This window comes from Apteryx mantelli, chromosome 3 (genome assembly GCF_036417845.1).
Source record: "Apteryx mantelli isolate bAptMan1 chromosome 3, bAptMan1.hap1, whole genome shotgun sequence".
NCBI lineage: Eukaryota > Metazoa > Chordata > Aves > Apterygiformes > Apterygidae > Apteryx > Apteryx mantelli.
Genome location: NC_089980.1, coordinates 35,144,579 through 35,408,396, shown reverse-complemented (window position 1 = coordinate 35,408,396; position 263,818 = coordinate 35,144,579). Strand labels below are relative to the sequence as shown.

Here is a 263,818-nt window from a genome sequence, read left to right as displayed (position 1 = left end):
AGGAGTCTTGCCCAGTGTATCAAATTAATTCTTCTGCTGTGCTTTCCAAAGCCTGTGGGCATTCACTGCATGCCTATGGTTTAAAATGGATTGATTTATAACTTTTGTTTGATTTCCAAAGCATAAGTTCAAGTGAATCTACAGAATTAACTAGAAGAATTACCATAGCTTCTGAGATGTAAGGTAATTTCTATGCCATAGTGCAAGCAAGGAGCTGGGCTTTGAACAAGTTTTGATAGCAAATTTTGTAAATGGCTTGTTACAACGTTTTAAGAAAATTTCTAAGCAGTTGAATGTATTAGGGAATATTAACAAAACAGAAGATAGAGCAATGATCTTTTTTTACTATACAGCTGGTTTGCTGTCCTTTCCAGTAAACCACAAGGTTCATTACTGCTTGGTACTGTTTCATTTATGATAACTGTTTTTAATGTGATTTTCATGACAAAGTGTAATTAGTGAAAACTTTTATTCAATTTTTCCCTTTCTTTGCTTTTTTTAAGGAGAAATTTCTCCTTATATAGTATATATACTTTCTTACAGAGCTTTCTTACCTATTTTTATACAAGATGATTTAACAATGTAAAATTAAATGCTCTATGAGCAAAGCTATATCACTGTTAAACAATCTAAGTGCTAAAATAATGACTAAGGGCCTGAACCCTACTGCCTTTCACTCAGGTCCTGGTTTAACCACACTTCTTTCATGCTGTGTAGTACCTTTGCCCATAAGCAGTTCCATCTGTGTCTTTGAAATGACTCACAGAAAGGTACTATTAACATAAATAACAGTGGTAAAACTGAGCCTCTTCTCCATTCTTAGCGGGACATCTGTCATGAGTAAAGACTGCTGGCTCTGTCCCAAAATTATAGTTATAGATTATAGTTCCCTTGGTCTTCAGTAATTTTGAACTTGTTTTCTGGTGACTATAAGCTAATAACTGATATACAAATATTGAATTGTGCTGTTATCAGCAAGATTATTAAAATGTGTTTCACATTTTAATTCATTCTTTCATAGAGATATAAAAAATTGGATTTGTGAAGCATTATATTGCGTAGAGATAGCACACATTCACCGCATTTTTAATGAGTGTATTAAATATACGGTATGTAGCATTTTCTTGCATACTTTTATACAGTCTGTACACCACCGATGCACTCGGTGCCTTGTTTCTTTTTGTACAAAACTAATACTTAGAGAAACTGATGTTATCGTGTGTAAACAATGTCACTGAAATTCAAGAGATGTCTTAACCTGATTATTCCTCGTATGGGAGGTTTTAAATGGCGGTTCAGTTCAACATAATGCATTTCTTTGATTTTTAAGCAATCCCTTTTCCTTCCTCATCCCCCTTTCCAAGAAACCTCCTCATACAACTGTTTATTCTTAACTGATTCCTGTGTCTGATGTAAGTCACATGGTGTTAACCAAAGAACCAAGTCTGTTTCTAATTCTTTGGGCAAATAATGTTTGGACTTGCTGTTACTTCAGACAGAAATGATATAATGGATCTCTTTGAACAAATAATAAAATAGGCTTCTGTAAATGTGATTCACAGCTGAGAATTCAAGATACCTCTTTTCTTACTGGTTGTGCACTATTGTGTCAGTAGCAAAGTGTTTGATTTGTATTTCTTTGTGTGTTTTAATCAAACTCACAAAACAAATATAAATAAACAGTGCTGTCAAATTAGCCTGTTTTACCCATTTTATACATATGTCAGAAGTTTACAACTTTGAGAACACAGGTGGGTTCAAGCTTTTCTGTGTCTAAAGTCCTGATATTATATAATACTATCTAGTGTATACTGGTCTTACAGAAACAGACTCATGCTGCATTGTATGTACATTTCCTACTAGTATCCTCTTTATTGTATAATTTATGTAATATAACACTATTTTCAACTACTGTCTCAACTTGAAATTCCTTAAAATACAGTGCATGTATAGCCTTAAACATTCAAGACACCGAGAAGTTTTAAAGGGAATAGAACTTATTTGCAAGTCCTTTTTGGCACAGAAATCCGAAAATTATTTTTATATATCAGCCTGTTAAAAATTGCAGAAAAAATGAGTATATTGCAGTCATGGTACCAAACATGCTCAACTCCTAAATATATGCATTTGCAAAAAGCATTTCTACTGACTTCTTTGGAGGTGAAACATCAATGTTCATTTTATTTTCTTTCTTGAGTTTGCTTATTTTGTTTTTAGAGCCTCTTCAGCTTTATACTTTGATTTCTGTACTGAAACCTGGAGCCCCTAACTAATGTGTGTGACTGAATTTGCCGTTTTCAGAATTCCTTTTCTCCTTTGCTATATTTTAAGTAAATAAAATTCTCTGTAAATTGGTTTTACATTTTGACAGTAACAAAATTGGAGTGAATGATTTTTTTAAGCTGTTTACATGACTTATTAAGTTCTTAGGACTTTTTTTGAAACTGTCATTATAATCCAGATGAAGACATACTTTTCCTGGCATTTCAGTCCACTGTCGGTGAAAATGGAGTTCTGGCAATGAGTATGCAGATCTGGACATTGGGTGTCAAACTGTAAATCCCCGGAGGGTTTTATAATTCCGTGTCACATTGTATCTACAGTATCTCCAGTTGTGTATTGTCAGATACTTGTTGTTTTGTTTTCTTTATTATTAACTAGCAAAAAACTACTTTTAACATTTTATGCTCGTGTGTGTTGATCTTGAGGGTTTCCAGTGTGTAAAATTAGTTAATCTTGTCAGTTCTCTTTCTATAAAAAGCTGGTCTTTCAGCGTATGTATTTCATTACAATTCTGATTTTGGGGAGAGGCAAAATGCCACCAGCTATTTGTGGTTATATTTACCTATACAGCACAGGAAACTTTAATTCCATGTTAATTTGATGAAAACATGCTGTAGTATATTTTCAAACCTTGGATCTGTCACAACATTAAAATAGTCATTTTACGTACTTGAAGCTTGGCAACTGTGCATGTTTTGTTTGCTCTCTCTATTTGTGCTGATCCTTCTGTGAAAGATGTTTCTGTTAATTTCAGGATTGAATGGGTGGCTCTGGGTTAATTCAAAAGCTCTTTCCTATACATGGAATCTAGCTCTTTGCATTTGAACTTAATTGCTGGAAAGTATATGAAAAAAGGAAAAATCACTTTTTAAATGGGTGGTTGTTGCTTTCCTTTGGAATTCACTAGACGTTAATCAAATATAATAGATGTCACTGTTTAAAAGACGGTAATGCTTGATTTTGAACTGCAGTCTGTAGCTCAGAGTACATTACTCTGTAATGGGAAGAAAAAACTTTTTAGTTTTGAGAAGCCAATCCTGACCCTAACACACTTCCTTTTGCTCTAAGTTTCCTAAGTTTCCCTAATTCTTTTCTATTTCTTACAGTCTTTGCTGATGTCATGAATCTTCTATTTAGAAAATTTTAATTTAACCAGTATGATAACACTCTGACAAATATGATATGTATGCTGGCAAATAAAGACTCACTCAGGTGTTAATTCTGTTTGACTTTGGAAACTGTTTACAGTTTTTTCCTGGGTTCACATAGGATTCTCTGTGCTTCTTTCTTCAGCATGTATTTCTCAGAAGAGATCTCATCTGGCATTTTTATGCTTAGCTTTAACTTTCTAAGGAATAAGTAAGCTGAAATAATTGAAGTTTGATTTAAACATGAAAGAACACTTTCCATAAGTAACATAATTTTACGGTGACACAGCATAGATCTGTACTATCCTCTAATGATTTTTGTAGTACATTTTAGAAAAAAGCTTTCTGAACTTTCATTGCAGCTCTGCTTTAGGATGTGCCAGAGTATATATACATTTTAATACACATTAGCATACCTGAAAAAAACAATTATTACAACAATTAAAGCGGTATTTTTCTATCCTAAGGGTAGGAACACTTAGTAGAAAGAGCTGCTCTCGTTTCTTCCCATTTCTGCAGATGAAAGGAGCATAGCCCAGTGCCTTTCACCAGAGGAAAGCAAGGAGCGATGGGTGTGTTTGCTGTATCATCCTGCGAGCCTGGACCCGTCCTAGTCATTTCTGCAAAACCCAGGGCTTCCACAAACAAGCTAATGTGGTACTTGCTGGCATTTCGGCTGGAATTTGCAAAAGGCTATACACTTAAAAACACCTTGTCATTACACATGGAGACTGGCATATATTTGGCGATTAAGAAATTTCTAGAGGAGCATTTATGTTGTGTCCATATTCTTTAGAAAATGCCATAAGACGTTTGGTATCCTTGTCTTAAAACAAACAAACAAACAAAAACAAAAAAACTTTTATCCCCAGGTGATAAGAAATCTATTAACTATGAAACCTATTAAATCATATGAACTATCAGATATTTGTTAGCCAAGGTTGAAGGAAGTGAGGATTTACGAAGCTGTGGAAAGATGACAATTGAAGAGTCTTCATGACAGAATAAATCAAACAAACATTTTATATGGTATTAATTTTTCACAGAAGTTGTTTAAACAACTACAGCCATTTTGTATGCAAAGATCACAGGAAAAAGTGTTAATACACCCTGTGAGTTAAATTCAGCTTTCAGTTGCATATGTGGTACCTTTCTGCAACTTGTGGATGTTTCTCTGTTCACTCTGTTTCACGGAGGTAGCTGAGCAGAAGTACACGTAATGCTCATAGTTGTTAAATACATTGCTGTGCAACAGTCATTGCTCCAGACAGGTAGGGCCAAGTCAAGTCATTTGTATGCAGATACACCTTTACTTGGCAAAGGTTTTCTCCGAATAGTTGTGTTCATGTGGCAGATTCCACATTAGATAGTATATAAAATCTCTTTGAAGTAACTAGTTACTTGTTACCAGAAACTCCTGTGGGTAAGGGCTATTTAGCATTTTTTCCTGTTGAAATTTGTAACATGCTTTTTTTGCTCTCTAGTGTTTTGTTTTAACAGACCAGCAGCGCAGTTCTAATTTAGTGTTTGATTCATATTAGACATTTCATTTTACTTGTAAATTACCCCACTTTCCCAAAATTAACGAGAGCAATACTAAGGCTTTTTGTTACCTGCTAATCATTTTGATAACTACATTTCAACCCAGGGATTCTCAAAAAAAAAAAAAATTTTTTGCTTTACATCAGCATTAAGAATAGTAGGATAGAAAGAAGTAAATGAGCCTAAAAGAATGCACAAATGAAATAAATTCTCATCAGCTAAGATCATGCAACAAATCAGTTGGGCTTTAGATAAATGATTTATTATTAAATTTAAAACCTAATAGGTTTGTGTGTTCTGAGTGTAGTTTACAGTGGTTTGTTTTCCACTTAATTAGAAGCCTTACATTTCATCCTATTAATAATGAAAATCTGCTTGTCAGATTGTGTAAGATCATGTTGAACTAATATATATATTTTAGAGGCAGAATAAAATCTCCCCTCATAGCCTTCCATATTATCTCATTTCATTATGCAACAGCAACATTCCGCTTTTAGTTTTGCTGGTGTGAAATAAGAATAGTTCAAACTATCTTTCAGTTCCTGTTTGAGAAAGTCCTAGTTTCAAGAGCTGTGATGAAGATAGTTCAATCTCTGTTACCCACCCACTGTTTACGATTAAAGATTAACTGTAAATAGAAATACAGAATAACTTGCCCACTCAGCTCAACAAATGGATTGGGTAAGAGTATAAAAGACTACAATCCATCAGCAGGCAAAGCTTAAATTACTGTGTCCTGTCATAGCAGTTCTGTTGCAGTGCTGCAACAATTCAAAAAGGGAGCAGGCTCAAAGATGCCAAATTAGACAAAATTTGTACCTCATTTGTTAATTATAGTTGAGTAGACATTTTCCATGGTATTACATCATTCTCATCTGCCTGTGCTGAGACCTAAAGGATGAATACACTAAAATATCAGTCACACAAGCCTTTGCTAATTAATGCTTTTACTGGAAAACGTCAGGCATTCTTAGGAAATCAGGGAGATACAGAACACAGAGATCATTCATATTTATAAAAAGAAAGCATTTAATCAGCCATTTAATGAAGCTCCAAAGCAGTCAGCTAAGCTAAAGGTCATGCAAATATAGCTTAGGTCTGAGCCTGAGCAGCAAATCATCACACAAGTTTTTAACAACTTCCTGAGACAACATAAGGGACTCTTGAGAGCACACAAGCCAAGCCGATGGGCTAAGCAATAGCACTGACTGGTCCCTCGGCACCATCTGTTATACGTGCAGCCACGTGGACAGTTGGCATTAATCTTGGAAGTGGCTCTGTTTATTTATCTCCTTATTTTCAAGCACATGGGTTTTTGACTGGACTGCACGGAAGGCTTGCCAGCAAATACAAACTGTTGCCATCAACAGAGGTAGTATATATTGCAGTAAATATTGTAAGGTAGTGGCACGGATTGGGAAACAGCAATCAGGCTGCTTCAGAATCTTGCACAAACCTTGTAATAAAACCGCACGGGAGTGTGGCAGTACCTGTTTGTCCAAGCACGGGCCTGGGCATGGGAATACGCTTTGATTCCACACTGCGCTGGCTGGCTTTGTAGCCTTGGCTAATTTACCTGGCCTTTGTTCTCATTGCCAGAATTCCCATTTTCTTCAATGTCATTGATATATCTCAGCACTAAATGTCCTGTTCTAGTATAAAAATAATCTGTAAAACTGATAAACTTCTTCTGTTGGAAGATAGTATGAAATACTGTCTCTACAGAAATTGCTGCATGTGGTATTATATTCAGAAAGATGCTTACTTATTTATGCTTAAAGATGTTAAATAAGTTTGCTGAATACCTTAGTTATGCAGTCCTTCTGTGATTGTCATTATCGACAGGAGTCACTGAAGGATCAGGATAAAACCTAACCAGATTTAAAAAAAAAAAAGGTTTCAGTAGGGTCAGTTCCCCGGTGTGACTGAATTTAAGGCTAAACAAATGCTAGTACCAGCATAAGGAAGTGAGTGGGAATTACAGTTTGAGTGGGGCTACCTTTTCTGTGGCAATCCACACTTAGGTCAGCTAAATATTATCCTGAAGCCACAACCTGAAAAAGCTTTTATTAATACAGACGCATTTCACATTGATAACTATTGCCTATGAGGAATCTATCCAACCATTTCTCATCTTATTTTGAAAAAGTCTTGTAAAAATCAGGGGTGAAACCCATCGGAGCAGACAGGAATGAGTCTAAACATCTTTGAAACATCTGTATGTACAGGAAGATCAACATGCAAAAGATTTGCATTTGATGTTATGTTGGGGTTTCTCCTAAGCCTCCAACAACGCTCCCTCTTTTTTTCTTCCCCCAGAACACTTGTCCCACAGTGAGGCCCCCTGTGAGGACCTGGCTTGCCCGGAGGAGATACCTCACGCAGGAGTCACTGCAGGAGGAGTGCCTCAGGCGGTGCTGGGACCCGAGGGAGAGCCCTCCAAGAGGCAGGGTGGTGGTGTGGGAATGGTGTGGCAGCATCCACACTGCTAGGAAGCTAAAGGAGATAGTGACTGCTGCAGGTATTTGGAAAGCAGATGTTTCCAGGCAACCTGTTCAGATCCGAGGATGCTGGGACCCAAGCCACTGCACACCTCTCACACAGATCTGCTTCTCCACTTCTCAGCTTTTCTATAGAAAGGGGCGATCCACCTTTAGGCAAGCACTTCACTGCCAGAAATATTTTAAGGAATTGTTCTTCTCTTAGTGCTTATCCCACCCTGTCTAATTATGCATAATGTTTCACTGAAAGCTTTCTTGAAAGGTAGACATACTGCATAAGATTTATTACATCAAGAGCCTGAAGTACAGAATACACTTAAACTGTTCATTGTCATTCTGGGCAACCCAAATTAAACATCCCCAGTAAATGCTGCAATCAAAAGAACAAAAGCTGTAACATGATTCAATGAATTTACAGTCCATATAACCAGTAGATGACAAACATTTCTTGCTTGTATGAAAAGTAGAAATGTTGTGGTTTGTGTAGAGGGGTTTAAAAAAAAATGTTAAAATGTCATGAAGGTCTGTACTGAGATCTTCAGCCTTCACTTATAACCACTTACACTACTTGTCAGTGGATTTCTCAGCAAATTATGCAACATAATCTTACCTGGTTTCTTTTCTGGATACAATGTGTCCTACTATGAAATTATGCATCTCACGTCAATAATTCTTTTGTAAGTGGATATTGAAGCATTCTATAAATACTCATTGCAGCATATAATCCTACGTCAGTTAAGTGTATTGATATTCTTAACCTAGCCCTGAATGAGCGAATTCTAAGATAAAACCTAGGAAGTTCTTGGCTGTTCAGGCCACTGCTACACACCAGTTTAAGGGAGGAGATAGATCGATTCAATTTAATGAGAGAATTTTCAGGTAGACAGTAACTGAGTTGGAATTTGGCCAAAGCCTTGAAGTTAAAGAACCTACCTGTATAAAATGTATTATAGGATCTTTAATGAATACAAACAGTTGAGATCACAGTTTAACATCTTTTGCAATGGGCAGCAGAATGGTAATGCTCTTTTCCCTCTGGCAATACTGTGCTGCCTATAATATTGCTGGGGCATTGAAAAAGTTTTGCTACCTTCTGAAATACCAAGATTGCTTTCTGAATATCCAGAATAGCAGTAGGCTGACCTGTAGGAGGAGTAGCTGGCTCATGTATTTTAATAATAACCCGTATATCAATACTAGAGAACTAGAAATAGCCACTAAGCAACTCAAGAAAACGTTAACTAAATTAACATTGAATTTGTTTCCCTTTTTGTCTCAGAAACCCTGCTGATTTGCAGAATAATTTCAGACAAGTTTGCTGAGCTCCTCAGATAGACTAGACACATGGAAGGTATCTCTAGACTTGCTGCTTCCCATGGGTAGTTATTTCCATACCCATCAGTTCTTTTGGATTCTTTTTTATGTCTTTCTTTCCAAATATTGCTAATGGTCGGAAAAAAGTAGTATGAATGGAAAAGTTCTTCTCAGCATAAAAGTGAAAGACGGTTGATGTTACAATGTTAGTATTAGAATTGTACAGAGGGTGTTGCATTTTATTTTAAATCTCCTTTAGTGTGTGGTATTTTAGTCATTGAAATAGAAGTCGCCTTAAAAGCAACAGCCTCTAAGATGCGTGTTAACTTATTTGCTTCAGAGATTAAATAATAGTACTCATAAGTCCAACTTTGTATGAGTGCTTAAATCTTTCATGATGGAATTCGAAACACTGATGTGCTCATTATATGCTGCTTTGCACCAGGAAGGCCACAGAGCAGAAACCAGAGCTAACTGACTTCACTGCCTTCATTGGCTAAAACGAGTAAAGAGGAGAAAGCAAATCTCTTCCATTTAGATTTTGTAAAACTGTTAAAGCTTAATACTTGGTAAACCAGTGGGGATAAGGGGTTGTTTGGTTTGTCTTGTTTTTAACTACACATTTACTTTTATTTTTAACCTGGTAGTGGATGTGTAATTCCTAGCACGCAGACATAAAAAACCCAATGTAACAAGTGTCATAAGTACCTAGGAATTATAAAAAGCCTTAATGCTTACACCTATGTTAAGAACTGCTAAAGCACTATCAGGTAAATTAGACTTGTGCTAATCCATACTCTACTGTACAGTGGCTCTGAGAATGAATACCAATTCCCAAATCTGCATTCAAATTTATAAATTTAACTTTGGGCTTTTATTAAAGTAATTATTTTCATTGTACAAGTACACTTTGAAAATTAATATATGTTTCATGATACCAGGATCAGATTTGGGGAGTGAAAATCGACTGTATTTGAAAACATATACAGCACAGAGTGAATACGAAACTTCAGTTCAGTGCCCTGGCTTCCTGCATTCCCCTAATGCTTTCCTTTCTAGTCTGCGTACGTAGGAACAAATAGCAGAACCTGGGCAAGCAGTTAATTCCTTCAAGATGACATGAATTTGGGATCCAACTAAAAAATATTCTTGTTTTTATATTTGATTTTTGATTTGGATTATTAAGGGATATTTATCCTTCTCTCTTGGAATAATTTTGCTTTTGGAATAATTTCAGGCAACAAATGGAGTCTACAGCTTAACTTATTGTGACCCACTCTGGCTCCCAGATTAATTTCTCCTACTAATTTACTTCTCAATTGCTGGCTGTGCTCTACTGTTTTTAACTCCTTCTGTGCCCCTCAGATTAGAAATTGCTAGTTAGCTATTTTTCTTGAGGACCTTTTTATCTCTTATTTACTGTGCTTCTATAAGTAAAGAAATTGCTCTCTTATTGGTGTAGAGTTGTAAAAAGCTGCTAATGCTTTTTGAGAGCAGAACCACACACAAGAGGCTTATATAATTTACTTTGTAATTTAATGGTATAATTCACAGCATCCAGATTTTTAGCTGTTGGGATTTCTTTTTTAAGATGATATATCCTTTGGAGGTTGAGAAGTACTCATATTAAATACAACCGGGGTTTATTTCCCTAGCTCATAGTAATGAATTGCTTGAGCAGATTAGCTGTAGCAAATCACCCTTCCCGTTCCATGTAATCTTCCAGTAACCTTGCACAAACTTCTCCCAGGCCTGTAATAGAAACTTGGCACCCTCTTTTTGGCTGTGTTCGCGCTGGGCTGGCGCCCCGTGGAAGGGTGCATTTCTGTGAGTTTGTGGGAGCTGGCTGGCACCAGCTGGGGCTGGGAAGCGGGGAGAGGGAAGTATTTTCCTCCCTTTGTGAAAAGCAGAGAACATGTGTAACAGAGAGGAATGGACGGAGGACAGGAATGGGCTGAGCAGACATGGGAAGGAAATAAATCTTTAATTCATGATCATGGGACAGCAGGTAAGCTATGGCTAAAAACTGCACGTCAGAGATTTAACATGAAATCCAAACTTTAATATTTTAGAGTTCATACTGCAATTTCTTTGCAATGACAGAAATGAATCAATGGAACAATTGAATTGAAGCTGATCATTATTCAGTTTTTCTTGATGGTTTGATGGATGAACTGATAGTGAAGTTTAAAAATTCCTCCTTTTAGCAATAGAGTCACTCTTCAGCTTCAGAGTGGAAGCCTGAGGAGGACAAGATTTGCAGTGCCTTTTGGTATTGCTACTGGAGCTGGAGCTGGAGCTGGAGGTGGGTATGGGCACTGGAGTATCAATACTATTGTAGACAAAGTGAAGATGAAAAGAAATACATAAAGGCTTCCCCATATCTTTCTACTCCTCTTTTTTGAAATTCGGGGAATTGTGTACTCCATTGCAGTCATCAGCACCACTGCATAGTTTTGTTTAAACTAGGGTGCTGGCATGTCCCCAGCCGTTGCTCGTTCCAGGTAGAAAACTGCCACCCTGGGGTTTGTAGGACTTAGCTCGGGCGCCTCCTCAGTGCCAGGAGCTTAGATGTATTCTGAGACCTTGCGGATGGACGAAAGGGAGTTAGCACAGCTGTGTGGCGGCTGCACGGGTGCTTTGGGGCAGGCAGGCAGGCATTACCAGGTGGCTTCGGGAAGCAGCCACTGCACCAGAACCTGCACTTAAAATGCTGTCTCTCCCCCCACACCAGCGCGGCACGGAGCAGGCGGCTCCCTCTGCAGATGCTCAGCACGGCCCAGGTGTGCAACAGAGAGAAGTAAATCCTCTTCCTCGGTGCTGGGCCCGGCGTTTGGTTATCTGCTTGCTTTCTGCCTCAAGCTGCCTCTGTGCAGAGGCAGGGAAATTTCCTGCAGAGAGCTGGGCTGCTCTAGCTTGAACACACCTGTCAGCGACCCCCTCCTCCAGACCTCGATCTCCGTCCTTCTGTCAGCAGTGCGCACAGCAAACTGCCCCGGGGCTTGTGGTCCTTCTTGGTCCCCAGGACTGTTAGCTATGCTGGATTGCACTATTCTTACAAATAGTCCCTACTCACAGTAATGAAAGTAGTACTGAAAAATGAAGTACTAATAAAGACCAATTTTTAATTCCAGAGGAAGAACCACTTCTGTGGATCACAGCGCTATGAGTCCTAGTCCCAGTGAGGACATATGCCTCAGCAACTGTTCTCTAAATGAAAATTAATTCTCAGAATAACTTTAAGTTTTCACACTATTGTTCAAGTAAGAAGAAGAAGAAACGCTTTCTGTAACACCATCTAAATAATTGAGTGTAGATGTTAGCAGAATATTGTCAGTCCAAGGACAGTCAAAGTCAACTTCTCTGCTTTTGCAATGAAAAATTGTCCAGAGGAGTGCTTTTCTTATAAATGCATGTTTGTGATCTGCTTATTTTAACTCTCTCACTACCACAGCTGTTACTGATACTATCACCTCATTTTTGTCTCTTCAAGATTTTTTTCTCACTTTCCTTCATAGCGTAATTATTTTACACTGTATGAGTATTTTATTATTTCTCCCTGGTTCTAAGAGATGCCATTTTCCTTAACCTTTACATCAATATGTTGGAGTCACTGAACTTAGCATTTTATTTCTTAAGAACTTAGTTTTTTGGGCCTGCACTGTAAATTGCAAAAAAAATAAAATAAAATAAAGCCTTTTAAAATTTGATAAAATTGATCTGTTTTGTTTGTTTGCTTTTAGAGATTATAAAATGTCAAAGTCTGAAGACAGGGGCATGGACTAGGAGACTGGGAAATGAATGGACAAAGTCATGTTAGTAAGAGTCAATCTGAATGTTATAAGTCTCAGAAAAACAAGTTTATAGACCAAGTTCTGCATCACAATATGATGTTGCATATTAACACCGTAATTCATGATGCCACCCAAGAAAGCCTGTTGAGATGTTCCCAAGAGCACTAACTAGTCCATTCCTGCCAAAAATGTCTTTTACTAATTACAGGTATATTGTGCTGCCTGGTGGCGTCCTGGCCATTAAACTATGTAATGTGTAAAAAAAAAAAGGATGCTCAACAGCACTGTTACCATAATCTCTTCATTAGTTAGACATTTCTCTTTTTCTAATGTATTTTGTGTGCATCACAAATATTTATTAGCAAAGAAAACCTCTAAATATGTTTTAAAACCAAATTCGTGTATGCTATAGACTGGTGGACCCTCTCCTTTCCCTTCCCTTCCCTTCCCTTCCCTTCCCTTCCCTTCCCTTCCCTTCCCTTCCCTTCCCTTCCCTTCCCTTCCCTTCCCTTCCCTTCCCTTCCCTTCCCAGCTGCTCACAGCAGATGTGTCACCCTGATGCAGCTGGGAGCTCTGCACAGCCTTCATCCTGTAACTGAGCTTGTGGTTACCAATCTTTGCAGAATACATGAGGGGTGACAGTATCACTATTAGAAGGATGCTTCCTGCAAGCACCTCCACAGATGGTGGGTCATTCCCTTTGTGAAGTTTTTGCAGAACAGCAAGGTGGAGAAATCAGACTCCTAATGTAGGATCAGATCTTTGCTGATCTGGTACAACCCACATGCATGCAGCTTCTCTGGCAAGTTCTGGGTGGCTTCTAAAAGACAGAAAAAGACGAGCACCACAAGAGGCTGATAAACAGTGCAGACTAGTTGATTACAGTGATTTTGGAACTGTGGATCCCTAAACGTTTTCCATTATGTGCCTGCCTAATGAATTTACTCCTAACAATAGGTCATTTCTTCTTCTTGTTGAAGTCTCTGGATTGCAGGTTGAAAAAGTTGTTGAATAACAAGACTCGCCTTCCTTCTTTACACTCTTGTTTCTGTTTCTCTCCCACTTTGGCTTGGTGTTCCTTATGCATCTCCTTCCCTGCAGCAACTGCCAGTTCCCAGCCAATGCCTTGTTCTTGCCAATAAAATGACCAGTCATACAATCATTAATATTAAAATTCTTCCACTAACTCTGCCATGATGTGGGGTCCAAGGAGCTTTTGCCTCCCAGCTTGCTTTGCCAAGCTGCCAGCAGATTCAGGAAGACACCACCACACTTGTTTATCCTGGTTCTCTTCCCAGCCCTGGCAGTCAGCTATAACTGGTTGAGCGATGGCTGAAGTTCAGCACAATTCAGATGTCTCAGACAGTCTATATAAACATCATTCCTACTTAGTGGTTCTATTGGAAGAAGTGTCTGCTGGGCACTTAGTGAATTATAGGCTTTAAAAACTACCTGGCAGTACTGGAGACCTTGAATCAGGCACAAAACTCTCACTAATGCAGCCTTTAATGTCTTAAGTAGGTATTTGGCTGCCACTCGGTTTTAGGCATGCTGTAAAGGGACATTTAAAAAAAAGTCTGACTCTGGACCAGCGTCCCTGTTTGTTTCGTCTCGCTTTGGAGTGGTGAAATAGGAATTTGCAAAGGAAATGAACACGAGGACCAGTTTCTTTAATTTAAAATGCTTGTCTAAGTAGAACCGAGCTACAAAGGAACTCACTTCAGGGTTTGCAATTTCTGCTGTTCTTGTCTAAACAGATTTACGTTGTCAAAAACAAAACAAACAAACAAACCCCCCAAAACAACACGAGAGAGCACTAGCGCTTTAGAACGCGTGCATTACAGTGATACAGAAAATGCATTTATGAGTCAAAATTTTAAACAGCTGAGAAATAAATATGCAAAGTAGATTGCTCTGTTTGCAGATGGTAATCCTGCCATGCTGATTTTGCTCAGCTGCCTGACTTTTCAGTGCCTGCGTTGCTGGGGTTCCTGCTTAAGAAATGAAACAGGAGTCCCGGCGCACGGCTACCTGCCGCACCGCTGCAAGGGTAACTCGGCAAGCGGGAACCACCTGCTGGAGGCCGCTGCCGCCCGCTGAACCCAGCGCGATGTCAGGGGCCGGGAGAGAAGCGCTGCCCCACGCGCTGCTCCAGCTGCCGCCCGCCTCGGGCACCGCGGGTCTCGCTCGCGGCGAGCGGCGGCAGCGCTTGCGCGCACGCTCACACGCTCGCTCTCCGCGGCCCCCGGCAGAGCCCGGCGCGGCCCCCGTCCTCCCTCTCCCAAGGATGACTCAGGCGGTTATTAAAAATTTCCAACTTGCAGCTAAAAATGGCATCAGAAGCGGTGCCCCGAAGGGAAGAGGGGGAGACGTGAGAAACGGGTTCTGTTCCTGTCTCCGTTTCCTCACACACACACAGGGCTGATGTACAGCTCGTATGGGAAAAGTTTATTTTGCAATAAGAGGGGTTAGTATTCTGCTAAAGGCCTTTGCAAAGACTGGATCCAATTTTCGGAGCCTGTTGCCAATATTTGTGAGTCATTTCCTTGGAATCCTACCTTTGGTGTTTATTTCCCTTAGAAGGAAACTTGTAAAAGAATAATAATAGCTCTTATTCTTCATGGAAAGTAGCACACAGTAAAGCGGGAGACAACTTGCTCTTTGTTCCGCAACACGTTTTTGTTTGTTTTGTTTACTCTCTTCAGCGGACAAAAGTGAAGAAGGCAATATAATTAACCCCAGAAAGCATCTAATTTATGGTGCCGGTGACATGCATGCACTGCTGCACTGGAGCGAAAAGTTAACAGGGTAAGCAGTTTTAATTGGTGCCTCTTTTAAAGAATAAATGATGTGAACTGCCTGTGATTTTGGCACTCCCCTTATATAACAGAAGCACTTGGCTTTGCTGGCCCAGCCTGACTGGTGAGACCCTTTTCCTCTCTGATTTCAGTCATAATAATAACATCCAGCACCTATTCAGTGTCAAAACCCATTACATAGGTTAACTAATCAAAAATACTATCAGTTATAGTTTACGGTAATAGGAGCACCTTTTACCATCAGGATACCGAGGTTTTTGCAAACTAACCTCCCATTGAGCTAAGTGGAACCTGGATGGAGTTTTATATGTACAGCAGAACCGTTCAGCCACCAGTGGGGTGGAGGTAGAGAACATGAGACATTTTGGCTAAGAACACTGGAAAAAAACATGTATGCTTACCGAAATAAATATCATGGGGTTTTATTGTTCTCCTAGAGCAGGCAGGATAAGCACTCTTTGGGAGGTGGCTACAGTAAACTTGATGTTACCTTTTTTCGTATCTGCCAGAGCTCTGTAGCAAAAAGAGATTCATATGTTTGCATAAATTCTGGTGCAAACTATAGCCATTGTAACCATTGCCTAAGAGGTCATTGCATATAGGCTATCAAAAATGCTGATACCTCTAAAGGATCAAACAAAAAAGGAGACCTCTCTTCTGTCAATATTATTTTTTCCCTCATAGAAACAAGAAGCAGAAAAAGGAGCAACTGGTAGCATTAATTATTTCTCAATTAATTCCAAAATATCAAAAAGTAATAGAGTCAAAGCACATAATCCATTTCTGTTCTGACAGTCTAGAGAAGATGGTAATGAGACTTTAAAATTTTGTACTGGAAAGTTAAGAATTCACAAGTACATTTTCTTTTTTCCTTTTTCCCTGAAAAAAATGCTAGTTAAGAAAATCAGGGAACCCTAACTAACTGGAACTAAGTAACCCCCAACAATTTTCATGGGAAGACTTCAATTGAATGAAAAGAAGAAAAAATTAATATGTGGGAATTCAGAAAGTTAGAGAAATATCTGCTTAAAATTCTGTCTGGAGGCAGAGACACTGGATCATCTGTATTTGTATCATTTAAATTAGGAAAGAAGTTAAGAAAGTGAAGATACCATTGAAACACTCTTGTGGAAGGGCTCTTTCTTGACACACAAATCAATTTCCGATCTCAAGTGAATTCCCTTTCCACTGAACAGTGAGTCCAACTCTAGAAAAAAAAAACAACAGTGGCTAGCTTGAATTTCCCTGAAGTGAGGGCCAAGAAATACAGGGAAAAACACTAGACTTGGCAGGTCTGTAGTTTATCTACCTCAGAAGGATGAAGAGCTGAATTGACCCTGTTGGCACATAGACCTGTTGTTCTACCAGTCTAGGTATTTCAGCCAGTCTTAACCCTTTCACTTCACTCTTGAACCACGCTTATGTTAAATAGTATTATATACATTTCTGATACAATATGCATTTGAAAGAATGGAAAATCATCACTGCAGGGAGCCCACACTAGCTTGCTGCCACATGTCATCATTTTGCCTTTCCCCTCTGCATCCGCCCTGCGGTTGCTTGACACCTCCCTTCTTTGAGCCTTTGTACCAGGTACCTTCCAGCAGTGCCCTGCTCCTCTTCTTCTGCCCAGCACGTGGCTCCCTCCTGCAGACTGACTCCTCTTGTTGCTGTTGATCAAGAGTCCTCACTCCCTTTTTCACCTCAGCCTCTGGCTAATACCATGCCCTGGGCCTGCCTTCGTTTTCTGCTGTGGCGCTGAACTGGGAATTCGCTGCTCCAGAGGGAGCACTCCTTATCGGTGCTGGAAATACTGGAGCTCATCTCACCCATTTATATTATCGAGACACAGAGGAGATCTCTGTTTCTCCTCTGGCCTGTCTCTGTGTCTGCTCCCAAACCATGGCCTGTCTCTTGAAAGTCCAGCTTTCAGTCTGCGTTCAGTGTGGCCAATTCTAGATGTTTTCCACCTAACCAAATGCTCGCAACCTTGCTCTTCTCCTTCCACCAGAGCCTTGAATTCAAGGATCAGCTTGACTCTTCACATTCATTTACCGTGATTCAGCTGTCCCAGTTTTCCACTGCTTCATTCACAATGTTTCTGTAACTGCATCCTTATCTATCCAGACCATAAGCATTTGAATCAAGGCCCTCATTCCTCCCATCTCTGCTTGTAACTTCCTCACCCTTGAACTTCTGGCATGTCAGCCAGTTTGAGCTACTCAAAAAGAAAGCTCCTGCATCCCCTTCCATGCCCATTGCTGTGGCCAGAGTCAATCACCTCCTGCCTTTCCTCCTTATTTTCCTGCATCGTCAAGTCCTTTATTTTCACGTTTGTCACAGGTCTGCCTTGATTGTCACTGCTCCACCGCTGCCTCCACTGCGTGGCTCCTCTCTCCCTTCACCAGCAAGGCTGGCGTCCCTGCGCACTCGTCCGCTTGCCGCAGGAGAGCCTTTCGGCCCTTTCCCACGCTGCTCTTGCCTACACAGCCTCTGCCGGGTAAATTGGGGATACCCAACGCTCCTGCAGCAGCTGTGAAACTAGACAGTTACCAATGGGGCTTGCCTGGAATTGCTTATGTGTGATACTGTTGTTGTTGCTTTTTTAACATATATACACCACTCTGTGCAGCATCTTTCACCCTTCTTCTCTCTGGATGTCACTTGCTTTCTTTGGACTCTGGGTCTGCACGGCCTGTGTGCAGGGCTTGTACAGGGGGGTTTCTGCAGGGTGAATTTCAAATAACACCAGAAAGGGAACAGCCACCAAAATGATGGCAATTGTATTTCCTCGGCACTATGATCCACTGTGATATAGTACAGTTCAGAAACATTATTCTGCCCTTAAGTTATCTTGTTATGCCATGTAAATACCCCAGAACAGAGTATATGGTAAATGCTGAAACCTCAACAGTACTTAGGTACAAACCCAGGACTTAAGAAAGGAATAGCCCCTTTAAGGGTATTCTCTTGTCCTTATTGATCTTGGTGAGACCTGCAGCATTACTGTAGCAGGCATTTTATATTTAAGTTTGGGTTTTTAGAGGCATTCTGGAACTGTATAAAGAAAGAGCCCTTTTCACTGACATCGCATCAGGCTTGTTATAATGTGAATGGCATCATTACAGTTCTCTCATTAACATCATAATGGCTCTGGAGGAATAGTGAGTGAAAACCCGGCAAATGGAGTGGAGTAGCAATGTATAGTAGTCGTACTGTGCAAAACTCCATATGGAAGAAGTTTGACATTTTAACCTTCAGGCTGCTGTAGATGCCTCAGGGTGTCCTTGCACTGCTTGCATTTGGCTGACAAAGTGGAAAAACTGTGGTAGCCTAAGGACTGAGGGCTGGGTTCAATAAAAAATTGTGCCTGGCTTCCATGCCACTGAAGCCCACACAAGGCTCCCAAATGGATTTTTTAAAATTGAATCCAGCCCTAAGTGTCAACCTTTTGCTGTAATTTTGTATAGCAAATGTATTGTATGCTCAAATGTACATCTTTCATCTTTTACTTCCAGTGGTGTTAATGGAAATGTAACAATGCATGTGTTGTTCTGTAAAGTCTCATTGAAATGAATGGGGTTTTGGATGAAATCCCTACATTGCATACAATAATGTAAAATAAAGGGGTTGGGCTTATGGCTGGAGGATGAGGAGATCTGGGTTCTATTGCTAGTTCTGATGCTGATTTGCTGTGTGACTTTTGGCAAAATATTCAAGAGTAGATTTTGCCACCCTTAACAGGGAGAAACAGTATCTTAATTCTTTAGGAGTAATGCCAGCATTGTGGCAGTGCCAGAGTTAGGCACGGTACAGCTCTGTCCATAAGCACAACCTCTTACTCCAGCCTTGCAGTTGTGAGGTGTTGAGCTTTACATCGAAGGAGGCTGATGTTTCGGATGTGCCGAGTACTTGCAGCTCCCTTCCCACTCATTTGCAGCAGTTGGAAATCAGTGCTTCTGAAAATCAAACAAGAGCAAATAGCATGCCCAGAATTGGAAACCCTTTTCAAAGACTGGCTCTCAGCTTCTGTGCACTGAAGCAATTTCTTTGCTACAAAATAGGGCTTATTTTGTAGCTGAGTGACACCTATACAGCTCTGTAAAGCGTGCTGAGACCTACAAGTTTGAAGGGGGGGGTTGCCTCTTTTTTTTGTCCCCTAGGGAAGCTCTATTATTTATGTTTTATTTTTATTCTGTTTGAAAACATGGAGAATGTGCATGGACAGTAGCTGTTTATAGAAGTTAACTGGCCTGCCTCTATTAATTTTGTGTGTTGTAAATAGCAGAAGTGGTTCATTTACTTTACAGGCTGTCCACAGAACTCAGTTTTTCAAGACAAATCAGCATCGCTGTGCAGAAGGCATCCCAACACTTCCTTCCTTCCTGTGTGTTTCTGCTTAAGCATAGAAAGACCTATTTGTGATGAAATATGGTAGAAAAATACACAGTCAAAATCTCCTATTGCAATTCTGTTCTCATAAAAAATTTCCACAAAGAGATGCTGAATTCATTGCAAGCAAAGAAATACCGACTTTCCAAAAGCAGCAGTGAGTTTCTTCCAACCCTTATTCTCTAAGGACAAATGCTGAGTGTTGACATCATGCCAACATTAGGAGATTGATGTCTAACTGTGAGTGATTCCTCAGTGCGGATTAATGAGAAGAGTCCACAGGTGCTTTCTAACAACAGTGTAATCTGTTCACGCACAAAATCTATGACTTTTTAAGCTAGTTCTTAGGCGGTTTTTTGGGTCCTCCCCTTAGGTCAGCAGATGGACCCACTTGTGGTTTTGACCAGACTTTCCATGTGTCAGCACTCAGCTGGAGCACAAGGTGCAGGGAATAATCTGTGTCATGGCTAGTTTCTAATGGGCCAGTACTGGGGCTTAGGACTCCTTGCGTCAGTGTTTCTTTCCCCAGAAAAAGCGAGATGGCATTAATATGCCACTCAGAGAAAATGGACCTGGGGTCACATGTAATGTGCATTTCCTTGTCTGTAAGCCTGTTTCAAGCTACAAAAATAACTCGATTATGAGGAAGGGGTTTATGCATATCTTAGTGCACGTGCGGTGGGGTCTGGTGGCCTTTACTCAGGCCAAATGCTGAGGGATTTCAGCTGACTTCCCATTCACCTCCCGTTTTCTGCCTCAGCGAGGAGCATAGGGCGGACGCAGTGAGGCATGCATTTAAGGAACAGAAAGTTAGTGCGTGCTGGAAGGCCATTTCTTAATAAAGTAGCAGCCCTGTGCATTCTTCAAGGATTTAAGAGAGCAACCGGCAGATGTGAATGATTTATTTTTCTCCTTCTTCTGCTGCGGTTTCTTTCTTTTTTTTCCCTCCTCTCGCTAGACAGAGCCCAGCCGCAAACACAAACAACCGCGGGGCTCCCACCTGCCCACCTGCGCCGCGCTCCTCGCCGTGCGCTTGGACCCCTGCCTCCCCCCGGGAAGACCGCACGGGGAGGAAACTAAATCCCGCTTTCTTCGAGAGAGGAGGAGGAGGAGGAGGAGGAGGAGGAGGAGGAGGAGGAGGGGCGAGGCTGCGGCTCGGGGCATTGTTCCGCGCGCCGCTGCCGGGAGCCGCCGCCGCCGCCGCCGCCGCCGCTCAACTCGCCGCCGGCCCCTTGCGGAAAGTTTGCGGCGCGGCCCGGCGGCGGGAGGCGGCCCGCAGCGCGGCGGCCCCGCAGCCCCCGCGGCCCCCGCAGCCCCCGCGGCCCCCGCGGCCCCCGCTCCTGCTCGCTATTCCGCCTGCTCCGCCGGTGTTGTGCTTGGCTCCGGCGGGACTGCAACTCGCGGCTGGAAACCGGAGCCAATTTTCTGCCTGGAGTCTCGCCGTGTTTTGACTGGAGGCAGATCCAGTCCAGTGCGAGCGGGGCTAGTGGAAACAACTACCTAAGTCTCTTCTGTCCGCGTCGCTTGGGAGCGAAGAAAGAAGAAAGAAACGCGGTGCCGAGCGGCCGTGTGCGCACCCCGCGCGGGCTCGCACCGCCGCCGGCGCCCAGCGCGCTGCGCCAGCGCGGACGGCGGAGAATGGGAAGCGAGTGAGCGGATCAGAGCCGGTGCGTGAGCCGCGCCGGGCCGGGGGGCGGCGGGGTAACGCAAACTCCCTCTGCGGAGAGGGCTCGCTCGGGGCCGGGGTCTTTTTCTTGCGACAAAGAGGGGGAAAGAAAAGCATGTTTGCAATGTGTGCGTGCAGGCCGGCGTGCATGCAGCGGCTGCGCCGGCCGCGGGCCCGGCGGCGGCGGGGAGCCCGCGGAGGGCGGCCAGGTGGAGCGGGGGGCGGCGGGGCTCGGCGGGGCGCTGACGCCGCTGCTTCGCTTCCAGGTGCCGGGCGCCCGCGATGACCCTGGTGCTGCCCATGCACCGGCTGGGGCCCCCCATCGCCGCCGACGGAGCCGCCGAGCTCGCCGCCTGCCGCGCCCTCTGGGAGCCGCCCTGCTGCGGCCGCCCGGGCCCCGGCCCCGGCCCCGGTCCCGGCCCCGGCCCCGGCCCCGGCCCCGGCCCCGGCCCCGGCTCCGGTCCCGGCCCCGCCGCCGCCGCCGCCGCCGCCGCCGCAGGTAGGCACCGCCGCGCTGCGCCGCGCCGGGGCTGCGGGTCTGGGGCAGGTGCGGGGGAGCCGGTGCCCGCCGGGCCCCCTGAATGCGGCTGCTCGTCCGGCTGGCTGGAAACCCGCGCTGAAAGTTTCCCCGGCCCCGCAGAAAGCCTCGAGTGTGCCAGACCGCCAGTTTCCTGCGCTGCCCGCTGAAATAATCCCCCGCCGCCTGAGCCAGCGTGTCCTGTGAGCTGTGTGTGCCTTAGTCAGGTGAAGGTTTGCTTTCCATGACTGCAAATATATACGAGAATGTGTGGTGGAGTTCTCCTGTAGCCAGAAAGGGAAATGAAAAGTATTTTGTTTGGAGAACCTCCGGCAAACCGCATGTCATTTGTCATATCTGATTTATTGCCCACAGGATCACATTACAGGGGAATTTCAAATCCTGTAACAACATCCAAGATCACATACTTTAAAAGGAAATATGTGGAAGAAGAGGATTTTCATCCACCACTCAGCAGCTGTACACATAAAGTATGTTTTCTAATAGTCATTATTTTTACACCAAGTTTCAGATGCTTAGTAACACTTGATTGACCCATTTCCAGAAGGCTGAAATACTTCACTGAAACTAGGAGAATGATCCAGCTGTTTGCTTAGAAATGAATAGTTCTCACTCGTTCGCATTTATTGTTTTGTTGTCATCAAATGACTTAAGAAGCAAAGGCATTTCTTCAGTTATAACAACTGTAAATGTAAATGCTCAGAATAACTTTTGTGTTCTTAAGAACATAGTTTTGTTCTTAATTAGCTTAGATCATCTTTACAGAAATGGTTCTATAGATTTTAAACACCAGAAATGAGCAATGTAAATAAAAAGGATCCATGTTTCCCCATTCATTCAAAACTTTTTCCAGGGGAGAAAATAATACTGAGTTCCATATACCCCAAATGGGTATAGGGATCCTCTAGGGAAACAGAATGACTTGAAAAGGAAGTTCAAACTCCTTCAGTATTTAATCCTGTTTATTGAAAAGCTAATAACTCTAAAAGAACAGATTAGTAAATGAAAAAATATATTTTTTTAATTAAAGCTGCCAAGAGAGGGATTAGAGCAAACATTTCCCAGGCTGGTGAATACATAAATTGAAATCTAACTTTTTATGAGAGATTTTATGCCCTTGCCCAATCCTGTAAGGGACTGAACACCTGGACTGATGTGCTCAAGGAGAGCTTGCACCTTGAGACCTCATCCTCACCTTGAGGGATCTTACCTGGCCCATGGTACTCCTGTGCTATCCATTTACTCTTGGAGATAGAGATGACATCATATAATGTGATTAAAGTACTGCTCATGGAAGGCAGTAGTACCACGAGAGCCCCAGAGGCAGAAACTAAAACAAAGCAGGATGCAGAGCAAGTTTCCACGTTATCTTTGCTTGCATCGCAGTTCCCACCTGGAGAGGCAACCTCTGAGACGAGATGAGATTTCAGGCCTCTTTCATACCACGGGCACCTCGTGGGGAGGTCTGGCCGGTTGGATCCTATTTCTCCAGAGAGATTTTCACTTAGGAGAAGTGAGCGGTAATGACAAGCTCGCTCCCCGAGGACCTCGGGATAGCCAAAGGAATTTTCAGCTACAGATAGGATTGGTTGGAAGTGAAAAATTGACCGGAAGGGGAAAAACTGCCCTGTCATTAATTCCAGAAGGTGTTTGATCTGCTTTCAGAACAATGAATAAATGGCACAGAGAGTGTTGAAAAATGTGCTCTATTTTTATATGTATAGATAGATAGTATGTGTGTGTATACCTACATTTATGCACACATCATTCTCTAATTTCAGCCAGCTCTTTTCTTGAAGTGATTGTAGTATTTTTGTACCAGTGATTATTTGCCTCCTAAAAATGAATAGTTGCTTGTCCTTTCTAATAGCATGAGAAACCGTTGTAGAGGTATTGGTAAGACAGACCTGTCTCAGACACGGTTTTGTGCTGTTGTAGAGGTGCATCATGTCAGAAATCTCAAGTCACCGATTTGTGCTTTTCAGCACAAATACGTTTCCTCCTCCGCAGCACTGAGCTCTGGGGGAGGGAGGATTCCCACCAGATTTCTTTGAATTCCTTACACGTTTTTATACCTCCTCTGCCCAGGAAAGAGCAGGCTGCGTTCTCGGGTTACTTCTTCCCACAGAGGGTATGAAGGCAGGGCCGCGGAGCCCCTCGCCAGGACTGCTGGCAAAGCATTTGCAGCAGAAGGCCTTTGACAACTTGTTCTGACTGGTGGCTCTCCAGGACATGTCTTCAGGAGGATCCCAGTCCAAGGCTTACGGGTTTGCTCAAGCCTTTTATGGGTTCACTGACTATTACTGCAACTTAAAGGGCATAAATTAACCTATAAGCTTAATATAATTTAAAGTGAGTCATTTATTGTAGAAGATTACTCCCTCTAACACAGAGGAGTTTCAGCTGGGAACTCGCGTGAAAAACACGGCCAATTTTTGTTTTTACAAGGCAGAGTGCTACTTCTGAGCCCTGCAGACAGGACCAGGCTGTGGAAAGAGCCGGAGGGCTGAGGAGAGCCGAATGGATGTGAAAAGCAGCTGTGCTTTAAGCTCTTTCAGTCCTCATAGCTACGACTTCCACTCTGCAAAAATGCTGTAACCATGTGGGAAAGGGAAGAACGATCGAGCCGCAGATGGGGGGGATTTAGAGCAGCCTCTCTTTGTGCTGTGCTTCTCTCCTCCTACGCAAACTAAATTCTTGCTAAAAATGAAAATTAGTTAATACTGCTTACAGTAGCACGCTTTACCCCCTCTCTATTTTGATTCCCAGGGTAGCGATTACAGCGCCGAATCCAGGGCCTCCTGGGGGCAGTAACCTGTTCGTGCTGCCGGTGCCGGGAAAGGCAGCCCGGGAAGGACCGTGGAAGGGAGGACAAATCCGCGGGCTCAGAGCCAGGCTTTTCCCAAATCCCTACCCGCGCTGAGCTTCCTGATCCCGTCCCCGCCGGCCCGCGCTCCCACCGGGGCCCGCAGCGCGCAGGCCAACAGCTGCACGCCAGATGCAGCGGCGCGTTGAGACTGGTCCCCCCCGCCGCTGCCCTCCCCGTGTGATTTCGGCGCGCAGGAGCAGCCCAAGGGAGCGTGGCGAGTGGGGACCTCCTCGCCGGTGGGCCCGGGCCCCCGGCAGGGGATGGGACGCCGCAGCCGCTGGCTGGGACTGGCAAACCTTTGGCGGGGAGCTGTTGCCCGGGCTTGCAGCTTTGTCGAAGCCCCACGGGGGACAGAGTTGGGTCTATTTACGTCAAAAAGCCCCCAGGGATCGCCGGAGCGAAACTGCACGGCGGTTTTACGGTTTAGCCCAGAACACGAGCAAAGAGCCAGCTTTGCGCGTCCGGATTTTGCCCTCACGTCCTGGATTTGTGCCCTGTTATTAGCTCTCTGCAGGTAACGCCAGGCTACTTATCTCCTAAATCTGGGTAAATTTGGGGGCCAAGAAAAAGCAGGTCCCCATCTACATGGGTGTGCGACACAAAAAGCCAGTTGTAGGTGCCTCAGTGACAGAAGGAGAAAAGTAGTGGCCCGCAGTGCATAAATACCGTGCTTCGTTTGCTTTTTCCTCACCTGGAACAAAACCAGCTGATTTCAGCTGTGTCTCCTCTGTCTTTTGCATTCTCAGACCATCTCGGTATTCGAGGAGCGGGCCCATATCCTTTACATGTCTCTGGAAAAGCTGAAATTCATCGACGATCCCGAAGTCTACCTGCGGAGGTCCGTCCTCATAAACAATCTAATGAAGAGGATCCATGGAGAAATCATCATGCAGAACAACTGGTGCTTCTCCACTTGCTCTTTCAGCGGCGCCTCTCCGCAAGAGTGGTTCGTGCCTCAAGACTGTCCCTACAGAAAACGCCTTCGGATGGCCAAGGAGGAGTACGAAAAGTTTCACACCTGCTGCTTCTATCAAGAGTGCGGCAGCCACTACTTAAATCTACCCTATTCTGTTAATGCTAGCACAGAAAATACTTCTTCCTCTTCCTCCTCCTCCTCTTCCTCCTCTTCCTCCTCCTCCTCCTCCTCCTCCCCCATGTCTTTGCCAAGCTATTCCCAGCAGGTGGATTATGACATTGGCAGTGCCCCTCCATACAGGAGCGACGACCAGATATCTGCTAACGAAATATTCCTCACTAGTGCCAGGTCTCATGGTAATCAGGAAAAGGCAAAATTTAGTGATGAGAAAGGAGGTAATGAACCTGAACAAGACAGTGTCACCCTAAACTGCGAGCCTGTAAGAGGCACCCATGCCCTCGAATGTAAAGGCAAATTTTACGATTATTTTGAGACTGGGTGTAATGACAAGAGCAACATAAGTGAATCTTGGAAAAAATCCTTAAGGAAGAAGGAATCTTTACCAAGTAACAAAATGTGCTGCAGCAAAGGAAGTAAAATATGAGGCATCTTTCTTGCTCTGCTGAAGCATGCGCAGCATGTCCATTTATCTATCAAAATTTTATTTTGAATGGATTTTTTATAGTTTTCTACGAGTGATACAATCATGCCACAAACATTACATGTAGTTTTAAATGACTGAAGAGCAGATTGCATAAAGCGTCCCCATGATCTGCATCAGTGGGCTATTTATAAATGTGGAGACTTCATAAAGAACACAGTTGCATTACTGCTTAACACTGTAGTGCATCCAGCTATAGTGTAGCTTTTGTTACTGAAAATACCAGTCAACCAGATGGGGAAAACATATCGTTTTCTATATCCCTGCCCCCAAGAAGTCTGCCATTAATTAAGAAGAACCTCCATTACATTTACCAAGGAATTAGAAGTCTGGTGAACAAATTGATGCTACCAGCAAGGGTGATGTACTCCTCCTGACGCAGTGTTTGTTCTGGCAAAAGACTGGCTACACGGACTGGGAGTAAATCGTCCTTACATTTTGTACTGATGCTCTTCAGTTCCTGCATTCAGCGTCTTGTTCAACCGGCAAAATAGGACGTAGCATAAGGAGATACCTGTTTATGGGATATTAATCAGAAATGCAACATGCAGCTCAAGTACTTGCACGTTTTCACCTCAGCTGTAATAACTAATGAGGCTTGTTGTTATACAGGGCAGGTTTTTTTTGGTGCCTTACTTTTTGTCTTAATTTTTGCCAGCGTGAAAATTAAATATAAATCAGTGATACAGCAGGGATTTAACCTAAACAGAAAAAGAAAAAAGAAAAAAAAAGAAAAAAAACAGGGTGGATCAATATTATTAGAAACCTTTAACCTTTGAAGTACTGGGTTCAACTTCCTATTCAAACATCTCTGTTCTTCCTTTTTGATGCTCAATTGCTTTTTGATTTGCCATCCTTAGGAAGGGATTTAAGAAACAATAGAGAGATGTCTCTTGTAAACAAGCATTCGATGCTTGAGTGTTTCTATGGCAACTGTCTGTTGCCGGGGCTCTTTTTTTTCTTCTTCGTATAATGAAGTTCATGAACCAGTGGCATGTTTTATACTTTATTCTGTTTTGCATAATTTCTCTCTTTTAGATTGCAAAAGCATGCGGGAGTTTTATATGACTTTTGCTGTTGATTTAAAAAAAAAAAGAAAACAAAAAGCACAATGTTAATCAAGAATGTGGCGATAAACATGATTTTATCTGAATGAATGTAAGGGTTTTAATTTTAAAAAAACATTTTGGAGAAATGAGCTGAGATTTCAGTGGCTAAGGACAAAACGTAGTCGTCCCTAGGCAGACCGTTTGCAAGCGTCTGCTATCTGACACGTTAGTCAGGCCCGGGGTACCCCCCGTGGGGTAGTGCTGGCCTCCAAGCCACTGCTCTGGGCGCCGAAGCTCCCCAGCCAAAGTGAGCCCGAAGAGAGCATCTGGGACCCAAATCAGTGATAACCTTTATGTGGTCGGGTAAAGCTGGGCCTGACAGGTTTGTAAGGGTTATCACTGTGAAGAGTGACAGATAAAGAACATACAAATCCCACCTGATTTCTCCAAGACGAAGCTTTTTTATTAATAATAATAATAATATTAAATATAGATCTCATTCATACAGTGTATGAGTAGGATCATCATTTAGACATTTGTCCACAAGGACCAATTTTTTTAAAAAACTGATTTTTCTTGTGTTATACCCAGATAGTCTAGTCATGTCTGCTCTTTTCCAATATTTGATAAACACTTGATGTTTTAAGCTTAAATTTTAGATGCTTGTATACTAATGTGTTGTTGTAGTAAAGTGAGATTTCCTTGATATATATATTTATTAAAATGACCAAAATTCATTTTAATTTTACATCTCCAACGGTTACTGGATGCTTCTCCCCCACGTTCCCCTCCCTCACCCAAGCAAATACCATTTGATTGCACTGCTGCAGTGCTGAAGAGCTTACGCTGCGGCTGACCCCCAGGTTGGGTCCAGGAGAGCACGCTGCCTCGTGGGGTCTGCAGGAGCCTTTGGGACACGGCCTGAAGGCGCACGGAGAAGCCGCAGCCGTCGCTGCGGGCTGTCAGGAGCAGCCATGGAGGGTGTTAGGCCAAAGGTTGCCCAGGCCACAGATCAGTTTTGGGGGGCTGAAAGCTGTTTGGCTTTGAAGGGCTCCTTGATCTGCAAGCGTGAGCCTGCACGTACAAGCCGTTGCATGGTCTTCTGAGTTGAAATTTGGAGCAGCTGAAGTGACCCGTCATCCGAACTGTGTCTACTCTGGCCTCTGTAACAGCTCTTTAGTTCCAGGGTCACCCTTGGGCAGCCTTACTGGGTGTCATCAGTACCTGTACGGGAAGAAGTGTCATCTAATCTATGAAAGAGGGGCCTGAGGCTGAGCGGTCTTTTATGCCTTTCTCCAGACCCTGGAGATACTGAAAGTAGATGCGTCGGACTCAACAGTCCACTAAGTTACTCTCTTTGCTTCAGAAGAGACAGAGGCATTTAATGCTAAAAGGGGGAGCCGGAAACAACTGTGATCAATTGGCAAAAATACAGTAGATCTTGTTCGAAATTCTAACCTGGATTAGGCTTAATGGGTCTCACAGTTTAATTTTCTTTTGCCTTATGGCGTGCAGAGAGTATAAACCAGATAGGCCCTTTCCTCACCACGTGCTGCGGTATGTTATTGCTACTATCACAAATTTTCAAGAAGTGCTTCTTTTTCAGGATCATACGAATGTCTTTCATCCTGAAGTCCCGTGCATAACCATTAAATGAATGCTCCTGAACTTGATCCTGGTCTGTCTGCCTGCAAGAACTGGACAGAAGACCTTATCTCTGGAGGGACTGTTTTACTCTGCATCACAAGATACTTTGCTCATAGACTGCAACACTATAAAGCATTGTGCTAGCATCAGCTAGCTAATCTGGGCTTTTAATGGTTCCCCCACAATACATGGAAAACAGAAGCAGAAAAAGATGTTTTTATTGTCAGGTCTATTTTACTGTCGCTAAGAATAAAAGAGTTGTTTTATCTTCAGGATCACTTTCCACCAGATAATACATTTCCCATGGAAATGTATAGCTCATTTGAGTTGGAAAAAAAAATTTGCTTTTTTTTCAAAACACTCTGAGTAATATTATTGTGCTTCATTTATACTTAACACCCTTGCTACAATTTTGCTACTTTTACTCGACTAGCTAAACTGTTAAAGGGTTTAACATGCTTACTTAAGCGCCGGCAGCACTCAGATGGCCTCAGCCGGCGCCGCTTCGCGATGCCGGCAGAGCGCTGCTTGTAGTCCTGGAGGTGTTCCCCTCCAAAGCAAAGCCGTGGGACAGCGGTGGTGTTCACGCTTCGTCTCCCTGTGCCCCGCTCCGTCCTCCTCCTGCCTTTCTCATCTCCCCAGCTGTCCTTTCGCGGCGTGCTGTGGGATGCGCCTGGGGCTGGGTTACAGCCGGAGGCACAACAACATGCACTTGCTGCTTTCTGATGTTGTGAACTCTGATGGAAGAAGTTGCATAACTTTTATCCGAAAAGGAGCAAGTCAGGCACATTGGTGGCAGATTTACGTGGCAGCGTGGTAAAGGATTTCTTCTGGCATTTCGTCAGCGAGTGTGACTCCTGCGCAAGGGTGTCCCAGAGACACCCAACCTTCGCCCTTGCCTGCCCGTCGCGCTGCACTCTCCCAGGAGGGGGCTACCCTCCCTTGCTTCACGAGGGAACATTTTGGGATGCTCAGTGCGGATGCGAACGTTCCCGTGGCGGTGCAGAAGCCCCGGGAGGTGCTTGCGGGCGGCTGGCGAGGAGAGCGCAGCCGGTGGGAACGCCGCTGGGAGATGTGCCTCCTCCACACAGCCACCGCGGTAACAGCCAAGCCGCTCAGCCGCAGCCACTCGGGATACACAGCCGCTTCCTGTGTTTTCTCAATCTCACTTTAACTTCTCTGACAGATGGGGAAAGATGACTAAAGCGAGGGAGTTTACCAAAGTTCGTCTTGTGGTGTTTGCAAACTGTCTCTGTGAGGTCCGTTCTCTCTAATGTAAACACAGCCGCGGCACTGCCCGGGGCCTTTGCAGCAGCTAGTCCTGCTCAGCTTCAGGCTGAGCCTGCGAGGCACACGCTGACGGCTGCGCGTGGATGGCTGAACTGAACACAAATCAGCCTCGGAGCTGAGGGGTGTTGGGATGAGCCCTTCACTCCTCTTCTGGCTCTCCCCCGAAAGCGCGACACGAAGCAGCTGTGGCTGCAAGACCAGCCTGCTGTTCCCACGGGGGCCAGCGGCTTTCCCTATCAGAGAGCCTGAGGTCAGGTGTGCACCATCAGATTAAATGCCGGGGAGTAATCATGCAGAAACGGCTGCATTTGGGGCTGCCGTTGGCCTGGTGTTGCTTTCCCAAGTCTTTAAGAGGTAGGAAGGGGCAAAGGGAGCCCTGAGCAAGGTGGAGTTGCAGCTTCCCAGCTTTGCAGAAGCCATGCAGGCTGCAAGGCTCTCGCCAAATTCAGCTGAGAGGCCAGGTAGGGAAGCACATGGGTGTCTTTTAATATCTTTGCTCAAGTTCCCTTCAGAGGCATGCAGGGAGTCCAAGGAGAAGTCACACACGTGTGGTCTGTGCCCACTCAGAAGTGTGCACACTTAGCGAAAAAAAAACCCACAAAACAAAAAGCCCTAGCAGTGAGATCCTGAATTTGAAAAATACCTTCTCTTCCAAGGCTGGTAATTCCTCTCAATTAGTACAGCATCATTGTCCCATTTACCGCAGAGAGTATCTAATCTGTCATACCGTGACTGTGGAAACAAGATAAATGGCCTGTCTGCTCAAGGTCAGTTCACTTAATTCTACCTCTGACAGCAGCGCTCTCCCCCTGGAATAGCCCATCGGGCTCAGCTTTCCACGGCGCGGTCCAGCATCCTGCTGAAGCAATTAAAGGCTTTGGCAGCTTCGCAGGAAGGTGACAGGGTGCCAGTCGCAGCGCTCAATGGCCCTGCCTCCTTCGTGAGAAATTGGCCTGTGGCCATCACCGCTGTGCTGTGCCCGTAAGTGGGACAAGCACGGAAAGGCCTCCACTGCGATCGCCTCTTCCACGGGCCACTCACTTTGCCTGGAGTTACGGAAAGCCTCTGCTCCTGCAAATCAGGGGCGAGTAGCAAATTATTTTTGAAAGCAGTTTTATTCCCCAACGCCAAAATCGCATCTCTCTCTCAATATCTGTGTACAATCTGCGCCCTACTCTTTCATGAGCCCTAAAAATCCTTGTAAATTTTTTTGCATCCATCTATTACAGAAATCCATAGGGCAAATTCCTCTCTACTTATTTATGTGACTGGGCCCCACCTGCCAGCCATGTCCTCTTGGCTATACGGCTGCCATGGGGCTATTTCTTCCTGTGAATAAAGTAGTGTGGTTTTGGCTCAAAATGAAATTGCCCTTCATATCACAAATCATCAGACAGCGCACATGCAGTAAGTGCTGCTACCCTGTAAATGTAATGTTCTCTAAATATTATGTCTTCCCTGATTTTTCTTCAGTGAGCTTCAACAAGTGTGACTATCTACATTTTTTAATTTCTGTTATTATTATATTATTTTCCTGAAAATATAGTTTGAACAGCTCTTAATCTTGAACAACGAACATTTTACTTTTGGAGACTGAATACATATTGTTCCCTCTTCAATCCTTTCCTCTGCTGGACAGATATGATTCTGGTTTACCAGTGAACTAATTAGTGTAAGCGTGGCAAATTTCATTTTGTGTTTTCAGTGCAAAGTAAGATGTGTAGTGGTCATGCAATCAAGAAATATATCTGAAGTGTAGAACTGCTCCAATACTGGAACTTTAAAATAACCTGTACAGTCATCATAGTAATGATGAAAATCTTAAAATATGAATAGGGTATAAGCTACTATCAGATCATTTTCTTTATTCTACATACTATTTTAATCACATCCACCCATTTTTATCACATGCACCCATTTCATTGAGTGAAGTTTATCTACTCCTTGAAAGCACCTGTTGGTTAGCTCTGAGGCTGAAGGATGATGGTGTTATGTCAGCTTTGTAGGTATTTTGCCAGTGACCATTATAAATAAGACATTCGGCTAGGAGCTTGCCCCGCATTCCCAGTGGTCTTCAAAGCGTCTCAGCTGCCAGTAGTTCCCAGTCGTCCCTCTGCAGCTGCCAAAGCTCCTTTTTCCCTTTTCATGTTTTCATGCACTATCAATAAAATATCTTCATAGGCCCTCGAAACAGGGGCAGGATGAACTTTCTTTAACTGAATATCAACACAACCGATAGAGAGGCAACCAGACTGATAACTTTGTATATAGGAAACTTAATTTTAATTTGAATAATGCAACCACAGCGCTCCCAGGCTGTCGTGAAGATGACACCTGCACACTAAAACCCCTTCCTGATTGCATGGCACTACCGCGGTGGGTGCCAAAATAAGAACTTGGATCGCGTCCCTGAGGTTTGCCAGGGTGTTTTCCTGCACTGCCTTGTTCCCCCTTGCTCAGAGGCGCTACGAAGATGCCCGTGGAGGGGGAGGGGAACTCGGAGAAAATGTAAATTATGGCAGCCTCACTGTCAAGAAGGCATCACTTTTTAATTCCTAGTTCGCCGCTCCCTGCGGCAGCGGAGCTGCAATATTAAATTGTTTTGCTCTGGCTCTCTGCTTTGCTCGCAGGTGCCCGAAGAGCCTCGGCGCAGCCCTGCCGCGCGGAGGTGAGGCAGCTGGCGGCAGAGCGCTGCCGCCCGGCTCGGCTCTGCTCCGCTCCGCTCCGCTCCGCTCGCTGGGGCGGGCGGGCGCTCAGTGCAGCAGCAGCTGGGAAGCAGTAATTAGCATAACAAAGAGCTATCTTATGGCATTGTGCATTTTGAGTCTTCAGATACCTTGACACGTTCAGTTATGTGTTACGTAAATCTGAATTCCAGGTAGAACCAGACAAATGCAAATGCAAATGCAAAAAAAAAAAAAAAGCCTTTAAAGTGAAAACAATTTGAAGAATGCTTTAATTGCAAATATATAAAAAAACATCCTCAGTGTTTTGAATGTGACCATGCTGAAAGTACATCCAGGGGAGGTTCGCGAGGGCTGCCCGGGGTGTGTGGCGAAGCAGCGCGGGCCTCCCCAGGGCCGCTGCGCCAATGGGGCAGCTCCGACGATGATGATGAGCTCTCATCCCTGGCTCGTGGGGAACAACCTCCCTCGTGCCACTCGCCTGCTCTGCGTCCACCCGTGCTCCACTGCCCCCTTGCAGAAACATCCCTCCCCTCCCATCCCCCCCCCTTTTTTTTTACCCCCTTTTGTCAGGTTTTTGGAAAATTATGAGTTAGAAAAAAACGCAAGTAATGAAGTAAGAGGAGCAAAACTATCCTGGGGAAGGTTTTTCGAAGCTGGTCCCCCCCCCCCCGAGCCCAACGCCTGTCAGAGGCACTTGCAGCACACGGATGAATCGCGCTGTCAGAAAGGGGGATTTAAAACCCAGCCCTCGTGCGCAGCTCCTTCCCCCTTGCTCCGGGAGTCCCCGGCAGGGCAGGGGAGCAAATCCCGGCGACGGACCCTGTCATCGGCCGTGGTGTTTATCACTGCGAAACCCGCGTGCCCCTCGCTCGGCTGCTGCTTGCCAGCCGCGACGTGAGCGAGGAGCGCGGGCGATGCTGCAGCGCGGCCCCGCTGTGCACGGCATGGGCAGGCTGCTGCGCCTCTGCCACCCACAGCTGAAAAGGAAATAGAGCTGGCGGCAGGCTTTGAGGAAGGACAAAGCCAGGGCACTACGATAATAACAAGTTAGGGTCCTTAAATGGTTACGGCAGTTTTAAGAAGCCGCAGCTTTCAAACGGGTGCTAAAAGCACAGTGCTGTTTAGGCTTTATACCCCTGAGAGTTATAACAAAATTTATCAGACAAAAATATTTGTCAAAATTAAGGAGACTTTTTAAAATTTAAAATGCACCGACACTGTGTTATGCTTTCCTTTGCAAGTGCCGTCTAAAATAAGTGTTGTAGTTGAAAAGAGATGTGCGAGGAAAAAATTACACAGATCTATTCTTTTGTTTACTTTGTGCATTTGACAGCCCCTGAACACAGGCAGGTTCTCGGCTTTGCCTGTGCAGCCTGTCAGTCACTCTCCTGACATTTGTTTGAGCCTCTCACATAGCAGCAGAGAAGACAGAACCGGTTTTTTAGAAGGAAAATGTGACCATGAAAACACAAAGAGTGTCGATGGATTCGGCAGTAGGGAGTGTCACTGGGTGATATTTCACATTCATTTTGTTTAAAAAAAAAAATAAAAAAAAATCAAAAATGCTGTTTCTTTTCACAGCTGAGAATGTTTCCTTGCAGCTCAAGAGCATAAAACGCTGCACAAGAGCACTGATGAAATTTTAAAAAGCAAGAACTGAAAAGGCAAGGAGCTTGGGTAAGCTCCCTAAAGAGCGCAGGGTAGTGCAGTGAGCCGGCCCACGGCAGCTTCAATCCTGTCCCAGCAGTGAACAACCAGTGACCACGAGACAGTCCTTTCTGTCCATAGCAAGTACGATTTGCACCGTAGCTGGTCAATCTCTTTCCTAGGCTCTGTAGAAGAGCATATTCTGGGTCTGGTGGAGGCACCATCAGCTCTGATCTCTCGGAGCCTGTTTCCACCGTGGCTTCAGAAAACATGTTGTTCCTCTCTATTATTACCATTTAATGTTATCAACCATACCCATTGCCAGTATCTGTTTTCTACAAATCACCCTACTTACATGGACAAGGAGGCTCTAACTCTGCTACGTGTATTCTCCTAATTTCACTCTTTCATAAGAAGTATGGTCAGTTTAAGCAAAACCCACCAGATTTAGCTGAGGACAGGCACATACTCCATTCTGGTGCACCTCTGGTGAGGTTAGTGGCCTGGCAAGGGGCAGGCCCCTAGGGCACGGCTTGTGAGAGGATATCTGTTGGGCCCATCTTCCCTTTGCCGGGCACCCAGTTATTTATTATTTCCCTCTCCTCCCAGAGCTGGTGTGAAGAAATCAAGCAGGACTGAAAAGTTTCTGAGGTCTGCAAGAGTAGCTGGCTGGAGGGTCTTCAACCCTTGACACTGCCTGACCCCCTGTGTTTCCTTCAGGCCAGACGTATACCACAGGAGTCTGTTGGTCCTAAATCACCCCAGAGAAACAGGAAAAAGATTAGAGAGTTGTACACTCTGTGTGTGCACATCCTTACATATTTTTGGAGGTCAGCGAGGAACGGTGACTACATGGGAAGGTTTGGTCGGAGCAGCTCTGTGCAGCACCGAGGGTCTCTGTGCCTCTGGAGGTGCTGCCCTGCCAGTGGCTAAGCCAGCTTCTCCATTTGTCCAGCTGTCCTTGCGCTTGTCCTGGGTCCTGCCTTACCTCGGACGGGCAGGTTCTGCTCTAACCCTGGCATCTCTGATGCTTAATGGGGGCTTAATGGGAAGAAACAGTCGCTTTATGGCTCTCCTCCACAGAAGAGGTCCTGCCTGAAAGCCGTGTGAGCTTCCTCCTTCCCTGCTGCTTGCTGAGGCATAGCAGGAGGATGCATTGGTGTTCGCTGCATGAAACCCCCCTGGGTCAGCCCTTGCATCCCAGCTCTGCTGCTCCCAAACACTCCCAGGCACTCGGGGACCACCAGAGGGATATGTCCGCTCGGCTGCCTGCGCCTCCAATCTGGGAAATCGGTGGCGACTTGGTGGGGTCTGAGCTACAGCCTCAGCTCCTGTTTCTTTGCATCAATCCTGCTTTGACTTGCGTGTTTTGAGCACTACATCTTTGGATGAGAAAGGTTGCCAGATCCTATGCTTTGAAGCAGAGGAGAAACCTCCATGATGTCCCTAGCCAGTTCCAGAACATGGAGGAGTTTGCCATGGCGCATGCCCCTGGCCTGTGTCAGGGAATCACTTAGAGCTGCTCCTGCTTTGACAGACCTCATTTACCTCTCCCTAATCTCTTAAGACAGAAAATCAGGTTGTTAATATGAGTACCTTAATAAAGAATATCCATATGGATATTCTTATGCAAATGCTCAGTCTGAACCTTGATAAAACAAAGTATGTCTTGCTGGGATATATTTGTCTGCACACACAGTAATCTTTTTTTATCTGGTGTGCACCATAGCCTGCGCTACCTGTTCTGAGCTGCTTTCCGTAAGCTGGAAGTTGTGAGCATGAGTCTAATTTCACTCTTCAGTAAGCAAGGAATTCAGAAAATTTAGGAAGTGTTGGGATCGGCACTAAGCGCTCACATTTGTGAAAGCTCTCCAAGTTAAAATTGTGCGTTTAGCCGCTACACTGCCGCTTTTTTCTGAGCAGGAACCTGAAACCTCTCTGAGCGGGCTGCCTGAAGGTGGTAGTAGGCTCTCCTCAGCGTGACGGAGGGAGGCTGGAGGCAGCTTGTCGGTGGACACACACGTGTGCACACATTCGCTTTGCTGCTTCCCGGAGTCCGGGTCCTGTTCAGTCTTGTCTCTGGGCTCTTTACAGCAAGGGTCATTAGGGCTGCTCACTCTGGCATTTATTCATCCCACATCCTTCTTGGTATTAGACAATGTCTACCTTGCAGCGTCTGATCCTGATCCAGCATAAAATATTCCATTCGTGACTTGAAGAGAGGAACTTATTTTTCCCTGCCTCAGTCTGTGAAGTTGCTTAGAAAGTACCACTTTGTACAACACAACTGAACCAAACTTCCTTTCACCAGCACCAGTTGCAGCACTTTTCACCCCAAACCCATGATGCAGCACTGGTGAGAATAGAAGGCCAACATGGACCTTTGTCCACGTTGGAGCAGGAGCTGGACCTGATGCAGTCCAGGGGCCTTCAAGCTGAGTCTGTATCTATCAAAGTGTCAAAACCAATTATCTGAAGAAAGCTTTTCTCGTATCATTACATCTTATTAATTGGTGGGCCCTCATGTCTGTCACTCTGGCAACACCTGAAGAGTCAAAATCAGGAGCAGGAATGACATGGTGAGTCAGACTACAGAAATTCAATGTCATATGTCTGGAGAAAAAGGTTGGTTTAATGGAGATTGGAGCAGGTATAGTTTACATGGGAAGTATGCTATTCAGTCTCTGTTGACCTTGATCACAGGATATGACAGTGAACAGAGAAATGAGAATTTACAAGTGGCATAACAGCAGAAAACAGCAACATGGAGATGCCAGTAGGAAAAAGGTCTATTTAAGATGGCTCTTGGCTATAGAACAGAGCAAGGTGAAACTGAATATCAACCAAATATCAGCAAGATCTGCTAGAGTGTAGAACAGCCTCCAGAAAGAAACTGGGAGAGCCTTTGCTTGAGCCTTTTGAAACTAGCCCGAACACGATGCTGGGAGAGATACACTACAGAGAACAATCCTGCAACTGCCATAGGGCTACAATGATCTAATAGCTCTTTCCCACCTTTAATGTCTGTGATCCTGTAGTTAATCATCACATATTCATTGTGAAATCTCTGCTCAAACCATTTGTTAAGCCTCTATCTAACAAGTGAAATTATATATTCTCCAGAAAGGTACAAGCCTAGGAGTTTTGATCCAAAATTAAACCCCTGGTGGGCTTGGAGCCATGAGTTCACAGGCAAAAATTTGGGTCTGGGTCCAAACTCCATATCTCTACAACAGGCAGACCTGAAATGCAGCTGCTTTGTTCCTGCCTTGTGCTTCTGCAGAAGCTGCTGCCAAGAGATATGGATAGTGTATCAGACAGTGGGTTTTTTTTTTCCTTTTCTCAGAGCAGTGGCAGTGACTAGTAAATACAAATAGCATCGGCCCTCTTGAATGTTAGGGCGTGAACTGAACTTAGGTTGTTTTTCCCATGTCGTCTCCCCCTTTTTTCTTTATGAGCACAGAGGTTGGGACTATGCTGCTATAGAGAGAGTTGGCAGAAGAGAGCCCAGATCTTTTGCATGGCAAAGCCACCTTCCTGGAGCTGTAGGAAGTGCTTCCTCCAGTTTGTGAGCTGCAAAGTGTCTCACATCTAGGTGGCAGAGGCAGCCGTGATTCGGAAATTTGTTTTTGTCACTCTAAAAGATGATATGCATCTGTTAGCAACCCCCTGGCACCGTGTTCCTGTAGGCTTATACAGCAATTACTTCTGCAATTACTTTTGCACAACCCTGCTGGTTGTAAACTTTAAGAATATCGCTGAAATAGTGCTGAGTTTTGAGCTGACAGGTTCCCCAGCTACGAACCATCACCTGAGCTGTGGGCCTGTTGCACTCCCTCAGTTGTGGAGCAGGTGCAAAGTAAAGCAAATAGCTTTATGCTATAGCTCCCGCGGCTCATCACTGGATGCTGCTGTCTGTAAGGGACGTGGTGATGGCAGAGGGACCGCCCACAGCAGGATGCAAGGGCACAGAGACAGGGAAGAAGTGTGCTGTAACCACTTCACGGATTCAAACATTCCTCTGAAATTTGCTATCTCCCTCCTCTAGCTCCAGCCATGGCACAGATACTGGACCAGTAGCTTCTCATTAGAGTTTCTGTCTCCCTCCTTCATTTCACCCCCAGTTTCACATCACCCTGCTTTTGATTTTCCTTAAGCAGGTCTCCTCCCTGATGGAGCTTTTCCATACATATGAACCAGTCCTTATGCAGCCCCAGGGGCAGAGAGGCCTGTCCTGTTCTTACTTTAACCACAACTTTCTGAACATTTTCATTAATAATTCCTTTTTTCTTGATGCATTCCCAGAGGGTCCTGATAGACAAACTGGATAACTCCTTTTGACTTCCATTGCCTCCTTATTATTCTATACTCTCTCCATGGAGCACAAATAAAATAAATCAGATTTTTTGCATAAAAATTGATACCTTTTATCTGTGCTCCCCATGATGAATATGACAGGACATGGACTCAGGGATGCACTAAGGTTTTGATGTCTTTTCCATCCAGATTATGCACATTAGTAACATGAGCAGTTCCTGGGCATGAATACATAAGCTTCTTATGGGATTTTTGCTGTGTCAAGCATGGGAGGCAGGTGAAGCTGGAAGGAAGCAGTTTTGCCTACAAAGTCTGGCATTCTGAGTCTTGATTTTTTTTTTCTCTCCTGTATAGAAACTTCTTCATGATGTAAAGTTTGCAAGTGTGTTTTGTAAGTGAGTATCAGCGCTGCTTTTGGGGTGTGAAGAGGAGGCTTGGAGGAGGGGAGGCAGCTGGGCCTGGGGAGATAGAGCAATGCTGGGGGCCCCGAACTCCCCTTCCTGCCCCCAACTTGCTGCTTGTGACTGCAAAAGGAAGAAGGAGTAGTTGGTTATTCAGGGGCTGCTTCAGGAGACGACCTGCACATCTTTCTGCAGCTTCAGCAGATCAGCTGGCGAATGGCTAGAGAGAGGCTCTGAAAAAAATAAGAAATGAAGAGCTTTGCCTTTCCTAGCCTTAATGATGGCCCAGAACACTTACTGAAGCGGGGAGGAAGGGAAGTAAAAAAAAAAAAAAGCACACAATTCAGTTATGCCTGGGAATACAGTAAACTGAGATCAGCAATAAAGCAGCTTTTGTGCTAGCTGGGAGGATGCTGTAACATGCCAGCGTATTTTGCTAGTAGTGCTTTTCAGAGCTGTGTTACGGCAAGTTACATTTTGCCTGGGCTATGTCTAGAGATGATCGTCCTTTTGCGTTTCTTCTTTTTCCATTAATAAAATTTCTGCTGCATTCAGCCAGTGAGCAGGGCTGGTTTCTCTGCTTGCCTGGCATTTTTAAGCAGCATAGTGGGAAGAAAGGGTAAAGGAGCATAGTCCTAGGCAGAACAGGCAGAGGAGTGCATTAGCATCAGAGCACTGCATCTGCCAACAGATGATGCTGGTTAGCAGAGGTTATGACCCACCCAAGTACTTTGTACTAGCCTTCATAGCAACCCCAAAGAGGGCTGTGCACATCCTTCCCAGTTAAGCTGCTGTTGCCTGATCTGTGACTTTCCTGATCTCTTTCATGCAGGATCCTTCTCTTCCAGTTCACTTTTCCTGGTCTGCTTCAGGAAAAATACTAACCTATTTAATAACACCAACTCTGGGCTGGAGGCAGAGAGAGACTCTTCCTTGCAGACAGCTATGTTACAAACCCATGAATTCAACCTCATGATGAGCCGTTGTTGAAACAGGGCTCTTGGTCCAGGGCAGTCCTCAGATAGTGGCCCAATTCATCAGGAAGCATCATGAGCACCAGGTTCGGACTGTGGTGTCTGGGCAACTCTTTCTTTTCCTTGATCACCTTCTTTCTTCTTTATATGCTGTCATTGCTCTGATTCATGATTCTTCTTTACTGGAAGTGAAATCCGGTATCTCAGTCCACAGCTGCGATTCACGTGGCAACCTCGTCAGGCGGTTGCAGCTCCAGAAGAGAGTTTTTGTTCTAAAACCAGCATTACCAATATGTAAAAAAAAAAGAGTTATTTTGTAATCCCCGTGTTTGTAGGTGTCTGTGCATAGTATGAACAACACGTAAAAGTAGGCCAATGCAGAGCTGCTCCTTTTTTTAAAGGGGGTCCAGAAATATTTAACTTTTGCTGTCTCTGAACGTTTTTATTGTTGGTTGATAAATAATCATCAGGTTCCTGAGGGAAGTCTGCAGGACTGCGCGGGAAGTGCAGCAGGTGAGATGCAGGTGGAGGTGAGGAAGGGCCCCGGCGCAAGGCGGCACGAGGAGGGGACCCGGCCTCCCGCCTGGGCCCGCAGGGCTCCCCGTGCCGGCGGCCACGAGCAGGGCATCCAGCACCGCCGGCAGCCCCGGCTCTGCCCCCTCGCGAGGCCCGTCCCGCTGCTCGCGGCCCCCGCAGCTCTGCTGGCCCCCGTGGCGGGGCGGCCCCGGGGTCCTTCCCAGGGTGCTCACTTATGGGAGATACCCAGAGCTCTCGCTCTTCCTATTTCTCATCTAGATTCCCAACTGCAGTTAGGCATGATTTTAAGCAACGTGCTAATATGGGGCTCTGTTGAAGTTTCAGTTTTGCAGATGGTAGCAGATACCAGCGTGAAGAGAACTCCCAGATCCAAATACCTCCCAGCTTTTAGATCTGAACCCTGTATCTTCAGAACACTTCTGCTTAATCGTTAGTAAACTGGAATATTAAATGGCATCAAAGTGTGGCCATGAGCTAGAGATTTTGTCGGGGAGGTTTAACCTTTGCAGTTTTGGAGCCAAAGCTTTGCATAAAGGAGAAATTCTAGGGTAAGTGTAAATAACACACACACGTCTGCAGGATTAGCTGTCTCTTGTCCAGAAACGCCACACCTTGTAATTAAAGAAGAGGCTGTTAGTATGTGACACAGGAATGCGGAGGGTGTGGACCAGCTCAGATTTACAGGCTATCAAGTTTATGAAAGAGACTAAGCGCTGCTTAGTGTTACAAAGGTGGTAAGACCTTTGTTCAGCATTGCCCCCAAAATCTGGCAGCCCTCTGATGGGAAAACACTTTGCAAGTAAATTCTTGCTAGAAAAATAATATCTGTAAGAAAAAATCAGTAGGGAAACTCCAGCAGCTTCTGAAATGACTGCTTTTCTTCATGCAGTGCAACCGGATAATGGTGTATAGCCTGAACAAGAATGTGAGTGTGCAAGTCACCTACTGTGAACTGGAAACTTTGAGTCTTTTAATTCCGCTTTACAACTGTTAGTTAAAATGCAAGTGTATGAGTGAACTTCAGTGCCAAAATAAGTGCAACAAAAGCATTTCAGTACATGGAAAATAATATTTGTGGTGAAGATCTAAATCTAAGTACAGGGCTGAGGAAATCATTTTGGTTGTGTCCTTTCCAGTGAGCTCCTATACCTCAGGATATTTATAGCTTTGTAGAATAATGAATATTAACACTTGTCATCTCACATCCAAAGTGTCATGTTAAAAAAGGGATTTGAACTCTAGAGATTAACGCAGTGAAAATTATGACAACATTTGGCTCAGTGAAAGAAAAGCTCTGAGTTAACCATAAAAGGCTCAAAATCAGTCCAAACTCATAGAAAGTGGGTTTTTTTTCCTTTCCTTTCCTCTCCTTTTTTTTTTTTTTTTTTAAGGCAGGCCATGGTGACTCTATGCTCCAAGCTGTCCTGTCCACACCTCAGATCTGGATAAGGATCCACCTCCAGGACTCTTCTGCAGGTCAGTCTAATGACAGCCAGTAAGTCTAGTGGGTTTTGCAGTGACCTCAGTACTCGTGAATGAGCTGGAGAAGAGAACTGAATCAAGTGCACTAATAAGGTTCTTGAAAATAATCTGGGACCTACACTTGCAAAGCCACATACACTAGAAGTTTGCACCAGGTCCCCGCATAATGAATGCAAACTAAGGAGAATTTATTGCCTGACTCTGTTGCCTTGAGAACATGCTGTTGTCTTCATTCTCTTGCATAGGGAAAAGGTTCATTTTTCAGAAAGAATCATAGAAATCCTCTCCTCTCAAGGCAATCTGACTTTTAATGGGATAAAGACACATTAGCTACAGTGCCCTGCGTGAAGGGGGAAGCAGCTGATTCAGATATTTAAAGTCTGGGGGGCACCATTATAATTCAAAACTTGACCTCCGGTTGGATGGTGTTTCCCTTCCATGCTAGGACTGGATTTGGTTGTGTTGTTACAGACACACTATTGTGAGGCCAGATTGTGCCCAGATGCTACATGGGTACACAAGTTGCTGGGAAAGCTGCAGGGAGCCTCTTCGTTGTGTGTTCCTGGACAGTGGCCAACCTACTATCAAAGTTTGCCCATTCTGTGAAAATGCACAGAACTTGCTCCATCTCCCAGCAGTGCCACGACCAAAAGGTGCCCAAAGAGAGGTCGGAGAGGTGGGTCCACAGTTCCAGGTTGCAGGACAGAGTGCACAAGGTGGGAAAGAGAGGGAAATCTGCACAGACACAGAAGATACAACAAGCAGTGCCTGAATGGGAGGGTACTGGAAACCATCTCTCAGGGACAAGTTATGAGACATTATAGAGCTTTTAATGAGGGAGCTGTCATCTAATTTCTAGTAATCTTTAGCAGTGTGTTTCAGTACACCTCTAACTGATTTTTGCATGCATTTGGAAAAACTTCTGAAAATCATCTATGAGCTGGCCTGCCTCTGACCAGCACGAGTCTTTGTCTGTGTTAGTTTGCATCAAATACAGCCCAATTCTTATGTAAAAATTCCATGGGAAAATCCAGGAATGACTGCATAACTGATTTGGTATGGCACTGGGCTTTAATTGTTTTCAGATTTCAGTTTTCAAGGCCAAGAAACCAAAACCCTAAATACTGTTTCATTTCTATCCCTTAGCAAACGGAGTCTCTGTGGAATGCACAACTGTAGCGCTCACTGCTGTATATAGAAAAGCACTTTCAGTGTCCTGCAGATGTCTGCTCAGTAGCTTCCATATGGCAAATTACTTGTTATTGGCCCAGAATCCTGTCATGCTTGTGCAATGCAATTGCAGTTGGGAGGAGGTAAGGCAATCATGACTAAAATCTGGCCCGTTGTAAACTCTTGACACACTTGAGGAGGGGTTTCAAGCTGCATAATGTTGCTGGAACAATTTCCAGCCCTCGGTCACATTGGTGCAGCCCTGCTTTTCAGAGGATTTGAATGGCTTATGGGTTTGGTAATAGGTTAAAAGTGCTCTGCCCTGAGCGCTGCGCTCAGATGGAAAGTCATGGATATTGCTGGCACCTGAAGAGCCTTTATTGGCCCAGTGCAATAAACTGGTGGTCTTAGTGAGGCAAAGGACCAGATAATTATAGAAACTGAATCTTCCTCCAGAAATTGTTCTCCCTGTCAAGGCTGAAATACTTTGGCAGGGGCAGCTTCCTCAGTGTCTCTCAAGCTCTGTATTTTTTGTGGCTAACGAGAACACTACATTCTGTTGGAGTTATGACCCACCAAACTTTATTCTGTTTTCTATTTATAGTATTTTCCTTGTTATTTTTTTGTGAGACTTCTGTGTATATGTCTGAAACAAAAAAAGACCAGATTTTGAATTTAGACTCTGTAGTCCAGTCTTGTCAGTACTGGTGTCTACACAGCCTGGCTCAATGCCCGTTTGGTTTCATGCTGGTGGCCCTAAGATGTGAGCAGGATATATTTTGTGATGGTGTTGAGTAATGGCTGGAAATTGTTCCTCACATTTGAAACCAGATTTTGAGATGCTTCTGATGTAACTGTGCTGGGTTCAGGTGAGTGACACCTGCCTAGCTCTGCTCAGGTGAGGTCCAACCTGACACATGCAAGCTCCCGAGAGCTCACCTGAGGATTCCCTAAGCTTTAAAGACCCCTGTTCTTATTTAATTAAAATCTCTGAAGTGAATCAAAGTTTTGTCCAATTAAGCAGAATTTGACCCAAAGTCTTTTAGATGGGTACTTTAGTTAAAGAAGGGTTCAAGCAAGGTGTTAGGTGTTATGGTGTTAGGGAACTGGGTAGATATGGCAGAAATACAGTGATCCTCACTTTTCTGCTTTTGCAATACAGACAATTGGGGCACTTAAATAAGACGACACATTTTTTGGCTACCTTGTTTTAGTCTGCATTTTGCAAATCGTATTGGAAGATCAGCTAATATGGAAATGGCAGGAAACTCCATTCTAGTTACAGAGAGACACTCACCATCTGCAGTCTAGCAGCACTTGCCAACTATATGTTTGGGACACAGCAGTCTAGGCAAAAGTGGTATCATCTGACCCTAATATATCTATTTCTCAGTTTATGGTGTTGTAAGCATGTCAACAGAGCAGCTCTCAAACATGGCACATTTTGAAACAAGTAAATTATAGCGCTAATCTATGGTTGATTTTGTTTTTCTGACCTACTTAATTAAAAAAGTGTCCAAAAATGGAAATGCTGTTTAGCTTAACGCGAAGACAGAGCTGGCCTTTTTTCCCCCAACATCTGTGTCCAGAAAGGAAGAAAAATCCTGTTTTGACTGGCCTTCCTCCACCAGTCTTTTTTTTTTTTTTTATTTCTTGTCTAAAGCAAAGTAAGTTACATAAACATTCCACCTCTTTCCATAAATTGGCTGCAGTTTCCGAACAATAGCGTTACTGTGAGGAGAAGAAAACCACAGACACACCCCACAACTGCTGGTCACACAGCCAAGGAGAACTAAAGACGCATTCTTTGAAAGTACCAAAAAGGAAATCCATGGTCTTAAGGCAAGACCTTTTATGTTATGTTTGGAAATGTTTCTCATTTCTCTCGCTCTTCCCCCGCCCCCGCTTCTTCTTCAGCTTTCTTAGTTCAACATGTTTGCGAGAGCGAAATGGCTCTAGACAGAACTTTATTCGCTGCTGAGATGTGTTGATAGTATTTGTCAGTGCTCGCTAACCCAAGATGGGAGAGCGAAAGAAAATCAAAAAGCAGGATTTTAGAAAGAGGAAAGAAAACATGTTACTAATGATGCCTTTGAGGTTTCCTCTGTACGAAAAATATTTTGCTTGAAAGAAGAGGGAGGCTAAGACAGAAAGCTCTGTTTAAAACCCACAGTTCTGTGTTGTAAAAGTAATAATTCTCTTCAGAGAACAATAACTCTGTAGGAACAATTGTTCTCTTCTCCGAAGCATCTCAACACGCCTTGCAAGTGGGAATTCGCACCCGTCCGAGCCGGGGAGCAGGCGCACAGGGAGGTCAGGCGATGCTGTCGGTGTCACACTACAACAGTAAATACACCCTGAATTACACTGCTCTGCTCCATCCACAAGCCTGCACAGCCTCCCACACACAAAATACCAAGTGGTTTGGCACTGTCTGCCGCTATTCCCTCTTGGAGGCTCCAGGATTACAATCTCAATGAAGGCGAAGTTGCCACTGATCTCGCTGGGAGTCAAGCATGCGTAAAGTCAGCAAAATCAGGCACGAGGAGCGCATGAGAAAACGGCACCGATAAATCACCAAGTAGGTGCCTGCTGGCCCCCTCCATATTTGCATGCATATGAAACTGCAGCCTCGTGCACCGCTGCAAAGCAAAGCAGCTCGCGTGCTGGCGCGAGGGCAGGGCGCAGCTAGCCTGCTTGTCCTGGCGGCAGCACGTGCTCCAGTTACCCTCCTTTAGCGAGCCTGGCTCGGCTGGAGCTGCTCTGCCGTAGTGAACAAATGCTACACTGTGTAAGAAAAAAACCCAGTCAAAATAGCTGTGCTACTGCCAAGGGACTAGCAGAAAGCATGTTCATTTTCCTTCCAAAAAAAGAAACATTCAGAATAAACTTCAAATGCAAGAAAAAAAAAAACCTTGGGAAAACGAGGTTGAATTTTTAGAAACTCAGGTGATTCTCTGCAATTTTCTTCTGCAGCCATAGCTTGCAATTATTTGTGTCATGGCCCTGCTGAGACCGTTAGCTGGGATCGGGACCCTCTAAGACAAACAGTGCATACAAGCTGCTGCCAGGCCCCTGGCTTAAGGCAGAGCACAAACAAAAGAGGAGCAAAATGAAGTACTATAATCACTTAAATGCTGCTAAACCCCATGCTGTATGGAAGCTAATCTGGTTTTTAGACCCCACAGTAGGTGCCATAAGCAGCATGCGGAAGGAAAAAGGTTAAGTTTTTTCCTCTTGCCTGCCAAATCATTTCTCTACTCCACCCTTGGTGTCCAACTTTCCAATCCCTGAGTCAGTGTCTGAAGTCAAAACAACCAGCTGGGCCTCGCTGAACCTTTCACTGTGGGAAAGCGCCGCTCAAAATGTCTGCATTGTTTCTCTGTAATCTTATCCCGAGTGTTTAATATCCCCAGTAATTCACAGAATTTTCAGGACTTTGTTTTGGCCCTATGGCCTTGGGAAATGCTGACCTAAATGGTGTTAAGTTTTTGCTCTTACACTATAAAGGAAAATGTTATCAAGGAGTGAACTATCAATTTATTAACCAAGTTAATATATTTTACCTACCACTTTGAATAGAATGCTGCAGAGTTAAACTACATAGACTTTTTTTCAGATTTATTCCTTAAAACAGAATCCGATAACCTGCGAAATTGAAAGACAAGGCACTGGAAATGTAGTACCTGTCATAAAGAATGTGTCACAGTAACATCTACTAATAGAGAATAGTTTGTCCCAAGATTTTTGAGCTGCCTTACAAAACCACTCACGGGCAAAGCATGCAGTATCTATTAATGTCTAAAGATCCTTATATAGGCAATAAAAAAGAAAAAAGAAAAAAATGTGATTAAGAGTAGGATTACAGGGCATAGGAAGAATCTGAGGGCAAGAACACTCATATTAATTGGAGGGATGTTGTTGTGTTGCAGCAACACTTCCAAAATTCTTCATATCGAGGTATGGCAATCCAAAGGTGATGTTTGAAAAAGCCCTAGGATCTCCAAATGTAAAGAAACAGAAAATAAGGCGCTTCAGTATGAGCGGTGGTTTATATCTTGGGGGTTTGGGAGGAAGCTCTGGGAGAATTTGCTCTGCGGCAGCCAGTTAAGAGTGGCTCCTGCTGAAGAGCCGATTTCAGTGTTGCTAGCTAGGCTCGAGCGTGCCCTTGTTGGAGCGGGTGTCCAGGCAGGTCTGGCGGGCTGCCCGCAGCTTTGCAAGAAAATCTGAGGAGATTGCTGTTAGTACGGTCCTATTCTTGGCTATGAGCTGGGGGCCAGAAATCCTACCTTTTGTGCCAAGGTTTTAATATCAGAGCAACATTGCGGCCAAAGTCTTTGAAGTTAGTTGCTGGGTGAGGTCACTTTCATGTACCTGTTGTACAAATCGTTCAGGCGTACATGGGGTGGCAGCATTCGGGAAGGTTGGGAATCAAAATCGAGATGTTGCCCAGTCAGGATAAGGGGTTGGAGGGGGCGCAAAATCCCTAGGGTTTGGCTGATTAGAACAATCTTATTCCCTCATTACCAAGTAAATATAATGAAATGTCTGTGATGACCGGCTTCTGGTGATGTAGGAAAATCCCGTACCGGAGAAACTCTGAAAAGCTCTGGAGTGCCCATTTATTACAGGCAGGTAAGTACTGATGGCGAGTGAGTCTTACAGCTGACAGCTCCAGCCTGCTGCTATGGGATCTTGTGTCCCCAGTCTATGTGTATTTCTATCCCATTCCAAGCCTTTCTCCTATATGCGCCATTCTTTCAGTGGTAAACATCTTTTGTCTATGGGAGGTACACACATCTTTTAGTTAATCGTACACCTTTCCAGTCCAGTCTTGGGGATGAGAGCCAAGATCTTGAGATGTCTGATGACTGAGTATTGTTTTGTGTGCTGAGCTTGGAGAATTAGGCAATAAGCATCACGTATGCACAATGTATGTATTTGTGTATGTTAATTAGGTTCATGCTGTTAAACATATGACTATGGAATATCCTGTTTTCCCATTTAGTTTTTGTCTTCCTCAGGGAAAGGAATCCATTTTAAAAAACATGGATATCAGAGATACAGTTCATGTTTTCACTGTTGCTTAGACTGCGTGAAAAATCACCACTGACTCCTTCCTCTACAATTCATTTTTTTGCACTCTTCACTTCCCCGTAGCCTGTGAGTTCCCCCATCAGTCTGATCTTTCCCCCTCAGTCTGTAGTTCAGGAGATCAGTTGTGTTAACAGCTGCATTAAAAAAAAGAATGTCACAATTGTGGCCACAGCAAATCATAACAAGAGATCTGTTGCTGATCTATATTAAAAAAGTCAAAGCCCTTCCACAGCTGCCTGCTTTGGCATTGTACATGGCACTGTTCTTGGGCACTGCATGAGGAACATGCAGATGCCGTACAGGCAACGCTTGGGCTCTTGGGATTGTTAGGAGCACTCTGCCAGACAGGTCACAGGAATTGTGCAGCTGAGAATTCAAACTGATCAGACATATGTTTTTAAGGGAAATTGGAAATGAGAAGATCAGTGAAGACAGACACCACATTGTGTATAAAAATCTGCAGCTTGATTAAACTGAATTTCACAAGACAATAGGTCCTTATAGTGATCTTAATAGAGGAGAACTTTCTCTCCTATTAACTTTTCCTGCTTCTCCAGTTCTTTGTACTGCAATAGCCCCAAGCATTCTTGCTGTCAAAACCCAAGCAAGCCTCGTAACCAGGCCTCACAGGTCATAACAAGGCCTCATCAGCTAGCGTAACCCTTAAATCTAAATAGCCCACCATATAAAATCATAGCACCAGGGGACCTCTTGAGCTGGTCTGCTGGCAAAACTGTCCCAGGGTCAAGGACGCAAACATCCTTGGGGGTATGTGAGGTTACTGGGCATGCTGCAATCACTAGGAAGGGCATCGTCTGACAACCTCAGGGCCATCATGCTACTGAAAGACATACCTGGGGTCACACCTGAGATCGTTGCCTACAGTCAGAGCAGGCTGGCTTGTGTACTGCTCTACAGCTTCTCATTTCTAAAAATGCCTTTCCTATGGCAAAGCTGTAGCCTGACAGACACAGGTATTCACATAGTCAAAGGCAAATGTTCCTAGCTTTCAAAAATTGCTGTATGTGTGAAAGGCAGTGAGCCAGTCTTGTGTAGCTACCTGAAATCTTAATACCAAAGCTACCAGAGATATAATCCTGACAGAATCAGAGGCATTATTTTAGCTGTTAGGCACAAACATCCACACACAGTTCTTAATTCTATTAAATCTTTATTCCACTTCCTTGTCTATTGGACCAGGCATGTTTGTGATGCCCTCAGCTGTACTGTGGCCTGCTTGTATTCCTCACTGTGTTAATTATTCTCCTGAGTATGCTGTTTCCATTGGAGAGAGTTTATACTTTTGCTTGTTTAGCTTTAGCCAGAAACTTTGGCTCTTTCTGCTTGAAGTCCCCAGCCATGCACTTCTACTGTTTTTCTCCAGATCAAAACATAATCTTGTAAACCTTACTACTTTCTACAGCAACAAAAACATGTTGTATTTTTCCAGTAAAATGTTTCAGGTGCCAAGCACAACCCAACTGGCAGTCTGAAGAAACTGTCTCCCAAAAAGGTTGGTGAATATGTCCAAACATGAGCTGTTTTTCTAAAGGCACTTGCCAGAGCCCTTCTGACACATCAAGCTTAGAAAAATATTTGGCATCAGTCCCTTCTTCCAGAGTTTATCCATTTGTAGACAGTGGAAAATGGCCTCTTTTCATGTATTCAGATATTCTGGGTCAGTGCATAAGGAAAGCCCTATCTTTAGCTCAGCAATGGCCGGCAAATACACCCACTCTTTTAGGTCTTTTACTTATGATATAATTCTCAGTATAGTTGGTCGTCTAGGTCTCCTAGCTTCTCCTTTGAGATTAGAAAAGACTTGCTAGCGCATGAGCCATAGATCTTTCATTTTGTTTCTTAACCCTGTCGGGAGTGTGGTCCCTTGCACCTCCAATCTGTCAGTTCCCCTGCGACCAGGAACTTATGGCATTCCATAACACTTCACGATATATTACTGTTGATCATATACCTCTGCGTGAAAATGATGTGCCACATACCGTGAACAAATATGAACTCATGAGGGAGACAAATATGCAAATAGCGTAGGATATAAGCATAATTTTCCAGAGATTGTAATGAATAAGTTTATCATTGCAGGACTCATACCCTGACAGAATCTCTTAAACTTACAGTTCCCTCCAGCATGCATCTTGTGGTCATGACCCCTCCAGTGACAGAGAGGACCTGATTTAGCCCAGATATGTTTTTCTGATCTCTTTGAGAAAGAGTTCCAAGAGGTTTTTGATGTCCTGTGTAGTTCCTGTAACATGCTCCCCCTTAGGAATAGATCAGAAGTTATTTTGATGAAGGAACTGATACCAGGGAAGATAGTAATTGAGGGTGGAAGAGTGGAAAATGGGAAATGGAAATTGAAAAGGTTGCAGGTTTCATTTACATGTCACCCAGGTACTGAGGAGAATATTCACACTCAAATGCAGACCATCTACCAATAAGGTATCATGCGTACACACAGACACGCACACACGCACACACACACACTCTGCTGTAGCTAGCCATGTATCACATTTGTCACTACCGGGACTCATCTGTTGGCCTGGGTTTTTAGGGACAGCTCTGCCCCCTTCCCCCAGATTTGCAGAAAAAATGTGTGCCCAGAAGTAAATACGGGCTTGTCAAATTCATAGGGAAGGGTTCAAAGCCTGAGGATGAGGATTTCTCAAAGCCAAGCAGATGTGAAGACTCATGGAGATGAGGGACGAAATGAACTAAGGCTACTATTTTGTGTCACTAAGTTATTCCAGTAGCCTGGCTGTGTTCTTGGACGTCTCAGTTCCTTCCCATCTGGCTTGGGGTTCTTCCTGTGGACTTCCTGTTAAATTTCATCAATTCCCTATTATACACTATATCATGCTGAATGTGCTTTTGCTGTATTGCGAAGTGTAAATAAATTAAGCATAGTACAAATTCTGAAGCAGGTTATGGTATGTCCACAGCAAGCTAATAGGTCACTAGATCAACCCAGGTCCATCCGAAGCCTTTGCCACACATGCTTTTCAAGCATGCCTGCCACACAGTTCTGGGCTACAAGAGTTTCAGTTGTCTTGGTCTCTGTTAGAAGCCATGGGCGCTGCATGTGGACTCTCAGATTAGACTAAGACTAGGTGAAGCCCAAATATTTGTGACTTTTCGCTAGGTTTGTCTCTTGCTACTCACATTTAAGTTGTGACAAAAGTTATGATGAAAAACCCCTTTGGTTTGTTTTTGCTGCAACCAGGGTACAACATCAGTAATCTTCTATTCTAAAATCGTATTGCAAAGCAACACCTAACTAGCAGCTCATCACTTTTATTCTCATAATTTCTTTGTCTGGGCAGAACCAGATGACCAAGAAATTAAAAATAAATTTGATTTAGCCTAAATTCCAAAGAACAAGTCCTAAACAAGCCATTTATAACTCAGACTACTTTATGTTTGTTGTAAGTCATATATGGTCATACGCTGGGGACAATTTACTCCATTGCTTAAACATCAATTCATTTATATTTACAGCACTTGAATATTAACAACATTGGTAGGGTCAAGTGACCCTGCAAGTATTTCATCAAAATCCTTGATGTCAGAACAGTCCAGCTGCTATATAAATAGTCACACACCCCAAGGCTTTACTGCACCACTAATCAATCAACAAAACCAAGTGCCTTTTCCTATATGGAAGGTAAATCTTTGTACCTACCAGCTTGGTCTGTCACACTAACTAATAAAGCCCCTCTATCAAGTAGGTCTCTCAAGGATTCAGTTATCTTCTATTTCTATTGCTGTAATTGTCCAGAGCCCTCAAATGTTCAACTTCAGACTAGACGGAGGCCAGGTCTCCTAACATATGTTCTGTTCCTCCATTGGAGGGAGTTAGTATGCACACAGGCAGTTAGCAGCAGGCTGTAATGTAGGCAAACCCTGGATGTCAGCTTGTCCCATGAGCATCGTTTCTGGATGACAGCAGATATAATTACTCAGAGTTATTCCTATGTGCTCCGATTGATAATAAATGTATACAAGGTGTTTTTTTCTACCATCTGTGACTAGCAACGAAATGCAAAGTATCTTACTAAAGGGTCTTTTCATAGCTATGTAGGACCACAAGGGATGGCGAGATGTAGTCCTCCCCTCCTTCTGGTTTGCACCTGCCCATCATTCTTGGCAGCTGTTTGTGTAATTTGTTCCTAAAGATCTGCAAGGATGGGAATTGCGCAGACTCCTTTGGTAACCTGTGCCAGGGCTAAACTACCCCTTGAGAAACTGCCTGCTCTGAGACAGGTTTGGCTCTTTAATTTGTTCACTCTCCAGACATAGCAGGACTCCAGTGACACATCTTAAAGCATGCAGATAATACGTGCTTTAGAGGGAATAGCATTTTTGGATGAACAATCTGTAAAACTGATGTGTCTTCCTTTTTCAATTAAACCATTTGGCAAAAATAGATAATAATTTGCTTTCCTGTTCAAAAAACATTCAGGAGCTCTGTGGGAACCAGTCCCAGCCAGCCCCAGGAGACAGGCTGGTCATGAACGACTTGCAGGTCTCCGCAGGCCAATTTATTTTCTGTGGCACTGCGACTGTCCTCCCTTGTGCGTGGGCTCCCATGCACACACCGCAGCCGGGCTGCAGGCTTCGTCCCTCCCCGAGGGCTCCCTTGTGCTCGGCTGGCCCCAGGACCAGGCGCCCGCCAGCCGAATTTACCTGCTGCTCTGCCCAGCTTCCCTGGGCGGTGAGCAGACTAGGTAAGTACGGCCAGACAGTCCCCCGAGCAAAAGAATTGCTTGCATTTCATAAAAGGAAGATAAAACAGAGCGTAAGAGAAAAAGCAGCAAAAAGAAAAAAAAAAAGTTCTACATGCCTGCCATTTTGCGTAGTAACAAACAGCGCCGGGCTGTTTCACACAGCTCAGTTGGAGGCTGTGTTTCTCATCTGTTTCCCATAGTAGTTCCTGTCAACTACCAGATCCCTAAAAAGAAGGTCACTTTTGTCCCTTCGTTTCAATTTCAGGGGCCTTTGTTACATCCTGAGTGTGGAAATGTGGATTTTTGGCTTGTAACCGGAGACCCAAACCAAAAACTGTTTCCAGAAATTAAATCACCGCAACTAAAGGATGTCTGAAAAAATTTTTTATATGATTTTTATACATGGATGGTTATGGACTGTGTTTTAAAACGATTTTCTTAAGAGATTATTTCAGTAAACTTATTTTTTTAATAGAGACGAGAGATCCGAAACTCCCAGTGGGCTAAAATTCACTCAGATACTTTGTCACAACTGGCTAAAGAAAAAATTAAGTTTCTGCAAACTACTATTTTCCCTGGAGACTTCTGTCCGGTGGAGGCAGCTAAATAAGCAATAGGCCCCGGAGGTGCCAGCTTTGGGGTGAGACGTCCATCAGAGCAGCCGCAGGTCAGGGCAGTGCGGGGCGACGGGCAGCCGCACGTGCCAGGGATGGGACACTGCGGCTGGCGGCGTTCCCTGCGGCAGGCGGTGGTCACACCGTGTGCGGCCATGTGCTCGCAGGTGGTGGCGGCGGCAGCTCGCCATTTCGCCCGGGGCCCCCTGCGCCCCGGCAGGGAGGGTTGCTGGCAGCGGAGGGAGAAGGAGGGAACCTGGCATGGTTTTGGGCACTGTTTCGTCTTGCGCTGCCACCCGTGGCTATTGCACACACTAAACAGCGGGGCTGGAAGGGGGCAACCAGGTGCGGGGGCTGGTGGTCTCTTTTCTCTCTAGATCCCGAGCACCGAAGGGCCTTTTGTAAAGGAAGAGCCGTTTCCATTTTTCTGGAGACCAGGGGGCTTTGCAATATTTGCGGGGAGAGAGACCTCTAAGAACACATATGGTGGTGTTAGTTTGTTCATTTGTTTTTCCCAGAGTGGTTACAATTTCTGTTGTTACACGCTCCATTTAGGGTTTGATCTGTGGCATTTGTGCAGTTTCACTCCAGCCAAGTTTTTGTCAAATATCAGATGAGTGATGTTTTAACTTAATGGACATGTTTGAAATCCTAGAAGTAATTTTTCTCCCTGTATCTTGAATTGACATTGCCATGTACATGTGTATACTGCTTTTCCTATTTCTTCATGCATATCCCAATGATATGCTATGATAGCACATTCCGGTAAAAGACTGGAATAATAAAACCACCTTTTTTTTCCTTAGAAGGAGCCACAGTGCATTAGGAAAGAAGTCGAGAGCTTATTCTTTACTGCAGCTGGTCCTTTTAGGCATTTATCTAACAATATCATCAGTTCTTGGATTACCTTCCCTTCAGCTAAGCTACATGCTTGCCTTCCTAAATTTAAAGCTTGCTTGGTGAACACAGTCGCTGGTAAGATCTGTCAATCCGCAAGTTTGTTAAAGGTGCGATGTTATCGTCAGTTCAGTTTCGGGATCTTTCACCTGTTGCAGTACCGCACCAAAAAAAAAAAAAAAAAAAGGCAGAGCAGCAGGGGAAGGGCGGCTGTTACAGAGCATAACAACACCCAACAGCTTCCTGATTCTCAAACAAGTGGGAATTCCTTCTAATAACACAGTATTACAGTGGATTTGCAACCAGGACATTTGGTTTTGCTAAGCCGGTGTATCAAAGTTTTTTTTCCCCATTGTCTGGGGCTGAGGGAGGTTTGCCTGCTCCATTTCAGACAGAGGCTGGAAGTTGGTGCAGGATGTCATTGCCTGCCCAATCCTGTAAAGTGACGGCGACCCCCAGGCATGCGGCTGACTGAAGGGGCACCCATGCACGCTCTGGTGATCTTCACGTGGCAGGGAGCGGAGGGGGCTCTGCAAGGGCAGCAGGGCACGAGGTGCTGGGAGACACAGTGCGTGTGTGCAGGGGCTGCTCCGAGCGCCTGGCAGCACACACTGCGATGCTTGGGGATGCACCAAGACCTTGAGACCTAGAGTTGTGTGCAGACTGTACTTGTGTAGCACAGTGCCTCTGGGGTCCTGATCCACGATCATCCAGATGGGAGATGCGGCTACCGAGCACCAAATCTTCCACCTATGCACCTGGGATTTATGGTGAGGTCTTACACCACCACCTCTGTGCAAGAAGCTCTCTGTGCCCTTTTAATCCTCTGTTGTCCAGGTCAGAAGAGGCCTTTAAATCCTGTTGCTTAACTCTGCAAAGTTAAACAAAACTAAGGTAAAATACAACATGATGTTATCACTAAGCTGTGCCTTTAATTTCTGAGCTGCATGCTGCGGCAGGCTGTGGCTTCTCTTTTGTCTGAAGACTTAGGCTAAATAGTCAGTATGTGTCCAGGGGAGCAAGGACCTATAGGTCAGTGCCACTGAGTTTACATTCACTTGGTCTCTATACAGACGAGCAACTAAGCTTCACACAGGCAGAAAAGACTTGAAATGGTGAGTAAAAGGCAATTGAGCATTTGTAAAGCCCATTGCCTAAAAGACAGCCCATTTCTCTCCCGTTTGAGTGTAAGAACGGCTGTAGTGAGTCAGACCAGAGATCTGCTTGCTCCAGTGGGTTGTGCATGACATGGGCTAATAGCAGAGTCCTGTCCAAAATTCATAGGCAGCAGACAAGCATATAGTCTCGTTTCTCTCAGCATACCCTTCTAGCTTCTGGAAATCTGCAGCTAGCGGTCTTCTTGAGCCAGAGCTTGTACCCACATCTTCATGCTGAATAGCCTTTGATGGACTTTTGCAGGACTCAAGCCATATTCAAAGCCAGTTCATAGAGCTGTTTATGCTCCTGAGGCCAGGAGAAAAGGCTGTAGAAAGACAAATGACCAGTCCACCAAGAGCTGCTACTTAGCAACTCACTGTTGTGGAGATGAGTTTCACTTCTTTGGTGTTAATCTTGACTCCTAGAAACACTAGAGGAGAACTGGGCCTTTTTAGCATACTGTATATTTAATAGGCAATGCCTATGCACACAGCAAAAAATTCAGATTTAGCATATGCTCTTTCTTCATCAGAAGCTATTAGCCTCCACTTCTTAAACACATATTTGTTTTCAGAAACTAAATTAAACTCAAAAGCTCCTGAAGACTCCATAGGAAGACTGTAATAAATACGAAATAAGGATGAGGTGCACTTTTCACCGCTTCCTAAATGACAGCTTTCTAGTATTTCTCCCAGCAAAGAATTTAATGAAAGCAAAAATGTGCAAAGGAAACAACACTTTGCATGAGTTTCCAGGCTACTGGGAATGCACCTGCAAGAGTTCTTACTGGAAGCATATTTCCTTAGTGGATTTACCATTTCTAAAGGGAGGATCTCTAACCAATTTTGGTGGAATAGTCAAATAATTCTGTTAAGTGAAATACAAGAAGCAGCCACATTTTACATTCCTTAACGATGCAAACTTTCCTTTTGGCCCATGTTATACATAATTCTGCATGCACCCAGAAAAATAAAGCAAAACAGATAATCCTACATGCACCCCAAAGTTCTCCACACTCTGATAAGGATCTTTCCAGGCCATATACTCTTGCTTCAGGTTATTCTTAGGGCACTGCCTGTTCAAGGTTATTATCACAGTACAAGGGCTCACTGTACTTGTACCCTTGCCAAAGTCCCAGAGATCTCCTTTTAAATCAGATTGCATGATTGTGTTAAAGATCCTCAGATTATACATTAGCATAAGCATTGTTCAGATTTGAAATACAGTTTCATCCTTTATAGAAAGTCAGAAATTTCAGAAGAAATGTAATGCTATTCTAGTGATAAAGACTCACTATTTTTCTAAAACATCATAAAAAATTGGCAGTGTCCTCACTTTGGCAATCCTTTCTTGGAAAAGCTAAGCTTCTTAATAAATCTCAGTAGCAGTGGATGGAAAGCCACCAACTGCAACAGTGTTTATTGGCCTTTCCAAGGTGTTAGATTTAATTAGATTTTCATTAGTACAACTCTACATAAATTAGTCAAGTCACCTTTTTTCCATGTTTGCACTGATGAGGTTCTAAGCTTTTTTCAGCATTGGCCAGTTCTTCACTTTAAGGGATATGTTCGCACTTCAGGCCGCAGCATATTGTAGATGAGCCTGTGCTGGCTCAGATACTGGGATCAAGTTAATTGCAGTGGCCTGGAGATCAGCAGAGGGTAAGTTACCCCATGTCTTGGCAGGCTGATCTGCAGTGCGACTGTGGCCAGCATTTGAGCAAGCTCACCTAAAGCCACCTTAGCTATCTCTGCACTATGCTATAATTGTACTACAGAGACACGCATCAGAGGCTTAGTAATGCTCGATCCTTTGCTCAGATGCTCACTCCATAAGCCTATCGAGGGAGCATTTTGCACCAAAGAAAATATTAGTGGGATCTTCATTATACACTTCTCCCTTTTTTTCAAACTTCCATCAGCATCATACTAAAAGCAGCTGAAGTCAGGTTTATTGCCCAGGAGGTTGTCTGTTTTTTCCAGTTATATTATTAGAGCAAGGCAGCTAGAGGAATGCTATGACCACAACACTTAGGATATCTTTGTCCATCTGGTTTTAGTCATATGCACGTGTATCATTCAACAAAAGGAGGAGTATGGAGTGGGAATCAGAAAAATACCTGATGTTACAAGCTCATAGGTATGCAAACACTAAGTTGCATTTGTATGTTCATTATGAGCACCTATCTATTGAATTGCTTGTGGTGCCTTTTCAAAATACTTTTTTCCTGGGTAGTACTGTCCCAAATTGCAAGAATACTTTTCCATATTTAAAAATACTGGCTATAGCCATATGCCCATGTACTCAAATACATACAAATTTGTATTTCCACAATGGTTTATTTAATTCTATTCTAGTTATACAAACATACAGTGTAGTAAAAGCTACCTAAATTCCTAAAGTAATCAAAATAAAATGTTTTTGTTAAATTATTTCTACTGTTAACACAGAACTACGGTGCTTTGACATAAACTTTCATGCTACATAAAATTTTTATGTGTGCATGTTGGGGGGGTGCACATATCGGTAAAAAAATACTCATTAACATATATAGTGATCAAAATGGTTATGCAAAAGTCCATTTGACGTCTCTTTCCCCGGAAGACCACATTCTGAAAAGTGCTGAGATGCAAGTTTGAAAATCCTCAGAAATTTCTGGCACCACAAAGTGTCACAAGTCAACCATGTGAATGTGCACATACAGCATAGATCCCTGGGAGCAATTCAGCCTCCCTAGATGCTCTTCACACAGTATGAAACACTCATTTAGATTTTTGTAAATTTTTTCTTGCAGGCTTTCACTGGTGAAATAATTAAATCTGTTGATGTTTGGAACATTTTTTAGACAGGACGTCAGGAAAAACTTCCTCACCAGAAGGATATTGTATCTCTGGAACAGGTCATCCAGAGAGGTGGTGAAATCTGTATCCTTGAAAGTTTTCAAGACTTGGCTAGACAAAGTCATGGCTCTCCTGAAATAGGGCTTTGAGCAGGAGGCCAGACTGGCTGACCTCTAGACATCTCTTCCCACTCACATTTCTATGAATCTGTGATCCGAGTTAGCACCTAGTTGTGCCATTCACAAGTCAAATTGCAGGTTCAGACTTTCTGCAGTCATTTTCGCACTGAAATGGATTTTCATGCAGAGGTGGCAAATATTCTTCTCCTTAGTGCTTTGAAGATTTTTTGTAACAACTGGGACTTACTTTTTTCTTCTAAGCTGGTGCTAAGAATTGTTTTATCTGTCCAGTCCTGCAAGTTAATCCTTTTCCCCTTATCAGGACAGCACTCCATATGGGACACTTTGACTAAAACTTTAATATCAAGAGAGATAAAGCTTTTTCAACAATTGTCACCCAGCCTGGCCCCAGATACAAATATTTCTGTGTGCCATTTCTTGAAGAACGATGACTTCTTACAGGCACCCACCCATTTCCTTGTTGTGCTTTAATACTTCAGATTTTCTTCAATGCAAACAATCCCATTTTTTGTAAGACCACCTTAGAGCCTAGGAAAGCATAATGTTTCATTTCTGCTACCACTCTTCATTCTAGGATATAATCCCTTCCCTTCCACCTGGTATTTTGTATTGTCTTAAGCAACATACTTTGCTTTCATGTCAATGTTTATATACCATCATTTTTAGTATTTCATATATTTTAAGACCATGCCTCAGCAGTGTGATAAATTAGTGCGTTCTTCTGCATTACACAGAGCACACAACTTTACCCAGGATTTTCTGGTGAAATCCCTCTGACATGTAGTTGACTTACAGCGTATACTGTAAGGGAGCAATTCAGTCTTGCTTTAACTTCTTCAGGTGGTGGTGCATGTGCCAGTTGTTTGGAAGGCTGACCCAAGAGTTAACTGCCCTCACAACTGATAATTTGCAGCTCATTTCTTACCTGAGTTTTTTTAGTTTCAGCTTTCAGGCTTTGGATCATGCAATCGTCTCTCCAGTATCCGAAATAATCTTCCTGTGCAGGGTTTACAATCAATCAGAATCATGACACCATTTAGTAGATTTTACTTCCAGAATCTCTTATTGTAACAGTCTTCAGTTTTTCACCATATGACTTTAAAGTGAGCCTTTCCAAGGCTCTCATTTGTATTGATGCAGGTCTGCAGAAGAATAGTTAAATGACATTGTTTCTATCAACTGCTCTGCTGTGAAGCAGTAGAACAAAACTACTGGAAAAGAATATATATATTCTACACAGGGACTTCATCAGGGACTTTAGGGTACAGTCTTCAGAACAGACAATCAGCTTAGTTCATTCTCTACTACCCACATTAAGCAAGGTCAATTGTAGTCATTAGCTATTGACATTCCCTTTTAGACTGAAAACTCTTCACAGCAGTGAGTATGATTCTTTTTTATTTATGCAATCACTTGCTACACTTCCAGGTGCTACGAGATAAATAGTAACAAGTATGGTTTGCAGAGCAGGATTTTCAGAACAATTCAGAAAGCTATTATTGATTATTGTAAATTAGTAAAAGTATGCAATAATAGTAAGGGTAGAGAAAACACTTCAGATGGATAAACAGATTTTTCATTCTCCACTTGCTCAACCAGTTCAAAGGGGGGGATCTTTTGGGGGTAATATTTCTTAACGCCTGAACAAAAATGTATGCAAACATAATTTAAAAAATGCAAACATAATTCCTGATGTGATTTTGATGAGATTTCCAAATGTTACTAAGGTGAGGACTACCATGGGGTTGTCTAGCACATCTGAGAGCTTGTCAGCTGCACCGTAGATTCACCCCCAGATTTCTAATGCTAACCTTGGGTCTGCTGAGGGGGCTGCATACATTTATTTGCCTACCACCCGGGCCAAGGGGCAGGTCAAAATCGAGGCTACAGCACTGGAACCTTTAAGAGTCCCCAAGCCACAACTGTGGCTTAGGCTGTAAGGAATTGCCCATGCCGTGATAAATAATGTAATTCTGAGGGGGTAATGACAGATCCACACATGGAGGTGATACCTAGGAAGGAATTCATGTGTGTGTGGGGGGGGAGGATTTACGCACTAGTTTTCAGAAGGTCCCAGTATTGTATCCCTATACAGTGATGAAATAACGCAAGTTTGATGTAATGCTTCTGATTAGTTTTTTCATTGGTTAAGTGTGCTGTCATTTGATATCCCAACAGGGAGGTTTTTGGAGGGGAGGGGTTGAGCCCTGTGAAACCTCAAAGTACTTTCTTTCCATTGTGGGCAGCTCAGTTAAGCTCTTATTAAACTCAGCTTTTTCTAATTTTGTAATTCACCTCCAGACATTTGCTTTTGCTCCAAACACAATATTAGCTGTAGATGTTTGTCTGTGTTTGTGGTGTGGGTTGTTTCATTGCTTGCTGTTGTCTGAATTACCCTTTTCTGCTACCAGGTAGTAATTAAATATTTGATCCTTCTTTGGCTATAAAATACTTTGCTAATTATCAGACTAATGCTGTTGAATATAGGACTTCACTGAGGTTTACTCTACTGGTGTAAAAATATATGCATTTAGATACATTGGAAGCAGCAGATGTTCTTATTATAACTTCTGTTTACCTACAATGATACATAAGCTCTATAAATTTTCTGGTGTTAAAGAAAAACTTAATACTGAAGTGAATTTGCTACAAGTATTTCTCAGTCCACCAGAATGTGCTTCCCTTTTCTGGAAAAAAGCCTTTTTCAAGCCAGTTGCTCAAAATGCATCAAGTGATGAAATGCAGATAGCAAACTGAGCATTTGTTTGAGTTCATGCTTATTACAGCAGTGTTCTGGAAAGTGTTGTACTTAGGCCCTTAATAAACTCCCTCTAGAGATCAATTACCATGATTTGTCTAGTTACTATGGATAAGAGGTTTTGGGGGGTTGTTGTTGCTGGAACGTTTTGTTAAACTGAAAGAGGTTTGAACACTTCTATTCAGTCCGAATGAAAAGAGAACAGGAAGCAGAACACAGTATCTCTAAGGGAAAAATAATAATTGAAGCAGCCTAAGCACAAGGACTCTGCAGTATTACCAGGTCTTGTAGGACAGTGTTGTCTGTGTGTTTTAGGCTTGTTCACAGGTAGTGCAGAATGTAGGTCAGCAGGAGGAGACGTGTAGGAAGGAGGATAAGTACCGAAAAGTTAATACTCTTGACAAAGTTTTCTCACTATAAGGTTTCAGTATAATCAAAACCAGTCTAGCATTTGAGGAAAAGCACCATGAAATGGAGTAATGGAATTAGCTTTTATGTTTTTCCAGGAACCTAAACCACATTTCCTGTCACAACTGTATATTATTAACACAAGGCATCTGTTAAATCGGAGCTGCCCTAAAATGTGCACAAATATCATATGTCTGGTTTAAATCATTTATTTTTTGACATTTGCGGTGAAAAACTAAAGCAAGATGTTGCCTTATCCCATCAGAAAAAAAGAATATGATTTGGAATACAGCAAGTTTTCAACATGGTCTCTCAGACAGATAATATAATTCTACTAGTTTAGCAGCCAGGGGTGTTACTGCTGCATTTTTGTCTTGCTTCCCTTTCATTTTGTATTCTGTGGCTGCAACAATTAGTTTCCTGTCGCAATGGGAAATGAGCAGCTCTCTTGAAACTTGCTCCCTTTCCCAACTCTTCCCCTCAGAACTGTGAGTAGAAAGTTATTTTCTGGTTTGGGGGGTTTTCTTGAGACAAAAGTCATCTTCGCCCAGGTCATGACCAGCCCCTTTGGGCAAAAAATCCAAACAAATGGGATCATCTCAGAAAGACAGTGTCAGGAGAATAATTTCCATGAGGAATAATGCCCTACCCTTTTCACATTAATACCCAGTCTGAAAAAAAGCTACTATTGCGTTTCACTGTAGATTACTTTAACATATAACAAGGATGACAGAAGCTTCTTTGGGAGCCAGATAAGTCTGGCAGTCTGGCACTGATTCCAGGACTGTGAATCAGGAAAACGAAACTCAGAAATTCCTTTGTAGTTTCCCCAGTCTTTTCCCAAATGCCTGCGTGGAAGGGCTCTGGACAGTATAACAGGTATCTGTCTCTGTATCTGTAGGCTTGCTTTTGTCATGTTAGCCTCATCAATATGATGAACGGGGGGGGAGTGTGTCTGAAATTGTGCTTGATTACACTAGATGACTTACCAGAGGCCTCTAAGAGCAGCATAAACTCTTGCCAAATACAGTTCTGAGCTGAGATAACACGAGGACCCTAACACAGAGATTAGTTCCCTTGCATAGCCAGCCAGCTGGGTTTTTTCCAGCCCCTGAACAATTCCTTTTTATGCTGATACCGATACTGCCTTCTTTCTCTCAGGCCCGTTATGCCAGTTATGCTTGACCACTTTAATTAGCCGTGGTCCTTACTCCAGCTCTTTTCCCTAATGGTTCCACCCGTTTTCTCAGACTTCACCCTGAGAAAATCCCCTCAGCACTTTAAAGGATTTGCTCTTAATGAAAAACTAAAGACATACTGAAACTAACAGTATGAGCAACCTATCTTATGTTTTTTCATTAACATAACCATGTCTTTTCTCATCCTTAGCCTGTTGTGATCCCTTGGCTGTGTTATGTCTTAATTTAGCGATTCTGAGATTACAGGACAAAACTCCTAGCTAGTTCATGTCTTTAGTGCTATGCAGAATAAGTATATTGGCTGAAGATCTGAATTCATGTGTTCTAAAAACCCTTTCACAGACTACTCTTGACACTTCACATATGGAAAAGTAACCTGTCTCTCTAGCTATACAGCTGGCCTGTGCTCTGAATAGCATTGCTATAAAACAATGACGATATCCAGAACAGGTCTGCACAACTTAAAAGTGAAATGATGATTTTTTTCTAACCTGCTTCTTGGAAGCATATCTGGGGATCTGAAAGCCAAGCTGGATGTTTAAGGTTTGCACATCAACAAGTATAAAGATTTTGCAATTAGAATTCATTAATAATTTCCTTGGCTGGTGAACCAAAACCAAACCCTGTTCACCCAGTTTAGATTATGACAAGAGAAAATATTTTTTGGAGTTTACTCTCCAATGGGACTAATTATTCTTTATATTTCACCCATCACATTATAATCCTCTTCAGAGAAAGAAAGAATAAATGTTCTCATTAAATTCTGAAACATGCATTTTTTTCCTGACAAGTTGCTCTTCCTTTGAAAAAGCTAATATCTGATGATGGAAATTGTAAAGAATAAATAGAAAAGCTTTGTCAAGAAAGGCTTACTTAAAATGACATTGTCAAAGAGCTTTTCATAATAATTAAAAAAACTCCCAAAACTCAGTGTTTGTGATGAAAACACCATTGAAACTGCAATCTGCTTACTCACCTGGTGGTATTTTCATGTTCTCACTTAACAAAATGCAGAATGTATTCATTATTGTAAGGCTGCCTATGAGAGCTGGGCTGGTAGCGTTGACTCTTCAAAGGCAGAAGTCTCAGCCGAGCAAATCAGTCTTATTCAGCAAACCACTCAAGCATGCACTTCAGTTCCATTAATTTGAATGATCTATTTATTTATTTATGACCCGGAGCCTAAAGGGTCCCTAGTAGCTACACAAGGCTTTGCTCTGATTCTTTGCAGTGGGACCAGGTGTTTTGGGGACAGTTTGTGTATTGGGGCAAAACTGGTTGGGAATGTTCTGCTTGGTAGCTATGTGCACACAGTTCCCATTTCTGTCTGAGAGCAGTATGTGCTGATATCCACAAGAGAACTGCCTGCTTGGTGAACAGGAGTTACCTCTTAGACAGGTCACAGAGCAGTTTAACATCTTAAAAATTAAATTGTTCCAATATTACAACAGTTTGAAATGTGAACTCCTTTAACAAGGTAGACATGATCAAATGAGGCTTATGTGGACCATAATTACCCAGGACTTTTTCTCTCAAAGAAAAATTTGATCCTTCCTGGAAGCCCATCGCCTAAGTGTGCCTGATCAAAACACACCTCTTTGCTGTTCAGGTGAAGCATAGTTAAGGAATACCTGTCCAAATGAAGAAAAGAAGCTCCAGGCTTAGCAGATCTATTATATTATAAGAAAATGTATGATTTGCACCTGAATGATATTCCTACCTAGAAAAAATTTCTGTTAGGTGAGAAGTAATTCATCTGAAGTAGGGAATGGCTATGTACTTCTTCAGGCCTGCTTGGCTGCCAAAGTGTTACTAAAGGGCAAAAAATATGCCTGAGAATATCACATCCAACTTCAAGGGTACTTGTAGGCTTATAACAATTATGTTGGGACAGCTGTAAGACTAAATGGGCCTTGCATCCAGTTTGACTGAAGTCCCCTGTGCAACACGTCAATGGTTTAAACATGCTTCCTTGCTCGGCTATGACTGATTTCTGGTGCCCATTGAGCTGCAGTACATCTCAGTAGCATATTCTACCTCTGGACTCAGTCTGTCTCCACGGGTACCAGGCCTAGAGCCATGGACTATCTCTGTGTCTGTCTCTGCTTATAAGTTGATAGTACTATTTTGTTCATTAAAGCTGGAACCATTGCTTTTCCTCTTGATCCAAACTGTTTTTAAGGCTGATTTACATTCAATCTAATTTTCTAATCCAGCTACAATCTAGTGTAAGTAAAGTGTTGGAGACTATGCCACTTCAAGTCTCTCTGATTCAGACACTTGAATAGCTATGTGGCCAATACATGCTGCCAGCCAACTCCTAAAACAATGGAAAGAAAAGAACTGCATTGCCCTGGGAAAGTGGCATTATCCTGTCCTACTTTTTAAAACTACACTGCACCTATTCTGTGTGCTGTTAGCAAAAAACATGCTGCAGGCCATACTAATGAAATGTCTATTCCACAGCTAAGTCCACATGATTTTTTTTTTTTTAAACACACAAGTTCAGACATGGTTTTCAGGCATGATAAATAGAGAACAATGTCCTGTTTGTGTGGGTGTGTGTACTGTCGAGCAGGCAAGGTTTAAGTGACTGCAGATTTTTGAATGGGAATCAAAAAAGGTATTTGGAAATGCCCAACTTTTGCTCCTGCACAGTTTGTGACCAAACATCTGGGATTCACAGAGGACGCTAGAAAAAGGTGTTAGTAGTAAACAAGATTTTGTTAGTTTCTTCCACAGAAACAGCAATACCAAGAATAAAATTGGTAACAGAGCAGAAAATGATCAAGTTTTTTACTGTGTGCACTTAAGCTGCTTTTAACAATTATGCCTTTCTTTCATTTTTTTTCTTTTCACTCAGAGCTTCAAAAAATTGACTAGTCTTCTAATGAAAAAGAAAAGAAGCTGACGTTATAGTAGTGGAAAACAAACCAATTTTTTGAAAATTACTGTTGAAAAGTATTCTTCGCTAATAGGTCACATTTATTCTCTGAAACACTGTGCAAATTTTTAAATTCTTCTGAGGCTGTGGTGAATGTTTTTCATCTGTACAATAATGTTTTGAGGAATCACAGCTAGCAAGCATCTCACAAAGGGAACATAAGTACCCTCCCGAAGCAGTTTTTACCATAATATCATACTTCTCTACCTATTTTCTCTCCTTTTCAGAACATACCAAAAAAAATTACTTGCTTTCAAATTATAATGACTTACCAATTTCTTCATTTATGTCCTTCAAGAAGGTATATATCTAACTTTCAATTGTTTCATCTGCCTCTTTTCTGTTGATTCCCCTAGTTTTAGAAAATGGACATAAATGAGAATAGCTATTGACGTGAAGAATTCTGATGACTTATTTTAACATATTTATTCCCTGTAAACATTCATTAGTTAAAAAGGAACGCTTTTCTCAAAGCACTCCCCAGCACATTTTAGAAATCCAATTATTCAAATAGTCTGCTCCAAGAAGAGACATCGCCCAGCCATAATAATAACCCAGTAGCTGAAGGCTTGTTGGCTTTCTCACCAGAGCCATTCTCACAGCTTCTCTCAGTTCAGGAAAGCAAACATGCCTTGCAGCATGCCCTGAAGGATAAGGAAGTTGGATGATTATTGGCAATAGTTAGTATATAGATGGGAAGCATGAAGTATTTTTCTGAGCACAAGACAGAAAGTCTGAAACTCCCAGGCCGAGCTCTGACTATGATTCTCTCCAAGGCTTTGGGTAAATCACTTGATCTCTTCACCTCAGTTTCTCTATCTGTTAAGTGGTGATAACATTGCTTTGTTTTGCCAAGTAATTTGACAGGCTATTGTAAAATTAATGTTTGGAAAACACTTTGAAGATAAAAAAGTACATTTTAAGTGCAAGATCTAATACAAACAACTCTTAAGAACAGTGTTCTGCACTGTATTATAAAGTAATCAGGACAGATTAAATGCTGAAGTCATACCACAGGACCTACAACTGTGTTTTTAGAGCAATCCACAATAGCATTTCCTCAGAACAAGCTATAGAAAGTGCAAACCAAAAATGCTCCCCACTGTTTCCTTGTGGTAAGAATGTTGCAACATAAATGGTAAAGAGATATACTGCTAATAGTATTTTACTCAAAATGTCCACAGAGTGTTTCAACTGAAAACAAACTGATGACTCTATTGGATAGTAATACGGGGCACAAGCTGCCTTTGAGTGTAGCTCACTGGCAGTCCTGTAGCTCAAGTGTCCTTTTTTTTGTGTTGCAAAGTAGCCACAGATCAGGTAGCAGTAAGTCTGGAGCAGAACAAAGCGGGCTGTCTGAGCACCAGAAAGTAGCATTGGAAGGCAGCATTTTCTCAGAGACCAAACTTTAAAACAAAAAGTAATTCCAAACATAAGTGGAACAGTAGGGCTTTATTTTTTAGCCTTGGCGGTGTATGGGCTGCCACTTCTGAATCATGAGGGTAGTTGAGCTTGGGTCTGTTGTCTCATACTTCCACTAGAAACTACTTTCTGAAGAAAGGGTAACAGCTGTGAACAGCTTGGTGGATGATGGGCTACTTCCAAAGGAGGACTGGCATCTAAGACAGGATTTGGGTACACCACAGGTACCCAGTTGAACACTGCAACTTAAAACCACTCAATTCCAGCGACATTTCCCCAATTGACCCAAACTGTCTTTAGGTACCTGGATCTCTGCTTTAGCTCACGTGCAGACTTCCCACGCCATGGGGAGCACCATGAAGGCTTGCAGAGCATCTTGGAGCTCAGCAATGGTCCCTCTGCGCTCCCCAAGGGCTGCTTGGAGCACACCTACCGCAGCAGCAGGTCCCGTCCTCTCAGTCCCAAGGCAACTTTCTATTCAACATTTTCTGTTTAAAATGGTTACATCCCTCTGATAACATACTAGAGTTCAGAGCAAACCTCAGCAAGTGAGAGTGCCAGATCCTGAGTCTCTTCACCCTGAGAGTTTCCTTCAATGTCTCCATTGCAGCGGAGAACTCACAAAAGAAAATGTGGGGTGAAAAGAGAGCTTCCCACTTTCCCATGGGAGGGCTGTTGCTCATCAGAAAAAATGATCACAGGATACCTGGGCCAAAGACAAAGAAAAAAGTGCAAGTGTGATGCTGTACCTAGTGACTGGGACAGTCATGAAGAAAAGGACTTTCCTGGGTTTTGGTCTTTCATACAATTGCATCTGTATTTTGCATTAAGCCTCCACTGAAACAACTGTGTAACCAGCTGTCAGACCAGCAACAATGACCCTCAGTTGTCTCCTACCAGGCATGTTGATCCCCCTTCCAGGGCTTGCAGCATTTGATGGGCAGGTCCTTAATCAGCTCATTTTCCATGTCCAGGTGCTGTTTCAAAAGAGGCAAATCTCTTTCTTGTTTTCCAATAAAAAGCTATCAACTCAGACTAAATAAGGTAGGAAGATTACGGCAATTCATGGTAGATGTCAGGTTTGAAGCCTATTCCAAACCTACAGTATTCAATGAACACATTGTGCATTGAAAGCAGTATCTTGTCCTGAGGCAGCAATTCAATGTATTTGCAAATCATGTTGCAGTTATAAGCTACAGTTGGTAGTGACCCACTTTTTTATTGTACACAATGTTACTCAGTTGAGTTGTGCTAGTTGCAGAGCAAAATCCTAGCATTTCAAATAGCTGTAAATATTTATGAGTTCAATGCAATTTTTGCTAATATTTTAGCACTGTTACATGAAGAGATTATCCACAAAGGGTGAGATGTTGCTGGCATTTTGCACAGGCACCAAGAGAGCTTTTGAATTTTTTTTCTATTGAAAGAAATCATCTCAAGAACAATCTAAAAAAATGCTTCAAGTATGACAGAGCACTTCTCATCATTTATATACATTTATGCCTGTTATATAAACACAGCAGCAAAATAGAAGATGTCTATCTGCTTCCTGAAGTCATTTTTTTATGGCTTGGAGGCCCATTTCAGAGTATTATCCTCTCTCTGAGCAGAGGTAAAATATATAAATGGAGACAAATTAGGGGGAAGTTGATGCACAAAGCAGGAAAGCTGCTCAGATAAAACATACAAAAGTATTTGTTTTCCAAAATACGTTTAGAGCAAGGCTCCTTCTGGCTCATAATATGTTAGCTTATTTCTTAAGGTGTCACCCATGTGCTTAGTTAGGAAACCAACTTCAAGCTTTTTAGTTACAATACAGTGTGAAGGCAGATGCAGACTGAACTAGGCATATGTATGTAGGAAGGGAATGGGACCTTGCAGCCATCAGGCCACAAATGCATCTGGTAACTAAAAAGCATGCATGGCAGTGGCAAGTAATATGCTTACGTTAACTTTAGTGTTGAGTGACTTTAATATTTAATATTGTGGTAGAGCTTAGAAGGAATAACTGGTAATTAAGACTGGGCCTCACACGCTCACAGAATAAAAAGATAGGCCCTGAAGAAATGGCAGCCTGAAAAATAAGTTAAATATTGGCATTGCTCACAAAGCTAGGATGTAGTGAAATCTGTTCATAAAAGACATCAGAATGTATCCAAGCACTAAGCTGTCGTAATGCTGTAAAGACTATCTTCTGAATTAGAAATGTTTATAAGAAATAGTATTCCTACCAGGAAGTTGACAAAAAAAGACTGAGATCTATATTTTTGGCTGATTGCTATGAGGGAAAAGTTTCTGAGTCTTCTGCTGGTTTGTTCCTATAGCTGGCTACAAGACAGGGCTGTTAGCTCTGTTTGTGATGTTATGAACAGTCAGCTCCACTGACTCTTTTTAGCTTTGTAGACTTTAAAAAGACAAAAGAAAAATATTCTGTCAAATAAAAATAGTCATAACCAACCTGGAAAGATATTTATGCCCACATTTTTGCAAGGGTATGGTAAACAGTAGGAAGTAAGAAATAAATTATTAAAATACAGATGGCAGTGACAACTGAAATGATCCTTTACTGGCTGTTCATATAGGCAAGAGATGTCAAGAGATGGAGAGTTCAGAAAAAACGTTCAGCAGGCAGGGAGAGAGAGCTTTCTGTCTGAATATTTTTGGTCAATTATCATATAGTAATCTGAGATTTTTGCTACATTTATTCCATTTACTGAATTGATTAAAAAGGCAGTGTTTTCAGAAATATGGCTATGGATTAAATATAGATGTGCACAGATAGGAGTAATTTCTTATACCACTGAAAAAGATGTGTATAATGTGGTATAATAGAATCAGATTTGCATCTGATTTACAATCTCAGTATAACTAAATTTAAAACACCTTTTGGATCACTTACATTTTGTCAGTTACTTGCCCTGTCAGGTGGGAGTCTTGCAATGGTCTGTAATGATTTAAATGAAAATTGAGTAAACTGGCTATGATCTGGCCTTTTCTCCAAACTTTATTCTACTTTTATTTAAAATGATAAGAAAAGTAGTGTCTCAAGCAGGGATTTTCTGAAGAACCCCTTCTTCCACTTTTGGACTGGGCCATCTGTTCTGCCCAAGGCTGACTGAGATATTCAAATATCCAGATGTTTAAACACTTCAGTAATGGACTACCTACTCTCCCCTACCAGCAATCATGTAAGATTTCAATGTTATGGCCAAGACATGTAGGAGTTGATTCACCATTCCATTAAATCCCATAATGTGACACTTAAAACTAGACAACTTTTAAAGATCGTTGTGGTGAAAAGAAAAACCACATGGTTAATGGCCGACTATTCAGAAAGGGCGGCAAGCTGTGCAGGGATTGCTAATTAAGATTCAAACACGATCAGGGTAACATAGTTAAACCTCAGCTCATTTATGGTAACCGTACACGAGCGGAGCCCACCTCCACAGTGAAAGCAAGGTAATACGCCTTAGCTTACAGTGCTGCTTTCATTGGAGGGAAGAAATCCCTTAAAAGGCTCTGAGCAGGAGCTATGGTCTTCAGGGCTTTAGTTAAGCAAAGCATGTAGTGTATTTATGGGGAAGCCCCTGAGATTTTCAGCATGCATCCAATGGTGAGCTGCTTGGTTACAATATTGTATTAATTTACTGTATTTTTTTCCATAAGTAATTTTATGAATCCCCAGTCAGAAGCATAATGGAAATTTTCCAGCCTTAGAGCATGAAACATCTTCAGCTTCAGGTTCTCAAAAGATGCAAGAGATTCATTAAAATGAAGCCAGGGAAATGATTATATCTGCCTGCACAGAAATCCTGACTTTGTGATTGCTAGCATCTCTTTATAAACAAGGTCTACACGTATACAGCTAAATGTGATAGAAAAAAATGCTCTTAGCACTTCACAGAGAGCCAAGCTGGGGGCTCGGAGTCAGAGCAGAGATAAACCTGTAAAGATGTGACTGTCTCCAAAACTGACTTAGTGTAATATTTGCTACTCAATAAGCCAAGCAAAACAAGACAAAAAGGGCAAACTTTCATGTTTTCTCCCTGGAGCTCATAACTCCATGCTTGGGATCGCTGGAGGGAGTGTTCACATTAACCTCAATTGTGTCATATTTAACTTGGCTATTGGAAGACTTACTTGGCTCTTTTTGTAAATACCACACCTTTTATATTATTGACTTTCCTCATTTTTAATACTGCTGTTTTGCTACATGGAGTTTTCTTGTCATACTTTTTATTTCTTCTAAACATACATGGCTAATCCTGTATGCTGCTGAACTTCTAATAGGTAGACTTTCAGTGGATGCTGACTGTGTCCCATCATTAAGATGTTGCATGCATGGGGCATTATTTTATGATATGCAGAGGGTGAATGAATGAAAACAAGAAGCTCGGTCCAGTGCTGTGATATATAGACCTATAAGGGAAAGTTCTAGGGCACAGCTTTGTGGTTCTCCAGAGGGAATTTATATACTGCAAGTCCAGTGCTTTAGCCTGCATGAGGACTCTACAGTTGAATTCATAAATTTTCATTTTGACTTCTTAATTGTATTCTAAATTAATGATGAGTTGATAAAAAGGTTTTCTCAAAAACATAAACACAGTTTTATTTTTCCAAGTACAGAATGCCTCATTCACCCCCCTCACTGTCTTTCACTCCCCCACCCTGCCCTTTCACCGTGGCCATGAAGAAGCTCTAGAAATTAAGAGTTCTGTAATGTGCTCGCCTCTGAAGAACTTGCACAGAAAGTCAATAATAAGGTCCTTTTAAAGACTTTCTGCTTTCTCTGTCCTCTGTTCTTAATTCTGGAAGTTGTTTGCATAAGTCTCTGATGATACTATCTATAGCTTGGTCACATCAGAGAGGGAAGCTGTCTCTCAAACAGCATTTGAACTTTATATTTAGAAACCAACACTTCAAACTCCAGGTTTAAGTGAACTAGAAGTCATTGAGGTTCCCACATATCATGAAGCTTTCACTCAACTACACAGCTTAACAGCGAGCTATACATTATACAAACTGCATTTCCAAAGTGGACAACTGCACAGAAAGCCTTGGGAAGTAGTAATCTAATGTGGAAATGACATACGGATGAAAAACTTTGTGAGAGCTTACTCTGGAAGACTCTTCTTTTCAAGGGCAGAAGATAGAACTGTGCTCTGCTCCCCGGACCTCCGGGAGCATAATTCTTCTAACAGTGTCTCAGCTTTCAAAAAATCAAAATAAACAGTTTGGCTGTGACTAGGAATGCTACTGACATAATTTGTGCTGTCTTTGTTCAAATACTATTCCTAAAGTCTTGTCTCCTTGAGAAAGCTTTACCAATATATCAATCTTCCTACTATGCAGCTTATTAATTTAAGCCAATTATTCAAAACGAAAATAAGTATGCCAGCAGGAGCACTTCCTTTTCCCCAGTGTAATTTCATTTATGCTAGGGCTTTGACAGTCAGAAATTGTATACCTACGTGACACTGCTATACTCAGCAAAAAAATGAGTACAGATAAGGTTTAAATTGTTCATCAACCCAGGTTCAGCAAATTAAACTTCATCAGTATTAGACACTGAACAAATGCTATACCAACTTCAGAAGAGATGAAGGTAAAAAAAAGATGATTTGAACATCTGCTAAAGATGGACTTTCTTTTAAAGTGAGGCCCTAACTTATCTCCAAGAGGGTGGCACTATACCTTCCACTGTTCCTCGAGGCAGTGACAAGATTGTATGCCTTTCTGCTGGCTTTCAGTAGCTATGAGAGACATGAGTCTCTTCTGCAGGCTGTTGCCTCTCCACTTTGTTGCCATTCTCAAGACCAGTATGGATAGTGGCACCAAACTTCAGGCAGAAACGATGCTCTGCATTTGTCTTCCCCATGTCCCAGAAAAACACCTCCACCAACACAAATCATGGTTCTGTCCAAACTGGTTTGCTATATTTTGACTTCAGAGAAACCTGATGCAAGCGTACAAGCATCAAACAACGCTTTTCATAAAGTGCAGAGTGCCTTGAACAGGCTACCAGCCAGGCTTTCGCAGGTGCTGGGCCGTCAAGAAACGTTTTAAAAGCTCCTTGCATTCTTGTTGATCAAACTAGGAGTGGGGCTTTCTGCTACCATTTCTCTAGGGTTATTTCTTCCTAGTTCATCAGCTGCCTGTCATTCACCATAGCAATAGCAGGATTCTCTCTTTATCCATGCCATCTAAAGTTGCGAGGGCTGTGTAGATACCTAGCTCGTGCCAGCTATGTTCAACAGCTTCATCTACAGCTAGTCTTGTAAAGTCTTTCGTTGAGATTCTTGTCACATTTTACTATATAAAATCCATTGAATATGGGTGGAAAAAAAACCCTCATGTAATTTAGAAGCAAAATCTCCCAGATGGGACCATTGTCAGAGTTTGTCAGCGTTCTTGCTCAGTTAGCTTGTCAGTGAACTTTGTGAAAGAATAGCCACTTACATGGTCACAGAAATGCATGGACTCCTGCATGTCACCACATTACTAATTAAAAAGATGTCATTTTAGATGTAACCTGCTGTAAGTGATGTAGCTTGTTATGCCTCCTTCCATTTTAAATCTGCAATACCACTTTTGCACGCATACTGTTTGTATTATGCAGCCATCTAGAGGGCTTTCTGTCTGTATCTACTTCAGCCGTTGCACCGAAACCACAAAACTGTAGGAAAATGTAAGCGCTACTGACCCTTAGCGGCCATAACTTTCCTACAGTATTGTGGGAATGTTTGCTAAATTCAACAGTGTTGTCTGGTGCTGCCATGCAGGCACCATTACAATTTTTTAGGGAAGGTACTGATTAACCTGCTGATGGCAAACATTTCGGAAGTACTGTCAACAGAGAAGAGGATTAGGGCATCACAGAGGAAAGGGTACCTGACCTTAAGCTTTGCAGCAATTCAATAATGCAAATATAGTATTGTGTTTAGGGGCTGCTACAATTGACACTGTGAGCTGAAGGTGTGAGTCATCCATTGGAAAAGACAGATGGAAATAAAAATTGGAAGCATCAGTCAGAATGATTATAGACCACCATGTGGCTCTGACAAAGACAAATGCGATTCCTGGAGACACCAGGAGATATATTTCTGGTTCAGATAGGGAAAACTTAACACATTGTACAAAGCACTAGTGAGACCTCATCTGGAACATTAGAGGCACAAGGATCAGGAAAGATGAATTTGAATATGCAAAGAAATACTCTTAAGGTGATCAGGGGAACTGAAATCCTATTTTATAAGAGGAACTTGCGCAATATCTAGCAAGATGACATCTAAAAGAATATGAAACATTTCCCACTATACACACATCAAAGATGTCAACAACAAAGAGGGATAAAATTTAACATGGTGCAAGAATAGACAAATATGAATTGGCCAACACATTTTAGGCTGGAAAGTAAAAATGATTTTAACAATAAGAGCTGTGAGATTCATTAAATAAGTTTGAAGTACAAGGAGGAGGGCAATCCTTCACATTTTGAAAATGCAGGTTGAGATGGCTTCTATGATGTGATTGCCAGCATCTGCGCTTCCAGTCCCTTGTTCCTATTTGGCTTTTCGGGCTTGTTAATTTCTAAAGTTATCATACAATTACTGCAAAATCAGAAATCACTCATGTCACTGTGTTATGCTGCCTTTCACTCCACCTGAAAAAAAATGGAAATGGCTGTTGTGAATGTCTTATTGCAAAATGGTATGACTTTGTTTTTAATACAATCCTTCATTTTTACTTCATAGTTAAATTATGTGGCCTTTCCTGGAACAACTTTTCAGAGATATATGTATTGAAGAAGATTTCTCTGTTCTCAGTTTTCCTTACAGCACTTTACTGTTTTTCACCACTCTCTCTCTGGTTTATCTGGAAAGGTCCATCCAACTCATAAAAAATACCATAGTTAGCACCCTCTTCCTGTGACTCATTTAAACATGTAATGTTCTTCTATTGTCCTTCCATCAATGATCATCATTATGATGCCTACATCCCTAGTCACACATTACCCAGATGGCTTATACTTTAAATAAAGAGAAGTGACTGTGAACAAACATGGGCAGGAGAGTGCAAGAAAGCAATGGGACAACGCTCATCTGCATGATGGCAGTGATTTCAGTATACCATCAGTCTAGTAATTGTGAAGGTTTTTTGGTATCAGCAAGTATTTAAGGAAGGCTTTGGAGAACTGTGGCATGGCTCTGCATGTTTATGGAAATCTCTCCCAAGTGTGAGGAGAATGAAGGAGGAAGGATGAGGTGTTTGAAAGTGTAACAAGTGGGCACTGGAGACTGATTCCATTGGGATAGCTGACTTCCTGACACTGAATGAGAGATGACATATAGGACACAGGTACTTTTTGCCACTAAACACATGCTAGCTGGGAAAGGGAACAAAAGCAGGCAAAAGTCATGGGCCACAAAAATGGTATTTGCAGCAGTGAATCAGGCAATGTTCTCAATAGATTGAAGTGGAGCGATACTGCATTTTTCATACCCAAAGAAAACAAATTTTCATTAACTGAGTTATGAGATGACAAGTTGTTCAGCTTTATGAATGAACACAGAAGCAGAATCGAGCATTACATTCAAAGATGAATGGAAAAATTCAGATTTAACCCATGGACCCAGACACAGTTTTCAGTCTCTGTCTCAAGTCATAGATGATATCACAGGAAGGGTAACGGGACTGTCCATAGTGACTCAGAAAGAAGGAAACATGGAAGGCTCAATGGAATGGAGCTGAAGGGCCTAATTCAGCCACACTGGGCTTGTGCTATGTATCTGCAAGAAAGTGTTGGCCAGGTGAAAATTGCAGATCAAGCAGGAGACAAGAGTAGGACACACCTAAGCACCATCTCCATGAAGAAGTAGTTCAGTTTGTGTTGGCAGATGAGATTTTTTTAGCAAAAAGATATGAAAGTAGAAAAGAGGGTAACTTCCATTCAGTGTGAATAATACAGTCTCCTGGAGGACAAGTCATGGAAGTCAGATGAATAGAGGCTCTTTAGAAGAAAAGTACGTTTACTATCGAAAGTCAAAGGCTGAAGAGGAGGGAACACTGTTTATAAGCTCAGTCAGGAAGAGTTTGTTAAAGACTTTGGCAAGAGCGTATCACTTGACTACAGGGACAGAAGAGGTGATAGAGAGGTCTGTGACAAAGAGAACAGGAACATCAGTAAATACAAACATGTTCAATGAGCTTAGAAATAAAGAGAAACAGGGCAGTTATTGGAAAAGCAAGTGAGACCAAGGATCTTTTATTCAGTACGACTATTCCTTCTTTACCACAATAAATTCAGTTTACTTTGTCCTTATCATAAAAGGCCTGCAAACTTTTATGCAACATATCATGGATGTTTTCTCACTGTTAATCTGCTGCACATGACATCCTTTCAATATTGTCTGTCTTTCCCATAAACCGAGATGACTCCAAATATTTGAAATTTGGATTAAAAATAGAAAATCAGATTAAAAATTATACAACTTTAAAAAATGGCATTCTTTTTACTCCCTACCCCTATAATTCAGGGTACCCTTGGTATTTTGGCTTTTTCACATGACCGCCAGAGTCACAGAGCTTTGCTGTAAGGGAAGACCGGGACCCTTATACAATCACTGATTGATAAAACCGAGAGCGTGAGAACAACATGAGACACCATGGACCTTATCGCAGAGCCAAATTCCTCTCTCACAACCCCTGGTTTTCCACACCACGTTGTGTATTGACCGTTCCCGCGTAATCCATAGTTTGCCTCTCCTTCCTAACTCCCCTCTTCCCCCTTTAATCGGCTATCAGAACCCCTTCAACTCAGCCCCACGCAGTTACTGCCTAGGGAAGGCGACGAGGCCTCGCCAAACTCACAGTCCTCATGCACAGTACGTTTGAGGGCTCCCACACCCCGCCCCCGCGGGCGGGGAGGCGCCGGGCCCGGCCTCCGGCGGGGCGGGGCGGGGCGGGGCGGGGCGGGCGCCGCGGCGGCGGCGGCGGAAGCGCAGCGTCTGCTCCGCTCCTGCGGGAGCGCTGCGGCACCGCCCGGCGGCGCCTCGCCCCGCCCATCTCCCCGCCCCCTCTGCCCGCCCCGCCCCTTACCTCTCCCCCCTCTGCCCGCCCCTCCCCCACGCCGCCCGCGCGCCGCCGCTGTCCGGTAACGGCCCCGCGCCCCCAACCGATGTGGCGGCGCCGCCCCTCGCCCCGGGGGAGCCGCGGCGGCGGCGGGGAGCCCCTCACGAGGTAAGGGGGTGCGGGCGGCCGCCAGCCCGGCGCGGCCGGGCCCCGCCGAGCCGCGCCTTTGTCGGCAGCGGCAAACGCCGCGTGTTCGGCCGCGGGGGCAGCGGCAAACGCCGCGTGTCCGGCCGCGGGGGTAGCGGCTGCCCCGGGGCCCTCCTGCAAACCCGTGATTTTGGTGGGGCGTTGAGTCCCGCCTCCCTCTGGCGTTCTGCCTGCGAAGTGCTCCTGGCGCTCCAGCACGGCCGCGGCGCGGTCAGTGGCACGCACCCGGCGGGGCTGAGGTCCCGCGGGCGCCCCTAAACGCCCCGCAGCGCCGCGGAGGAGCCCCGCTGCCGCCGCTCGGTCCGCGTGGCCGGGACCCCCCCGCCCCCCGCGGCCGGGCGCCGCCTGGGCAGAGGCTCCGGGGCCGCGCCGCAGCGGTGCTCGCGCGGGGGTCCTGCGACCGGGAGGATGAGCACCTGGGGAGGGAGACAGCCGCCCGCCGCTCCTTTACCCTCTGCAAATTACACTGGAGGAGGAGGAGGGCGGGAATCCCATACGCGTCTTAGTAAGAGAAAACTTCCACTGAAACTGGTCTATTTTGTGTAAATGGTATTTTAATAACCTCCAGCGTGCTGTTTCTTTTCTGCGAAAGATTCTTTTGACAGGATTCAATTCAGCAGTTGATTATATTCAAAACCTGCGTTTACAACATAATAGACCTCTTCTAGTACCACGTATACATTAGCTATATACTGAACCGAAATGACTTTAATAATTATATGAATGAAATCTGACTGAGGTTTCCTTAAGGAGACAATATCACTGTTACACTGTGCAATAAATGGTGTCCTAAGCTTTAATTTTGTATGCAGATGTTTAGAAGTGCTCTTGCTGTGTATAATTTTTGCAGCTTCTTGCTAAAAATATTTAATTGTAAGCATGTATTTTCATATAATGGTAACTCTGTAATTTCATATGTGTGAGTGAAGCCCTAATGCCTTATGCTAATTAGGCATAACAGAATTGTAAAGGATTCTTATGAGTGTGTTTATGTGTGTAGGGGACTGTGTGTGTATATATATGACAGATACATATGATGGGTATCTGTGCAGACACATGGCATTTTTAGACTTCGTCATTATATGTGTTAGTTATAACTCAGATACGGTTTTCAAACTACCTGTCTTTTTGTAAATGGAGTGTATGCTGTATGCTTTTATTCCAAAAAACAGCTGGCATAATTCTTTTATAAATAAATGTGGCTAATGCAGATTCATTTAATAAAGAAACATATGCAGCACCATTTTGACATCAAACTTAGTTGATGCATTCTTTTTTATGAAGCTAAAATGCAAATGTTTATTTCTTATACATTGAGAGATGGTGTTAATTTCTGTGTATGTTAAAATCCTACAGGTGGGATTGTTTTGCAGTTTTTCAGTTATCCTCAAGAAAAGTGTTAAATACAAACAGTTAGACGTGTTATCGCTTTGTGATCAAAATATTAGAAAAATGTTTATAAATTTTAGCCACTTCCCAATAGTAGTTACTCTGAGAAAGTACTGACATTCATGATATGCAGTACACAAATGAAGACTACGTGATTGCAAAGTGATTTTTTTAAAAAAAATTATTGCATTATCAATCTTCCTGTAGCTTTGTTTATTGTTTTAAAGATGTTCAGATGCCAAACAACATTGTATCATGTTTCTTTGTTTTCCTTCCTTTTTAAAGGGATTAACTACAAAGCTGAATACAGTGTGATCAGCGGTGGAAAAGCTCTAAGACTAATGATGCTACCAGCATGGGAAGTGTATCTCTATGTGTTTATTACAGTTGGCTCTCACTTTTATTCTTTCTATGAAGTGTACAAAGTTTCTAGAAGTAAGTCTGTAAAGCATATGCATTCACTTTTTTAGTGCTTCTAGCTTGTATGGCTCATGAGATTGCTTAACTTTACTTATCTGTTAGTTTCTTCTGCAGTCAAGCTCCCAGAGGGTTCCCAAAAGAGACTTTTGAGCTGGAACATCTATTCTTTTTCTTGCTGTAAATTAGGAATATAAAAGTAAACATTAGCAAGGAACCAGCTATGAGGAGGTTTTATGATGAGGCTTATTAAGAGTTTGTGTTTAAAATCATAGGAAAGTCCCTTTAATGGTATCATGACATTCACCTGTCAGAATAAATGATGGAAACCTTTGAAGTCCAAATTATATTATGAAAAGGAACAAATGTATGCTTTTCTCTTAATTTTGTAGAACATGTTTTTTTTCAGGAACAGTAAGGCCTTGATGAGGCAAACTTGAACTCAACCGTGCGTATTAAAGACCATGAGCGGCCTTGTAAAATTCAGTAGTTTCTCTGTGTGCCAGAAGTGAATATGCGGAGGCGTTGTAAGAACAGAGCTTCCATTAGAAGCCAGTGGAGATGAATGGGCCAAGTACATGGCTAGAATCCAGGAATTTCTGGCTTCTGGTGCACATCTGACACTTTGCTCATGTGGCTTTGACATGCAGGCAGGCCATAGGCCTGCGAGTGCCACAGCACGGCCATAACTCTGTGCACATAAGGGCTAATTAAGTTCTTTGAAGTCAGTGGAAGCTCTTGGGTGAGTGAGTGCTCTCTAGTGACAGCTATTCAGTCTAGCTCAAAGGTGACAGAATAAGAGGTAGTGTGGGTTATGTTTTTTTTTTTATATATATACACTTGTAAGTTGTCTTGGTTTTAAGGTTGCTTTTCAGCTGAACATCATTCTTCTGCTGGTGTTATATATCTATTTGCATATTTATACAGTGTATACATATGCACTGGAGCAGCAGAATGTTCTGTATCTGGGAAGCACTGCCTGGCTGACAGCTAACACCATAAAGTTTTTCCACAGTTAAGCCAGGCAGGAGGAATTGCTGTAACCTGTCTATTCTAGTACAGTAGGACATCATAGTTTATTGCTGAACAAACATCACAAATCTCATTCTGTATAAACAGAAATCTTGAATTCACTGATTTAATGTAGTGATATCTAATGAATTTATAGTTAGATTACAAGTGAGATAAATTCCACAGCAACAGGGTTTTCTCCTTCTAAATATGCTAGAAAATAAGTAAAATACTAGAACAGGCTATCAGGAATATTTCTGTTTCTGCTTTGGTTGCCTTTCCCATCCGTAGGTCTTTACTAAGCATTAGCCAGAAATCCTGTGTGTTTGTTAGAAAGTAAATGCCAAGGTTTTTTTCACCTTCTCACTAGGAACATCTTTGTGCCAGGCTAAGAAACATGGAAATACATACTTTTTTGTGCATAAGAAGTCCTGTTGTGTATAAGAAGTCCCACTGAAGTGCAGAGGAACTACTTGTGGTGCATAGTGTTGACTGTGTTTTTTGTGTCTTTGCAGGTCCAGGGCCTTTTTTCTGTAATCTCTCTTTCATTCAGGACTGTACTTGTCAGTTCAACAATGTGTACTCCTTACTTTAAGCACAAGATTATTTAGCTACTGAAGTAAGGAAAATAGAAGAAAAAAACCCTCTGAATTTGGTATTTTCCATGTTAATCTTGAAGCCTATCACCTGCAGCATTTTTAAAATCAGCAGCTGAGAAAAAGATATGCTTCATGATATGCTGCATTTTAATTAGATCTTATGTTATTGATATTTTGCTGCAGATAAGAAGGATCTCTTAATAAATACTGTGTAGTAATTTAAAGAAAGGTTCTATGGCTATCCTTTTTAATTATAGAATAAAATTGTAAAAAAAATGAATTTCTCAGCAGATGCTTAAGAATTTGTTTTCTGGAATTGCGTGCACCTGTTCTCATTTATTTACTCAGAGCAGGCTTGCATAATCATGTTTTCTTTCATAAGAGGGTTTTACTGCACATGAGTTCTTTTCTGCCTGTGGTGGTTGCTTTATGTATAAAATTGAAAGGGGTAAGGCAGATATTTAAAGGACATAGTGGTCTTTAAGTCATGTTTACATGTGCAAGCAGCTCTGCTGCATTTCTGTGCTGATGTCAAAACATCTGCTCCCTTTAGTATCACTGTTAACTGAGCTGCTACAAAAATTTAATAAACTTTGTGGAAACACAGTTTCAATTAACATATTAAATATTCAGTTTCACCTCTCTTTGCTGTTGCCTTTTCCAGGTTTAATATTCACGAGTTTCTTACCTGATTTGCTGTACTCCTGTAGTAAAATCCTTTAGTAACTGTTTTAACCAAGTAATTGAACCTTCCCCCCCCCCCCCCCCCAAGTAGCCCAGAACTTACCCTATGAAGTGAAGGGTCTGTTGAGTAGCTGAGGCTTCTTCTTGAACTGTTGGAAGTTATTACAAGAGTTCACATTTAAAATTCAAAATGTTTAATTCATGGGCAGATTATTTTGCCTTGCCAGTGCTAGAGAAGGAAGGGAATCACTTGCTGACCTAATAATAAGCAACAGGCTTGCTTCTAGGGAAATCAGTTTTGAGAATTGATCTGTATATGAGCGTTGGAAGGATTTTAACGCGTTTTCTATTTTCCCCCAAAGTGAGGTACTTAGTCCCGTGCAGTCCAGATTTATCATAGTTGTGCTAAAAGGTCCTTAAGGCTTGGTTGTCTGGGCAAGGCAACAGGAAATGTGTTGTTAACATACAGTGGGCTCTGGAATTAATGTATTCTGTTAACTTTCAGTGAATGCTCATTCAGTGAATTCATTCAGTGAATGAAATTAAGGATAGGCACATGCTTCCACAGAAATTAGTGAAGTACTACATAAATAGGTACTGGGAGGTGCATGCAAGTTTGCAGAACTTAGTCAATTTAGAAGGTAGAATGCTTTGTAGAAAACTGACTCTAAAGGCCTTTTTCTCTGAAAGGCTTTACCATACTTACATTCAAGTCTCATGTCTTGCTTTTCCACTAGAGGGAGATATCAAACCATCTTAAAACATAGAAATAATGTTGATTATATGCTCTACATATTTAAACAACCCAGCTATGATTTCTATTGTGTCTATTCTACTTACTATTTTGGATTATAATTCTTAGCATCAAAATCTGTTTTATGAAAAAGGATGACAGCTGGTGAAGATATGATTGTTTTTTCCACCTGTATTGGAAATGTCCTGTGTAGATAGCTTATAGCAATTTGGAGGTTAAAACTGAGATACACTTTTCTCATTACTGAGAATACGGCAAGTTTTCCTTTGTGTACTTCTACAGTACTAATTATTTTTACACAGTGTAGCCTTTCCATTTAATTATAATTCTAAATTTAGTTTTGTTTTATGGTTATATTGAGATCCCAACGCAGGATCGATATGCCATTACAGAAAAAGTGAGAAGAGACTGTTCCTAAGCTAAAAACTCACTGTTCAAGGCCTGAGGCTGTTCAAATTGGGAGCGTGGTTGGAATAGGAGCCAGAGTGCTCCCACTGGGAGCCCTTTGCAGAACTGAGTCTAATTAAACACAAGTGCAAGAACAGGGCAGAATAAGCGAGAGAGATAAGACAGACAAGGAGACCAGTAACCCTGTAAAAATGATGCAGCTACTCATGCTGCTAATATGCTTGGCTACTGAGGACAGAGGGGAAGATGTATGTTTTGACTGTAACTGCAGTTCTATAAGGGGTGGATCTCTCCATGGTTTTTCGGAGAGATTTTATTGAGGTGGAATGGAAACGATTTGTATTGAAGTGCTCTGAGGATAAGAGAGCTCTCCCCGCAGCGTCATTCTCTTCAGCTAATTCCATTGATTTAACAAGTAGAAGTTGACAGGAGTGGATCAAATTCTAACCTGGGCTCTATCTCTGACTTACGTTCCATCTCCTCTCTGTGAATAAATAATGGCTCTGTAAATCCCACTTGTACAACAGGATACCTCACAGATTTTGAGAAGTGATTAAAAACTGCAGTACTTTGAGCATATAAAATTCTGTGTGAATACTAAACAGGACAAGTTTTTCTTTATTTCTGTGGAACAGCTTGTTTCCAGTGCCATCACCACAGAAGGTTGCTCCAGGTCAGCTAGGTGTCCTCAAAAACATCAACAGTTTTTATGTACTTGGTCACTGTGGATTGACAAGATTTTTAGAGACTGGTAGAACAAAGATGGGTATTTTCTTAGATAAGAGAAGGAGAGTGCCTTTCTACAGATTTATCTTCTGTATCACAGTAAGAGGCAAAAAAAAGTTTTTTTAAGAGATTAATTTTTTAGTTAGAAGTTGAAGGTTTGCAGAAAAACTGGACCATATTTCATGTAAATTTTTAATCTTCCTTTTTTTTCAGCTGAGCATGTTTAAGTGCTTAGAGACAGCCTCTTGCCATCATGTAACTGAAAGGAAATTTGAAGTTTCTTTGACTATCATAGGTTTTTGGGGAAGTGTCTAGCTGGTTTTGAAGCATATTTCATGGATTACTTGTTCCCATTGCAGTAAATATCTGCCCTTTGTTCCAGTGCGTTTCTAATGCTATTTAGAGACCAATGGTTGTGTATAAAATAATGAATGTTTTCGTTATACTTCAATGGTGCATGTACAGCCAAATGTGCTTTACATTTGCCCCTGGTTAAGAATGCTTCCCTAGTCAGATATTCCAACTTGGCTGATAAATGGCAACATGCTAAGCTGCAGTAACTTATTTGTGCATGCTGAAGTTCATTAGCCTATGTAGGTCAAAAAGGGTTGGAAAATTGTGTCCAGTGGTCCAGGGTATTACGCATTCATTTTCCAAAAATTCAGGGTGAGTAGATGTCAAAGCCCAGGAGCTGCAGGGGTTGGTTAGAGAAGGGCATCTTGTTTATGTCCACTGGGTAAGAGTAAACTTTGTTGCTTTGTTGGCTTCATGCTTCTAAAATTCCTTCCATGTAGAAATTGCCTCTTCCCTGGTTCTGAGTGTCCGTATTTGTGAAACAGACATGGAGAATTTGTTGCTGTTTAGAAACAGTGCAATGGCACTGACTCGTGCTTTGCTTAGTATTCTGTCATTAATAAAGATGTTTTATTCTTTGCAGAGTATGAAGAAGAAATTGACAGAAATTTTGGACTGGAACAGGGCATTCTGTTTCGGGGCCTTAAAAAGGTATGATTAATGCATGTGGCCAACATTTTTAGTTTGCAGATTTAGTGTAAATGTCTGTGCTTGGCGTTCGTTAAAGTCCTCTTTCAGTAATCAAGTATATTAAATGAAGTTCTGCTGGGAGGCAGAGTTCATAGAACAAATTATTACATTGTGTATTGGGCTCTTTTCCTTTTCTGAGATGACTCCTTATAAGGGAACTTTATTTCAAGGTGTTTTAATGTTTTTCAGATTTTGTTGACACAGTTAGATACTTCTCTCCATCTGTATAGCCAGACTCCTGTAGTCTCCTGAATCCAAAGCTCCATGAAGATCAAGAAAAAAGCCTCTAAGCATAGGTACTGCATAGGTACTGTTTTTTCTAAATGTGCCAATACATAGAGGAGTGCTTCTGTATTAGAGGGACTCTGGTACTTAACTTTTTTTAAACATGTTTCAATCTGTGTTGGAGCAGGCAGGCTTAGGAGGGGTTTTTTGGGGGGGTGGGAGGGGGAATGATTAGTTTCTTGCTGCCCATGCTTTTCCTTCTCTTTGCCCTAGTCTAACCCAAACTACCTTTTAATAGCATGAGAATAAAGCTAGCAAAACATCTCCAAAAATGATTTTTGCCTGCTCAAGATACTGATTTAGCCTCAGAAGTTTATAATAAGATGACAGGGTTTTATATTCATAGTTAAGTTTGTTTGTTTCTAATGAGGAAAAAGAGTTGCCTGGTGTATCCAGACCTAGGAATTCTAATGGCAGGTTTTTCTCGTGTTTGCTGGTCTGGAGTGTTTCTCAGTAGTAAAATCACCTAATAATCTTCAGTGCTGTTTTTTGGCCTTTCAAGCACCCTTTACACTCCCAGCAGTCTTCTTTTCCATTTTTCAAGTCGTTTGGTTGTTTGGATAATGCTTAATGTCAGCAAACAATGAGTTTCATTCTTGATTGGTCTGTGGTCCAGCATGCAAGAGAACAGACTTTGCAGTGCAAATGTATAAGGAACCTGGTTTATCTAAAAAATGTCGATTCCTTTTGAAAAATTTCAACATGTAAATGATATAGGAGATTATTTTTAGAAAAATTAAAAATGAGTACCTATAGAGTTATTTTGGTATTTAGGTCCCCCTCACCATCACTATGGGACCCTTCATGTGTGTTTTGCTATTTTAAAGAAAATAATAACAATTCTGAAAATTAGAAGCTTATGAAATGCTAAAATTAGGCCTAATAATGCAAACAGCTGCATGCATCTGCAAATCTTCTAGCTTTTAGTGCAGCTCTGTACAGGAAATGGGGCTACCAACATATCCCTTCTGTCTGATTTATAATGACATTTGCATTAAACAGGAATTTCAAACTGACCTGACTTCATCAGATCAAACCTGGTTTTATTGAAACAGTAAATGAAGCTTCTCTTCAAGCATTTTCATCCAAATTTTAACTTTTCCAAGCCAGTTTAGATTTGCTTTCCATTTTCCTCAAAAGAAGTCCAGATAAATGCATATTTTTATACTCAAAGTACTCCGTAAAGGCTTTTAAAAAATTCTGTGTATAATTCAGCTGAAAATATGATTGTGCAGTGTGAATTACCTTACAGTAGGATTTGGCATATTGTCCTTGCTTTCATAGCATAAAGCAAGCAAGCTGCCTTTTAGCAAGGAAGGTAAGTGCTGTATTTTGGCACGGCATCCAATGGAGACCATTCAAGCATTGGCAATTGTGGCATTGTTGTCTCTGAAGAGAACATGTTGCAGATGTCTTTATCAAGGAAGGGAAATCTGAGAAGTCAGGAGGACAGTTAAAGCCAAGCAGTGGAAATCAGTGTTTTGTTTCTGTCTTACCTTTTCTCACCTGAGACACGGTGTATTACTTTCCATTTCTTCTGCCTATAGAAATTGTGACTGCTACTCTGTATCCCTTCATGTTACCCAGGTTTGGCTGGTGAATCAGTACAATAACATATGATCCACCCATACTTACACTGGACAGGGTTTCCTTGGCACTCATGCTACTTTATTTTCACTGGGCAACTGTTGAACGCCTGTAGCTTTTCTCTGAAATCTTGCCAGAAGCCACCATGAGGAGTGCGTGGCTCATGACCTTGCCTCCTGCTCAGAGTATGTTTCAGTTTTATTGTTGTTTTTTAATAGATTTCAACAAAAGGCAAATACTGAAGGTGCCCAGCACTTAACTGCACTCATAGTAATGTTATGATGAGCATAAAACACTTTCTAGTAATAGATTAATTCATCCAGTGAACTAGATGCCTGTTCCATCAAAAGTGGAATATATAAAACCCTGTCAAAGGCTGGATAACAGCTTGTGTACTTTGGAATGGACTCAGGGTGTGAACCATCTGCAGTCTCTGTCTTAGTTGACAGTAGGAGCATTTTCATACTGCTCTGCAACTGTGTCCCTGGCAGGCTCCTGCTAGTGTTATCTCTATATACTGATGGAGCAGGTGTATGCTCTTTTTATTTGTTTAGCTCACTTTACTGTTTCTTGTACTCATGTTCTGCTCTCACAGTGTCCTATTGCTCTTCTGCCTATAGCACTGAAACCACTGGGTAGCCTGTTTTTTCAATTGGGTAGGAATTTATTATACAGTTGTGCTTCTGGGAACAGGAACAGGAGTGCTTTTTGGGAGCAACTCAGAAAAATGCATGAGTTTCTCAATGCAGCGATGCCACAGGACTTCTACGCTGTGACTGCAGCAGTTCCTAATGCTCTGTTCTCTTTTTTTGTGTGTAGCAAATAGTAGAGTTGCTTGAAAGAATAAGCTAACAGTGAGAAACAACTGCGATGACCAGTAAGATGCTGGATCTGCAGGCCTTGCTCCAGCCCTTAGTGAATGTGAGTCAGCACAGCTGAAGTCAGGGAAGAGAGATAAAGTGGCATGAGCTGGCCTCTGATGAGTGAGCCAGTAGCCAATAACTGTCCGAAGAGACTGAAAAGCAGATGTGATCAGTTTTAACTCCACAGTGTTCTGTGCCTGTAGTTGCATTATGGAGTGGAAGGACATGCTGCCTACAGAAGGGAGACAGTTCTCTGCTGGCGTATGGAAGGGGCAGTCATTTTGTGTAGCTTTTTCTATTGGCACATGACTTGAATTTAGTGTCTTGGAGTCCGAATGTTTGTGAATGTGATCTGGTAGGAATTCAGTATTCAAGATTTGGCTTCTATCACATATATCCAGGTAAGAAAAGGGGAGGGAGGGATTTATTTTTATTGTCCCTTTTATCAGTAGGTATTTTCCTTTTCCCTCTATATATCAGGGTTAATGTAGGTATTTGCAGTGTTTTGGGACAGTGCTCACTAAGAACACTACTATTTTTCCTGTATTTTCAGCTGTGAATAAGAGTTTATGTAAACTGTGTTAGGCTAAGACTTTATGACAGCTTGATCTCTCAATATACAGGTAAAGTAAGCTGTAAAGAAATCCTATTGTGTGTCCTTTTTCTGATATTTGTTGAAAATGTTGAAGAGGTAAATGCTTGATTCCTCTGACTTTAGAGAAAATACAGGAAAATAAATTCCAAATATCTGTGGTTAGTACCCAGAAACTCATAGGTTTAAAGCTAATAAGTCTGAGATATTCTTTTCTTCATGAGCTCTTGTACCTGATACCATGACTTTTTCTCCTTCTCCTGGTTGGGATTCCTTACCAGCTGTCATGTGTGGCTCAGTACAACAGAGGAAAGGCAATTCTGCCCATAGTTGCTGATTGATGATTGCCATTTTCACATGGCTGCATTCATAAATTGTGATGTATAAATTAATTTTTCTTATAAGCGCTGAGAAACAGAATAAGGCAGTTGATAACTCAATTTGAACTTAACAGTGCATGGAAATATATATTTTTTTTTCTTAAAAGGCTAAGAGAAATGGGAAAAAGAATAATTCCTGCTTAAATTATATCATGAATTAAGAATAATTCAAAAATATTTTTGTTTTTCAAGGGAAAAAAGCCTAGGATTAAAAGGAAAATATATTCTATAGGGATAAGATACAATGTCAGTGCAAACAGAGATATGAATCTGTTGAATTTGAATAGTCAGGGAAAAGTAAAATCAGACTAATTTGCTGTGGTGAGTGCCACTACCAGCTAAAGACAGGAGAGGGATCAGAAGGATTAATCATATTAAAACTGTGTTAGTCTGCAAAAATAGTTGTACACAAAAGGGAAATCTGACTGTGGAGCCAAGTTGACAGTGGTGTGATGCTCATATAGCTTTGCAGTCATAGTTTCCATTACCTTAAATTATTTTTCTGTCCTCAGTTTCATGTGGATGAAACTATCTAAACAACAGAAGAGACAATACCAGTTCTGTTTCCCCCTCGCAAAAACTTACCTGTGTGCTTAACTTTCTATTCTGTCAGTTCAGTGAAACTGTGAAGTAAACCACACACTTAAGTGTTTTTGACTTTTTTGCCTAAGCTGTGCGTGAATAGACATTCGTGGCTTCTTGCAGTTCCACTATACGGAGGAGAGCTCCCTGGAGGTGCTAATTTCACCTGAGTCGTGACTGGCTACAGTGAAAGGAAAACTTGTTCTGAGTGCCAGGGACAGGCACTAGCCAGTGAATTACATGGTTCTGATCCCAGTCAAACTGTGGGAAGTAGATTTTTACTTTTTCCCTTCATGTAGCTAGATCTCAGCCCAGCCCAGCATGGACTGTTCTATCAATATTCTAACAGTGATGTAAAAAGGTGATAATATTTTGACTGCTAAGGCAGTGAGAAAATTCAAACAAGTGGAAGGATTTCTGGTAAGGTTACCTTCTGCTGGAAAGAGTTGAACTGTTTAAAATGATTATTTCTCTGAAGAGGAGCTTGCTCTGGATGTTCACTGGAAGTAGAATGGACAGCTGGAGGTTGTCTTTCTGCTAAACAAGCTTGTTCTGAAATTTGAGGAGCTTGCAGGTGGTGTCTCAGAATGGCTGTAAGAGAGCCGGATGGACAGAGACACTGAAGTGCACTTTCTAGGCATTTGGGGTCAAATCTTCATTTCAGTCCTATGCTAATGTATCAGTGGTCTTAAAGAATGACAGCATTGTTGCAATTGTATTCCAATTGTATTTTTTTCCTTGTGTGTGTGTGTTTGTTTTTAATTGTGTTGTGTTTGAGTATTTTGATTCTGGAGGTAGCTAGGTATTTCTCCTGATATAATATGTGCTTTGTGACAATTTGCAGTGTCTGTGATAACATTTACTCTGATATGTTGCTGTCTTTCATATGATTGCTGTAGCAGTCTGTTGCCTAGTTTAACAGTTTGTTTTCAGAAAACCTTTTCTTCCTAATATGTGGAACAATTTGCGTGTAATTTCCTGGCCTGGGTAGAGAGGAATTTTCTTTTTTTCTTCTTTTCCTTCACATTATTCTTGAATGAACTTTTAAACATGTAGTTGTTACCCTGAGCAGATAGTAGAACACAGGTTTTGTAGAAAAGGCATGTTCCAAGTGCAAACTTTGTTTCTTTTTCAAAAACAAGTTATTTTGTTGTGGCCAATCTGAGACTTCAGGCTAGGAGCCAAGGTAATATACGTAGTTTTGGAAGTCTTCAGTAATGTATATAAATTTTCATTAGTCCATTTTTGTAAAGTTAAAAATTACATAACTGCTGAAAGAGTGCCAGGATAATTGACCTGAATTAAGGTAACACTGTTATGTGGATCTTGAAGTAACAGAGGTGTATAACTGGGTAATCCCAGGAGTAGTTCAGGTGCAGTTGCAATTCCTTCTGTTTCCCCTTTTCCTCGACGTGAAGCACTCCACCTGGAAACGGCTTTTTTCCTCCATCCAGCCCTGTTTGACTAGTGAGCTTGTCGAGGGTGAAACAAAGATTGAAGTGCATGTGCTTGCATAAAGGACTGTCCCTGTTTCAAACGCACTTTGTACGCTTCGTTCCCGTGCTGTTCAGCTGTTACAAACACGAATCCTAGTGAACATGATACAGAATACATACTGTTCCTAGAGGCCTCCTAAAGAAATGTTATGACTGAACAAAAACAAGTATATGTTTGATGAATGGGAAGCACTTAGAAGTGGGAATCTTATTCCATCTCTGTGTGTTCACTAGTTTGTTTCCCCCATTCTGGGTGAATGTGTGTGCGTGTGCGCGTGTGTCTACCTGTGTGCCTTATGGTTTGAAAATTCTTGCAATATTGATGGGAAAAATTAAAAGATTTCTGTCAAGTCATGTTTGGCTCCGGCTTTAGGTTTATGAAACATGACACCATCTAAAGATATTTCTATGAGTTTAAATAATTTGAAGTCAAAATGGAGTTCTCGAAGCTCATCACTGTGAATAATCAGACTTGACTGCTTAAGCAATAAATTCCTTACATATTGTGTTCTGTGGTATTGGATAAAGGATCTAGTATTTTATTAAGACATTTCATTGTCTTTTGAGAATATCTTTTTATGGTTAGACACTCATATTTACCAGTTCACTTGATGCCCTAGGATCCCCTGGATTTTGAGTGGAGTTACTGGATAGAATGGGGAAGGGAACATATACTGTGGCCTCTGGTTGGTCATCTACTGGTATCACAAATGTCCCGACTCTTTATGGAGAAGGTATGTATACATTTATTTTGCAGCAGTGAGTTTTCATTTGTTTTAATTAGCTGTGGGAATTGAAAACCAAGCATTTAGACTACAAACCGATGAAAATTGAGTTCTGTGGAATGCATTACTTAAATTGATTTGTAATGATGTACAAAGTGAGGAGATTGGTTGCATTAGGTTTACAGTTGGACGCTTTATACTTTAAAAATTATGTTTTGCTGTGAAATACTAAAAATATTTGACTCATATACATTAAAAGGATGTAGTTATTCTCTTTCAAGATTTTGAAATGATGATTATTCAGTTTTTGGTGTGATGATTATTTGAAATATAACATGATTATGCAGTTCATGACAAAGTAGTGTTTCTTTGCCTGGAAAACCTAAAGAACAGTTTCCTTTAAGTTGTGTAGCTTTTTCCTCTGTATGTACTATCAATACACAACGAGTAATGAAAGTAGTTTGGTTTTGCAGGCACTGGTTAAGTATAGAGAGACATGTACTATAATACTGGAATTTTCAAGCTAATGGAAGTGCCCTGTTTTTAACTAACTCTGCTGAGAGGACTTTTCATTTCCATTGACCTGTGGTATCTGAATACCTCACAAAAGTTTACCATTTTCACATATTTTGCAAGATATAGCTAGAAATTAGCATTATCCCAATTTCAAAGAGTTCAGTAAAATTAAGGTTCAAAATATCTGCTCATTTTAGATATCCGGATGCCTAAGGAGCAGTTTTTCAGATTTCTTTGACAGCGCTTAGCACCTTATCTGTCCAAATACAGCTCCCACTGTCTGACACTGGAAATGGGGTAGTCAACAATTCTGCAAATAAGTCTCAAGCCAGGCTCCCAGAAAGTGAGGAATATTCATTTAATGACCATCTGTGAAAAGTCTGATTTAAAAGACCAGCCCGCTGTTGGAGGGGAATTCTGTGGCTTGGGGAGGAAAAGAAATCATTTTCTGCAGGGCTGTATTTAACTGCATAAAAGTGAGATCAACCAATGAGTTCTGGCTTTGGTCACTGTGCAGCTTTGGCTATTGCAAGAAATGATGAATGAGCTTGTCAAAGGGCACCTTCTTTACCCTGCCACTGTGATTCTTCTACAGAACAGGGCCAGCTCATTGAACGGATAGGGTGGGGGTCCTGTGGAAGCACTGTATGTCATCGTGTAGTTAAAGGAGGTGAATAAACATTGCAGGTGTTGAAGGAGGTGAATAAACATGGCACATATTAAAATGCCTCAAATAAAGCTAACTTTTGAGACTTGAACCTTTACAGTGTTTATACTCTTGTATGTATAATGTCAAAAATATTTTAGCAAATGGCTAAAGACACGTTCCATCCTGTGGCATCATATTGGCATCCATGTGGGTTGATCATAGAGTTGGAACTGTTAGATTTGGTGCACAGATTTGTCACATAAGTAACAGTAGGTTTTCATCCTCTGGGTGGACTAGCAGTGAAAGTTGTGATACTCTGCAACTGAGATTCCCACGCATTTGCTGACAGCAAGGGAACAGCATGAGGCAGATGCTTTGGGTTATACTCCAGTTCTGGGAAGTTGTATTCTCTAGGCTACATAGACTCTTCTCATTTGTCTCAACTGTGGATACTACCACTCCTTTTTCTTCCTGCTGCCCTGCCTCCTTTCCAACTTTGCTTTTCATCCAATTTCTAGTCTCCATTACAGACTAGTTGGTCAGGGTTCTTACTGCAGCCTGTTTGTCCCAGAGCTCCCTACCTGCCACATCTGCTCACTTCAGCTCTGCACCCCTTCTTCGGCTCCTTGTCCCAGTCTATTTCCCTTACTCCCTCTTGGTTTCCCTTCTTCTCTTTGCATTTGAAGCGAGGACTGCATTTGAAGCCAGTTCTATGTTTTAAACCCACTCCTAAGTTTTTAGTGTGCTACCTTACTTAAAAGCATACTAAACACTTATTCTTTGGTGGGGGTGTAGGTGGTCTGATATCAGTTTCTATATTTTCAGTTGAGAATTTAATAAAAATACTGAAGTCCCTAAATAGACTGGCTCAGTTGAAATGGAGATGTGACTGCCAGGAGTTACGGTTCATAGGATGTATACTGGAAGTCCCTGAGGACATCTTTCCATAATAATATCCATAATATCATTATTATTATTATTATTATTACTATTGCTAGCTCGGTCTCAGAATTTAAATGATTTTTATGCATGGAGAACAGAATTAAAAGTACTGGTTCTTGTAGATAAAAAGAAGAAATGTCATCATAAATCAATGAGATCAGTTTTGAAAAGGACGGGTAAAATGCAAGGTATATAATAGTAATCATTATCAGGACAAAACAGGCCTGACAAGTTTTGTTGTGGCAGAATGGGCTATGGCTTGTCTCTGACACTGGACCATATAGCATATTTCAGAGGAGGTTGAAAAGTCTTCAACATATTTAGTTGCTAATAATGTTCCAGAACAAATATCCTCTTGTGTCTTGCTGGAAATCCATTTTGTCCAGAAGCATTTGAAATTATGGTCTTGGCAATTTTACTTTATGTAGTGCAATTGTATATAATCGTTTTTCTCATACACATAGCTTTCTGTAGAGCCTGTGTTGAGACTTTCTGTTGGCTCTTGGAAGTACCACCCAGAATTTAGGGCATACTTTATCTAGATCCCAAGAGTCCTGGGGCTGGAACAGTAGCTGTTCCTAACAAAGGGAATAATCACATAAGGCTGTGCAGCGTGTAGTGCTTTGTAGTTCTTTATGAGAAGATTATGTGCCAAATAAATCCCTGAGATTCTGTGACTGTAGCACGGAGGTGCTAGTGTTTGGCTCTTGGTAGCTCACAAGCAGTTTAGGGTAGTCTTTCAGGCCTCTTCTGATGGAGGGGCTGTTTAAGTGCAAGAGCTGCTTAGTTTAAGCATCCTCAATGCCTGGCTCTGTGTGAAAGTGAGACGGGGTGGGGGGTGATGTCTGTATCTTCAGACCCCAAGGCTGTGCTAGAATCCAGCTACATGCCCAACTCAGCCTTCCAGTAGAACGGGTCACTGGGGCACTGTTTTCATCTCCACCTATCAACCAGTCTTGAAATTCTGCTTCCTTTGGTTGCCTTAACTATTCAGCATGTTATTTGTGGCTGTCTCTCATGGGAGTATTGTGGTGTGTAGCTTGTAGAGTCAAGAGAGTTGTTTTAATAGTGCTATTTATACAGAATAGGAAAGAAGTCATACCTTGACTGCTATAAAGAATACTTTGATTAGTAATGCATAGATGCCTCCATACAACTTAATTTTAGATGTTGAACTTTAGCACCCCACTTGGATGCCCCCTAGGAGCACGCCTGCTAGTTACCTAGGATGTCTGAAACTTAGTAAGTTTTAGCTATATATTGTCAAGTGAGAGAGGCTTCTGCAATGAATTCTTCAGAACTACCTTTTGTAGAAAGCCTTGAAGAATTATAATTTAGGCACAAATGCTGCCTCAGAATCCCATTTTATCACTTTTAATTCTTAAGCCCGTGCTTAGCTATGAGTAATTCACTGGATTTCCGTAACGCATGTTTGCCTAGCTTTTACATCCTTACACAGAGAAGGAGACTAACATTCTTGAAATTCTCTGGAATAGAATGTGACAAAAATATGAAATCCTTGGGTTTCATTACAGTGATCAGAGTATTAATAAGCAGGATAATTGTATTTGGGTTTAATGTTCACAGAATAATCAATTTGGATGAATTATATGAGCATCAGTCTCACAAATTTTATGAATGGATCTCTGCTCTTACTGTACTGAAATGATTTTCAGTGTGATTCTCTGCTTTTGTCTTTTGAATATAGAATTATAGTGTGCAATGAGGTAAGTGTATGCACCTTGTCTGGTTATGACTTCAAGTAATCCTGAATTATGTAAAAAGCATAGTTGGAATTGCACAGTTGGAATTGCATTGGTTGTTTCTTCTTAGCATCATGTTGGATTTATTTTCAACGTTTCAAAAATAGGAGAGTGTGAGAGACATCCGCAATCAATGAGCTGTAGATAAATATAGAACACTGCAAGGATAATGCTCTTAGCCTGGATGTTTACTGTGTGTGCTTTTGTCCCTACCTTGGAGATCCTGGAATTCTTTTGGAGATCACAGGAAGCAAGTATAAATCCTGTGGCATGTTGTAAGATTTTAAAAATACATATATTTGTTTTATTTATGATCTATGAGACCTGTACAACACTTCTATCTGGCAACGGTAGTATTTTCATAGCTGTAATGGTTTAAGAACATGAATGAACTTAACAAGATCTGTGGTGAGAGTACCTGGCTGAATGATAATCAAGATGAAAGGCAGTTAATTCATTATATTCAAGACTGTCTGTCTTATTCTTTATTTGGCTTTGAAATTCCTTGTTTAGTATAGTATATTGTATAGTTTATCATGTCTGTTCCTTATTCCATGAGGTAACACAACGCTTTTGTTTGAAGGAGGGAGGGGGGAGACCAGATTTAATGAGAAAAGGGAAAGCTCCAAGCAATGCCTTTTCTTACTGGGTTTTATTGTATAGTAAGAAGGAAACATTGAAACTGCTGTTCTGGTGTTTGGTTTGATCCAAATTGGGTTTCAAGTTTTGTTGGACTAGTTTCTGTTAGAACGCCTCTCCCTTCAGTGCTGTCCTCTTGTTGATATGAAAAAAGCAGCCCTACTCTGGTCTTGAAGGAGCTGTCTTCCACTCTCTTCCTGCTAAGGCACATACTAATGCATAGGAAAGGCCATCAGGGTTGGATGTCGTGCCCTGCAAGAGAGAGAGAGAGGCAAATTGATCAGGAGTGCTGGAAAAGGCACCTTATTCAAGTTAAACAGTGCTTAACAACTGATAATATCTGAGCCAAACTGTGGTGTCTGCTGAAAGGCTATCTCAAAACTTTGCAAAAATAAACTTTCCTAGTTCAGAGAATGAAAGGAGGAATTGGAATCCTAACCCAAGAGCTTCAGGGAGTCTATATATTTCACACCTAATCCCTTCTGTTATCTCTTTATGGATAGAGTTATATTTCTTTGTGTAATTCCATAGCTGTTTTTAAACTTGTTAATTGTGGGTTTTTTATTCCTGTCAAGCATATGCAGAAGAGTCTGGATATTAAGTGTGTTTTTTAATGTTTGAAATAATTGAAGTAAAAGTTGATAATTCTTTCTTCTTTTATTGCAGTATAAACCTTGGTGTCTGATGGTATATGGAATGGTGGCCTGCTGGTTTTTGTTAGGAATCAAGGGCTTGGCAGTGATTTTGCTACATGCTATTACTTCGTTTGCTGTGGCTCAGTTTAAGATACCAATCCTGACATGGATGTGCTCTCTTATCCTGTTATCCACCTTACGCATACCAGCTATAGAAGAAGCAAAGGTAAGTTCAGTAGTCTGAATTAAGTGCAGAAGCACTTTTTTATGGCATTATTTGTCATTACCATAGCTATCTTTTTGCAAAATTACTATCGCTTCGATTAAGCAGAGGTTGGCTCAGAAAAACTTTGAAGGTTTAGCTGCAGTGAGCCTTGGTAGAGATTCTAAAATTAGAAATGTAGATATGTTAATAAGCTTGGTGAGCCCTCCCTCTAGTGGTCTCTGTCCTGTGGATTCAAATGTTTCTCAAGATGTTAAGACCTGAAAGATATCCTGCTAAAATGGTATGGCACCAGATTCGTAACAATTATTATTTCTCTGCAGAGGCACATGGTTGAGGTAACTGAGAAGACAGAGGACATCCTTTTTAGTTACTTTTGTAGTCTTTTAGTTAACAGATGACATGATTAAGTTGTATTAAATTTATAGTACATGCTAGCCTGCTGTGTCGTCTTCTCTTAAAGTCTTGACTACGTTTAATTAAAACTACTGTCTGTAGCTCTGCTTGCATTTGTTATTGCCTGTGTTCTCTTCCTTTTGCCTTGTTCTGTTTTGATACTGTTTATCCTGCAGGGTTCTAAGACAGTGAATGAGTTGATGAGTGAAACTGGCAATCTGTTGTCTGAGACACATCTACAGCGTTTTGGTGGGAGGGGGCAGTCACTTCTTCAGCATTAAAACCTGTGGGGGGGGTTTTGTCCCAGAAACTTAAGGGGAAGGTAGGGGAAAGCGGAGGTTGCAAGGAACTACTGTAGGGAAGATACAGCCTTGTAGAGTCATTTCTTGTCAGAAGGCTCTGTAACAGAACTCTTTTTCTGTACATAAGAAATGGCTGAATTCATATTCTTAATTACCTCCAATGAACAGAATGGTTCTCTGGAGGATAATGTAGTGGTCTTTCATTGTGTAAGAAACAGTTCAGTGGCAAAACTCAGCATGCTGGTGGATCTCCTGTTATCTGCTTTATCTCCTGTTCCTTTAATTGATCTCCATTCTGTCTACCATTTTTGAGTTCCTTTGCTGTTTTCCTTTGCCTCCCATTTTGTCCTACAGTGATATTTTTTTCTATAGCTTTTCTTCCCTCCATGCCACCCTTTTCCGCTGCTTCATTTTGTGTTTGTCCTGACTGTAGAGCCATGTACAGCGCCTCTTGGATGAGTGGGTATCTTCACATTGTCTTTAATGTGTGCAGGAAAAGATCCGCTGACTCTAATGTGAATTGTTCATTCTGCTGTTTACGTACCAGAATACCACTCGTCTGCTACTAATAGCTTCTTTTCCTTGTTCAGTGAAGGGAAGCTAAAATAGCTTTATTATGTGTATTCTGCTGTTTGGGAAGCACAGTAGAGGAACTGATATCTAACGGGAAGCAAACTGCAAATATAAAGCTAATAAACCACTGGAAGACTTAGGAAAACTGTAAAGCAACAAAATAGTATGTGATTTACAATATAAGTGCAAATCATTGGAGCTAAACCTCTGTCCTTGGTAGAAGTCTTCAGTAAAATTTCACTATAGTGCATAATGTGAAATTCACCTCAAGAGACTATCAGAGAGATCTGATACTACATTATAAGTGTCTAGTCACTGTGATAATGTAATGGTTATAATTTTCTTGATTTATGTTGTGCAAGTATGTGATTAGCCATAGAATTATAACCTGTGACATGAAAAAACAGTCTAAACTGTACAGGAATATAAACCTTGCACTATTTACTTGGATTAAGAGAAGTTCTCAAAAAAGTGAATAAAGATATTATAATGATGGTCCTGAATACAGTTTCAAAGCTCGAACATAAGTTAGCATGCTGCTGTGAGACTGGCAAAGGAAAACGAAAACAAAACTTGAGTCTTGCTCTCGTTCTCATAAGTCTGGTTTACTGAAAATGGGTGAATGTGTGAAATATCTGAACAGAATTTTTAGTTTTTCTAAAAATATTCTAAGATTTCTAAAAAAAATAGCTGTGGTGCCTTGATCTTCAGAAATGTCTGTTTTGGATCTAAATTCTTCAGTAGATCTTTGATTTCCAGGTGTTTGACATTTCTGTGGTGAGTATATGATGATATTGGTACAGGTCAAAAACCATTTCTGCTGTCCTGTCTTCCAAATGCTGATAGCTGTTACTGAAATTCTTCCAAATATTTACCAAGCATTTTCACCTGATTTTTGTTGTGGTTGCTCAGATCCATGCTCTTATCATAGAATATGAATTCTTGTTAGTGTTACTGTTGTCCAACTCCTTCTGTATGATGGAATTTGCTCCATTTTGATATTTAATTTTCTATTCTAGAGTTGCTATCTGAAGTCCCCCTAGAACTTCCTTTGTGTTCAAAATTTATTTAAATGTATTGGCTTTCTTTTGGCACTGAGGCACCCACGCCTGATCCTTTCTTCTGTTCTGCCCATTTAGAACAGGGCTGTAATATACCATCCACCTGGTTAATCATCTGAGAAACCCATAGATTTGTGATTTTTTTTTTTCTTCCCTTTGATCTGCCTATTATGTTTTGAATATGAAAACCCAGCTACCTCCCCCCCTTCTCTGTTTGGATTTGGCTTTTCAGATCAGTTTCTAATGCTTCTTGCAATGTGATTCAATCTCACGACATTTGATTGTAATTCATGAGGAGCAGTGGACATTACTCTCAATCATGCTGATCAGTGCGTTGAGATGAAATTGTGTGCCTGAGTGTCTAAGTATTATTCAATGGAGATAGGGTGTGATAAACAAACAGTTTACTAATGCTCTAGTAAATGTATTTCTACTTCATTAGAGGTGTAATCATACCAATTTAAAGTGCTCAATTTTTGGGTTTATATCCAGAAGTTGCTTAGTCAAGCCTGACAGTATCTTATTTGTGAGTGCAGGTTTCTGCATGGAAATGAAGACTGTTTCTCTAACATTTTGATTTATACCAAACAAGAGTTGCCTACTCAGAGCTGATTTGTGTAAACTCATTTTTGCTGTTCTTATTCTAATTCTCTTTTTGGGGCAATATAGATTTTGGAGAAAATATTACTCAGTTGTAAGGAAATATCTTTGTTGCATTTATTTGGACTAAGAAGAAATTGGGAATGTGCTATATGGCTTATATGGCTTGTCATCCTGTGTGTGGGTGGGGTTTTTTTTGTTTTTTTTTTTGTTTTTTTTTGGCAGGAGGAAGAGCTAGGGGGCCTTTTCATGTTGTATAGACAGGTTTCTGTCTTGCTGAGAAATGGAAAGGGCCTCTCAAGTCCACTGCAATACAAATTTAATCAGCCAAACTGAGTTTGCTGATATTTCCCCCCCCCCCTTTTTTTTTTCGGTGAGGATATGTTCTTGGTGAAAGCATGTGTGACAGAATATCACACACGGCAAACAATCAGTCAAATCTTTCCAACTTTGGGCTTTCTGACTAGTGGCCGATTCTTTTCAGATTTGAATTGGGTTTACTCCTGGTAGCTCCTTGGCTGTCATCAGCTCTGCCAGCCATTTTGGACATTGCATTACTGGACAAAAACTGAGGAAAATACTGGTATTGCTCCAAGCAGAGCTTTCCTGATATCATAGTCATTCTGGATACAACTGAAAATGTGTGGAAACAGGACGCATTTTTGAAATTATGTTGTTATTTTTTTATGCCTGTTACAGCAGTTCTGGAGGCCCTTTCTCTGTCAACAGCCAATGCTTATTCTGCATACATTAAATTATGATATTCGTTCAAGAGACATTCATTCATTCAAATCTTCTTTAGCATTAGTTGCCTTCTGCTGCTGCTGGTGACTGTTAAAGTTAGGATCTTGATTGATACCACAGTCTTACCATATTTAAAACGCAGCATTGCACATCATGATCTGTTTTTGTTTTGTCTTACAGAGAAAATGGTATGACACTGAAAATGAGTACTATCTGCTTCTGTTCACCATGTCTGTTCGTTGCCTCTTCTACACTAGTTTCAGCCTAGAATATTGTTGGCATGGATCTACCCAGAAATCATCCCATTCATTCCTGTGGATGCTGGCATATGTGTTTTATTACCCTATGTTCCACAACGGACCTCTTATGAACTTCGATGAGTTTAGTAAGCAGGTAATGGTATTTTTAAGATCATGAAGATACTTATTTTCAGTGCATCTGTGCTTGACTAAAATTTGACTAAGAACTGTTAGAGAAAACGGTGTTATCTTTTCAGCTGCCAAATCTATACATGGAACCTATAGTGCATTAGAAGTGAATCGAAGGATAGATTTTTCTTTTTTTAAACATAATTTGAGAAATCTTGACATTAATCAGAAGAAAATTTTAGATAGACAGGACAAAATTTTGTCATCTAGTTTTCCTTGTATATATTCATCTTCTCTTTCTTGGCACATCCTGAGTATGTTGCATGAAAAAGGGAAGGCTGTACTTGGAAGCCAGTTTTATGTATCCATGTTTATATATCAGCTGTAGAGTTATATTGAATTCATATAAGGCTGATAATTAACTTTGAGTATATATTTGGTTGATTAAAGAGAAATGTCAAAATAGGCCTTTATGTCTAGTGTTTGAGTGGAGAAGGGTTGATTAGACTCTAAGGTTAGAGAGAGAGAGAGTAAAAAGAGACAAAGTTACTGAAGGCTATCAGATTAACCTTTTCTATTAGACCCTAATTTCTATTACCTTCTGAAGTAAATATCTATTTTTCAGTCAACTAGGTACTCTGAAAAAACATAAAGAAAAGGAGTTTTCAGGCATTTGGTGACTTCAGTAGAAGTATCTATAACTGATTCTGTATAACTTTTCTTTTTTCCTAGTTATTTAGAGGTTTTCTATTTCTAGGTAGTCTCTAGAAAATAAGAATTTTTTTGGTTGCCTAAAACTGTATCTTCCACCTAATTTTGATAATATCAAATGATGTTATAGAAACATCAAGACAGGTTAGTTCTGAGCACATCAATGGTAATTTGACAATACTTCAAGACACCCCACATTAGAAACTAAAATTCTTCTACTTCTCAGTTTATTTTTATCTGACATAGATCCATCCATTCAACAAGGAGTCAATAAACCATGTCACTACATTCCTAGATTATTAAAAATTTTTGTATATAGCTACTGGACTAGATTTTTATTTTACTTTCCTCCATAAGGAGGTGAGGCTACCAGTATTTCAGGAGTGTTAATTAACTGAGCAGCAAATGAGTTTGCTGTTTGGACTCTGTTCAGACCTTCACACCAAAAAAAGGTGGGGAGAGCCAGCTAGAAAAATAAATGTGAATAAAGTACAGTCCCCTGTACAACAGTCCCCTGAAAATCTCTACTATTAATTCTGAAACAGATCACAGGAAGTCACAGAAAGTTCCTTTTAGTACTGGGAGCTCATGAAGGCCTTAGATTTGGAGACTGACATGGGGCCACAATTTCCATCATGTTGGTTTGAAAGCAGCTGATTAATTACTTGGGTCACTTCTTCAGACTTCTGAAAGCCGAGCAGCTCTTTAAATGTGAAAGGCCTGTCTCTCTTACTGAATGTTTTTTTCTCTTGCCTCACAGGCTCCTTTTTCATGTCTGGAAGACTGTGAAAAAAACATATATTTTCATGCTTTATTGCTTTCCTTATTTTTTTGTACAGTTTGGTAAGAAATGAAATAATTGTCAGTGAGGTTTATGGCTAACATCAGTGGGATAAAGGTTTATTCACATAAGTGGACAGTTCAAACCATGACATTGCTGTTTCTGTTTATATTTGGGTGTCTGTGAATTGCTTCTGTTTGTATTTGGAAGCTTTCTGTTGAAACCATAACAGATAGAGATTAGCTTTTATGAAGATAAAATGAAATGAAAACTGAGATTCTGGTTGAGACATGAGTGGCAAGGCTAAGAGTCATTTGTATTCAATGACTTTGGAAAACACAAGGTTGAATTTTTTTTATCCTGGACTGGATGTTGCAGGAATAAAAGACGACCACAGGATTTTTATCTCTAAACTGTGACTTCAGATAGGCTGATAGGAAGCCTAAATAAATAGTTGGTGTCATGGTTTTGTAACTGGTGGTTTCCTATCATCTATGTTGGTAATTTTGGTCAGATTCCTGACTTGATCAAAGAACTTATTCCACGGAATTCTTTCCCATAACTGACATAAGTTGGCATTCTTGCATTTTTGGTGTGTGTGTGTGTTGTGGAAACTCTTTTAGTCAGGGTCACCTTTTGCTTTCAGCTGCAGAGTTATCAGCTATGCTGACAGAGTCCAGAGCAATTCAGTCCTCTGATGGGCAGTGAGATCGGCTGCTATGGCTTGAGTTACCTGAGGAATGTCAGGAGCTTTCAGCAATGGGGCTGTGCTTTTGTGAGAGCTACTGAAATGGTGTCCTTGTAGCTAAGTCAGCCTGGAGGGATCAGCTCTGCTTCCCTTTTGCTGCAGTGGAGAACATCTGATTCATTTACTGAAAGAATGCAAGCTTTTGTGAATCCTACAATTGAAATAGGAGAGACAAGGTACGTCCGTAAATAGACACTAAAATTCTGAAGCTGACTAATGCATTTGCATGCTCATTTTCCATTAGATTTAATAGTAGGCAGGTGTCCAAATCCTCTGTGTAGCTTTGAATATCTCAGCATGAGTTCTTAAATGAGCCTGGAGACTGGAGGCTGTAGAATAGGAACCAGAGGTGCTGAGATGCTTATTGAGCTGTGACTGACAGAAGTGTTATGAATTAAAGGGGCAGAGTCAAGTGCTCTTTCATCACTTTGAAGAAAGTTGGTTTCTTAAAGTGCTTACTGCCAATGGGATGTCATTAAGGGATATGAGTCAAATAAGCAAAAGCATCTGGAAGACTGACAGAAACATGTAATAAGCAATCTTCCAGGCTTCACTGAGAACAAGCCAATCATCTGTGCATCTTTAAAGCCCTTTTCAAGAAAAGAACATAACTGGAGGAAATGGGGATAAAAAACTTAAAATGAATAAGATGATTCTTTTTTTAGATTGACTTGCATGGAAACTGAGGAAACTATTTATTACTATTTATTATTTTATAGCTTCTAAAATGTGCTAAATTCCACCTATATTCCTGTACTTCTCGTGGAGGAAGATGAGTTTCTCAAACAATGTTTCAGAAGACCTATGCAAGACCCAGAGTAGAGAGTGGACTAGAGATAGTTGGTAGGAAAAATTGTGCATAGGATCTTGAAATGAAACTTTGATTATCTGAATATGGCCCATCTCCCCATATAAAGACAGTCTGTATTCTTGGTGTGAGACAATGTGCGGAGAAGACAAACATAAAAAAGGATGGGATGCCTATATCTGTAATGTTCTCATTTAAATATGCATAGATCTGTTCAGTTAAAGTCATAAAGAAAATATATTGAATAATGCTATTGACTTGTTTCTTGGTGATGTTTGCTTGAAGTGCATTTTCAGAGTTATTACATAAGAAGAAGATACTACCTTGACAGCTGAGGTTAGAGATGGGTTTCTAAGTTAGCAGTTTTCAGCAGTATGCTCAAAGTGTACAATATGAAAAGTATATTTATTGCCCTTTGCACAAGTATATTTATTGCCCTTTGCACAAAAGGAGAATGAGAACTGCAGAACCACTTAATTGAAGCTGGGACTGAGAAGAGTGTTGCTTTTCAGCACACTGGAAAGCAGAGTTACTGAAAATAGAAACCAAAAAACTGTTGTATGAACCAAAGAGCTTAATAATAATACTAGTAGTATGCATTCTTTGCTATGCAAAAATGAGAAGCTGTGACATTTCATTAACAGCCTTTTAAAATTTCTGGGTAGAAGTGGTGCACAGAAGTTCTAGTCATAGTTTTGAAGCCCCATTGTGCAAGTACCTGCAATTAAACGGTAGTCTCCAAAATGTCCTCTAGTTAGGACAAATTTACCTACAGAGATTTCAAGTGAACAGTGCTAGTGAACAGTGCTAATGCCATTCTAGCTCTATGTTGTACTTGCAAGAATGACTTTTTGTCCATGCAGATGGGTGGAACTGCTAATTTTGTAAGTGTTTTTGGCCAATTGAAGACTTGCCTCTTCTGCACAGATTTTCATCTGCCTCTGGTTTTACATGTGAAATATTTATCTTCAGGACTGATTTGAGTGAGCAGAAGCATAATGACAAATGCAAGTAGGAATTTTGGCATGCCATAATAGATGTGCATAGAAATTACTAGACATTTAGGCAATCCTGTCTTTTCATTAAGTTATTTGATCATATTCTGTTATACTGCAGAAGGAAGGTAAAATAATAGTATATAAATTTGTTTACTGTAGTTAGTGGCCTAAGAATTTGGGGGGCATCTTGAGAAACTAGTCAACTGTAAACTTTCCTTTATCTGATCTTTCACTTGGATTTAAGTGGCATTTGCTCAACACATCACATAGGTTTCACTCACCTTGGCAAATCTGCAAGAGAAAAATGATGAACTGTTCTCAAGTAGTAATCCAGTGCAGCTGGTAGAAGTTTGAGATGTTTTAAGAGCAAGCAGGTTTTTTTTTTTTTTTTTTTTTTTTTTTTTCCCCCTGTGTGTTTGGTAGGGCTGCTGCTTGGAAAATCTTATTCTCCTTCACAGCTGTAGTTTCATTCAACTTTTTCATTATCTGTAGATGTTGATAAAGTACAGGAATTAAAGAAATGAATGTCTCATGTCTGGATTCTGTTAAGATTAATAGCACTTGCCCTTTTCTATACCAGATTGGTTCTGTAGGACTTGAGAATGATTAATGATCAGCCATAATGTGCCCTGGTCCTCTATCCTCAGGACTGAAATGTTAGTTTGGTGCATAGCTTGCCTTGCACTTTGGTGTTTAGTCATTGGGATTTTACCACTTTCTTCGGGGGAACTCAGTGGCCTGTTTTGAGGTTTCTGCCTGCTCTATAGGCTGCTTGGACAGTTTGAACAAGTAGTCCTTCTAGTATTCTGCAGCAGAATTTTGTTACTTCTCTTTGCTGAGGGCTCCCAAAGTGTATGCCTATCATGATGTTTGTGAGTGTCTGTGGAAGGAAGGACAGGGCTTTTTCTTGCAAGAGATGTTACTGATGATTGTGTACTTCTACAACTGGAAGAAATGGCTTCAGGTGCTTCAAAGTACTCACGTTTGAGAAGTGTACTATGAGTGTGTGAACGAGGGTACACATCAACCTGTATAAAACATTGCATGATGTCTATGATGTCAAACACAAGGCTTTTTGGAGTCCTCAATTACTGAAATACTCTGACTGTATTTTGTGCTCATGACACAGAATTAAGCTGCTCACTAAAGCATGTTCAGTCCTTTCCTTTTAAAACAAACAAACAAACAGAAAAGTGGCCATGTTTGTAAGACTTAGGATTTCTTATCTTTATTTCAGAGTTCATTGCAATCAGCTGAAATGCTCTTGTTGACTTTTTTTTTTTTTAATCTAGCTTTCTGCAGGGTCAACAATAAGACCTTAAGAACTTCTGTTCTTATTAACAGATACCCTCAAGAATTTTTATTTGTTTTTAATTAAGGGCTCTTCCTTAGGATAGGATGTCTGATTAATTGTCTTTTAGTGCAAAAGATGTTTAAGTAAGATGTTAGTAACCTTCTTCCTTGTTTCTTTTTATTCACATATAAGCATAGTTCTCAAATAGTTAGACAACAGTTTGCTAACCCAAAGCGAAAAGTCAATTTCTTGTCTGTTGATTTGTTTTTTTAATAATAGCATTGCCCATTCAAGACTTTTTAATTATAGGTGGTTTTTACAGGAGTCTGAAGGGAAAGAGCTTTCTCTGAAAATTAACAGCTTAACAGGAATGAGGTTTTTGCTGAGGATACTGGCTTTCTGTTTATGTTCTTAGTGTAATTTCCATGGTGTCAGGGAATTTCCACAAAACCTACATGACAAAATAATTTAAGAGCTACATGGAGAAAAAATTGTGTGAAAGCTCTTTGTTTTGCTTGTAAGCCTCTTACCCAAATGGGTGGGCAGCTATATACATCTTCTTTTTATAGGTAATTTATACCTCCTCCTGAGACTTTTGTTTTGCTCCTGTACAGCACTTTCTATCCATATTGTATTCTTCTGTTTGAACAGGCCTTAGGATGATTAGTGCCATTGGAAAATATGAAGAAAAAAGTTAGAAAAGTTAAGAAAATTTCTCTTGTCATATGCTTCATATGTTTTTTGCTATATATCATATATTTGTTCATGCATATAAACTTATGTTTATATCTGAGTAGGTACTTTTTGCTGGATTAGACATGTAGGAACTTATTCACACAGTCAGGGTCTGTTCTTTAGAAATTCTTCTCAAGTTTGACAGCCTTTTAGTAATAAAGTGGCTCTTACCAAGCCAGTCCTTCCTCAGGCCATCTTGAAAGTGATGACATTCAGTATAATGGACCTTAGGCCTCCTGGCCCTAAATTTGGCAGCAGCTGGAGGAAACTGGTGACTATGATGCAGTCTCTGAATTGACAGTGCAGGGATGAAAGTGTGACAGTCTTTGCATCTTTGTTCAGAGATATTCAGAGATATGCCTGCAGGACCAGACCATTTGAAGGGTCCATTTGGAATAAATGCAAAATGGGAGCAGGTACAAAGATCAGACATGTAAAGCACTGGGCAGTGTGCACTAGCAAAGCAGTGCGCAGACCCTTTGGCACGTGAAAAGTATGAGGTAAGAATAGTCAGGATCCTCCTGCATTGGGGTGCCGAGTGTGGAAATTACACCATTCTAATAGATACCATTGCATTCCCACAGGGTTCAGCTGCACAGATAATTATGCAGTTTAAGGAGAATGGGAATGTCACCTGGAAGTATGGAAAAGATCTTCAACACATGCAGATGGAACCGAATGGTTGTAAATACTGCATCTAGTCTTGTGGTATTGACTGGAGACTTTTGTTTGACTTTGTTTACCATTCAGTTTTCTACTTCTTGCTGATTTCTACTACTTTATAAATTTCAGAGAGTAGAAACCAGACTCAATTAAAAGAGTATGTCAAGAATTCCCAAATGCTTTAGTCAAAAATTCCTCTTAATAGAAATAAATAACAGATGAAATTAAAAAATGATCTCAAGATGATTATTTAAGTAAATCAGTTCATCATTTATGTATCATATAACCTCTTTGGATTTCTTCTTTTAGATGAGGAGGCAAGAAGCCTTCAGTTTGAAGACAAATCTTGGAATTTTCATCGTGGGCATAATTCGCATTTTCTTTTGGTGGTGCTTGGCTGAGCTGATGATTCACCTCATGTATATCCATGCTATCTACAGTAGTTCTCCACCTTTGGAAGCTGTGTCATACTGGGCTTTAGGTTAGTATAAAAAACTGAACAAGTCCTCCTTCACCCACCACCTCCAGAAACCCTCAAATCTACTTTTCTTTTATGTCTATCTGCTAGTACTTATTAATCATACATTATGACCATTCAGTGTCAAAAACATGATTTAAACGACTAGGTTGATATGTAGGTCCTTTAGGACACTTACAGTTAACCTGAACTGCTTCCAAAATTCAAAAATATTCTGTATCCTGGTGGGTGGGTGGGTGGGTGTGCTTTTAATTATTTATTTATTTCCCTGTCTGAAAGGTGATGGCATTTCTCATTCTTATATTTTTCTCTACCATAGAGCCAGTCATTTAAAACAAAAGTTTGTTTAGCCTAGGGAAATGTTAAAATTTAAAACATTTCTCATGCTTTATTGATCTCTTCTGTTTGGTGTTTTTAACTCTTTCCTACAGCTCTTACTCAGTTCTTATCCATGTTGAAACTTAAAATGGCAGTACTCACTAAAAGAACAAATGGAAGGGAGTGTATGCACAAGCAAGGTGACCTGAAAGTACTAATTGGTGCCTCTCCTCTTTCTGTTTTCCTCTATTCTTCCCCCCCACCCCATATTTGGTTAACATTCTTTACTGTGGGTAAAAAATGAATGAGCACCCATGAATATAACATAAAAAGGTAAGAGCTGTGCATACCAGTATGTAGATAGAGATAGGGTAACCCGTAAGCCACTTGCATATGTGGTTGGTATGATTTTCCGTTGTCCTGCTGCATGTATCACTGGGTAGGGCGAAGGAAGCAGAGGAACTCCAACCCTTGAAATCGGATTCTGAAAAAGCTTTGATTACTGAATTGAAGCAGATGCCTCTTATTATATCAGCAAGTAACAGGAATGGGTACAGACACTGAGAGGCCCTGTCCAGCATTCATTAAAGATTATTTGTATGTGGTAGGCAGTGTATGTGTTGAAAGAGAACCTTTGCATATTGAGTTCTGGCCAGTAGAGGGCAATGCTATATATGGAAAGAGCCAGGGATAGCTAATTTGCTGAAGACAGCAGAAACTTAGTGGTTTGCCTCCATGGTTTGCCCCCTTCATCCACAGTCAGTAACTGTTCTGAAAGTTGATTCTGAGTTTGCATTTCCTGTTCTAAACACGAATTCTTTGATCAATTAAATCAGCTAACTCCTGGTATTGTGTGTATGTGTATGACAAAAGCTTTGCTCAGCATATGGAACATGGTAAATGCTGACTAGTTAATAAGGCAGGCAAGACTACAGACTTAGGGAAGAAATATTCTAGGCTTAGTGTTATTGGTGGATTATTCCCTCTGTTCAAGGCCTCCAACTGTTAATTAAAAAAGTTGCTGTCCAGAAAGCAGTAACGTTGTATATTCATTTGATGCAATCAAATGTTACCTCTCAATAATTAAAACTCATTTTGAGTAGGTGATTAGAACTTGCTTCAAGACCAAGTTCATGTGATGAAAGCCTGTTTTAAAGCAAGTCTAGACTGTAATACTGCCTTTGCCTGATTAAAATAGGAACATTTGCATTTTAACAAATGCTCTTTGGTAACCCTGCTAACCCCACTCTCATTAAGCTTTGTCTTAGTAGTAATGAAAGCAGGTGCTTAAATATTATAGTTCAAATGGTTCTGGAAGGGGCTTCCAGAGATCATGTAGTCCAACGCCCTGCTCAAACCTGATCTAATTACATCAGGTTGCTCAAGGCCTTGTCCAGTAGAATCTTGAACACTGCCAAGGATGGAGACTCTACAACCTCCCTGAGCACCTGTTCCAGTAGTTTATCAGCCTCATGGTGAAAATAAAACCCCCAAACCCAAAGTCCTTTTATCTGTGTGGAATTTCCCATTTTCCAACCTGTGTTCATTGTCTCTTTTCCTATTGCTATGTACCTCCACAGGCTCCATATTCTCTGTATCCTCTACTCAGATAGTTGTAGACAGCAGTCAGGTTTCCCAGAACCTTCTCTTCTTAAGCCTGAGCAAACCCAGTTCTCTCAGCTTCTCTTCGTATGTTGTATGCTCCACCTCAACCATCTTGGTGATTCTCTGCTGTGCTTGCTCCATGTCAATGTCTTTCTTGTAATGGGAGCCCAAAACTGGACACAATATTCCAGATGCAGTCTCACAAATGCAAAATAGAACAGAAAGATGACTTCTTTGCACCTGCCAGCTCCACTCTTACTGATGCGGTCCAGGATGCTATTGCCCTCTTTGGCTGCAAGGATACACTGCTAACTCATGTTCAACTTGTTATCCACTAGGACCCTCCAAACCCTTTTCTGCAGAGATGCTTCCTGGCCAGTCAGCCCCCAGCCTGTACTGTTGATGGGATTATTCCATCCCAGAGGCAAGACTTTGAATTTGCTTTTGTTCATTCTTTCAGCCCATTTCTCCAGCTTGTCAAGGTCCCTCTGAACAGGAGCACAGCCCTTCAGTGTATGGATTGCTCCCTGCAATTATTTGGTGTCATCTGCAAACTTGCTGAGGGTGCACAGTGTTCCATCATCCAGGTTGTTAATGAAGACATTAAAAAATATTGGTCTCAGCAGTGATCCCTGAGGGACTGCACTAGTTAGTGGCTGCCAGCTAGACTTTGTGCAACTAATCCAGTCCCAGCGAAGTTTCTTCCCACATTATCATCCAATTATACAGCCCCTGTCTTGTGAATTTGGTTATAAGGAGACTATTGGAGAATGTGTAAAAACGTTCTGTATATGTATACAACAAATAGACAACAAATGTATACAATACCCACTGTCCTTCCTGTGTCCAAAGCGCCAGTCACTTCATATAGAAAGCGGTGAGGTTGGTCAGGCATCATTTCCCCTTGCTAAACCCATTTTACTATTCCCGATCACTTTCTGGTTCTTAATATGTTTAGAAATGGCTTCTAGGAGGATTTGTTTCATAACCTTCTTGGGGACTGAAGGGAGGCTGACCAACCTCATTTGTTGGGTAGATGAAGACTTTCTCTTGGATAAACAATAATGATGCCACACAAACTTTGTGAGTTGTTATTGTACTGTAGATGGAAGAGCTGCTGTAATTGGAATCTCCATGATATCTCTTTAATTACTATTACTTGCAGTTTATATTTGCAACTGTCAATTTTCAAGGTCATTAACTGGATGATAATAGTATTGGGAATTGTGAGTAGAAGGCTAAAGACAGTGTGCATGTATTTTGTATAAAGGTAGAACTTTCAATTCCCTTCCCACCTGCCCCTATTTTCCTGGATTACTCCTCTCCCTGTATTGCCTAATTTGTTCCTATCAGCCACTAAATTGTATCTTTGAGCAGAAAAAGCAGCTTGCTTTGCTACCTTGTGGATCAGTGAGCTATGGAAGTACATGATCAGCAACCTTCTCTGAGATGGAGCAAATTGCATCCACTGTACATCAATTCTTTAATGAGTAAGAAAACAAGTGTCTTGTTGCACTAAGGTTCCTGGATTTGGGGGGTTTAAATAAAAAGTGATTGGAGCCCTGGCTAGAGGCTACTCTGAAGGACAGCAGCTTTCTAAAATTATTCTTCACACTATTATCACTATTATTACTAGTATTATTATTTGGAAGGGCTTCTCTACTAAAAGAGAAAACAGACATTCATTATTTAGGCTCTTCAGCCAGACAATACAAAATCTATTGTTGTTGAATATTTCATTTTTTCCTTTTTCAGTATTTATTTTTAGATGAGTTTGTCTGTGATAAAAAAAGAAGGCTGACCTGAGGTTGCATACATCTCTTTCATTGACTAAAATACAATAGAAAACCATCACAGATCTGTTTTCACAGGATATTCTGTCCCCTGCTTGATAATACAACCCCCACATGGAAATATATATCAGAATTTCCTCTACTGTATATTCATTCTCACATTTAAATTTTGTTTCCTTTAGCACTCTCTGCATACTGCTTTAAACTTGCATGTTTATATCACAGCAAGGTTGGTCTGTGTTGGTCATAGCACAGGAAGAATTCAGTTCTCAAAAGGGAGTTCTTCATGAGATAGCATGCTGGCAGTGGTACTCTTTCTTTCATATCAGAAGGTTAGAGCTCAGGTGCCTTTGATTATCTTCATGGCAGCAGAATGGCAGGAAAAGAGCAGTGTCAGAGATGGCAAAACCTGTCCTGTTGTTTTTAATGTAGCCTTTTAGATTGACTGCTTGTGTCCAGAGAGACTAAGATGTTTTTAGCTGAGTGACTGCAACTCTACACAGGCTATTAAATCAGATACTGGAGAACAGATGCAATGTATATTAACAAGAAAGCTGCATCTACTGGTCTGAAGAAAGCATAGTTTCTTATTGACCACAGCCATGTTTGGTAGCAAGATGAATATCCAAGTAGAAGTGTCACAGTCTTCTGAATAGAGGAGGAGGTGAGAGCTAGCTTTGGTCAGAAGTGTTTTTAAACATCCACGTATCAACTTTTGGGGGTAACTTTAGCTATAAATGACCTCAGGTCATCCCCCCATACCCTCTTTCCCTGCAGAGACTTTATTCTTCTCCTTTTTAAGCAGTGGAAATCTCGTTCTGTGTCTAGATGTTGGGGAGGCTATACTCCCTTGGTAATGTGAGACTGATTATAAAATCAGTGTGAAATCTTTCACCTGGTTCTTCAGTCTGCCTGTGTAGCCTTTGAATATGATGCATTCCAATGGTTCTGCACTCTTACAGCAGAAAACACTATTGTCTCTTCTCTCCAAGAATCCCCGAGGTATGATGAGCACACAACAGCACAATAGTAAGTGTTGTTCATAGACTGGGCCTCACCACTCTCCTCTGAATTGCTTGTTCCTCAGATTCTCTCATCCTGCCACCTTTTTGTCCAAGGCAGATCTTAACTTCAAATCCTTCTCAGTAATGCAAATATTTGCACCCAACGATAGTAATCCATTGGTATATTGAACAATATCAGGGCACTTGTGCACAGTTGTGCTTATTTTATTCTGAGCATCAAGCACAGCATTTATAGCAATTCCATGTTTTTGTGTCAGTGCTGCTTCTCATTCTTATAGCGTCAGTCAGTTTGTCTTAGAGTTGGGTACTTTCAGAATTAATGACGTAGCAGGAGGACTTGTATTCCATGACAATGAAAACCATGATAATTCATTCTTCTCAATTTTAAAAATTATTTGAGCTTAATTTTTGTATTTTACATTGCGAAAAAGAGATATGCAAGCAATGAAGATTGAAGCCAACTATTGATTCCAAAAATCCACTATACTGGTGAATGGCAACATACTGTAAGAATAGCCAGGCCAGGCCAGATCAAAAGCCTATGTGCTCTAGTGACTAATCTCAGGCAGTTGTATGTAATGAAGCCAGGGAAATTAAAAAAAAAAAAAAAAAAAAAAAGGGGGGGGTATAGGTAGGGTTATTAATCCTTTTCATGGTATGTTCTTCAGGTTTCCATAGCTGAATGACTAATTCACTGGCTTATATAATAGCAGGGAGCTCAGCAGCATTAGTTGCAAGATCTTAAATTGAAATCAGTGATTTTGTTATTCTTTGTATGACAACGTACAAATGTCAATAGTAAAATTCACTCTAGCAGGGGGAAGTCTTGCTTTTATATGGGAACAGGAATGCATGTTGAATGTTACTAATTCATCTCTGTGTTTGTTTTTAAATCTGATTCTGAAAATGTAGAGATTAAAGAGCACTGTCTATATTTTCCTTACGAGGCTTCAAATTTAGCCTTGTGATTCGACGCTTCAGCACCATTTACTCATCTCTGCTGATCCAAAGCTTGATGTCAGTCTCACAAGGTGTGAAAAATGATGAAAGCTACAATTCTGCTTGAAGATGACAGGGAAAGACTGCATAATCCAGAAGCTATGGTGCAACTTTTACACTGTCCTATGTTGGACAATGTGTTGTCTAACACAATTGTCACATGGGAATAATCCAGAATATTAATTCAGATAGTAACTGTGAAAATAAATTTGACTAGGAATTTGTGTATTTGTATATGTGTGTTTTGTGTCAGAGGTATGGATCAGTTGTAGAGATGTGCCTCAGATGTATGATACAATGTTGTGAGTGTTCTGTGAGTTTAATGTATTGGTCTTAACCATGTTATTTTTTTTCTAGTGAAGCATGCACAATTTACAGTGTTAATCAACTATCGTGGCTTTAACTATTAACTAGGTTCCAGTGTTGCAAAAGAATATTCTTCCTTTGACATGTGTGCTGTTTGTTTAAAAATAATCTAGAAGGATATGATCTGTTCAAAGGTATAGCCACCCTGCTTGATCTGAGGCTGATGAATTTCATGTTTTGATTTGTTAGAAGAGGAAACGTTACATAAATTCCTCTTTCAAAAAGTAAAACCTACAGAATAGGACACCTAAGTCAATTGTAGAGTACTGTTTTTGATGTGTTGCAGTTCTTTTTCTAATATACGCATGGATAGAAAACAGATTTCTGAGTTCATTCTTAAGAAGCGCTCGGTGTTTTGCTTTTGAAATTATGGTGTCTGTACATCCATCTAAATGGTAATGAAATGCTAACAGAGTAATCTGTTTGCTGAGATTTTTTTTTCCATCCTGCAAGATAATGATAAGGAGAACGTGATAAAATATTTGGCATTTTGATGTCTGTTTTGCAAACTGGAAATACAAACATGAATCAGGAAGCTTAATAAGACTTTCTTCTCTAAAACATTGGGTGGTTCACTGCTTTTAAAAAGATGTGAGAAAAGTCTGAAATTTTAAAAGCTCTCCTGCAGGCTGAACTCCCAGATAGTATTGGCAATTAACCTACTTTAATGAGTACTTTTTTACTCATGTGATAATTGTTGATTTATTTAGAGCTCTTTCTCACAAATATTTGCTAATGAGCATAGTGTGTACTGTGGATGTTTTGGTGTAGTTAAGGTAGGTAGCTTGAGGGCATGTTTATCGTTGAAAGGGTTCTAGTTCTGCTTTAGTGTTAAGTGGTCTGGAAGACCTGTATATGCTGTGGCTGAGAGTCCCTTGGCAATTTTGTTTAGTCTGGTTTAAGCTACTTTACTTTGGGACATTTATGTCCACTCAATTCTGTTGTCTAAAAGGAAGCACTTAGCTTCAGGGCAAACATCCTGGGATGCACTTCCTTGCCCCACTCTCCATGCGTTTTAGGATTTTTCTTGCTTCTTGGTTGCTACTGGAAAGCTGGGATATGAAGCCAGGCTGTGTGAGTCCCTGTAGTACTTTCTTCTCATCATTCATTTAGATTTTGTGAGCCAGCACCTCTTTCAAAGCACTGCCAACTAGCAGTGAAGAAAACACTGCTGAGCAGTATGGACCTAATAAATTGCATTGTTTTGTGTTTGCTGATTAATAAGATTAGGATGCTTCACATGTTTTTTTCATGCTGTGCTATTTTTCAGTGGTTAGACACAGGAGTAACTGAGTTGAGGTGTCACTTTTGCATTAGTTGAGGTTAATGCAGGTCGAATTAATGCAGAGGGCAGTTAGCACTGAGCGGGGAGATAGAGCAGCGTGATGTACATGGGATTACTGGCAAAGGCTGCAGAATTCTGGATTTTAATGACTGCTTACCTAGCAGTTTGTGCAGAGTTCTCCTGGCACTGCAGTAATAATACATTCCTATGAAAGCTTCCCTCAGCATGAAGTGTGGACTCCCGCCAGGATCACTACCAAGGCAGGAAGGTGTTAGCAGATCCAGTGTTGTCAGGGAGGAGTGTGCTGCCTTCAAGAACACACCATTGCTGAGGCTGTGAAGCTTGTCAACAGTCATGTTGCTATGGACTGCTTAGTGAGGCTGGAGGCTTGTGACACATCTTATGGTTGTTGGTGTGGTATGTGTGCAGAGCTATGTTCCTTCATGGAGCTCTAAATTTATGAGAGAATTCCCAGGTAATTTTTAACTTTTTTTTTCCCCATAGGAGAGGAGACATGTAAGGACTAAGGAAAGAAGTAAGTGAACCCCCTGACGTTTGATATTTTGAATTTGATGGTATGGCCACTAGTTCTGAGCTGTTTTAAATGTCTGTTTCTTATTAGTCTTGTGCCATGTGTCAGTAACCCTTTCAAAATATGACCACATATTTGTGTGATACGTATTTTCTCGTCACACTTGCCCTGTTACCGTCAATAAACAAGTGTCTACAATCAGTAATGCTGTAGGGTCAGTATTTCTGTGCAAAAGGGAAATCTGTGGTGTTATGCTGATGCATCACCAATAAAATTGCCAGCTAAGTTGTAACTCTTGACCATAAGTTTTGGTGATGGTTTATGGACAGAAAAATACCAAGTGTGGTTTCTAGTCCCAGTATCCAAATCTTTTCTCACTTATTTATACAAATGATATATTCGATAATTCCTGTCAAAAATTATGCAGAGTTTTGAGAATGAGAACTTTTTCTATTAAAAATTACTGTGAATGTTGTAATTATCCTTAAAACAAAGCTCTATGAAATTTATGAAATGAAGTTTTGTAGTAAACTTAAGGAAGGTAAAAATTTGAAGGTCTGTAAATGCACTTTTAATGCCCGAGAAACCTTAGAATGTTTTATAAAGATTGCAAGATGAGAAATTGAAAATATTAATCTCTATAAAAGTCAGTTAACTTAATCTGGGATTTCAAACAGCTTGACTACTGAAGTGCTTGGGGTTAAGATGCCATGGGTACTTTAACTTGATATTTTTAAAATCTTAACATGTTTCAATTGTTTTAAAACTTAACCTTCACTCTGAATCCCTCAGGTTCATTTTTTCTGGGGAAAAGACAGCATTTTTGCAATATTTTTTCCCTTAAGTGTGTTTTAATATATGTTTCATATAGCTTCCCAGCTTTATTTTCAATTTAAGATGATACTTTTGTCCGAGTTCCTCTTTTTTAAGCTGTATAAATGTAACACTAGAGAAAAATTATACGATATTGATAAAGAATTTGAGAAATGTAACATCAATTTCAAATAATTTGTTTTTTATTTTACTTTTATATCAGATGAAACAGTGTAGTCCTGGCTGCTTTGTGCTATGATGGAGCAATTATAAAGCAGCTGGAGTATTTCAGGTATTCAAAGAAGGTTTATAGCCCTTCTGTGTTGCCAGTTCAGACCAGCTGTTTTACAGCTGTGAATCTTGCCCCAAGATTTTTGGTGGGTGGCCTGGCATGCCCACACAGTTGGGATGAGTTGAAGACCAATTAGAACGTCATACACATGTTGAGGGACCTTGACATCGCTGACTTTGCAAGCATTAGAATTGCCTCATACAGATTAGGCAGAGAGTACCAGGTAATGATCAGCGATGTGATGTCTATATTTAAGATACCAATACTGTTGAGCTGACTACTTGTTAATAATAACAACTTAGATATACATTAGTTATTAGAGATAGTGAAAATCCTTTTTTTCCTGAAACTTGCATATTATAACTTTATATTTGAAAAACCTAAATCTTTCATTTTTAAAATGAAATATATTGATTATCTTGTCTCATGAGAGTGGTAGTCTCAGTCCCTAAACATCTTTTTCCATCATGCACAACCAAAAGATTTTGAATTTTACCAATGCACAGACAGCTGTGATCTTCATAATCTGTTTGTGTGGGTGTTAGCATTCAGCTTTCCAATGAAATTTGTCAGAAAAGAAATGAGAAATTGAATGAGATGGGAATTAAACCAGAAAGTTGGCTGTGTAGTTGATTTAGCAGTAATCTAATGTGTAGCTAATTGGCTAGTATCCAAATTGTGATTTTGATTGTTTGTTTTCCTCTGGGGAAAAATATTATTGAATACTAGATGACTGCATCCCAGTAGGATGCATAAGTCATAAGCTTCATGTCTAGGTATCAACTTTTATCTTTTATAGCACAATGATTTCTTGTTTCATAAACCTGGCTGATGATATTAAAATGAAAAATGTTGGATTGCAGCAGCAAAATGCTGGCCATGTGTAAGCCAGCAGGAGTTCTGCACTTTACATTGTCAGTGCCAGAATTTCACCCTAGATTGTTATATATTAGATGAATTTTTAATGTTTAACTTTTGGTTGTCATCCACAGTATGCCCGTTAGTCAGCAGAATGCAAAAGGGATGCATTGAAGAAGAAGGGGAAAAAAAAGCGCAGATGTACATTCACAGAATGCAGGAATCAGACTGAAAGTTTAGTCTCTAAGGAAAGTCATCTGGAAGATTTTCAAATTACAATAAATATATAAATTACTCCAATCAAACCACAAGATGGTTAACTTCAGTGAGGGAAAGCAGTACGCTGAAAAGGAAGGAAATATAGCAGTGGCATTATAATTTTTTACTCTTCCAATTTGTAATATTTTCAGTTTTCCTCCTTTGGGATTAGATTTTACCAATATAAGCTGCAATCAGAGGAAAAATCTTACCAAGTTCAATGGAACTTCCAGAAAGAATGAATTCTCAGCAATTTCAGTAAAGATGTAGGCCTCAGCTTTTTATTGAATTTTGTTTTGTATGATTATTGGTCAAATACATTTTATTCTGCAGACATCTGGAATATCAATATGTACCATTTTGCTTTACGTACAATATTAAGCACTCAGAATTGTTAAAAGAATCTTTTTCTCCCTGTACCCTCCATCCCCACCACCAAATCCTGAAGTATGAGGACATAAGAATGATATTTGGGTTTTATTTGGGCTTTGGGCTTTCTGAGGACACTGATTTAAAAAAAAAAAAGATTTTTTTTTTAAGTTTTCCTCCATTACTGTGAAATTTGCTACTTTTTTTATTTTTTTTATTTTATTTTTTTTTTAATGAAAGTCAGGATTCTCTTGTCACTGTTACAACCTTCTGGACCCCTGAGAAAACAGACCGAGCATCATGAGGCTCAGCATGAAATCATGAGCTGTCAACATTGGCAGTTGTCAGGCAGAGTTTCAGGGTACCTGAACTTTAGTTATTGTCAAGCCTAAGTTTTCTGTTCTAAGTTATACTCACATGAGTAACAGCTGTGTGAGACCAGCCAGTATGATTTTTTTCATCTCACACCTGTGTAAGATTGCTGCATTTTTTGCCATATTCTGGGCTTAAGTTGTGGGCAAACACACTGCCAAAATTTCTCTTGGAAATCAGGAGGTAAAGCACTTTAAGGAGGCCTTTCTCCTGTGAGTTTAAAGTTGAAACATGTCTTAAATGTTATGCTGAGTGGAGTTCCAGTCTTCCAGGCCCTGGCTGGGTCAGGAGGGATCATGTTGAGAGTCTTGTGGCAATGTAAACTGTTCTAGGGCACATAAGTAATCTGAGATTATGTGGGCTCTTTGTGAAGCTATCAGGATAAGCTGCAAAGATAACCATCATTTATACCTGTTCTGGAGGAATAAGTGAAGAGTGTATATAATAATGCTCTACATGCCAAGTATTGACTTAGGTTTTTTTGGCAAATATGAAAATGTAATGTCCCTGTGGTAAATGTTCATCCCGTCTATCAACACATTCTGATTTTTAGCTCAACGTAAGTCAATGTTTGCTTTTCGTAGTAGTCAATACCCACAGTCCAAACAGAGCTTTTGAAAGTGTAACTACACGTGCTTACTTATGCCTTTGTACTAGAAAGACGCTACTATTTTGTATGCGTGCCTAAAGTCAGAATTGTATGTGTTCCCATATTCTATAGCTGTTACAAAATTTGGGTATTTTATATCCCATCAAGCGATAAGGTCGTCTTTAGTTCTTTGGACAATGGATATTTAGAAGCAAGCATTATTAACAGTTTTTAAAAGTATTTCAGAAGTTGTTTAAGATAAGAATTTGTTCTGCTTTTTTTAGGTGGCCTGGCTTTAGCTCAAGTACAATTTTTTTATGTGAAATACCTGGTTCTGTATGGTGTTCCTGGCCTCCTCCTTAAAATGGACGGACTGAAACCTCCAGCTCTTCCTTGCTGTGTAAGCATGATGCACAGTTTCACTAGAATGTGGAGGTCAGTCATTATTACTTTTTTAACGATTTATTACTGATACATGGCAGTGAATGTAAAAACATGTGTGTTTTCATGCTTGCTTGCATGTTCTTGTTCTCTCTCTCACTCTCTATCTCTCCATGATTCAACTTGTCCACTTTCTAAATGAACTTTTTGATCGTTACTTTTTTAATGCTGCTGCATCCCTTGCAGTATTTTCATCCTCTTAATTATTAGAATTAGACTCAGCCCACTTAGCTTCACTAAGCTGGCAATTATTTTTTCCAGATACTTATTACAGATGATTAATTTTTCAGTCTTGGTCCAGAAAGCACATTTCCACTGGATATTCATCCAGAGAAGGAAAAGAAATGCTTGATTAGTTACTCTATGAGGAAAGCTGTGGATACAACATTTTAATATGCAGTCATGCAGCAAAGAAAATCTTTAACACAATAAAAATACTATGAAAAGTGGTAATTGCTTATAATTCAAGATGAAGTTCCGTATCTCCTTTGTTTTTAAAGAATTTACACGTGATACTTCAGAAAAAAGTCACAGTTTTGAGTCTTACAATTACTTTTAAATCAGTATTTACTAAAGTATTTTTCCTGAAAACTGTCTCTAAAATGGATTCTGCTTGCTGTTTAGCCTGTGTAAAACAGGGGATTCACTTGACTTCTCTCCTCCCTTGTTTCACTCTGCTCTTGTTCCTCTGCTCTATGGGAGGATGTGCCCCAGCGTTCTCGAAACATTACCTTAACTGATTTAGACTTCCCAGCTTTCCAGTGCAGAGACTTCTCTTATATTGTGCTAGCACAGAGCCTAGCACAATGGTGCATCCCCTGGTTAGAGTCTCCAACTGTTTTGTGAGATGAGTAAAATTTTTTAGTCATTAAAAACAGTGGCTCTGATATTATCAGTGCTTATTTGGATGAGATTTTAATTTTGTTTTCTGCTTGAAGCTAGCCATAACAAGAAGACTTTATGGTTTATAATAGTTTGCCATTATAGGTGTCTATTATTCAAAGAAGAAATGAAGCATAAATAAGGAGGAGAAGGCAGATGAACTGTTAAAAACGATTTGAGCTGCTAACAACCCCCTTGGTTTAAATTCTCCTTCAGAGCTTGAACTGAACTTCTGACCTACAGAGTTGAAATAGAAATCTGCAGTTTTTATCAGGCAGTCCCCTGAGGTCAGTGACTCTTGGCCTGCTGGTCCTTGCAAGCAGAGTTTCAAACAGTAGCAATGTTTTCCTCCTCTGGCAATTATTATGCCATGGAAACTGAGTATTACTCTGCAGGTGTCAAATGAAACTGAACTGTGACACAAACACTAATGAGATTGCTGTGTCAGGTAGTTGTAACAGATGACGGAAGAAAGTATTATGGGCCTGCAAAGTTAGGTGTGGTGTCTCACTTGCAGGAAACGTGTTTGGTACTCTTTAAAAAATATTTATAACATTTTCTTATCTCGTAAGAAAATTGAAACTAGTATCTAGGCAGATTAAGGGTGTTTTTTTTTTAAACAATAGGAAAAAATGTCAGCTGCTGATATTTATTATTTGCCCAAATATTTCATTCACTTATTATGTAGCTAACAATCACTGCCAGAAATAATTAAATTAGTTCAGAAATGGGGTTTGTTTGTTTGTAGGTTGAAAAATCTGTTTAGGTATAGCTGATTTGATTTCTTGCTCTCAAGGCCATGTAGATAGTAGAATTTCCTATGGCTGCTGGTGAATTATGGATCAATTGCAGTTATCTAAGAGATCTCACACAGCTTGCCCTCTGAATCCCTGAATTATGATTCTCTTATGCCATTATAGTTAAACTCATGAATCACTGCTACCCAGAGGCTTGCAGTCCTTTTAATGTGTTTTGGTGTGTTGTATAGGAGCATCAGTGTTAGAAGTGGGAGACAGAATGACAGCTTTTGCTTATAAACTGTATGACAGTCTGAGCAGGACTGGCTCAGACCAGCAAGAGAGGAAATGATGAGTTTTTTATAATTTTTATAAGCTTTTTTGAAAGCAAATAGTGCATGTTGTGAGGTCTCATGAAAAATCACTCCCAGTTTCCTTAAAGTGCTTAATACTGTTTTGAAGTTAGGTTATGAATTCATTGATTTTAAATGACTGTTCTTAGCGACTGTATCAGAGAGTATCTCAAATTATAACGTTAATAACCCAGTGCCTAATTTTAAGCTGGTACAATGAGAAGAGTTGTTCCAGAATCTGTTCCCATAGCATGATAGCCTGGTAAAGCCTGTTTAAGACTCTCAGGACTAGATTGGGAAATGGAGTGGAGTAAAATGAGCCAGATAACAAGGCTGAGTGCACTGTTGCCAGCAGAAGGACCCTCAGTTGAGGCAGCAATTGCTGAGAATAGCATTTGGCAGGTACAAGGTACAAGTGTTTTGGAAGGAGGGTGATGGGTTCACCTGCTGGTGGGCATGTTGGAGGATGCTCAGAAAAAGTATTCGTACATGCTTTCTTGTTCCCTGGCATCTGCTTTAGGCTACTCTCAGAGGCAGGATATTATTCTAGAAAGGCTTTGGGCTGACCCAGTATTGCTACTTTTATGTCTCAAAGTAATTAGGAGTGCAGATTTCAAAAGAGAGAGGAAACCTGAAAAGAAGGACAACATGAAAGTCACAATGATGCAAGGAATGCAAATATAAAGCTTGTGCCTGGTTTGATTGTAGTATTGCACCAACATCTGGCATCCTTTGATCATACCAACAAAAATTTCAATGTGATAGATCCAGACCAGTGTCACTTGTAATGACACATGCTGACATAATTCCCTCCATGAGATAGCATATAGAAGAGCTTTCAATCAGAAGTTAAGAATAATACTTCAGCTTGTTGTCTAGAATTTCTCTAGAGCTCAAAAGCAAAGCAGGTATTAGAAGAAAAAATCAGTTACTCTGCCATCCATGATACTAATTAATTAGTCAAGCTGTGTCCATTCAAACTTATAAATAAAAGGCTGTAATTAAAAAAAAAAGATATCAACTTTATTGTAGATCCTGCCTAATTTGCATTTTATTTAGTCAAGAAGATCTCCTGAGTCAAAAAATTAGCCATCTTATTTTCCATCTCATGACAAATACAAGTGCTGAATGCGTTACTGTGGTTTCATATTACCAGGATATCATCATCTTGGTAAATATGCAGTTATATATCTAATAAATGCATGATAAAATTATTACTATTCATAAGCTTGACTACGGTTATGAAAAGAAGATCCTCGGTGTGTCAGGATAATTCCTGATTTCCAGATAGGGCAACAGTTCAGTGACATACCAAGTTAGTTTTTAATGTCTACATTATCCTATCTAATTCACAAGGAATTAACACTTGTTTTTGTTACCAAGGGTAAGATCAAGGTACTTAAGCGTGTGAGAAGAACCAGTACTGTTGGAACCTTAAGTGCCTAAAGAATTGTTCAAGACTGATATCTACTCTCTAACTTTTCAGGCTGGAAGCAAATAGTAGTGTAACTGGAAGAAGTTGTACTACTGTTAGCAGAGCATTACTGATAATTGCAAATTAGTTCAATATGGAAAAATGCTCTTCTAGTGGGATACTGATGATTAAGCTTGTGGAAACTAGAGAAACAATAGATAGCATATAATAAACCTTATGCTAATTTTGACTTCTTAATGAAGAGGCTGATTTTGACAATGTTTTCCACGAAGAAACTTGTCAGTTCATAATTTCGGGTAATATTTAGCTCAGATGCTGTTCATGAAAAAAGCATACTGCCATTTTTATGTATCAAAAATACTTTACTGAGTGTGGTGCATGTTTTTCTGTGAAGATACTGGTCACATGGATCATAGATGTTTTGACATGCCATGGGAACAGCATAAGCTTGACAGGGGGTGTGTAAAAGTGCAGTTCCCCCCCCGCTTCTGTTTCTGTCCACCTTAAAATTTGTGCAGTCCCAAGTATCTTGTCTTGAAATAATTTGGAGACAAGTGTGTCGGGGACAAATTGTGTTAAAATTTTATGGATGTTTAAAGTAGATTTAATGTCAGCAAGGGTTGTGTTTTTTCAGGAAAGCAGTTGGAAGGAGACTGTGGAAGGTAGATTTCTTAAGAATCAGAATTTTATCCAGAATAAAGAAAATTGAATTGAAGCACCTCAAGATAAAAATCACTGAATGCAGTGATGGAGAAAGATCCGGCCATTTTCAGCTACTGTGTTATACATTCTAGATTCCACCTTGCACTTAGCACTCTAATTCTTGGCTGTGTAGTAGCTTGAGATAAGTCAAAAAAAGCCATTTCCTAATGGATGGACTAGGAGGGCTGAATTTTGGACATACACATGTACATGCACACAAACATCAGGTTTATCTCACAGATGTTTTGGTGACATTCAGTAATGGCATCTAGGTTATGATTTGAAAGAAGTTGCCTTCAATTCAATTTAGTTTACCTGCCTTGTTACTGCTAAAGGATTGCTTGTCTTGTATGAGAAGTGTTCTATACACAAGGTTTAAGTGAATTGTTTCAAATTGTGGATTAGAATTTTGCTGCAGGCTAGTCATATTCTCTAACATGCTGTGCATGCTGCAAACATGCAGTATAAAATGGGTCAAATGAAAATAAAATCTCTCCTCTATCTGTTTCTTTCTCATCCTGATACTTCTTTTTATCACCCTTCACTGTTCTTGAAATTTTCTGTCACTGGCAATCAGGGTTGCATGCATCTATCAAGAAGGACTATATAAGGTTTTTTCCCTTCCTTTCAGATTCTTTTCAGGAAAAGAAGACTGCACTGATGCTATGTGTGTGTGCAAGCACAAGAGATTACTATGACCATATACAGTAATCTTGGAATGATGAATAACAATTAAAAATTAGCCTGTTTACCATCCTCTTTTTTCTGGCTTAGACATTTGATGACATTTGCATCTAACTTGCATCCAATTGCCTACTTTTAGTTTGTGGTGAGGAATGCTGGACAGATTTTTAACAGGGAAAACAGATTTTCAGATCTGTCCTTAAGGGGGGGGGGGAAGTATTTAAAAGTCTGTTTTCACCTGTGCTTCTCACTGTCTCAGCTGAGCTTGTGTACTTTCTTTATTCAGGATTCTCATTTTATATTGAATAAATCATTTTGAGAGTTAACTTATTAAATATATCAAGAGGAGTAAGCTGTTGAAAGCCTCATGGTATTTGGGATGAGTGGCTGATACACCATAGGACTGTGCTGCCATCCAGAGGGACCTCAACAGGCTGGAGAAAGGGACAAAGAGGAACCTCATGAACTTCGGTAAAAGGAAGTCCAGAGTCCTGCACCTGAGGAGGAATAACTCCAGGTACCAGTACAGGCTGGAGGATGACCTGCTGGAAAGCAGCTCTGCAGAGAAGGACCTGGGGGTCCTGGTGGACAACAAGTTAACCATGAGCCATCAATGTGCCCTTGTGGCCAAGAAGGCCAATGGTATCCTGGGCTGCATTAGGCAGAGCATTGCCAGCAGGTCGAGGGAGGTGTCCTTCCCCTCAACTTCGCCTTGGTTCGGCCGCATCTGGAGTGCTGGGTCCAGTTCTGGGCTCCCTCACACAGGGATACGGAGAGATGCGGAGCTACTGGAGTGAGTCCAAGTGAAGGGCCACTAAGATGATTAAGGGACTGGAGCGTCTCTCGTATGAGAAAAAGCTGAGAGAGCTGGGCCTGTTTAGCCTGGAGGAGAGAAGACTGAGGGGGGATCTTGTCAGTGTATACAAATATCTGAAGGGAGGGTGTAAAGAGGATGGCGCCAGACTCTTTTTGGTGGTGGCCAGTGACAGGACGCAAGGCAACGGGCACAAACTGAAACACAGGAAGTTCCATCTGAACATAAGGAAAAACTTCTTTACTGTGAGGGTGACTGTGCACTGGAGCAGGTTGCCCAGAGAGGTTGTGGAGTCTCCATGCTTGGAGATATTCAAAAGCCATCTGGACATGGTCCTGGGCAATCTGCTCCCAGTGATCCTGCTTGAGCAGGGGGGTTGAACTAGATGGTCTTTACAGGTGCCTTCCAGCCTCAACCATTCTATGATTCTGTGTGAAAGAGCATTAAGGAAATTTAAATAAGATTAGAAATAGGTGTTTCTGTCAACATTTGATTCAGGAAGATTGTCGTCTTAGATTCCCAAATAGCCAATGTGTGGCACAAACGAACACAAACATAATTGCTTAACTGTAGCTGTGCTGCAGTCATACATATTCAGGAAGACATTCTTGTTTCTGACCTCAGAAGTAGATACATTTTTAAGTTTAAGGACTTGCACTGTAACAAACTCTTGTGGAAGTCTCTGGTTTTCTTTTTTGATATTGTTGTGCTCTTTTACTATGATGTTTCTGGATAATTTGACTGATGGTCTGAAATTTGAGATAACAGAATTTCTCCCTGAATTTCTCCTTCCTGTGAATTTAGTTCTCTGATTATATGCTAGTAATAAAAGCAAATTGCTATCTTATAATCTGTCATTTGGAGGTAATTTCAGAGGAAAAAGGAAGGGCACTGAATGATGGGTCATAAACTCCTTCTCATGGCAGGTATCCTTGAGTGAGTTAGGTGACAAATCCGTGCATGATTTGCATGAGGGAAATGGAGGCAGGTAGTGAAAGGGAGCTCCACATCTTCACAACAGTATGGAGAATCAGTCAGAGTCTGACAGATATGGTTGGTGCACCCAGATCTGTGACTCAGATCTGCTCCCAACCTCAAAGTGAAGAGGAGAGCAGCAGCGGCGGCTGCTTCCCAAAGCCTGCAGGAGGAGCTTTGCTGGTATTTCATGCCTGGGGAGAGGATGCTCTCTGGGGATCAGTGTAGGTATGCTGGGCAAAGTCTACTTCTGCTATGAACAGAGAATCTCTGCTTAACTCCTATAAATGGCCTAGCAGTCAGCTTCAAGAGGATCAAGTATTTTGAGGTGATTTGTTTTGTCCTTTAATTCTGGACAGCTATTTTTCTGAAGCTCTCTGATCCTTGCCCTCTGATGGGACTTACCCAGCAGCTGGAACTGAGAGACAAGAAAAGGGAAAGACAGACTTAAGTGTCTCCCTATTCTCTAGAGATTAGGAGTGTCATTAATGGCCTATTTCCAGCACCTTTGATTTTTCAAAGAAACAGTTGTCCTGTGTGTTGTGGACACTGTATTAGGTAAAACAAAAATGTTTCTAACAATCTAGTTCCTTACTGGCTTTTAGCTTAAGAAATGTTACCATCACAGCATTTCTATTTTTTTTAAAAAGCATCCTTTCCCTGCCCCTCATTTTTAGACATCATCTCTTAAATATGGAAAAGGCTTATTTAAAAAGCATAGTTGGATTAAATAGAATTACACCTGCAATGCTGAAATGTCCTAGTGCTTGTGATTAAGGGGAAATTGTACTGAAACTTATGAATAGAAGAAATAGTTATCTCTAAAGCTTGCAGAAGCCCAAATACCTCAATGCATATAAGCAATGTTAAACCTTCTTTTGCAAACATTAATGCACTGAAGTCAGTAAGATCTGTTTTGTGTGTCTTCTGTTGACCGGTACACTGAATTGAATCCCAAATCAATAGTAAAAATAACATGTATAGGAACAATTTTACCAAGGAAAGCTTGTATTTGCACATATATGTGGACAGTGTGCTTTACAAAGCAGAAAGGGTTTTAGTTTTCATTCTTTAGAAGCTTTTTACATGCTTTTTTTTATGAATCCATTACCCAGAATCTTCATAACAGAAAGTGCTCTTTTTTCTTCCTGTTGGTATGTAAGGAGTAGAGTAGAACACAAGGCTAGTCTCACTGTATAGCCTTCCTACCTACAATCCCTGTAGTACTGCTAAGCAGTGCAGTCCTATGCAAAATATACAACTGCTTTGTGGAATAACTGGAGTTAGGTCTGTCTTTTGCAGAGAAGAGCCCTTGTTATTAGGCTACAGAGTTATACATGCTCTTGTTTGCTGTTTTGGTTTAACTAAGCTTGTATTCTTTTTGAGTGTGGAACGGCTTCAGCCTGATGGTTAGGATATTCTGGCTTAATCTTCATGGCAACCTCCCTGTAGATATTGGCAGGCTGCTGTTAGGTTTCCCAAAAGCCAGTTCTGCAGGCTGAGCAAGCTCAGTTGCCTCAGCCACTCCTCACAGGACAAGTGCTCCAGCCCCCTGACCATCTTGGCAACTTCTGCTGAAGTTGCCCCAGTCTATCAACATCTTTCCTGCATTGGGAAGCTCAGTGCTGGGCATGCCATTCCAGATGTGTTCTAACAATTACCAGATAAAGGGGGATGCTTGCTTCCCTGGATCTACTGGCTACACTCCTGTTGATACAGTGCAGTATATGCTGTTAGCCTTCATCACTGCCAGGGCACCCTGCTGGCTCATGGCTGGCTGTTTACCAGGACTCCCGGGGCCCTTTTGGCAGAGCTGCTATTGCAAGGTAATTTAGTCCCAGGTGCAGCTGTTTACATTTTTCCATGATGAATTTCATGGGGTACCTGTTGGACCATTTCTCCAGTAGGTCTCTCTGAATGGCAGCCTGCCCTCAAACAGAATTGCCTGTAACCCCCCCCCCCCCCCCGTTTGGTGCTGCCTGCCAACTTGATGAGGGTGCCTTTCATACCTTCCTCTAGGTCATTAATAAAGTCCCTTTACCCTTCCTTCTCCCCCTGTCCCTCTGTATTGCAGTATATTTGCTCAGTTAAATCTATTAAGTTTTTCAAAATCTCTGATGTATCATACTTACATTCCTTTTGGAGAGCATATTTCAGGGAATCACTTTGATTAGTCTGTTTTCCTTGAGACAAGTATTTTTGTTCTGTTGATATTTATTTCTTTACATAACACTTGAGATTTTCACCTCATTTGTAATGATTATAGAGGTAAGATGCACATATCCACGTATTTCCATTATGTTGTTACCACACTGGAGGGAAATATAATCAGTTATGACACATCATTCCATTAGAATAATGCTCCAGTATGTGATGTAATGTAGTATTACAGTTTCTGAAAAGGTAAACTAAAGTGTCTAACTATGAATTTCATAATTCTGTGTTGTTTATATGTAATTAAATTTTAGGCTTTTATATTTTAATTAGATTTTAAAGTAAATTAAATTAAGTAACCATTTTTAAAATATTTAACGTGAGGTTGATAGAACTTTCCCTTAGTTTCTCATTTTTTCATATCCCTTAATTTAATTTAATTCTTCTGCTCAGAAAAACTTCTTTTTTAAACCCCAAAGGGAAATACATTACAGGTAAAATTCTGGTACCATTGATAGCAGTGGTAAGCAGCAGTGAAGTCAGCCTTTCCGTCTGTATTTATGGCACGTAGGATTACAGGTACTGTAGACATGATGATTCTGACCTTTTTGCCTCTGTCGGCAAATGGAGGTCAGTGAGCAGGCTAGAAAATGAGAACCACGAAGCTGCTAGTGAAGTCATTTGATGGTAGGGTGCTTGTAGACGTGCCTGAATAAGAAGGTAAACAGTAGCGTGCTGACTGGCATATTTAGTTTCCTTATGGTTATAGGGGGATGAAGACACTGGATAAAATTCTGGCATTGCCGGAGTCATTGTTGAATCCCTGACTGAATTCAGTGATGCCAGGATTTCACTTGAACATCTCTGTTAGGACTGTATTGAAACAGATTTTTTTGACTTAAGCGAATACATAAGTTTTGTAAGTGTCAGTGGGACTTTAGAATGTGCAAAATGTTAAGCAAATGCTTAAGAGGACCTTTAATAAGGAGGAGGCTTAGTACCTAGTTATTCTTTCAAGAAGTGGGGCCTAAAGAAATAGTCTCTCAAGGGATCAACCTAGTTATTACTGCAAGTAGTTCAGTAGTGACGTAGCTATATCTAACTGCCTGTTAAGGAGATTGGTATGGAATGTTTACTCAACTAGAAGGTTACTAAAACTCCCAAATAGTTAATCCAGATGGACAAAATGTGACTGAGGTGGTGAATTATTATTAAAGTAATTGAAATTAGTGAAAAATGATCTTTTATTTTATTTTTAACTGTCTTGCTCTGGAGAAAAAGGCTGCTTGTGCAGGGAAGAAAAAAATCCAGATTGCTCCAGGACAATGATCATATTTGACCACACATTTCTTTGTGTGAGATAGAAAACAACAATGGTAGAACCTGTCATTAGATTGGAAAAACTCAGTTTTGATTAATTTACTGTAGCAAATATACTTTTTATTAAATTTATCAGATCTTTTTAAGTTGCTGCTTGAGAGTATTTTAGTTATGAAGATTTAGATACCAAAAATATCACCAGACATGAGCTCTCTTATAATATGCTATTCATATCATGCATTCTTATAAAGCATTTTGTTGTTTAAATTTATACTCTAACATGTACTTTTCCTGTTTATTGAGATGGTCAAATTCTAGTAGCACTCAATTTTCCGTGGGGCAATTTTCTTGAGTTACCAGTCCCATTAGCTTAATGTGACTCTTCATGTGAATATTAGTTAATATTCTTTGCCTGTTCTTGTATTAAAATTTTTCTAATTCTGATGCTCACTTGCTGAATCTTATCATGCATGCAAGTGTACAGTGTGGTATAAACATAGCCTTTAAGCATTAAGCCTGCTTGCCAGTATCAAAATACTTAAGCTGCTAGTCCACAAGTTGGGTGTTTAATTGCAGAATTTTTTAATAGTGGAATAGCTTGTTTCTAAGTAGAAAAATAATATTTTTTCTAATTTACTGCTGTATTTTTCATTAGCTGTTATCATGTTTAAAGCCAAGCATTGCTTTATGATGTGTTGTTTTCAGCTAGCATGTCATCTGAATATGTGAAAGACATTTTTGTTCTGGACTGGTTAGTCATTCTCTCACTGATACAGATGACAGAGTTAACTGCTTTTGATGTCAGCTAAATTAGTGCATGCTACAGTTCTTACCTACTGTACAGCTAAATTTGCTGGTTATATTAAAGCTTTAAAAGGCTTCTTAAATCTCTTGATTAGAGAAAAATATTATTTTTCTCTTCAGAATATAAAACGAGGGAATAATGAAGCCCCCTAATCCTTCTTGGCTCTAAATCACATAATTACTGGGAATTTATTTGTGTGGTGACTGCTTTGTTAGTGTCATTTGAAATTGCTGGGCTTTTTTAATGAACAAGCCAAGCCCTTTTCTATATGAGGAAATTTCAAAGACCACCTACCACTTATCACCCATGAAGTCCATTCTTTGTAGTATTTGACATTAGCTCTGCATTGATATAGACTATTATTACTGCTGCTCCAGTGTCTTACATTTGGCAAACAGCACTTTGCCTCTTCACAACTACTATAGAAAATGAGTAATAGCTATTAATAAACTTTATTGTTCTGTTTGCAGTAAGAATAGGGATCTCATAGTAATAGAACAAACGCTGCATTGTAAGACTCTTACTAAAGGAAAACTGAAGGGAAACTTCCCCTATGGGATTTTGCCACAAACATTATGGGCATTAGGTTTCATCCACTCTCCATGAGATACCAGAGCTTTTTGAAGAACCAGGGAAGTTACAAAATTAAAGTAATATTTCTTCTAAATGGTTCTAAGAGAGATTAACAAAATACAATTGAGATTTGTTCTTTTTAAGAAGGTATCTGCTGAACTTTATCACCAAGATCCAATATGAGGCACACGTGAAATCAAAACTAACTTGTAGGCTTGAGTCTTCTATGTTGCCAGACGTCTGTATAATCTTGCACTAGCAATGACTGATGCCTGTTCAAAGTTGTACTTGTCTCTCTGGCCTGGAGGTTGCTAAAAAATCTCTATCTAAAATCATTAAAGTCTTCCTCAGGCTTTCTGGTATGATACAGCTGATCAGTTGAGTGTTTTTGCTTAAATGAAACAAAACAAAACAAATTAATCTAATTTGTAGGCTGGAGGCCACTTGCAGCTTATGAAGTCTTTTTATGCAGTCCACAAAGGAACTTCCTAATTGTGGCCATTTTATTGTAGATTGTTTTTGCTATGCAGGTCTCCAACCTGAGCTCTCAGCTAATAGCTGAAATTCCAGAGGTGAGACTTTGGGACTGCTATATTGATATTTTCTACTCAGAGGTGAATGTGTCTGTAACAAAATGTATGCCAAACTTCTGAGTTCCATGCTGCAGTGTACAGGATGCCCAGAGTCAGACTGGGCAATGATGCTCCTGCTGAAATCAGTGAGGGTTTTGCTACTGATTTGAGGTGGGTCAACATTTCCCACCTTTCCCACCATTTTCATGGGTATGGAAGCCCTGTCTTCTCCTGGCAACTCCATGCAGGAAATACTTTGCTGCAAGTAGAAAGTTTAGAGTTTACTCTGTTCAATCTTGAAGTCATCAGGACTATTTACCAGTATTTATTAGTACTGTTTTGTGAAGTAAGGCATGTGCTTAAGTATCTCCTGTGTTGGTGTCAAAGAAGCATAGAGCACTGAGTAGGAGCTCTGGATGGAGGCATCCAGAATGTACTGAACACAGCGACGGTTTTGGTTCTTCTAATAATGTGGGAAACCAAAAGGCAACTCAATGTTGCTGAATCATTCCCTTAAGAAAAAGAACAAGAATTTGAAGTGTTTTATCCAAAAATGAAGTGTTAAAATTCCAGTATGTGCTTAAGCAAGTGTCAGAGAATATGCTAACGATGTCTTTATTTATATACAAATCCATTTTATTATTACTACAACAAAAATTGCTTGTCAAACACATGATATAAAAGCATTTGACAGTCTTCATATTTTTTCTTTCAAATATCTTTTTTTTTCACCCCTTTAGTTACATTTATTACATTGAGACAAAAGAAGAAAGAAAGCTGCTACCACCAGTTTGCTGTACTGATTTAAGCTTAAAATTAACACTCTCAAACAAAAGACAGTCCTTTGAAGCTTGAGAACTAGGCTCAAGCTTGCTCTTAGATCTTGACATTTAAAAGAACATTGAATTCACTTTATCACGTAATTTCTCACCTGGCTGAGCCAGGCTTTGTTTCATTGTATGTTGGATGGTAAGGATTGAGATGTTTTGTTTCTGAGTAGGAAAAGATAGGGTTTGTTGTTTATCTTGAAGGGGTGCCTAAAAAGCTGCGTATGCATATTTGTTCCTGATTCCATAACTGTGTCAGTGGACGAAATCCTAAAATACATATGCAGGCAGAATTCACCGTAATGTGACTGTAATTCAACCATAATGTATTTTCTAGGACAATTTAATTTTCATTGTTCTAAGTTGGGCATCTGCTTTCAGAGTAGGGCATCCCGCCATGGTGGCAGTTGTATTATTTAGAAATAAGTGTGGTGTTTGTCACTGAACAGGCAAATTTTGCTATGGAGGTGTAGGTTTCAAGTAAACTTGCAGCAAACAAGTCTGAATCTATGCAAGCGATAGGCAGGCAATAGTGTCTTTTAAAAATATGGATGGGTTTCCCAGGTCTTTATTTAATGATGATGATGAAGCAGTTGATACTACTCATTACTTGGAAGAGTTTATTCCACCTAGTCAGCATAACCCCTCTGGTGGTTGCTTTAGCAATGTTTTATAGTTCATTAATCAAGACATTAAACAATAGACCTTAACAAACTCCATACCCAGGTTTTATATTCACTTTCCTTATAGTCATCTTATTATTCAGACAAGACTCTAAAACATGTTTCAGAATTATGTGGCACATCTGTATTTATTCATGACTTGGAAGCCTTCATTATTCCCTGCTTGAGCAGGAAGGCTGGACTAGATGATCTCCAGAGGTGCCTTCCAACCCCAACCACTCTGTGATTTGGGGATTGCCAGTTAGGGAGGTTGCCACAGGCAACACTGGAAGAAAGTTTAGCAGATATAGAAGAAGCAGGGAAAGTAGTTTAGAACTGCTAAATGATGGGGCATCTATCAAGGAAATCATCTCTCTCTTATAGTCTTTTGGGTGTTACTGCTGTAAGGCATTCCTTGAGAAAGAGAGACAGTGAAGCAACTTAAGAGCATTGTCAGTGAGAGCAGCTATCATTCAATAACTCTTCAGTCTCCAGTGCGAAGTGTTCTGGTGTATAGAAGCTCTTAGCAACTCACTGGCAAAATGCCAGAGTTATTTGCAAAGACTGTTAATGGAAGTGCTGGTTTTGCAAATGCTGTTCTCCAGTAAATAGAACAGGTACCTCTGAGAATAAGTGGTTAAGTTAGACTTTCTAACATGAGGTTTAGCCACATTTGTAGCAGGAAGGATCTGAGATCCATGGATGAAACACTGCAACAACTGTAGCATTGCTTTTAAGAGACAATGAGTGACCAGAAGAGAGAGTATTGAAACCATAATAAGTGGTGAACTATCCACCCAGATCCTTTGTTCTGGAAGCAGGGCACAAAGTTAGAATGATGCCACTCTCTTGTCTGTATGCTGCGCAATCTGTTGTCAAATCATGCATTAGCTGCAGCAGAAATGATTTATAAGTCCCTGATAGAGCTGGCACAGACAAACAAGTGATCTCAAATCTTAAATAATTCTTCAAAAATAATCTTAAAAATAATCTTAAATAAAAATGCTGGCATTTTTGAGAGCATGGGTGATTCTAGTTCAGGATCTCCAGAATTATGAAGTACTGCTATTGTGAGAATGAAGGATTTTTCATCTGTTCAAAAATGTGCAGAATATACCTGATCCTAGCCATTAACATAGCTCTCCTAATGTCCTTTCCCCATCATAAGTATCTTTATTCTCCATGTATATGGCTAACATCTGCGGTTATTTTGAGTTCAGTAAGAGTTTTGGATATATGCCAGTCTTGGTATCTTACCTGTTATAGTCCTAACGCAGAAGAAGTGGTGTTTTCTAAAGGTTACCACTGTATTTCCCTCACATAGTACATTGTATCTGGTAACAGAGAGAGTAAGATTTGAATGGATTTGAGTAAGAGCTAGTTTTAAGACTGAATTTCTTGAGAAACAGTGTCTTTCATTTATGCTACCACAAATGTGCAGCAAATTAGATTTTTCACATGTTAGAATAAGGATATCTGCCCATTTTCTCATTACGTGTGGAGGTACAGAGGCATTAGCAACAAGAGAGATCACGAGGTACTCCAGGCCCCCAGACTGCACATAAGTGACGTGGTTAGGTGTCTCATTTGTAGTGAAAGTGAATATTTCCTGCTATTTAGAGAATGTGGATTTGATTTTGTCCTGCATCTACTGATTTCAGGGCAGTAACTCTTCGTTTTGTCTTGGACTAAGTCAGATGATAATTAGCTCCCACTTCTTTATTTATTTTTAAGTGTCCTGTCTTCAGTCTATGCATGAAGCTTTACATAATGATGATGTTCCATCTGCTTAAACAGGCTTCTTTGCTGAAGTGCGTGGTTAGCCAAGCGCTTCCCAGATTATGCTTCGTGATGCATGCCTTGTTGTGGTTTGTTTCCAGGAATAGCATACACCCTTCAGTCCTAGGGAGAGACTGACGAAAAGCAAGTTTCTCTTCAGTGCATGTTTAAAAAATATATATACAAAATAAAATCTGGGTTTGGCAACTCAGATGCTGCAATTAGACTATTAAATAAATGGTAACAATAATGAATTTAGCTTTAGATTGATTCATATGATCCTGACATGTGCCTGGTACTTACATTTCTTTGTCTTTGAGTGTTACCCAATGCTGTAAATCTTTGGGAATCAGCTCTCAGAATCAAGCCTTGTAGTGAGATGGGGTCCTCTGGCCAGCACCATGGAATCTCTATGCATGGTCCCTAACACAGCTAATAAGTATTAATTTTAATTTAGGTAGACATAGGGTCAGATCCTCAACTAATGTAGGCCAACATAATTTCACTGAATTCTGAGTAGTATACTAAGATACTCCACCGTTACCCTGAGTTTAGACTTCAGGTAAAGGAAGGCAGAGCTTTGTGGAAAGCATGACCATAAACAAACTCATCCCTGTTTTGCTCATTTGACTTTCAGATATGTATATATGTCTTTTGCATTCCCGGAACAAAAAGAGGGTCTTGGTACTTTTTCCCTGGGAATCATCAGCATTGTATTTTCAGTGAATGTGCTATTGCCACTGACTGAGGTTCATACCAACACATTTCTGCCTTTTCCTATCTTGTCTATATAATGGGACTTTTTTCCTAAGCTTTGTGCTGAATGCAGATTTGAAGGCAGCTTGTTGCATTATGCCTTTAGCTTTCAAATCAGAAACTGCAATTCTGTGAATCATTTTTAAAATGTACCTTGAGGATAGAGATGTATGCTTGCAGACAGAGATTTCAGAGATTATATTTTGGAAAAGGGCCTTGTTGGTTTTACTGTTGGTCACCCTGAATTCTAGTTAGTATGCTGGGAGAAGATGGATTAGATTATTAAGGATTATATGTATACTATTCTGTTGAAATATATCAGTAGCTAGAACTGTTAGGCTTAACAAACAAATTGAAGCTGCCTACAGAACAAAACTGTGGTTCAGAACTTCCACCCTTCAGATGAAGAATTAGAGATTTTTATAAGGAAAATAGCTATCAAATTGTCTGCAATGAATGGCATGACTATGAAATGAAATGTATCTCCCCTTTATTGTGCCAATGACTAGTCAAGATTTTCCCCCATTGAAAAAAGACTGTTATTTTCATGAACTAGATTTTACCCACTATGTCTCCAAAAATCAGAAAAATATATTGCATTGCTGACATCTGAACAGGTTTTAATTGAAACTCTTCTCTCAGAAAATCATTTGTATGTTTATAGGATTTCAAAAAGTGTTCGTGAAATTACTACTTATGTAACTGAGGTATTCTAAGATGGCAAGGGCTGCCAAATAAATGCAATGTTTTGCAGTGGAGCTCAGCATTGAACAAACTGTATGATATTGATTATAAATTATGTTGCAGTTTCAAGTAAATATGAGCCCATTTTATGGGATGTAGGCAATCATGTCTCTACATAATGTGGCAGGTTTAATTCTATCCAAGTTAGTTGTGGGGGAACACCCTGTCATGCCTGATAGGTAGATTCCTGTGATGTTGAAAGGATGATTGTGAAATTAATACAAATGCAGTGTAATTACCAGTTCTCTTTTTTGATTTATTAAAGTACCTATCTTTCCCCCAATCTTCAAACTACACAGACCCTCTTTTCCTCTTTTTAACTTATTTCCATCTGAAAATGAACAGAGTAATTACATCTACCAGATCTGTTTTCCTTGCTTTTTCATTGTATTTTCAGTTCACTTTCTTGTAGACTCAAATGCAGAATGTATTTAAATACGCAATAAGCAGAACAGTTCAGAGTGTCTGTGGTAGTGCTTTGTCAGAATCAGCCTCCTGGAATCTCAGTTTTTCAGTCTTTGTGTCATGTAGAATGTCTCTATTCTTATTCTAGGTGCTTAAAAAAGGATGGATCCAATATCTGTACCTTTAAGTAATGCAACTAGTTCTCTCATTCACAGTTGGAGATTGTTCGACATTGTTGGTTTTGTTTTTGAAACTACTCAATTATCTTGAAGTGTCATTAAGATCTAGGCCCGTGCTCTGATGTTACTCTATGTTCTCATAATGCTGTTGATTACAGTGAAGTTATTTCTTTCACTTCCTACTCCTTTACACTGTTGAGAATTCGGAATATTATGTAGCCAATGAAATATATCAGTACAAGATTAAACTGAGGAATAGTGGCATCTGCACCTCTACCCTGATTTATATGAAGTGTGGCTTTGATATTTTTTCCTCCTTTTTAATTTATTCTAATAAATTGTTTCTCTCTATGTGGCTTTATCCCCCACAATCTTCTTCAGCACTGTTCTGAACATCACAGGTGAGCAGGACCCTGCAGTCTCCATGCCCATTCTCGGCCAAGTCCTTTGGCTTTCAATTCGGTGTCAAAAGCCGGGATATTTTTATGGTCCGCATCCTTGTTCGCAAGAAACTCTGTTGTTGTTATGTCTCTTCATGAGATACAGTCACAGAAAAAAAGATGATAGTAGACTTGGTAATTGCCATGCCAGGTAGTCAGTATTATTTGAAAAGATGAGCTTGTCTTAAAAGTCTAATATAGCTGTTTAACATACCGCTGTTCCCTGGAGCTATACAAGTTTCCCCTCCTCCCATCCCAGAACAAATACATTAAAGCATTTGATTCTAGATACAAAGATTTTCAGAACTATAAATCTGTACTGGGAACAAAACTGAAACAGAAGACTTTTCCTGTATAACACTGAGTGTTTTACTGAAGAGTGGAAGCCGAATTACAGTCTGTACCCAAGCAGGAGGAATATAGAATGATAACAGCACGTAGTTCACATAGTATAGTTACATGGAAATATAAAATGGGGAATACTGCTAGGAAAAGAATATAAAAATATAGATTTAATGATGGCCATGTTCATGTCCTTGGCAGAATTTTTTTTAAAGCTGCCTTATGATGGAAACAGAATTTTGCTCCCTTCCGCTCCGCACCGATGAATCAATGGAAATTCTTTTCCAATTAACTTCTAGAATTTCTACAGCTCATTATGTATCTGCTGTTACCAGGATGCCATTAATAACAGTTTCATGTAGGAAGTAGGACACTGTGAGTGGTACTATTAAAATAAAATCATGTACTCAGATGTCCGATTAGTATTTTTGAAATAGGCTGCTCAAGAGCTTAGTATTTGTTAAAATGTTTTCAGTTTGTGTACAGAGTGTAAGTCTGGTTCTGAGTAAGTTCAGCACTGGAAATAAGACATTTACATTTTCCACTTGTGCCATTATGCGCACAGTTAATCTGGGATTATATTGGTAGTCTCTAAAACACCTCCTTCCCCCCCCTCCCCCGAAAGTCCCCACACTTAGATATTGGATAGGTTGGGGGAATCAGCAGATGCCTAGTCTTCCTGTAGTGTTAAGGATTTACTAATACCTAGTTCATGAGTTTGACGCTTGAACTGGCTGAGCTAGGGAGGAAACACAGAAAATCGAAAGAACCATCGACATTAAAGTGTCGATGTATGTTATAGTCTGGAACTTTTCAGGCACAGTTCTTGTCCGTTGGGGTGATCTAACTTGTACTTGCTGTCAAAAGTCCTCAGTTATTTCTCTTACCAGATCTGAGAGGAAAACACTTGCGAGATCCACTTTTTAGTATGTTCTATGTGTCTGAAAAAGGGAGACATATGGGCACTTTTTGATTATTCTGTATCATGCAAAGAATTAAAGGAATCCCTTGCATTTCAGTGCAGTATGGAGCAGGTAAAGAGAAAGAAAGAGTAGTTTGATATAATGGATCTGCCTGCGTGTGTAAGACAGGAAACGTGCAGACCCACTGGTCATGGGGATGGTTAAAATAATTCGTTCAAATAACAGAATATATAAACTCATATCTTCAGTGAGTTATACTACTCTGAATTTTGTTGCTTTATTGAAGAAACATTCAGATAAGGAAGTTCTGAGGTTTCCTTTAAGTGAATCTAAATCCTTCCATATGATATCATCTTAAATTTCACATATGACATTGTATAAATTAAAGGAAATTGTACATTATGCTTTTTCTTGCTTCTGTTTTATGAATACTAGTAATTTCATAATTATCGTATGTTATTGATTATTTTGAAATAGTATATAATACCCAACATGGCAGTATTTTCTAATAATTAAATTTGAATCCTTTCTTCTTACAGATGTTTTGATGTTGGGCTACATCGCTTTCTGGTCAGGTAAGCTAATGATTATTTTAAATTGCAGTTCAATATTACAAACATTTCTGTTGGTACTAGTAGAGATGGTAATGTCATGTGTGCTAAATATTGCTTGATACTTTCTATGGCAAGATCCTCTTTCCTTTTCCATTTGTATATTACTTCGAGAAACTTTAACTGTTTGAGCTAGAAATCTGCCCCATGATAAACTCTTAAGGAACCTCTTCAGGAGTTATTCAGGGAAAACCTGACTCAGGAAATTTCAGCAGAAGTGTTTGAGCCATTTTTGAGGAAATGTATTTTTGTATTATGTCAAGAGCATACCTGGAGGGGAAGAAATATTGGATAGTCTCTTACTGATCACCATGCTTTTGTAGTTTAAATGAAACACAAAAATATTCTGTGAGATCACACAAACTCTTTATTACAGGGAAAATGGGGCCTGAATTAAGGTTTGCATAGGCAACCCTTATCCTGACATTTCATAACCTTTGAGCAGTAGACTTTGCAACCTTAAGGTTGTTTTACATGTTTCTTTGCATGCAATATGACTGTATTTAACAGACAGCTCTCTTCACTGAAGCCATTGTGTCAATATTGTTAATAGATAAGCCATTTTGGTATGTAGATATAGTTTTGAGACTGATGAATGTATTTAAATTACAGTGTCATTTCTACGAAATTAGTCACATTTATAGTTAGACTAGCAGATAAAGGATTTTCATTCATTATGTAAGAATTTGTTAAAAAATATGCTCCTGCTGTAAAGGGAATATTGTGCACAACAAAATCTCCTGGAAATACAAATAACTTGTTAACCAAGAATAAAATCATAGTAACTGTTGATGTACCAGATCTGATCCACTGGTTATGCACCTGTCACAGGAGAAGATGTAGTCAGTTACTTCATATGAAGAATATAATTAAGTATTATTCTTATATACTGCAGTATTTTATATCATGTGGAGATTGTAGTAGTCATGCAAACGGCCACTGAATTTGAATGAGCTGAGTGTTCTCTTTTTTGACTAATATCTCATCATTTCAAAACCAACTCTGGCTCCTGTGCAATAACATGTTGTTCTAACCTTAGCAACACCTTTAATAGTACCTCATTCTTAGTCTGTCACCTACCCCTATCAGTAACTTGGAGAACCACTAGACATTTTCTTTGTAACAGTTCTGTTAAGGAGCAAATATCGTTTTTCTGCTATATCAGTGTGAGTTTTGCTTGGTTTTCCATAACTGAAAAGAAACCATTGTTTAGTGGATAGATTAGGGAGCAGAAGACTTGGTTTGCATCTCTGCCATTGATCTGTCATGTGACCCTTAGAAAATTCTTACCTTTCTTGGTTTTGTCCATTTAGACAGTCTCTGCCTCTGAGAACTTGCATATTTTCTCTTGTGCGTTCATATAGAACCTGTTACAAAAGGGCCCCTTTGCTGTTTGGGCTTCTAGATATGAAATGCAAATTAAAAAAAACAGTTGTAGCAGGGATAAAAATCTATGAATCGTGAGATTTGAAATGTTTAAGAGATACTACATTGTTTTAAGTGTAAGTATTCCATCCCACAGTGGAGCAGGAAGCAAACTGTGACATTTTCAAATATGGGGCCAAAAAAGGTAAAAAATAGTCTCAGCTTAAAGGACACACTGTGCTAAATCACTTATTAAAGTGCTAATTGAGAGGAATAGAACTGTACTTACCATGGCATACACAATAGATGGCTTGCTTGAGTGAAGCATGACACGCAGTGTGACACAGGATTAGAGCTACACAGATTCTTCTGTATTCCTAGCAAAAAATATGTATAAAATATATTCATTCCTATGGGTCTAGCTGTGGCTTGAACTATACTTCTGATATGGATTTAAGAAGCTCAGAAAGATTTAGAAGTCCCATCTTTTTTGTATTTGATATTATGGAAGAGTGCATATTATATTAAAAAGAAAGTTAACTGGGTATTGTTTACAGGTTTGGACTCACCTGGATTGTACAACTAGATTTCTAATCATATTACTTGCATGCTGAAATATGTTAGCATCAAGGAACTGCTATTTGTGAAATTCAAGTGCTATTCAGTATAACTGTTTCAAGGTCTGGGCCTTGAATATTTGTTAGCTGCATCATACTCTTTGATCAAACAGGGAGCCTGGAAATTCATGGGAGAAAAATTAGTGATTTCATGATGAAAACTATATTCTCATACTACCCATTAAATATGTACTACTGTACCTGGAAGGTCACCATGTGCCTGCTGTTTTCACATTGTGGCATAAAATAAAGTGATTGTTACTTCTCCTTTTAGGATCAGCAAAATTATTAAGCAAAGCTATACAAATCAAACAAGTACTATACAAACAGATAATAATAACTTTCTCTGTGTCACTACAGAAAAAATGTTTTCTAAATTTAGGCGTTCTCAGAACAGAGTGATGAGTGTATTTTCAGAGTTCAAAATGCATAAAAGTAGCATTTGAGGTAACAGTTAACTGTGAAAGATAGAGCAAGAGAGGGGCTGCCTAGTGCAGTTTGCTCACTGAAGCCATTTTATCCAAGCGTTTCAAAGCCCTGGATGCAATAAATTCTTGAACAGATGAGAATATTTATTCTCTTAATGCCAAACAATGCTTCCTTTAGGGCAATGCTGACCAGGGAAGTGGAGAAGAATGACAGTCCCTGGAGGCATGATCTTTTTGAAAAATATTCACCCTTTCAGCACTCCTGTGCCTTTGAAAAAGTGTGATCATATTCATTCCAGTACAGATGTGACTTTGCAAAGAGCTGCAGGACCGCGAACCCCCAACATCATCCAAAGGTGTCCATCTGTTACCAACACTCAGTGCTCACCCCATACATCATAATAACTTTAGCTTATTTAGAGCTTCAGGTTATTTAAGTTTAGCTGTTTTCCTGGTGCAGAGGTTCTCCAGATAAAAGACTTCAAAACCATCCCATTTTCTAGTTTTCTCAGATGAAGCAAGGCATAGTTTGTCTTCTAGGGACAAAATTCAATAAATGTATTGCCACTCCTATTGGTTTTGTTTAGAACCAGGACACCTGTACGTAAGGGCAGAATGGTCACATGGAGAAAGAAGCATTAAGTTTCTAAATTTGTCTCTCTGCTGAAGAAACAGAAGATAATGGGGAAAAGTCTGTTCATCAGCTAGTTCATCTCCTGTTCTTGTTCTCTGTGGAATACCATGACCCTGCATATTTCTGTGCTACCCAAAAGACTAACAGAATAATAATGATAATGAATGATCTGCTGGACTGATAAGTGCTTTGTTCAGTAAATTAAAAAATCAGTTTTTCCTAGTTACTCTACTGTCTCTGTTCAGAAAGGTGCCACTGAGATGAATTCTTGTCAGGTTAAACTCCTTTTAAAATGCAGACATTTCCTTCCAAAGGACATCAGAATTCTTTACTGAGATGTTGAGAAGACTCTCTCTAACTGTAACCCCCATGGGAAGTGTAGTCACTCACTGAAGCCCTCAACAATATTCAAGCTATCCCAAGCTTAAGTGATCCATGCTCCTGCTGTTTAGGAGAGCAGTAAAAAACCCAGCAGTTCTTGCTATCGGAGTTTTCTACATCTGTGAAAAAATTGAACACCCAAACTTCCCTTCTCTCTCTAGTGCGCCCAGGTCTTGGAAGTCAACATCTGATGCAAACAGTCTCTTCCACTTTATATTACACCCTTTCTCTAACTCCATTCCTAGGCAAGATCTGTGGTGATTCTGTGCTCCAGTGCAGATGCAGATTTCCTGGTGGGGTGCAATATGAAAACAGCCTAAAAGATGACCTTCCTTTGAGAGCTAAGTAACAGAGCTGATGCTGCACAGCCTTTCTGCTGCTCTGAGCATGGCTGCCCATAAAATATTACTGACATTCTAGCTGGGCTAGACAGCACAACATTAAAAATTCCACCTTTCTTGCAACAGGATTGATGGAAGTATTTAGATAACTGCTTCTGTCTTTGAAGTCACTAGGTGTAAAGTCCCACAGGGATACATCCTTTCTCTTATTTCTTTCGGTATATCTGCTCTGTCAAAAAACTTCACTTCTCAGTTCACTGTGTCCTGGTCACCTAATCATCCTTTTACTGTGTAAATGACGATATATTCCAAACTGTCTTCTGGAGGAAACTAGTTTCCTCAAGAACAAAATCCAAGTGTGGTTCTGGGGATTGTTCACTTCACCGACCCTTTTCAGTAAGTGGTATGGACAAGATTACATCAACTTTGTCTTCCTGTGCCCTACACAGTCCACCAGGATTGCCCCAGTGGCTTTGCACCCTCAGGACTTCACTTCTGTCTTTTCAGGCCATGCTGTTATCACATAGCCTCAATCTTATGCCATGAATACCGGCCACAGCACTGCCCTCATTTCTTCAGACACTTTGAGCTGAGAAAAGCAAACAGAATAGTACTCTTAGGATCACAACATTGTGCCTTAAGGGCAATTTCTTTTTTGTCCGGGTTTGGCCAATCTGTTCCAAATGAGATTAATTCTAAGTAATTTTGCACAATCTCTTTGTACCACCTTGACTGGGAGTCCAGGATGACTGGTTGGAACAGATGCCTTTGATACAGTGTATGTAGCCGATGCATCTACATGAGACCCACTGAATAAGCAATACTTTTTTGTGTTACCCACTACATGCTCATAACAACTTTATGTTCCAGGTTTGTTCTTCTCGCTTGTACCAGCACTGGCACAAACATACTGTATCGATTAAGCAGCACTGTGTTCGGATGAAGAAAAAACATTTATGTCTAATAACCCTAGCCACAAAGCAGCGCAAACCTAATGTACAGGGTTCTGCTTGATGTAACACTGCATAAACTGCCAAATATGAGTGTAGCATATTGCATCATTCCATTTGCATCTACTGATATACTTCCTGGGGAAGGATCCAGTATCTTATGTTTGTCACATGCAGATGGGATTGCTGTTGCCTGTGAAATTTGGGCCTTACAGTGTGTATATATATGGGTGTGTAGGATATATGCAACTGCTCAGACATCTTACTACTGCGCTCTCGTTCTCTCTTCTGGGTTCTTTCTGCCTCTAGTTCCAAGTCTTTAAATTAAGCTAGGACTTTAAATTAAGCTAGGACTAGTAAAGCATGAGGCTGTAGCAACTGTTCACCAGTCTTGACCCACTTGGATTGTTCTGGAGAAGTGCAGATAAAGACAATGAAAATAGCAGAAAAAATATTTTCAGTCAAGGGTGTCCAGCTGCAAAACAAGCTTCTAGAGGAGATCAGACTAACCCATATTTCCAAGTTACTTTGCAAAAACATCCTCTGGACAAAGAAGCCCCACAGTAACAATAGTGACAAAATTGAGGTGCATGGGAAGTATTACTTTACCTCCATAGCCAGAGAGGTAAGAAGAACAGAAAGTGATTCTTACAGTCTTTTGTAAATCTTGTGATGCAAATATGATGTATTGGAGACAGCCCTGCAGACAGCACTGGAAGAGCTTTATTTGAAATTTTGTGACTAAATAAGTTTGGTTTGTTAGCACATTCAGCTATCAACAATATAGTCTTGTGGCTAATGGAAGCAACTGTAGTAATTCCCTGATGTGATTGAATAGCTTTCTGTCTAACTTGTATGTAGTTTTAAGGTTAAAGTGTATATGTTACTATAAAGGAGTAGTGACATTAGCTTAGGAATTCTTCTTTCTTGTTTACATTAACTTTCAGTATAGGGCTTTAGGGTTTCAATGGAAATCATTTTAAAGCTCTAAAATCCATTTATCCGTAGACCCCTGCATGGAGGAGCTGTAAGCTGTAGCTCTTTTATAAAATATTGTAGTTGCATCCAGCCATGCCGCAGAGTTCTGAGAGCTCTGTTTTCATAAATAGTGGAAAAGTTTTGCAATGTATGCTGACGTTGGCAGTTTTGGAAGTGCTCAGCACTGGTCTAATTCAGTTCCTATTGAAATCACTGATAACACTCAAGTGGCGTAACAGAACTGGGTAATGCTTGAAAGCTTCTAAAAAGGTCCTAACAGCAAGACCCAGTCTCGCTGCTATTAAGAGTCTACAGCTAAACTCTTGTGGACTGTAGTGGGAGGCTCTTTGAATGTTCTTTTGCTGCGTGTAACAGGCATAAGTATGTCCAAAAAACCAAGGTGGTTATAAATAAAATCTCAGTCAGGCAATAATGAAGAATAATGCCAAATTGCTTCAGAGCAACTGCAATCTCTCAAATGCCTTCTCAGAATTAAATATTTTTTTTTAAATAGAGAAAACAATCTGTTGGTACATAATGAATTAGTATCAAGCATATTGCAAAAAGAAGGCTTGTTTTGTATAAACAAAACTGAATCTTTATGTAAATGTTATGTAAATGTGACATTTAACTTAAACTGTTGGAGTGGGGAAGTCAGGATTAACAAGGTACAGATCTCATCATGTTTATGTGTTGCAACTGTGAATTAAAACAGTTTGTTATTTTTGTTGCAGGGTGTTTGAGTTACTATCTACAAGCAGGAAATATGCAGTTGATGGAACATGAAATATTTTGAAATTCAGGACACTTTTTAGTAATTTTACTGAGTAGTTTAATGAAAGTAGATCAAAGGGTATATTTCAATATAGTAGAAGAAAGTATGTGCCCAATAGTCTTGAACCACCTGAGATTCTGAATTTATTCTTGGTGAAGTCCATGGAATTATGTCACAGATACATTTTTGGGTTCTGACTTTGATTATAAACTGCAGAATTTTCTGGGAATTTACATGTGATTTCATTCTGAGCATCTCTGCATCCTTTATAACTGAAGCAACCTGCATTTCAGAGTCACAAAACTGAATATATAAGGAATGCTACTTATATTTTAAAAAAAAAAAAAAAAAGTTGTTTACATAGTGCTTTCAGTTCCACCAAGCACTTGCAGTTAAAGCTAAGCATATGTATAAAGGGTTTTTTTAACTGAAGTCTAAACATACTAACAAATTTCTGCTTAATTCTGTTTTTTCTGATTACTTCATTTTAATTTTTCATATTTAAAACTTTTTTTCTTCCTCATGTTGTGACCCATATTTGAGCTTTGGCATGCAAAGAGACAGTTACAACTTCGAAGCAGTAGGATGAAATTGGTATAAAACAAATTTCAGTTTCACAGCTGAAATGTTGTATGTTCTCATTTCATAAAAATGTATGTTTTAGATGTGATTCAGAAAGTTGTGTGCTATTTTTCCATGATAGTGTATTGGCAGTGTTAAAATGTAGACCAGAGTCGGAAAAAAAAAAAAAAAAAAAAAACAGGATGAAAAGAACATTCTTTTCTACTCCCAGCGTCTGGTAAATTAGTTCTATGCAGTATAACTGCCATAAATTAGACCTTAGCCAGCATACAATTCAGGCTAAACCTTTGTAATCTTAACAGCTGCTGCTCTGAGGTTACCTTTCATCCTCCCCCTTTAAAAGAAATGTTATAAACCTCCCGTCCTATTTTCTCTGCCATACGTAGGAGAAATAAATCCTTAAATTACAATGGCTTTATCTGACTGTCTATTAATTCAGTAAATTAGAAAGTACTGATAGTACTGGTTTATCTGGATTGATATTTCCAAAATGGCATTCAAGTTTTCTATATTTAATGTGAGTTTTATTTTGAGTCTGGGAGTATCATGCCTTCAAGAGGCAGCCCTGCTACCTTAGTTTTATTATGAAGCATTCAGGTTGGTTCACCTGCTATGCAACATTGTTGCCACGAGAGGGTGGCCTTGCCCTAACGTTTTGTAGACATTTATGCTGTGTGTTAACGTATAGGACTATTTTCTTAATTTCTGTGGGTATGGAGGAGTGCATACAGATGAATTGCAATTCCTCGGCATGGAGTCAATTTTCACCTGATCTGTCATAAACTAGAGCAACCTAGAGGCTGCTCTAATATATTCTACCTAACTGCATGCCCAAAGAACTGTCTGGCAATATCTGAAGAGCTGCAATTTGCCTGTCTGCACTCATAACTCATCTATATTCAGCTACGCCTGGGAACAGGTGAAATTTTTCATGTTTAAGCTGTAATCTGTTTGTCATCTTTCTCTGTATGGCGAATGTTGCAGGGAGTGACGGCAGTCCACAAGGCTGGCCTTGTGGTTTTGCAGGACAGTCCTGTTCTAGGAAGTCTGCATCTGAGGAGATAAAGTTTAGTATATGATCCCCTCTACTTTTTTTGTGTCTGCCTTTTCTTCCTGAAAGTACCAATTCAGACAGTAGGTAGTTTGTATACGGTAAGAGGTACCGGGAGCAGCTGCTCAAAATAGTGTGTGGATTAAAACAGTGAAATACGGAATGATTCCCTTTTTCTCACTGGGCAGCAAAACAGTAAAACTTGCATATGTTTCTCTTCCTTAGCTACCTTATGACTTGGAGCATTTTTGTGGATTTAAGTATTCCAAATCCTTTCCTGAAGATCATGGTGGTTCTTCAGATATTTGTGCTTGAGGTCATCTGGCTTGACCTTGCCTGGTTCCATAGTTACACAGTCATCTAATTAGATGATTTGTTAAAATTTAATGATTGTTGTCTGCCACCTTGCAGAGATGTGTTATTGAGACAGTTTGTGATACAGAATGTCTAAACACCAACCCCTTTAATCTGAATTCATAAGTTACAAAATGCTCTCAGATCATCATATCTGGATAGTACATTATCAGATGTGTATCCAAAATAGATACTATTACTGCTTATTTTTGGTACTGCAGTAGCATGCAACAGTTTCACTAAGATCAGTACTCCAGTAACCTGTATGGTAGTTGGTAATCTGCCTTTCAGTCTTTGTCCCTGATCATGTAAGCTCTTATGCATAAGTATATGTCTAGTTTGAGGTCTTAGTTCTAGGGTCTCTGAATTTTCCAAGTGAGTTTGTAGAGTTAAGGAAGTCTGTAGTTTAAGACCTACGTTAGGGCAAGATGCAAAGAGTACACATGAGAAACAAATCTAAAGGGCAGAAAGAAAGGATGAAGGCAGGAGACTTGATAACACGTGTCTAGTTACCCACAGTTCTGGTGGTTTGAGGGTTTCAATGTGGAGGTACAAATATTTTGAGACACCTGAGTGGAGTCATTAGACCTTGATGTGTATATGTCTGTCTGCAGTAGTATTGATTTCAGTAGTAAACGCTGGGTAAAGGACTTCACTGCAGTTATCTGCAGCACTGATGGCAACTTAGTATTTTTAGAGCTGTAAGCAAGATACCTAAGAGAAGGCAGAATAAACTGTTTACAAGTGTTTTCTGTGTGGGACAGGAGGCATTTCAATGAATATTAAGCTCAATAAGGTACTATATTGAAAACCATATTCTCTCTGGACTGATTCCTAAATGGCGTGTGGAACTGCTGAATGCAAATCACAGGCCACCAGTATGGTGAAATGGAAGGCTCTGGGACCTGGCAATGTGAGGATACAAATGCTAACCCTAAGAGTTTTAACTGATCTGTGGTACTATAACGTAAAGTGAAATCCTAGCTTCATTGCAGTCTGTGGGAGTTCAGCAAGATCAGAATTTCACCCTGAAGGTCTCCATGCTTTTTCTTTTTGGATCTGAAGCAGGGTAGTGATTATCCTTTGTAAAATGCATTGAGATCTATGGATTAAAAATGCTATATAAGAGCTAAACGTTGATATTTGTTATAAGCTCTTTACATAACACCAAGAACAGATGATAAAACAGGACAGGAAGTAAATACTGCATTTGGAGTCATTCTATCACAGATAAAAATTTAGGCTAAAAAAACCCAAAATATCGTTCCTTCTTTGCAATCTGTATGTGTTCTTAATTGCATTTAATTTGGGCAGATTATGAACATAAATAGGAAACTGCAATAAAAAGTGCCCTTTTAAGCAGATAAGAAAAAAATCAATTAAATATATATAAATTATGTCAATTACCTTCTTTGCAAATATGTCATTTACATTTTGCAGTTCAAAGGGGGACACTCCTTCCCTAGTTCCTGTGGAAATTAAACCATGTGAATCAAAGTGCTGTGCAGACCTCCCTCCTGCAGTTCACAAATCAACAATAATTGAGTTGAACTTTCATTTTTGAAGGAACGAGAGGTCAAAAACTGGACACTTCTATTTATCTACTGTCTGAAATAGGATAGTAAAAAAATATATATATGCTATAGGCTTCCTAGTATATCCCAAAATGTAATTGGAGTACGTCCAGGCAGTGCTGAAGAATGAGCGAAGGTCATAGAAGCTAAAGGATAATACTTTTTATCTGCTGTCACACAGCTCTTGTTTGCTTTCTCCTTAGGAAGTTTTAGTGTTTTCTCTGCAATATAACTCAAAAATCAAGAAAGTTTCTTAAAAATAGACATCAACTGGACATTTGAAAAGTATCTCAACTTTTCAGAAAGTGTCTGGTGTTCTGCTTTGTGTGCATAGCAAAATGAAGTTTGTTCACCTGAGTTCCATGATTTTACTCCAAAATTAACAAGCATGAAATAAAGCAGAATTCCACCTCGACTCATGTAAATTGAATCAGGATGTGTAAATAATAAGTATTCCTCAACTATTTTTTGGTGACTTTTCATAGATTTATATTGCTGTTACATAATGAGTATTATCTCAACTTGCTGTAAGGATAATGGTGTTGCCATGTGCTAGTGCTTTTTGGAGACAATTCTGATAGTTTAGAGCTTATTTTAAAATATATCTAGAATATTGGTACAATGAATTGCTTTTCAAATCTGTATTAGACTATTGCTCTGAAAATATTAAATATAGATATATACAACCTGCCAGTGAGACATAGTAGTTTTACTGACCTTAATTTTTTGAGCTGTGGTGAAGAGATAACATTAGAGCAGAACCTTCAGTAGTGTTTCTCTGAGTTCTGCCAAGTTCAAATACATCAAAAAAATCAATCTTTTCTGGATGGATCGAAGCAGTGAGCCAAAGTGGGCCATCAGTTACTCAACTTTTCTCATCTGAATGCGCTCAGAGTATAGCAACAATTCAAGAGCAAATATCTTCCAAGACCAATCTAAGTAGAGTTGATCCTGCCATGGGGGAGAGATTATCTCACCTCTGAAGGATTCACAGATTGTCTAAAAGAAATCGCACATTGTAGATCTCTAGTTTTTGTGTTTTTTTTTTTTTTAAGAAAGAAATACCTCTTGACAATAAATGTGTTCAGTGATAGAAATTTTTGCAAACACTCAGCAACAGTGAAATGCAGAAGGCTGACTCTAGGATTGTAAGATAGGCTGATAGTCCTTAAGGTGCACAACAGTTCCCAGGTATTTTTTGGCTATGGACACAGCAGCAAAAATGTTGCTTGTTAGAAAAATATATGTTTCTATATGTTACTTAGACTGTACTTTACTTCTTACCATCTTGTATTGAACGCAGTACTGCTGGACTGCTGTCAGTGTTTGAATTAACTAGTCTAGAACTACCTTGGTTTATTTGTGCTTCATTGCTGCCTGATGACTCTGCAAACAGGACCGAAAACCATATTCCTGTTCTGAACTGAATGAAATCTATATCCAAAAAGCGAGGATCTGTTCTTCAGACTTTCCAGCTATGGGGACTCCATATGGGACTTGTGGGCTTTTGGGTGTGTATCTGGAGTCTTTTCAAGTACTATCAGTATCACAGAGGTGCTAGTAATTCCTTTCCCAAACAATAAGAAATCCAGCTAGAATAAAGCTTTTCAGGAAATCAAAATAAAAATGACCAGCTTTAGATGAGACTTTTGCTGAAAAGTGCTGTTTATGTAGAATAAACCTTTCTTTTAGGAAGGTAACTCAAGATAAGAGGAACTACTTGGGCACTAGAAGTAAATGATTACAATTGCAGCTGTTTAAATGGATAGAGCTTGAGAACAGACTTTAGTCAGTTAGTTTTAGTTCACAGCCAAGTGAGAACTTTTACTGATTAGTGATAAGACATTTTAAATTCTACCACTGATCTCAAGGCAAGGAATTATCTTCTACTGGAAATAAATCACAGATGAAATTTTAGTAAATGAACTTCAATCAATGCCTTCTGGAAGGAAATCTGTGCCTGTTCAGTAAGGATTTGTCCTATAAAATGTACTTGATAGTACCAGCAGCTGGTAGATGTTAGTACTTCTTTCAGAGCTTCATTTGACAGTCAGCTGTTAAAACAGACATGGTATATGGTAGAATCTTTCTATAATGTTGCTCTTAATAAATATTTCATTTCTTCTCATTTACAGTGTCTTGTTCTTTTTAAAATACGTAAACAGCAAAATGGAGATGGTTAAAGTAACAATGGGAACCTGCTTTATCATCTTTCTATCCTTCTATCTGTAAAAGTGCTTTTGGGTGATATTTATGATTTTTTTCCCCTCACTGTGATTTGAACTTGAATCAACAAAGTAATTCTTAAAAAATATTTTAAGTTGTAGGTTATTCACACAGAACCAATGGACCAAAATTTGTATACCCAGTATAAAGTGAGAGTTTGCATTCATATTCCTTATTTAGAATATTATTGCAAGAATAAAGTAAGTGGTACCAAATAACTGTATGTAACACTTGTAGCAGGTTGTGACTGAGTGACAAAATACATTTCCATGTTTCTGAAGAATGGGATCCTTGAATTTGGAATAGTTTTTCTTTCATTATGAAGTGCAGAATAAGGAAAACAGGTTATCAATCATTTGAGAGGGTTTTTTATTAATATTTCAATTATATGAGTGCTAACTTGTCTAAGATCAAAGTATCATTAGAGAAATTTATAATACCTTTTTGGGGAAGGTGCTTAAACTGGAGACAGTACCTATACTTTGAAGAAAAGAAGGTCATCTGAGGTCTCTTCTTTGGCTCCTCAGATTCTGGAGATGAGTGGGGAACCTGGTAGGTCAAAGCGGAAGTTAACTCCAAGTATAAGAGCAACCATTCTGGATCAGAGCAGTTCACCCTGGCCAAGCACTCTGTCTCTGCTAGCAATCAGCAGTGGGGCACCTAGCAAGGAGGTGTGTACATTTAGGTTAAACATTGTCAATGAAATAGCTTCAGTCATTTGTGATTCAGGAACTTCTTGAGTCAGGAATGGTATCTTCATATATGATAGTCTATAGTGTGCACTAGCTTTTGGACACTATTGATTTAGATTGTAATTACCACTGTAAAGGTGAAATGCACTCCAAGAAGGAGGCTACCTGCGCAGATTTTTTCTTCTTAGACTCTCAGAGGTGGAGACGCACTCTCCTTGCACTTGCAATCACTTAGGAACCTTCTGAAAAAGTGGGAGAGCATTGCTTGCTTTTTCAGTCATATAGTCTATTGCCAAAAAAGAAATATATAGGCCGATTTTTCAAAGCTGATCAACCCTGAATCTGTGGAATTGAAAAAAGGAATATGAAAGGAAATTATGTTTTGTGTTTAGAGATTATAAGTCTTTGGCACTAGAAGTGCCTCAAGAAGACGACTGGTCTTATTTACTTTCACAATTAATTCCTCGCAAAATAAAAATTACAAATGCAAAATACAGATTTTACATAATCAAATACAGTTTTAGGAAACACCTGAGTACCTTAAAATATGATATGCTTCAGATTAATATTTTAATTCTAGATTATTATTTCAAAATGATTCTCTGCATATTGGCATGAAAGTAATTAATCTTAAACTTAGCAAGGAGGGTTAGTGGTCTTTAATTTGTTTGTCAGATGAACAATAAGATTTCAGTAATATAAAACCACATTTTATTTCCTGGACTTAGTTTCAGTGATTAGACACACTGAGGTGTCTATTACCTGAATGTTTTTATCCCTAGGCTTCTGTAAGAATATTTGTATCATCCCTAGGCTTGAGTTGGAGAATAACTTCTTTATGGTCCTCCAATGGTCTGAAGCAGTGATTTGTTGTTTACTACAGTATTGGTTCTGCTGCACTCAGTCTGGTTTCAAGAATGAATGCCAGATGCCAGGATTTTCATCATTTTTATTGGAAATGTGTTCCCTGCTTTTATGGGCAACAGTTCTAGTTCTTTGAGATACCCATCTTTGCAAAATTTTCCCTGTTATTTCTGATTCCTGATTCCAGAACTGAAGATTTGTTAATGTTTTGAACAGCCTGATCAGAGTTTTGCGTGAGTCAAAAGCACTGGTTAAGGAGCAAAAGTTACAATGATCGTTTTTGCAACTTCTTGTTCCTGGTTTTGCCTCAGTTTTTGGTTTGTGGTAGACTATAGGATGTTCTGTCTTATGGAGGTTGCCAGTTGCCTACAGGGGTTGTTTTAGCAGGTAGGAATTAAGTCCTGACTTCAAGTAAAGAAATTACGTAGAAGCCACGAGCATTGCACTTCTGTGAAGAACAACCTTAATAGGGACGAAGTGTTTGATGCACTAGGCAGAAATTGCTGCTGCAAGCTAATCTTCTGTTGTTTGTACCCTCCTGCAGATGTGAGATCAAGTTCTTTCTTCTGGGTTTTGATCATCAATAATTAATAGTGAAAATTTTAGCACAGATGTAACTAAATGAAAAGTTGGGATTGAATTGACTGTAATTGAATTTCTGGGCACAATCTGTGAATTTGTGTAGTATGAGAAGAGTTTAAGGCATGCACCAACAAAACTGCAGTTCCTCTTCAGGTGTGGTACTGTGATACATAGCATTGCTCAAAGTAGGCATGGTCTTATTTGCTTTATGTTATCAAGTTAAAAGATATTTCAGTATTACGAGACAAGTATCTGTATTATAAAAAAAATTAACCTTTGTTGCTTTTTTGACAACGCTTAGAAAAGGGAGTTTTGTTTTTAATAATAGCAGATTAGAGGCATAGTTTCAGAAAGTTAGCTTCAAGTAGCATACATGCCCCTAGTTCCTCATCAAATTATTTTTGTGCTTCACTTTACTGTTTTAAATGTTCTTTCCCTCATCTGTTGACCTGACCAAAGGTAGTGAAACAAGCTTTTTTGAAGTGCTGTCAAGTGCACAGACAAAATCAATGGGGAAAGCCTGAAATTATTTTTCTCATTTTTCTCTCACCTTAAGCATGGTTTATAACAAAGACTCAGAAAGCAATATTCAGGCAGAAGTGTTAAGCTTCATCTGATGGTGTCTCTGAAGAGTTCAGAAGTAAATTAGAAAAATGACTGCTTTCATTAAGATGTTTCAGCTGTGGAAGCAAATGTGTTGGAGTTACATGTCTTCTATGGAGCTTATCCCTTTTAGGATCAGACTGACAAATCATTTAAACACAGAAGGCCAACATATCTTTATGCTGATTATGATCAGTGTCTTGAAGGCAGCATGCATCTTGACTGTGTAATTATCACTTCATTGAAGTATCTGAAGTATCGTAGACCTTCAGAGCCTGAGCACTGAGTGGTCACAGCATGCTGACTCCTGTCATATTGCCAAGTCTCATGAGGGCAGTTTGTAGGAAAGATTATTGTAGGAAAGATATTGTTACTTATTTTGTAGATATTAAATATAAGTATCAGCAATCCAGAGAATTGCGAACTTGACAGTTTATGCCAGCATATAGTAAGAAGAGAACCTTTTTTAAAGTGGAGTAACAGGTGAATAAACTGTGCATATATGTGAATAAACCTTTTGGGCACTTTCCACTGGGGTAAAATGAATTTCCCTTCTTATTATCAAACAAAAAAGTTACACTATTGATATCGTGGTATTGGGTCAGCATCTTGTGCTTGATTGTTTGTGTCTCCATATCATGCAGCTTCACACCTTGAAAATGCACGTGCTTTGTTTCAAAGTGATCTTCATGTTTGTGTGCTGAGATGAACAGACTTCTTGGTATGGTTTATAAAAATAAAAAAGATTTGGTCTCTCTCCCAAGAAATGTGTAACCTTAGGTCCTGATGCTGACCTGAGATGTACTAATGCAAAAATCTGCCCAGAGACATATGTTACAGGTCCCAGTTTTGTCATAAAGATCATTAAAATAAAGTGGCAAACAAAAAGTCCCACAGTTCAGACTCATAGCGCATCAGAAGACTAACAGTGAAATTATTATAAACTCTGGAGTCTGTAAAATACATCTGCACTTCTTTCTGAAAAGCTGATAGATGGAATGATAATATGTATTTAGCCTGGATGAAATTCCATTTTTTGTTTCTGCAACTTAGACTGCCACAAATAGACAGTAAGTAAAATAATTTTTTGGTAAGATGGAGATAGTTATTGTCTTTTGAACAAAATGTACCGTAAAGCATACAGAGATGTACTTTTGTAGTCCTGAAATACGTTATAGAAGTGTTTTAAGCTGATATTTGTTGTTGGCCATCTCTATTTTTTTCTATGTTTTGATTTGTTTTTAATTAATGATCAACATCAAGGGGTATGAGTTTCTCTTCCTGTGTGATCAATTTAGTATGAGCTGTTAGGAAATTGTGTTAATGAATGACTCCACTTGGATGTACATTGGATTATGAAAATGGCTGCTTGTGTTTTGCTGATTTATCTCGGTTGTAATTTTTGAAGAGTGGTGTGACTTTTGGAAAGCTGTCCAATCAATCAGCATTTTTTTTTATATACAAAGGAATGAAAGGGAGCTTTAAAGAGAGCTGGTTTGTTTGCATTCCTTTTTATGTAATAGAAGAGTGTTTGATTTGTCTATGTATGAAATTAATTTATTCTTGAGTTTCATTTCATTCCATCTGTGCTTTTCTGAGTTGTTGCTAAACATAAAGGTATCAATGAAATATTTGTATGTGAGCACCTGGCTATTTGGAACTATGCATTTGTGTAAAATTCTGCCAATTTTATGAGACATCTCAGGCCAGAAAAGTTATTACTAGTAGCAGTCTGCAAGGAGGGGAGCACTGACACAGCTGTGCAGCCCTGATTGGAGCAGATAATACTTGTTGTCAGTCACTAGATTTGGAAAAGGAAGCACGAAATGCGTAGTAGGGGAATGTTAAGGGAGAATGAATGGAGGAGAGTAGCATAGTTTTACTGGTCTGCTCATATGTAGTACTAGCAATGCAGTTGTTTTCGAAAATGTAATGATTAATGGTCCTTTTGTGGACTTTCATCCTTGTATAAGCACTTCTTTTTTACAACTGATGTAACTGGAAGGAGGAAATGGGATTGGGCTTTAGAATCAATGTTTACCACATGCAGTTAGGAACATAAGAAGTATTTTTAATCTCCTTGTTTCTGCACGTTTACCTGCACGCCCTTAGCATAGTGCACAGACCTAGCCTTGCTGAAATGCCTAAACCTAGGTGAAAATAGTATTTACTGACTCTAACTCTTTCCTAAACACTATTTGTTTCATTGATTTCATCTGAAATGTAAAGCCTCACTGTTTAGAGGTGTCAAATCAAGAAAAAGACAATTTGTATAGTAGGAACAGAGATTTTTTAAGACAAAACTTTGGCTATCTGTGGTGTATGTGCTTGTTTCTCTTCGCCTTTTTTGTATGCAAGATAAGGTTGTTTACGTCTAAAATGTTGGAAAATGAAGATAACCTCAGTTAATCCCATTTGACCGAAGGCACTTCATAATGGCATCTCACCTGAGAGTGGAGTTGCCCCAGACAGCTAGATACAGTTAGTGGAAAGTCACATGCGGTCAGTTGTATAGTTTTCTAGTCAATGGAGAGAGATGGGTGCTTCCAGAAGCAGTTCAGCCAGGCACGGCATTGGAGGAGCCTGTCTCTCTCAATTGGTTATAGAGAGCACCCAGGAGCTCTGAGAAAGATTCCTAAAGTTAATAGGGATGAATACAGGCCAACATCCTTGATTTTTGGTTTGGTGGTTTTCTTAAACTATATGGTTTAAGGAAAACTAAAACTGGCATCTGTGAATCTGTCTGTCTTCAAGCTGTCTGCCCGCTACATTCTGCGCCATCATCCCGCACATCTACTGTGAATTGTGAAAGATGTGAATAATTGACACTTGACCTCAATCCACCAGTTGGCCGTTTCCTTCCTATCAGGTATTTAATGGTCAAGGTGAAGTGAAGTACGCTGGAAGAGCACAAAGATCTGCAGGATCTGTATTCATTGCCTGCATGCTTGACAACGATCACTTTGGTGTTAAAGGTGGACACAACGGTATTGGTAGTCTGACAGGACACAGAACAGCTAAGGTGAAGGATTTCACGAGCCCCACTGATCATAGTGCATGCATTTCCAGCCTCTCCCTTAATCCACCTTTATCTTCCTAGCCTTTTGTGTAAAGATTTAGCTTTCTTCATCTGCTGAATTTGGATCTACAATAGTTTTCGTTTCTAATATGTGCTTTACAGGTAAAATGATAATGTTTGTGACTAGTGGTGCATAGTTTTCCAAAGTTACTTTGTAAAGATAACAGGTATAGGGTTCAGTAAATTTAAAGGCACACAGAAGATTGTGGTAATATTTTTCCATTATGATAAAGTAGATATAATAAAATACTTTGAAGACCAGATAATAAGTATCCAGGTACACTGTATCAAAACAAGTAATAGGGAAAATGTGGAAACTCAATTGCTTTACTTACTTTAATATGATTTATTAGTGTACTGGTGAGAAACATTATGGATAGAAGCTGAGGGGTTTTTATCCCTTCACTAATAGTAAGGGAAAATCAGATTTGGGGAACGATAAGCCACTATTTGTGCCATGTCATTTGTAGAATTCATGGTATAAATAGTGAACTGGAGGGGGAGGGAACCAACCCAAATCCCAAACCTTTATGTTTAAAAGTTGATAACCTTTATAAAAATGGATGATAGAGGAGTCATTGCTCCTGAAGTCAGTTGGACTTTTTGGTATGTGAGGAATTCCCCCATTCCTTCCAGTGCCCCTTCCTCATGCAGGAGAGGTAAAAGAGTTAATGACTATAAGAATATGTAGCCACCTGAATCCTTTGATGTCAGAGTGCCTTACAGAGGAGGGAAGTTTTCATGAGTGTTGCCACCAATATAGATATATTATGAACTGTACCTTGCCATAAAAATTGGTGCCATATGCTGTTTTCCAGACAGTTCTTATTTATGTACCACACAAACCTGACATGAGTACATTTTAACTTTTACCACTGAGGCTGCTCTGTGCTCTCCTTCCATGATTTTTACTAGTTCCTGTCTTGCTGAGTCTTGCTCTGGTGAGAATATTAGTTATACAAACATGTAAACTGAAAGTTGAGAAATTACTTGCTCAACACATGAATTGCAAAGCCAGGAAAATAATCCCGGATCTCCTGAGTCAGATCTCTGCTCACTAGACTGCTCTGTTTCCCCTTTAATTTTTTGCTATGATTTCCAAAATGGAGATGGGTTTAAAAAGGGTTGCCATAGAGGATAACAGAGGTTTGGCTGGGGAAGGAAGCCATAAAAGGCTCACTTCATTCCATTACCTATACTCCTATTTTTCCCCAAGAATAGGAATATTATTTAAACCAGAATCCTCCTCAAACTCATGCCTCCTGCAGGAAAGCACTGATCACAGTAAAAGCCAGATGCCAGTCAAGCTTTGCCTCTTGAAAAGTAGGTTTACAAATAGGCAGTGAGAAAGTAACAGATCCTAGGGATGTGAAGGGAAGCAGAGATGGAAATCCCATTGGTAATCCCATAAATTCTGCCCGTTTGCTGATTTGAGGTAAACAACACTTGAGGTTTTTTCTCCATTACTGTGGGTTGAGGAGGAGGAAACAGTTCTGTTATTTCTATTACATACACAAAGGCCTCAGAAGACATAATTTAAGGGCAGTTAGTGGTTCCAAGAGCAACAGGCTTTGATTACTCATGACTTTACAGAAATTGTAGCCACAAAATGTACAAATAGACTAAAAATTGCTATCATTCACTTTGGTAGTGTCTCCTACCCACTTAGCCAAAGAGTAAATCATTATACTGGGCAGTGGAAAGCTATTCCACTAAATTCAGGAGAATAGTCAAATGACTTGGAGGGTGAACACAGTGCTTGGAATATGTTCTGGCAGTTCGGCAGTCTGGGCTTCTTGGTGGCAGATGGCATTAAAATGTCAAAGCATTAAAATATGCAGGTTAGGAATGGAATTGGGCATCTTAGAAGTAATTATTCCACAGAAAAGTGATATTTCTATGAAACAGGTTCTGAGAGGGTTTAGGATAGTTGTTACTATAATTGGCTATGTTAGGCTTTTCTCCCTGTCTTTCAGCATTGGCAAGTGACTGCTACAACCACTTTTGTTAACAGTCTTCCAATTATTTGATTTAAGTAAAGCTAGAAATGAATGAGTCTTCCAATCTTCTCTTTCTGGGAAGAAAAACCTTCTCTACTGAGAAGAAGGTCTTCAGAAAGTCTCTTTCCAAGTTGCTCAAGAGTTGCTCTGAAAGAGGTCCTTATTGATCCTTTTAGGTGAGAATAATGTTCCTCAGCTGATGTCCAACATCTTTGTACCATTTTCTGTTATAGCAGAGCCATCTATTTTCCTGGTCCTTAAAGTTATAAAGCCGAGTTTCTGGGGATGGTGTTCATATGTTTTGCTCTCAGTATTTTGCTAAGGTCTGGATTCTGCAATCCTGGTAAATCATACAGGCTGACCAATAAAGAGCTATATTAATGGAGAAGGATGTGTGTTTTGTCTTGTATGAAACACTGGATGAGCACAGTGTGCTGTGTGCTAGCAGTCTGTATTTCTGGATGCATTATTTAAATATCATCCAAACTGATGGACCTACTGAGTATTGTAGTAGTATGGGACTATCTGTGAAGGTAATAATATTTTAGAATATGTTGCCTATAGACAGAATATCTCCTGATTTACTTAGTAGCTTACAGATGGACTTTTTCTAACACAACAAACCAAAGGCCATGACTTTGCATCTGAATCTAAAAGGTTTTTGGCTGTAAATCCTCCTCTCATATAGGTGCTATGGGATAGTTTTGTCAGGAGCATTCTTGGCTCTAGGTCCATCTGTCAGCTGTCTGGCTTTTAAAAAAATCCTGTTCATCCTCATGGTTTTTAATTCATCCCTATTTATTGTAATGTATATTTAGACAGCTAGTGTGGCTTGAGAATACCTTTCTAGAACCTACGTGCACACGAGCTGGCTGTAGCTGTGTTCTGTGTCATCTTGCTTAGTCCCTCTGTGGATTTGGCCCTAAGTGCCTTTGCGTAAAGAATGACGATAGGTCATTGTTTCTCACTGTTCCCTTTTTCTTGGCTTAGTTTGTTAGAGTAACAAACTGGCTTTTCTTCCCAACCTTTTTCAGTTTCTTCCAGAGGTCCTGTGACTCCTTAACTCCTTCATTTGCTCCAGGATGTTGTCTACAAATGCAGAAATGTGTTGGACTGATCATGAAGCAATTTTGACCAAAAACAGGGGTGAAGGGGTAGACATATAATCTGGAGAGGAGGAAATGCATCTGGCCACGTGATATAACATAGGATCAAGGGTGAGGAGAAGTGGCCAGACCTGTGTTTTGAAAGGGAAAGATGTGGAAAATCTGGGATTTCTGGATGCATCTAGCTAACTGCTTCAGAAAATGGCTGACTTTCTTACTGGAATCACAGCTTATTCTGCTTGAGTAGCTCTGTTTTCTGGGTGAAGAAAGGTGAAAGGTCAATGGAAGACATAAGTTCTGTGGCTATTTCCTTATACTCGTCCTAGTCACATGTAGGATTTTCTTAAGCAGTCTGGAGTCAGTGGGCCTTAAAACTAGAATTCTCCCTGTTCCTACATACACACTTACTGTGGAGTGCTCCAGGCGGTTTATCTGCTTCCCAGTTTTTTGTTTTTTTTTTTTTTTTGAAAGGAACCCAGCATTTTACTAGACTTTGGATTGTCTGCAAACGTGTGATCCAATAACTTAGCACTTTATGTGACTGTACGCATTTACAAACTAGATTCAACAAAAAATCAAAGGAAAGCACATGACTTATTTTGCCAGAGAGGGTGATGGCAAAATTTGCTCACAGATTAATAACACTGCTGTTTGTTACAGACGACCAGTCAAGCTTGTTTTAGGTTTTCCAGTCTCTCTTTCCCCTCCACATCATATCTGCTGATGTCTCTTTGTGTGGATTTGGAAGTTCTAAGGCGGCGATGAGAGAGTTTTCTGTCATTGCTCTCTTTCAGTTTTTTTAAAGGTTACCATCTGCCCAAGTAGGGACTGTAGATAAACACATTGCGTGTGCTTACATGTTATGTAGTCTCCCCCTCCCCCCCCCCAAATAAAATATTTTTCTACTTGAATTGGGAGATAATGGAAAGAATCTGTTCCTAACAGCTATTCAACTTCAGGGACCTTCTGATATTTGCAGTTTTCTTCTTTTCCTGATGACATGCAGCTTTAGGGGTGATATCAGAAAGGTGACTTTGAGTATTGTCAGACTACAAACATTTTAAGGACTGAGTTTAAAAGAGTTACAGCAGTCAAAGACATGAATGCCTTGTCCAGAGGTGCACTTGCTCTGACACATTCTTTCTCCCTTTTTCTTTCTTTCTTTTTTTTTTTTAAGAGGTTGGAAATATTGTATCAAGGCTGAGTGAGCAACACTGACAAAGGAATTCCAGCCTAATGCTACTCATTGTGCCCTCATTTGTTTGGGTGATTACTTCTGCCTGCTGTGGTGGTGAATGTTTGGAACAGGGCCAGTAACTGGTGCCAGCACAGTGGGTTTTGTGCTCTTTCTTGAATTTCTATTGCTAATGAGTATGAAACACCACTGGTATAGTCCATTCAGGTCTTGAGGGGTGGGTTTTTTCCTTTTCATTGCTTTTTATCATTCAATAATCTTTATGGCAGTGTGGGTGCTAGTTTCTTATTTCTTCTGGCAGATGATGTCACACACACACAATTTCTTATTTAGGATTCTCACAGCTTGAAAGCTAGTTATTGTCACTATTTCTTCAGTGCTTTTCCTTGAGTTCAGCAACAGCAGAAGAGAATCTGAAATGCCCCATCTACCTACCTATGCAGTGATGCTTTGCTAATGCTCTTGTGAAATTACCAAGATTGCCATCTGCATCTCAGTCATGCTTGATTTCGGGCTACTTTTTAGAGTGTGTCTGCTACAACCCAATAATGAATAATGAGCAGCAGATCGCAGAATCACAGAATGGTTGAGGTTGGAAGGGACCTCTGGAGATCATCTAGTCCAACCCCCCTGCTCAAGCAGGGTCACCTAGAGCACACTGTACAGGATTGCGTCCAGGCAGGTTTTGAATATCTCCAGAGAAGGAGACTCCACAACCTCTCTGGACAACCTGTTTCAGTGCTCTGTCACCCTCACAGTGAAGAAGTTTTTCCTCATATTCAGATACAAAATATTCTTGTGCAAGAAGTGTATTGGCACATTTACAGAACACAAAGATCTGTATGCAAGTGCCCTGAAAAAAAAAAAAAGGAAATGGTTTCTTATATTGGCTTTAAAATCTGATTGAAGGATTCAGAACAGCTAATCAAATCTGTTTGATAACAGAAGAATACCACTGTATGTCAAACATAGCCTGAGACTCTTGAGACCGGTGTTAATTTGCCTTGCTGCAGTCTTTGGAGGAAAAAAGGTATTTGTGCATTGGGGGGAAGAGAGAGAGAGAGAGAGTTAAAGTTCAGAATCATTATTTTGATTCCTATTGCTAGTAGCAGAGCTAAGAATTAAATTGTAATGACCTGAAGCGAAGTGAAATTTAAGCACTTTCCAGGTTTTGATTAAAAGTCATTAGAACCTGCTGATGGATGACTTTAAATGGATGAAAGATACTTCAAATACAGTTGGAGATCAAAATATTTCCAAGTAAAATAGAGAGGAAGAAACACCAGAATTGTATGGGATTCATAAGTTGAGTTAGGAATTTTTCTACAGCCTGGTTTTGTATCACTTAATTATTTTTAGCATTAGGATCTCAACCATTAATTACATGGAGCACAGGTTATTTAAAAAGCTTTCATCATAACCTAAAGAAGGCAGCTTAAGCAGATAAGTATGGATTTCTGCATTAGCCCAAGCCACTTAACTCAGTGTTCACACCAGCAACTTTTGATGTGAACTGTACATAATTGAAGCTGAGAGTGAAATTTTGTCTTTCAATTCCTTTGCAACTGTTTGTCTTAAGCTATCTGGGAAATTCTCCAGTGACCACTGTAGTTTTCTTTGGGTCATCTGTGCACCCTCCCCTGTTCACACAGTGACTTACACAAGAAGGAAGTTCAGCCATTACAATCCAGCTACCAGGATTAGAAAGGGTGAAGAAATCGGTAGCAAAAGCTTTGCCTGCTCCCTAAATAATTAGACCAAATTCAAGTTCAGATTGCTGTGCTTGACCCTGGAAGTTTATATGGTGTATATCAAAGACTAAGATGTAAGGAATTTATCTGGAAGGTGAAGGACCTTTTAAATGTGCCTGTGTTGTGAAGCACACATGTAACTTTGCTCTAAGTTTTGCTATAAATATCCTTTTCTTTCTTAGACTTTTCCAAAAATTTGCATAAGGAGAAACCAGGGTAATCACTTCTGTAAATGGAGATGCCTATTAAATGCTGTATTCTGGATTTAGGCATTGTCAGTTCTGTGTCCCGTTCTTGTCATGTATTCACATAAAATGAACATCTGAAATTCTTAACATAAACTTTGAAATAAGTAGGCTATTTTCACTTAGACACTTGCTAGTTGCATAAAATTTTGTCCAAATCGTTATTTTCTGATACAACACAAGTTTTCTAATGTTCTGCTTGCAGTGTGTATATTTAATGAGCAGAGTTGTAGAAAATGAAATGTATTAGGTTTTGAATATTAAAAAATTAGCATAACACCATATTTATGTGATATGTTATAGGGAATTTAGACTTTCAGACAATATCATCTTATGCCTGTGCCTCCTTGCTGTGAATTCTATATTTTACCTGAGATTTTCACAGGCTTTGAGGGTTTTTTGCTTTTTCTCTCAATTCTGAAAATTACTGAAAATTGTGTTTTTTCTATCATTGTACCTGAGCAGCCTTTTCTATTGCAGCATCTTTCTTGTGGTAGTTTTTTTTATAGCTTGCTTTCTTCTGGAAGCCTGTTCCTCTCTGACTTCTAAATTCATTTTATACTTTAAGTTAACCTTTTCCATTCAATGCACTTGAGAGTTTGGAGTATTGGGAGTGATGGGTAAATTTATTGTGTCTCTTTTTTAAACATCTACTCACATTATCTCTGCCTTTTTCTCATTCCCTGTCTGCTTGGGTTTTTCTAGCCTTTGTCATTTCTGCCACTCTTAACTTTTTTCCCATTCCCCTTCAGACAGCCTGCTTAGTACTGTGGTGCCCTTATCTAGCTGTTGTCACAAAATAATTCTTGATGATGATAAAAAAAAAAAAAAAAATAGTGAGGATGACCAATAATTCCACCTAATTACAGTGTCTATTCTGTGTCAGTCAGCCCTACTCTGCCTTCTCCCCCGTGTGTTTTCTTACTTTCCAGAAGTCCAGCTTATTATTGCTGTGTAGGTAGGTAGCTGGAACAGATATAGTGCTATTGATTGGCAGTGTGTGCTGTATTGTGGTTATCTTGGAAGTGTTTGTTACGTCCCTGTATTTCCAGGATGTTCTGTGGGAAGTGTTCCTGTGTCTTGATAAACATTTCAGGGTTTGGCTAAAAATAGCTCTGTGTTGAGCAACATATATACACCCAACACATATGGAAATACTCTAAATATAAACTAGGCTTCATATGGTTCATACAGGTTGTTCACTGTTACTTGGGTAGTTTGGGTGGGAAAATGGGAGCGAGTTCTGCTGGTTTTATCATCAGAAGGTATTTCACAGGTTTGTCTTTCTTCCTCTCCCCTCCTCTGGATAAATGTTTAGGTTCAGTTACAAATTATTAACAGTTGGCTTTACCCCTGGAAGGGTAACTTTAAGGATCGCTCCTATTGTCGCTCCAGAGGATTGATTGAAGTTGTTCACAAGCCTCCTTGTCAATTGTGCTTTTTCCCTGGTGGCATAGTATGTTTGTAGGCTGTCATTATGCAGTATTTCATATTTATAGATGGTATGCCTATTTTTATAACTATTTACAGAAATATAATGGGTAATATAACAAGCAATTTCCTTCTTAGGTGCAGTCAAGTACTGGCTCATACAAATCAAGTGTCATGGGAGGACAGGACAGAATTTGGAACTAGACTGTAGAACATCCCTGCTTCATTTGTATAGGGTTTTTTTTTTTTCTGATTGCTTTCCGTGCCATGCAGAGAGTGTCTGGCTTAGCTGTCTTACATGGCACAATACAGTGTGCCCTTGAAACAATATTGTTATGTTAACAGTGTGTTTTATAATTTTATAACTTTTATTGCTGAGAAACTTTTGTTGTTCCTAAATAGACTGCCACAGTGTGATTTACATGGAGCAGTCCAGCTGGCACTAAATACTGTTGTGTGTTGTTTTCACTACCACAGGCTACTACTAACACGGGATCTGCATTCTCTATACTCTTGCCCTGTAAAGTATGAAACTAAGTTCAAGATTTAGGCCCTTTGGGGATCAGAGACCCAGAAGATTGCATTCTAAAGATCTAGAAGGTGGACCAGGTCAGTGACCCTAATCTTCAAATGTAATCAGGCTTTGTACCTGCAGGTTGAAGGTGATCTTTTCAGGCATTTATTCTATCTGGCAATAGAGTTGTGTAGTGACCGCCTACTTAAACTAAGAACCACAATAAACTTTATCACCCTTTACTTCATATGCAGAGCAGGATTCTCAAGCCTTGCTTTCTTGAACATTAACAGCAATGTGCCTACAAAAATGTGCACACCATCTCCCTCCATGCCAAACTGGTATACTATATTGCACACCCTTTTTTCCTCTGTGGAAAGTGAATAAACCACAGAATATGTGTTTTTTTTAATACGGTACTAGAAGGCATTCAGATACAGTAGTGATGAGGATAGGATAAGCATTTTCATAGAACAAGAAAGAATGAGCTTCGACAGCCACTGATGGTTTCCAATAAAATGCTCATAGGTGCTTGAATATCACTTCAGAATAAATAGAAATCTTTTGAGCCTTGGTCTGAGTAGTTACCGTACTCTGAATCACACATGACATCCAGAGAATAGACAGTATGTTAAGATGGCATTCAGTGTAACTTTATTGGCCGAGTGAGATAAGCAGAAAGAATGGAATTTGCATTTTTAACCTTAGTTATGACAAATCTTCTTTTGTTTACCTTGTTATCTGCCTCAGTATGTCTTTTCACATATCTATTTCACTCAGACAATGTATGGGAAGCTTTAGTGAACCCTGGTGAGAGAATATGAACCAGCTGAACCTTACTAGAGCAGGTTGCATATTTTTAAAGTTATTTTTATATGTATTTCAAGAGCAATTGGAACATGATACTTTATCTGCTTTGTAAACAACTCCCCTTTCTCAAGTATGCAAAAGGAGAGAATATAATTTCTAAAAAGTCATGAGAAACCTATTCTAAACAATCTCTAGCATCAGCTATATCAGTACAGAATTCGTAAGTAAGCTGAAGGTTCTAGATAATAAAGAACCGGTAGCTATGTTTTTCATGTACATTCTTTCACTCTTAAAGAGAAACGTATTTGCGCATTGGTAATAATGACACCTTACACTTAGATCACTTTATAATTTCAATCTGCTGCACAAATTTATTTAGTGTGTCCCACCTTGCTTTCAGCAAGCTCATTTTCACTGAGTCAGAACACATTATTGCTTGACATGCAATGCTTCAGCATAATCAACTTTCAGCTTGCATCAACTTTCAGCTTGCAATCAGTCTAAAATCTGTTTTTTCTAGTGTGTGAACAGTTTTTAAGACTTATACATGACAAGATCACTTGCATTTGAATAATTATGATATAATTTGAAAACATAATTACTATCTGGGCAGTAAAACCGTTTCCATAATATCAGTCAAATGGCAAATTCTAAGACACACTTAATTTGTGTCTCATTCCTACTTCAGCTCTGCCTTAATTTTTATAAATTGAGTCTTGTACTTTAGTTGCATAGAAAGAAAAAGATGCTGAAATAAAACAAGAAGCATGTTTTTTTTTCCTTTTCCCTTCTGCAATTAATTTTCATATATTGTTTTTTTCATGATCTTTTCCCCACTTTTGCAAACCTGCTAGTGAAAATGAACAGTAGGGTGCTTGCACAGTTGGCTAGCAAGATCCTTATCTGTTTTTGCTTTGAAGCATATGTGTTCACTTAACTATGTGCTTAGATGCAGCTGATCCCAATACAATATAACAAGGGGTTAAAGCTTTGGATCTATATGAAATGTTCCAGGGAGTTTGTTTAGTGATCTGTTGTTAATGTCTGAATCATGATAACTTAAGACAGTCTAGAAGTTGAGGATGAACACATTAAATAATTATTTTCTTGTTATAACACAGCTCTTTGTCATGTATAACAGCTTGAATACTTTGCATGCTTAAAAATATTATCCAGCCTTTTATCATAAGGGCAAGTAAACTGATCTCAGTTATCACTCTTGAAGAAATTCAGTGTTCAATTTAGTAATATTTTGGTGTCAAACAACAGAACACTTGCATCTTCTTTGTCTTAGGAATAATATTAACAATCTGAACTAATGATTTGGGGCATCTGGTGAAATATTCATAACCTTCAATCATCATTCATGCTTTTCACCCAGCAGTTTCGGCCTGGAACTGTCTCTAGGTTTGTGAATCTGCCCTATACTTTCATATTACTTTCTTTAATTCATTTTCAATATCATTGAAGTGTATGAGATAGGATGGGGCAATCATAGAGAAGCTACCATTTAGGACAGACTGTAATGAAGAGAGGTTAGAGTGGGCTGTTGTTGTGGGACAGGGGGCTCTTTGGTGTACAGAAAGAGGTGAGAAACACAAAAGAAGTCTTTCACTAATAGTGAAAGGGTGAGCACGCAAAAATGAGACAATCATTTTATGGCTACTAAAATTCATACTAATTCTCACTGAACATCAGTAAACAGTATTATAGAGATGGGTCATTGCTGGTCAGTCAATCTCTGCAGTGGTGCAGTTAAACTTTGTTTGCAATGAAAAATGAGTATGTTCCAGGACATCATCAACACACTTGACCTAAGACAATTATATTTGAGTTTTTGATATGCACAAATTCTGTCTGTATGGTTATGCTCTACCATTGTCTGAGTGGTAACTGATAACCAGAAGTTCTAGGTAAAGGTAAGGGAGAATGGGAGACTCCTCCTTAACTTGACTGTGAGCATTTCTAGTCTACTTCAGGGCAAAGTCAAGCAGTCAAATCATTGGTGAAGTTGCACATGAAACTTTATGTTCCTTTTCATGACCTCTTTGCTCTTTGGTCTCAAATGTTGGAGGTGGTACTTTAATACCTGTGTAAATACTGCACCCCTGCTTCCTTCCTTCTGAGGTAACCTGTCTGTGGAGTGAAAAATGCTCCTAGAGGCAGATGTCTGTCTCAGCTGGGAAGCAGAAGGTATCAGAAAATGTTGTTCTGCTCTTTGCTCTCCACGCTGAGTGATACGTGTGCGAGTGCTGTGCTGCTCTAAGGGTGAATTGTGATGGGCAGAAGCAATTATCCAGTCAGACACCAGTCTCAGGAGAAAAGGGAAAACTGATATCCTAGAGAAGTGGTTGCCTGCTGCCTCCCTGCTGAGGCTGCAGTCTAGAATGAGCGCTCTTTCATTCAGTGTCTCTGATGGTTTGGGTGCCAAGCCTTATGTTTGCATTCAGTGTAGCAGGGAATACTCTACTCAGACATGTACTTCCTTTTTTTGTCATCTTCACCACCATCATGATAAAACTCTGCAGTAGGATGGAGGTATTTCATAGTGTTTGTTACTCTCCAAAGCTTACATCCCTGGGAGGTACTGCCATCCTGTAACTGAGGTGTATGAGCTAGAATTGAAGTACAGAGGAGAACAGGTCCTTAACAGAATGAAAAAATGCATATTGCATTTTTACGTGCTTATACTTTGCTATTGTAGTTGTCTTAGATATAGTATTAGACCCAATAATGTGCACCCTATATGCAATTTCCATTTCTTTTAGGCACGAGGATGTGAGACAGTTATTGAATATTGAAGGAAGTTTAACACCTTCTTGAATATTTGGTGAATCCTTCAAGCAGTTTAAAAGCTAAATTAAAGCTTCTGCTTTCTATCTTACTATTATTTGCTTTGTTTCTGTATTGGCACAAGTAGCTGTTTAATAGTCTGTTCCAAAACACTACCAGGAATTTATATTGGGCACCTCCCCAGCTGGATGAGTTCTTTGGTCCTATTTTGGTCCTATTCCTCCTCTTTTGAAGAAAGAAATGGAGATAATGTTTGCTATTACACAGTCTGTTGAAGTCTTCAAGAAGCAGAAAACCAAAAAGCTAATGGCCCAAGGTGTAAATCAGATGCTTCCTTGAATATCCTTAGGTGATTTCCGTGAAGACCCACCAACTGGAATGCTTTAGACAAGTCTAAATAGTCTAACTTCTTCTGTCTTTTCTGGCCTACACCTATGTCCCAGTTAAAACAGATTTTGTTGAGTCATCTTGGGAGTTTTTGTGAAGATTGATGCAGAGAAGTCATTAAATACTTCAACTTTCTTTTATCAATCATTATTTGTTTTCCTTTTCTAACAACCAGACCACCATTAGACAACTAGACAGATGTTAGTAGGAGAGTAAGAAGAATTGTGGAACATTTTCTGCTTACATTTTGTGGTGTTCATTTGTGGGGCTTTTTTGTGTTTTTTTTGTGGGCCTTTTCCACCCCAACAAGCTTTTACTGTTCCTTTTTTCTTAAGCATATAGCTTTTTATTTCTGTTTCTTTCCCCTCCTTCGCATGGTTTTATTTGCACATACATTTAAATTTCTGGCTATAGCTGCAGTGTTTGTGACTCAAATATTACCTTTTGCATTGCGATAATTTGTTGCTGTGTATTTAAAATTTCCTGATTGGTTTGTCAGATCCCTCAGGCTAAACCTGTTGGATCTGTTCTCCCATCCAAGTGCTGACTTCACAGACACTGGCATTTCCCACATAATTTCATGGTATAAGAGAGGGTTGTTATGCTTTCTTTTCAAATATGAAAAAAAAAGAGATTATCATTATTTAAGGGTGCCACTTCAAGAAAAGTAAATATTTCACTTTACTCTGCTTGATTAAATTTGATATCTGTTCTCACTTAAGTAACAATTTGGCAGTGGTGTTTGGTGCTGGTAAATAGAGATTGTACTGTACATCAGAGGGGATTGAATTCTGCTGCTGTTTGAAATGTTTCAGACGTAGGCTGTAGAGTGTATAAAAGTTCTTTAGTGTGAGAGATAATCTTAATTTAAGTCATCCCAGCTTCGCCAAGACGTCTCAATGCCTTGGCAGTATTTTATAACTGGTCCTTCCCCAGCACTGTAGACAATATATTCTAAGAAAGGTGAACTTGGGAGACATGAGTGAATTATTCAGCTTAGAACAGTTTCAGAACCCTAACTCTTTAAAGTTTATGCACATATAACTGGGAGGAATAAGTAATACTACTTAATATTTAAATAAACACATTGATATTCATCATGTTTCCTGTAATATATGAGCAATATTTCTTCTATACTTCTGCTTTTCATCAAGTACATTCCTTTACTTTCTTGCAGAGATGCATTTTAAGTACATTTTGTTGATGTCGATTTGTAATCTTAACGTAGTAACACTGAGTCTTCACTGACTTCAGATCTCAAACTTTATTCTGGTCTTGTGACATTTTGTATTTCTGATGTTCAAGGAAGAGGTCTTTTCTGAAGCCTCCTTTCCTTGTTTATAGAACTATATAACCCAGTGAGGCAAAGGTATTGTATGGTTTGGGGAAACTATTGTGCTGTTTATGAAAAATAACAAAGTCCTTTGACGTGTGTGTAGAGAGTGATATATAAATGCAAAAGAGTCATCAGGCTCCCTGCAAAGAAATCTGTGAAGATTAAACAGTCTTTTCTGTTACCTAGCAAATTTCAAGGTTCTGTTAAGCTTTATCACCTGTCCCTAAACAAAAATATTTTAATAAGAAAATATAGGTCCTACTGTACTGACTGCAGTTCATGCACTCGTTTGGAAGAGGCATACTGGAAAAAGTAGTCGTTAAATGCACAGTGATGAGTGTATTTTAAGTGTCTTCTTTCTCTTTATATTTTATAATGTCTGTTCTGTAGACAATAAAAATGTCAATCTTTTGCTTCAAGGCTGGAGATTGCTTATTTCTGCTGAATTGCTGTGGTTTTGGACAAGGATTCCCTAGTGTTTCCTAACTTCAATGAAATTAGTGAACAGTTGGTATGCTGTGTTAGGTATGCACATGCAAGTGGATCTGCATTGTGTCCACTGTATCTGGCATACTAAGATTAGCAGGATGGCTAAATACCTTGTATTTATACCTATGGAATTTCAAGCGGCTTTCTAAGAGAGGGGAAAGAAAATGTAGCACTTTGTTGTTAGCATGGTCAAAGCAACAAATGACACACTCTTAACTTTTCACTAACTGAACCAGAAATAGTTTGGTATGTGCAAACACATGCACAGAAAAAAAAAAAGTACCTCAGAAATGGTCTCTATCACTATAGCCATAGTTGAAAACTACTGTAAAATGTGCTGTTGTGAATATACACTTAAGAGAGGGGAGATAGCAAGAGAAGTGACTTTCTACAAAAACTTGATATAGGAAAGTTATGCCTGTGCAAACTCTGCAGATTTGCAGAGCTCTGACTTTTGAGCTAGGCCATCCAGTGTAAGAGTCAGCAGAGGTAAAGAAAATGAGGAGAAAAAGATCTTGTGTTCCTAGTGTTGCTTATGCATTTTTTTTCTAATGATTCTTTAGAGCACAATGAGCAATTCCTGGTGCAGAGACCAGAACTAAGATCTCTGCCTCTCTCAAGGTAATGCCCTAGCTACAGACTTGTTCTTTCTTGCATACTTGCTCTTTGAATCTCGCTTTCTTTCCTGCCTAGTGGCAGGCTGGTAACAGACAACTGGCTGTTCTGGGAGGCAGGATTTGTTGGTCTCCTTGGCAAAGAGCCTGACCTCTACCATTTTATAAGCAAAGAGTGACAATGCTATTAATAGATCCGTCCTCCAGCCAGTTTTTCAAAAGAGTATAGCCTTAATGCTGTGCTGCATGCTGAGCTTAGATATTATCAGTAAACAGTAAGTATATTCAGAGCATCAGGAGTGAATTGGGCCCCTGAGGGGACTTAAATTCAGCACATCTTCAGGGAGCTCTGCAAATTCTACATGGGATAAGCCAGGAGGTGGGTACTTCCCAACTCGGATCAGAGAGCATGGTGACACGTCACCCCTTCTGACCTCCTCCACAGTAGCTGAGCTTTATGGATTGTTTTAACAATAACATATATGCTCCTTCCATCACCGAAAAGGTTGGGACCCTGGTTTGGACTTCTGTGATTTAAATGGTCTTTCAGCTGTTTGGTCATATGGAACCTAAACCATTTCCATTGTGATCAAGGATAGTTTTGCATTTGACTACAAACAGATGGTAGACAGGGTTTCTTTCTTTCTCTGAGAGAAAACTAAGCATAGCAATCTATCGGTAATGAAACTCTTTCCATTAAAAGGAAGTATTATGATTTAGATTAACATTTCATTTGAAATAAATGAATCTCATTGAAAACATGAGCTTTCTTGGAAGAGTGAATTCAAAACGAGTTGTTCAATATTCCACAGTTATCTGCACTTTCACATACGAACTTGACTCAGATCATTTTTGATGTTTAATGTAAGGGAAGAAAAATACTTAAAATACTTTTCAGGTTTCAGCAGGAAACCACACACTCAGTTTTTGCTGGGAAACACTCTAACAACTGGAAAGTGAGCCAAAATTCAGATCATATTTATAAAGCAGGGGGTTCTCGCATGTGAATATTCTCATTAATGCTTTGTAACCCAAATGGACTTAATTTCTTGTTAAACATTTTTGTGGTAATTTAACAAGACTTGCCAACATTAGCTTAAATATTTTAAAGGTTCTGTATTTGTCAGAGGCTGTCTAAACATCACATTAAGCTGGTGAGGTGAGAGAATCTTATGGAGCTTAAAAAGTTTTACCAACAACCCAGCAAAACCATTAGACCATGTTAAAAATTGATTTTCACTGTAAGAACAAGGCTCACCTCTCCTAGCAGAAATTTTGCCAATTGATATTTTGAATATCTTTGTTTTTTTTTTTTATTTCAGGTGCAAATATGTGGGCTGCCTTCAAAGTCTTGTTTACAGGAGGTGTTTCTGTGATTTAAAACAGATCTATTCGTGCAAGACCTGGTTTTGCAAAGACTTACAGATGTGTTTTACTTATGCACTCTGCATAGTTCCATTAAAGTCAGTGACAGCATGAATATTTGACAAAATAGGAATCATAAGAGTTCACATGGAAGTAAGAATTTGCAGAACTGGAACTGAAATATTTTGATTGTGTTATAGAGACATGGCTTAAAATCAATGGTTTAAGACCACAAAAAGAAAACATGTTTAAAAAAAAAAAATCCTGATTCTAGAGGAAATTCCTCTCTAGTTCTAACCCTGTGTCATGCCACACACTTCATTTCACCCAAATCTCTCTCATGGTGACAATCCTTGGGTCAAATTCAGAAGCAAAATGAACAGTAATTCAGTTAGCTAAGTTATACTTAACAGTGTTCAGGCTAACTTTGAACACTGAGTTCTTAACTCGTCGTGAGGAACATTTTGCTGACTGAAAGGGTTGGATTCTCCAGGCATAATGCTGCCTGGACAAAACTTCATATATGTGCTTACAAATGGACACTAACACTGTATAGAACCTTATGCTATTTCTGGTTTTATGATGGCATTGGCATTTTCAGCATTGAGTGTTCCCAGAAAGAAAACATAAAAGGCTTATAAATGAACTTTAGTTACAAGAAAGCTGTGAAGACTGACAATGGCTTTACTGTGGGAGAGGAAGCTAAGCATGTGTGTTTCGTACTGTTAGTGAAGTGTGTGGTTTTCTCAAATAATATTTACCACAATTTTTTCCATATTTGTTTGCTTTTATATGCCTTAAATGTGCCCTGAACACTTTGAGCCTTCTAATGCGCACAGCTTTTACTTCTGGTAGTATGCAGTGCCTTTCCCTGTTGTCATTAGCATAGGCCTAGCTGGGCTGGGATCATTCGGAGAGTGGGACTTCCAGCAGTCGTAACTTCCTAGTTGACAGCCTGAGCCTGCCTATAAATCTTATCTATTCTTTCAGCAGGGAATGTCTAGTTCTTATGAGCACGCAGGGTCACCCTGCTTATCGGATATCACTTAACATGGCAGCACTGTGTGGTTTCCAGAGAAGTGCCTTGGTCAGCCCCAGGGCTGCCCCATCCATCTGCAAGTCGAGGGCATGCAACTGGCACCCCCCACCCCGCGGTCTCAGCCAGGGGACTGGGCAACAGGCGCAGGAAGTGGTCCAGTGAGAAAAGCACTGCAGGGCTGATAAATTTGACCTTTAAAGTTTTGAGAGAGGTTGACTTTTGATTCCCTAAACTGATGTATTACTTTTAAATAATCACCAGCCTTTTTTTTTTGATACTAAACAATTTCCACAAGTGTAAGCTTTGTGTCTGTAATTTTCATGGATATTAAGGGAGGCCACTGTTACTTGTCCCTCTAAAATAACCTGGAGGGACAAGACCAGTTACCATCCTCTTCTCTTTGCAAAATACTTTGTTATTGCTTTTCTTCATTTATCCCTCTTTGGCTCATTGACCGCCAGATAACTGTTTTTGTTTTGTTTTGTTTTTTCTGGAATTTAGATAAAGTTGTTGCACGTTGGCACCACATTTTTCAGATGAGTCCGTCTTCCTTGCACATCTAAAATGTATTAAATGTGGTAAATGTGTAATTTGCTTATGAGCTGTTAAGAAATTCTGCTAGGAGGTTGTTCCTTTGAGTTGTGTTAGCCTGCCCTGAAGACCCATGATTAGTTTTATGTGCTAATAGCTCCCAGACTGGTGTCTTTGAGTTTATCCATGGATTTTCTATGATTAGAGATGGAAATAGTCTTAACCATTTCATGGAAGCTTAAAGTGAGATATTTACATAATTCTGTTCTGTATGTGGTGCAGCAAATTAGCATACTTTACAGTAAACTTTCCATATGTGAGTGTGAGAATGTGTACTTGCATGTAACAGGGTATGCCATGGGATGACCTGAAGCTGGGGGAGAATCCATCAGCCTCCTGCATGTGAACTAGTAATGCCTTCTAAATAGTTATCACCACTAACCTTTTAGTTTCTAATCACAGTACAGAAGGGCCATAGGATAGATTTGGGTTGGAAGGTAGTATTGATAAGAAGGAAAAAAGTTGAGAAGCGTGCATACGTATCAAGACATCAAATTGCTGTAGCCATTGCCCCATAATTGACATAAGGAGCCTAGAGAAATATGGGGGAAAAAAAAAGAGCAACTGCTGTATTTCTCACTCTCTCTTTTTTAAAATAGATTAAATAATTTCAATTTCATTCTCTTAGGTTCTATTGATTAGTGAACTGGAAGACAGAACTATTTACTTAAGGTATTATAAAGACCTCATTATTTCTCTTCCCAATCCCAGTACCTCATGTTCGAATCTGAGCTGTTTCCAATTATTGGAGATTCTGGATGCTACAATGGGTGCAAAGACTGTGTGCCCTCCTATAAGAAGGGATAGACATCCTGGAAAAGAAGATACTGCGTACCGGTGGCGTGCTTGTGTATCAAGCCATCCTCAGTTGAATTTGACCTTTGGGCAAGTTTCTTTTATCTGAAAAAGTTATGAAGTGCTAACACAGGTAAATGATGTATCAGTCACAGAACTGAAACACAGGGCAGACAGACCTGATTCTAGCTTTCTTATGTGTCCAGAACTGGGTATAGCAGCAACTTTGTTTTTCCTTTTTGGGTTCTTGTTTCCTTCTTTCAGCTGTAAGTATACATAATGTCTTATTCCTGAGCCAAAGGGCACAGCATTTCAATTTACTCCAGGAAGCATCTTAGGCTGAAACTTTGGCAGAAGAAAGTGTCTAGTAAACAATTTATTCTACTCTGTTTAGGATGTAATCATTAGTTAAAATGCATATGTTACCTACTGATAATACAGAAGTAATAATGTTTCTTCTGTCTTCTGGCTTAATAATGCTATTCACTGGTTTACTCTCCGTCACACTTTTCTTTTCTTTAGCATAAATATAGCTTTCTGAAATCAAATGAGTACTTTTTTTTGTAAACACATGGAAATTATTGAGAAATTAGATGCTAAATTTCCATATAAGCAAAATGCATTTTATAAGGAAAAGTGCTCTTGTGGTTCCTTTTAAGACAATTTTGGTTATATCAGAGTGCACAAAGTGGCTGGCATGGAGCCAGGATCTGGCCGCTGACTGCACATTGTCTGAATTGCCTACTTGCTTGCAAACAGGCCTGTCTATGTAAGAATGTAAAAACAAGGATAAAACATGGGTATGATATACATATATGGCAAGGTGGCATATATATATATTTTTTCTGATGTGGTCAAGGCAAGGCTGATTCTGTAACTTAATAATAGATTGTGAATGATTTTTTTCTGTGTAGATAACGTGGACAGACAGAACATCTCTTCTGACTGCTTGAAAGAGATGACTCAACTTCCAATTGTCAGTGGATGCTCTGACAAGCAAAGGCATGAGCATGCAGTCCAAAGGCAGCTAGTGGCATGCCGACCAGAACGCAAGAAACGTCAGCCAGCCTTTTTCCTGTTTCCTTCTGGTAGCTAGAAGGAGTGAGGGAGGCTTTGCCTTCTGCCTTGCATTTTTGCACCTGACTAGGAGGCAGAACCTCCACAGTACTGTGCAGAAAGGTCAGAATGTTAATAGATATTTCATGGCAGCATTTGGCTTCTATGCTTCTTCAGGCAAGTCTTAACAAGGATAGTGCAAGCAAACTTTCAATTGCATGCATGGGCCTCACTAGGAGCTAAAATTTCACTGACCTTAAACATTCACCAGAATTTGAATTAGTGCTGCTCAGTTAACTAACTGCTGTCATTAAACACTAAAAATCAGAAAATAGCCTATTTTTCTCTGCACAGTAAGCTGAAAGCCGTTCAGGCCAAGCTAAACGGAGTTGCAGTAGCACATGAGTAATGTGGCGTTCCTGAGCCTGTTACTGCCAGTCCCGGTGACAAGAGAAGCTGCTTGTGCTGACACATTGGCTGGTATCTGTGCAACAGCTTTCGTCTTTCAGTGGGAGGAAAGGGACATTTTGTATGGAAAATCAGAGCTACTTCTGCAGCGAAAGCTACAGTGCATGTGGTGGATTTAACCCAGTACCTTATGAGTTCAGGAAAAAGATTTCCTTAGGGCCTTTAATAAGGGAGCTATGTTCTCTCATGGACGGTGTCTGGGTTACTTTTAGATACTGTGCCTCGGTCACTGTACAGCAGAGGATGAATTTTGCTGAGAACGGCAGCATCAGCAAGGCCCAGTTTTGGGCTCCCCGTAGCGCCCATGAGTCTCAGTGGGGCTGGGTTATGCCCTGGCCACTGCGGAGCAGAGCTGCAGGGGCAGGCTGCTGCTGCTCCGAGCAATGTTGTGGCCGGGCTGTGAGCACCAGCTCTCAGCCCTTCTAGAGCTGGGCCGCGAGGCCGGCTGTGCCCTGAGAAATAAAAAATTATTCTTTATAACAGCCTTTCCTATATTCCCTTTCACAGTGTTTTCTGTTTTTAAGGAAGAGGGAAGGAGTTGTGGAAGTGTGTCCCGAGAGGTGCTGAGCTGCTTTTGTCTTTCCCTTCCCTAGTCCTTTAAGCAGAGGGAATTTGTCAGGACACCTGTGGAGCGTCTGAAACAGCCCAGCGGTGTGCAGCTGGGCTCTTTTCCTCCTCCCTGCCAGACCGTGTGGAAGGCCGTGCAGGGATCTGTTGGTTTACAGATTGCTGAAGTACACCTCTCGCTGTCAGACCTGTTGACCACTGCCCACATAGACTAATGACAGAAAACAGCAGTGGCTGTTGTAATTCCAAGTGTATGTTATTGTTCAACTGTTATATATAGTTTTATATATACCTATATGTGTGTGTGATGAGAAAAGACTAGACCTGAGAAGAAAATAGGAAGGGGAAAGAGAAGATAACTGCAACATATATAGACAACTGTTGACATTAATTTGTATTTATTTTCATACACTCAATAAAAATACATTCAAACTGAAAATCACTATAAATGAATCTGATTTTCCTGGTAGTGAGTGGAAGGAAAAAGGTATATTGATGTTATGTCTAGAGAGAATTTGGAGCATTTAAAAGTTTCTTTTGAATCATTTTTCCATTTACCCTTTAATTACTCTCATCATTTAATTTACCCCTAATGCTGTGTTTTGTTACTTCCTAGGATTAGGAGTAAAAGGCTATATTAATTTTTCTTCTAAATTTTTGAGGTAATATTTATCTCTGAACTTTGAAGCTAATCACCAGAGATAAAAATTTCTCTGGAGAAAAAATCATTTAATTATCTTAGCAAGTGAGAGTAGTGTCATAGATCAGTACAGTGTGTGATGCTGAAGAAATGAAGGAATGACAGCTAAAGAGAATTGCCACTGGCAGTTCTCAGTACATTGTGTGCTGCACATTGATACTCGTGAGCAGCATGGTGACTTCATTGCGTGATGAGGTTCTTCAAAGAATCTGCAGAAACATTCCACTTGTGCAAATAAGGACTGGACAGTGGCCATGCCTCGTGCTGAAACTGCCGGAAGTGGGTGCAGTGCTCTGGGCAGGAGGGAAGCGAAGTGACCCAGTCCTTCGATCAGAACGCAGTGTCAGCTTTCACAATCCCATTGCTTCTGGAACTTTTATTGAACAAATACTGCTTTCTGAACACTTAAAATAATCAATTAAAGACTAGGGTTCCAACTCCTGGATTCAATTTAAATACAGAAAATAATTGCATGCAGGGTGCTTCGCTACAGGTTCATTTTTAATGTTTGGAACATGTGCCATGAAGGTTATTTTGCAGACACGATCCTGAGAGTGCAGTTCAAGAACTGGGTAGGAAATATTTTTAGTTAATATAATTTTTAATGTAAGTTCTAAAAGAAAGAAATTATAAGTTTTTAAAAATAAAGCCTCTATGAATGTGTCTAAATTTCTGACATATGGAAGACATTTTTGGGGTTATGCCTATGTAATATGCCTTTATATAATGTTTTAAATTTTATCATTAAGAGTCTTGTAATCTAAATTCATATGAGGTAGATTACATGTATTTTCTGTGTGTATAAGCTGACTTGCAACTACTGCAGTTTTAAAAAATGAATTTTTGTCCTGCAAAATTTTGAGAATATAGTTTATCCTCCACATTTGCCTAATGCAGAGTTTCCTTGACCACAAAATAGTCTTTTTGCCAAATGGTGTATGCAAATATTTTGTGGAATGATCTGCACCTTTGCAGAAACTAGGGCAAGTTCTATAGATAGAGAATGTCAGGTAATCAATCAGATTTGTTTCTTATGCTACTCCATAAAAAAATGTATTTTGCAGCGGTTGCTTTTCTGAGATTTTTATGAAAGCCCTAATAACACTGCATGTCTGTCATTTCACCTACAGGTACATTTACATCCCAATGGGAGGATCTCAGGCTAGCATGCTTGGGATGCTTTTCTCCACAGCACTCACTTTTGCTTTCGTGAGCTATTGGCATGGAGGCCAGAGCTACCTTTGGTACTGGGGGACTCTTAACTGGCTCGGAGTAATTGTGGAAAATGGCGTCAAGAGGCTACTCTCTGTTCCACTTATTCAACACTTAACTGTAAGTTGAAACTCTTTTCACTTTGTCTTCGTGTTTTCCTGGCTTTGTGCTCCTTTGAAGTTACTGGTTTGTTATCAGCCTAGGTTAAAGCTCACCAGTTAGTGTTCCCTTCCCCAGCCTCCCCTTATTTGAGGTAAGCCATGCAATGAGAACTTGGCAATGTATCAGTTAGGCAAACACTGAAACGTGCATGGGCTTAAAGGCTTCCTGTGCAGTTCTAGAGTAAGCAACAGCTTGTTGATATATGCTTAAACAGGAGCCAGTTTTAATACATATATTATGATTTCATTCAGGATGGCCTTAAAATATTAATCTTCACCAAAATTAGGAGTTTATTTGTCTAACCAGGTGTCTTTTGGACAAATGCATGTGTAGCAGCTGTTTGCATCTGGGAAAAAGTTTACGCTGGAAATCTTATGCCACTAAAGAGTCAAATAAAATATTATTTTGCCTTTGAAGACATCTGATATTTTCACTTTACTTATAGTTTAGACCTTCATGCTGTCATTTCAAAAGGACAAAATTGACTTTAACATGCAGTCATATGCAAAAAACACTATTTGAATTTTGATAGTCATTTTAGTCTGCAGGTTTGCTCAGTATTAAATCCCAAATCTTCTAATAACTATTTGTAAGAATAAATAATTCCTGTAACTCATTTCCTTAGAAGTGACAAATGCCCAGAGTTCTTTCTCCTCTGTGATACTGTGGTGGTGGTGACTCGTTTTCCAATCTGATAAAGTCCTAATGCTGAAGTAATCATAATACTTGTTCTCCCCCACCCCCTTTCAACTTTCACTGTTGTGGCATCCTATGTGTGGCAACTGATACAGCTAAGTAATTTACTAGCCGGTAACAGGCACTGCTACCTTATATCATCCATCTGTCCATCACTGTGAAATTGGTGAAAGTCTGGAGGCTGCCTTTTTCCTTCCTCGAGAATGAGCTTATCAGATCCATTAAACTGTCCTCTAGGAAACTGAATTTCACCATCTCACCAGCTGTATACATTTGTCACTGGACTAGAGAACAGCATAGTTTCTTAGGCATCCAGCTTTATGGGGAAGACATAGGTATAGGTTCTTTCTGTACTCAATATCACTGTTTGAGAAATTTGAAAAGCTCTAGGGAATTAAGTGCTTAAATGCCTTTGAAATGAGAAGGATGTAGCATTATGAAGGTGAGATTGTGTGTGTTGGGTTAATGACTAACACACAGTTCTAATTACAGTTTGCCAGTGCTGGCAACAGCGTTCATTTTTGTGTAAATTAAACCCCTAAATATGACCAAGTGCATTTTCCGCTTCTCCCTCCCTGCACTTTCATTACGTGTTGTTAATGGCCTAGCCAGTTTCTTCTAAGACTCCCTTGTTTGCCACTTCTGTTTGGAAACATGGCTGTAGGCCTTCCTTAAAAGGGACTACTACTTCTTTCCCTGAAATATTTCTGAAGACAACATTTTTAATATGAATAGTTTTGGCATCTGAATTATTGCCCACCATAATGAATAAACTGGTTCATCTGTGTTGCTAAATTGGGCAGATCTTGCTGCATATGATTATGGTTGAGTCATGCTTTGCCTTGTGTCTTGAAGGTTTCTCTACAACAATGCTAGCTAGAAGCTTTGCCACCTACCCCTTGCTGCTGCCCCCTCACTCTTCTCTCAACTCTTGTTTTCCTCCTGGAAGCTGACACTGGAGAGCAGATCAGTAGTTGGACCCTTCCTTATCAAGGGGTGGAGTGTGTGATGTTCTCTAAGAAATACCACTTCTGTGGAAAATGCGCTGCAACTTCCCTAATGATGTTGTCTTTTATAAATTTCTTTTTTTCCCTTATCATCTGGCTCTTTTTACTTTTGGAAGCATTCCCATATTCCTGACTCCATGAGAGCCCAGTCACAGTGGCTTTGAGAACCTCATTTCTGGGTGAAGATTTTTCACATAGCTTTCAGCTGCTGACAAGCTGAAGTCTTTTGCAGGCTTGTGCTTCACTCACTCAGTGTTGCCCCTTGAAGGCTATTTTTGAAAAGGAAAGATTATTTTTGTCCCCAGAATAGCAGATGAGTTTCTGAGTAAATACAAAGAACAGATTTGTGCTTTTTTTACCCAGTCTATTTACCAAAGCTACTCCTATATTGTTGTTACAGTTGAGTTACAGAATTTAGTTGAGCTGGAGGTGTTTATTTGGTAAAACAGATTTTAAAAAATAAGCTTGAAGAACAAGTTTTTTAGAATGAATTGGTCACAAAACATATGAGTTACTTAAAACTACTTTAGTTTTTTTTCCATGTGTTCTCTCACTTCTCTTGCAAAAGAAAGATTAAGAAATCTAAATAAAGCACATCTGGTTTTTGTCTTTCACTAATCTTTGTGCTGACTAAGAATATGTATAAAAAGAATTGGGCCCATTTATACAGATTTTATGGTAGTTTGAAGCTCAACACCTCAAACATAACACAATATGGGCAAATAACACTTTTGCAGCTTTAAATTCAGTCTGACAGCTTTTGAGTGTCATCTCAGGCAAATTGAACTGGAATGAACAAGGAAGCATGGGCATTATTCATGAGAAGTAAAATCAGCATGTAAACAAAAATGTCCTCAGTAAATTCTCTGACCTGAAAAGTTTGATCTGTAGCTTTTCATTTTTACTGATTTCAAACAGCACCTGGCTTCCTGATTTCAGCCCTAAAAAAGCTGATGTTCCTTCTTGTGCAGTTTGCAGCTTCCATTGCGTAGAACTTTTGTGATTCATTGAGTTTTGCTGGGAGAAGCTCTCTCTTTTATCTTTTTTTTCCAGAGACTACTACTTTTACATATCAGTAAATTACAGCTAAATTCAGTAATATTTTAATCCTTTTCATCAAAACACTGTATGTAAAACAATAATTACTGTGCAGCATAAGCTAGGGTGTATCTGGGAACTTTGTTCTAAACTGGGGAAGTTTCACTGGATTTTATCAGTTCTTTTCAAGAGAAAATAAAAACAAAGATATTTAGAACCATACTGAGCAAAGCAGTGTTTTGTTTCACTGATGCTGTATTAATTTCTTACACATGAACAGACACCCCAGTAGTAACTCATTTGAAATCAGTGACAGAATTTCTATTGACTTTTAATAAATAATGGGTCAGCTTTTTGAAGGGGGGGGGGAAAGCTTATGTCTAAGATTCTTCCAGAGATTTCAGTATTTCCCCTCCTTTTCCTTAAGGAAAACAAAATATAGATCTGCACAAGACATTAGATCTTGGTTTAAAAATCCTTTTGCAATGATTTAAACCTCAGAATAGCTGACATCTTGAAATTAATGGATTTTTTAAAAGGAAACACTTGGAAATTATCCAAAAGAAGATATAGCAAAGAGGATGAAGTTGGTGGATTGTTAAATTTAATGTTTTAATCTCAATTGAAACAGTACAATTTATCTTAGTTCCTTCACAGTAAGGTAAAAACTTGTCATTCAGTCTAGTAAGATTTTTTTTTTTTTTTTTTTAAAGTTGTGGAACATAAAGATCTCTCTTCTAAAAATCATGCTATAATGAATTTCTGGTTTAATATCTTATTTCTAGCTTTATTTAGTAAAGAACTAAATACACCCTAATTCAGTTTAAGAAATCAACTGATTTTAAGCATGACTTAAAGTAACTTGTACTATTCTTTCAAGTTTTTTGTTTTCTGAAAGTATAAAAAAACCTCCGATTTCTGTATTTTCATTTATGACTAGGACAAGGTACACTAAGTTTGTTTTAGTGCACTATAAACAACATTCTTTCCCTCTTTCTAAAAGATGACATATTTTGTATAATGATGTGCATGCTTTTGCTTGGTGTGTTAGATCTTGGGGATCTTTTCCCTTAGAAATATAAACTGCATATATTTGTCCCTATAGTTAAATATCACTATTGTACAGAGTACCAGAGACATGGTCAATGATTATTGGCATTCTGAGCTTTGGACAGAGCAGCATTTTAGAAGTCTTTTTAAAAGTTGAGAGTGGTAAGGGGTTTTTTTTGTTTGTTTGTTTGTTTGGGGTTTTTTTTGTCTGTTTAATTTTGTTTCCCCTTTTTCTTTTACTTGGAGCATCAAAAATTCTCTAGTTGTTCATAATAAATGATGCAATGATCCTGCTGGCAGTGGACTGGAGATGGAAAGCTACTCACTGGTGCACCCTGCCTCAAGGCTGTGGTTCTACAGTCAACTAAACTTAAAAGCTCACTGCTATTGAAGTGGGGAAAAGTTTTATTTCCTCCTTTCCTGCATCCTCCTTTGCACTGTTTCTTGTTGGCATCTTTGTTGAGCTGACTCCTCAGCTCTTTAACCCAGGAGAAAACTTTCCTTTCTTTGGTTATTTTATTGCTAGGCAGTGAGATGATTTGCCTCAGGGAGAGGAGTCTGAAATGCACCTGAAGCAGTACAGAGTGAGAGGTGAAAGCTTAGGAATGGGAGTGGGATAGGAGGAGCTCAGGTACTCAGAACCTCACCCTACCAAACATACATAAGCAGGGGAATAAGTAAGTTGAGCCCTCCTATTCAAACCCAGTGGGACAAAGAAAACAATTGGGGTCTGCCACAGTAATCACTTAACCCTATATTAGGGCTGTAATATAGCTTAGTCAAGATAAAGACTCCTGTGACTTTCACAGTCAAGTCTTATGTACATTGAGCAAATTAATAACTATCTCATTAAATGGCAAATTTCTTTTTGCAAGTGTAACTTTCTTTAAGCTCTCATGAGAAGAGCTAACTGTAAAATTTCTTTCTGCAGCTGTCTGAGGCAAGATCTGGCCAAACATTTTAGAGTTCATTCAAGAGAAGTATGCTGAGCACCTTGCAAGATCAGATCTTCAGTAAGATCTCTAGTAAATAAAGACCCTGCTCAGCTGTTCTTCAGCACATAGTAGGTTTTGATCTTTTTTTTTATTTGCTAGAAAGAATACTTACATCACTGGTTTACAAATGTCAGGAGCCTGGCTGGTCTTTTCTCCTTTAGTAATAGTTTCATATGATTCCTGCATGTTTTTATTGCAACATATTCATTCAACTAGATGACAGGTATTTCCGGTGATACTTTCTTCTTAACCTCCTTATATGCTTGGTGTATAGTTCTGTTTGGTTTGTCTCTTCACTCTCTGAGAATCTATAAGAACATAAGGGTAAGGTAGTTGAATAAAGTACTTTAATCAGACTCTTACTCTTTAGTGCAGAATTGTTTTTTGAGGAATGAGTATCACCCATAATGGCAAACCCCAGACCAATGGGTCTCCGGGCTTGGCATCACACTCTAAAGAGCGAATAGTATGTATCCTACCTTCATGGAGGAATGACCCAAGGGTCAAATGCTCTCTAGCTGGGACACCTCCCACACACACACACACACACCTTGATGTCAGCCGTATCATTGGCCTAACCAGAACTCGCTACTATCTGGAGTAGATGTCCTCTGACTCAAAATCAATAGGAACTCCTTTCCCTAGATATGAACATTAGCCAAACCAGACTTGTGATGACTGATGTTACATGGTATCTAGAGGCAGCAAGCTCAGTTATCAAGGTGAAGGTGTCGTTTCATATGGAGCTGCTAAATGACCTTCAGAGGTGAACCTGGGCAAAGCATGTTCTAGTCTGATGTAAGAACAGCATTACAGGTGGCTAACGGTAGAACTGTGTGTTAAGGCTGCATGATGCATCCTAACTTTTTTTCAGTGGCTTATAACTTTGCCAAACTATAATTCTGAGTCAAATAACTCTTGCCACATTTCTGTTTTTGCTTGATTTTTCCTTTCTCCTCCACCCTCTCATTGTAAAGGTTTGTTTGTCTTCATGAAAGTCGATCATAAAACAGTGGCAGAGCCCTGCTAAAAATGTGTGTACCTGTGTGCACACACACACACATGCTCTGACTCTTGTGCCTTTTACTTAGGGAACTTCTTGTCCCAGACTCTGTAACAAAGACTGAAAACCTGGTAGGTGTTGTCTTGTGTCAGGGACGAGCATATGCTATATGATACAGGCTTTAATACAGCAAATGACAAATGCGGCTGATGTAAGATTTCAGAGATAATATTCTTTCTATCATTTCTTGTCATTTGAGTGCTAGCATCTATTTTTTTTGTCAAGTCTGTGTGAAATATTAATTACTTTTGATGCCAGCAATGGAGAAGCTTTTGTAATTTTCCATCTTTCTTTAACTAGATAATTGCTGCTCTGCTTCAGAGAGCAATGTCGGCTGGAAACCCCCTCACAGTAGCTGCTCTGTTGCCATGACAAATAAATGTTCCTCCCACCAGCAGCAGCATTTACTTCCTGTTTTGTTTTGGACACATCAGGCAGTTTGGTGCTCAGGCCTTAATGCAATTTGAAGAGCAGGTAAACCATGCTACAGAGTGATGCTGCCTGTGCACTTCTCTGTTGCTGTTGCGTTAATACAGTCTCTCTCTGTTGTTCGCCTTAAAAATTAGTCCGGACAATAAATCTCAGCATTTATGGAAATGCAAGTTAAGATTGCTGGGGTGTTAAGGAATGGTTGCATTCTCCTGTTGTTCAGCTGTGCCTTTCAGAGCCTTATGCAGTAATGCACAGCATAACTCTGGACTACAGAACCTTGCTATGTGGAAAATTACTTCTATATTTGCTGAGAACGTTTATCGGGTGTTTCTGTGGAGATTATTACGAGGTGTCTTTTATTTATTAACAGTTTCACAGCAGCAGTGTGGGAAGGCCGTAAGGGCAGGATCCCATGTGCAAAATGCTGCGCTAATAATTAGTAAAGTTAATTCTTGTCCCAATTTGGTTAGAATTTGAACGGTGAAAACATAAAATGTGGATGAGGGAACTGAGGGAACTAGAACGAGCAGACTGGAAACCAGAGGAACAACAAAAATGATGCAAGGATGTGGACGTGGAGAAGGGTGCACAACTCGACCTGGAAGCTGTCCTACTCAGTGAGATGTTAGGCACTTTTATAGGAATATATGCAGGGCCATTACTTTGTTAAATTCACTGCTTTAAAGAAAAAACAAGAAAGAGAGTGGTGTATTTGAATGCCGTTCATTTAGCACTTTTCACAAGCTGCCACTTTTAAAACGATTGTTGTTTGGGCAGGTTCTTTTGAGGTGAAGAGGAAGTGTAGAAGCAAGTACAGAAATTTACTTCTGTGTATGTAAAACTTTCACACATGCATCTTTAAGTGTAGTGCATACGTACCAGCTGGTAGGAGGCTTTCTTCAAACAGAAGTGTGGGTTGGCTGTTTGCTGAGAGATGCTATAAATACAGATCTTTTGGAAAATCTAAAAATGAACTGGTGCTAGTGCAAGACAGCGTTTTGTTGAGTGACTGTTTAGTAAGACAGCAATAGAGATGAGTATCTTCTCAAATACCATATATAGCATTTATTCCTAAATTCAGAAACATGTTCTATTTGTGAAAATAGATCTTAACTGACAGCTGCTTGATTTTAATTGTGTGGTCCTCTCCTTATACAAGTGATGTACTGTCTGTAGGGAATTACAGGTCGTTTGCATCATCCTGTCTCTTTGAAAAATGTTTTCAGTTCTCTCCTTCCCTTGTGAACCTTCCAGGAGCTAATCTCTACTTTTGCTTTGAAAGTAAAATATATACCTTGAGAAGCAAGAGGAGATGACCTTGGGCCATAGTTAAACTGGGGGAGAAGGGAGGGAACATCCACACCAAAACAAAATGCCAGAAAAATTAAGTTAACAGAAGTAAAGGGGACTGGATCTGGGTTAGAGCTAGATGAAGAATGGAGCAAACAGGCATGATTTCCATGATTACTGAAGAGTACAGTACATCTTGATAGGAAATTAAATGCATCCTTCTATTTGTGGTAGCTGTGGATGGATAAGATCTGGTAGCTCTTCTAGTCCACTTTCTACTTGCAGGCCTGTTCCTTGTCTTGTTATTGTTATAGCTCTGGTTATTCCACAATTTTGGGGTGGGGGGATATTTTGCATGGGTATTCTGCTTCTCTTGTTGCTTTTTTTTTTTTTTTTTTTTTTTTTTTTTTTTTTTAACTGTTTCTACTGTTACCCTGTTCGATATGTGTGCAGGATTAGGTATTGACATGTCAGCCTCTCATCAGCTGCCTTTCCATTTTTCCTGCTGCTCTTTGAGCCCAGTTTCTACCAACATTTTGTTAATGAGCAGATATACTCCCTCTCTTTATTTCTGCAGTCTCCCAAACCCACTTTTGTTGCTGGTACACATTGACAATGTAAGTTAACAAATACTACTTAAAGTTGCCCTGCTCGGACCCACCCCAACTTCATTTCTACTGCTCACTTTAAAAATTAAATAAAATGACGTTCTGTTTGGCAGAGCTTTGTCACAATTTTCAGTCTTTCCCCCAACCCATCTGCTACCCCAGCTGCTCAGTCACACCCTGCCCTCCATTTTCAGTGTGCCTAACTGTAGATGGATAAAATAGCCAATAACTGTTAGTCAGAATGTATCGCTTCTCTTCCCACTGTCCCTTCTGCTCCTCGTTCTCTTTCAGCTTTTTACCTGTGCTCTTGTTTTTATGCTGTGCCGCTATTTTTGGCAAATGGCTGCATTGCAGATGACCCAGAATCAAGGGATGCTTTGAGGTTTGCACCCTTGTGTTAATGGGGGTGATTACCAGGGTTCAGGGATGGAGTTTGAAATGTTGGCCTATCATTTATCTAAGAATATTTCCTGAAAGAAAATACCTAGTAGCGTTTATAAGGTCAACTAGATGCTCTCTGTTGCTTCTGTAGATAAATAAATTAATATTGGCCTTACCCTTTGGTTATAATGCAGTGAGGAGTGAAAACTGAAGTTCATATCCTTAGGTTGCACTGGTAAAAGGAACTCCAATGAGCAATTTTTTTCCCCAGCAATTTACCTGATGCACATAATTTTCCTGATACACCTGTGCACCTCTAGTTCTATTGCAGTAACTGAAACTCAACACATTCCCCTGTCACCCCCCGCCTTTTTTTTTCTTGTAAACCCTATATTCATCAGGCATTGCAAAGAGTGTTTCATTTAGTTTTTCATGGAATAAAGTAAATAGAGATTACATTACATTAACTTTTAAACATTGCTTTTAAACATAGTAGGAACATTCAGGAAATTGAAAGGTTTGAGCTTTAATAATCTTAAATAGCATCTGTACTCCCCACTCATATACTGGCAGTGGAGGATAACCTAGGGATTAGGTTTTATATTCATCATAGTTATTTTGCTTATTTTGTTCAACACAACAATAGTGCAGTGTATGGTCCAAATGTTACATTATTTAAAATTATTATGAATAAGTCGGCTGATAGGGTTAGGTGGAAGAGGATGAAATCTGTAGGCCAGATAGTATCGTGTGTTTAAAAAATGACAACTCCACTAAAAATTTTTAAAAAGCAAAGGAAGATGAAAATAGAATAATGTCATATGCAATATTGCAGTTTGTAGTATCAAGCACGTTTCATGTCACTCTGGCCATAGTATCTGACAGACTTATTCCTCAGTGCATATGTTCCCATGAAAAATATTCAGTTGCTTCTATAACTTTACCATACACTCTTATTTTGCTCGGATTATCAAAACTCTGGAAGGATAGTTCAAAAAGAAAATAAATGTTGTGAATAGCTGTTTTGCTCCTTGAAGATGTATGCTTGTTTTAAATTGCCACAAAATTAATTCCCTTATATGGGACTTGTTAAAGTACTGTAGGTATGAGCAAGCTTGATAACATCACTGGCTTTATGTGGAAGTTTGCTCTAATCTGTCCCAATGCAGTCATGTAAATGAGGTGTGTTGTGAATGCGGCATGAATACATATTTTCCATCTTCCAAGCACTTGCCAAGAAGTTACCAGCTAATCTCTGTCAGCAGAGGCTTCTTGCCATATGCAACCCTGTCATCAAGCTGGGTTTGCAAGTTGGCAGAAAATGTGCACCCCAGTTCCTCAGCCCTCCCTAAAACAGTGTGATGTATGTAACCCACTCCCCAAACATGTCTGCAAGCTACTGCAAATGAATTCAAAAGACCTCTGAAGAAAGAGCATTTGGGACCTGCCGAATTACCGTGGTACCAACACTATTCCTGGAAGAGTTCAAAGAATAAGAACGCCTGCTGTAGGAGGTTGTAGGATTTGGTTACTGATGAAATACTGGGGAATATCTTTCTATGAAAGAAGACTTCATCTTGATATTTTGTATAGAACTGCCTGGCTGTTGTATAGAATATCATATTGGGTTTCTCCCTATCTTCCATATTGAGGGATGATTTATACCCAACAGTATTCTGCAAAATATTTTCTTTGGTATTGCCTAACTATGAAGTGTAAATGCCTTTTTGGAAAAAAAAAATATATATGGTCCCTCAATTTCATCTCTCCCTGCCATTCAGTAATATCATTGCATACCAGTGTCGTATATTAGCAAAAATGCAAATTTATTGTTGATTAGCTGTAGCTCGTCTTGGACAGAAGTTTTTCTAAATGGCGCTCTGCTGTCTTAAGCCCCTTTTACTGCCTTGTTTGTTTGTTTCATACTGATATTGATGTAATTACCCTGCAATGCAAATAAGAACAAGAGTATTTTCTGTCACATCCTTTGCAGTCCGACTTCAAACTTTTACCGTGTCCTTTAACTTGACTCTTAATTCTAATTTAAATGATCTATTCTGGTGCATGTTGCCAGTAAACTATTTTTCTCCAGAAACAACTACTATACAAACTTCTTATTTCTGGCATGGTTTTCACTTAGAGACTTAATATGTCATGCGTACGTAACAGAAAATGGATTTAGGAATGGCAGTTTTTGACCTGTGCAAATCCTTTTTGCCCCTATCTTCTCCCGTGTTTTTCAAACACATACACAAGCTTACTGTTCAAGTTATGCTGTTACATGATAACATCATTTGTTTTTGTAAGATGAATGTGAAGGCAGAGTTGAGAGAGATCTGACAGTAGCCAATTCTACTAGCCCCAACAGTGTGCAGAGATAGGTCTTTCCCAACATCTGACCAAATGCTGGCTGAGGCCCATTTACAGCAGGAACTGGACTGGATTATCAGGACTCCCTTCAAATCAGGGAAAGGTGGCCTGAGCCAGTCTGTGCAAGTCACCTCCTATATCACACTGCATACCTCCAGACTGAGTATCCTAACAATACGTCTAGTTTTGGTGTGCTTTAAATGCTACAGTCCATTTATTTCATACTGGAAAAATTAAGTGATTAGTGGAAGTAAAGTATTATGAAGTATTGATACTAGATTACAAATAAAGCACAGCTGTGAGGAGGAATGCAAATCTAAGGTTTTCAGCCAGGCAGCCACAGCTTCGTTGTCATTTTAACGCTAGGTGCTCTTTTACCGCTCTGGCTGTATTTCCAACACAAAAAGGGGAGAGAGAAAGAAACAGCAGTAACTTCCAGAGAAACAACACAATCCATAGCAGCTGCTGGTATTGTTGCAATGGAACATATTGTTAACTGCATGAAATAACATAATGAAGACTTGTGGGTATGGATTTTTTTTTTTTTTTAATTTTGTCTGCTTTGATGAAAACAACTTGCCGTATATTCAGAAAAATCTACACACTGGTAGATACTTATATCACAAATGTCATTACTGATTATCTAGACTAGCCTCAGTCCTTTTTCATGTGTAAATTAATGCTTGGAGTGTATTAATTTAAGCACAATAGCTGCTCAGGTACTTTTGTAGTTTTTTTTCTGGATGGTATGAGATGTTTAAAGAATTTTTTTTTTCTTTGTTGCAGTTGAATAAAAACTGCAATAGCATCAAGGACTCTCAAGAAAAATCTGTACTGCTTTTTGGGTTAGTGCCTAGCAAAGCTAATGGAAGTTAGCTACAGCACAGTCCTGAAATGGTTTGGTGTTTGTCTAAACTGTTTCTGTCTTAAAGTACTCCCTTATACCTTATCAATGACCAAAGGCTTTTTATGGTCTGTACTATAGACAACTTGTACTATTTAACGTACAACATCTTTGTAGAGGGTGATGTATTATATGCAATATATATGTATTATATGTTATTTTTTTAATAACTGTATTCATTAAAAAAAAAAAAAAAAAGGCGGCAGAGCTTTTTTAGCTAGTCATGCTGTTTGTCTTAACCATACTGTTTTGGGTCGCAAAACAGGCAGACCTCAGACTTATCAGGTCTAATCAGTGCCTCAGTGGAAAACACAGTCAAATTGTAGCTGTCTCATGGATTGCCCGTCTCTAACTCTACAGTTATAAGAGAAGATTCTCTTTTTTCCTAGCTGAAACTGTTTCTCTGTACAGTTGATGGGTAGGCCTGATAGACAAAGGAAGAGTGAAAAGTAGATCTGATGGTAGACTATGAACTGTAAATAAGCCACAGCTCAATCAGAATTAATGAACGTGGTGTAAGAACAGAGGAAGTCAGGATACTCAGCACAAAAGGTCAAGATGACCTTGATTATTAACGTGGATTTAGTGGAAAGATTTTGAAAATTTTTTATGTGTGCATAGAGGTAAGCATTCTGAAGAGGCTTATAGTCTGATCTGTGGGAATACCTATTTGTACGGTACGTTTCAGGAGAAACATCCTCTACCTGTCTGACCACTGAAGGAGAACATCTTGGAAGTCTTTGGGCAGCTTTGGGAATGCAGGGTACTAGAAATGGAAAAAGTTGTTTCACTAAGTAATCATCAGTGTCTGATGAATATTTACGTAATTATATTATATTCTTGACACTTTCCTTGTGATGCCCTAGTTTTGCTCCAGAATTTTAGAACAAAAAGCTCAGTCTCCATTTTCATAGATGAATATTTTTGCCAAAGTTATATGGAAAATTGACTATTATTGTTTTGTATATACAGATTGATAGAGAGTATTTCTCCTTGAAGATTATCTATCCACATTTTTGTGCTGACTCAGACTGATTCATACATTAAATATAGTTCCAACTGTGGCTAATATTCAATTTACCAGAGATGTACTTTGCAAGAATGTGTTAAAACTGTGTTTTTATGCCTGTAACTGTCATTCATTTGAAGTTTTATGACTTTATAATCTAGCAACTGAAACCTTTGTTTTGATGCTTACAAAACTAGCACTGTAATTCTGTAGGAGTATATTTTTAGATCTGTTTTGAGCATGTGCATATGGTGTTTCAGGTATCTCAGTGTGAATTCTAGTCTGGCTGCAGCTGTCAAAGATTAAATGCTGCTCTCTTATTTTTTTTTATTTTTTGATTCTGCAATAACAAGACTTTTTTTTTTTGCTGCTGCAACATCAACGTTTAGGACATGGAACCTCCTTATATTGTCCCTAGCTCCCATGCCCTGGCAAATGTTCATCCTTTTGCAAGAAGCACTCAGTCTTTTGCAGATTCAGGCACTATGTAAAGAGGCTTTCAGCCTGGGGACATGATGAACAAGATATTTTTCTCTATGCAGTACTGTAATCAGAAAATATTTCCCATGATGTGCTATAATGCTGTCTTTATAATTCACTCTAACAACTGAAGATTGGAGGAGACTAAAACTTTCTCACCTTTCTTTTACCACCTTCCTGCAGCATCCCTGCTGCACTTATGCCTCAGGTGATAATGCAAAATATAGATGCATAAGGTAGTATATGATGGAGACAGATTTGCTTTATTTGCATCATTAGGACAACAGCAGCAAAAACTTTACAGCATGTATTTATACTTCTCGAATATGAGCAGTAATATTTGTAATGAAATAATTTGGTTTGCATGTTTATTTATGTCACTTTCATATTGAAATATCTGTTTATTAAGAGACTTATTCCAATAACCAGTTCTGATCTAACTCTAGAATCTCTCGCTAAACTCTTGTTAATCAAAGCATTAATGACTTTGTTTTATGCTGTTTGTTTTGTACTGAAGTGCTTTACTGCATATTGGAACTTATTGGGTAGTATTATCTACACAAGGAGAATGTTGTTACTGTTTACATTCGTCAACAAAAAAATCATCAAGGACTATATTTATTACAAAAAGAATTAAGACAGGGAATGTATAGAACTGTGTCCAGTTCTGGGCTCCCCAGTCCAAGGGACACGTGGACATACTGGAGCGAGTTCAGTGAAGGGCCATGAAGATGATGAAGGGATTGGAGTGAGAAGAGCCTGAGGAGCTGGGACTGTTTAGCCTACAGGAGAGACGGCTCAAGGGGGATCTTATCAGTGTGTATAATTACCTGATTGGGGGGCGTAAAGACAACTGATCCAGACTCTGCTCCATAGTATCCATTGAAAGGACAAGAGACAAAGGGCACAAATTGAAATACAAGAAATTCCACTTAAACATAAGAAAAAATGTTTTTTACTGTGAGGGTGGTCAAACACTGGAACATCTTGCCCAGACAGGTTGTGGTGTCTCCATCCTTGGAGATATTCAAAACCCAGCTGGACACTGTCTTGAGCAGCCTGCTCTAGCTGACCCTGTTTTGAGGAGACAGGTTGGACTAGACAATCTCCAAAGGTCCCTTCCTACTCCAGCTTTTACATATTTCTATGATTCAACACTGCATTTAATTGCAAAATCCTATCCAAACTTTAATGGCATCAGTGGAAGATCAGCTAGGTTTGTTAAAAACTTCAGGATATGTTCAGTAATGATTTGAACTTCTGTATAAATGTTGTTTTTCATAACTACAATGTCTCTTCTAACACTGCACACATTTTATTGCAAAATCAGGGGGATTTGTTAACATCTGCCCTTTTTTGTCCCTCAGGATCGTTTCTTCTCACCGAGAATTCGTCGTCGACTTCATGCTGTCCTGGCATCTGTTTGCACTTCAATGTTGGTTTTATCGAATTTAATATTTCTTGGAGGAAATAAAGTTGGAAAAATCTACTGGAACAGGATCTTTTTGGAAGGCAAGCTTATTTTTTATGTGCTCCCTATATAATTGAACTTTCCAGAAATTACTGAATTACTGTGTGCTGGTCCAGGTTCTCCTCTCAATGTACCTACACTAATTTGTGAGAAACTTTTTTTCAGTTCCTGTTCAGAACCATCAAAATTTGTCTGACAAAATCTAAATACAGGCTGTGCAACTACAAAGTAATGTTGCATTTCTCCCATCGAGACTAGGAAGAGCATTATCAGGCTTCTCTGTCAGTGAAAACACTGAAGATCAAATAACAAATGTGTGACAAGTTGGCCAGGTTGGATTTTCTTTCTGTTCTACATTTCATGTACATCAGTAAGAATAAGTGTACTAAAGCCAACCCCATAGACTCTATAGAAGGGTAGTGAGTGAGATCTGTATTGAACACAGGCTATTATACAGCAGAACTGAGCAATTATTTTTTTTTCTTTTTTGTGGTGGATCTTTCAGGTTCAAGGACCTTCTGAATAGTGATAATATCAGCTTACAGTGTTGTTGAATAAGCAGTTCTGCAGGGTTTTGCTGTGAACTGAATCAGGAAACAAATCCAGCTTTTCTTTTTTCTTTTTTCTTCTTTTCCCCACCAGAGCTCAATTTAAGTAGTGCCAGTTCCCTTCTTAGGTTCTTATTGCTGCCAGAGCCCCACGTTGTCAAACAAAGGTCTTGTAGAGGAATATTTCTTCCTTGTCAGGAAGATACTAACAGGCTTCTGTGCCCAGAAACTCTGCCCTGCAAAGACCACTGCTGTCTCTTGCTCCTTCATGCAGTGTTTTCTCCTCTTGTTCCTTGCAATGTAGCTCTTGGGTTCCAAGGTCCTTCTTAAGCATCCTAGAAGAATGAAACTATTATGGAGTAAGTTATGTACAGAAACTGAACACTTTGTCTTCTGTGCTCAAGAAAGAAGTTGATACAAACAGTACTGAGAAATCAGGTGTTTTTTTTCTAAGAATTACACTTTTTGCACAGAATATAGTGAAATTTTTTTGTTAATGTTGGACAGGGGAGAATGAGTGAAATACTAGTTTGTGATTCATTTTTGCTCTTAAAAGATGAAAGTTTGCTTTTTATTTTCTTAAAAGGTTTAATTTTCTGTTAAATTGTTTCCCCCTCCAGCTGGCTGGCTAATAGTTTTAGTAGAATAAATTAGCTGACACAATATGTTTGGAAATAGAGTTAGATATCACTTTTTATCGATACAGAAAAAAACTAATGAAATTGCCCACTTCATGTTTATGGCTTGGTGCAAACTATTTTTCTAAAAGCAATTTGTATGTTATAAATGGAAAAAGTATGCCCCCTTCTTCAAAAGTGGTAGCAGCTGGCAAAATACTTTTTTTTTTACTTTTTTTTTTTTTGCATCTGATGAAGGACAATGCTTTAGTAAGTAGAACAGTATTTATCTTAGTTCTAATTAAACCAAATCAATGGTTGATTGTTATTCTATTTTTTTTATAGTTCTGTGGTCTGTTACTCTGCATATAGTTTGAGTTCATATAGTTACTGCAGTTTCAAGTACCAGGCATCTAAGATAGGAACAACAAATTAGTCTGATCGTTAGTAACTTTGTTTCCATGATGAGCTAATCAAATTAACTTTATTTTTAGAACTTAAAAGCTTTTGCTTAGTGCAGCTCATACTCTACTAGCAGTAATCTCAGTGCCAAGCTTTATTTTCCTCCATCCTCAGATCACACAGATGATTAGGAGTATGTTCTACTACTGCATTATGGTTCTGACAACTCATATTTACAAACTAAAACATCAGCTCAGGATTTTATTGCATCTATGCTCCTGCTCCCTTGTGGTTTTCCTACTATTGAACAAATGCCATGCGCTGGTTCTGGAAGAAATACTCAAAACCATGTTCTTCAATTTAAAATATATTTAAGTGCTGGTCTGTAGGAGACATAACAAAGATCTGCATATATATTTGCAGAGCATAAAGCTAAAAGCTAAAATAAAAAACTTAGATTGTGTGTTATAGTCTTTACTGTTCTGAGGAATCCTATTCATCAATATTTTCAGACCAAATCAATTACTACAATATATACTGCTTGGTCATCCCTCCATTAGCCCAAGGATGGATGAGATGACCTAGCTGCTTATCTTCAACTGTAGTCTGTATCATTACCCTTGCAAAAAAATTAAATGTGAATGCACTTTGACTTGTTTGGAGAAGTAGGAGTGGTGGTAGTGGTATGTTTGGTTTTTTTTGCCTGTTTTTTTTCCCCACTTTTTTATGGTGTGATACAAGCAGTGCAAAGTTTCCATGTATGAAGATTTTCTGCTGTTCGTTAGGATGTTGAAGAGCTCTGGTTAGAATGGATGCTGACCTTAAGACCACGAGTGTCATCTTAAGAGTAGTCAGTGAATCTGGCAAGGGATCCCCAAGCTACTTCTCTGCATAAACCCAGATCTGTGTCCTTGCATGTGGTGTGCAAAGCAACGTTGTGATGTACAGTGCATTACTAAGACATTTTAGATATGTATCCAGTTAGTTTGAATCAATAATTTTTAGCCTTGAATTGATAAGAGAAAAGATATTTAGCACATTTCAGGTGAAAAATATTAAGAATAATATTCTTGCTCTATTTTAAACAGCTTTTTAATCCTTTTGAAATTCATCATAGTTTAGGAAGCCCAAGCAGGATTTTGCACCACTCTAAAACCAAATCTAGAGAGTGAGCATTTGCATTTGGAGGGCATCTCTATATTCTCGGCAGCCTGGAAAGCAGGGCTTGATGTGGACTGACTGAAGAGGCAGGAGGCTCTGCATCAACAGTGTAAGGTAAAATCCCTAGGAGTTAAGGAGTAGAGGTCAGCCCGAAGGAACAGCCGTGGAAAGAGAGCTGTCCACCTGCCCATCAGCTGCACAAGAATAGTCAATTCCCTTCCTTTGTTCAAATCCCACAGAATTATTTGTACAAAGATTTGCATGTCTACTGGTAGGAAGAAAACAGAAAGAGAACAGATGTGCATTTCACAATTTATAATTGGCAACTGTAGATCACTAGCAAAATAATTCAAGGATGTATATGCTAAACTTGAGCAATAAAATACAGAGCAGAAATCAAAGCTGCAGTTTTAGTTGGAGCTTTAGGTGTTGTACATGGAATTTTCAGGTCTGGCAAGTAAATGAATATCAGAATATCACTATTTTAAAATCATAAATGAACAGTGTATAGCAATTTGCAGTCAGAAGTTAGGAGTTCTATCGTATAATATCTAAAAACATTGCTCAGAGTGCTGTTTCCAAGAAAGTGACATTTTTCCTAAGTTACTCTTTTAAAAATTAACTTGTGAGCTATTCGTATTTTATGAAAAGTTCTAGGGGTGCTTCCATCTCAAACTTGCAAGCCTCTGTACCCGGTAATGCCTACCTATTCACTGCCAGCCTCTGCGTTGAGTATATGAGAAAGAGAGTAGTGTTTGTATTAGTGCTGAGCATGTGTTGGAGATGCTTGTTCATTGGTAGCTGCATGACAGTGATGCAGATTTAAAATGACTGACTACTGACTAAAATGGAAGGTTTGCTGAAGATGAGGCTGCACAACATGCACTTCTAGTTTTGCTGTTTGGTTGTTTGGAGAAGATGCTTTGAAGAGGATCTACTCTGTTCTTTTGCAAAGACTGAGTATATCAAAAATCTAAACAGTTGTCTGAGAGTGGGTAGGAGAGGACTTGAAAGCGTGGCTATGAAAGCAGATAAACCTCACAGCAGCACAGCCAGTGCAAAGAAGACCGTACAGGTGAGCTACCTTTGTTATCAAAGTTTTCTGAATTGCTTTCTAGGAACAGGATCTATGCGAGCCTGTTTCTCATGTATGGTAATCTCTAGATGCTGTAATGCCCCTTGCCATGCCGTATTTATCCCTTTTCTTTTTCTGGAATTCTTGCTTCACTGACATTTGAACTGTTCTTGCAGTGCTTTGCAAAGCTCCCATACCACTGAAAAGCAGAATTTATATCTGAGTGTGCTGGGTAGCAGTATTTTTTACCTTCTGCTTGCTTCATATGGAAAATAAATTAAATTGTTCTTGCTTGAAAATGAATTTCCGTGCATTGTTGAAAACACTACTGACAATTATAAGAACAAGTGTGAGTTTGTATTATATATATATATATATATATGTGTGTGTATTGGTTCTTAAATTTGTACTTGAAGTGTTTGGACTAGCCTTACTGTATGCTTCTAAAACTTAACTCAGGGTCAGCCCCGTAAATGAATCATAAAGAAAAAAAGTTCCTGAAACAAGCATTTGATTTGACGTTTTTAGTAAGGTTTTTTTAGTAAGGCGTCATTCTAATAAGTAAGGGAGAGGAACGTCTTCTACAAAATAAACTGGTTTTACTCCTGTATTCAGAGTAATTAGTTAATATTTCCCTTCAAAATGGAAGGCTATGTTAAGTGGGGTTCTGCATGGAAGGACTCTTTGTGGAATGGTTTTGGTTAAGAGTTTGAATTATCTTACTGCAATTGGCAAAAGATGTTAAGCTAGAACAGGACACAAGTATGCTGGGTGATAAAAGTTTAAAATACTTGCTTCATGCTGTTTCTTTGATTTGCCGGGACCAGAGCCCAGATCAATGAGGAAAGTGCTAAGTGCATATGGGGCACGTTTTACTCTGAATAGCTGTCTGAAAATGAGACAGCTATTGTTAGACTTAACTGTAAACCAGTGCTTAACTATGCAGCTTACCTCTGTAAATTGTCAAGAGTGCCTCTCTTGAGGTCAGTTCATCCCACACGCATCCATCTTAGCATGGGATGAGATGCAGTGTCACTCTTCCCTGAGTTTAGAAGCGTTTTATGCACACTAGTTTAGATTAGACTGAATATCTAACCTTTGGGAAGATGTCTGTTAGTAGACATGGAGCGCAGAGTGAATTTCACCCTCAGTTAGAAATGATTTATTGTACGAATACAGAATGGCTGGCTAGGCAGAGGTTCTGCCATGAGGGTATCTGACTATTCCACCAGATCGTAAACTTTGTGAATCAATGATGTCATACCGGTTACAACAAAAATAGACCATATGCTGAAATGTGTTGACAGCAGCCATGCATAAAATAATCTCTTCTGCTACTTGATATTATGAAGGTTAAAGTTAAAATATGGCCAGTTTGGGGTACTTAAATTAAAAAAAAAAAAAATCTGACAATTATGGAGAGGAATACAGCAGAATGACTGGAAGTCTAGAAGCCATGATCCTGAAATAAATGTCATTGTTTTGTTCTGAGAGGAAAACATTGAGAGGAGAAAAAAAGTACATAGAAGTTTCTGAAAAAAATGTTAATGAAATATTTTCTATTTCCAGTGAGATTAAGAGAAATAATGACTGTAAAATGTAGCAAGGAAGTTTTCTGTTAGGTAGGAGAAACTTTCAAACTGTAAGGCTTGGTAAGTATTGAAACACAGTACCTAGGTAAGCTCTAGGACTGCCATCTTTGGAGGGCAGTCTCTAGGTAGATCTGTCAAGCAATGCAGAAAATATTCATTTCAACTTGGTGTAGGAGGAACCTCTGAATGATCTCCAGACCCATTCCAAGCCCTGTTTCCTGGAGGTGGCTTATCAGCAGATACATCTGTTTACATGACAGAATTCTGTGTAGTGCACACCAGGGTTTTTGTTTTGTTTTATATTTTTCTTCAGTAAGTTGAAGGCTAGCGTAGTGTACATAAATGCAGTTTCACTAACATTTTAAAACATTTTCTTTTTGAAGCTTGACAATCTGATGGGGGGGAAAAAGCCATTAGCACTGTGGCCAAGATATGACTTAGTGGAGATCCTGGTGCAATTTTAAACTTTTAGCAAATAGTGTCATGGAGAAATCTGAAATATTTGCTGTTTCAGACTTGTTCTTTTCCTCCAGCCTTTAGGATGGAATGCATAGTGCTGTATATGAATATTTCATTAGAGCATTTCTAAGAGCATTTAAAACCAATTGTACTACACAAAACAAAAGCTTATTTCTCAATGACTGGTTTTTGTTCACTAATTAAGGATAGGGAAGCCTTTAATTTCCCTTGGTTGTCCCTTTTGGCTTCCTTCAAAGCAAAATTAGGTTTTATGCTGATCAAAATTCAGCTGTTAGGTTAATTTAGAGAAGAAATAGTGGGATTGTCTTGTTACCAGTAGGTATTATAGACAATTGTGCTGTTTCAGATATGGGTGACAAGGGCACATGCTTGTTTGTCATCCCAGAGATGGTGCTTCTAACTCAGCTGTAGTATGTGCTTCCAGAAACATTATCTGACCTGGTTTATGGAGGCAGATTGCCTTTGAACTTCTTCACAGCTCTGCAACACTGTCTCACATTGTGTCCAGCGACATGTCTCCTATACTGACTTGCCAGTAGGAATTTCCGTGATAATGGCCTGCAAGATTCCAAGGTTTGAGTGAATCAAACATTAGCTACTGCACCATTTGGTGTAACATGCATAACTGGCATTTTGTCCCAAGACACATGTTTCTTTTGCTGAAGAACCGTTGTGTGCCTGCCTCAATGCTTATTTTCGGTAATACTGGTTGACTTGGTAACAGCAGGAGGCCGTTATCCTATGATAACGTTACATTCAAATGACATTATTAATTAATTGCACTATATCACAGTATTGAGGATTTTCTCAGAACAAATATTTGTTTCGTTTTTGTAAATTAAGTAGTGAATGACTTATTTTGAGGGGAATTGCAAGGGTATCGGGATCCTTCAAGACCTGATCCTGGATTGCTTTTATCTGTGGAAGTTTTGCCATTGGTTTTGAAGACAGTAAAATGATGCCCTTTGTTCTGGCAGTTGAAATACCTTTCTATGTTCAACAGCTAAATCATTAAAAAGCATGAGTTTCTTATTATGTAGCTCCAGTGATGTGTGAGATGTTAATAGCAAATAAAAAGATAGAAGATCCCTGTATCAGCTGTTACATGCTGTGGGCTGGATCATGTAGGATGGTCTGTACGCATTAGAAGTGTTGCTGATCATATGCCTCATTTGCTGCAATAATGAGTGTAGTAAAAATGCCCCAGGATGATCAGCAGTTCATACAACAGCATCTCTGCCTTCAGAGACTAACTGAATGTTGCTAGTTAGCTTAGTTAACAGATAAACTCATTTTAAGGGCTGAAGGAAGTCAACAGAAGGAGGTGGAGCAAAGCAGTTAGAACTTGTTATTGAATGAAACAGGGCTTTGTCAGACGCCTTAGCTCTGAGGTGTTGCCAGACAACAAACAGTGATGTATCAGGAGCCATATTGTACTTAAACAACTTTTGAGATAAGTACCAGCGATCTGTAAATATCTAAATACAAAATGCCTCAAAGGTGCAGGAGGAATGAGAATTGTGTACTGAAGGACTTGAAGGGAGGCCACAAAAACTGTTTGCTGGAGTTTTCCTGTGTCTGTGTGATACTTTGCTGTCCACTCTGTGCATCTCTTGCAAAGTCTTGATTCAAATTTCTTTGCAATTGAAAGAAAAAAGAGGACTACTTCAGTGATGGACTGTTCAGAGTTGCAATTTTTTGCATATATTTTGCATATGTATGTATATATTTCTTTTTGTATATGCCTTTGTTTTGATTGGGAAGCTTCTGTTTGCAGAATAGCTGGGGTATGGTCTCACAGAGTTCCAGTTCCTCCAGATATTCATTTTCACTGAGAAATCCTACTTGCTGCTGTTATGCAGAAACTTACATAAGGTCATTTTTTCCAAAAATACATTTATGAATGCTATATTGATGGATTGCATAATTTAGAGAAATATTGCATAGCTGCAGGAATAGCAGTAAAGATGTCACATTTTTCCAAATGATTCATTCCTCTTCATGCATAAACAAAACTTGTTTTTCCAGTCATTGATGTGACCTTGTTTAGTGGGTGCAGTTCATTGGGAAGTGAGCTGGCAAAATCCCAAGAAAACTGAATTTTGGTCAGCAATAAAATCGAGGCAGTGATTTTTTTCCCCCTTCATCTCCCAAAGGATGAGATCCTTATAAATATTTGCATGTTTGCTTGTTTTTTTTTAGAGTTGAAGAATAAAGTACGTTCCTCTGCCATTTTCTGTTGAATCACATTGGTTTGAGCTGGCATTCTGTGTAAAAACTGTTGGAGTACTGCCATGTTTCAATTCAGCAGTTCCTCTATAACCTCAGAAATTTACTATTTGTCTTTAAAATCTTAGGACCTGATCCTGCAATCTTATCAATGCAAAAAGATCCTTCTATCTAGAGAGACACAGAATATGAGCAGATATGTCTGTCTAGACCAATATGATTGCAGGGTCAGAATCACAAAGAACTTATATCTCATGTATCATGATAAAGCCTTTATTTTACACGTAACATACAACTACAGAAATGCAGAAGAAGAGGCTACACTATCGCTGTGTGTACAGAGTTCACTGTTGTGTATTATGGCGTACATGACTTAGAGAGGTAAAGAAACTACAACACAGAAAATGGGGAATTATTCCTGCATTGTGCTGCCTTCTTGATGATATAAAGCTCTTTTAAAAAAGAAAACAAATTTGCTACTTACTTTGATGATCACAGGCAAAATGCCCCCAAAGCATTCAATGCCTTGGGCAGGGTTCATACAACCTTTTTCTTTCCATTATAATGCTGCCAGTCAAGGTGTGGAATGGTATGTTGAGCCATTGATGTAGTTAGGCTGGCCAAGCCCATCTTATAGATGCAACTATGCTGGTAGCAATGTGCTTAGTGTGGAAGCTGGAATGAATGATACTGCCAAACATGAATGCTGTGCTGCTATAGCAAATCAATATAGCTATTTTGGCAGAGTCTTTCAGAGAGTGAAGCAGTTTGATTGTGTGACTGGACTCCTTATGTATTAAGCATGGCACAAACATGAAGAAAAAAACTAGTTATTGTGTCAAAAAGCTTGAAATTGCCATGGCCTCATGACTGCTTATCAACATGCAGCTTGTAATTCCTGTAGCAGAGATCAGTAAAGAGATAGGAAGGTGGAAGTGGTTTTACAATTTATGGAAGAACTTTTAAAAAATCTTTTAACACCTCTAAAATGTCTTTCTCCAGTGGCTCCTTATGCACATCAGATAGGATGACAGACACATCACAGGGTCATGTAGGAATAGCCTTGGAACTAGAGAACATTTTCACAAAGCTGTTCTTTGCGAATAGTTAACAAGACAGGAAGGTGAACTGTAAATTAACCAGATTAACTAGGGCTGAGCGTTGTCAGACAGAGCAGTGTTGCTGCTTCCAGAGCAACGCTGGCAGATAAGAATGTGGCTGTGGTTATGCCAGCTCTTTCCTGCCGTGCACTAGTGGGGAGAGTAAGTTGTGAGGATCCTTAGCTTTCTTTTCCTCTTTTGGTCTAGTTTATCCTCAATGTTTATGGGAGATGTCTAATTTTGGCCTTACCTTGCAGAGGAAGAAATGTGGTGACCCACAGTGATCATGGCTATTTCTCTTTCTTGCCATTGCACCTGCCAGGTTTTGTGATGGAAAATAGCCCAGCCAAGAATTTAGGGAGGAAAGAGGGCATTCACTTTTTTGCCTTCTCGTTCCCCTGCATGGACACACTGCAAAAAAAGCCTCATAGTGACTCGCAGTAACATAGCTTTGTATAAAATACTTGAACTGCTGTTTTATGCTTATTGGGTCACTATGCTTATTGGCAAACTTAAAGGTAAATGAACACATGGATATGGTAAGATGTATTTAACTGATTAGTAATAGCAATAATTCAGCTAAGACTTGCAGCTGTTGAGCGAAGTTCTCCATAGAATGATGCAATCTTTTCCTTTTCCCTTATTCAGAAATTTCTGACAGTCTTGCTGCTGCTGCTACTTCTTTCTCATCATTGAATCCTGTTTCTTCCTTATGTCAGCTCCTTTCATCTGTCTTCAGATTTTAACTAGTCCCGACTCTCTTACTTTTTTCAAATGTTCCTTGAGAGAATAGTTCCCAAATACAGAATTTAACCATCTAACAGCAGGAACTAGAACACCAGCTGTATTTAGCTTTGCAATCATTGAGACTTTCATGACAACTTTCTTTTTAAGTTGTTTATTTCCTGAAAAGTGATTTTAAAAACAGCATCGTGGGGTTCCACAATTATTGCTACTTAGAGCCTGCCAGATCAGATTTTCTCAGCTTATAGGAAGAAAAAAAGACTTTTTTCCAAATGCCAGCCCTGCATGTCAGCTTGAGATCAGAAAATCAAGCTGTGTTCATTCTAGCTCATGCATGTCTGGCAGCTAAGTCTGAGATGCTCATAATAATTCTGTTGTGAAGGTGCAAGGGCCACAGAGGAGGCTGCTTCTCTTCTAAAAGATGTGTTGCCTGTGCAACAAGAGTGAAAAGCAGTAAGTGCTTATTTTTGTCACTGAGCAAACTTGATAGGAGTCTTTACTACACACTGTAGAACAGTTCTGCTGTGTAAGTAGGCAACATTATTACAGTATTGCTGTTCTGTCTGTAATTCCCTTCTAGGTTCGCAAGAAAAGATGTTGGCTCAGACTATTTTAGCATCTTTTTTTTTTTCTTTGAATGCATTTACTTTATTTCAACTATCCTGAAATGACTACTGGGAAACTAAAAATACAAGAATTCTGCAAAAAATTGACTGACTATTAGACCTTGTCTTATTGTCCTGAAGAATAATGGTGCTTCTATACTGTTGGGTTTTTTTTTGGTTGTTATTTTGTTTTTGTTTGTTTGTTTTCTGCAGAAGGAGAGAAACATTGCATCCATGTTTGATAAAATTTGCAGACTTACACCCTCATAACTGTTGATAGTTCTGTGGAATGACTTACAGCTCCAGTCGTTACAGGTCATACCAAATAGCATGCTGTAGCATTTAGTGCATGTTTTCTTAGAGCACTTTGCCCCAGTCCACAAAGAATTGAAACTGTGCACGGTTGGAATTTAAGTTCATGCCCAGCTTGGAATATATCAAACTTTAAGTGAATTTGATCAAACTATATGAGAAACAGCATCATACTGTGGGGTGAACTTAGCTCTGATGTCCCTAAGGCAGCACCAAGGGGGCAGAAGTGTATCTCCTTCCTAAATAGCTGGGATTTATTCCCTGGTGTAGCTTTGTTACCTTGTGTGGCGGTTGTAAAGAATGGATAAGCGGGGAAGAATGTGGCTCTGCAGCTTTTCTGATCTCTTTGGGCACTGTCTTGCCCCAGGAATAGTGTTCTCCAGGGCTATGTTGTGAGTAACTTCTGATTATCATTTGGATACATGGTTTCCAAGTGCATGGTGCAGGGCTGCTTAATTCTGTGAAACTGGATAGAATTAGAGTACTGGATGGTATAGTTGTGTAAGTTGAAATCTTGTTTAGGTGACCAATTCCCAGACTTAACTTTAATAATCCTAGAAGTTAGACTTTTTTCTGTGTGTGTGTGTATGTGTGCGTGTAAGTAACAGATGAAATAGTAGACTAAATAAATTGCAAGAAATACTGTTCAGTTGTAAAGTTGGAGATCATCCTAAGCATTCCCAATTATTGCTACAAATTATGTCTGATACCTGCTGTTCATTCTGTAGTGAAATAACGATGAATTTCAGAACAGTGAATTTCATTTTTCCAAGAAATTCATGGGCCTAAAATATTAGGAAGGTTTCTATTTAATAAGCTGTCTTCCTTTTTATCTTTCCCTTTTCTCGCTTACTTATTTGTAAAATTCCTGATATAAGGAGACTATATACTGAAACCCAGTTGTGATCAGTTAGGTTGCAGGTATTTTCCTAGGTATTGTATTTGCCCAGGTAGTAGGCTAGCTTAAAAGCCTGATACAAATGTCTTAGTCTTTCATGATTTAAAAAGATCCGCCACTTTATTTCTGACAGTTGTTGAGATACCTGCATCTTTTTTTCCACAAATCTCTGTCAAGCTGCCAGACCTGTGTATTCCTGCCTGTTTCACTAGGGTTAGTTGTAAATATTGTGAGTCGTTTGTAGCTACTGAGTAATCTAAGAGGATGTAAATGTCTTAAGCAGAAAATGTGCTCTGTTGTTAATAACTGATTTAATTATTTTGATTTTTTTAATGTACTTTCTAATTTCTGCAGCTTGTATGTGAAAAGCAGCAAGTAGCATAGTTGAATTTTGTGTTGTTAGCATCCATGCTCCTTGCCACATAACATTGAACTATTGATTTTTTTATTACTTCTGCCCCCTTTCATGTGGTCTTTATTAGACCTGCAGATATACCTTCTATCAAATATAATAATTCTTGCACAAATTCCTGCTTAGGCATTGAAGCAGTCCCTGGGAGAAGAACGTCTTTGTGTGTCATAATTCAAATTATCCATAAAAAGTCTCCTGATGGTGGGACTTTTATGTCTGAATAAATCTTGAATCAGGTTTGCATAAAAACTCAAATCATGGTACTTGTGTGGAGTATTGTTTTGGGGGAGGGTCATTTGGATCTTTAGAAATAGCAGAAAAGAGTTATTGGAGTAGCCGCATTTTTCAGATGGAAAAATACCTTCATTAATAGTTCTTAATATTGAAAGAAAAATGTAAGTATTTTATTCCATTACCCACTGGTTAATATGCATCATACAGAGATGAATAGTTTGCAGATAACTGAAAACAGCTTAAACTCTAATGTTGTGACTACGGTTCTTTGTCAGCTACTCAGTCTGTTAGAAAATACCTTCAATATAAATATTACTATTTAATGAATAGACTGTATATAATTAGTTGAGAACCAGCATGTCGGAGAATCTTAATGTTCTCCCAGATGCTATTACCCTTGATTTAAAATGCTTTAAATGGTCATCTTTGTTCCAGTGTCTGTTGCATGCAGCAAAGAATGCTTTTTATATTCTTTAACTGCTATATGTAAAAACTGCCTCAGTTATGTTATTAATGTAGCAAATCAGAAATGAAAACATACATGTGGAACTAGATAACCTTCAACAGACTGGCACCATTCATTAGAGAGAAAATCCCAAGTAGGGATATCTTATCCTTTACTCCAGTATCAGGGCAGGGGACAATTTGCTCATTGCTGCTCAAATAGCATGTTTAAATGTTTAAGAACAGTCCACCTGTAGTCTGATTAGAAATGTGAAAAATGAAATGACTGAATAATTCTAGAGAATTGCTAATGGCATGTACAGTCTTTTGCCTTAGCTTAAGTTCAAATTTTTTCCAGGTCAGTACCAACTGAGAGTTTATACTACCTGATGGCTTTTTCCCTGCCTCTGGTATACAAACTGAGAGGAAGGGTTCAGTTAAATTAGGAACTCAACAGTATCAAGGTATGTCTGCAGTCTGCTCTAGCAGTAGCATAAGCTTGGAAACTGAACTGAACTTCTCTTGTCAATAGTTTGTTCATCTGAGATGAGAACTGTTGCATAAAAGCTATGAAAAATTTAGAGATTTAGTTTTTTTCCTATCCCAAATGTGCTAGAAGGAGTACTTGCATGGCAGTTTGGATCACCAGTAGCAAAAGCAGACTCATTATCAATCTTATCCATAGCCTCAGTAAAGATATCCTAACTGTAAAATTCTCATAAGAGAATGACAGTCTATTTTCCAATGTTTTCTTATACAGATTAGTTACCACTTCATCAGAAATAACAGGATGTCTGCTTGACCAACACAGCAAAGTGCCACTGAGTCAGCACTTAAAGTCAAAAGAAGGATCACTGAGAACCTCAAGCGAAAATCATCAGTAGAGCCCTGAACAATATATCTCCCCAAACAGCCTTGTAACATTATCAAACTCATACTTCTACTGGAGCAAATTACCATATTTAGCATCTTTTCTTTTTTTTTTCTTTTGTCCAGGTGCCAAAAATCTTCATAGTGCTCACTGAGATGTGTAAATAGTATTGTGTCCAGTTTAATGGAAGTAAAGGCTCATAATGTGACTTGGCAAATGTTGCATAGTAAGTCAGAGGCACAGATAGGCAGAGAAACCAGGATTCATGAGTCCTGTTCACTGAATCCTCTTTCCATGAAAACTTGATGGTTATAACTTGAGCTGTATAATCAACAACTTGTTGCAGGCCAGCCATGTGATACGGTGATAATGGCTAACCTTTTCTTTAGTGGAAAGGAGGGTTTTCATGCTAGGTATTCATGGTCGGTCTTTATTTTTCTTGGATGAACATGCAAGAGAAATAAAGAAAGCAGTATTTGTCAGTCTCATAGATACAGTGAGGTGGGACTAATTCAGATATTCTAAACAAGCCTTGGCTAAAGGCCCACCTTTAACTTGCCAAGAAAGTGCAAATAGTGCTTTCAGCCTTGTGGCAGACTTTCATGTGGACAGAGTGTTAGTATGTTGGCCAGTCCTGACATACTCTGGTCACACAAGCTGGTCTGTCTTTTGTCTTAGCTAATCCCCAATACGAGGTGCTCAGAGGAAAAAGCATAAGCAACAGACCAGGTTTAGAGAGTGCAAGACAGCAAAGACTTTCATTATAGTGAGAGCCAGTTTGAGCAATGCAAGCTAGGAAGGGCAATGGCAAGGTTGTTTATACATGGTCATTTTGCTTCACCCTTAGTAGGACTGAAGAAGGTCTTAGCAGAGATGAAAACTACTTAGGTCTCATTGAAAATCCAGGTCAGTGGAGATGTCACTTACTTTGTCTGCGGTGAATTCCCTGTTGCATAGGGCAGTACGTAATTGCCGTATAGTACCCTTCCCTGAAACAGTAGGATTGAATTTCTCTTACAGAACTGAGGAAGCGTTCATTATTTCTTTATCTGAAAAATGTGTGTTTGGTCTTGCACTCTGCTTTGACAGAGGAGTCAAATAATCTGCCTTACCTACAACTAAAGCAAGAGAACAACAAAAGACAGAAGGTAATTAGTATTCTTTTGACTGCTTCTCTGAAGGAATGGAGCTGTAGTCTCAGCTCTCCAAGTTCAGCTCCTTCTTTAGCTCCAGCAGAGATTAAAAGACAGTGACTATGAAGGAGGACAGAAAAAAGAAATGTAAGCAAGACATATCCAACTTAAGAAAAAAATCAGGCCACGTGTTACTTGGCACTGAAAATTTATATAAAACAAACCTTGAAGAGAGATGTGTTAACCCTAGTCTGGCTTTGCAGATTTCCTTCATGATTTTTGCATAGGCCCTTACTCTTTCTTTGCCTGGAAAAAAACTGTTGTCCTATTCCTTCACTGGACTGCTTTATGGAGCCAAAGGTCCCACTGCAAGGTAATATGAAGAACAAGGACAATGTATAGTGCAGTGCAAGACTCCAATGGGATCAGCAACTCCCTGTAAGAAGTTCAGTTGAATGAATAAGTTATACCTATTTAAAAATGTAATACAGACCAACACTTTATATCTGTAAAGTAGTCTGCAGATTCAAATCTCACAGGTAGCTGCTTTAGCTTGCATGACTGGCACTGATACAAGGGCTGAGGATAACCCAGGCGAGATAACTGACCGTGGCATTGCTACAGAGCAGGAATGAATAATAGGGTAATTTATTCTTTTTTTTTACTTAATGCTATGTAAAGGGGTAGGTACAAATCAGCTTCTATAACACCAGTAGCAGATAAGGTTCAGGTTTGCCTCTGGTGAAGCTGGAATGTATTCAAAAAAATACTATTCTGACATTGTCTGAATTCTGGCTCATTCTCTCTCCTCCAAATTTTAAAAGGATTCTTTTTTCTTCTTTTTTTTCTTTCCTTCCTCAAGACTTTCAGATATCGTGGCTGTTTCTGACCGGCTTTGCTGGCAGTTCTCTCTTATCTTGATAGTTTACACAGTCCTCTGGAACAGACACGACCCAAGGTTGCGGGATTGTGGGGCCAGTGTTAAGGAAGTGCATCAAGGCAGTCCATAGTTTAATCCTTTTCACTATGTATAATAGCACATACGCATGAATTTCAGTTAACAAATTCAATGGATATTATGAGCAACGAACACTTTATTCCCTCTGTGGTAAAAGCTTTAGTTTGGGTTAGTACTGGGATTAATGTTAGACTGTAGCACTTTGTGTTGTGTGTACCCAGAGGCCAAATCATAGGATGCATAGGTCTAGGCTTATTCCTGCATGCTGATCTTTATTTGAAGTGTGAACTGAATCTTTTCTGATCCATTTTAATGTCACCTAGAAAAACTTACCCAGCCTGTGAAGGTTGCTTCAGCAATCAAAGCTCTTGTGTCCATTTCGGCTGGAAATAGATGGGGGGTTTTCAGGTCAAAGCTGATTCTCAATAGAAGTTGGGTGGACAAGAGAGAAACAGCTCTTTGGACTCTCCGGTGATGAGGACGGCTTTGTCATTACTGGTAGAGGTTAGAGCAGCCTCAAAGCTTTTTCAGTTTCTGCTGGTAATTGATAATCTTCAAGAGCTGTTTGCAGACTAGAGGCTGCAAAGTACAGTAGACTCTGACTGTAATTTGAGGGAGTTCAACTAAGGTCTAGCAAAAGGATGGTGTAAAGGCCAGTTACTCTGGCTGTGCTGCCCCTGATTGTCTTTTCCTTTATTTCTAAATTTAAAAATACTCGTGTATGACGTGTAGGTTGACCTGTTTCCCTGGTATGTCCACCATTCTGAAGTGAAAAATCATAAAGGATAACACGTTTTGTCTGGATTTCTCTTTCATCTACCTTAAATAGAGCATGAAGCCCTTAGAAAGGATCCAAAATTAAGTCCATACCTACAAAATAGTGTGATTTTGAATAAAAAACAAGCCATATTCAGCTTCTTATTTTATAGATGGACACTGGCATTGGCAATATCCCTTTCAGTGAATGTTCTTTCCCTAATTCCTCCCCCCCCCCAAAAAAAAAAAAAAAAAAAAAGACACTTTATTATCATTATTTTCAGTAGAGTTGGCTCCAGGAAAACATACGAGAGTTTGACTTCAACACTTACATTTTACTGAAATACAAGTAAGATTAAATGTGCCCTTTTCTCTTGTGATATGTTGCTGTCTGCATTAGGGAGACTTTGTGTTTAGCAGACAGTGTACTTGCAAGACATGAAAGCAGCCACATTGCCCTTATTCTGTTCTTTTTTTTTATTTTAATCCTTTAGAAAAAGATAATTTGATGGCCTGGGGTTTTTCTTAGTCTTCTCTAGAGAACAATTAAGTGTTTGACTATTTTTGTGACTTCTTTTATTTCTGTTAATTCTTGGTCTGATTGTTCCTTTTGACAATTTAGGGTTTTAGTGGTGGTCATTGAAAGATATCAGAATTCACTTTGGGCTAGAGGATGTTTGATATGTGGCCTATCATTCTTGTCTGAATGGCAGATTGACAGTAATATTGCTCTGCAATGGCTGTCACATATCTGTGGCCATTTAGGATGTCATGGTTTTTTCCCTAATCCTGAGATCACCCCTAACATATCTTGGTGTAAAAGCATAAGAGGAAAAGTTTGATGACGCTTAAGAGAAGACAACTGCCTGAGGAAGCTGAATGACATACAAATGATTAATGAAGTGATGTATTTGGCATTACTAGTATTTTTTTTTTTTTTGGATAATGTATTCAGGAGAAAGTAAATCAGTAAGGAGATTTAAGAAGCACAAAAGGAGATTTCAGTATAATAAATCACATTCACAAAGGTGTTACCAAATGTCTGCAGATATTACAGGAGCAGTGAGGATTATCACATTAATTGCAAACAGGATACTCAAATTTTTAAAACTGCTGAGCACCTGATTGTTACACTATTTGTTAAAGATGGCATTACTGCCCTGCATTAATCTCATCATTCTCTGTATTCCTCTTGCGAATTGAGTAAATTCCCCCCAGAGCGACACTGTAAGAAATATCAGACTTTAATCAGTCATTTGCAGTAATATGCTTTTCTCTTTTCTTCACTGTTTTTTCTTCCCTGTCCCCACTTTAATGGGTAAGATAATAATGAATGTCAAAAGTTTAGGAACATAGAAATTCAGACTTCAGGTCCACCTTGGTGTTTCCAGTCTCCAACAGTGATTGATATCAAAGATTTCAGAAGGTGCAAGTATTTCCTCAGTACACAGGTATGGGATGCAGATCATTTCACATGAGGGTTCATTCAGATTTCTAGTATTAGATATAAATCCTAGAACACAGGCTTTAGTATCCCTTTCAGAAATTTGTATGTAATTATTTTGATACTCTTTCTCAAATCTGGAAAAGTTCTTGTTTTAAGATGGCCTTGAGTTCTTCTGTATGAAAAGATTTGTTTTATTTTTCTAAACTTGTCACTTTTAAGCATCATTGAAAATACCACTGTTCTTATAACGTGGGATGGAAGAGCAGAATCTGTTGTTGTGTTCATTTGTATATTGTTTCATTTCTTACTCTTCCACTCCTTTCTTTGGTGTACACTTCTGGTCTTTTCTAGTCTCTCCTCACATGAGAGACTTTTCCATCCCTCTAAACCTTTCCATCATTCCTCTCTCTGTCTTCCCTAGTGCTGCAATACTCTGTCAGCAGCAGCATCAGTACTTCACATGAGCTTCCCTTTTAGTGGATCTTTCTTCACTTTTCTTCACTTACTTTCATGTTGTCTATTTTCTGTAGTTTTAGGGGGGTTTTTTGTGAAGTTCTTTGGTCTTCTCTGCTGAGGAACCTTATAACTGTGTACCTCATTGCTCACCAATTTTCCAGATTGTTTAATTAAACAAACAGCACTGACATGAAACCTTCAAGCCCCCCAACTTGGTAATGTTGGTGGAAAGGAACTGATCTTACTCCTTTGCATTCTGTCTCCAGAGTTCTTTCTCTTTTCAGAATATTTTGGCTTTCCACTGGACTGCTTAGTGTTCTTTAGTGCCGCCTTGTGAATGACATTATGAAAAGACTTTTTAAAGTCTCTGCATGTGATGCATGCTAGTCAGGTTTCCTTCATTCACTGTCTTGGTGTTGTAATAATTACAGTTTTCCTTAATCGTTAAAAACACCCTGATAGGTTCATTTCACTAGTTTGCTGGATAACAAATACAGGATTTACTAGTCTGTAATGCCTCAAATTGAACATGTATTATTTTCTTCCTTGTTATACATTAATATGTAGGGAGAGGAGAGGGAGAATTGAATTGAAAATGGACACTCAATTGTATACCAGAGACTGTAATGAAATTAATGATTCCTTATACTTTGACTAAAGGGTTGAAACTGCATGTGCTTTCTATCTGTCACAGCTGGAGGTGGCTAAGGAGACCTGGGCAGGTCCTTCAAACAGACATTCCTGTTTATCTGCTGCCCCAAGGCAGCGCATGCATGCTATCCCTGTGTAACTCCTGACAGATACTTGCATGTTCTCACAGACCTCCAGATCAGGGATTCCGTAACTATTTTTCAAACTACCTGAGCCTTTTCTTCCTTAGCTTCCCTGTTAGAAAACCTGTATTGTGCTGACACAAGGACCTCTTTTCCTTTCCTACCCACTACAGGTATATGAAACAGAATATTTCCTTCTTTTTTCAAGTGGTCTTTGACATGTTCAGTGCTTTCCTACCCATCATCTTTTCCATAAAACAAATGATCCCAACTTATTCAGTCTTTTTATGTTATATCCAGGTCTGTTATCATTCTTACTGGATGCTTTCTCCTATGCCTGCATGCCCAGGTTAGGTAACATAGTGATGCTGCAGAAATTCAGTATTTATATTTTATTAAAATCTCAGTGATACAGTCTGGCTTCAGTTACACTGTAGTAATTACAAGTAAGTTTGCCGAGATGTCTGCCCATGCAGAAATGGTTTGAATACAACTGTCTTCCAGTTGACTAAAGGATAAGGGGTAAAATGCTTGCCTTGGCATTGTTTCACCTTAGGCTAATTCAGGTTAGGGAATAAAACAGGTTTAATTTATGAGCATAGTCAGATACTTGCTTCTGAAGAAGCTTTAATCACAACACCTGAGCTATTGTTGAGACAGACAGAGTACTTCAGTTTGCCCTGTGAGGATTAGAAACAGGTTTGCTTATGCCACTGTTGGCATCAGTTTTACTGTCCTGGAGCAGAAGTGCTCACATGGTCATGCCTGCATCTCAGCTGGAGGATGGTAAGGACTCAGATGTGAGGAATGAGGTTTTGTTAATTCATTTCATCTTTGCTCTAAAAGTGGCTGAGTCAGTAATGCATTTGCTTAATTAAAATGACCTGAAAACATAGTCTTTCTTACACCAATATTAAGCTACAGTTTTGTGTAGGAAAATGCATAATGTAAAATAGGCATTTGGTATTAACATTGGTGTAACTGTAATTAAAATAGGTAAATGTGCCTATAAATACATAAAGCCTTAAAGTAACATAGCTCTGACATTTTTCCTCATACTTGCCATCTTTTGAGGAAAAACTATGAGGAAAAACTATTCTTTCACTGTTAGCTGACCAAAGAGCACATATGGGGTAGTTACTGCAGATTAATTTATATGGAGAAACTTAGAGTTGACTGGGTATCTGAGATTACCTGTTTATTCAAGTTAGGTAAATGTTTGCCGTGAGCGTTGTCTGACAAATTTTCTAATGCTTGGGTTTTCAAACGGAGAAAAGGGCCATTAAATGCTAAATGTTTTTAAGAGATGTCATGAGGAAACCTTAAATATAACTTTGCTTGAAAATGATGTGCTGGCATTGCTTTTTACATTTGTAATTTTTTTATTTTGTTTCATTCTGGTAGGTCTTAACTTCCTGTCTTATTGGTACTCTCCAAATCTCATAAGTAGTAAGGCTGAGTGGAGTTTGCCATCAGCTGATGGTTCTCATAAGGCTGATGGTGGAGTTCACTATGATTCTTACTGTTTCCACCTAACTTGTTTGAAATTTTGTGGGCATACTCCAGGTTTTCACATTTCCCCTTTATGACAGTAATTAGCTCTCTGGGTTTATCTCTTAATTTGTCATGCTAGCAATTTCTGATTCTTAAAATAATCATTTTGTTGCAGTTTTTTAAATTTCAGTGGTTCTTACAGCTTGTCTATTTAGGGAAGTAATTCCAAAATAAGGAGTACTGAATTTAGAGTGTCAGGGTTATCACAGAAAAGCATATTCCTGGTCAATGCTACTGTGCAGAAAACCTCACCATTCTTTATTATATTCCAAGTGAACCACACACACATTGGTTGACCTCCAGATCATAAATGTAAACTGCTTGTCTGTCAATTCAGCTCTGGTTTCTTTTATTCTGGTTTTAATGGCATGGCGTTTGTGGGGTCTCTTGTCTTGAGTGAGTTCTTTCTGCTAAACAAGATATATTTTAAAATATATTTTGTTTAAAAAAAATTATCATCTTTGTCACTTCAGGCAGATGGCAAACATATTTTTCTTGTAAAGCAGTTTCATTCTGACTTTCAGAGCAATGCTGAAGAAGCCCTGTAGCTATACTACAAGTAGATGTCCATGGTAATGCAGCAGCTTCTTTTTTTCATGGACTTGTGAACATGCAGTAGTTCTGTTTAGAATGAGTTTAAAATTGAAATAATTAGAGGTTTTTTGGTTTTTTTTTTCAGTAGTGTTTGTTTACCTGTGGAATATCTGTCAAACACATAGGCAGTTAACAATAGAATCTAATGCATCAAAACTGCTCCCACTGTAGTTCTGGTTTGAACTTTCACTGCTGTCCTTTTTTGTAGGGGAAAAGAAACTTGCTATGGGATGAGTAAGTGGTTTTTTTGTCATCATCTGAATTAAATGTACATTAAACAAATGGCTGAAAACAAGAATGTTTATGTTGAAGTGATTCAGCAGGGCTATGCTTTCATTGTGTCTTCATCTTTGCAATCCTGTCCTTGTGGCTGCAAAAAATGCAGGGAACTCATAGCAAAAATAATACTTTATGGTTTTATGATTTGGGTTTTTTGGTGTTTTAGTTTTTTACTTTTAAAGAGGGCAACAGTTTGTTTTAGATCATTTCAAAAAATGTAAAAAAAAATTTTTTTCTGGCAATTCAAGTTAAAAAGCATAGGTTGAACTGAACTGAATTGAAGCTGAAGTAGAAGTTGCATTGAAGAACAATATTTCATTACACAATTTAAAAGAAAAAGCAAAAATAAAAAGTACAATTTTGCATGACAATATTATCATTACCACTTTAGGAGGGGAGTCCAGTGCTCCAGAGTACTATATTAACATCAAATTTTGGGATGCCCATCACTTATTTCTCTTATTTAATGGCAAAGTATAAGAAGCAAATTTGGCTTTCCTTTTGGTCTCGTCACCATCATGCTATTTGGCATAGTTTTGACCTGCAATAATTAATTATCGTCCTTTAAGGACACTTAGGAATTCTTCTTCCAAGTTTCTTGTTTGCATTTCTCCCAGAATGTCAAGTATAACCTTGTGAGGATAGTTTGACATTTCTGCAGCTGCACTCCATCCCAGGATGTTTTGCTCCTAACTAGATTTGGTAAATTTCCTATGTTCTTTATCCAGAAAGAGAATAGATTTATCTGACATAATTAGTTTGTTTTAAATCATTGCTGCTTATCACTCTTACCTTTGTCATCACAGAGGTTGTTTGTAGATTTTGCTATCTAAATATTTGCCGCATTCTTTTACTAATTAGTAATGTCAGATTTACATGCCAGCCATTACAGCTGCTCTTCACTGAAATGAGCCTAACTTCTCTGTGGCTACCTTTTCATCACTTAAGAAAAACTAGTTAGTAATTTGGGAGGGGGATCAATTCACTTGGCACCCTAGTAAGTGTATTTTCTGGATCTTTGGAAATTCTGGGGTACTGTCAACTATAGTTACCTAAGGTGTGTCTGTTGGATGACCCAGTGTGTCAAGCAGAGAAAGGAGGGGCATGTTTTGAAGTTTCCTTTCTTACTAATCATGAGTGCATCTTAGTGATAGAGTATCTGATGGATGCTGTGATGTATGTTGTCTGCATACCTCAAATCTAAAGTTGAGCAGGTTCAAACCTGATTTACGGGCCTTTTTTCCCATATATATCTCTCAGCCCATGCTATTTATCATTAGAGAGTAAAGAATTCTCTGTAAATGCAGCCAGTTCTGTGAATCTCTTACCTTTATTGCAAAGGTAAATAAATCCAGAATAGGCATTGTGCAGCATTAGCAATGAGGTGTATTGTTGTAATTGTAATTGTTAGTCAGCAGGGTTCCTGACTGTGAACTTCATTTGCGTGTCTTCTCCCGCACCCCCACAAAGAATGACAAATAAATTGAAAGGTGATGGGAAGGTGATAGATATAGAGGTGATGGATGCAATTCTCATCTTTTGTTTTGTTTAAAAAAGGGAATGCAATAGTTTCATATTGCCGTCTTGCACAATGATGATACCTTTTCTGAGAACAAGGAAAAAGGTACCTCATATTTGCAATTCTGGGGCTCGGGGGAAGTCACTGCTTCATGAGTTCATGTGCAGCCGTGACAGTACAGGGCAGAAAGCAGATTAATTTCTATTAATTACTGTAAATCTCTTACAGCATCTTCTGTGGTGGAATTAATAAATAATTAGTTGCTGCTGGAAGCAATTGAGGTTTAAATGTATAAAAAATAGAGATGATTCAGAACTGTATCCAGATTAACTCTGTATTAATGTTGAGGATGACTATGAAATTGTGATGGTGGCAAAATCCTATGAGTTCTTATGTACTCCAACCACGAACACCAGGCACCTTGACAACTGCCGCTTCAGACTGAGATCTGTAAGAGCTGAAACTTTTTCATTCTCCTTAGTTCCTGTCTAGAACCAACACTGAAGGGATGTGCTGGTATTCAAGGGTCTGTTTTGTTGGCCATCTCTGTTGAAGAGGTTTTGCTGAATGACTTATTAGGACTAATGTAATCAAGCTTCTTATGGCTTACAGCTAAGCCAAAGAATTACCTCTTTAAGAAGTGAGCTGCAGTGCTCCCAGGCATTTTGTCTTTGTTCTTACTGTATGCAAACTGGGGCATTATGGGCTACATACACATAAGCAAGTAGCCTTGTGTGCAGGAGCAGTAATCTTGCGTGGCAGGAGCAGATCTATACAGGAAAGCAGTTGGTGCTTTTGACAAAAGAAAATATATTAGCTGTTTTAATAATCTCAAGAACAGATACTGTAACTTAGGTTCATGTTAGAAACTTCAGCCTTAAGAAGGGAAGTCTGAAGGGCGAGCTTTCTGCTGCCTTCAGCTACCTAGGGGGATGGTATGAAAAGACAGAAGCAGAGTCTTCTCAGAGGTGCACAGTAATAGGACAAGAGGCAACAGTCATAAGGTGCGACAAAGGAAATTCCAATTAAATATTGTGGAAGAAAGTATCCTCAAAATGAGGCTATTTAAGCACTAGAACAGGCTGCCCAGAGAGGCTGCAGAGTTGAAACTCAGATGGACAGAGCCCTGAGCAACCTAAGTTGGCATTGCTTTAGGCACGGGTTTGGAGCAGGTGATCTCTGGAGGTCACTTAAATTAATCTACAGCCTTCCCCTACATCCACACCCCTACACTAGGTGTGTTCCATGTAGAGAGGAGGTTACTTCATGCTGGGTTTATTGGATTGCATTTTTAGGTTTTATTTTCAGCTGAAAAGAATCCAGTTCAGGCAGGTCACGATTGCTCCTTGATGCAGATCAAAGACAATCAGAAGATTCACTTCAAAAGTGAATCTTTTCTTTTTTAAAGTGTTGTTTTTTTTCCACACTCTCCCTAATGCACTGTGTCAGGAACATCCAGTATGAACTGGATAAATAACACTCAGGATCAGATCTATTGTTTAAAATGAATCACAGGTGAAAAAACTGTTGATACAAAACTACTCTCTGTGTAAGAGTCTGGAGGAGTCAGCAGTCCGTAGCAGATTGGAAAATCTTCAGCTCGCTTCTCATACTCAAATGTTTTCATGCTCTGTGGTACTGTGATAGATTTTTGGTTTCTCAGATTTCACTTTAGCTTTTAGATTTACTTGAGCTGTTGTAAAAGTGAAATGTAGATTGAATTCTTTTTTGGTGAGGCTTGCAGCTGAGTATAGCAGATAAAGCTGCTTATCTCCCTTCTACTGTATTGTTCAATATTTTTAAAAGTTGCTTCTAGTTTCAAATGGGAATAATACAAGAGGATTAGCTTTATCATAACAAATGCAACAAAACAGCGCAAACAAGATATAGAGGCATCCAGGTGAAAACCCTTACTACTTGAGGTACCTCAAAGATGGGTGCAGTGTGAGCATACCAGAAGACAATTAAAAGTTCTAATCTATTCTGGCCTAAGTATATGCTCTTTTTTATTTTACTTTTAATTTTTGGTCTTCTTTTCTGTTTCCATTCTCATTTCCTGTTCCCTTTTTCACATATTATTTTCTCATAGACCATCCTCAGAATTTCTATTTTGCCATTTCCTAATCTACTTTTTCCATAGGTCTTTCCTCCTTTGCCTGCTTTACTCTTTCTTTGCTACCCTTTTCCTGACATCTTATTTCTTTTTTTTTATTACCAGCATTAGCTGTGCACCAGCCCAGTTTCATTTGTACAGTTAGTTATTGTTGTAAATACATCAGAGTCTGTCTTTTTCTGTTTTCTATCATGGAAAGATGTGATTTTGTTTCTGCAGAAAAGTAAAATCCCCAGCAGTCCACTGAAATAGCTAGCTGGTAACAGTAATCACCACACAGACCTCAGCCCTCCCTACTCCGGAGCAGTACAGTATTGAAGTAGTAACAAGCGTGTAACTGAATGCTGGTCCTGGGGATTTGTTCAGGCCTTTTAGCAGGAAATTACCCATGAGGTTTGTGTCACTGAGCTTTCGTGAGCATGCCCTCGTCATGCAACGGAACATGGTGCCAAGCCTTTGTAGGCTTCCCTTGTGGTGATCGAGGGCAACCTGTTCCAGTGCTTCTTTTCAAAGCAGGTTTCTCTGTCATTTTTGATTAGCCTGATATGAAAAGGTGTTTATTCACTCTTCTAACTGCCACTAATTGATTCTCATCAATTGCAGCCACTTTAAAGTTTAATTGTTCGGGTTCACTTTTGGCCATTAAGTTAGTTCTATAAATCCCCACTGTTCCCCCTGCCCAGTTTTTCATTATCTGATACACTTTGCTTGAAGCAGTCATCCAAATGACAGGTAAGCAGTAGATCTTACATGAATTATGGACTTGTCTCCTGAACCTGCTACTTGGAAAGATGCAAGAAGAGAAGCAGAGCGTGCAGCTTCAAGTTTTCCTGACTAGCTTTCGCCATGGTATTGGCTGAGTCAACGTCAAGTACAAAGCCTGGTTCTTTGAGGATTCAGCCAACACAGTGATTTTGAAAATTGCCAGAGCCCTATTGTCGACAGTGTTTGTCATCTTTGTTGTGAGTTATATGGCTTTGTATGCTAGACTTGACTTGGATTTCACATGTTAAAAGGAGAAATTGAGGAAACTTTTATTTCCCAAGTTGCCCTTTCTTACAGCAAAATTGATGAGGAAATTCACACAATCTCCTGTCTTTTCATTGTTGTCTGCCAATGATGTGTCAAGTTACTGAGGATAACATTGAAATCAGCTCATGGTGGCATGCAGCCCACTTTCAGTGAGAGAGGCTGCCTCCAGAGCTCTGCTGCTAATGAAATGGGTCATTTCATTGATGTATATTGATCAGTGTTGGCGCATGTTCCTGGGGCTCGTTGCACAGACAGGGTTCTAGGGAAGAGAACAAGCTATAAACGTTGGTTTTCTGGGTTTATGTAGATGTGCTGTTAGAGCTGAAGTAGCTGTAAGGAGTTGTGAGAGGTGGGCAGATGAGCTAAACGGTGGTCCTCTTACAATATGTGGTGGCATCTCACAATGGTCATATCAAGTAAAGTGCTGAGAGTGAGGAGAGAAACAAGTGTTGTGGAAGGTGCATGGCAGGAAGTGGCCCTGGTGCCCTCTAAAAGAAGGAGCTGAGAAAAAGTAGTGACACTGAAAGTGTCACTACTGTATCTCTGTAAGCCCTTGGCGGGAGTGCAGTACTTCCACACTCAGACTCAACAGAATGGAAGATCACTGCAGTACTGTACCACACAGTATTGCCCTGGGAACATTTCTTTTAGAAGCCCTTTATCTCTGGGATTGATACTGTCTTGATTGTGTCTTGCCCACGAGACAATTGTAAGGTTGTGAGGGCTGCTCTGCTTTTCTGAATCTGCTGGAAGAGAGGAAATGAGCCCTGTAGAACTTGCTCTTTCTTTGTAGAAATGCAAACAAAAAGATGTATTGACAGTGCACATGCAGCACATTGGGTCACTTCCTTCGTTTTTCATAGCTATACCGAGGACTGGCATTGTCATCCTCCAATGAGATTCAAACTGCAGAAGCTACAGACGAGGAGAATTGAAAACAGATCTGCAAACACAGGCAAATGTTTCAGTGGCAGGCACCTAAGTAGAAGAGTTGGATCCAGGGCATGGAGCCTCTTGCTTATGGCAGAATTCTGCAAGTTAGTAGGTAAATCAGAACAAGGACATGAAATATTCAGGATACTGCATCCAAATTACACAGCTGATAAAAAAAAAACAATAAATAGAAGAATTCACCTAGCACTTGGGTAATAAATCTTCTCTGACAGAAAGAGAGGAAACTGCTGGAGTTTTGTTGCTGAGAGTCACTGGATTTGCTGCATGGAAATTAGTGGGATTCTGCTCATGGTGGTGTTGAGTGACAAAAATCTGTCTTTCACATAGGTAAAATAAGACTGTGCTTTGTAGTATTTCTCTTTAATAGCGGGCTCCCTGCTTCTCTTTACTCATTTGTCTTTGCGCTAGTTATAATTAGTAGCAACATACATTTGGCAGGCAGAGATTGGGCAGGTGGCCATGCCACTTAGCAGAACTGGAGCTTAGGAAGCAGTGACTGCTGTCCTAGCATTTCTGTGCCAGCTCAGGTATAGCAGTTGCCCCTGCTGTGAAACCCTCGCTTCCCTAACATTTGATTTTGGATGTGAATTATATTAGTGAGACAGACTTCAAATCTTATTTTGTAATACCTGACAATGGCTTTCCAATAACATTCAGCACATCTCCCAGTTCTTCTCTAATTAAACAAAATCAGGCATTGGGGAAAAAATAGAACAGTTTTTCTGTGGTCTGTATCATAATGTACAGACGAGTTTGTCAGCTTGTCTAGTACTATTTTCCTGATGTCCCTCATTAACTCCATTACTTTTTTGCCATGCACTTTTGTTAAAGGGCAGTAGGGAACATCATAGTTTGTCACATCCAGTAAAGGCCAAATTTGAATAAATTGTAGGTAATTATAAATTCAACTGAAAACATGATGTGATGTAAAACAAAATTATACAATTCCCCTTTCTCATTTCTTGTTTTTGTTGAATAAGTTTTGTGCCTGCTGCCTTTGTGCTAGCCTGGCCTTCCTGGAGAACAGCCTTTCTTTTATTGGTTTGTATTGCTTTCCAAAGTAGCTACCTCGAATGGTATTCAGAATGGTGATTCAAAATAAAAATTAAAAGTGCAGGGTTTATTTCAAGTGGCCAAAGGAGTCCCCTCCATCCTGAGCATGTACTATTAAAGGGAAAATGTTAACAGGAAAATGTCACAAAAGAACTAACTTAGCCAAAGACGAACATGGTCTCATTTTACAGTGGTCTGTAAACTGGGTCATTTGAATCTCCTTCTCAACATTGCCAAATGTGAATATCAAAACATCAGAAACCTGATCCGAAAAAGTGTTGTTAATGCCTTAAAAATCATTTTAGAGCTTTGTTTCTTCTCCATTTTCTAACATAATTCTGATTTCTCAGCCTTTAGCTGCAGTCCAATTGTGTTTCAAGTAGCTGTCCACAGATATGAAGGCTGAAAAGAAACTTCTTTAGTTTCAGTGAAAAGCTGAAAATTTCTTGCAACTTCAGGATCCAGCACTTTTAAAAAGAACCACCTAGTTTTCCCAAGAAAGGAATTGTGATTCTGGTAGCTTCTGATCAAAGTTCAGCATTACTACTTCCCTTTGTCTTCATCTTGGAGCTGGTTTCCAGCTCAAGAAAGAAAGAAAATACGGAGTTTGAAGGTGGGAGTAATCATATCAGGAGCACGCAAATGGACTTGCAAAGACTGCAGGGGAAATGTGTTGCTTTATGTGTTGATGTTCATCTCTCTCTTTCCTAACCACATCATTTCTTAGATGATTCCTAGTGCTATTTTAAGAGCAGTGAGGCTGTTTTTGTTTTTTTATAATAAATCTGTTCTGCAAATTTTGCTGTGCCAAAAACGTTTCAGGATTTTCAGCCTGTTTCAAGCTAAGAGAAAAAAATATATATTGATTGGAGGGTGGCGTCTGGCTACCTTTATTTCTTTGAAAGACTGAGAGCCTTTAGCCCATATCTTCCATGCATTTTGCAGATGTTACTTGAGTGAGCTTTCCATTTTGCCCCACTCCTGCAGGTAAGTCCTGGCTTTCAGTAGACTTCCCACAGAAGTGAACTGATTTGCCCTTTGTTGCCTATCAAGGCTGTAGCGCAGCCCCAAATGGAAATCAGATTCTCTGATTCTGGTCTAATGCTCCACCTCTCAGCCATGTTTGAATTTTACAGTTAAAGTGGTGCATATACAGCACAACACAAAAGCTTTTGCAGATTATATGAGGTGTTAATTCTGATGAGACTTTGTTATATCCCTAAACTATAGGGAACTATATAGAAAAGTGATAGAGAACAGGTTCGTGTAGAACAAGAAAAATCAGGTCTGTATGCGGTGTGCATGCCTGTGTGTTTTTTCTCATTGTCATAGGCAGGATGGAGACTACCCTGTGCAATCGCTTGGCTTTGATTGCGTAGCCACATTATAAGAAAACGTGTGATACAGTTATGGCACAAACATTGCACCTTTCTTAAAGGCTGATTTAAAAGTAATTATTTGGAACCTGACTGTCTTGTTTTAAGTTCATTATCATATTTGTTTGCTATATACTAGAGTCAGTGCATTTGAGGAAAGTCTAAAACAGTTAATAATTGTTACATCCGAAAGACTACAGTGAAAGAACACTGATTACCATTCCTTGTATTGCTATTTAGTCTTTAATGATCTGTTCATTAACTGTTTCTTCCCAGGTAGCCTCATCCAGAGCACAGGATAAAAAGCACTGACTGTTAAAGAGGGATTCACTATTTTTTTTCCATTATTTTAGAGTCTGTGGCCCTGCATCAACTACTGAACATTATGCAAGCTCTCTTCTGTGAACGGAATTAACTTTTTTGAACTTTTCTCTGATGCTTATCACAGAAGTATCTTTGTGTGTTACACACACAAAGTGAGATTTTTACAAAGCTTTGCTGAAGTTTTATGTTGTTGCTTATAAAGCATTCAATATAAACAAATAATATTTATGTAATAAATGATGCTGGCTACGTGTGAAAAAAATAGTGTAAGTTGGTGTGTATATAAAGACTGTAATATAATGCAGATGCTTAACAGGAAAACTTAAGGCCACATGCTGAGTAGTCGTTCTGAGCAAAATACTCTGTATAGGATGAATAAAAAAAGAAACCAAATCAACATACTTGCATACCAAAACTCACTTTCTATACCTGTGCTTTTTATATCTTGCAATGATTCTGCTCTTTAGTCTAAGTAGCCTATATAGAGAGTAGCAAACGTGCGTCATGCCATATCCTTGGGTTCTGATAAAGTTCTCGTCAAGCTGAAGTACTTTATGCAGCAGTAACGAACGGTGGGAAGTGAATGCACTAAATAAATGGACTTTTATCAAAATTATCTCCAAAATTATTCCGTATACATGTATGTGTGTTTATTCAAAGGGAAAGGGAAGTAAATGCGATGTCTTTAGCATCCAAGGTTTATGCCAGATGTCTTATGCTTGGAGTCAAGACCTACATGAATCAGGAAAAGCTGTTGAGTTTAATCAAAAGTTGACCTAAGTCTGCTTTGCTTGATCTCATGCTCCGTAGAGAGCTTGTCAAATAAAGACTGCATCTGTGACAGAATGGCTTCTTAAAGAATAGGAAAATCTCTGCTGTTGTCCTTAATGCGTGATTCCCACTATGTAAATTGCACTGCACTAATGAGGCACAGGAAAAGAATAGACACATTGTTAGTCTTTAATTCCTAGTGATATCCAAGGATTTCTGTGTGTTACAGGAAAAAAATTCTGTAATTGCTAGAAAAGGTTAAGTTATAAAGTCCTCACTGGAACAATGAAGGAGCTACTGCATGCCTGGCACCACATACTAAACCTTTTAAATACAAAAGGAGACTTCCAGGGTGGTCTACAAACCGATGTTGTAAACAGGACAAATCAAAATGCCAATATACTGCCACATAAATGAGAATGATAGTGAGGTCTGTTTTTTATTATGCACATATCAACATTTGTTATCATTGCCATTTTGTTCTCTAGAAAGGGAGATCCAGAATAAAAATCGAATCAGAGCTGTCAAAGTAAATAGGCACAATGGTAACTTGGGAAGTCTTGCAGTACCAGTGATGTATGTATGGAGCACAGCATATGTGACTGACTGTAGAATGATCTTTATACCTTACATTTCCATTCACTATATATACAAAGAACACCAAACTCATGGCTGGTGCAGATATTGTTGCAATATCCACTGAAATGGATGTTATTCTTAATTTCACAGAAGAGGAAACAATGAGCCTTGCTGTAGCTGCAGCAGAGCTAGAAAGGACATGGACTGCCTGGTTCCAAGAGCTGTTCTGATTTTCCCCTTTGCAGTATTTAGATTCTGCAGCACACCTTTGAAACAAATTAAACTTCTAAGAGGACTACTTACCTGAGTGCAAAGTGAGCCTTAATGTTTTGTGGGTGCGATCTAGACCAAACTGGATACACAAGCATCTGACGCAGTCCATAGGTCAGAGGGGTAGATATCTAATTTGTTTCTGAAACTGCATGGTTGAATGCTGGGAATGAGAAAGTTTCCACTGTTTTCAGTGATGTCATGACTCCACCTAAAACTGGTCTCCAAAACAGACAGCCAAATGTGAAGTCAGTTTGAAAAGCTCAAGATCAGTAACTCCACTATCAAATACAACGAAGTCCGGTGGAGTCAGTTGACATTAAAAGGAAAAGTTACTTTTGTTTGAAGCTGTGAGCTCAACTCTGGCTTTGTCTCTGCACCATAGTTAGGGACTACTTTGGGGAGGGATGCATGGAAGTGGGAGGTTTTCTTTCAATCATCTAAAATGATCTCCTTACACCATCCTGCTTTCTGATGTAAAGCAGGAATTCACATTGCCAGAACTAATCTACACCTTCTATATTGCTAATGAACACAAGGGGTACCCCCCCCCCCCCGCCAGAAGCCAATTTGAAGCACAAGCCCTAATTCACCTGATGAAAGAAACCAGCTTTCCCCATGGATTATGCAGGGGTATTGGGATCCTATGCTCATAGGCAAGTGTGAATTCCCAAATATGTGAAAAGACTGGAATAAGTAATCTTTTCCTTTGATTCCCTTTGTAATGCTGATTCCAGTTTTCATCATGCATGTTTTGAGCAATGCTGCTTTCAGGAACTCCTCCCCAATTTTCTGAATGTGATGTGTTGTGAACTCTGAAAGCATTTGTTACAGCGAATAAGCAGGACAGCAGGAGACCGCCTGTCACACTTTTCTTTCCTGCTTAAATGGCTTGTAGAGCTGATAACTAATAGGCACCAGGATATTAGACTTATCATAACTTTACTGGATGGATGAAAAATTTCTTATCACTGGAAGTAGTTAGATAATATAGTAAACCTGTAATATGTCAGGCACTTTGCATATTTATAAAAATTGCAGCCATTGGCATATGGAAGAGTATACGCCTTAAGAAATGTAATGTGCATGTGAATTATCAATAAGTGGAAATCCCACATGGTAATCTTAAATTACTCCCAGTTTCTTCAGCTGGTCACCAGATATAATAGTATCAGGTAGTTTTATCATCACAATGATAAGAGAAACTTTTGGTTTGAAGAGCACAGTTGTATGTGATTTCTGCGTATGTACCTTAATAGAGAAGTACTTAAACTGAAACAATGGTTCAGGACTAACAAAGATTAAAGTATTACTTACTGAATTCTCCCCCCAGAATTCCTAAAGTGTCCTAAAAATTTTCCTTATTAATTATGCTCAAATCTAATTCTGTTTTGATTTAGTGTTCTAATGAGACAGCTGTTTGTTTTCTCCTGTATATATGTAAAATGAATAACAATAATATAAGGCATGCTTATATTTATCAGTATATACTGGCTGATTTGCAATGCATCTACCGCCAGCAAGATCCTACTGCAAAAGGCTGGCTGGAAGAGAGGGCTGCTGAGCGTGGTGCTTTGTTATTTACCCTCCAGTAAGGTGCTGGGGAGCAGGTGCTGCTGACTCACGAGCTGATAAGAGTGCTGATACACATCATAAGCAGCCTGGCTATGAGTAATGCTGTTTCCCAGAAAGCTTTTGTGTGCCTGTGGCTGTCTTTCAGAGCAGTTTCTGTTTTCATTCTTCCTTAAGGTCAGCTCTTCTGTCAAGGTGAAGAAGTGCTTCCTCAAGGCAGGAATCAAAATGGCTTTGGGTGATGAGCACCTTGATTGTGCAGGCCCCTGCATGCTCCAGGATTGCAGCATATGGCCCATACTCTGATAACGAAGTAGGTCAGCTCTTCCCTAGTATACTGGTATCCGTCGGTCAACTGGTGCTCAGTTCACTGTGGGTGTAGGTGCTTGCTTCTGTGGCCAATCTCGCCATGCAGCAAGGCAGCCTCCCATTCTGGATATGAAGCAAAACTGAGAGTTAGTGTTTTGGCTTATTGCTCTGCTTTCATCGCTGCACTGTAGCTAGTGGGAACAAGTCCTTCTGAGGCTTGTCCCCACTGAAAATACAGGGCTTGAATTTAAGGGTCTGAAAATGTAAAAGAGCTGTAAAGCTGTCAAACTCTACACCTATTCTAAAGCCTTTTTTTTTTTCCTGCAAGAGCTACGTAAAAGAGTTTAAAGGTTTATCAGTTCTTTGTGATGAAGCTTCCCTCCCCAGCTTTCACTGGGGCACTGAGTGGAAATGGTGTAGCTGCAAACTGAAGGTCTTTTTAAGTTCATGCTTAAAACACAATGTTGTGAACTTCACCAAGCAGGAATTTTAATTCTTGCATTTGAACAGTTTAGTCCTTTGAAGAGGCATTTATTCGTTCATCCTTAAAAACTTTGGGCCATTTCTTCATACAGCAGATAGTCTGCTAATGCAAGGACAGGGCTAACAAGGTGCTTCTAAAAACTTGTCACGTTTATTTATATGCTTGATGGGAGCAGGTACTCCAGAAAGCTTCTCTATTAAGACTGCAATGTAACAGAAGTGTCTAAGGAACAGCTTTGAAATAGCTGGATGATCAATCAGATAGGACAGTAGCAACACTTTATATTGTGTATTTTGGCAAGCACTGACTGTTTGGCTTCTTGGAGCCACCTTCACAGCAACAGCAAATGCTTTTGCCTGGATGCAGACAGCCAGGTTCATAACAGTTATCTGGACTCTTCAGTATAGCATGTGGCCAGAGGTAACAATACTGAATTTTCCTCCTACTGATAGTCAGTGGGCGCTCTTTCAACTCAAACAGAGGATCTTTTGACAGTTTCCCATGTTAGACTCTTTGTTCTAATCCAGCAAGATCTTTCTTGGAAACCAGAGAGGGCAGGAAACTTTCTCCCATCTTGTGGACATATTTGAGGTATATGAGGTATTTTTGTCTTCAAAAAAATTTCCTGCCATAACATCAGAAAAAAACAGTCAAAAAAAGCACTTGTTTTTTTGACCTGTCAGACAAGGTCCAATGAGATGTGTTTGCTTAGGTTTAAGTTTCATTTAGACTTGAAAATTTTTTATTGAGAAATAAAATTTTAGAGTGCATTTCAAAACAAGAGTTTTGGGGAGGGGATGTATTTTTTTTCCTGTAGGAAATGGTAAAGATTGTTTCATGAGTTGTGTGTGGTTTTTTTGTTTTTAATGGGAACCCCCTCCAAAGTTCGTTCAAATTTGTCTCCCCCTGTCTACAGTTTTAGATTCAGTGGGTCACTATATTTTGGTTGGGCCAGAAAAATTCTCAACCAGCTGTGATTTCTCAACTAAATACTATGTGTTGAATTCAGTGCATTTCAGTGTGCTCCTATGGCAACATACTTGTACACATTAAGTGTGAAAGTCTCTGCAAGCTCAGCCTCAACTTTTTCAAAGTGAGAGAAGTTCACTCGGGGTTGCAAAGTATTAGGAGTCCTGAATGGAGAAAGTAGACTGAAAAACCAGCGGGACTGCAGGCAACTCAGTTTCAGTCTTCATCCAATTACAGTCCTTTGACAGTCTTTCACTTTTTAACCTTGGCAGCCAAGACAGATATTTGGTATAAAAGCCATTTGAGCTCTTTTCCTTCGAAAGCAGCAGAGCTGCTGGTCTTGTGACTACCAAGGATTGCTTTCCTAGGCTTGACAAAAGCTATGACCAACATTCGCTAACCATATCTTCTTTTCTGCCCTCCCCTTCAACGTACTGGCAAGCATGCCAACGGCAGTGTTGCAGTGCTACAGCAGTCTCACTCCGGTGATCACAATGGTGTGTAAGCTGAGTGACCCCAGTTCAGTGTTTTACAGACGGTTGTATTCAATCTGTGACAAAATGTACCGGTCATTAATAGGTCTGTAGAAGAGACAATAGTATATATAAATTACGGGGACATTCTGCGTCTGTAGAAGATTGGACATTGATCTAGTTCCAGACATATAGTGTGATATAAATATTTCTGTCTGTAGCTGGTTTCTTATTGTCTCATACTCTGCAATTTTGGCTGGTGAATGTTTCTAATGTGTGCCTTCAGCTCTAAAGCAGGTAGCTGGCTGATTTCTTATCTGTAAACAGCATTAACATTGTCTGATGGAGAAGGATTTCAGCAACTCTGAAACACAGCACTCTGATTTTGTATCATGTTGTCCTCACTTTGTTAATTTTCTGGCAGACAGATGTGTTCTTTTGTTGGTGTCCTCATAAAAATATTTAATTAAATTAGAAAGTCATAACTCTCCTCAGTCTGAGGCAGCTGTAGTCCCTGCCTCCAAACCCAAAGAGTCAGTTTAACAATGAGTTGAAAATGCCTGAAGATGGCATTGATGAAGATGGCAGTGACCTGGTCAGGAAGTCCATGCCAGCAGCAGGCACGTGTGCAGCAGACCAACGAGAGGCCATGAGGGGCACATGTCCATCGGGGCATTTGGCAGAGTGTCTGGCTGGAGCCTGCCTCAAGATCATACAGCAGTAGCTAAGGGCCGTGCCTGCTAGAGAGCAAGATGTTCATGGAGAGTCAGGCTTTTAGAGGAATAAAGAACCTAATGAGCTTGTTTTTAAAACTTTAACAAGCTTTCAGTATGTGAGTAAAAAAATAGGTCACTTTATGATCATATCCTTCCTGTGAGGGTTAGCTGGCGCAGAGCTCCTCACTGCTGGGACTAGAGGGGTCTTTGCACCTGAGACAGACCTGGCTCCAGCCTCCCTGCGTACAGGGATGGCTGCACAGAGTAGCGTTCATGTCAGTCATGGGCATGGTGTGGTGGTCCAGGGCAGCCAGCCACCACCTCTGCCCTCATGTTGAGCTGCTGAGGAGCTGGCCGGGCTCGAGTTGCAAAGTGGAGGAGCTGGGGTCACCCTGGTGAGTACTGCAGGGCACAAAGTGGGCATGCTGCAGCCATCGCAGCCTTCAGCTGCCCTGCAGACTCCTTTGACGAACCGACACTCTCTGTGGCCCTAACTGACATTAAAGTTTGGGTTTTCTTTACCAGAAAGCACCACACTGAAAACTGTAACTGAAAACTTCGATTTTTTTGATGCAGCTGAAGTAGTTTGGGTGTTTTAAGGCAATAGCATTGTACTGACTGCTGCCTTTCTCATTCAGTGTCTAAGCAAAGACTGTTGAATAGCTTTTTTGACCTGTTTCCCCCTGCCACAAACTCCCAAGCAGGATATTTGGAAGTAGGACATTTTAAAAACCAGATGGTGTATTTTTATTTAATAATAAGATCCATTTACTCTGAGTTAAATCAAAACTTGGTGTATTTATAGATGAAAAAGATTAGTAATAATTATCACAGAAAAAGACTGAAAATATATTACTGCTTAGAGGAAAACCTTGAAAAAGCCTTCAGAAGTGTGTTCCTGGTTTGTTCTTGATTTTTTTGATCATAAGTATCCCTGTTGAAAGCAAGTGCTCCCTTGTAATGTATATATGCTAATTCATTAACTTATCAGCAGGTGAACATGCATAATTGGAGAATGAATTGCCAACTCACTAATTAATCTGTCAATTTTTACCAGAATACAATATCCCTGACAGTGACATAGCAAGATGATAGTTTTATGCAGGACAATCTGTTCCATGACACAGATTTAAAAAATAAAATAAAATAGAAAGATAGAAACCCACACTCATTGGGGACTAAGAGGCAAGTATATGGAAATCAGTTTCATCATTTCTATTTATCATTTTTATATGTAGTTTTGAAGGAAAACTAATTAAAGTAATTGAAGTTATTTCTCTTGGTTTGGCACATATTAAAATCCCCTTGACTATGTAATGAATGTCATTAATATAACAAAAGATCTAAACTGAGAAGGAGGGGGCTCTTTATCCTCCCTTCTCCCCCTACCACTTCACCCTGCTGTCGTGTAACTGACCATGTATTTTTTAATATAACCACATCAAGATAATGAATACACAAAGCATTTTTGTCATGGTTGTCACTTAAAATATGGTGTCTTACCTTATTAAAGAAGGAAAAGCAAGCTTGTTTCACCCTTCAGGATTGCTGGGCATGTCTTAAAACTAGTAAACATGGTTTAGCGCTGTTTTATAATAGACGCTATGTAGCTGTGCAGGTTTAAAAGAAAATCTCCACACTCATGCGTACACACACACACTTGAATGAATTTGGAGTTATAGAAAATTAGATGCGCCATCTGATTTGGAGGTTGAAAAGCTGTCTGTCAACCCAAGAGGTGGAGTGATACAGGCTTCCGCATGGTATGTTCACCTGTTTCCAACCCAGCTGGCAGGGGCTTCTAGTACTGATGAGAAAGCGGCTCTTTTTTGCTCTTTCAGCTCTTATTATTTCTGATGAGATCTCATCCCAAGTAATACCAGGTGGACTTTTCCTCCAAGAACTGGAAAGCATCCCTACCTTGTTTCCTACCAAAATAGCTAGTAGATGGTAATGAGCTTTCATGTAAGCTCATGTGAAAAGAAATGAGTTGTTGATCCAGCTACTTCCTTTTTTCTCCCCACTGGAAATCCAGAGCACATTTATACCTAGAGAAAGGTGTGAGGGAGAAAATACAAATATGTTTATCATCACAAGGTATTACCCTTTTTTCCTTCCATGCGTGTAAATACTGTAGCTCAGAAGAATGTCTGCACCTCTCTCACTTCTGTTCCTACACTTTTTCAGTAGTGCACATCTGGTGAAACTTGGCTTGGATAGATGAACTAAAATAAGAAAAAGCTTAAAATTGCAAGTTCATAGTAACTGGCAATCACCACAGCATACTGCTTCTGCAACATGACAGAAATGAGTTGCATGCCTATTTGCCAGTGATGTATATAAAAAAAAAAAAGAACTTTAAGAATGCTAACCCCTAGATTTGACTTCTGAAAAGGAGGAAAAAAAAGGATAGTATTGGTTATCTGTATTTGCTGCCATAGGTAAACAATGTCCACTCAGTAAGAGTTCTACTGTTATAGGTGGCTGTAAAGTATCTGTGAAAATTAAGCAGCAGAAGAATATTGCCTCCAGCAAATCTTTTAATACAAGTGACTTAAAAGAATGGAAACAGCTGGGATAATTTATCCTTTTATAATCCTTTCAAACCCATGTAATTTCTGTTCAGTGAGGCAATTTAACTACCAGTATCCTGTGAAGTTTGACATTCTGGTCACACAACTGACTGGTTGCAGGAGTGTTTATTGGTTGCCTCCATTCATTATGCTCAGTGCTCTCAAGGCTCGATTGTAGCAAGGACCTTCTGCCTGACACACAGGAATTCAGGCTTACAGTAATGAAATGCTGAAATTCAATTTCTAGCTAAATTTTTTGTGTCAAGCCAGTTTCATGCAGGGAGTGCACTAAATTATATGAATTCGGTCAAACAAACACAGCCAATAAGCATCAACCGTGGAGATCAACTCATTATTGAGGAAAATGTTACTGATTGTGTTTACTAAGTATGATTGAACATATTTAAAAGTATTGCTCTTTAAAGCTATCATGAGTGTCTGAGTGCTACGTCTTGATTCTTGCGTTGTTGAATCAAAATCTAATTGAGTTTTAAACAACCTAATTAGTACACTTCTCTGCCATAACTGAATTGAGGTACTTCTACCAACCCTTAGCATGTGGATAAACAAATTACCCGGTTGTTTATGTGATATTTTTACCTCCTAGCTGAAACAAAAATTCCATTTGGGATGATTTTATAAAAAATTTGGCTGTTTTGTTAGAAAATTTGAGCAATCACACAAAAAAGACAGGGAAAAAACCCTTCTAATGAAGGTTGGGGAGGGGGGTTGCAGTTAACAGAAGGTTTTTATCATCTATTATTATTATGAGTGCTTAGGAAAAGGTTATGAAGTCTGAACACTATATATTCTACCCGCATTCTAATCCTCTTGATTACGTTATTTATGTTGTTTTAATGTTACTGTTCCCTCGTGCCAGAGATCTCTGCAGTGAAAGGAGGGTTCACTTACCTTCGGCATTTTGAGATCACCTCTTTACCTAGCCTGCTAAAACCATCTTGCAATTCTAACATAGTGCTAATGGGACGCAAGTTGTTAAAAGTGAAGTGATTTTTATGGTCTAGCATCTTGTAACCTGATAGTGCTAGAATGGATGCTTTGTACTACATTGTGATTTCTGATATTTCATAGCTTCAAGGTTTAAACAGTTTTTGGACACTGTTCCTGACCCGAATAAGGAAAGATTATTCAACCCATGCAAGTCATAAGACTGATTCTGTGAAGCAGACAAAGATTTTACTTAGGGTCAATGCTGAAAAGTTTGTTATTCTTTCTCAAAACCAAACATGAAAAAGATGCATTAGAAATGCTTGCTTTAAATATTTTTCAAAATAAGAGAAGGGTGGGGAAAAGAGAAGGAAATTCATATTTTTATCTATGGTCAAAGACATATCTGTGGCCAAAGGCAATTCCATGTATGGGTTAATTCAAGTATGGGTTAATTCAGTGAAGGACCTCTAATGTTTTCAAACTCTCTAAATGTGAGTACTGTTATAAAATTGACTTAATATTTTCAAATATGCTGTAGGGGAATAGCAAAATTTGCTATTTAGTGTTGACAAGCTGCACGAATCTTCCTCTCAATTTTAAATTGTACAGCTTTTTGCCTGATGATGTAGTTCATGCCTACATGTTCGTGTTCTCTAAACATAACCTTCTGATGGTTTGATCCAGTCAAGTTACTGTTCCTCAGTATATATAAAAACACGTTGTGTTTCTCGATACATGAGATTGATTTTGTTTGTCAGTGGTTTCATTGCAGCACTTTTTAAATATAATTTGGCAGAAAGTATAGTGCGTCATGTTATCATGCATGGATTCAGTCAAAGAGCAGGAGACAATGATAAAAGCAAAGTTTGTATTTGGGTTGCTTTCTGTGGCAGAAACAGTTTGATAGTTAAGATTCTTATTACAAAGTAGAATGCGAACAGCACTGAGGCCCCATTTTTTTAAAAAAGTGGGGTGGTTATCCCCTTAAAAGTTGGTCTTTTAAACAGGTTTTGATGCTGCTCTGCATTTCCATAGGAGTGGAGATTTGGCCCATTGGCTGCAAAGCAGGCAGGGTGCAGGTTGTGTCCTGCAGGGTCACAGAAAAGACCTCCCTTGGGCAGCCTATTGAAAATCTTCAGAAATGCTACATCTTGGCAGCACCGGGCTGCTGTAGTCGGGGTCCGATAAACTGGGAGTCCCCTGGGCAAGGAGGTGATGTGCTGAGAGGGAGCAGCCCTGGCAGAAAGGAGGAGGCTGCCTGGCTCAGGAGGAGGGAGGATGGATGTAGAGCGAGGTGCCTTGAAGGCAAGTACTAGCAATGAGTGGTAAGTGTGTTATGCTTGGTTTTAGGTGTGAAATTCAAACAGAGATCTCTGACAGAATAACATGAATGCTTCTAAATAACTGTTAGGCCTAATAGTAATTAACTCAAGGGTTTTATAGGCATAGGAATACAAAGGGAAGGTGGTAAGTCTTCTTCAGATCAAAGAAAAGTAATTAAAATCAGAGTGTTTCTATATCCTTGATTTACGTTATGCTTACAACAGATGAGCAGGAAATTTTTTTATCTTTTAATCTTAATTTTATTGTTGTATTTGTTATTTTCCTTTAAAAAAGAGAAAAAAGGATATATTTCTGTTGGTCAGTATAAAAAATCTTTTTTTTTTCAAAGAAATAATACTTGGTATAGTACTTTCTGCTAATCACAGTGTTCCTTTGTGAATGCACACACTCGTATAAGAGTTAGACATCTTGTTCAGAGTCCTAATTTCAAGCAGTTTGTATGAACAATGAAAATAAGACACTGATTTTCTAGATGATAACTTTTTATACAAGTTGTGTCCAGCTACTTTTAGGTGGAAGGCTGAATTAAAAGTATAAGTACTACAGTTCAGGTCTATTTTAGTAGCTAAGTAAGACTGCCTGAAATATTTTGGATACATACCAAAGAGGTCTAGAAACATGCATCTCAGATTAAATAATTTCTTAAGAGATTGATTTAACCTATCTAGAGAGCAGACAGATTGAAAACTTAACCCTGATGATCAAAACCAGATGCTTTGGTGTCTAAAGGTGTAGATGATGTGCCCTGCGGGCAGGAGCATGTAATGACAGTAGGTGACTTTGAAATGAAGGGGTGCTGGGTGTTTGGAGGTATTTTCAGTAGCACCTAAGGTTCTGTCAGGACCCTTGGATACCTAAGACCTTTAGAAAGTCTGGCCCTGTATCCTTGACTTCTTTAGCACCAGACTCTTCCATTCTCATCCAGCTTTTATTTGTAGTTTATAAGAAGAAAACAAGCAATTCTGTTTTTAGATTCCCTGTTTCTAACTTTTAGCTAGTTCAAATAAAGAAAATGTCTTTCTGCATCTTCTAACAAAATTTAAACTGAAAATTAGTTAGGACAAAACTTGCACATCTTCATGCTCGGAATTGAAAATACTTGAATTTGTAGCAGAAAAGTATTTAAAATAGGACAGGAGTTCACTCAGACAGATACTTCTGTCACAGCATTATTTGCTGCATTATTTATGAAACTTGAATTGACATCCACAGCTACAGCTGTTATTTATTCCAATTCTACATTAATTTAAAAGCATGACTCTACCATATTAAACTTTGCAGCATGACTCAGTGCAATATTTATCTGAATTATTTTAATAATTACAAAAAATTCAGATGTTCAAGAAAGTCGTCATTGGTTCATATTAAATTTTAAACAGGTTTGTTTAAAAAGCAAAATGAATTAAAATGTGATTTAATTTTTTTAAAAAAATCATTTGAAATAAATTCCTTAATGTCCATCCAATCATGAATGCAACCATTAAAAATAATTTTCATTGTCTGAGTATTGGACTGCATCTTTTCTCTTGCTGCCTGGGCCTCAAGTTTGGAATCTAATTCTGCCCTGTGTCACACCATTTACAGCAATCAACACGTGCTGACTTCCACAGGTTTTGCTCCATCTAAGTCTTTAGTCCTAAGTCTTAGCTGCTCCTTCTTTGTGTCTTCCTTCCACTGCTATACTTACATCTTCTGGTACACCTTGTGCTTGTATCTCCTTTCCCTTTTCATAAGATCCTTCCCATCTACCACAGAAGCAAATTTCAGTACCAGACTTTGGCTGCTTTCTGCCACCAGGTGTGTGTGTGATACACGTGCACTGCCTGTTTGGTTGCTCTGTCTAAATCAGTGTGTGATACTAATTTTTGCACAAAGTGATTGCTCAGTTAACTACAGAGTGTGAAAGATTTGGTCTGTGAAATCTGTAAGATTAGGAGCGAGTCCTCGGGGAAGTTGTTGAAAGTCTTCTGACTTGGCATATTTAAACTAGAATTACTGACATGGTCATCCTGAGGAAGGTCGGTTTTATATTGTCTTTTATTGCAATGTACATGAGGTTTGTAAAATGCTTTGATTTTGAAGCTGTATTGGAATGCCAGGCATTATTGTTTCAAATCTTTCAGGTTAAGGTTTCTCATGCACATGGGGAGGCTGGTTTTTGTTAAGCCTTCTGTTTTATCTTCTTCACACATGGCCTCCTGCTGCAGAGACTTGGCTTAAAATTACAAAACGCAGAATTAAGTATTCAAGAGGATTTTTGAAAGGTGGATCTCAGCCATGGGTGACTGATGAACAATCTGGACTTTTCATGTAAAATCATGTGGAGGAAAAATCCTAACATGGAATCAGAAGAACTCTCTTTCTTGTTTTGCTCAGAAATGCCATGTGCCAGGCTGCAAAGTAGCAGTAGTAGCAGTGGTCAGTATCCAAGGCAGTAGGGACTGAACACATAGCTGAATTCATAAATCTAACAGAAATTACCTCTTTGCTCAGAAATAGAAAATACAGGTTCCATTTTGAGTTTTACTTTATTATTTTTATAGAAAGTATTGAGAAACAATCTTGGCTAAAGGTTGTTTTGTATTCTGGGTTATTTCCCCAAAACCACTTTTTTTTTCCTTTGCTGAAGAGCCGTCTTTTAGCTCTCTCTGCTGCATTTCAGGGTTTGTTTGTTTGTGTTGGTTTATTTCTGTGTTCAGCAAAAGCCTAGAAAGCCTAGAGCTGTTTATTTAGGAGAGTCTGAAGGTGGTTATTCCTGCCACCTCTAGAGCTCTTTTAAAGTGGAAAGAAGATTGGAAAGCTCAGGAAAAAAAAAAGACCTAATGAAAATTCTGAGAGCGTATCACAGAAGTAGCTCGGCAGGGCTCTAGTGCTTCTACAGGAGTTGTGTGCTTTGAGTGCACAGTGAAGAGCAAGCTGAGTTCAGAATATTGGGTGTGTTGGGACGGAGGGTTTCAGGGCTCGCCAGTGAGCTGCGTTGCCATTTCCTCATCGGTGACTGACACAAGCTAGGAAGAAAATTCCCAACAGGCTGCAAGTTGTGGTTCTTCGAGACATAGTTTTATGTTCTTTTTTTCCAACCCCTAAGTGCCTGAAATGCCTGGAACACTTTCACTAAGGCAAAACCCTGAGCACTGGCAAGTTGATTGGTAAACGACCGGCAACTTCAAGGAGTTGGGCTTACTTCTAGTGCATCATTGACTCGGTGAGTTTTGATTAGGTGCCATGTGACAGCCTTCCCTTATGTTGTATGAAAAAAGTTACCAGACCTTTTAGAAACTCATGACCTTCAAATCTACTCCAATGGGACAACTTGCAAGATGACAGTGATCAAGTTTCATGGCTACTAGCTAAGGTGGTACTGAATAAAAACTAACAAGCAGGATAATTTTGAATGAATATATGTAAGTATTTACCTAAATATTTCTATACAGCTCCACCCTGGGCACTTACACATGCTAAAATAAGATTGCAAACTTTTATTTTTTTCTTGCAGTGAGATTAGGAGAAGACTGAAGACTAATACTAAAATTTCTATATTATACTAATCCTGAAAGAGAGTAAATTTATATATTATAAATAGAGTTAGGTTAGAAATCTGAGATTCAAAACCTCAGATTTTTCACTGCAAGATTATTCTTTTTTTTCTTTGCTTTTTTGTTTTGGAGTTTTTGTTTCTACTTTTCCTCAGGCTAACTCCTGGAAGAAAAGACTCAGCCAAAACACTTCAGGCATTTCCCAAATATGGGGCTGAAGCACATATAACCAGGTTGGCAATTTTCTTTGAAAGGCTAGAGTCAAGACTTGATGTGTGGTAGGAGTTGAGAAGAAAGGGAAGGGAGGTATGGAGGGGACTTAGTCTTGTGCCCCAGAGGTGATGAACAACTGCATCTGTCATGATTTGGCCTTTTGTCTTACAGGAATTGACTGGTTGCTCTTTTCTTACTCAGAAATTCCTGCTCAAGTTAATGAGTACAGCTGTGCTTTTATATGTTTGTGATACATAATTGTTACTTGAGTGAGTTAGCACCAATGTAAATCGGACTGGAATCTGGTCTGAAGTGCTTAGCTTGTGTCAGGACTGCCAGATAGGCAGGGCCTTAACGTTGATACACTCTGTGGCTTCTTTGCATCCCTCCATCTTGCTTATTTGTGCTTGTTAGTTATGCATTCTGGTCTAGACTAAGATTTAGCTGCAGGCCCTGAGCAGGCTCAGTTGTGCTTTCCCAAGAGCTGAATTGGACTGTAAAGGAACAGGAACTCTGAGTTCATCTCTTTGCTTCTGGGAAGAAGAAATCTTTGCCAGGTGCCTAGGAGGCACATATTACTTATCTGCTCACATCCTGCTTTACATGATCAACTTTGCTGATGATACTCAGGTTTTAAGGCTAAAAAAGATAAGGGGCAAGTGTGAAGAGGTGCAGAAGATCTTACGAGGATTCAGTGGCTTAGCAATAGAATGGCAGGTGAAATTTAGTTCACCTATATCTTAACTGAAGTAGTGTGTGTTGACAGAGGGGGGGAAAGGGAGCAAAATCCAAGCTTTGTGCCTCTGAGCTGACTGAGTGGTAACTCAGGAGAGAGCCTGGCACTGTCTCCATGACAGGCCAGTGAAAGCAACAGCTCAGTAGCAGGAAAAACAAATGGAGTGTTGTGTGATCTTGGGAAAGCAGTAGGGAATGTCGTGATGCCACTGTGCAAGCCTGTGCTGTGCCCACATCTCAACAGATGCAAACTCAACTCTGAGCTGATTTGGGGGTGGGAAGAGCAGCATCCCAAAGTAGCAGCTGGCATGGAGACTGATCAGATTCTAGGGCAGGTTCACGTGATGCTTAAGCCTACCATGTGCAAGCTCATAAATATATCATATATGAGCATGGATCCGTCATAAGCATGTATGACTCAAGCTTATGTGGGTTTGTTACAGTCTTGAGTCAACAGAGCCGACTTGTCTGCGCGACAGGGAAAATGGCAGCTTCTTTGCAATTCTGGCCTCCCCCCTCACATCTTGTTATTTCGCACTGCTCTTTCTTGTGGTTTCACCAGGACGACTTTGCTATATGGTCCTGTTTTTAGGCAGTTGTTCATCTTGCGCTATCTGCTCTCTGTACAGGCCACCCTGCATTTGTTTCCTGTCACCACCACAGTTTGTTCCATTTACTACCTGTTACTTCATTTGCACTTCCTCATGCTGCTTTACCCTCCTGCCGCGTTTGGCAGTCCCGGATGAGACTTTTGTTACACATGAGAGTATTCAAAGGCAGACAATGGTTAAACCTTCTAGCATCCACCTTCAGGCTGTATGAAGCTTTGCAGTGCCTGCAGCATCCCTCCCCACGTATGAGAAAGCATGGAGCAGAGCTTGACAGGTTTGGGAGAAAAACAGTGGGGATGATGAAAGGGATGGGAGCGTTTCCATATACAGAATGGTCAGGTAGGTAAATAACTTGGTCGCTGTGAGGGAACCAAATGCTGCAGTAAAGAAGCTGATAGATGGCGGGATTATAGCAAAGTTTGTTCAAGTGAAATTTCCAGATTCAGAGCCGAAACAAGGGGCGCCTCACGTTTCCTAACCGGTTTTCTAACACTTTCCAGGAGTCTGGTAGTGATTTGATGAACACAAGTTTTATTTTACAGAAATATTTTGACCTGCCTATGCAAAATTTTATCTGCTTTTTTCATTGAAGCAGATATAAAGGTCAGTTTATTTTCCTGTCCTGTATTCCAACTATTTTACTAGCGTTTTACATTATTTTAATACTCAAGTGTTGATATTTATTCAAATATTTAATGTACTCCTTTTATCAGATGGGAAGCTGTGCGGGATATGTTTGGAAGGGGTCATGTGAGAGGAGGTCCTGTCACCAGCTATATCCTGCATTACATGGTCATTTCTCTTCTCCAGTATTTATAGATGTGAGGTCCTTCAGTAAGTGTCACAAGAAAATAGTGTATTTCCAGGGTGAAGAAGGCATCAATATTTCAGCTACTTTCAAACTCAGTCCCCCAAATTACTGAGTGCTTTTACCTTCTGAGTTGCCAGGAGTGGAATTCACCATTCAAAAAACAGCATCGTGCCCTGGGAACCTGAGCCTATTTCCATTAAAGTTGGCAGCATAATCCTCACTGATTTTGTTGGCATTAGTTTTAAATATCTATATCTTCTCTTCTCAGGTAAACCAATTATCTGCAAACACCACAGTATTTAAATATGAAATCTGTTATGTAATATGAAATTTTAGGAGGAGCTTATCCCTCATATGTTAAATCTTACATTTACTGCAGTCAGTCTTTCTTTCTTTCACATATACATTTATAGCCTTAGAAAATACCATCAAGGTATTGTTCTTAAGAAATCTTCTGCAGTCAGTGAGACCATCTCGCAAAAAGCTAATTTTAGAAGGCTGCTTGCTGAATTCTACACAGCCTGCATTTGATATAATTACTCTTCTGTACTGAAGATCTGTTGCCCAGTTCCAAAAATGAATCCAAGTTTTGCCACATGAGTTCACTGCAGAAAGTGGTTGTTTTCAGCTGTTGAGCTGTTTCAACGTGCGTAGTGGCAGCAGTGCCTTTTATCACATAAACACTTCGATGCACATTGCCTTCTATTCTGTGTCAGGCTGGAAACAGCAAAAAACTCTAAAGGAGCCAAAGCCTATTTTATACTTGACAGCAGCTTATAATGAGCTGTATTTCCTGGGGGAAAATTACTAATGGCTCCCTCTTGGTGAAAGGGGCAAAGGCTAGCTGTAGTTAGAGCAAGAGCCATAATAATTAAGCTCTGGCCCACTGTATTTAGGAGAGGTTAGCCCTGAGGGATGCAGGTAATCTCAAATGCCACGTTTTTCAAGAATAACTTCCTAAGGAGCGTCTGGTGTTAGCTGGGATTTCTTTGAGGGAACACATTTCAAAGAGGGAAAAACCACAAAGGGACTTCTGTCTAGTTGGTGCCTTGCTCTGTAGTCTCAGTTATTACACTTGGGGCCATACCTATGCAGGGGGCACCACTGCAAGTGCCAGAATACCCACAGGCTGTACCAGCAGGGAATCTCAGATAAATCCATACCATGTTCCAGTTTGGTAAAACTCTTCCCTGTGGTTGAAACGACATTAATGGTAAGAATACTCTTGTAACTTCTACTGGCAAAACTATGCAGAACAGGAATTGGGCCTTACTATAGCGCTAACTGATGTGTCTAGTTTAGTTGTAAGGTACATATAGGTTTGCTAGGCCATTTGCTATCATCTTGCAGCTTTACTGCTTGGTAGTAAAGTCCCAGAACCTAATATAGCATCCAGGTTTAAAGGCCTTTCCTATTAGCAGCAAAGTCATCCTGTCGTTTCTCAGGCATCCTTTCCAGAGAGTCTTATATTGGAAGACAGTGTCAACTGTCATGAAGCTCTATCCATATCACTGTATGAGCTAAACTTTTTGATAAGATGCAAATTTTGCATCATGTCATTTATTAAATTAAAAAAAAGTTAAAATCACACCTGTATACTGCAGTAAAACTAGTGTTGCAGTAGCAACATGTAGGAAGAAGCTGCTCAAAAATGTACTTGCTGACAGCCCCAAACCACCTTTCCTCGTTTCTAATCACCAGTCCTGAAGAGAGATAGAAGGGTGTCTTCTGCTAATGTCATTTGAATCTGCTTTGGCCAACTCTAAGATTGCAGTGGTTTGTAAAACATGGCAATAGATTAGCGAATCCTCTTGCAGTCTTGTTTTGTATTTTTGGTGCAAAGATTTAAAGGATTTTGTGATTGTGATTGTTTTACAAATAAAGAAACAACAGCACAGAGAAAAGTAGCAAGTCAGTAGCAGAGCTGGGAATAGATCTTGGCTCCAGTGACTGGTGTTAGCAGTTCAGCATTCATTCCTCCCTAGGGGATGATTTTTCCATAGCCCTGCTTAGACACTGAGTTCTTTGGGGCTTCATGAGCTCAGTGGCACAGAGGGAAGAGTCAGAAGTGATCTCTAACTGTTAATGCAGGAATATGAGAAGATGCTTCCAGTGCATTGGTTTGTGTGCTGCTTGAGCTGAAAGTAAAGGCTTCAGTGATAGCACATGAAAAATCCACTGTATTGTATATAGGAGGTGTTTTCATGAATTAGACATGTCTCATTTTGTTCTACCTATGCCAATTTAGAAAGGCCAAGCCCTTGTTTAAAAAGTCATCTATCAAGCACATCTTTACATTACAGTAAGCACTGCCATTCTGTCTCTCAGCATAGCTGGCTCTTGCATTAAAGTCAAATACACAAGTTTTATCTTGTGCTTTTCTAAGTAACGTTATTGCTGATGAAAGGTTCAGCCAACATTTACCTGGTTTGGCATTCTCAAGGAAATGGCAAAATTATCACAGAAAAGGAAATAGTTTTTTCCATCCCACCCCCCTTTTCCTTCCAAGATTATCCATCTTAATAGGTTGGGCTTCTTTATTAATGCTCTAATCTTTCTAGAAACCTATACTTTCTCCTTCCTATCTTTGCCTGTAAGAAGGTGATAATCTAGGTTGGTCCAGGCTTCACAGAGGTAGGATCCTGTATTCAGTTTAGATTGAAACAGCCTCTTTTACAGGTCATGTTGGCATGGGAGCACCACTGTCTATCCCGTGTCAGGCCTCACACAGCACATGAGAAAATCTGCCCTCAGCTTTCCTGGCTGCTCCCTAGATGAAATGGGGTAGTGGGATGTCTTCGGCACTGCTGGAACAGCTGCCTTCGGATGCCTCCTAGTGAACAGTAAAGGCAAGCCGGGAGTATCTGTAGGAGGTGTTTGGTTTAGTTTCTGCCCGTTGGGCCATACAGGGAAGTCTATTTACTTCAGGCTGGATAGAAACAAAAGGGGGTTTGTGGAGCGGGGAGGGGACCTGTCCCTTCCGTTCCACTCTAGGGGAGCACGCAAGCCACGAGGATACAGAAACTCCTGGTTTTTTGGCATAGCGAGTCACTAATGGAACCATGGAGCAGCTTCCAGTGAAGGCAGGGGCCTGAGCCAGCGCCAGGAGCTCCAGTGTGAATGCCGGCAGGGGCTCCCCAGGGCCAAGCATCTGTTTCCCATTGGGAATCTGGTCCTATGTAATTATTACAGCAAATGCAATGGACATTGTTGCCACACCAGAGTCAACGAGAGTGCAGGGACTACTGTGTTACTAACCTCTAATAAACCCCTGGCAAAAACAAAAACAAAAAACCATGGAGAGGGAAACCAGCACACACACAGATGTCACATCTCAAAATGCTGAGTCTTCAGTATGATTTTGAAAAATAAGATTATTTTTTGTCCTGATTACACTTCACACTTTCTATCATAACAGCTGCATTAGTGTTACATAAAATATCTATCATTTCACTTCAGTGCAGACACAGTAAGTGTATAAAACAAAAGGCATGCCTATAGTAACCTTCCCATATTTCTGTCACTATAGTTACTGCTGAGCCATCAATTCTCTTGAAACCGACACTATGAAAGTACTGTACTTAACCAAGGACACACATTTTATGAGCTTTTTAGTCACTGGAGTAAATTACATCAAGAATCTTGCATTTCAGGGGGTGTTTTGCCAAATTTGTGCTGACTTGGAAAGATGGAACAAATTATTTACATAACAATTTTTAAATGATTCAAAATTAATGTATAGTCTGATTAGATTCCCCCTAGATCAAAGATAGCGATTAGTTTGTTAGAAAACGTTAGCATTTACATAGCACACTTTTTGCAAGGGGTTTCTTGCATCATATGAGTTCTACAAGAGTAATTTCATTAATAATTCAATTCAGTTTTATGTACTGCTGCCTTCATTAAAGGAGTTGGCTACTGTCAGCATTTATATTTAATGTTCTGTTAAGTTTGATTGAGATATAAGATTAAATCCACTTGTATTTCCAAGAGGGAAGGCAATAAACTTTCTCTGTATCAGTAAGATTTAAATACAGCTACAATTAAGCTACTGGTCAAGTTGTACCAGGCCTGCAGCTCTTGCTGTACACTAATTTAAAGCTTTACCCTATTAAAAAAAAAAAAAAAAGCATAATTAGTTAGCTCTGGAAGAAGGCTCAGAAGACCAGAGCTCATTTTTACCAAGTAAAGGCCACCCCAGTTCAGTAGCAGTTGTCTTTATAAACTGCTCATTTCTTTGGTGTCATTTGCCAAATGACCCTTGGTGTCAGCCCTGTGCTGAGGAAGGTCCCCACCACCAGCAAAGGCCCCCAGCGAGCTGCGCCGGGCTGGGCGCCCTGAGGGCCACCACCACCAGGGCAGGCTGGCGAGCAGCGCGGGGAAGTTCGTGTTGGCTTGGGAGCTGCGGGGGGTTTGCTGGGTTGTTTTTACTCTGGAGGCTATGAATGATCACCTAAGAGTTTTTAAAAAGCATTCTTACCGAGCACTTCCCTTTCTAGTAAACAAGGATTGGATAACAAGAAAACTTGAGTGTTTTATTGCTCTCATAACATACTTGATCAAGATGGTTTGATAGCGTAAAGCGCCCGTTCTTTCCCCATTTGCTTCTTGGGCTGTTAGATCTGTGTTGGCGGGGTGAGCAGGCCTCCTCCACTTTCTTTTCCAGTGAAGAGAGAATTTGTTCGAATGTGAGTTTAATCATGCGTCCTGGACCCTCCTTTATTTGTTACCGATTCCCTAGTTCAGTTATCTGTCTACCTTTGACATTTCTTCCTCATGACTAGAGATTCACCTTAACCCTTCAGTCTTAATTTTTTCAGAGTCTTGTCCAGAGTAGTGAATATCCATTTGGGTCACCCTTCTGCTTCCTTTTTTCTCTGTCCCTTATTTATTGTGTTTTGATAGTTCCAACAGCATATCGAAATGGAGACTTGCCCCAGCTTCTCAATTGCTCCACACCATTATAACATCTGTCGCAGTTCAGGGACAGGGACTCCCGCAAAATGGAAGATAAAGATGATAGTATATTGGTAATGGCCTTGGCCCATCTGCCAGGAAAATTCTTCTGCCTCAGTAATTGAAATATATTCAAATGCAATTTAAAGGTCACTAAGGATGTAAGTCAAAGACTTAAGCAGAGTTTCTGATCGAAGTATTGTGTTTGCCTTTTCCTTTTATGAATGGCTGAAGGATTCTGCCAAATGATAAATTTCTCTTATTTAATCAGGCTTCTTTGTTACTGCAAACTTTGACAGCAGCTGAGCACTTCACTTGAGTCCAATACTCGCTGAAACACTGAAGGACAGGCGAAGGTCTTTTATCCATAGCTATCTTTGCGTTCTGCAGTAAAGTGAATCCTGAGCCAAATCCCAATGCAAAATACTTCTCCAGAGTGGGAATAGAGAGTCATGTGAGCGGCTTTGGCCCCTGTGATGCACACAGTGTGAGCAGGCATGAAGGATGCTGATGCATGTGTCGATAAATTTGATCTTAAAAGCAGGACATTTGAAATCTGTACTGGGTGTGCCAGTATTCATTCAAAAGGCTTTTGGAAAGAAATGAGTAGGGCAATGTATGGTAGCTGGTGAAATAGATTGTACATTTAGATTTCCAAATGGAATAAAGAACCAATAAAATAAAAAGATACTTTTCTCTTTAAATGTTTGTTTTCCTGGGCAAAAATTAGCTGCATTAAGTGACCGTGCATAAATTTTGAGAAGCTCCTCTTTTGCATCCAAACTATGTAGTTCAGCAGGATGAATACACTTTTAGTAGTAATAGAACTAGTAATAGAAGATCCAACTGGCAATAAAGGAGGAAGGGAAGAACTTTCTATTAAGTATCCTAATTATTGCCAAAGAAATTAGCACTAATCTCTCTGCCATTTGTTGGGGGAAGCTGAGGGAGGGATTTTGGCTGGCCGTGCTGAAATAGGATATTTTCCTTCTGAAGGCAGTATTACTCCTGCTTTTGACAATCTTTCGTATCTTCTCTGACTAATGAGTCTGAATGGTAGACGCTTTGACATCTTCATTTGGCAGTGTGCTTTCACCAACATACCAAGGTTTGTCCACCTCTAGCTTTGGCAATTCTAACTAAAAATGTAGCCACTCCGGTCAAATTAACCCCATGTACATTTTTACCCCAGACATTAAATGATCATAGGTAGCTCTTTGATAGCTTGTTCTGCACAGCTAGCTTTCTTTCTGCCATCTTACCACTCCTATATAAGCAGATCAGAACTCATAAGATGATACTTGGTTCACCTCATTTTTTAAAATACATCATTTTCACATTTCTCTTGCCATGCTGAGAAATGATTAGTTGAGTTAGGAGAGTTATCTGATTAGTCATTGAGTCATTGACCTTTAAAGAGAGAGTAGGAAGGCCGTTTACAGGCAAATAGGACTTTTGACAGATCGCCCCTACAACTGTTCCCCATGTCATATTCTTCCAAGTGCACGGTCCATCTCATGACAAGGAACTGAGCACCTTTACTGCCAGGCTTTACATTGCTCAGTAAACTCAGTGATCAGTTCTGCTGTAGCACAGATTTATGCATGCTCTGCCAGCCCTTGTGACCACAACAGTCTCCTCTTCATTCATGTATTTTTCCACCTTGGTATTATAGTTTCAAAACAGGGAGATGAGAAAGTGGTGTTTTGATACGTACTGATTGTAAACAAAGTTGTTTTAATTTATTCTGGATCCACTTGAGAGATGGAATTTACTAATTAGCCCCAAATTATATTTGATACGACTAATCTGTGTGATCACACCATTGCGTGTGAACTGTGATCTTTGAAATAAAACTAATCAGATCCAGCTCTGTTATACTGGATCCTCTGAGCTGGTATGATGTTGCCTAAATTAATTAATTATTCTGGTTGTGCTGCTGATCTCATAGAGAAAAGAAGCCTGCACACTGTGAAGAGGTTTATAGAAATAATTGTTTAGAAGGGACTGTACATATGGAAATTTGTTCTCGTTTCTTCCTTTGTGTGCTCCTATTTACCAATGGAAATGACTGCTTCATAGCCAGCTCTCATTGCGTTTCTCTCCTCTGAGACATGAAATTAGTCCTAGGAGAGGTCCCGTCACAGTTGGGGACTGAGGCCTGATCTCTGCTGTCAGGGCTGCTCCATGGGGAACAGACAGGGAGATGGGTGGGCAGCAGGGCAGGCAGTGCTGTGCCCTCACCGACACGGGCGCAGCCCCACCAGGCCCCAACAAGGAGAGTGACACGGGTCCAGCAATGGCAACTGGGTCAGCCAAGGGTCCAGTGACGGCCGGACAAGTCCGTAGTGACGAGGCAGGGCCCAGGTGGAGCCAGGAAGTCGACTCAGGCTGAGGCACGGTATACATAGCATGCATACGATAAGTTTTTATACAGTTAAATACAGCTCCCAGGCCAGTGGCAATGTGGAGGCACCTGATGAGTCAGGTCAGGTCCTCCTGGTACCCTCATGTCTCTAACATCTGCATAGGGTTCTCGTGTCTTCTGGTTAGGAGTCAAGCAAATCTACCCCTCACTGCCCCTCGAGGCTAATCTAGTTTTGCTTCCTCTGGGCTTGGACAGCTGACTTAATTAATCTGTTCCTGCTTGACAGCAATAACATGATCGAGGCTGTCAAGTGGCAGAGACAAATGAACCACTGAAGCGTCACTTTGTCGCACACCTGGATAAAGAGCCAAGAAACTAGTTGAAAACTAGAGAGTTGATGTATATAAATGGGTCACTTATTTCCTTAGGGCAGGTGTTATGTTTGTGTTGGTTTTGAGCAGGATGTGTGTATTAGTGCCATCAGCAGCCTTGTTAAACGCTTGCCACAGTGCTTTTTAATGGTGTTATTACATTGAATGGAGGAGCAGAGGTGGGACAGAGGGCTAATAGCCAGGTAGAGGATAATATTCCTTGCTAATTTTGCTGCTCCAAGCAAGCATAAGGAAAGATTACATCTTATTGCAGTAAGCTGCGCTTTGTTGTATAAGAAAATCTGAATATTGGCATTAACTTTTTAGCATGGAGTAGTGATACTATTTTGCATTTTGATGTAATATAAAGGAGCTGGTGACTGCGGGTCTTCTTCTAGAAAATGGAATATGCTGCTAAAGACATCACTGAAAAAGATACGGGGGTTTTTTTGTTTTTTTTTTAAGAAATTATTTTAACAGTCACAGGATTTTTTTTTGCATATCTTTTGTTCCACCAGTGCAACAACTATCTTAAAGGCAAGTTTGTAACATGGTGTACACTGCCACTCTGCACTGTGCTGTTCAGCAGCTGTTTGGCACGCTTTCTTAAAACAGGAAAGAAAGGAGATAGCTAGGGTATAGTAACAACATTTAAAGTGCTTTATTTGCATTTCTCTGAGCAGGTTACAAAGGCAAGGAAATGTCATCGTCCTCAATGTACAGATGAACAGAATCAGGCTGACAGAAACTTTTTGATCTTGGTTACCAGAGTGGTACATGACTAGCTCGGATTCACGGTCTTCAAAAGTCCTACCCTTGGATGGATGCATATTGGCCTCAGCCCAGATCCCAGGAAATCAGAGCTGGACTCAGGAAAAAAGCTCCCTGCAGTTGGCAGCGTTGGCTCAGATTCTGCATGCTGACATGGCTACTGTGTACTGCTGGTCTGATTTTTCTGATATATGTGATAAATGGCTTTTTAGACTTTGCTTAAGATATAATTCAAGCTTATGCAACTCACATAGGTAGACCTGAATTTTCAGATACTGTAGGAGCACTGTGTGCAGTGCCACAGAGGGCACTTCTTCCAGTTCACACTGAAAGCAGGGACTCAGACGTTTCCTCCCTAAACTCACTAGATGTAGTCTTCAACTCCAAAATGTATTTTCTGAGAATATACAAGTCAATCTTCTAATTATGAGCTTAAAGTTAATTGATTATTGATATCTTTTAATAATTTTAAGTTTGTCAGTTTTTTTCTGTGTTTCAAATGGTCTTGATGGTGGACTAACAGAATTTTTTCTTTCAAACAGTTAAAATGAATCAAAAGAATTACACACCAGCCACCTGCAATTAATCTATTTTACTGATAATTTTTATATATAATTGCTATGCACTGAAGCAGGGTCAGGTTAGCTGTATGGGTTACAAGTGAAACAGCTGTGCTATCAAAAAATAATCCAATCATATATGACCCTTTTTCTAAAGATAACTTGTATGCAACAATTATGTTTCATGTGCTCTGTCACTAGTGGGACAGAGATTGGTCGGTGTCAGCATTTCCTGTTGGCTCATTACTGCCTTTAGCCGTCTCTCTTTTTTCATGGTCGTGTGTGTTAACTGTAACCTCGGTGCTTTTCTTGCCCTTTGGTGCCACTGCGGAAACAAGACACAAGCAGAAGGGGAGTAACTCATACAATCTGAGGCCAGAAGCATTAAAAACACCTTACTTATTGATTGTTATGGCTTGATAAGAGATTGTAAGATTGCTTGGTTACCTTATCTGTGCACTTCCACCCCTCAAGATGCTTGGATTTCTGTTAAGTGATTCAGTCCTTAGTTTCTATGTGATTAAGTGCTTCAGTGTCCTCAGCTGTAGTGCTGATTGATATAGCAGTTATCCCAAATGCAGTGTTCCTGTAAATTACTGACATGCTCTCGGCCCTTCTCTTAGAGCTTCATGTAATAACAGGTAATGGAATTTTTGTTACACAGAGAATTTCAGGTGCAAAGCTCTGTGATAATTTCCAATTGATTTATACTAGAGTAGTTCGTTATCAGTAGTTGTTAAATTTGTCACACTGTCTGTCCTTTCTGTATTCTTAATGCTATGAGGGACAAGGCAGCACCACAGCATTGCTGAAACAGTCTGGGAACATACCTGTTTTTGAGGATGACAAGAGAAAATTGTAGCTGAAGCAGTGCTGTAAGTAGGAGGGGGAGGAGTGAATAATTAACCCTTAAGTAGTGCTTCACATTTAAAAACTAATTCTTTTATGGTCATTTGGGCATTTTATAGTCATGACTGTTCTAAGGAACCCTAGCCAGAAATCGCAGCTGGGGAAATAAATTGTAGTACTTTACATTTTTACACAAACATTTGGTTGCCGGTGATTGATAATATCTGAAATCCTGGTTCGAATCCTCTGTTTTTGAGAGGTCATAGCTTTGATTTCTTAAGAGTTCCCTAGCACCAGGGCTCAAGGGTTGGAGAAGGACTTTTGTTGTATGAGAAAAGGCAGACATACAAGCCTAATGCCAAGAGAGGAGAACCCCAATTAGATAGCTACAAATATCTCCATGAAATTCAAGCTCTAGAAGAGAGGACATTAACTCACTCTTCTGCCCAGCGTATCTTTTCGTATGTGTTACGGGAATCTCTCTGCTCAGTTACAAAGATGGATGCTAGATACACAGCTCAGGGCTATGGGTTCCACTAGGCAGCAGCATTCTCAGCTGTGCCTTATTGCTGCCTGTGGGCTGCTTATGTTTTTCTGTGGATTTAGCTTTTTATTCTAATAAATATTTCATCAAGTAATTGTAATGAAAGGAGGCTCTTCGCTCTGCTATTTTGATTTTTATCTGTAATGCTATCAGCAAATAATTACAAGTAGAAAATGCCCTAAAATCTTTGCAAGTGTTGGCTTTCCATAATTGTTCACACCACATTTAAGGAGGTTATAGTAGGAATATCTGAGCAGCCTTTTAATCATAAGCATCATGCTGTCTTGACGCATGCCAAGGTAGATACCTTACTTGGAAGGGGCAGCTCTTTCGCCTTGCTTCCTACTCGCTCTGTCCTAAAAACAAACAAGCAACCCCCACCAATTCCCCAAGGTAAATAGGGAGATGTTGTATTTATTGTGCCTTGATTTCACATTAGCTGTGTATAGTTCTCAACTAAACACCTGGGAGGAGAAGGAAGGTTGGTTCTGATCTACAGATTTACCCCTTCTTAGTCTGGAAACTAAAGCTGTTTGGTTTTCCTTTCTCTTCCTATTATCACCTGTGGCAGAAAGATTCTGCTTGGCAGTTTTAATGTCCTCTTTACTGTTGCTTCACATTCAGCATTTCCACGAACATAGTTATTTTGTTTTTAGTTGGACTACTCCAGAGTCTACTTGATATGTGTGAGACCAGGATTGCTGCCTAAAATCTCAGACTTTTTCCACTTCCTAGCTCTGTTGGAAAAAATTGTAGACTATGACACTTTATTGTAAAATGTGAAGCAGAAGACATAGCTGCTATGAGTCTTTTGTGCTTTTTACAACATTTAGAAGTAAAAATACTTAAGGCAGAATTAAGGTCAGATAATACCACAAAAAAAAATCAAGAACTATAGAGAGAAGTTACCAGCATCCCCTGCTCACATTATGTAATCTATACACGGGAAACAGTGCTTCTGATCTACACTGTAAGGCATCTGGAGCTGCTAGTGTCAGCGATGGGTGTCAGTAAGTGAGGTTCTGCCTCCAATGAGGGAAGGACGAATCCACACGGCAGAATGCTTACAGACAGTAATGTCCACGTTAGTTATTTAAAAAAAAAAAATGCACTACAGTCAAATTCAAAGACTTGAGTATTAAGAAGTAGTAGCATCTTCTATTCTACACTGAAAAACCCAGAAACTGGGAGCATTAGTTAGCCTTTAGGCGAGACTGCATATATCAAAAATTCTGCTGGCTCTGAAGAGGATCTGCTCCACAGCCACTACTACTGCTGTAGTGCATGCCCTTATATTTTTTAGGGCCTATCCTGAAACATGGGGCATAAAAAAAAATGAGCCCCAACTCAGGAGATTAGGAAGAATTTAAATAATACAAAGACTGCTTCCCCGACCAAGGCCTTTTCTTTTTGCACACAGCAAAAGTCTTACAATAGCACTGCTGGAGAAAATACAGGCTGGTGAGAAACTGCATTTTTAATCAAATTCTCTAGGTGGTATAGAGCTTGCAGAGTAGTGGGAGGATAAACTGAGGTGAAATTCTTTAAATCAGTTTTAGATCACTGCCAATTACATTCAGCTCAAACGTAACATATAGAGATCAACGGAGATGGGGCAGATCTTGTATTTTGTATACGCAATTTTGTATAAGCCAGTTAGATCACCTCTAATGTGCTTTGTGTCATTTAGTCCCACATCTACCTGTTGAATGGTAACACAGCTGAAAGTGTAGAGTTTCCTTTTCCAAATCCCTGAACATTGTAATCAGGTGTTAGAGTGCACAGTGTTTGTAATGTGTTCTGTTGGACATGTCCTGCTGTAATGGTCAGCATCAGTCCACCCAGAAGTGACAAATAGTCCTGGAAAAAAAAAAAAATCTATTGTTTATCCTCTGTTTCAAATGTTGGGCTAGATGATAGGTTTATTTCAACTGATCTTTAGTTTTGAATGTGTTTTTTTTTTTTTTCTTGAAAATGTGACAGTGATACTAAACTTGTAAGGATGTTAGTAATTGTAGGTAAGAGAGGTCTTGGCCTCCAATGCTGGTTTGCTTTAGCTTTTTATTCTACCTGTTCCTTCTCCTCCCCACACTTGTGTCTCCTTAATTCCACTTTACAGGGTAGCTGCTTCAGTATCTTGTCACATATGAAGTTTCGTTTAAGGATCCATTTTCCCAAATGCTTGGTCTCACAGCAACTCAGGTACCTGCTTACAAATCAAAATCACAGTAAGATCCAAGCTTCTGAAGTCAAGCTTTTCAGAGAGAGATGACTTCTTCTGACTTCCATTGACTTCACAGCTATTCTGTGCTTTTAAACACTTTTGAGGACTGTGCCCAAGTCACATTTGAAAATAGGATTCAGGTTCCAAAGCTACTGAGGCAGTTTTTAAAAATGCAACATGCAACTACTGTCCCTTGCTCTTAAATCTTACAGGTTGGAGTGTCTAAAGTGCCATTTCCCAGTGTTTTGATGATATCGTGATGAGGAAATATGAAGGAGTTTCATTATGGATACAAAAATTAAATGGTGTTTTAGATTATTTGAAGTGAGGTAATGAGGACATTTGAGAGCTGTGAGCCAAACTGCTACTTGAAAGCTTGGTTTTTATCCTGCTGCCTTCAATTTAATATCCAGAACGTGCCAGAAGCATGACTTTTTTAGACATGCTTGCAAAGTGTCCAGAAGCATTTTTGAAGAGGAGATGATAGGCACTTCAAAGGGAGCAACTCTGAAAGCTGTTGCTGTTGGAATTAGTTTGTATTAATTCTGTTATGACCATGTAATGAAAGCAAGCCTCCTATTCATGATGCTGAGAGTTGAGTACATCATAAACATACTGGTAACACTCAAGATGGGGTTTTAAATCAGCAACAGTACTGAACAATATAGCAGCTGTGTGCAACAGAGCAATGTCTTCTGCACGGTTGGGACTGGGGGACTTCTTCGGGAGAAGCGGGTTGTGTGTTTTACATCGTTACAGACAGCTAAAGCGCTGCTCTTCCTCTCCACAGAATACAGTCTTCTTGGTCTCTTCCCAAAGAAGTCTGTATTTGATTTTTGTGGAGCAGTGTACCTGTATAATTAGAGAATTTGGTTGTGATTCCATAAATATTTCTCACCCAGTGCTCCTCTATAACAAGGGAAGTCCAACTGTCTTAAAAGAAATTTGTGCAGGTAAAGCTTACAAATATTGTTGGATTTGCAAATAGCATATGAATCTGTTCCTGGGTTTAAAAATAGCATATGTTAATGAATACTAAGTTGGCTTTCCACAAAAAAGATGATGAAAATCTGAGTCGTCTCATGAAACTTGGCCTTCAAGTCTAAAATCAAATTACAGAAGACGGTCAACAAATCATAAGATTCAGGATGGTATGTGACTTGTATTTGAAAAGGCAAAGTTAACTCAGTCATTTCCTAACAGCTCTGTGCTTTATTTGGCAACCTCAGTAACATTGTTTTTAAAGTACATTTTATGTATATCACTTTATAGAGAGATAGTGATCTAGCATGTACATGTGTACACTTCTGAATGGAGTTGGGAAGAGGTCACAAAGTGGATGACATTTTCTCTGTGAAGATTTAGTGCTTGAGGGTGGTAAGAGGATGCTGGGGAGCCATCAGAAGGCAGAGCCCTTTGAATTGCACCTGGGGGTAAGATCAGGATGAGGGAGCTCAGATGGCCCGCAGCAGAAAGGCAACTCGCGCTCTGGGCAGAAGGGCAAAACATGCCCTTCCCTGGGACCTGGAGATCCAAGTACCTTTGGGTTGTTTGGGTTTACAAGGACAAACTGTTTAAGCAAGGAAAAGGTACCTGTGAACTCACTTTGTGAAAGAGCAGTTCATACTGCTGTTTGATTATAGAGGCTACTCAGAGGTATGACACACAGGGCATGTGCCTAAGAAAATGCTAGGCAGAATTTGCAATAATGTCCTTGCTGGGTTAATGTTGCTGAATGTGTCCTTCCCTACAATGTTACCTTCTCAGCGGGCCTCTTCTTGGAAACTAGGTTTCTTTAGTCCTTTCAAGTTTGTTTTATATCCAGTCAGTACATAAAATTGAATAGACAAGTGAAAACTGTTTAAAGATCCCCTGCTTGCTTCAGGCTGTCTTTGGGCTGCTTTTCAGGTGTGCAAATCTGCATTGAGTGGAATGGTGTTAATCTAGGATTGCCTGGGCCCAAACAGAAGCACAACGGGAGGCCTTGGGTCTGCTTACTCACAGTGGAAGTATCATATGCATTTCCCCACCCCAGCAGCAAGGCCTGTGGTTCAAAGCAGGGCAAGAGAGGGCCATCGAGGCCGAGGGGCCCATGGTTCTGACACCGCTGCCTCCCGCCTGTGCAGCGCAGCCAGCACCCCGGGACCCGGGCAGCTCTGCCTGGAGCAGCTGCCACAAGATTAAACAAAAAATTCCTCTCTTTCTCCTCTCCCGTAGTTTGTCACTTTTTCTCCCCACTTCCTCTTCAGCTTAGTTAGGTCAGGAGGAGCTAATCTGCTGAATGCAGTCCCTGACACCTCTTGCTGTATAGGAGAAACTCCCTGCGTCCAAGAGGATTACTGCAGACCCAGTGCAGTGGCATGGTTGCCCATGAAACGTGTCATGGGCACTGAGGTGGAATTTTATCATAAACCTAGAGAAATCTAGAGAAGATTTCCACTGTATACCTAGGTTTTCTGCCAAGATCTCCTACATAGGATGTGGTGCAGTGGCTTGGGACAAGGAGCAAGCCGTATTAAAGGCTAGTGTTGACTCATTTTCTGTGTACCAGATCTTCAAAGTATTTACAAATGCCAAATCGGTATCTAGCAAGATTTCCAAAAGCACCCTTAAAAATAAAAGTAAACAGTTCTGGTATCTGTCCATTTTAAACTTTCTGGCTCTGTCTATATAAAGAATATTGCAGCAGAATATTGCCGTTGGAAAAAGGTATGCTTTTATTACAACTATTGACATATTTTTATGTAAAATTTTATGAGAGACAAAGCACAGCTAGGCTTTATCTTACTACTGAAGATGAAACCTAATCTCCCCAGTCTGCAGTAGCCTAATTTCACTGAAGGGGGGGGGAAGAAAACAATACACTCTTCATGTTTAAAAAACCCTTTGGAGATATTTGGTTTGTGAAACAAATGGTTAAACAAAAGGTACAATTTTGCTTTAGGCTGTTTGGAAGACAACTGGTTAATAGTTGTAAAATGTCTCAGTGAAAATCATTCAGGTTCCAAGACCATGTATTTCACCAAGAATCAAGGATGGAACAATTAGAGATTCGTGAAACACACAGCTCTTCGCGGGGGAAAAAATAACCCTTTCTGGCTCTGTTCCAGGGTCAAGTATTCCATTGCCTGGGCTCTCAGAGCCTGCAGGAGGGGTCACAGCACGTACAGGCCCCATAAGTGCAGGCCAGAGCCCCAGCCAGCGAGCCCTGCTGTGGGGCAGGCGAATAAGCTAAGGCTCAGCTAGATATTAGCACAATTAAACAGCTTCCAGGCTGGAGTTGGCCTGAAGCCTGAACAAAGCCAGCCTGCAAAATCCCTTGTAAACATACCTTCAGAAAGAGCGCTTCCTGGATAGCATGTTGTGGAGAGGCTCCGTCCTCCTCAAGGCTGAGTGAGGAATTTTATTCGTACCAGCAGGTTCCTTGAGCCCACAATTTTCTCCTAAAGGGAGTGCTGAAGCCCTTCTTGCAAAAGCAGCTGCTCCTGCTTAGAGGACAGCAGGCCCTCACACTGGTGCCTCCCATAGAGATATCCAAAATTCTTATGTATACACACACACACACACACACACACACCCATCCTCTCTGTCCTTCTACCCTCCAAAAAACTTAGAGAGGACCTAATACCGGGGCTGTCAACCTATGGGGCTATAAAGTCTAAGATAGGAGGAGGGAGAAAGGAGGGAACAGAGGTGCCACAAAAGATATCAAGAAAAGCAAATTCATTTATCCTATTTGGAAGTCTACAAATGTAGATTTTTTTTTAAGTGATCTACATCGCCACTGGAAAGTGATAGACCTTTATTTTGGCTTGTCAACCCCCTGCTACTGCTCTAGCTGTTAAAAGTTCAAGTGACTTTCACAAAAAAGAATTGGAAATAGTGGCAAAACATGTCATTTCCCCAGCAAAAATTGAATATATTATGGGAGTGGGATTATTCTTTTTAGTTAAAAGAATATAAGAAAAAAAACAAGAAAAACACATCAGGCAAAGAGGACTGCCTGTTCTGCACCCCACGTAATAGTACTTTGACCCCATTAGCTATTACAGGGCTGTAGAATACATATATCAGTTCTACACCCAGCTGCAGGGTATCCAAAACAGCTTTAATCAGAGGTTTCCTAAGTCTTTTTTTTGCAGAACAGGTAACTGGTGAAGATTTGTTCTGATTTTTAATAACTCACATAATGGCTATGCATCCCTTTGTGCCTGGGAAGCACCACAGCCAGTTTTGAATATCAGGGTTCAATCAGGGATCTGCTTGATAGACAAACCAGCCACAAAGGAGAGGATTAAAATAGACTTCTTTCTTTACATCAGTAAGTATCATTTTGAGGTACTGAGCAGAAGTGAACCTGATCCAGTTTCCTGTAAATGGGTAAGACTAGGTCTCCAGTGGGTCAGCCACCTCTGAAGCTTGGGCAATCCAGATCCCTTTCAAATTTTGTGGGTTGGCTCTACTTATAATACTGAATTGGAAATAAAATTAATTGGAAGCATCATAAGTTGTTCATCCCAAGAGACTATTTCTGCTTGCAGCACTCATTAATTATTCTGACTAGGATTGTCTGCCTTCCTATTTATAGGCTGGCCATGGGCAACGCTCTCCATTCTTGGATTCCTGTACTGCTACTCTCACGTCGGAATTGAATGGGAGCATACGTACGCAGTGAACTGAAAATGACACAGAGGTTTGGTGTTGTGAATGATGATTTTTAAGACAGTTCACAGGTTAATGGCTTCTCTACACTGGGTATACTGCCCATCTGCAGAAGAATGTGCCAAACAAACAAATATATGATCACTGTGTTAAAACTATAAGCTCATTTAATTAATTGATTATGGATTGCAGATTCAGCAATTAAACCAGAAACATTGGTGGGCTGTGGCAGGGGACAGGGAGAAATTATGAAGCATTTTGAATTATGTTATATTTATAAAACAACAACTATGTTTAAGTTGAGAACATGCATCTCAGAATAGGTATTTCACATACCTTGAAGACTGTTTTTTTTTCCTTCCAATGTTTTGCTGCCTATTTTGACACATTAAAGAAAACTTTCCTTTTCCTACATTGCACAATTCAATAATCCCAAACTCTTTCAGCTTCTGTCCAGGGGCACACCGGGTTATACCCTCCACTCGTTTTACTCCATGAAGGGCAGGATGCTCATCATTTCTTTTTGATTGCTTTCTGGTTTAAGCTAGAATATTTCTGCTGTTTCTGCTGTCTCTCACTGACTGCAATTTTTCAGCCTTAAACCATTTTTTTCTACTTACTGTAGCAAAGTCTGCTTTTTCTTTTGAATTTCTTCATTTAAAATTCCTCATTTAAACAATTTCCTTTGCTAGTTTCAGGTTTTGGGGTTTTTTTGTTTTGTTTTGTTTGTTTGTTTGTTTTTTTGAGGGAGCAGGGAGGCCAGTCTTTTCTTAAGGACCAGCTTTTCATATTAATCAAATATGACCTTACAGCTCCTTGGGCTTTTAGTGCTCTCTGCCTTGTATTAGCGCTAAAGCATGTAACATTACCTCTGTTACGGGGGTGAGTCCCATCTTCAAGGGAATTGTTCAGTCTGCCTCCTGTTCTTTTCTGTTACGAAAGGAGATATTCCAGGTCTGTCTGAATGGTAAACCTATTTAGTTTGCTTCATTCTCTGGTGTCCAGGCAATCAGCTCCTGCAGTATTAAAGATGTAGCACAAGTAGCATTTTAAGAGCTTTAAAAAGAACAGAACCCTCCATTCCAGTAGCACCAAATTAGCCAGAGCTGCATGCCCTTTGCCCACAACCAGACCTACTACAACAGCATCTCTGCCAAAACACAGGGTTGCCCAGAGCCGGGAGAAATTCTGCCTTTCTGATTGCAAGCATCAAAGCTGTGAGAATGCTCCTGCACTTGCCATTTTCGGAAGGAGAGGGAGAGCCTGCTCGGGTCTAACACAAGGGGTGTCCCCCAGGCATAAAGCTGATGTTCCTTTAAGCTATCAAAGAGCAGCCTGGGGACCTTTAGTCTCATGGTCTAGACTTTCCATTAGGCACAGCAAAAGGTCACCAGCCCTAGAGGAGGCTTCTGCTGGCAGCCTATTCCTGAACCCAAAGCAGAGAGACTTCTGTTGAAACTTGTTCTGGTGCCCTTGCAGCCTTCTGCCTGCTGGGAGGAGCAGTTAGCGTTGTCCCAGCCATCACTACTGCAGCTTCAGTAGAGTCCGACTGAGATAAACCCTTTAACAAGGAATTCAGTCCCTAAGATAGACTTCGGCTTAGTCCTTGCATTTCTGATGTCTCTGCTGCTCACAACTATGGCCACCTTCCTTTTCCTCTTCATTTGTTTATGAAGAAGTAAGGGCAGAGACTTCAGCTTTCTACCTCTGAAATGCTGGTAGCTCCCTCCAGAGACTAAGCCCACTGCTTGCTGCTGCAAGGCAGCCCCTCCAGTCCTTTACGTTTAGGGGAGGGTTCCCCCATCAGAGTGCAGTGATTCCCTGGGAAGCCATTTCTAGGGTAAACAGCGGCCTGTTGAAAGTCAGACCAACCATGCACATGACTTGGCCGGAGACATGGCTCTCCTGATTGATTGACTTACAGGGATCCTCTCAGTCCTCTCAGCAAAGTATACTGCTCTCAGCCTGTGACTTCTCTACCAGTATCTGACATCATTGACCTCCCTTCTGGAGCAGAACTGAGCTAAGGGCAAGAATTCCCTGAAACTTAATTCAGACTTTCTAATTAAATAGAATTAGCATTGGAGTAAAAAGTCATGAATTTGTTCTTCAGTCTTATTGATTACTGTTATTATATGAAACAACTGGCTACAAAGTGATTAGATTCCAATTTGTATGCATGCAAAACTTCCTACTCAATATGGAAATGACCTTGAAGGTCAACTAGATTATGCTTCTTTCTAATTGTTTTTTATATATGTATTTTTTTCCAGTGCTTTACACATCTTCCACAGTTTTGTATCCTTTTCTGTTTCTAAAAAATAAAGCTCAAACTTAGTGTTGGCTTGAGAACATTGTCTTAGCTATGCTTTGGTGTAAGAAAAATGTGTGTCACTGCATTGAAGAAGTGTTAATTATTATACACTGGAAGCCTGCAAGATGGATTTGATCCACACTGCTTACTTTTATTCCTCTTGTGCCCTGTACGGAACACGCAGTCCCTGACAGTACAAGTTTAAAAAGCAAATACACCTTTTGTAGATTAGTGAAGGTGAGACTTCCCTTCAGACTACTACTACTCTGGTCCAGAGTCAGAAGCATGAAGTATGCTTGCACAATTTAAGAAATAATAGGAACTATTCCCTATCATTTGAGTATTTATCATATGAGAAATAAAAAATTTCCTTCACTCTCAGCCCTATCAGGGGTTCTTGTTCCTCCTACTTGAAAGTGTTTATTTCAAGAACGAGCCCACTCATGAAATTGCTGATCCATCCTGCTTACTAAGCACCTGTAGGCAAGGCATGAGACACACTTGGGTCAAACACACAGCCCTGTTAAGATCTAAGGCTGCACCTGAAATGCTTTCACATATATAGTCACTTACAGCTTCAGCTTGGAGACACATTCCTCAGCCTGACCGGGGTGCAACTCTTCGTTATCATGTGGTAACAATGTAATTAATTGATGTCCTTGAAATTATGTGGTAGGCATAAATGCCATCCTTCAAGCAAGTCCTCTCTGAAGTTCCTAGGGAGTTGCAGAGGCTTGGAAAAGACTGAAGTAAACATCCAAGTTACCAAGAAAAAACCTAGGGGAGGAGGAGGAGGAGGAGGAGACTTCCCTTAACTAGCATTTCCGTGGGGTTTGGAACTAGGAAGCAGATGGGGAAGACAGATGTACAAGGAAAGACACCTGAACCAACGGGGAGGCAAGTCTAGTCCTAAGTGGGGGTGCCTTACTGCTGTAGTTCCTAAGAGTCACAAGAGTGCAGTGACAAATGAGCTGGTGGCTCTGAAGCTGAGCTGGACGTAGGCACGTATTGGCTGCTGAGGTAAAACAATTTAAAGGTGATTCTGAAAAGCATCCCTAAGTGACTGGCAAGCCTAGCGTCTCTGTCTCAGTATATGGATTTACTAGCCACCACAAAGCTGTAGTAGTCACGTCACACACGTATGCCTCCTTCCCCTACCCCCATACTTGGTTAACAAAGCACCTGCAGACATAATTATTATTGGGGAGGGTAAGATTATGCTAAGTGGCTCTTTCTTTAATTCTACATTGATTAGAGGCAAGTGAGGCTTTGCTCACATCTCTCTCACATCTGAGAGCTAAAAGCAGATGATTACTTGAACCAGCTTACCACAGCTCATAGAAAAACCAGCTTAACTATAAAACCCTGCAGCAATTTTGTTATTAGTCACAGCAATAACACAGTGCCTCTCCTTTCTCTTGTACACACATCCTCTGTCATTGCTGCCCCTTGAGCCAGTTGCAACTCTCGCTTGCTAACTGGAGGCTTGCCTTCCTCAGGCATGCTGCCACGATTTTCCTCAAGGATGTGGGGAGAGCAGGGGGATTGCTATGCATGGTATGTCATGGCTTCCTCCTGGCTGCTCTTTATAGTCACCCCCTCCCTCTGACGGAGCAGCTCTGCCAGTCGCTGCTTGGCAAGATAACTCTCTCAGTGCACAGCCACTTGTTAGTCGAGTCATATATTTTAATCCAGGAGGGACAGCTGAAATACTGCTCTCCACAAGGCCTGTGAAGAACTCTTGAGTTTGTAACACCTTTGAGGAATGAGGGAAATCTGCATTATAATAGGCTGTTTCCTGTTTTAAGTGACCTCCAAGATCTACCCTCTCTAGTGCGCTTC

The 263,818-nt window shown here is 39.8% G+C and overlaps 2 protein-coding genes across 6 annotated transcripts; both read left to right on the top strand.

Moving 5' to 3' along the window:
• Positions 1-21,106: 21,106 nt before the first annotated feature.
• Positions 21,107-29,407, top strand: SERTAD4 (SERTA domain containing 4). The gene is made up of 4 exons (XM_067293112.1): positions 21,107-21,460; positions 21,726-21,958; positions 22,352-22,467; positions 25,613-29,407. The coding sequence occupies exons 2-4, from the start codon at positions 21,742-21,744 to the stop codon at positions 26,384-26,386; spliced, it is 1,107 nt and encodes a 368-aa protein (XP_067149213.1). The 5' UTR covers positions 21,107-21,460; positions 21,726-21,741; the 3' UTR covers positions 26,387-29,407.
• Positions 29,408-77,991: 48,584 nt separating this feature from the next.
• On the top strand, positions 77,992-262,014 carry HHAT (hedgehog acyltransferase). Of its 5 annotated transcripts, none has more exons than XR_010883686.1 (12): positions 77,992-78,102; positions 79,816-79,965; positions 85,067-85,134; positions 91,579-91,692; positions 96,859-97,053; positions 100,907-101,119; positions 108,142-108,313; positions 120,069-120,219; positions 139,828-139,863; positions 180,358-180,559; positions 185,324-185,455; positions 195,292-195,364. XR_010883686.1 is itself a non-coding variant. In XM_067293108.1 (12 exons), exons 2-12 carry the CDS (start codon positions 79,872-79,874, stop codon positions 259,678-259,680), a joined length of 1,482 nt encoding a protein of 493 aa, XP_067149209.1. In that variant the 5' UTR covers positions 77,992-78,102; positions 79,816-79,871; the 3' UTR covers positions 259,681-262,014. The 5 variants fall into 5 exon arrangements, 4 of the variants coding, with proteins under 4 accessions (XP_067149209.1, XP_067149210.1, XP_067149211.1 ...); XM_067293108.1 differs by lacking the exon at positions 185,324-185,455 and adding an exon at positions 259,589-262,014 and having other exon boundaries at positions 195,292-195,436; XM_067293109.1 differs by lacking the exon at positions 185,324-185,455 and adding an exon at positions 250,736-251,247 and having other exon boundaries at positions 195,292-195,436.
• The last annotated feature ends 1,804 nt before the right edge of the window (positions 262,015-263,818 follow it).

Coding starts and splice junctions, on each gene's coding strand:
- SERTAD4 (XM_067293112.1), top strand. CDS start 21,742: ATGACCCTGGTGCTGCCCATGCACCGGCTGGGGCCCCCCATCGCCGCC. Junction 21,959..22,351: donor CGCCGCCGCCGCCGCCGCAG/GTAGGCACCGCC, acceptor TATTGCCCACAG/GATCACATTACAGGGGAATT. Junction 22,468..25,612: donor TCAGCAGCTGTACACATAAA/GTATGTTTTCTA, acceptor TTGCATTCTCAG/ACCATCTCGGTATTCGAGGA.
- HHAT (XM_067293108.1), top strand. CDS start 79,872: ATGATGCTACCAGCATGGGAAGTGTATCTCTATGTGTTTATTACAGTT. Junction 79,966..85,066: donor AGTGTACAAAGTTTCTAGAA/GTAAGTCTGTAA, acceptor TATTCTTTGCAG/AGTATGAAGAAGAAATTGAC. Junction 180,560..195,291: donor CACTTATTCAACACTTAACT/GTAAGTTGAAAC, acceptor TTTGTCCCTCAG/GATCGTTTCTTCTCACCGAG.